This window comes from Mesoplodon densirostris, chromosome 2 (genome assembly GCF_025265405.1).
Source record: "Mesoplodon densirostris isolate mMesDen1 chromosome 2, mMesDen1 primary haplotype, whole genome shotgun sequence".
In the NCBI taxonomy this organism is placed as follows: domain Eukaryota; kingdom Metazoa; phylum Chordata; class Mammalia; order Artiodactyla; family Ziphiidae; genus Mesoplodon; species Mesoplodon densirostris.
In genome coordinates this window covers 110760817-111038002 of record NC_082662.1, presented here as the reverse complement: position 1 = coordinate 111038002, position 277186 = coordinate 110760817, and the positions used below count along the sequence as shown (strand labels likewise).

Genomic DNA, 277186 nt, shown 5'->3' with positions numbered 1-277186 from the left:
TTAGATAGGTCACTGCCAAATTGTGTGGAGAAGGGATTTAAAGGTAATAGATTTAGTGATGGACTGGTTCTAGTGTCAGGTTTCCTGGTTTTGATAACTTGGGACAAGTTTCTTAAACTCTCTTTGCTTCAGTTTACTTATTTTGTAAAATAGGAATGATGTAGTACCCACCACAAATGACTGTTGTGATGATTAAGCAAGATAAAGCATGAAAAGCCCTTCAGGGACTACAACAGTGCCTAAGATATGGTTCCTGCCCCCAGGGAGCTTACAGACTACTGGGGGATATAATAAAGATAGGTAGACTGACAATTATTAGAATACAAGGATTCAGTGCTAAGATAGGGATAAGCACAAAATGCTCTGGAAGCACAGAATACACACCTAATTTGGGCAGGTGGGAGAAGAACAGTCAGGAAAATCCCTTCACAGAAAGTAGCTTCTAAGCTGAAATATGATGGAGTAGTAGGACTTAGGTAAAGGGATTAGATTGGGAAAGGTCTTCCAGGTGGAAGAAACAGTATGAAAAGATGCAGAGGTATTACATTCTGGAAACTTAAAATAATTGAGAGTAGCTGTAGCATAGCATGCAAGGAATGAGGCCAGATGTCGGTGGAGGGAAGCAAGGGTTAGATCACAAAGGGCCCTTTAGACTTTATTCTGGAGGCAATGTGAAGCTGCTGAATAAAGATTTTGAGCAAGGAAATGACATGATCAGATTGGCCCCTTAGAATCTTTCTGATTGCAATGTCAGGAAGAGATTGGAGAGGGTAAAATGGATGTATTAGAGATGCTATTAATGGGATGGAAAAGTTGGGAAGGGTTAAGGCTATTGTGAAGAGGAAGATGATGAATTCAATTTGAGACATAATAAGTTTAAAGTAACAAAGAAACATCTAAGTGGAGAATTCTGTACTACACTTAGTAAACTGTTACCATGGGTTAGTTATGAGTGAGACAGACTGTATGTTGCTACAGTACTGTAGGTTAGATATGACTGGGAAATAAAGAAGGTAATGATGGTGAGGATGAAGAAGAGTGAACAGATTCAAGAGATATATGAGAAGTACAATCAACAGAACTTCATGGGGGTGGGACTCGGGAAGAGATGACTCCAATAAAAAATTCCGAGGTTTCTGGCCTGAGTTGCTGGGTAAATGATGATGCCATAATCCAGAGAGAGAATACAGCTGTAAGAGCAAGTTTAGCAAGGAAGACAATGAGTTCAGTTTTGCAGAAGAGTTGATTTGAGGTGTCTATAGAACATCCGAGAGTAGATGACTAGAAAGTTACTGGATTTATGAGTCTAGAGGTTGGAGAAAAAGTCAGAATAGGAGATACAGATTCTGTAGACTTTTAAGATGTACTAGTAAAGCCATGGCCATGAAAATATAGAGAGCAGACAGACTGAAGAACTGATCCTGATGAAGGCTAACTTCTGAAGGGAATAGAGAAAAGGGCCCAACAAAATAGGAGAATCAGGAAGATGTCGTGCCCAAGGACAGAGTTTAATGGAGAAACTCAATCAGTCAATAGTGTAAAATGCTATTAGAAGTTAAGTTTAAAAACGAGACTATCTCACCTATGTAATAAAAAGTGCCCCCAAATTTCAGGAAAGCAGTGTGCCAAAATCGTGAATAACTGTTCGCCAGGATTATGGTTTAAGGTGTGTAGGTGTGTGTGTCCACTTTCTGTACTTTTCAGGATTTTGGCAGTGAGCATGTATTTGATCACTAGAGGTAATTTTAATTCTAAAAGCAAGAATAAAATCACAAAATGTTTTTTTTTAAATGGACTAAAAGGGGCTTCCCTGGTGGTGCAGTGGTTAAGAATCCGCCTGCCAATGCAGGGGACACGGGTTCGAGCCCTGGTCCGGGAGGATCCCACATGCCACGGAGCAACTAAGCCCATGCGCCACAACTACTGAGCCCGTGTGCCGCAACTACTGAAGCCTGCACGCCTAGAGCCCATGCTCTGCAACAAGAGAATCCACTGCAATGAGAAGCCTGCGCGCAGCAACGAAGACCCAACGCAGCCAAAAAAAAAAAAAAAAAAAATCAACTAAAGGGTGTCCGTTTGATTTGCCAGTTAGTAACCTTTTTGAAACCAGTTTCAATGGATTGGTAGAGGTAGAATCTTGCATGTAAAACTGAGTGGTGTGCGATGGTTTTGTTGCTTGCTGTTGTTGTTTTAGGATGGGAATGATAGGCATGTATATTTACCAAGTGAAAGGAACAAGTAAAAGTAGAAGCTGAATAGAGAATGATGATAACCAAAAAGCAGGGTTCCAAAAAGAAACGGGGAGTTGGGGAGCAAGAAAGAGCTCAGGTGGATGTGGTTAATTAAACAATAGTTCAGCAAACATTTATTGAGCACTTACTATGTGCCAGCCACTGTACAAGGTGAGGTGCTGAGTTAGCAAGTCAGCTGAGTAAGGAATTGGTCTAAAGCAGGAGGATATATACCTCATCCTGCATGAGACTCAAGGTGAAGATGTAACAAAGAGTAAACTCACAGCTGTTTGTGAATAGGGGTAGGTAATTGATGGGAGTCCTTGTCTGACAGCTTCCTTGTTCTTTGTGGAATAGGATGTGAGGTTGATACTTGAGAGGGAAGTGGGAGTTAGGGGCCTTAAGAAGAGTGGCCATAGTGTTGGAGAGGATGAAAGGGAGGAGGATGAAAGAGCGATGATAAAAAATACTAAGTATTTAGTATTACGAGAAGCCCGCTCACCACAACGAAGAATAGACCCCACTCGCCGCATCCAGAGAAAAGCCCGCGTGCAGCAACGAAGATACAACACAGCCAAAAATAAAATACATTAATTAAAAAAAGAAAAAACTAAAGAGGAAACAATGTTGAGGGTATAACAGAAACCATGAATATGTGATCCTTGGAATGCATCATCCATTGGAATGGTATCAATCCATATATTTCTGCTGTCTTCTCTAGCAACACCCAACTGCCTGGGTACAAGAGCAGAGAAGACATATTATTGTATAGATCCTGGATCATGATTTGTAGACAGATGAAGAGGATTAACAAAGGAACAAGGGGATTGAAGGTGCTGGTGAAAGATGGAAGCCACCCAATTCAGACTGGCAAGGAACGTTAAACTCTGGTCAAGAGAAGTCTTGATAAGGTCAAAGAGCAGATGATTTAGAAGTGAAAGTGGTAAAACTGGAAGCACAGGCAGGACATGGTGTCAGAATGATGTTGGAGTTTAAGATTTCAGAGTTGGAACTCTTCCATATAATGACAAGGGCAATAGGAATGGGTGTTTTCTAAGTGGAGTAAAGGTAAAGATCATTGGAGAGTTAAAGAACTAAGGGAGTTTCCATATCCAACTGCCAGGGTAGGTGGCTCATGTGTCTGAGATTTTGTACTGTTATCTCTTATTAGACCTAACTATTTTTATAAAAGGAAAATGGAAGTGTCTAGCTTAGTAAATGACAACAGCAACAACAAAAGAATTATGGGCTTAGAGTGTTGGGTCAGTAAATCAAGGTGTTTAAATGAATCCAGAATTATGCAAGCCTGGGGAGGAGAAGATGAAGCCAGCTGCCAGTCCTGGTGTGGGAGTGACCAAGAATAGCAGAGAATATGAAGGAGAGTTTAGCTTGATGGGATGAACTCCAAAGCAGGAGGGGTAGCGTGCAATAATCTTGGAAAAATAAGGGCCTGAAAATGACACTAGGGAACCAGGAGTATCTCTGTTCCCCCACTTTCTGATATAGGAGGGGAAAACCCTCTAGGTCTGCAAATAAAGTTGTGTTTGGGGATAACCTCAGTGTAATTTGAATGAGTGGGTTGAGGGAAATTCTCTAAAGAGGAGTTTCTGTGTGAGGCATCAGAGAAATGAGGGGACCAGGAATGAAAGTATAAGTAGGAGAGATCTGTATTTGGGGCAGGGTCCAAAGATTATAGAGATGGGAACCACTTGTGCAGTGAATTAGCCTAAGGTTCCCTCCCAACTTTGGTTCAAAAGTTGTTTGGTACCAGTCTTGACTGAAGGCCCCATAGGGCTATGGAATCCAGTCTCCTCAGGCCTCCCTCTCAGGGTTCTGAGGGGAAGATTAAGCATTCCATCTCTGAGAAGACATTCTAGGAGAAAGAGAATGGAACAGTAGCTTGAACAATGATTACAAAGAGGAACAAGTAAGCTAGACTAAAGCGAACAACTGGAGGAGGGTCCTTCATTCACACCTTTATCAAGTATTTATTGAACTCCTACCAGGGCTTTGTCTTGTTCATTGCTATATCCCCAGCATCAAGTGTTTGGCACATATGTGTTCAATAAGTATTTGTTGAAGGAATAAATTGTTCACTAACTTATGTTCAGATTAATCTATAAGTATTCAGAAAACAATAAAAAGAGTTTGACCTCTTTCAACAGTCTCTGAATGGCAGCAGTAGTGGATAAGCAGGGAAATGAGACTTGTAAGTGAGAGAACAATGTTGGAAGGGTACTCCCCACACAAAGCTGGGTCTCTCTTTTGGAAAACTTCTAGATGAGCCACATGACTAAGAAAGAACAGGTAAAGGCCGAGTGCTCAGAAGGTCAACCAAGGATAGCTTTTCTGTAAAACGTTAACATATGACAGGAAGAGAGCACTAAATACTGATAACCACATTGTGGTAAAGTGGCCTCTTCAGGTAAAAGAAAAGTTTTGGTATAAACGGAAGTTTAGTGACAGAGGCACTTAGTGTTTTTAGATGGACTTTTTTTGAACCTTCTTCTGACATATATTTATCATGGGTAGATCTTAGAGATTAATGCAAAATATGAACTCTTAGTTATTAAATCTTTATTATTATATTTAGATTGAAAAGATTGAACTGAATAGAATTTACACAGTATAAGAACTTTTTTCAAGTTATTCATATTAACTGCTAGAGCTACATACCCATCAAGAAGCATCATTCTTGATCAAGTGCCAGCTACCTACCTACCTTACAGTTCCAAACCCAATTAGTAACATCGAACTGATACTTACGCTAAAATATTTATATTTTTAACTGCATATAAAACTCTCATGGTAGAAATTCGAACATAGGCAGACCTATGGGGGAAATTTTTTTGGGGGGGTGGGGGGCGGGTAGAGACAACTTAATCTATCTTCTTACCCAGTCTGAATCAGGTGGATTCCTTGAACTGTCTTTCACCAGCACCATTAATCACCCCACGTAGATACCACCTACTCAAATATACAAAGGAAAGACCTGGAATCATTCAGTGATCATGAGTCCTGGTTTGACATTAAAGTCCATGTCTGGGACTTCCCCAGTGGTGCAGTGGTTAAGAATCCGCCTGCCAATGCAGAGGACACGGGTTTGAGCCCTCGTCCGGGAAGATCCCACATGCCGCAGAGCAACTAAGCCCGTGCACCACAACTACTAAGCATGCGCTCTAGAGCCCGCAAGCCACAACTACTGAGCCCGCATGCTGCAACTACTGAAGCCTGCGTGCCTAGAGCCCATGCTCTGCAACAAGAGAAGCCACTGCAATGAGAGGCCCGTGCACTGCAACGAAGAGTAGCCCCCGCTCCCAGCAACTAGAGAAAGCCCGTGTGCAACAACTAAGACCCAACGCAGCCGAAAAAAAAACAAAAAAAAAAACTGGTAAAGTCCATGTCGGAAGCACCTTTTATGATTAGGAAAGTCTGAAACACCCTCAGACTTCCCTCCATTACATTTCTGAGTCATTTCCTTGTCCATTGACCCAAATTGTGTACAGCTACATGCAAGAATTATCCAAAAGTACAGAGTTTAGAACTAAAGGAACATTTGAGATCATTGAGTTCAGTGAAACACTGGCCAAGAGATCGTGCCTTTTGTCCAGTTGCACAGCCTCCGTCAGGCAGCTTTTCTGATACCCAAGGCCCTCTTCGCTAGAAGCTGACTTTACAGCAAATTTGGGACTCCAGCTTAAATTTGTTTTTGTTAGGAGTAAACAAAATACTTGAGTTGGAAGTTTGAGAGGAACTCAGGGCCCAGGGTAATAAGCTGGCATCCCATGGTATTCTCTTCAAGTAATTTGATCTATCACTGGTGCTCCTGCAATGGACGGAGGAGAGGATTCATGTAGGACCAGAATATTCTAACTTTCAACCTTGGGACTATTGACATTTTGAACTAGATATTTTGTTATGGGAACTGTCCTGTGTATTTTTGGATGTTAACAGCATCTCTGTGCTCTACCCACTAGATGCTCAGTCAGGACAATCAAAAAAGTCCCCAGACATTGCCACATGTTCCCTGGGATCCCATGGTTGGGAACCACTGTGCTGACTAAGGAAGAGGTTCTTGTAGCTCAAGCCTGGGGCTAGTTAATCCTCTCAGCAGTGCCTATTCTTATTCCTACACCCTTGTGCCTGGTTTCTCTCCCTCACCTTTCCCTCTGGGGCCACCATGCCTTCATCAGATGGGATCCTCCGACCTCTCTCTACCCTCAGTGGCCCTGAAAGTGGCACCTGGGGTGAAAATGGGAAACAAAAGTTTCTACCCTTCCCCTCTTGCACCAAGGGGATCTCCCTCACTGGATAGGAATTTACATAATTGGTTAAAATAAGACAACATGTAAGCAAGGCTTAGCTCTTACATGTAACTGCTGTGAATCAAGGAGAGAGCAGGGCTTTAAGCCCCTTTCCTATCTTGAGGGTGGGTTGGGAGGGAGAGATGAGGGCATACCAAAGGAATCTGCCCTTTCTGCACAATTTCCCCTTGACTCAGCGGTCCTACTTCCCCTCCCCAGCCCACACTCATCCTCACCAGTGCCCATATTTAGACACTGCAAGACTATGTTGTCATAGAGAGACATAAACCAGCTGGTTGCTATGAAGATTTACACACACACACACAAACACACACCCTAGGGTGTGGCCCAGGCTGAGCACTGGGGATGAATGGCAGTTCTTACTGGGACACGCATTTTTTCTTTCTTTTAATTTGCTATTGTCCTACCTCTCCTTTTCTCCCCATATTTTCATGCTTCTCATTCCTGCTCCCAGATGACACTTCCCACGGACGAGTATTGTTCTTAAACATCTCCCTTGCCTCAGGAAGTCACAGTTTAAAAACAGAATTACTTAACCTTTTTGAACTTCAGTCCCTTAATCTGTAATATGAGGATAATTATAATACAAACCTTATATGGCTTTTGTTAGAATTAAATTGGATATATGTAAAGAAACTTGTATCATGGCTGGCAAAGTACGTGCTCACTAAATGGAATTTGTTCTTATGCTAAAATAAAAGCCTGCTCGGGGGCACCTGGGAACCAACCACAGGTGCCTTTGGAAATCTTGGCTTGTGTGTCCTCTCTGATAGTAGAAAAAAGCTATTGTGGGAGGGTCCCTTGTCCTGTAGAATGATGGAAGAGCAGAATTGTGTGGGAAGATTGCTTTGTTTTTTGCCTTTGTTGTACTCAGCTGGAAAGCTGTTTGGGGAAGGAAAATCTGGGTATATGATCTCTTCCTTTCAGTAGTTTGAAATGAAAGAAAAGACACAATACATAAAATCATTGCCTGGCTGAAATGGAAGAGTATAATGGAGGCAGAGTGCTCTCTGGGCCTTCGGCTCTGGCTACCCTTCTCCAGCAGACCCCTATCCAAGAGCAGGCTGCCTGTGTTGGTGTAACAGGCTGGGGCTTATTCCCACTGTAGATTCTGTGCATGATGTCTACTGAATTTTTTTCGAAAAAAAAATAAACAAAAAAACCTGGAACTTTCTAATATCAGATAAAGGGCAGGTATTTCCAACCCTGAAAATAGGTAAGATTTCTCTTCTTCAGCTTGAATTTAGTGTACACCTATGTTCCTGCAGGAGGTCTCAGTTCCTCCCAACACACTGAGAAAATAGAAGAAAACATTATGCACCTGCATTTTCACCTCTGTCCTATTTCACAGAATAGATATTACTATCCTATTTTTACAGGTTAAAACAGATTTGATTGAAAAAGGAAAGATAATTTCTAAACTAAGAATTGTGGTTACATCTGGAAGGGAGTTAGGGGAATGGGATTGAAGGTGGTAACCAAAGGAAAGTTAGTCTCATCTTCATGTTTTGCTTTTTTTATAAGGAGAGTATTTATGCATTAATTATGTGATTAAAATTAAATTTTGAATTAGAAGGTAAGACTATTTTACAGACGTTTAATGAAGCTCAGAAAAGGTAATTTATCTAAGGTCATTTGGTAATTGACAGACTCCAGGGTCCATGGCTGCCCCCCCCCCAAACAACAATGTCCTAGGTACACCCTCATGGAGAATTAGGTTTGGAGCCAAGAGGGAGTCCTGAGCTTTCCCTCTCATGGGCAGTGGGATCATTGTAGTGGGCCCTAGACATTAGCTTGGCTTCTTTATCACTAAAGGGAGGTGTAACCAAACCATGTCTGACCAACTTGATGACTACCCTGTGACTTGGCCTGTGAAGTATGACTAAATCACATAGACTCGAAGGTAGGGAATGGGGAAGGATGTAAAGCAGGTTGATAAAGGAGATTATGTTTTACACTTAAGATTAACTGGATGTTTCAGCTGGGGTACCAAGATATAATAGGTATGAAATTCCAAAGGGAGACACCAGACAGAAATGCAAAGATTTAAAGGAAATTAAAAAGGACCAGTTCCACAAGTCTTGAATCCTCATTTCAAGAGTATAAAAAGTGGGGATAGGGTTTACAAATGAGATTTCTTTGGAGAGAGCTACTACTGTGTTGTGATCCACATCCAATCTGGAGGAGAGGGTGTGGGGAGTACTTCCCTCTTCTCAAGCCTAGAAGGAGGGGCCTTATGGGACAGCTACATCTTGGAAGCAACTGCACTTCCTTCTGACAAAGGGTCAAATATACATGAATCCTGGGAACCAAGTATGAAGCCAGGGTAAATCCTGCTCAAGAGAACTTTCTGGACACATAGTGGGACTCTTTACGAAAGATTCCATGTAGAATGGACCTCTGGAAAACAGAAAGATGAGGGGGTAGTGGTGGCCATAGAAATACAATGCATCATCTCACTTAAGGGAAGCTGATATTGCCATTGAAAGGCCCAGCAGGGAAGCCTCTGATGGATCCACACAAATGCCCATGAGACAGTCAGCTTTCAACATCAGCATGAGGAGAGCATGAAGCCACCAAGAATATTCCTCCCTCTTCCTTCTGCCCCATTCTAGGAGGTGTCAGTGTCAGCATCCAGGAAGTAGAGGAGAAGCCAACTACCACTATTCCACAAAGGCAAGCTTGCAGGCTATACCGATCCTAGCTGTGGGGTGAAGAGTCTGTTCTGCTACTTAAAGTGATCACAAGACTGTTACCCAAAGGTGAAGAAATGTTAGGGGGGGATGCTGGAATTTTCATCCAGATCAGAGGGAAACATCTCCTACTGAAATAAATTTTTCAGTGTCAGGAGACAAAATTAAACTTTAATTTTACTACATCCCTTCAATTGGTACTTGTTAAACATTCCAACTATCATCTTTATATTCTCTGAGGCATTTTTTTTTTTTTTTTTTTTTGCGGTACACGGGCCTCTCCCGTTGCAGAGCACAGGCTCCGGACGCGCAGGCTCAGCGGCCATAGCTCACAGGCCCAGCTGCTCAGCGGCATGTGGGATCTTCCCGGACCGGGGCATGAACCTGTGTCCCCTGCATTGGCAGACGGACTCCCAACCACTGCGCCACCAGGGAAGCCCTCTCTGAGGCATTTAATTGGCACTCATGGAACGAGATTATTCCTTCCAGTTTGTAGTCCAAAGAGCCTTTGAAAGGCTAAGATCCTCTCCACCATAAAACAACTCAAAAGAAGGGAGTTTTAGGGATTTGGGGTTTGGTAAATCTGGCTGAGACCAAGGGAATTTAAAGTAGACTCTTAGAGTTAGTTGGAACCTTGAAGATCATCTAGTTCTAATTCCTCCTGAATTAATCTTTTCCAGAGCATCCCTGACAAGTGATCATTTCGTTTTTTCTTGAATAACTCCAGTGTCTTAGAATTTACTACTGTCTTCACCCTCATTAAAACTCTTCGAGGGACTTCTCTGGTGGTCCAGTGGCTAAGGCTCTGCGCTCCCAATGCAGGCGGTCGAGGTTCCATCCTTGGTCAGGGAACTAGATCCCGCATGCCACAACGAAGATCCCACATGCCGCAACTAAGACCCAGCACAGCCAAATAAATAATTAAAAAAATAAAATAAAATAATACATCAATCGACCCTCATTATAAAAAACAAAACAGGAACTTCCCTGGTGGCACAGTGGTTAAGAATCTGCCTGCCAATGCAGTGGACACGGGTTCGAGCCCTGGTCCGGGAAGATCCCACATGCTGTGGAGCATCTAAGCCCATGCACCACAACTACTGAGCCTGCGCTCTAGAGCCCGTGAGCCACAACTACTGAGCCTGCGCTCCACAACTATGGAGGCCGTGCACTCTAGGGCCCATGTGCTGCAACTACTGAGGCCCGTGTGCCTAGAGTCCATGCTCTGCAACAAGGGAAGCCACCGCAGTGAGAAGCCCATGCACTGCAACGAAGAGTAGCCCCCACTAGAAAGCAGAAGCAACTAGAGAAAGCCACCCCCTGGCAAAAAAAATAAAAAACACTCTTCATTTGAGGACCACTTCTCTCTACATCTCATTTCACTAGTCTAAACATTCTCCCTTCCTTCAGTTATTGCTCCTTGACATGGTATGGACTCCTGGCATCTCCCTGACTATTTTCTAGATGAGCTCAAATTGTGTCAATGTACCTCTCTAAGTCTGGTCCAGATGTGACCTGAATCAAGTAGAAATAAATCATCACCTCCTGGTTGTAGACTTGGACTGTGAGAGAGCCTTAAGTCCCCTTAGATTTTCTTCAGTACTAACCCTATCACTATTGACTCATTAAAACTAACTAAAACCTAAAGCTGTAATTTTGGGGATGAGATAGGGTTGTTTTGATTTATTTTGATTTTATAAATAATATATGAATACAATTCCTTTATAAAACTTGTAAATAATAGAGATTAAAATCTTCATTCAAAAAAACTACAGACAAAGGCAAAGTCTTCCTTGATCATTACCCCAAATCCTGGTCCTCTAGTTATGTATCCTTCCAGACTTTTTTCTATGTATTTACATGGATATACAGTTACATGTAGAAATACGTAGTTGTACAGGATTTTTAAAACATAAATGGTATCAGATGGTTTGTGTTATTCTACATCTTCTTTTTTCACTTAACATGATTCAGATACCTTTTCATATCCGCACATGTAAAGCTATCTCACTCTTTGTAGCTGCTATAGTAAGGATCCCATAGTATGAATGTATCACAGTTTATCTAACCATTCTGTTGTTGGACATATAGATTGTTTCCAGTTTTTTGCTATTACAATGTTTCACAGAAAATTGAATTGAACAATTGCAGGCTCCACTGTCAGACTTCACAGAGGAGAAGTCTGAGTTACATATCCCAGGCCAAGAGGAGAAAAGTTAAAATTGAGTAGTAAACCAAGTTTACTACCCCTTTCATGGCTAGTCCCCTCATTGTTGTTCCTTTTTTTTTCTTTCTTTCTTTCAAGAGCCTCTTGGCTAGTCTTGGCCCTTTGGTCTTACATGTAAGTTTTAGGATCAACTTATCAATTTCCTTATCTGGAACTGCATTTAGTCTATACATCATTTTGAAGGAGAACTGACATTTTTACAATTATGAGTCTTCCTATATGTGAATATGGTTTGTGTCTCTATTGGGTTTTGCTTAATGTATTTCAATAGAATTTTATAACATTCTCCATATAGTTTTACACATAGTGGTAGAGACTGCTGGTTATGCTTCCTTTCTTCTATAGTAACAGAGTCCCTCAATTTTTAGCTGGGCACACAGACATTCACAATAAAGACTGTATGCTTAGAATAAAGACTCCCTTGCAGGTAGGAGACCATGTAACTAATTTCTAGCTAACAGGATATTAACAAAAAAAGGTATGCAACTTCAGGGAAGTGTCAATAAAGAAAGCTAGATACCTTTTGCCTTCTCTTTTCTATTGTATTTCCCACTGGTTGGAATGCAGATAAGATGGGTAAAGCTAGCCGTCTTGGACCATGAGGTAGAAAAGTATGTATGAGGATAGCAGAACAACACAACAGAAGGAATATGAGTTCCCGATCATTATGGAACCACTATGCCAACTCTGGGTTTGTCAGAAAGGAATAAGGATGAATATTGGATAAGGCAACTAGCAATGTCTGTCACACCTTATGAAAGGCTACTGAACCCTAGTTCTATGCTAGTGTTACCTGTGGAGACTAGGGCCCGAAATTATAATCTTATAGGCAAAGATGATAGATTACAGTGTTGTGATGGCAAGGTAGGAAGATACTGAAGGCACAGTATGAAAGAGTATGGTATTCAGTAAGAAATGTAAGAAATGTCCAACTAAGCAAGAAGTTCAACTAATGATTTTGACATAAAAACATGCGATCAACTTTTTAGTGTGTGATCAAGAATAATCTTTAGAAATTATTTATGGTCACAGGGAGGAATGTTTGGGGAAAATTACGTACATTTTAGAAATAAGGCAAAAAGATGACTACATGATCTTTTAATATCATGTTAGAGCATTTTCAAATAAGTCCACCTGAGGGTTACTAGATTACCTTGGTGAATGTGATTTTATTTGATTAGAACCCAGGAGTTTTACAACCCTCAAAAATTAGAGGATAATGTGATTGAGTATGGTATGAAGAAGCCTTAGAAATAGTTTATAAGCAAAAGATTAGCCTCAGTTTAGAGAAAGAGAACAAGGTGCTCCAGTAGTTCTGGAAATTTCTATCAGTTGAGTAGAAAGCCTCCCCAAACTTGGGTTACATATAGGGCCTCAAAACAAAACAAAACAAAAACAAAAACCCTGCTTTATTAGGCTGAAGAATAAAAGGGTTGAGTAATTAAGAGAGATGGTAAGGATAAGAGCAAGAGATTTTTAAAAAGATTTTTTTATATTTATTTTATTTAGTATTATTTATTTTTAGCTGCATTGGGTCTTCGTTGCCAGGCGTGGGCTTTCTCTAGCTGCAGTGAGCAGGGGCTACTCTTCGTTGCGGTGCACAGGCTTCTCATTGCAGCGGCTTCTCTTATTGCAGAGCACAGGCTCTAAGCGTGTGGGCTTCACTAGTTGTGGCACACAGGCTCAGTAGTTGTGGCTCGCAGGCTTAGTTGCTCCGTGGCATGTGGGATCTTCTGGGACCAAGGCTTGAACCCGTGTGCCCTCCATTGGCAGGCAGATTCTTAACCACTGCACCACCAGGGAAGCCCAAGAGCAAGAGATTTTTAATTAGGAGGGAAGGCAACATGAGATATTAAGTATGCCCAATTTCAGGCCCCAGAGAGTGGAGAACAAGACTATTTGAGTGGACTTCCCTGGCTGTCCAGTGGTTAATACTCCGTGCTTCCACTGCAGGGGGCAGGTTTGATCCTTGGTCGGAGAACTAAGATCCCACATGCCGGGACTTCCCTGGTGGCACAGTGGTTAAGAATCCATCTGCCAATGCAGGGGACGTAGGTTGGATCCCTGGTCCCAGAAGATCCCACATGCCACGGAGCAACTAAGCCTGTGCTCCACAACAAGAGAAGCCACTGCAATGAGAAGCCCGTGCACCGCAACAAAGGGTAGCCCCCCACTTGCCACAATTAGAGAGAGCCCATGTGCAGCAACGAAGACCCAAAGCAGCCAAAAATACACAAATAAATAAATAAATAATCAATCCCACATACCTCATGGTGCGGCAAAAAAAATTTAAAAAAAAAAGGCTATTGGAGTACATCTTAGATCCTATGTTAAGACCTTTTCTTTGTCTATTTTGAAAGAAATTATGTAAATGAATTCTCTGAAACAAAGGCACATTTTAAGGAGGAAATGTGCTCACAATTTGGGGACATTTCAAAGGATTCATGCCTACAAGAAAGAATGACATAATCAAGATGTCAACAATGCTTTTCTTTTCCGGTTCAGGACTGTGGCCAATATAGTTATCCTAAGAACAAGAGCCATTTTTTTTTTTTTTTTTTTTTTGTGATACGCGGGCTTCTCACTGCTGTGGCCCCTCCTGTTGCGGAGCACAGGCTCCGGACGCACAGGCTCAGCGGCCATGGCTCACGGGCCCAGCCGCTCCGCGGCATGTGGGATCTTCCCGGACCGGGGCACGAACCCGCGTCCCCTGCATAGGCAGGCGGACTCTCAACCACTGCGCCACCAGGGAAGCCCCAAGAGCCATTCTTGATATGGAGTGTGTACAAATCCAGAGGGTCCTGTGACTCTGAATAATGTTAGGGATCAGAAGACCCTCTAAGTGAAGTAAAATTCCCTGAGGACAGGACCTCCCAGACATCCTGGAAACATTCTGACTCCTTGCCTCTAAGCTGCATAGATCCCTTCCCCCACTAGTGAGAGTAGTGGCTTTCTAGGGCAGTCCATAGTAGTCTGGAAGGTGGTCTACCTGTTGATCGTGTACAATATGGATGCCTGTTTTATGATAATGTCACACTCTGTTCTTCCATCCTCTCAGTCATCAAGCCCTGTAGACTCTGCCTCCACAGTGTCATGTTATTTTTTCCATTTCTACTACCACCACGTGAGTTCAGGTCACCACTAATTCTTTTGTTTTTAAATATTTATTTATTTATTTGGTTGCGCCGGATCTTAGTTGCAGCATGTGGGCTTCTTAGTTGTGGCATGCTAACTCTTAGTTGCAGCATGCGTGTAGGATCTAGTTCCCTGACCAGGGATGAACCCAGGCCCCCTGCATTGGGAGTGGAGTCTTATCCACTGCGCCACAAGGGAAGTCCCTAATTCTTGCCTATCATATTGCAGTAGCCTCCTAATTTATTTACTTCCAATCCTTTCTCTCTCGATCCATTCTAAAACCAACAATTAGAGTAATGAACCTAAATTAGAGCATATATCATGGTACTCTAGTTCTTAGAGATTCTCAACTGCCTAGAAAAGTTCTAAGCTCTTCAACTGGCTTTCAAAGCCCTCAATAATATGACCCCATCCCGCTTTTCTAGCTTTTGTATATCCCATATTAGTAAACATTCAGATTTATCCATTCAACAATGGAGTGTTTGCCATGGGTCAGGCATAGCTAGGGTTACAAAGGGAAACACGATAAGTGTCCTCATCAAGTGGACAGCCAGTGGAAAAGAATAAAACTGAAGAGTAGCCCACATGGAAGAAGGAAAACCAGGAGAGTATTTTTCCCTAAAAGGCACATGAAGAAAGTGTTTTAAGAAGGGAACAATTAAATACATGTTAAATACTAATGAGAGGTCAAGTAAAATGAGGACTGCAAATTAACCACTGGAGTTTGGTCATGTGGAGGTCATTGCTGACACTGACAAGAATGGTTTCAGTGGAGTGGGGGGAATGAAAGCTTGACGGGGGTGGGTTCAAGAGAGAAAAGAAAGTAAGGAGGCTAAAGATCTTTGCTACAAACGGGAACATCAAGAATTTAGGTTCTAGGCCTTCCCTGGTGGCACAGTGGTTGAGAGTCCGCCTGCCGAAGCAGGGGACACGGGTTCGTGCCCCGGTCCGGGAAGATACCACATGCCACGGAGCGGCTGGGCCCGTGAGCCATGGCCGCTGAGCCTGCGCGTCCGGAGCCTGTGCTCCGCAACGGGAGAGGCCACAACAGTGAGAGGACCGCGTACCGCAAAAAAAAAAAAAAAAAAAAAAAAAAAAAGAATTTAGGTTCTAGGGACTTTCCTGGAGGTTCACTGGAGGTTCACTGGTTAAGAATCTGCGCTTCCACTGCAGGGGGCACAGGTTGGATCCCTGGTTGGGGAACTAAGGTCCTGCATTCCGCGCAGCGCGGCCAAAAAGAAAAAAACGAATTTAGGCTCTAGGGAAGGCTTTCTAAAGATGTGAGAGAGAATATCAAGTTTGTATGCTGATTAATGAAATGATTCCATAGGGAGAGAGAAAGTGATGATGCAAGGGATAACTGCAAGTACTTGAGTAGGCAAAGAAGATGGGATCCAGTGCACAAGAGATTGATCTGAGATAGCAGAGAAGGTTCAATCATTTTAACCACAGGAATAGCAGAAAGAATGGAAACAGAAGGAGTAAATTAGTAGATTTGGTGGTGAGACATGAAGTTTTTCTCTTCTGATTGCTTCCATTTTCTCAGTGAAGTAAGTTAACAGCTGAGAGTGAGGAAGGGAGGAGGGAATTATGCAGGCTTAAGGATAGAAGAGATGATGTGCAATAGTCACCTTGGATCACAGGAGAGTGAGTTGATTAAGGAAATGCAATAGGATTACTGAGCACTTGAGATTTCTGGCTATAATTAAGGTGAAACCTGCAACGCATTTCTTTTTTCAGCCTCTGAAGAAGAAAATGCTTTTGCATGCAAATTTGCTCAACCTCTCTCCCCTTGATAAAATCGCATTCTAGAAAGCAAAGCAGAAAAAGCTACCTCTTCCATAAAGTCTTCTTCCTCTAGCTCTCCTAGCCCAAAGTGAATTTTCCAACCTCTCAACTCCAATATTAGGTTGTTGATGCCTCCTATAGAGCATAAATTCCATCTCACATTATGGATAGTTGCTGTGCAAGACTGGAAGTTCCTTAAATAGAGAAACCATTTCTTATTCACTACAGCCACAAGATGTTTCTCTCCATCCTCTCTGCCACATATAAATCTCCATGGTTCTAGGTCTTGCCCAAATACATAATTGTGTGGTATGGATGCCCTATTTCCTTACTAACTTGATATTTTCGGGAATAGGAACCTTGCTCACCTTTCCTGCTTATGTCCCTGAAATATATTGCTCTTGAATTTTAGTTATTATTATCTTTACAGGTGTTTTAACAAAAAGGTTGCTTCAATTAATGTTAATTCATACATACGGTATATACCAGGATCCTTGTCCTCAAGGGGTTGACCGCTAGAGTCAAATGTCTCAGAAGAGGTGCTGACAGAGCAAGGCTTGTATGTAAATAGCACCAGAGGGTAGAGATGGGGAATGGGAGAAAGCAAACAGGGAGACAGGAATAAAATTTAGGTGGAGCAGAAAAATTTCGTTTTGTCAACTTACATAAAATGATTCTATAGGGCAGTCCATGGAGCGTCCCCATTTCCAAAGAGCTGAAGATGTGCAAAATAACTACTGGTCCCCAACAGTGCCCTCTTATTTATCCATATTATCTAAGACTGTTGTTCCCCATCCGTGGCAGAATTTACTCATTCCCTTTCCTCAAAGTCTGAGCGACTAGATGGTTAAGACTTTGGTGTGGGAAAAAAACCTCTGGCACAAAAACAACAGCAGGGTCTCGCAAATCAGGGATCAGGGAAGCCCAGAGAGAGCCATTATTAGCAAGCCCAGGTGAGCGCGGGGCAAGAGAGCGAGCCCACCAGCCCAAGCGCCTGAGCCGCTGTTACGTAACCGGCCGCGAGAGGCTCCGAAGAGCCGGAAGCCCCGCCCTGCCCCAGGCCCCGCCCCTGCCCTAACCCGGCGGTTGGTGTCGTGCGCAACCCTCCGGAAGATTCCGCCCTTTTCACCATTTAAGGATACAATTTTTTTTTTTAAGCGTTGCTGACGCCATTGCGTAGGACTGGGCCCTAAAACCATGATATAGGAGCGCCTCTCTCACTCGTTACTTCCGCTTTTCAAGATAGGAGTTGAGGCCTCCCCCATTTTTCTCAGTAGGCGGCGGCGGCGGTTGGAGATGTTCGGCCTCCAGAGAAACGCAGTAATCGGACTCAACCTCTACTGTGGGGGGGCCGGATTGGGACCGGGTAGCGGCAGCGGCGCCTCCGCTCCGGGGAGGCGGCTTTTGGCTGCGGGAAAGGAGGCCACGGCCGGGCGAGAGGTAGGGGGAGGGGAAGCCGGCGAGGTGATTGGCGGAAGCGCCGGCCCGAGCCCCCCGGCCACTCTCGCGCCCGACTCCCGGAGGGTCGCGCGGCCCTCGCCCATTGGCGCCGAGGGCCCCGACGTCACCGCGACCCCCGCCAGGCTGCTGTTCTTCGCGCCCACCCGCCGCTCCTCGCCGCCCGAAGAGATGGAATCCTCGGCCTCCGACGCCATCATGTCGCCCGAAGAGGAGCTGGACGGGTGCGAGCCGGAGCCTCTAGGGAAGCGGCCGGCCGTCCTGCCTTTGCTGGAGTTGGTCGGCGAGGCCAGTAACGGCTCGGGCAAGGACGGCTCACTCCCCTCGACGCCGCCCCCAGCAGAGGAGGAGGAGGACGAGTTGTACCGGCAGTCCTTGGAGATTATCTCTCGATACCTCCGGGAGCAGGCAACCGGCACCAAGGACGCGAAGCCACTGGGCGGGTCTGGGGCCGCCAGCCGGAAGGCGTTAGAGACCCTGCGACGGGTCGGGGACGGTGTGCAACGGAACCACGAGACGGCCTTCCAAGGTAAGGGGGTTATTCGCGAAGCCCGCGCTGCCTTTTTTCAACTCTCTGGACTCACCCACCTTTGGTGGGTGGAAACCGAAACGAGTCAGTGTTGAAACGACTCTCATCCTATTTCTGAAACCAGAATATTCTGGCCGTGAGTCATTGTTTCCACCCACTTGATTCTTTTGGAAATGGCAGCTCTGCTCAAAGCCCGGAAAGGGTGGGATGTCAATTTTCAAGTGGGATCAGCCTGAGTTCTATAGAGCCCGAATAGCGATTTCCCCCTCCGTGGGTGGGCAGGCGAATCGTGCCCTGGTTTAGACAAAAGAGGCCGTGAGAACCTGCATGCTTTTCTTCCTCTTAGGCATGCTTCGGAAACTGGACATCAAAAACGAAGACGATGTCAAATCTTTGTCTCGAGTGATGGTCCATGTTTTCAGTGACGGAGTAACAAACTGGGGCAGGATTGTGACTCTCATTTCTTTTGGTGCCTTTGTGGCCAAACACTTGAAGAGTATAAACCAAGAAAGCTGCATCGAACCATTAGCAGAAAGCATCACAGATGTTCTCGTAAGGACAAAACGAGACTGGCTAGTCAAACAAAGAGGCTGGGTAAGTTTGTTTTAAGGTTGAGGAGGGGACTTGGAGTGGAAATGAAATGGAGGATTTTATAGAGAAAGAGGGGATAGCTAAAGGTTTTTAAGATGCACAACTCGGTTTTCAAGGCTCTAACTAATGGACCTCTGGTTGCTTGATGTTGATTTAAGTAGTTGGTCCTTAGAGATGGTATGATTGTCGTGAATTGTATCAAAAATCCTGGTTTTGGGGCTTCCCTGGTGGCGCAGTGGTTGAGAGTCCGTCTGCCGATGCAGGGGACACGGGTTCGTGCCCCGGTCCGGGAGGATCCCACGTGCCGCGGAGCGGCTGGGCCCGTGAGCCATGGCCGCTGAGCCTGCGCGTCCGGAGCCTGTGCTCCGCAACGGGAGAAGCCACAACAGAGAGAGGCCCGTGTACCGCAAAAAAAAAAAAAAAAAAAAAAAAAAAAAAAAAATCCTGGTTTTCTGTAGGCTGTTTTATTGGTTAAGAAATAAGAATCACCTGGGCGTGATAGCAAATACATTTTTGAGCGTGCCCCACCTCCCTTTTAATTGCATAATGTGTCTCCTTTGCAGTCTGGGGGTAAATAATAATTGGTTCGTCATTGCGTTTGGGGGTAATAAACCTTAGATATTTTAATTCATCTTTTCTTTGTAAATAGTGTTTTTAAGCCAGTGGAAGCCCGTACTTGAAACTGCTTTTTTGTTTGTTTTCTAGGATGGGTTTGTGGACTTCTTCCATGTAGAGGACCTAGAAGGCGGCATCAGAAATGTGCTGCTGGCTTTTGCAGGTGTTGCCGGAGTAGGAGCTGGTTTGGCGTATCTAATAAGATAGCCTTTTAAGTGCAATAATTGACTCTTAACCAACTCCAGCCACCAAAACCACATACGCCTGCTGTGAAATCAGATGTATTTATGAAGTTGGACTTCAAGCTGTGCAGGCCATAACCTCCAGGAGTTCTACTGTAGCAACATAGAAAAGCAAGCGGCAGGGGGCTTAATGGCTAACAGGAATAAATACATGGGAAAAGTAATCCCTCTTGAAGAGTCACTGTCTGAAAGAAGTGGAATTCAGTTTCAGTAACAGGCAAACTTTGGGAGGCCACGGAGGAGGACTTTTAGATTTAGTGAAGACGGTAGGGTGGAGAGACTTTAATTACCTTGCCTAGAACAGGAAAGTGGCCAGTAGCCAGGCTAGTCATAGAGTTCATTAAATATGCCCACTGAATCCATTAACTTCTATAGTGTTAAAATAGAAGCACTAACAATGCCAGCGTTATGTGTAAAATGGATTTTAAGCTACAAGTAATAGAACCTATGACTAGAAGCCTCAACACTGTACAACAGAGTGTGAAGGGAAGCTTTATACTCTATAATTAGCTTTCCTAGATGTGCTTCTTGAATAGAAAGTCCAATGCTCAGGATGTTTATACCTGTTCTCCTTTGGCTTGGTTTGAGTGATTCCTAGTTTATTAGCCTAGTGTCATGGCCAAGAATACTTGATTTAAGGCTCAATTACACATCTGGAATATTCTGTTTTTAAGACAAAAACTTGTAATCGTCTGTAAAAATTGTATATATTTTTACAGAACATCTGGTTGAAGTGTAAAGGGAGAAAAGTCTGAAATTACATTAGCTTTTTCATACCCTTTTGAAATTTACAACTTCTGTAGTTAGGAACCTGTTTCTTATAGCTTTTTCTATTCTAAATTTTGTGCTAGTCAGTTCTAGATTGTATACAGAACCAACTGATGTAATTGTATGCAACCTGGTTGTAGTACAACAATTCTGATTCATAACTATGCAGGCTTTAATTTTCCTATCTGATTTTGGTAAGTATTTCTTAAATACCTGTTTGGGTTTTGTTTTTTGTTTTTTTTTTAAACCTGGGGCTGAGAAATTGAGGAGTGGAAATTAATCCTTTCACTTTGTTACATGTGGGTTTTCAATAATTGAGTCAAGGTTTTAAGGATTTATTGGGAGGGCGGGGCACATGGCCTGATGACTTAGAAGTAATGGGCTCTGATTGGGCAACTACTCATTTGAGTTCCTTCCATTTGTCTTAATTTAACTGGTGAAATTTTAACTGAGTTCATGAGCTCATCTTCAAAGCTTTTGCTAAAAGATTTTCAGCTGTTCCAAATGGGACTTATTAGGAGTATGTATAAAAAGATCACATTGGGTGGATGAGAGACATTTGATCCCTTGTTTGCTTAATAAATTGTACAATGATGGCTTGGAAAAGCAGGCTATAGTCTAACCATGGTGCTATTACTAGGCTTGCTTGTTAAACACAGGTCTAAGCCTAGTGAGTTAATAAAACGAATACTTATTTCATTTCTATTAATGATTCTCAAACTTTGTTTCAAATTTTTGCATTGGCATCTCTATGGACTTCAGACTTGATGTTTTATCAAACTTACCGTTTATTTTCTATCCTTCCTTGAAATATTTGCTGCTTGTTCGGCTCCCTCTACAGATATTTATAGTTCCTACAAATTTACCTTGCCATCCCTGAACTCTTACTACCCCTTTTAGTTTTTGGCTCTAGGAACCTAAGTGACCGCCCAAGGAGTCCACAGACCTTCATCCTTCTTGAATTTTATCCTTAGGAGGTGGCAGTACAATGGGTGCTGACAGTAACAGTGATGAGGTGAGAAGAGTCCCTTTTCCGTGGACTGGTATCTTATTGGTTGTTGCTTAATCCTGTCTTTGGGGAGAAATTTTCAAAATCTCCTTAGGGATTTTCAAAAGAGGGGATGATATCTTAGGTGACTTTCTCTAGGTTCTTTTGCATTTGAATATGCTCACTTAAAATCATAGAAATTGATGGGCTCTGTTAAACCTCAGAGTTATATAAAAGCTACTAGTAAACTGGAGAAAACTTTGATAGTGGAACCAGGGTCATTTTGAAACCTTCAGCTTCTGAACGTGACCTTTAGTATGTGGACTCCGGACAAAAATAGGCATGAATAAAATGACTAAGAATGTAATAAGGGAACAATTGCCTTGCCCGCCCATCTCCAAGCCTTAAGGTCATCTAGCTAGAACTATTTTTATCTGTGTATTTATCATTCTTGATCATAAACCACTTATTTATATCATGTCTATCTCTAAGGACCTAAAAGCACTTTATATAGTTAATTAATCTTAAGATCTAGTTAAGGTGACTAAAAAGGCCTGTCTCCCCATAGCCAGTTGTGGAAATAAGCACAGAGCTGTAGATCGATGGAGTTTAGGGGCCCCACTTCCCAGTTTACTAGGTGTGACTGCTGAAATGTAGATGAGAATCTTCAGTTGCTATTTTGGGTCAGAGGCTGTGAGGGCTTAGGGAGCCCAAGTGCTTTGGGGCAGGGTGGGTGATTTCTGTAGGGAGAAGAGGCACATGGTTTAAGTGCTGACTAGCTGCGTAGTTCAGGCAAATCCTCCAAAATGGAAAGGGAGGGGCTGCCTGGAAAGATGGCTCTCAGCAACTTCTGTCTGTCTGATGCTTCTCTCAGGGAAAACCCTGCAGTCCTCTAGTGTCTATGTACATTCTGTTGGGGGTGAACACCTTGGTTCTGGTTAAAACAGCTAATGCTGTTTACATCTGTGCCAGGAAGGGTTAGGACCAACTACAAACTAATGTGGGCTGTAAAATGCAGTGTGTTTCCCTAACTTCCTGTTTTTCCTGAGATGAAAATAATAAATCTTTTATTCAAATGCAAGGTGTGGTACGGGTGTTTTCTAATCAATGCCTGTTTTCCTTCCCCCTCTTAGGCAAGCATCTGAGGGAAGTCAGCTGAACAAACAAGTATAGGTGAATTAACCAGCAAAAGCCCCATAAAGCTGATTTGCCTTAGAGCAGAGGTCAGTTCCATTCAGAATAACCCCTTCTTTCATTCAAATTAGAGCTGTTGGGCTTTTTTTAAAATATTTTTTTGGCCACGCCGCATGGCATGTGGGATCTTAGTTCCCTGACCAGATATCAAACCCGCACCCCCTACATTGAAAGCACAGAGTCTTCACCACTGGACCAGCAGGGAAGTCCCGGGCTTTTAATTACATGTATTACTGCTGTACTTTGGAGTAGTTCAAAAGTACAACAGTATATTTTAATACAAAAAGCATAATCCCCATCCCAATTTCTTTTAGTCACCAAATGTTGGTATAACTGGGGGGTGAGAGGTTTCACTACAGCAGTTATTGTATCTCCCTATCTCACTCAACCTTTTGAGGTGAGTAAAGAAGCTAGAAGAATTAACACCCAAAGTTAAGTTTCCATAAGGTTGTTGGTACTAATCTTTCAGTACCTTTCCCCTTTCTTCCCAAGAAGGAGGTGAGAATAAGCAAGTCAATTTCAGAAGCCCTATCCTGTCTTTATTTTCAGCTACCTTGAAAGGGAGCGGAATCACCATGGAAATGTGCAAATATGAGGTTTGCATATTGGTTTTAAGCCCTGAGCACCAAATGCTAATCATGCAAACAGGATTCTGCCCTTTACCGCCTTCAGGTTTTGTGCATTTCTGTTTGGCAGCCCCTCTCTTTCTGGAGCCTAACTACCAGAAGATGGCAGTTTTTTCTCATTACAAAGAAAGCTGTTTCGTACAAATGAACTCCCGAACAGGTGTGGAGGGAGAGTAGCACAGATCATGAGCGCCCAAATCGTGGTCAGAGTCAAGTTCTGTGCAAATACTATTGCTCCCATTGCTCTGTTGTGATGTGAAGCTATTTCTGTGGCAATATTCCTTAGTTTAACACCTTAAAAACTTGGGTCAAATGGTAACCAATAACATGAGTCACTGAGGGAGTCAAAATAATCAACACTTCCCCTCATTTGATACAACCAAACTTTTTCTTTCAGTTCCTGTTTTGCTACTTTAATGCTAGCTCTTGCTTCAGACTGTTTCAGAACATTTTTCTTAAAGCAGTTGTGACAGCTGGAGGGTTTTACAAAAGTTAAAGTGAAATAATTTGTACAACTGGTGTGTAGCACGGCTCCAGCCAGATGCCCAGTGCACAGGCCATTAATTCCTGGTTCAAGATGATCAGCTGAGTCTGTCTTAATTTATCCTAGTTCTTTTTGGCCCCACTTTTTCAATGATTACGGAGCTTTGTCTTCTGGAACCCTCCCACACTCTTTAAAGGCTTCTCAGTTTCAAGATTTGAAAGCTTAACTCTGTCCCTCTTCTTTAGTTTCAAAGTTGTTACAGTGTTATCTTAGTTATGTGAAGCATGTGGAAAGTTGGGAGTTGGGAATCTGCTTGCAGGCAGATGTAACAGACCTCTCAGGGAATTCTGTGTTCTTTACTAATGATTCTTGTGAGGTAAAAAAAAAATAGGGCAGGCTTTTGTTCCCATGCTATACCTGGTCTTTCTTTTGCAGTTCCTTTCTTTACCTGCATAGAATAATAGTTCTTGACTGTTGGGAAATGTGTTTGGGCCAAGAATACTACTCTGGATTTTACCCCTTCCAAGTATCCATTTCCATGGCTTGTCTCTGCCATTGGGTTTCTGTATTCTTACCCACTTTGCCTTCTCTCGTCTTCCCCTGTTCAGGGGTTACTTTAGTTTATTAAGAATGTTTCAAACCTTCAATGAACTGGGACATTTAATGAGCTCAAGGCAGCCAAATGTTTGTTGAATTTCTTCATTTGTCCATTACCTGGCAGGGGACTGCTTACTATGCACCATGCACTTTTGGATGCTGGAGTTTTGAAAAGACTAATTCTTACCCTCAACGCAATCAAAAAAGACTAGGGTGGAGTGGGAGGTTGGGGTTAGCAGATGTAAGCTTTTATGTATAGAATGGGAAAAAAACCAACCAGGGAACACTCGAAAGAAACATGACAACTAAATGCAGGGTGATCTTTGATTGGATCCTGGATGAAAAAAGCTATAAAGGACTTGGGAACAATTGGGAAAATTTTAATATGGGCAATATGTTAGACAGTACTGTATCAATGTTAAATTTCTTGAGTGTGTTAATTATATGTGGTTATATAAGAAAATGTCCTCGTTTTTAGGAAATACATCTGAAGAATTTATGCATACAAATCCATGGAAAGAAAGCAATTGTAGCACAAAGTTAAAGCTCACAGTCTAATAGGAGTGATAACATAGACAAAAATAATTAGGATACAGTACACAAAATACTATAATAAAGATAGTATAAGACAAGGGGTGGGACAAAGCAGGGTGACAACTTCTGGAAGTAGAAGGTGGTCAAGAAGGCTTCAAAAACATTTGAGGTTGGACCTTAAAATGAGTAGGAAACATGCACAAAAGCATGGAGCTGGGAAAGAACCTCTGGTGGGGTGTAGGAGAAGGGGGAGATGTGTAGATAATTTTTTTTCTTCTCATTTCATCTTCCCTCCCTGCCTTCCTTCCCCTTTACCATACATGGCCAGTGAAGGTAATATCTCTTCAGTTTCTTCCATTTAGGGCCTTATATAAAAGTATTGGAAAACACTGGTAGGAAAAAAAAAAGATGTCTCTTTGGTCTTAGAAGTCCGAATTTGGTATAAATACACACAGCTGGGTGGACTGTGTTTATCTGGGAAGTAAAGAAGATAGACTCTATTGGCCGTTTCCTCTGTCTTGTTAAAGTGGTATCCCTGAACACACACAACCTAAGGATCATAGCCATCACTGGATCCTGGTGTAGGAGCTGGCATTGGCAGACCTGCTTTGAATAAAGATGTCTTAAGAGCATCACCTGAGTTCGCTCACACATTCTCACCAGCCATCTTCACCCACCCAAGTTCACATAGGGAAAGGAACCAGGTTTTTGAACATGGACCCGAGACTGCTATGCTCTCTGCAGAACAGAATTTAATAAAGAACAGCCCCCAAAAGTTATTTAACTGGACCCTAAGATACTGAATGATGGCTCCACTCTCCCTAATCCTGTTCCCATGGGAGACTCAATTACAGCTATTCGCATCCTGGTTCAAAAAACTAGTTTGCTCTGACTGCCCAGACTTCCCCACAGGCTGCATTCTTGCCCATGAGCTCATTGTTTTGGCTTCCCTGCCTGTATAAATCCACAGACAGGGCCCGAAGTCTCAGTCCCAGCCCCCTAGCTAGCTGGGGCTGCATTCCATTCAGAATTTCACCACCCCCACTTGGTCTCCCCTCCCCCCACCCTCTGTGGTCACATGTGTATGTTTATTGAAGTTATTCTGGAACAAGGTGTGCTGGGAAAGAGCCAAGGAAGCAGACGAGGAAAAGAGTAACTGTTGGGTTTCTACCTGAATTAGATGAGTTTTCTTCTTTATTTTGATTAAGAAACGCCTTCAATTCTGTGCCCCTAAAAACAGTTCGTTTTCTAGTCTAATAGGAGGAGCTGGTTTCAGAAATTTTGGTACACATTTCATAGACACCCCTACAGGGCTGGTATGACTCAGGTGTTCAGGTTTGGGGTTGAGGGGGGAGGTAGGGGTTTTCCCTAAGAAACATTGGTTTCATAAACATTTTATTCCTGAATCTCTATGCCCAGATCTTTCATGCATTCCATCCTCAGTTCACACCTCTATTCCTGAGGTTGCCTGCCGTGGTTCCCACCCATCTCTAGACCCTGAACACCCAGATCTAAGGCAAGGTGGGACCCACTTTGGCTGAAGCGCTATGGGAAGGGCATTTTGCTTACTTTGTAAAGCTTTGGGTTAATGCTGTATGCCCAGTGTACGCCTTTCCTGTCTCTCTTCATCATACAAAACAAAAAACAAAAAAAAAAAAACCCAAAAAACAAAACTGCAGACTGAGACTGTGGGAGGTGACTTTTTTCATTTCTCAGAAATCCTCTGTGAGGCAAAGTAGAGAAACAGAAAGAGGGAAACAACTTCGTGTCGAAATGAAATGAGGTTGTCTGTGTGTTCTGAAATGAGGTGGCTTGTTTTCAGCTTTAAGGAACAACAGTTGTACAGAGGAGCTTGGTAATGGTGCGGGGGTGGTTGGTTACCTGCTTCTTTGCCCCTTTCTCTCACTTCAAAATTTGATAGTTGGGGTCAGGTCTGAAACAGGATAGAGGTTCTGTATCTTCCTTTCCCCCCTCATGAACCATGATGGATAGATCTGTCAATCCATCACAGTACTATTGAGTGAAAGAAAACCTCTAATACAAAAGAAGGATTTGGTAAGCAATCCCAGAAATAGGTTATTTTAAAAAGAAATGCAGCTGCATTGCTTTTAAGTCCAGAACATACTAACATACAACTTTGATAAAGTTTGTTCTAGGGAAAAACACTGTGACTCAGTTAGTAATATATAAGCCTATGTTTGTATGACAGTGTGTGTACCTTACACAAAGGCCATGTATATTTATTTTAATTATTTCCTGGGGCCTAAACACTGAATATATTTGAAAGAATTTTTAATTCCTTGAAACTTTGAGTTGAAAAATGAAATTTAGACAGGATTTTCCTAAAATGCAGAGAAGTCATGAAAGACGTTTGACAACAACAAAAACACTTGATCCCATCCAACTTCCAGATCACTGTGGCCCAAAGAACTGAGTATTTTGATAAAGGGTGCTCTGTGGGAATGAAATTGAATAGCAGATCAAAGGAATTAGAATTTTAAAAGTTAAAAGACTAGACTTAATTTTCTCCCCTGTAAACTGGATTTAATTGTCTTCCCCCATCTTATTATTGAGAAGATTCAAAGAGAGAATATATACAAATGCTTTACCTTAAAGCACTAAACAAAGTGCTTTAAGGAATTTCGGGAAAAGTCCCTTAAGGATTTACTCTGTCAGCCATGTCCAAGTCATTGAATTCCCAGGGAGAAACCACTACGAAGCCGATGTCAATAGATAGGATGTTGAATTAAAAGGGTCTACAGCTGTATTTTGAAGCAGAGGGGACACAAACAGGACTTTCCATGGCTGGGCATTGTGGGAGTTCAACCAGATGGAAGAAATCCCAGGGGTAAGTAAACTCCCTGCCAGCCAAATCTGCCCTATTGCCTTTTTCTGTATGGCTCAAAAGCTAAAAATGGTTTTTGCATTTTTAAATGGTTGAAAAAAGATATTTGGTGACATTAAAATTATATGAAATTAAGATTTCAGTGTCATAAATAAAGTTTGGTTGGAACACAGCCATGCCCATTTGTTTACAAATTGTGTAGGGCTGCTTCTGTGCTACAGCAGCAGTCAAGTAGTTGCAACAGAGATTCTATGCCGTGCAAAGCCAAAAATATTTACGGCTGGTCCTTAAGAGAAAAAGATTGCCCACTCCTCTGCTAGAGCTAAAAAGGCGTCTTATGATGTCATGAAAGAGGCAGGCAACAAAGAATCAGTAGTATCCAGGGGAGGGAGGAAGAGATGAAAGAGGGGGTCTGGTTCCAGAGCAGATTAACTCTGCCCCTCCCATCAAGGGCAGGGCCTCTTGCCTTTTGGCCTAGGGATCACAGGGACACACACAGTCTTCTTTTTATGAGTAACTCCACCCTCTCACCCCTAGTTTCTTTTCCTCCTCACTCAAAGTTCTGTAGAGCTGTCTCTTAAAAAGATTCAGGCAAGGCTCAGAGGAGTACAACACACACACATACATCCTAACCTCAACCTGGGACATTCCTGAAATTGAACCCATCTCTCCTCCAATACTGAAGTTCTTTCCCAGGACATTCAAACACAGCTCTCCGGTGCTCGCTGAGAAAGTGCTCTGGTCTGGCTCCTAGTCATCCCTGCACCTCCCTGTCAGCTGGTGTGGCTGATTGGTTTCCTAGCATCTGACTGCTATGGCTCATGCATACCTTGTTTGGACTAATTTTGCACATTCCTCCCTCCAATCCTTTCTACCTTCTGACCTCAGCCATGAAACACCCCCCTCTAGAGCTTTCCCCGATCTCCAGGGTCAAGGAGCCCAAAGTCAGATTGAAGATTGGCGCTGTCTAGTTTGGTTAACCCAAACTGTTTCTCCTGTTGACTGACTTAGTCTTAGGTACTTTCCTGAGGCTTTCTACTTCCTGTAGAAGATGCCTCTCACCCTTTAAAGCGGACATCTCTTCATCATCTGCCTGTGACAGATAAGCCCCCTCCGCTCTAACTTCCCCACCCACCTGACTCTCAGAACCAGAGATGATGGATTTGAGGGATGCTGGTCGGAGAGAGGGTGGGAATGCAGGAACCCACGCCCCCACTCCACCTCCAAACTGTTGAGGTACTCTTTAGCATGATTCCCCATGCTTCAAGGAGAGGAGAGGTCTCTGATTCAGTTTACTCTGGTGGGGGAAGGGTGTTAAGTTCAGATGAAGTCTCTGTAAAACTGGGGAGAAGGGGAAACAGGAAATGAAAGAGGATCTGGTTGGAGGGAATCTGGAAGGGACCTTCTTGCATTTTGTTCTCACTCTCATCCCTCTGCGCTGCTGCCGCCCTCCAGGTCTATCTAGATCCTCCCCTAAAGGGCTCCGGAGGGAGGGTGTCTTCAGGTTGGGACACTCATGCCGTAGGTCAGCACCGGGCCCTGTGCTCTGTTTCACTCCTCGTCAACCGCAGAGGTTGAATCTGGGTGAGTGGTGAGTGTGGGTCTGGTCTCCTCAGACTCACCCCTGCAGCTGTGAGCACCTGCTCTCAGGGAGGCCCCTGGTTGGGGAAGTGTAGAAGCTAAATTTAGTCTGAAGGCTGAAGCTTAATTGGGTGGGTAATTACCCTGGGGAAACTGGGAGGGGGGAGGGGAGAGGAATTCTGACCCAGCTGAACTGAGACCTCACAAGTTCAGCCCTAAGTCCACTGACACAGAACCACAATCCCCTTCCCCCAACAAACACCGAGAAATGAGAAGCCCTAGCAATTTGCTGGCCTGCACGCTTGATCTCTCTTGTGCACATCAAGATTGTTCCTCTCACCACCCCACCCCCACCTCGATTCTCAGGGGTCCAGTTCCTCTGAGTCCTTCCCTAAATTCCACCCAGGGCACCAAACCTAGGGGCCCCTCCAGCACATCTCCCTGACCTTGGGTTGCAGCTTCCTCTCTCCCCTCTGGAGGCAGAGGGTTTCAGAGGTCATCAAAGAGGCATCTGGCCACACTACTACCCTCTAAGGGGCCAGGAGAAGGGGTGCTTGGGGTCAGGTTTCCCTTCCTGAAGACTTTCACATTGACACCCCCCTCCCCAATACTGAGTGACCAGAGAAAAGAATCCTTAGGGGCTGCACTGAATCCTAGCTTTAAAATGAGGTGAAAGGGGGCAACCCCCCAGATGAAAGCCCACATCATGAGCAGTCAGAGGCTGGAGGCTATGAGGGAGCTGGGGGCTATCAGAAAGAGAAGGGAGTTACTGAAGCTGGGGGAGTCCTTAGAGGGGCTGTGGCTGCATTCCCCACCTGTGATTGGTTCTCAGGCTCAGGCCAAACTCCAAACCTGCCCGGCAACAGCCCAGAGAGGCCCAAAGAGGGAGGAGGAACTTCGGGGAAGTCAGCTGAGCTGGGGCCACCGCCCAGCCTTCAGCTTCCAGGAATCACTGGGAGGGCCCCAGCTATTCACCACACCCCTCCCTCGGTCTCAGGGCTCTGCCTTCAGCCCTCAGTATCTACAAGGCGGGCTCAGGTCCCACTTCCCTGGTCCCCCCGCGTCTTTGATCCCCTTAGGGGTTCACCAGAGGAACACATCTGACGCCTTCTCTTTACACTGAGCAGAAACACTAAGACTGGGCTTTCCTTGTACCCCCTTCCTCACTCCTCGTCCTGGACTAAAGTCAGTTTCTTTCCTTCCCCCCCATTTTCTTTTGCCTCCTTCCTCATGCACTGTCCTCCCAAGATGTTGTCCGGAGTCTTCCTTCTCAGCCACTTCCAACCCAGGGAAAGCCTGCTTCCCAAGGCAACAGTATGACGTGAGGGAGCTGCCAGAGCAGAGAAGTCCTGTCTCCTCAGGCAACTCTGGGGTCCTCCCCAGTGTCTGGGTGTCTGGGTGTGCATGCTCAGGGAACAGTAGTCACTGAGTTCAGCTGTTTCTGCAGGCCTTTATTTATGGCCTTACTCGACCAGACTTGTAGAGGTGCAGGGGTGGGGGAGGGATGCTTCTAATGGGGAGAGAAGCTCAGTTCTATTGCACTTCCCCTCTTCCTAGGCATGGGGACCCCTGAGAAGTCTGGCTCCCACAAGTGGAGATCTGGACTCAGACCTCAGAATTGTAGGGGTCAGGGAGAGGATCTGTGTTATGGAAAAGGCTGCCCACTCTCACACCACCTCTAGCAAGCTATTTACCTTGAGAGTGGACATGGGTGGGGGAGGGAGGAGGGAGGAGACTAGGGTGAGACATCTCTGAAGAATGTATCTTTGGCAGGACATCCAGTACTGCCTTGGCTCCACCCTCGACTCCACCCCCAAATCCCCTAGAGCCGGGCCAGGCTCCTCCTCCGGCCGTTTCTGCTGAGGGAGAGGGGTGTGGGGTGTGGGGTGTGAATCATTTCCTTTCCTCCCACCCTATAAAGAGCGATAAACCAAAAGCTTAATAGGGAAATGGGTAATAGCAGAAAGGATGAGAGGAGCAGGAAGGCAGGGCCAAAGAAAGGGAACAGGAAAAAGGACCCCTGAAAAGGCAACCTCCATTCAGCTCAGCCCCAGATGGGACAAAAGTGCTACTAGATTCCAAGAGACTTTACAGAAAGACTTAGCCTACCAAGAAACCCACCATAGGCCAAGCAGTTTCTTCTTCAGCTCTGGACCCAAGCGCCCATCTCCATAACTAAACTGGGAGAAGTGGTGACCTCTAGTGGTCAATGACCAACCTGCAGGGCCTGAGGTCGGCCAGGATCCTCTCCCTCTCTGACCAAGGCTCCTGGTCTCAGGTGACTGGGGCTCATTCATTAGCCTTTCTGGGCCCAAACTCTCTCCACCTGGGCTCCAAGTACTGTTCCCCTTCCCACCCTTCATTCTGATCTCATACTGCTTGCTTAGGTGGCCTGAATGGCTGGGTTCCCACGAGGACAATGAAGAGCCTGTTTCTTATTTGTCATAATCATCTTTAATAAAAAATAAATTAGTTCTGGGGTGGGAACCATTTTAGGAGGTGGGGAGCGGGAGCAGGGGCTCGGGTGTCTTATTCTAACCTTTCTCTTTTCCATCCTCTGCCTAGCTGGTCCCTGCTCTGGGGAGATAGTCTCTCTTCCTGGGGAAAAGCAGGATTGGCAATGGCTCACCCCATCCCTAGCTAACTATGAGAGGGAGGGATAGAGAGACTAAGTAAGGGGAGAAAGGGTCAGAGGACAAAAGGATGGTTTAGATGATGTGTGGCCTGAACAGGAGAAATGAGGTTTAGGACACAAAGTTGGGATTAATGGGAAGGCCAGACTCTAAGTAGCTCGGATTCCCAAAGAGTTGCAAACTTGCTTTCCTTTCAGCCTAGAAAACTCTCACGGGAACAGGCATTGTCCCCTCTCCCGGTTCCTTCTCAGTCTGTGTAACTTCTTTTTGAGAAGTGATACAGATTTATGGGCACACACACACCCACACAGGCCCATATACACATCTGGGGGCATATGTGCACACACACCATCACACCACCGCACAGACCCAACCACACGTCTTGACAGTTACTGTTTGTCATCTTGCCACCTTCGACCACCCTGGGGGACGTCCCTAGTGAGACCAGGACAGGCTAGGGAGCCAGAGGGTACAGAGTGGGCTGATTGACAGGTGACTGATGGTGGCATGAGAAAACCACGAGGAGAGGGTCTCCTGGACCCATTTCAGGCGGGCTCCGGGGGAGACCGCTCCAGGACATGGGCGCAAGAGCGGCAACAGGTAGCTGTGTAGTAGGGATAGACGCAGAGCCGGGCCTGCACCACCAGGGGGCAATGTGGAGAGCTGTCCTTGCATTGATCATCTGGGGACAGAGGAGGCCATTGGGCACAAGAAGTCACCAAGATCCATCCCACTGGAGGTGTGTTGCCCACTCCCACTCGTCCTTCCTAATCTCCACCCACACTCCAGCTAACTCCGCTCTGCTGGGGGCTGGGGAGAGGGAGCTCTTTACCAGGGTGCTGGCTGCAGGGTTGGCTGTTACAGGATCGTTTCCTGGAGGGCCGCAGGTGAGGAGGGCATCGGATGCTGAGGGTCTGGTTGGCGGTCAGGCACTGGACCTCTCTTGTCTGCGTGCCCCCCTGGCAGGAGCGAGAACACTGGGGAGACCCCAGCTATCAAATCAGACTTTTGCTGTGCCCCAGGCTCCTCCTGAACCCCAGGCCTCCTCCTCCTCTGAAAGGAGCTGGGGGGCTCTCCTGGAGCATTATGAAACCCCACGTGGAGGGGGCCCACCTGTCCTCCTGGTCTAGGAAATGGGACAAGTTAAACTGCCGCTGGCTTTAGCCTGGGGCACAGAGGGAGGTACAAGGAGGGAAGCCTCTCCTCCCCTCCCCTGGAAGTCCATGCTGAGCAGGGCAAGGGTGCCAGGCACTCACCGGACTCCAGGGTGTAGAAAACCATCGGTCTTGGCAGTCCTGCCCCTGACAGGGCTGCAGGGTAGGGGGCCTGGGCAGGTGGGAACAGTTGCTAGGAGAAGTCACATTGAACTCAGTCCCCAGTTTGGACACACAGATGATGTCTCTACGCTGCGTGCCAGAGCCACATTCTGAGGAGCACTAATGGAGAAGACGGGAAGGGAGAGCAGGATTACTCCGACCTCCCCCCAGGGAATCCCACCGATGGGCCCCCCTCCCAGGCTCTCAGCTCACCTCTGCCCAGGGCCCCGTGTACCAGCACCACGTCACCTCACAGGGCCCCAAGCTGCAGGCACGCATGTCAGGGGGGCGGCTTCCTGGAGCACAGGTCTGCTCAGTGGCTCCTGCCCCTGCTTCCTCCTGGCCCTCCCCATGGGTCTCCCCACTCCCGAGGCAGACGACAGAACGTCGCTGGATTCCCGTCCCACACTCAGCTGAGCACTGTTGGGAAGCAGAGTGTGAAGGGAGGCTGGAGTGACAAGTAGGGGAAGGGGAGGGGGCTGAGGACAGACACATCCAGGATCCGGGAGTTAGGGAATGCCCCAGGGGTACCAGCCAGATATGGGGAAACTTTGCCAGGCAGGAGTCAGGATGTCAGCGTAAGTTTTTCTCTGAGTCCCCAACGTAAGCAGTGTTTAGCAGACGTCAGGTGCTTGCTCAGTCAACGTTATGCAACCATGCTGGAAAGGCCCCGGGAGGGTGTCCTGGGTGGGGGGTACCGGGGGCGTGGGGCTGGGCTAGGGAGTGTGAGGCCCACCTTGGAGCTCCAGTCACTGTGGAACCAGGCTGTGATGCAGGGCCCCATGTCACAGGCCTCTCTGCTGGGGGGCCGAGGGGGGCCTGAGACGCACTCCTGCTCGCTCACTTCATCACCGTTGTTGCCGACGCAGCGGACCTGTCGGCTCCTCTGGCCGCGCCCACACCGCACAGAGCACTGAGGGGACGAGGGGCATTCAGGCCTGGGCTTCCCTGCCTGCCTCACCAGCCTCCAGCTCTGGGGCCTCTGAACCAGGATCTGCCTTTGATGCCTGGCTCAGCGGTTACAGGGCTTCGTGGGCTGAGGAGCAGGCTGAGTATGGGGCTCTGGGCCCCCAAGCCCAGGTTCCGTCTCTTCGCAGACTTACAGATGGAGGTTCTACATGAGATCTCATTTGTAAAAGTTTCTGCTGATTAGAACGGAGTTGGAAAAGCCACTGCTCTAGCTCACTGGTGCCCATGCCTCCAGGATCTTCCCGCTCCAAGAGCTTCCTTGCCTGGGACCACTCACCTGGCTCCAGGGGGAGCGGACCTCCCAGCGGCCGCAGAGGCGCAGCTGGCACGGCTGGGTGATGTTGGGCCGGGGCAGATGTCTGCAGCGCTCCAGGGGCACCGACGAGCCGCCGCCCCCAAACTCCTGCCGGCAGCGCAGCTGACGGTGCTGGGTGCCGGGGCCACAGGAGCGGCTGCAGGACGTCCACTCGCCGGCCTCCCAGCTATGGGCGTGGGCAGGGAGGGGAAGGGACAGAGACACAGAGGGCAAAAACAGAGATGTGTGGGACTGCCATGTTTGGGGAAGGGGACGACAGACTGGGGGTGGGGACCCCTCAGAGGAGAGTGGGCATATTTGGAGTCTGGGATCCCTTGTGGGGCTCAGGGTTTCCTTGTTGTCTATGGAATGTCAGCCTTTCTCACTGAATAACGTCTCTCTGAAGCCAGGAGATCTTGAGTTGAGTGCAGAGTCCAGGTGAGATCCTATGGGGGCGAGGATGTGTTTCCCCGGGGCAACCGTCGTGTCCCCAGGACCCTAACCCTCCCGTGGGGCTCACTCACTACGGTGGGCACGGGGGGCCGTGGCAGGGTTCCTGGGAGGCTGGGGGCCTGGTGCCCACGGCACAGCTGCGTTCATCCAGTTCCTCTCCTGACTCACGAGAAATGCAGAGGAAGACAGGGCGCCAGACACCTGTAAGGGATAAAAGGGAAGCCAGGGGAGGCAGGATAGCTCGGCATCCAGTGTCAGTGGGGTCCCAAGCACTGAAGTCCGATTCGGCACAGAGTCAAGGTGTGGACCCACAATCCAGGGTATGGGGTCAGGAGTGCCAAGCTGGGCATCTGGGCTGAGGGTGCCAGGAACACAGGCTGGTGGGTGAAGTCTCACCTTTTCCACAGGATGCCGAGCACTCAGAGTGTCCCACCCGTTTCCAGTATCCGGCTGGAGATCCCAGGGATGTCCTGGGATGGGGCGGGGCGGGCATCTGCGGGATCCGCACCTGACGCTGGAGGGTGCCTGGGGTGCGGGCAGGGCGGGGTACTGAAGCAGGTGGGGGTTCTCCCCTCAAAACCTCTGCGCAGGGAGAGTCGGGTAGACAAATTAGATGCATCCCCATTGCCTCGAGCTCCCCTCAGCCTCTCCCCACCTCCTTTTAGGTCTGGGGATCAGAGTCTTACCAGGCTGGAGGTGGGGGAGACGGGGCTCTGGGGTGGGGTTCTCAAGGTTTAGAGGAGGTGAAGAGATGACATACTGGTAGAAAACACCTGGGTTTTCCTCCTGAAAGATCATCTGGGGAGAAAAAGAGAAGGTAATGAATGTTTGGGGGTGGGCAAGGGGGCATCCACTAGCCTTCTGCCCATCTTGAGACCCACAGCTTTCCCCTCAGAGGAGAGGCAGCGGAGCAGCCTCCTCCTCCCGCCCCGGCGCAGGCCCCTCGCTCACGTAGACATCCACAGGCTGGGTCGTGGGGCCTTCCGCAGACAGACTCTCCCCCACGCCCTCCTCTCGAGGAGGACGGCTGTACCGGAAGACAGTCCCGCCGGCGGCGTAGGACCCAGGGGGATCCACAGCCCAGTTTCCATTAATGATGGACCGGCCCCCAGGGCCACGAAGTGCTGGAGGTGGCAGATCAGGACATGCGAGGTTAGTCACACTGTCCTCCTCTCCCACCACTTCCCTGACAGCACAGAACGCCACATACCCCGTGCCCACGGGGGAGGGAGGAAGGGAGCCCTGACTTCCCGGGTGGCTCATTTGCCGTGCTGAATGGGGGTGTGAAGGGCAGAACCAATAGGCCAGGAATGGAACGGGGGACCAAGACTCGGGGAACCCAGGGACTCACCAAGGTAGTTGGAGCTGGGCCGGAGCTGGGTGATCCAGAGCCGGGAGGCTCCAGCAGGAATCAACAGGATTTTCTGATAGCCCAGAGGGCCCCCCCTGTCAGTGAGGTTCCCCGAGACGAGGCGACAGGTAGAATCGTCACCCCCGCAGACTCCACAGCCATCTGGACGCCTGCCCGAGCCGAGGATCCCATCACAGCCAGGGCTCTGGGGGAAAGCGGAGTGAGGCAGGGGCTGCCAGAAGCCAGACACCACCTCCAACCCTGGCCTGGTGGTCTTGGAGCCTTCGGCTCACCGCGTGTCTTGACCTTTGCACTACAAGTGAGATTTGTAGTTTCTCTGTCAGCCTCACCATCCCCAGCCAGCCTCTGGGAAGCTTGGATGGGCTTAAGGGGGTCTTTCTTTCAGATGGACTCTTGACTCTGCTCAGCCCTGCTTGGCAGGTAAGAACTTTCCTCTCTGCAACCTGAGTCTGGGGTTTTGCCATTGTGATGATGAGCAAGGAGACTCTGTGTGTGTGCCTGTAGCAGTTATTAACATTGTCTCTCTCCCCATGTGCGCACCCCGTCCTCCCTCACCAGACAGCGTCCGGCCACACAGATGTCTGGGGCTCCAGGCTGACACAGGGTCCCGTCCTGGACCTTTTCGGTGTGACGGACATAGAAGCGGAAGCCACGGGGACGGCAGTTCAGTTCACAGCGCTGGGAACCCTGAACTAAGAGACAGGGTAGAAGGGTGGTTAGCTGGGGTCCCTGGCAGGAGGTTAACTGAGAAAGAACCCAGGGCCCTGAGAGCGGCTTGGCTTGCCTTATATTAGCAATAGGGCATCCTGAGGTTGCCGAGGTCACTGTGGATGAAGGGAACACGACAGTTCTGTACTCTGAAAGGTCAGTTTGAGGGTCACACAAAAGTTGGGTCAGATCAATTGAGGTCACTAAGACCAGAAAAGGGGTTGTGAGCTCTGAGAGAGGACAGATACTTGAAACTATGATTATGTGAGTTCAGAGCTCATGAGGGCTTGTCTTGGTATCAAGGTGACACAGGCTGAAAATCAAACGGATGGTAGCTTGGGAGAAAGTGATACAACACTGTCCAGGATCCATGGGGCACCTCCACCGAGCTGTCACCACTGGACAGGATCTCTCTGACCATGCCCTGCTCATGTCACATCCATCCCACCTCCTGGGTTGGGCTTCTTCCCAGAGGAGACCAGCCAAAGGGCACCTCTGGACACATCCCTTCTCCTAGCCTGACCCCTCTGCTGACCATACACCGCCACCTGACAGCTAGGGCTCTTTCCGAAACCCCCAGCCCTTTCTGGGCCTGTTCTGTCTCTTCACCCCAGCCCTGGGAAATAAGGAAGACAGTATGACACAGGAGAAATACAAGAGCCTACAGAGAAGAAAAAGAGGGGCTGGGTGTCTCCTTCCCCATCATCCCCCAATCTCCAACCCCCTGTCCAGGGAGTGGGCTAGAAACCTCACCTTCTGTGAAGGGCTCCCACTGGTACAGCTGACCCATGAACTCCTGGGAGTCAAAGGCTGCACACTGCAGGGCCCGGGGGTCTGGCTGCTCAGGGGGGCAGGGCTGAGGTGGGGGATACAGAGGAGTCAAAGCTGGGGAGGAAAATGGGGGTGTGGGTCAGGGCTGGATTGGGGGGATAGGGAGGCAGGTCAGGTCTATGGAAGAGCTCCAAGGTCCCTACCCTGAAGAGGTCAGATGCCAAGGCCCTTCTCTCTCAGGTCCAGATCTGACAGGCTGAGGACCCAGGCTCAGGGTCAGGGAAGCAGAATTGGAAGTCTGGGGAGGGGTCTAAGAAGGAACTCACCGCTTGGCTGCAGGCTCTCAGCTGCTCACTCTCCCCAGAACATCTTGGGACAGGACTACTGGGAGCGAAGAGGCTCCAGAGGGGGCTGGAATGGGGGCCAGCGCTCAGCAGAGGCAACCAGCCATCTGGGTAGTGAGGGGCAGACTCCGTGAGGGACCCGTGAAGATTCCCCCCAGGTCTCCAGTGCTCCCGGCTCTGCTGGCCTCGGCTCCGAGGGACAGAAAGGAAAGGATTAGGGTGTCTCTCTGCCAGCCGGGGACCGGCCCAACCCTGGGAACTTGGCCTTCTTGGCTGAGGGGACATGTGAAAGGAGCTACCTTCTCCTGGGGATGGAGGGAACAAGGAGGGCTCTGTGCCAGAGGCCTGGGCTCTGGGGTGGGGCCGTGTGAGGGCAGGCCTGGTTCTAGAGGGCACCTCTGTCTGAGCAGCTTCGGGGCTTGGGGGTTCTCCTGGGGGGGACAGGGTGTGGGCAGACGGTTCAGTAGGAGGGAGTTCAGTTTGCGGGGTGTGGTTTGCAGAAGATGGCTCCGTTCTTGGAGTCAGGGATGGGAGATCTGAGGTCTGCGAGAGCTCAGAGCTGGGTGGTCTCCTGGGGTGCCTGCGGTTCCGATGGAGCGGCAAAGCAAAGGGCACTCTCCCATAACCAAACATTCCCGGCTTGATGGGGTCTCGAACCCGGGACCTGAGAAAGTGTTACAGACGTAGGGTCACAGCGCTGGCTACCTCGGAGCCTGCCTCCCCAGGCGACTCCCTAGCACCAAAGATAAGCCTTTATAAACCCTGGATCCTTTGCTCTCCTTTCCTTCATCCCTAGCTCCGCCCCTTGCCTCAGGCCCCGCCTCTTCCCTCAAAGCCCCACCCCTCACCTCCTGGATCCTTGAATCTCCTGGGCCTCCTCTCTCCCTAAATGAGAAGCAGGACCTCGAAGGGGGCCACCTCTTCCCCGAGGTGGTGGCCTGTACAGGGGAAGGGTTTCTCGGGAAGTATGAGGTCTGCTGCCTTGACCCCGAGGGAGCAGGGCTTCTGGATGTCTTGGGGGCCGGGGTGGGAGGGGCAGGCCCTGGTGGAGTTGAGCTGTAGGGAGCTGACACGACCGGCTCCTGCGCTGCACCCCAACCCCGCAGGGCTGGGAGCAAGAGGCCCACTGGTCCCAAGGACCCCAGACACCCTCAGGGCCCTGGTTCTCCTCGGGAGGTGTCTGAAGAGAGTGCCCAGACAACACCTGTGTAGACAAAAAGTTCAGCCAAAATTAGAATGATTTTCGAGGGAACTGTACAGAATATCTAGTCCAATGCTGGAGGCTTGGGGCAGTAGTGACTGGCCCAAGGTCACATTCAGCAGCAGAGGTGGGGCTTGAAGTGATGTGGCAAGGATTTAGGGAGTTGGGGAGGCTGGGAGGGCCAAGTGTGAGAGAAAGGGGCCACGGCTTATCAGAGGCAGTGGAAAATGCAGACGCAGCCTGGAGAGTGTGGGAAGCCGGGAGGCAGGGAGAGGAAAGGATCATAGTCTCTAGTCCCTGGCTCACCTCCTGATCCAGGCAGAGCTGAGGGAGGAACAGAAGCAGCATCAGACACAGCTGGGGCCTGCAAACCAAAGGCAGGAGTGAAGGTGTCAGATAGGAGCTGGAGGAGGTGTTACGACACAGCCCTCACCCCAAGGAGGCTCCGCACATCCTGATGCCAGCTGCTCAGAGTCCAGAAGTTACTCATCACTTCCCCCAGCCCCTCCCAGAGCTCCTTACCCTCCCTTCCAGAGACCGAGACCCAGCCATCCCTCCTCCAGGGCCGCCCCACCTCTTACCTGCCCGCCCACTTCTCCATCTCTCCTCCCTTGATGACCCCGGGGCCAGGGAGGAGGGGACCGGAAGTCAACTCTACTCAGGCATCTGGGCGTGGGGTGGGGGATGCGCTCTGCAGGGACCGAAGCCTGGTCCAGTCTCCAGAAAGCTGGGGGTTGGGAGGGATGACTCCTCAGAAGGACATCTCAGAGTGAGAATGGATGGGTGAAGACTGGCCCACCCCTTTATGATCCTAAGGGAGGGAGGGAGAAGGCACACTGCCCTTGTCCATCCGCCCAGGCTGGAGGGGTGGCAGTCTGCCCTCAGCCTCCCAACTCAGGCTCAGTCCCCCTCCTCAGCTTCAGGAACTTCTCAGCTCCATGTCCTAACTAGGAACTGTCTCTAGGCCAGCTCAGACACACGCATCTTTCTTAAGATGGTTTTCATCTGGCTCCCCCTCCTGCCCTCCCAGAGGTCCTGGAAAGCTGAGGAGGGAGGCTCAGTGAGGACTTACCAGACACCCCCTCTGAGCTGCTGACTGGAAGCCCCTTGGGCTTTCCATTTCCTACCTGACTCCCAGCTTTTTCTTCCCTTCTTAGCTAATAAAGCTCCTTCTGGAACACTCAGGCACATCTCTGTCTGCCTCAAACACTTTCCAGTCAAGGGATAAACTAAATGGGCTGATGGTTTAATCTCTAGAGAAGCAGGTGATTTTTCCCACTGAGATTTAACCTCCCTCTAGGGGCCAGCGTCCAGCATTAGATCAATGAGGCCTTACTTCAGGCAAGACTCTGATGGGCTAGGGAAACCTGGGAAGGGGATATGCAACTAGAGATGCCGTTGCTCCCCAATCATGCATGGTCTATCTTCTGAAGAGCCAGGAAGTCCCTCCTGAAGTCTAAACTTGATCCTTGGGGAAGTGGAGCTTGGAACCCTCCCCTGGTCTAAGCCTGACTCTCCCATCGCTCCCCTTGCCCTCCAGCCCCTTCCTGCTCACAATGAGCCCTTCCCACCCCCACTCCTCATGCTTCTCAGAGTTCTGCTTTCCAGGAAAAAAAAAAAAATGTTTCTGTTGGATCCGAAAGGCACCCGGGAGAGGAATCCAAGGAGCTAATGCCGAGGTGGGCCAGCTCAGGGGCAGGAAAATGACAGAGGGAAGGGCAGGAATGTGCTTGGGGGTAGCAACTCTCAGCCCCACTTCCCTCCCTGAGACCCCAGGACTTGGGCAGTTAAGGGAGGGATCACAGTGGTTGAGCCTGAGCTGCAGGGTCTCCTCAGCTGCTTGGGGTTGGGAAGGGGGTTGCTGATGGCTGCTCCTTCCCTTGGCTGGGCTGACCATTGAGGTCAGCAACTCCGCCCTGATGGGGGTGGGTGGGTAGGGGCTCCAGAGAAGGGCCAACGTTCCACCCAAAACTTCAGCTCTCTGCCTGACTCTGTTACTGGAGGTTGAAGGAAAGGAGAGATGGGGTGACGATCACTGCCTCTTCTTGCTGCCAGGTCCGGGTCCCCTCTCTACTCCCTCTCTGCCTCTGCTTCTCTCTGCTACCTCTTCCTCCATGGGTCTACCCAGTACACATAATCCTGTCCTGAGCTGGGTTTGGCTTTGGCAGTTCCCTGGAGAAGTAAGGGGTGGGGTGGCGTGAGCTCTTGGGGCCAGGGCCAGGCCTGGCTCCCTCTCTGGAAAAGTCCTACCCCACCCCCTGCATAGCTGGGCAGGGGGCCGACACTCCCCCTCCACCCCTGCAGAAACAGATACACATTTGTGGTTTTCACCCCTTCTCATGTTCCTCATCTGGTGTGTCTCACTGCCCAGGGTGAAGAAAGGAGAGGTCAGAAGTGGTCACGCTTGGGCCAGGCTGACTCTGGTCTAGACAAACCTGGGCTCCTCCCGGCCACACCTCCACACTGGCCAGTGAAGATCAAGGAAGAGAGACCTGGGCAGAACGAACCCCTTCACCCCCAGGGGACCCACCTCTGGGAAATGGGCGGTGCTGCGGGGCAGGGCGCCCCCCAGCAGGCTCCAGGGCTGGCTGGAGAGTCCCTATCTTGGATGAGAACTCCTTGGTCCTCCTTGTACCCTCCACTGCTGGGTCCTGGAGGCCCATCCCAACAGGCATCTTTCCTTTCTAGTCGTCAGGCTGAGCTGGATCAAGGGCACCCACATGCGTCCCTCACAGCGTCCCTGTCCCCCAACTCCAGGACAGAAGACAGTGGCGGGGTTGGGGGATGGGGGGAACACATCCTCCAGGAGCACCCATCTAGAGGAGGGCAGGAGGCGCCAGGCGTGTGCCGGGAGGTCCTGGCTACGTTTTCCAATTTTACTCTGTGACTTCGTAGGAATTTTGGCTGATTCTCCGCCCGAGTGATGGGGGCCAGAGTTCCAAGGGATCAGAACCCCCTCCCCAGGAATTTGACCCCAGGGACTTCCGAGGCTATAAGAGCTATAAGAGCTGCGGCTGGGGTCGTGGCTGGGGCGCGACCGCTGGGCGCAGGGAACAGGGACGGCGCGTGCGCGCAGGGCGGGGGGTCTAACGGGACAGGGGAGAGAGGGCGGCCGGGGCCGGGGGTCCCAGGGAAGATCTGTACCTGCTCTGCTCGGCCCCGGCGGCCCGTTAACCCCTCTGCGCCCGGGCGCTCTCTCCAGGCAGCCTTGCTCCGCGGCGGCCACGGTCGCCCCTGAGCCCGGCTCCGGCCACTGCCGCCTCCGGCCGCGGCTCCGCCCTCGCCCCGCCCCCCGCTCCGCCCGCCCGCCCGCCACGCGCCCAGCCCGCGCCCCGAGCCGGCCCCCCGGGTCCGGGCGGCCCACCCCGAACCCCTTGCCCGCCAGGGCCACCCACCCCGGGCTTCGGGCCTTGGCCACCCCAGCCCGGCACCCGCCAACGGCTCGAGGGGGCGAAGCCGAGGGGGTCCCAGCCCGCTTCGGAGGGAGCCATCGCTGCCGGGCTGTCCCCAGGCCCGGCTGGGGCTCGGGACTCCCGGACCCCGGCTCCAGACCGGCTCCGAGTGGGCGGTGCGAGCGCTGCGCCTGCCCAGGCCAGGCGGCCACGAGTGGCGCCAAGGGGCTGGGTGGTGCCTGTACCCGAGCGGCGTGGACGAGCCCCGGGCCCCAGATCTGGGCGTTGCTGGACCGAGATGGTCCCGCCCGACGCCAGATCCGCGTTGGTCAAGGCCCTCTCCTCCACGCAGCCTCCCGTGCAAGCCCAGTCACCCCTGCCTCTCCCGAGTTGGGCTGTGAACCATGTGGTTCTGACTGCTCAGGGACCTCTATGGGCCTCGGTTTCTTCATCCGTAAAATTTTACACACGGGGCATAGCGGAAGGAATGCGCTGATTTAGGAATCAGACGAGCTGGATTTGAATCTCAGCTCGAGTACTTATCAGCTCTGTGGTCTTGGATGAATACTACAACTTTTCTGTGCTGCACTTTCCTCATCTGTAAAATGGGGCTAATCTGATATATACGAATAAGCTTGGAGATATGTCTGTCTATTCATTTATATCTGGAAGAATACACCCCAAACTCGGAATTGGGGGCAACACCTGGGCAGGGGCTGTGGGGTTGGGAGAGGAAAAAAAAACAGCTTTCACTTTTTACTCTACATGCTTATATGTTGTTGAATTTTTAACCACAAGCGTTATCTACGTTTTTAGTTATGTTAAAGAAATAAATAATATACATGAAAGTGTATGACAAAGTAGATAATAAATGGTCACTACTATTTTTAAAGTTTTAATTGCCATTTATTCATGAACCACGATCCTGTATTGCTGGGTCTACTCAGTATTTGAAAGGTTTTGGCTTTTATTCAGTGACTTGTCAATATTTTATTTTATTTATTTTAACTTTCTGGCGGCACCGCCCGGCATGCAGGATCTTAGTTCTCCAACCAGGGATCCAAGCCACGCCCCGCGCCGTGGAAGTGCGGAGTCTTAACCACTGGACCACCAGGCAAGTCCCTTGTCAATATATTATTTTAATTAATTAATTAATTTATTTGTTATTGATTGATTGATTGATTTAACATTTGGCTGTGTTGGGTCTTCGTTGCTGCGCGCAGGCTTTCTCTAGTTGCCGCAGGTGGGGGCTGCTCTTCGTTGCGGTGCGTGGACTTCTCATTGCGGTGGCTTCTCTTGCTGTGGAGCACGGGCTCTAGGCTCGCGGGCTTAGTTGCTCCGTGGCATGTGGGATCTTCCCGTGTCCCCTGCATTGGCAGGCGGATTCTTAACCACTGCGCCACCAGGGAAGCCCTAAAATGCTTTGAAGTGTAACAGGTATACCCTTATTTGAAGTTTAACATCCATATTTTGTTTTCTCAGTAAACCCCTAAGTTTTTTCAACACAAGGAAAGAACTTCAGACTACTTTGTGTCATCTATATTTTTTCATATTTTGCTTTTATGGTTGTTTTTTTTTTGTAGAGTTAAACGAAATATTTGAATTGGAATGATATAGAACAGACAAATGAGTCCCAGGTGCCCAGGCCTGCTTTCCAACTTTTTTACCCAAGCTCAGGCCCACAGGATGGTGGCTGGGAACCCCTAAGACCCCTGTTATTTTGTGCGGGTGCAGGACGATGTTGCTAGAGCTTTTTTATTAAGTTTTTATTTTTAAAGAGACATTATAAAGCATCCTAGTTTTAAAATGTTGACAAGTCACTAAAAAAACAAGTTTAAGACATCAAGTACAACCTACAAAACATGACTGTTGCTCAGATTTGTCTGCAGGCCTTAAGTTTGTGCCTCTTCTGAAAACATCCTCAGTCTTGGTCTCATACTCCTAAAGAGCTTGGGAAGATAAAGGGTTAAGGCCCCCTCCCGGTAGGGGTGGTTTATCTTGGGACTGTTGGTGACATGCAGTCCTAACCCAGAGGCATATTTATAGTCCTGGATTTGGAGTGGGAAGCCCCTTTGCTCAGACCTCAGAGTACAATGCTGATGATGAGATGCCCAGTCCACAGGGACAGAGGAAGATATTTTAGGTCAGGGGCCTTTCAGTGCCCCCAAGTCACACCCCAGCAGCATTCACTTATCTACCAGGAGGCAAGCTGCAGGACCAGAAGGTGTGACCGAAGACAGCAGAGTGGGAAGGAAGCCTGGCCGGAGGGAAAGGTCCGCCTTTGACATTTGTAATGCTATGAACTGAGGGTCAGATATAGTCCTTTCCATTAAGAAGTGGCTGTGAGCCAAAGAGCACACGAGATTTATTACAGCTGTCACCTCCCATGACTTGGTGGTCTGAAAAGATTGTATAAGGAAAGGAATTTCCTATGCCTCGGCAGTGTGCAAAATGCCAGATGAAATTTGTGGACACTGTCTCAAGGATAAAAAGAAATTTCTTAAAAGATTATGCAGTAAGTAGATGTTCACCCAAAAGTACCTGTAGGGCTAGGACAAACGAAGGACAAAAAGGGAACAGGCTAAGTATTCATTTGACTTTGAGCTTAACGTAGTGATTTAATAATAATAATAATAATATAGCTAACATGTATATAGCACTTACTCTGTGTGCAGGCCTCATTGTAACAGATTTGGAAACAGACACAGGGAATTCTAGGGGTCTGGGTTTGATCCCTGGTCAGGGAACTAAGATCAAGCAAGCCTCACGGGGTGGCCAAAAAAAAAAAAAAAGAAACAAAGACACAAAGAAAAATTCGGTAATTTGCCCCAAACCTCACAGTGAGAAGCTATTACCTGTGTATGTTGGGTGCAAGTGAAATGTTTGAGAAATTTAGCTAAGTTCACTTAATAATTCTTTTTTCTGGTAGTAGAATAAGGAAGTTTTATTTGTATTGAACCGAATAACATTTTAAACTCATGTTTCCTGTGAGACGTTGTCCCTACTCCAACATAATGCTGATGCCGATACCAGTGTGCACAGGTGGGGCCCAGAAACTAGCATGAAACTGTATGTCTTTTGGTTTGTGGCCATAGCACCCATTTTCAGAAAGCCCAGTGTTTGCCTTCCTGCCTCTGGGAATCGTGGTTTGCTCAACTCCTTTGTTCCAGAGAGTCACTCTGTTCCCAGTTGCTACACACCAGGCTGGTCTCCAGCTGTTGATTCTCAGTGTCCTGTCATGTTGTTCCACACTTTCTGTCACTGATGCCATTCTGCTGGCCTAGTTAGCCTACTCCCCACAACAGTTATGAGAACAGCCTCTTGTGACCTGTTCTCTACAAGGAACCTGGAGGGTGGGGGCCACCCAGCCATGTTTACCTTTGTGTCCGTCACCTCGCCTGGCATTTAATAAATGCTTGTGGGATAAGCCATGAACGAGAAATGGTGATCCCTGCCTCAGCTCTGGCCACATTCCAGCACTTTCTGGTTGCTGTGTCACCCGTTTTGGCTGAGCTGGTTCTAGGATGATGAAATCATGAAGAAACAGGATGTGACCCGTTTGGTAAGATGAGGTCCAAGACGAGGATGGGACTTTCTGGTCTCCCAGTCACTGCTCTGGAGACATTAAATTTGGTCAGAAACTCTCAAAGCCAGGATTCTTTTTTTTTTTTTTTTTTTTTTTGGCTGCCTTGGGTCTTCGTTGCTGCCCATAGGCTTTCTCTAGTTGCGGTGAGCGGTGCGCGGGCTTCTCATTGCAGTGGCTTCTCTTGTTGCGGAGCACAGGCTCTAGGCGCACGGGCTTCAGTAGTTGTGGCACAAGGGCTCAGTAGTTGTGGCTCGCGGGCTCTAGAGCGCAGGCTCAGTAGTTGTAGCTCACGGACTTAGTTGCTCTGCAGCATGTGGGATCTTCCCAGAACAGGGCTTGAACCCATGTTCCCTGCATTGGCAGGCAGATTCTTAACCACTGCTCCACCAGGGAAGTCCCAGGATTCTTTTTAATTTGATTACCATATTTCAATCTTCCAGGCCTTCTCAGGCAGGTCCTGGGGTCCTTGGTGACAGACTTTGCCTCAGTATCGCCCTGAGCCATGTGTCTGTCTGTCCATCGGCATTCGAAAAACAGGAAGTGCTCAGTAAATGTTTATGGAATTGAATGAATTAATCAAACATAACCCTGGCAGCCATTCAGTTTACAAAATCGTCAGTACTTTGACAACTATGTTAAGTGGTTTGAACTCATGTGCACATCTTACATATGTGTTTGGAAAACATGGCCATAACCTAGAGCTTCTGGATTAGGCCTCCAGAATGTTTGAGGATATTCATTGTTTGCTAAATTGGGAAGATTTTCAGATGATATTCTTCCTCTGTTATAGTCTCAATATAACCGATTTACAGATTTAATAAAAATGGTACCCATCACCAGGCATGGGGAACAATTAGTCAGGACCCATTCCTCTGACACAAGCCTCCACTTAGTCCTGTCCTTAGGATCTTGGAGAACATTCTCAAGTAGCCACACTCCCCTCAGCTACTAGGGTCTGGGGAGCCCAGGGCAGTCGGCCATCCCATGCTGCCACTGCTACTACTGCTGCTGCTGCAAGATCCAGCCCTGGGTCCTAAAGAGATTAAGCGCTGATCCAGATTCCATCCCAAATTTGCATTCAGGGGCTGTGTGACCTTGGGCATGCTAAGCTTTAGGCTTCTCATCTCTAAAATTGGAGTAACAACAGTACACAGTTTATCTACTTCATGGATTATTGCAAAAGCCAAAATAAAATTAAGAGCAAGTATGTGAAGCTGTAGAGTCATAGAGAAAAGTCAGTCAGCGTTATGATTAACGATGCATTGAAAATGTTATTTTAGAGCTTCCCTGGTGGCACAGTGGTTGGGAGTCCGCTTGCCGATGCAGGGGACACGGGTTCGTGCCCCGGTCCTGGAGGGTCCTGCGTGCCGCGGGGCGGCTGGGCCCATGAGCCATGGCCGCTGAGCCTGCGCATCCAGAGCCTGTGCTCCGCAACGGGAGAGGCCACGGCGGTGAGAGGCCCGCGTACCGCAAAAAAAAAAAAAAAAATTATTTTAGTTGATGTGCCGCGTAGATCAAGACTCTGCACTGTGTAAAGACTTAGACCTGCCCCATCGCGATGCCCACGTTCTGTGCTGAGGATCCTCTCTCAGAGTCCAGCAGGATTCAGCAAGGATTTGCCAGTGACAGAGCACATATTAAATGTGTTCTCACAGCAGGTTGAAAACAGTGGCCCAGCCTCTGTGCCAGGGGTTGGGGAAAAAAGTTATGTTGCTGTCTGGGTAGAAGCTATCTTCCTTACTAAGAAATCTGGCAGCAGATTGGCCACCAGGACTGAGTTCTGTGATGTCTTCCCAGCTTGGCAGGCTCCTTGTGCCTTGGGGTTTGTGGGCCAGAAGGTGAGGTACTCTGGGCTGGTACAGGTTCAGCAGCTGCTGAGGGCAAAGATGCACTGGGAAGACATTGTCCCAGAGTCACAGAAAAAAGGGCAGGCCCTGCTTGGTGAAGGTAGGGTGAGGGTTGAGGCCTCCAAGCATTTTGAGAAAACAGAGAAACCTATTGTTTTGTTCTTGAGTCTGGAATTGCACTTAATGTACTGGCCACACATAGTACTGTGACCAATTCCAAGGTCAACTGCCGATGTGAATTAAGAGCAGGAAACAGTGCGTTTTGTCCCAAGTAAGGAAGGTGGCAGAAACCCATCTTTCCTCTCCAAAGGGGCTCCTACAGAGAGAATAAATGTCCGTGTGATAACTGGCTCCAGTGTCCAACCCCTCACCTAATTCCAGAAGTAAATTAAGAATTTCTCCAAGCTGAGCAGAGGTATACAGAGAGGCAGGCTCTGGAGGTGATGTGGGCCCTGTTTGTGGTTTGAACGGGGCACCCCTTTCAGAGTTATAGAGTAGAGCGGGGAGATCAGCTGATGTGCTGGACTCCATGGGCCAGAATCTGAGCAAGTTATTTCCACCACTTGAGCCTCAAGAAATGGCTTCTTTCTTTAGTGGATTGCCGCTGGAGACAGAGGATTCTAACCTCAGGACTGCCCTAAGGAAAGGGCCATGGTAATTCTCCCCACATGAATCTTGCTCTCGTGCCTAGAAGTTTCCCTGACTTTCTAGAGAAAGCCAGCTTGGTGTCAAATTAATTTTGACAAATTGTGCTGAAGGCCTAAGAAAGGCAGACATAAAAGGGTAGGAATCAGGGTACAAAACTCAAAACTGCAGCCAGAGAGGCGGGCAGGGCAGCCAAAGGAGAGGCAAGAATTTTGTACATACCAAGGACTTGAAGTCAGAAATGGAAGACTCAGAGCTTGCTCTGAAGGAAATGAGTCAAGGCAGGAGGTAGTGCAGGCTTGCCCTTCTGACCACAGGCCCAGGCTCATCTCAGAGACCTTGAGGGCCCTGTGTGGACAAGCAGGGGGCCACATCTGCTCCTGGTGCTGGAAAGGTCTCCCTTCTCTTGCTCACAGCCTTCCCTGCTCCTGGCAGCTTCAGGATCTAGTCCAGCTCTTAGCGTGGCATTCAAAGCCTTGCCCTCTTGGCCACAGCCTGCCCCTCCAGCTTCACCACCCCAAACAGGCAAAGCCCCCAGCCAGGGCCTGTGTGCCTCCTTGCCTGAAATGCCCACCCCCATCCATCTCCTCTGAGGTTGGAACCTTCCATGCCCCAGCACAGTCCCTCTGTGAGTGAGCCCCTCACCTCCCAGGACCACCTCTGTCCCTCTCTCTCCTTGGCCCAAAGCCCTGGCCCTGGCAGCTCTCTAGGCCCAGGAGTCTCTCACTTAGGTGTGTCTGACAGTTGCCTGCGAGGATATTAAAATACAGCTGCCTGGTCCCCAGTCTGGGTGGTCTCGTTCCTGAGCTCCACAGCGGTCCTGTGCACACCCACGGGGGAGGTCCACTGGTCTAAGCCACTCCTTGGGAAGTTTGCCTGTGAACCAGGTACCCGTTTGGGTCCTCCAACCCAGGTATGCAGGAACCACACTTCATTTCTCAATAACAGCCTCATTTCTGTTTCAAGCCCCCCTTCCCCCAGGGGTGATGGAAACTTCATTGTCAGTTTAGGGGCTTCCCACCCTCACCTGTGGGCCCTGGGCAGCCACACATTTCCTAGCAAGATTGTGCTGGTGATGGAGAAGGTGTTTATTCACAGAGGAGAAGCTGACAAGTCTGGAGCAAAGGCCAGGTCCTCTTCCTCACTCTGGCCTTGATGCAGCGGGGTCACGCGCTCCCAGGGGAGGGAAGCAGCGGATGCCAGGCAAGACTAAGAACAGATCGGCCTGTGGCAGTGGGGACCAGAACCCAGTGGAAAGAAGGGTCATGAAGGGGTACACTCAAATTTATGGAAAACTGACATCCTCTCCCCAAACCTTGCTTCCTCTCCTGACTTCTCCTGACCTCCTGTTGTTGGGACTGTTCTTCAAAATCCTAGAGTCATCTTTACTCCTTTCTCTCCTTTAATTCCAGAATAGTATGGAAATTTAGAGGTTGTTTTACCCAGTCCCTCCATTTTCCAGGTGAAGTGATTGTGGCAATTTCTGGCAAACCCAGAATTAGAACCCAGATCATGTCATGGACATGAAGTCCAGTCCTCTTAGCCCAAAGACTTCCTGTCCTTCACATAGTTATGTGTCCTCGTCCCTTCTGTGGCCACCACCTGACAAAGCTCTCCTCACCTCCTGTGTGGATCACGGTGACAGTGACCAATACTAATGTGTGACACTTTGCTCCTGGAGTCCATGGAATGCCTTCTCTCCTTCCCATCCCTTACATCCTACTCATCCTCCAAGGTCAGCTCAAATGTCACCTCTTCCAAAATCAGGTGCTGGCCCGACGTGTCCTCTCCCCCTCCAGCTGCATTTAGCACCGCGCCCCAACGGCTCACGGCAGGTGAGACGGTAGGCAGGCTGCACCTGTACGCTACTCAGTTTTCCGTAATTAGATGAGAAATTCCTAGGAGCAGGGACTTGCCTTACACTTCTTGGTTTCCCCTACAGGGCCTGGCATCGAGGACTACATGAGAAAATTTCAGTTGCTGCTTGTGTGGTATAAGCTAAGAGGGAAAACTTCAGCAAAATGCTTAGAGGTGGCCACTAAGCCGCTGGCCCAAGTGAACTGGGAACACAAACTGAGAAGGAAGTGTTTAATTTCTGAGGTAAGCAAGCTCCAAGAGTGGCTGAGGGTGAAGGAAAGAACTGATACAGTCCAGCAGGCGTCTTCCAGGACAAGAGGAAAGACTCTACATACCAAGGATCTGACGTCAGAAATGGGAGGGTGGAGGCTCGCTGCAGGGGGGGACGCGGGGGAGGTGCAGGTGGAGGCAGGAGGTAACCAGCTTGTCACTCGGACCTCAGGTCCAGGGTCACCTGCCCCCAGATGCACAGATGTGCCTGGACTCTGGCTGAGCCACTGGCCCCAGCTGGACTTCTAGGGCTCTAAGGTGACCACTGCTCTTCCTGGGGCCAAGAAGCATAAGGGTCCCTGCTCTGTGGCCTCACGTTCAGTCTGGGACTGCAGCTTGGCTCCCCAGCTTCCCTAGTCTGGCTTCAGCCGCTGCTCCCACTTGATTCTCTTCAGTCCACGTTCCCGGACAGGCCCCACATGGTCCCTCGGCTCTGCTGGCTCAGTCAGTGCGCAGGGGACTCCTAGACTCACCCGCAGGGCATCCACCTTGGGCACTTGGGAGCTCACTGTTTTCCAGTGTCTGGTACGCGGTAGGTGCTCAATTACATTGTTTAACGATTGAGTCATCATTCTGGGGTTCAGTTCCCTGAGCCTCCCCTTTGAAGCCCCGACAGTCAGCCCAGGGTCAGCATCAGAAAGAAAATCCCTGTTTCTGAGTCCTTGTGTCTTCTCCTCACCTCAGCCCCCTGCTGTCTGGCTGTCCTCTCACCATGGGGAGGGGCTGCTGCCCCAGGATGGGGGGCCTGGCAGACAGGGTGACCTTGGTGGAGGATGAGGGGAGGTTATGCCCAGCACTGCCTGCCTGTCTCTCACTTCAGGGCCTGTCCTCATCTCAGAAACTCCAGGATGCAGAGGGTAAGAGACCTGCCTTGGCCCCAATTCTTCACTGTGCACAGAACCTCCAGTCTCCAAGTGCTGTTTATTTTTTTTCTTTTTCTTTTTTCTTTTTTGGCCGTGCAGTTTTCGGGATCTTAGTTCCTGACCAGGGATCAAACCCGTGTCCCCTGCAGTGGAAGCACAGAGTGGACCGCCAGGGAATTCCCTCCAAGGGCTTTTTTAGATTCATCATCTCATTTTATCTTCTCCCCAAACCATATAAAGTGGGGGTGGGCCTGTGGACATTACTTCCATTTATCAGATGAGAAAAATGAGGCACGAGAGGATGCCAAGCGCTTGACTTAGGAAGCAGAACTGGAGCCAGAACCCAGGTCCCCCCACCCCCGGCCCAGCAGCTTCCCGGCACCGTTCTGAGCTGCTGGGGCAAGGAGAAGTGTTGGCAGGCCTGGTAGTGGTTTTCCCAGCCAGCATCCCAGCAGGAGGAGCTCACACTTTTCTGGGAAGTAACCTGCAGCCTTTCAGAGCTGGGAGCGCTGGAGCAGTATAGGCTGTCCCCTCATTTTACAGAGGAAACGGCAGCCTGGGGCCCCTGACTCCAGGCCGGCAGCCGGTATCCCCACTGCGTGCTTGTGTGCAACAGTCAGGACCCTCAAGTTTGTTCTCTGATTACTGGGCCCGGATTGCATCCCATTTGATGCAAGACTATGGGGCCCTTCTGCGAAGTGCTTTATTTTTATTGATGCAGCTATAGGCACTGCGTTCCCAGGCTGCCTGGGTTCACATGCCAGCTCCTTGACCAACTGGCTGCGTGACAGGGGGACGTGACCATGCCACTACCTCGGGGCTCAGTGGGGTTTCTTTGTGTGTGTGTGTTTTTTTATTTTTGGCTGCGTTGGGTCTTCATTGCTGTGCACGGGCTTTCTCTAGTTGTGGTGAGCGGGGGTACTCTTTGTTGCGGTGGGTCAGCTTCTCATTGCGGTGGCTTAGGCTCTAGGACTTGGGCTTCAGTAGTTGTGGCACGCAGGCTTCAGTAGTTGTGGCTCGCGGGCTCCAGAGCACAGGCTCAGTAGTTGTGGCGCACGGGCTTAGTTGCTCCGCAGCATGTGGGATCTTCCCGGACCAGGGCTCGAACCCGTGTCCCCTGAACTGGCAGGCGGATTCTTAACCACTGCGCCACCAGGGAAGTCTCTCAGTGGGGGGTTTAAATGGGATGATACACGTAGTCTTTAACTGAATAGCACCTGATCCATAGTAAGTAAGTAAGTAAATATTGGATGGTATTATTATTTAATTTAGAGTTAGAAGACGGAGTGGTAAAATTCTATTAGGCTACACAATTATAAATGCCTGTGCTGACACCACAGAGGTGGCCCCAGGAGGAAGCTATTGAAAGGTCTGACTTTTTCCCCAGCAGGAGAGCAGCTCTGTGGTTTAATTGGCCTGCACAAAGCCACCCTGATCCCCTCCCCCAGTGTGGACAAGGAGGCCCTGGCCTGCTCTGCACCCTGCCAGGAACCTGTCATCAGCAGCTGATTCCACTCCCCAGCTCGTGGACCAGGATTGCTGCGGATCTGAACACCCTAGGGAGGCGAGTCCCTGCCCACTTACTGATCACTGAGAACAGGTGGGTCCTGAAGGTCGGGCCAGACCTATTTGTGGGGAGGCAAAGCACAAGATTCTGGAGAGAATGAAGAGAAAACCCTCCCATCTCAGCCTCCATCTGCCTGGCTAGGGCTGGCGTGGATGTCAGGCAGAGCAAGGGAACTTTTACTCAAAGCAAAATGACCAACAAAGATCATTTGTTGGGGATGGACCCCTCATAAAAGCAGCTGAGAGATGCATTCAGATCTGAGCCCAAGGCTCCTGGTGGGCTCGGCACTGTGCCGTGCTCCGGAAGACCCAGCTTCTCTTGGTGAAGTTGCAGGGCTCAGAGGAGGCTGGGGCTCAGGCAGAGGACAGTGGCCTCAGGTCCTGAGCAAGGGCATCTCTAGGCGATCTATTCTGACTGAGGCAGGAGACAGATGGGCCGCCGGGGCAAACAGTTTGAGTTCGTTCCTTGTGGACCGATACTCCGTGGCGAAGGGAATAACAGGACAGTTGAAAGAGGAGGCTGGGCCCTGCCCAGATAGAAGATAAGAGACCACATATTCCTCATTCGCGAAGTCAGGAGACCTTCCCGACTACACATGCGCAGAAAGGCTCCTTGGAGGTCAAAAGGGGTGTGATGCCAACTAATGCTCACTTACCTATAGGCCTCTTCGGTAGAATCCATCTTGGATAAGAGATGTGAGTGCACACATGGGAAAATCCTGAGCTATACCAAATTCAGACTTTGAACCAGGCAAATCAAAATGATTGGCCAAAGGAAACCTGGAAAAATTGCCCCATATAAGTGATTTAAACTGCCATGAGGGTGTGACTCTTTCTGCGCCCGCCCGTGTGTCTATCCACGTGTACTGTACTTTTTTCTCCTGATAAATACTTGTTTCACCACTTTCCATCTCTGTGGGGATTCTTTTTCTGCAAAGCCATAGGGCCCGGGCCTTGTCACTGACCACTGATCTAGCGCCTAGGATTCGGTGCTCTCACCGCTGTGACCCGACCTCAATCACTGGCCGGGAACCAAAACCCTGCTTCAAGCCGCTGCAGGCCGAAGCCATCTGAGATCATGACCACTCTCCCAAAGCAGTGCAGTGGGCGCTCACTGGGCAGCCGAGTCCTCCTGCACAGACCCACATCTCTGGGACAAGCTCTTCAGAGTTGAGGGTTGTGAGCACAGGTTGGCGGTGGGGTGGGTCAAGTTAGGACCAGCAGGTACGTCACTGCCCTGCCCTGGCTACAACCAAGACTTTTGCACCTTCCTCCTCACCCTATCCATTCTCCTCTGGCTTCAGTCCTTTACACTGAAGCGGATTTTTAAAAATAGGTAAAGCAGTGGTGATCATTTTGTAATGTATAAAAATATTGAATCACTATGTTGTACACCTGAAACTAATATAACGTTTTAAGTCAATTATACTTCACTTAAAAAAAAAACAAAAATAGGTAAAGCACATGGTGCACAGTACAACGCGTCTCCCTGCTTTCCCCCCCTACCCCTGCCCCTCACTGGCCACATCCGCGGGTCCTTACTAAGATGGCACACATGTGCACAAGCATACAAGTCAGTAGCCTCCTTTTCTATCTCTTTTGGTTACAGAGATTCCTCTGGGAATCTGACAAAGCCTGGGTTCTTCCCTAAAATAGGGTACGCACATGCACAAAATTAGCGTACAACTTCAGGGGTGCACACACTCTCTGTGGCCCATTTTGTCCTCCAGAACAAGGGATTCTGGTTGTGATTTAGCAGCTGGGCCTGAGCCACCTCCTATCTCCTCAGTGCCATCCCCCCACATACACACATCCCCCAACTACCAGGATCTTGACAAAATCTCAACAAGGGAGCTCTTCTAAGGCTTTGACAAAACGGCTGAGGCAGGCAAGCCGTTTAGTGCCTTCTCTCAATAGCTTCCTATTATATTTAGAATAAAATAAAATCTAAACTCTTAACATGGCCTCGAAAGCCCTCCTTTCATGCCTGGTCTGACCTGTGCTTCCTTTCCTGGTCTCATCCCACCACTAGTACCCTCCCCTCACACTGCTCTAGCCACACCCACCTTCCTTCTGTTCCACCTTCTTTCTGTTCCATATTGAACGTATCAAACCCAGTCCCACTTCAGGGTCTTTGCTTAAGCTGCTCCCTCTGCCTTGAAAACGACTTCCCCTGGGAGAATTATTGCTGGTTCCTTCTGGTGTCAGTGCAAATGTCATTCCTCAGAGAGGTCTTCCCCAACCACATTTCTGTACGCTGTGCTGCCAACCCCAGCAACCCTTCTCTCTGTCCAACATCCTATTTTATTTTCCTCAGGGCACTTACCACTTCTGAAATTATATATATATTAAAAAATTATGTATATATATATATATATATATATATATATATATATTTTAAGTCATTTATTGTCTGTCTTCCCCCACTAGGGTGTGAGCTCCATGAAGTCAGTGGCCAGTGCCTGGTACACACTACGCACTCACACAGTAAATATCTGTGTTTTGGATAAAGGATTTTGGTGGAGGTTAGAAAAGAATTTTGACTCAAATCTCCATCCCACCCAAGCAGCTCCAGGCAATTCCTGCTCTGGTTCTAGGCAAGATTCCTGCCTTTCCCTCATTTTTCTATTCCCAGTTGTCCTATCCTTTTCCCAGGTCTTTGGAGCCTCTCCCTCCCAATCAGCATCTAACAATAACTCTTTTGTGATTTTTATGCCTGGGGGATTTAATCTGAGTCAATTTGGCCTCCCCAGCTCTCACTCAGTTGAGTCCAAAGGTCTGCTCAGCATTTCCAGTGGATCAGCCAGCAGCTCTGCTGTTTATGAGGGCTCAGAGCTCCACCCCAGGGGAAAGCAGGGAACTGACAGAGGTCTGGGTCTCTGCTCCCTGCGCTTTCATTCCGGGGTCTCATGGAAATAATCAGCCAAATGAGAAAAGCACAGGCAGGCTATGTATTCTGTCCTTGCTATAGCAAGGGAGTCAGCCAAGGCCACTTGTGTTTTAGGAGAGAATCAAAGGCAAGCAGAGGAATGGGAAAGCTTCCTAGTGGATAAAAGGGAAGGTTTCAGGTGTGCCCTGATTGAGGCTGTTGGCATGGGGAAGCTTGTAGGCGGGCTAACTAGAAATGGGGCATCCTGGGGCATGACTGGTTAGGGGTACATATTTGGCTTTGTATGGTTGCTCCCACATTGGAAGTGGGGACCAAAATTAGGGAAGTTGTCAGTTATTAATCAAGTCCTGGCCTTTTTGATCCAATTGTTATAGAAGTTATTGGTTTTTTGTTTGTTTGTTTTTGGCTGCATCGGGTCTTAGTTGAGGCACATGGCATCTTTGTTGAGGTATGCGGGATCTTTTTCGTTAGGGCGTGCGGTCTGCTCGGGGTTTCTCTCTAGTTGCAGGGCATGGCCTCTCTCGTTGAGGCGCGCGAGCTCCATAGTTGTGGTATGCAGGCTTAGTTGCCCCGTGGCATGTGGGATCTTAGTTCCCTTGACCAGGGATGGAACCCGCGTCCCCTGCATTGTAAGGCGGATTCTTTACCACTGCGCCACCAGGGAAGTCCCTAGAAGTTATTGTTTATCTTCCGGATTGTTGCTAGAGATAGTCTAACTTCCTACAAATCTGATTTATAGACTTCCTGGGTGGTTTACTGTAGATGAGTGGTTGGTTTCCTGGGCAGCTTTCAGAAGGTTGTGGGTGAGTTCTCTTTTTCCGTATGATATGGCCACTGTTTATGTGCTCAGTCTCTTGGTCTACAGGGAAGATCAGCATTTCAGTGTCTCTTCCTCCCTTCCCTTAGACATGTGAATACCTTGGAATAGTAGAACCATCAAGTATTTAATTTCCTTCACTCAGCAGCTCTCTAGAGAAGGCATTTTCTGTCCAAAGAGCGGTGATAGGTGCAATAGAAGGAGTAGGACTGGGCCTGGGAGTCTGCAGCTTAGTGGGGAGGTGAGCCGTGAGGTCACTGCAGAACTGTGAGCATGCCATGAAGTGGGTCCCAAACAGGGATTCTGATTAGGGGAACCAGAAAGGCTTTGTAGTCGGTGTGGGATTTCACAAGTGGGATTGTTGTAGATGGAAACCAGGGAGAGGAAGGGATGCCATGAGCAAGGGGGCAGGTGGAGGGGCCTTAGGTTTAGTCCCTTACTCTCTTTGGGTCTCAAGTCTTCACCTCAATGAACTGCTGTGAGGTAGACACGGTACATGTGAGGTGCTTTGTGAGTTGTGAAGGTTTCAGTGTGAGGGAAGTCTTGGGAGCCAGCTGCAAAGAGCTGCTCTCATCAAAATGAGGAGCTTGAATATACCAAGGCAGTAATAATAATATTAATAATAATAATAATACCAGCATTTAGTGAGTTGGACTCACTGCTCTGAGCCCATATAGAAGACCTACAACAATCCTGTGAGGCAGTTACTAACTCCATATTAGAGATAAGACAACTGAGGCACAGACCAGTTAAGGAACTTGCCCCAGATCACACAATAAGTATCAGGGAGAAGAGACTACTCCCCCAAATGATGCCTCCTGATTCAACCTCTTTGTCCTGAATGTGGGTCCTGACGCATCGCTAACCATTAGGTCTAATAAAAACCAGCTCTTGGGGCTTCCCTGGTGGCACAGTGGTTGAGAGTCCGCCTGCCAATGCAGGGGACACGGGTTCGTGCCCCGGTCTGGCAAGATCCCACATGCCATGGAGCGGCTGGGCCCATGAGCCATGGCTGCTGAGCCTGCGCGTCCGGAAAAAAAAAACAAAACAGCTCTTACTAAGTGCCAGGCATGGTCCTAAGCACTTACATGTACTAACTCATTTAATCTTTGCAACAGCTCTCTGAGATAAGGAACTGTGATTATCATTCCCATTTGATAAGAAACTGAGGAGCTAAGTGGCATAGCCCAGGCCTCTGACCCTGGAGTCTACACATCTACCACTGTGCCATGCCACCTCTCGTTAATAAGCAGGGCTGTGACTACCCATCAGTCAAGCCCTGATTGACACAGTGGATCCACACAGTGGCTCACGGCTAGGAGCTAACCCCAAGTCAGTGGTTTTTGCCTTTCGGGATCACAGACCCTTTTGAGAATCTGGTGGAAACTATAGACACTCCCCCAGAAAAATGCACAAGCGTGCACACACACACACACACACACACACACACACTTTAGGAAATTTACACATCCCCCTCATAAGCCTTTCCATGGCAAGTGGGAGATGGGGGCAGACCTCTGCAGTGAGTGCTTCAGCCAAGGGATATTCTCCAGTTTGGAATGAAAGGGCAGGCCTTTTGAGTTCTACAAGGTTTAATCTATTGAGAGATTAAATAAATTAAATAAAATTCCATATCTACTTTTACTTACTTTACCAGAGACCAGAACAGAAGGCAGCCTGTCCTGAGAGCCCCCATCTTTGGATCAATCTAATTACCCAACTTCTTTCCCACACCGACAGCTGACCACTGCTGGAGGAAATCTCGTAATTCTGCCGACTGATGCCAATGCACATACACGGTTTCTAATCCCAGCTGGGTCTTTAGCACTACTTGGCAACTCTTACTTTTCCCAGATGAACATTCATACCCAGTTCTCACGATGGTCATTCCAACCCTCTGTAATGATCCTTTTTTTTTTTTTTCTTTTTTTTCCTGGCTGTGTCACGGGCTTTCTCTAGTTGCGGCGAGCAGGGGCTACTCTTCATGGAGGTGCGCGGGCTTCTCATTGCGGTGGCTTCTCTTGTTGCGGAGCACAGGCTGTAGGCATGCGGGCTTCAGTAGTTGCAGGATGCGGGCTCAGTAGCTGTGGCTTGCAGGCTCTAGAGTGCAGGCTCAGTAGTTGTGGCGCACGGGCTTAGTTGCTCTGCGGCATGTGGGATCTTCCCGGGCCAGGGCTTGAACCCGTGTCCCCTGAATTGGCAGGCGGATTCTTAACTGCGCCACCAGGGAAGCCCTGTATTGATTCTTTGAGCTTTAAGAGTTTTTGTCTGTTAGAAGAAGAACAGTTGCACAAATTTAAATTCACATCCTCCAGGGTTTTTATCTAGTTTCTCCCTCCACTTGTGCTCTTGATGCTTTTATTTGTCTACTTGGATAGTTACTTATTTATAAGAGGCTGCCATGCCTGGCACTGGGCTGGGCTCTAGGACACCTACCATGGTCTCTATTCTCATAGAGCTTACAGCCCAGAGAGAGACTATCATTCAACAGATATTAGAAATATGATGAGGGGCACTAAAGGGAAAGTAGAGTGTATTACTGAATGTATTGATCTGGAGGTTTCAGAAAGGCTTCCCTGAGGAAATGTTATTTAAACCTGAGTGTCGAAGGATGATATGTCAATTAGGAACACTTTGGACTGCACGTAACAGAAAACCTGACTAACAGTGAAACCATAAGAATATTTCAGAAGCTTGGAAGCAAAGGGTTCCAGGATTTTTAAGTGGCTCCACAATATAAAAAACCATGAGTTGGGGCCTCCCTGGTGGCGCAAGTGGTTGGGGGTCCGCCTGCCGATGCAGGGGATACGGGTTCGTGCCCCGGTTTGGGAGGATCCCATGTGCCGCGGAGCGGCTGGGCCCGTGAGCCATGGCCGCTGAGCCTGCGCGTCCGGAGCCTGCGCGTCCGGAGCCTGTGCTCCGCAACGGGGGAGGCCACAACGGTGAGAGGCCCGCATACCGCAAAAACAAAACAAACAAAAAACAAAACAAAAAAAAACCCCATGAGTTGGCACTTCTGCAATTTTCTTGGCTTTTCCCTCAGTCATAAGAGGGGTGCCACAGACTCAAGTGTGACTTCCTTCCATAACATCACCCCAAAGCACAATAAAGAGAAAAGGCTCTGGTTCCCGATCAGCTCTCTTTTAAAAGGGCACAAAAATTCATCCACAAGTTCTCAGGAATTTTCCTCTTGTGTCTTTTTATTCCCTCAGAAGTGGGTCATATGCCCACCTCAGGCATAGAAGAAGGGGGTTACCATGATTGACTTAGCCCAATTATGATTCATCCTACAGCACAGTGAAGATATTGCTGCCTATTGGATCCCTCAAATGAGGGTCAAAGGGACCAACAGTTCTGGATATGGAAGCCTAGATAGTTCAGACAAACCCTCATACCAATAAAACCAAACCAAACCAAAACAAAAACTTTACAAAGTCATCTTAAAAGCATCGGAGAAATAAGGAGATTTGAAGAATTGCTGAATTGAGATGCTGAGATACTGAAGAGCATGAGAAAGCGAAGTGAAACCTTCCCTAAAGGCTGCTTATGCCTTGGGGTTCTTGTTTTGGAAAAGGCTGAGCTGCAATACTGGCAGCCTCAAGGGGCTAGGGTGAAAATTTCAGACTTATGTGGTTCCAGATTGCTAGTGCCCTCAGGAGCTGGCAAAATAAGTTCTGTTTAGTGGAGATGATATTATCTTGAGCCTCAAGGAATTTCTATAAATAATTTCTCAAAAACTATGTCCAGCACACAGATATAACCCAAGGGTATAAAACAGCATAAATAAGAATAGGGGGACTTCCCCGGTTGTCCAGTGGCAAAGAATCTGCCTTACAATGCAGGGGACGTGGGTTCCATCCCTGGCTAGGGAACTAAGATTCCACATGCTGCGGGGCAACTAAGCCTGCGTGCCGCAACTATTGAGCTCACGCACCTCAACTAGAGCCCGTGTGCTGCAAACTACAGAGCCCATGCGCCACAACACCTGGAACCTGTGCGCCACAACTAAAGAAGAGAAAAACCCGCATACCATAACTAGAGAGAAGCCCGCGCACCACAATGAAGAGCCCATGCACTGCAACTAAGGCCTGACACAGCCAAAAATAAATAAAATAAATAAATAATAAATAAAATCTAAAAAAAAAAATTAGAACAATAGGTACCATAGATAATAGAGAGGCAGATGCCACTATATCTTTCACTTCCTAGCCTCAGAAATGACATACCATCAATTCTGCCATGCTTGTTGGTCACATAAACAACATGAGAGAGGGACTACACAAGGGTGTGAACACCAGTAGGCAAGGGTCAGTGGGGACCATCCTGGAGGCTGCCTGCCACAATCAAGAACCACACAAGGTCAGGATGCCCTCAATCTCTGCTTCCCATCAGTGTTTTTTTGAAGTCTATCCAGGGGAGTAAAAAAGAAAAATAAATAAAAGACAAGAGGATCAGAAGGAAGAAACAAAACTATTGATACTCATAGTGGTTGTGATTGTGTGCATAGAAAATCCCAAAGACTCTACAGTTAAGGCACATCTTCTTGCCCTCCCACAGTCACTTCTGGGATGCCAGCGCCTAAGATCACATCCTGCAGTTCACGAGCCAGTTCCACTGCCAGTTCCACTGAAGGGGAGTTACAATCCATGGCAGATGTACAAGGTTGCCCTGAAAAAGTTGAAGCCAATCAAAAGAGACAGGAAAGGATAAATCTCCAGATTTTTTTAAAAAAAGTCTAAACAATATAAAAAACGAGGAAAGGCAAAAGAGAGAGTTAAATAAGAAAACAAACAAACAAACCAATAATGGTATGTAAAGAATACCTCAAAGAAAACGGAGGAGGAGGAGGAAGAGAGGAAGACTTACTAGAGAAAACAAGGAGAGTTTTGGTGCAGCCTTGGGTGCACAGGAGATAGGAAGTCACGTCTGGGACATTTTACATCAGGTTTATCAGTGGTCCTTGTATCAATACTAACCCTCAAAATAGTTTGTAAATGACTTTGTAAATGTATATTTTCAGTAGCCCTGGAAACATTAGGTTTTTTAGTAGCTAAAAACAAATTTTCAAGAGGGAGGAAATTCTACCTCACCTCATTATTTTTTACAAATTTAGATAAATGTAAATGCGTGTGTGTGTGTGTGTGTGTGTGTTTCAGTATGTGGGCCTCTCACTGTCGTGGTCTCTCCCGTTGCGGAGCACAGGCTCCGGACGTGCAGGCTCAGCGGCCATGGCTCACGGGCCCAGCCGCTCCACGGCATGTGGGATCTTCCCGGACCGGGGCACAAACCCGTGTTCCCTGCATCGGCAGGCGGACGCCCAACCACTGTGCCACCAGGGAAGCCCTGTGTGTGTGTTTTAAATGAGGCTGTTGATATTTCTGCACAACCATAAATTAGTGGCATATCAAATTAAGGGAGACATATCACCTTGACTGCAAACTTAACATTCCATAGGCAGGGAAGGGGAGTAGTTTCTATAATGGATAAATACATTTTGGTGAAATACAAAGCATAAATCAATGGCAATTTGGAATCATAATTATGTATTTAACATGTCTTAAGTATTTTAAATGGTCTATCTTCCATACCCATGTTTAAAAAAATAACTTTAGGGACTTCCTTGGTGGTGCAATGGTTAAGAATCCACCTGTCAATGCAGGGGACACGGGTTCGATCCCTGGTCCGGGAAGGTCCCCCATGCCGCGGAGCAACTAAGCCTGTGTGCCGCAACTCTTGAGCCTGCGCTCTAGAGCCCGCGAGCCACAACTACTGAAGCCCGCACTCTATAGGGCCTGCATGCCACAGCTGCTGAGCCAGCGTGCTGCAACTACTGAAGGCCCTGTGCCTAGAGCCCGTGCTCCACAACGAGAAGCCACCGCAACGAAGACCCAATGCAGCCAAAATAAATAAATAAACAATAAATTTAAAAAGTAACTTTATTAAAGCCTATTCTGCATATAATTTAATTCACCTTTTTCAAGTGTACAATTCAATGACATTTTTAAAAGTTTACCAAGTTGGGTAAGCACCACCATAAATCAGTTTAAAAATATTTTCAGGAATTCCCTGGCGGTCCAGTGGTTAGGACTCTGTGCTTTCACTGCTGAGGCCCTGGGTTCAACCCCTGGTTGGGGAACTAAGATCCCACAAGCCGTGTGGTGTGGCCAAAAAAAATTGTTTTTTCATCACTCTAATAGGATCCCTCATGGCACATTTACTCTTTTTTTTTTTTTTTTTTTTACGCGGGCCTCTCACTGTTGTGGCCTCTCCCGTTGGGGAGCACAGGCTCCAGACATGCAGGCTCAGCGGCCATGGCTCACGGGCCCAGCCGCTCCGTGGCATGTGGGATCTTCCCGGACCAGGGCACGAACCCGTGTCCCCTGCATCGGCAGGCAGACTCTCAACCACTGCGCCACCAGGGAAGCCCTGGCACGTTTACTCTTAATCCTGTTCTCCCACTCCTACCCCAGGCAACCACTAATCTACTCTTTGTCTCTATAGCTTTGCCTTCTCTGGATAGTTCCTATACATAGAATCATACAATATGAGGTCTCTTGTGTTTGACTTCTTTCACTGAGCATGCTTTTTGATGTTCATCCATGCCATAACATGTATTTTGTTCCTTTTAATTGTTGAATTGTATTCCATTGTATGGACATACCAGATTTTATCTATCCATTCTCCAGTTGATGGACATTTAGGATGTTTCCAATTTGGTTTCCTTTTTGGCTATATTATGGAATAATATTGCTAGGAACATTTGTGTGCAAGTCCTTATGTGGATATATATGTTTTCATAGCTCTTGGGAGGACACCAAAGAGTGGAATTGCTGGGTCATATGGTAAATATATTTCAACCTTTTGAGAAACTTCCAGTTTTCTGAAGTGACTGTACCATTTTTTATTCCCATCAGGAATGTCTAAGGCTTCCTGTTTTAACACAACCTTGCCAACATTTGTTTTTATCTGTCTTTTGTTTTGGTGTGTGTTTTCTTTGGCCGACACGCGGGCACGAGGGATCTTAGTTCCCCGACCAGGGATCAAACCCCCGACCCCTGCAGTGGAAGCGTGGAGTCTTAACCACTGGACCACCAGGGAAGTCCTTCTGTCTTTTTTTTGTTTTTAATGAATTTATTTATGTATTATTTATTTATCTGTGGCTGTGTTGGGTCTTCATTGCTGTGCGTCAGCTTTCTCTAGCTGCGGCAAACGGGTTACTCTTTTTTTTTTTTTTTTTTTTTTTGCGGTATGCGGGCCTCTCACTGTTGCGGCCTCCCCCGTTGCGGAGCACAGGCTCCGGACGCGCAGGCTCCGGACGCGCAGGCTCAGCGGCCATGGCTCACGGGCCCAGCCGCTCCGCGGCATATGGGATCCTCCCAGACCGGGGCACGAACCCGTATCCCCTGCATCGGCAGGCGGACTCTCAACCACTTGCGCCACCAGGGAGGCCCCGGGTTACTCTTTGTTGCGGTGCGCGGGCTTCTCATTACAGTGGCTTCTCTTGTTGCAGAGCACGTGCTCTAGGCACAAGGGCTTCATTAGTTGTGACTTGTGGGCTCTAGAGCGCAGGCTCAGTAGTTGTGGCGCACAGGCTTAGTTGCTCCATGTCATGTGGGATATTCCTGGACCAGGGATCGAACCAGTGTCCCTGCGATGGCAGGCAGATTCTTAACCACTGCAGCACCAGGGAAGTCTCTGTCTTTTTGATTATAGCCATTTTAGTGGGTGTGAAATGGTACCTCACCGTGGTTCTGATTTGCATGTCCCTAATCACGAATGATATTGAGCATCTTGTCATATGCTTATTAACGAATTTTGTATCTTCCTATGTGAAATGTCTATTTAAATCTTTTGCCCATAGTTTGATTGGATTGTTTGTTTCTTAGTACTGAGGTGTAAGAGTTTGGCTATTCTCTTCTGGATATACACCATGCTGTCCTTTTTTTTTTTTTTAATTATTTTTTTTTTTGGTGAGAATAACAACTTTTATTGGGAGTTGTGGGATCTGGGTGCCCTGTCAGATTATCACAACAGTAACGTGAGATAACTCTGCACACCCCCAGGACAGCTTGTCCCTGCCCTCCACGGCAGGTGCAGGGTTAGCCCCCCACCCATGGGCCCTGCTGGGCCCTCCGCACCCCGTCCTGCAGCCCGTGGCCAGCTCCTGCCAGGCGCCACCACTGCCCACTGCGGAGGGAAGCCTGGGACACCCTGCCAGGCTGCGGGGGGCTCGTTTTATTTTTAAGTCAGTCAAGTTTGCAGCCCGGCTCAAGGCCAGCTCCCAGGGCCACCAGGCAGCTAAAACCCTGTCTGGCCAGCCCAGCTCCAGACCAACATTTGTCCCCAGAGCCTCGGAGACCCTCTCCTGCGCTGGATAAAAAGTGCAAACATGTGGCTCTATCTGCGTTTTTTAAATAATGGATAAAAACAGGCTCAGAGCCCGTGGCGCCCAGCCCAGCCCTCGGTCCTCGCAGTGTCTGGAGTCACGGCCCCCCCCAGGCAGAGCCCCCGTCTGAGGCCTTATTGCTGTGCGTGAGGTTGGACCCTCGAGGCCCACCCAGAGTCAGGCAGGAGAAATGCAGGCTGGGCTGTCTGACTGGTTCCAACTGCCAGCTTTACCAATGCAGCATTTATTTTTAAATTAAATTAAATTAAATTTAAAAACACGAAGTGCGTCACCAGGTAGTTTTCTTGGCTGGGGCGCCAAAGCTGGGTGGCAGCAGCAGCATCACATAAGGCCATTTACGGCACAGCTCCTGCAGGCGGCGGCCCGTCAGTCTGCCTGTCCTTTGTCACCGTCCCTAGGGCAGCTGCCGTGGAGACAGCTGGGCCAGCTGGGGCTGCAGTGGTGACGGCCACGGCCAGCACAGGAGAGACTGCCAGGGTGGCCAGGGAGGGACCCGTGTTGCTTGGTACTGTGGTGGCTGCCATGGCAGCCTCGGGAAGGACGGCCACGACCGGGGCAGAGGTCACTTCCACAGGCTCAAGGGAGGCCAGATCTGGAGGCGTGCTGGTGGCGCACTCAGTCCACTCTGTGGGCCACACAGGGCCCAGGGCCCTTCCCTGGACACCTCACAGGCCACGTCTGTCCACAACACTCCCGCCCACACCTGGGGACTGACATGGGAGGCAGGGGGCGGCCTCCTGACCGGGACCCATACTAACAGCCTCCGAGGCAACAGCCGCCATCTGCTTGTCCTCACAGCTCTTGGAGGCCACCAGGGGCGCCTTCCTGGTAACACATGCGTTCCAGGCACCCGGAGTGGCCGGGCCAAGGGTTCTCTCTGGGCCCTGGTTCAGGCCACCCTGGGCATCACCATGACCTCTGTCCACCGGGGAGCTGCACCTGGGCCCCGACTCAGAGCAGCAGAAAGGCTGGAAGCCAGCGAACTTGGCCCAGCCTTTCTCCTCTGGAGCCAAGGCACTGGGGGAGCTGGCCACCCACACACTGGAACCCACGCCCATCGCCACTGCCGGTGCTGGGACCGAGGCCATGGAATTCTCCGGCTCATCAAACACCGTCCACGGGGCACCTGCTTCTGAGCCACCCTCAACACGAGGACCTTCCTTCTGGGCGGCAGCCCAAGGGGCACCCGCCCAAGCCGTGTCCCCGTCTGCTCTCGAGCTCTCCTCCCCACCCTGGCCTCGGCGCTCCGGGTCGTCCTTCCGGAAGCTCTCTGAAGCATGAGGGCCCCCAAACCTGGCTCTGGTCACTTGGGCCACACGGTGTGCCTCCTCGTCCTCCCAGAGGTCGTCGTCCTTGTCCAAGGGCTGGATGTGGTCACTGAAACAGGCCTCCAACAGAGCGGCACCGGGGCTGTCGACGCTGAAGTTGATCTCCACGATCCTGTCAAATGGGGCGTTGACGCTGTTGTCCTGCTCAGCAAACTCCTTGTTGCTGAAGCCAAACTGGTCCACGAAGGTGGCTGTCATCTGCTGGACCTGGTACTCGGAGAAAGCCTGCTGAAGGGACAGCTCATTAGGGAAAACGCCCTCCACGTCCTCTTCCTCACCTGAGGGGTGAAGATGGTGGGTGCTAACCAGGTCCACCGCGTTCCTGTGGTTGGCCTCCATCAGCGTCTCCTCCACAAAGCTCTCCCAGCGCCCGCGGCAGTCCCAGGGAGCCCTCGGATGACCTCGCTGAGCTGGGTCTGCATGGGGCCCCCCTCCAGGTTCTGCACCACCGTGTTGGCGATCGGGTGAGGTGTCCCATGTTCCCGCGCCTCATGCCACCCGCTGCCTGTGTGTGGTCACTGGCTTCCCAGGCCTCCAGGATCCTCTGGACCAGGCAACACTTCTGGAACAGGTGGGCCACCATCGTGCTCTCGGGGCGGCTGGCAGCAGGCTGGGGGGTCTCTGGGTCCCTGATGGAGGGTGGAGGCTCCACCCCGTCCTCAGGTCCACTGGCCAGAGCCCTGTCCACCCGGGCAGCGTGGGACAGGATGGCGGCCATGCACAGCTCCACTTGGAAGTGCAGGAAGTTATTCCAGGAGTACTTACCAAACAGGTCCAGCAGCAAGCCCATGGTGTTGAGCCGGCAGAGCTCCTGGTTGATGCTGGGCATGTCCGTGTGCAGCAGAGCGGCCACGAGGCGGGCTCCATGCGGGTTGGCTTTACCCAGGGGCTCCTCCAGCATGCTGATGGTGGTCAGGATCGCTGTTTTCTTTGGCGGGCTGAGCAGAAGCTGGTGGAAGTCCTTCAGCCATGGCTCGATGCCACGCAGGACGCTGGAGCTGATGGCACACAGCCTGTCCAGTCCCTGGGAGCAGGAGTCCAGCAAGCCCTCCATCCCCGCCCTCCTGGGCTCAAGCAAGGTCAGTAACACCTGGGTCCCACTGACGAGGCAGAGCTCAGTCTGGGCTCCGTCAAACATGTTCTTCAGCAGCTGCTCCATGCAGTCCTGCGACTCCAGCACCGTGAGGAGGGTGTCTGGCTCCGGAGGCTCCTGCGGCTGGCTGCCCTGCTCCCTGCCCAGCCTGACGATGTCGCAGAGCGTCTGAGAAGCGTTGGACTGCCTATCTTCATCCTGACTCACATGGATCAATTCCACGAGTCTCTGGATGATCTTCTCTTCATTAAGCCAGTGCAGGACCTCCTGCCGGAGCCCCGTGGGCTCTACGCAGCTGACCAGGTGCAGCAGCAGGTCCATGAGGGCCGAGGTGCCGATGTGCTTCAATACCAGGCTGAGGAACTTGTCCTTCTTCCTCAAGAACACAATCACCTGTTCAGTTCTTCTTGCAATGAGACTGCCAATGGTCTTGCTGAAAAAACTGGCGAGGAGGGGCTTCCCTGGTGGCGCAGTGGTTGAGAGTCTGCCTGCTGATACAGGGGACATGGGTTCGTGCCCCGGTCCGGGAAGATCCCACATGCCACGGAGCGGCTCGGCCCGTAAGCCATGGCCACTGAGCCTGCGCGTCCGGAGCCTGTGCTCCGCAACGGGAGAGGCCACAACAGTGAGAGGCCCGCGTACTGCAAAAAAACTGTCGAGGAGAGGATTGAGGGGCGGCTCACGGTTCAAGAAGTCGTAAAGAAGGTTGAGCCAAGTCTCGTCTCCTGCCAGCCGGTCGTTGATCTGTGGCACGTCACACGTCAGCAGCTCACAGGCTGTATTTGGGTACTTGAAGTGGACCTTCTCTTCCATGTCCAGGGCTGGGTCCTGTGTGACGAGGCTCACCAGCTCCTCCAGCTCCTCCAGCTCCTCCATGCTCTGCTGCCTGCACAGAAGTCCAGCAGCTTCCGGTTCTGGGCCTTGCACTCCTACAAGATGTCATCTTCGTCCATTAACTCTCGCAGCGTCACGTCCTCCTTATCCAGCAGCTTGTCGACGTGGGACGTGGTGTTCAAGTCAAACTTCCAGAACATGGTGACAGCCACAGAGCAGTGTATTTGGGGAGAAGCTTCGAGAACAAGTTGAGGAGTGGCTGTCCTTCTATGACACTGGAGAGATTCCACGAAACAATCTTCATGTCATGAAGGAGGTGTTCAGGCAGGGGAAGCAGCTGCCGAGGTTACTAGGAAGCGGCATCTTCTAGACTCTTATCCAACAGCCAAATGAGAGGAACTTCAAGTTCTGCCTCTTCATTTTTTTCTGGTTAGTATAACCATCAGACAGAAGGCAGCTTCCAAAGAGAAATGTTGTCCATGTAATCATGCAGTTCCATGAACAGAGCCCTGTAAACTGAGGACAAGGAGCACCCTCCGCATAGAGCTGCTATGAGGATGAACTGAGCTACCCGATGAGGAGCCCAGAACAGGGGCTGGCACACTTTCTCCTCAGAGGTCCTGACTTCTGTGGAAACTCCTTGTTTAAATTTTGTATTTAGGCAAAATATAAAAACATTTGGGATTTTCTCTTGTAGTATATGCAACTTTAAGAAAAATTTTTTCATTCAGTAGATTTATAATCTCTTCATCTGCCCCGCGGGCCGGGCATTGCGGCGGCTCCTCGGAGGCCTGGGTGAAGGCCAGGGCGCGGGCGGGCGGCCTGGGGTGGGCCGCGAGCACATGGGCCCGGCCGGGCGATGCGGCCACGGACACGGCGCCCGCAGACTCAGCGCGGCGGGCCGGCGGCTCGGGACCGGCGGCTCGGGACCTGCTTGGGCCGTGGGCGGCGCTCCGGTCGCTCCAAAATGGCGGCGGCGGGGGCCGGGCGCGCCCATGCTGTTCTTAAGTAGAATTGCCTGTTACACACAACTATACTATGGTCTTGGATCTCCCTCTCAGAATCATGTGCTATCCTTGACATCTTTGGTAGTGTAGTCTAGTTTTTCCTAATAACGTTGATATGTGCTATGAAAGCCTAGAAATTTTTATGGAATATATGGTGTGTATAATATTAAAATTAAAAATAATTTTAGAAGTACATTGTCTGTATTAGTTTCCTATGGCTGCTGTTACAAATTACCACAAATTTAGTGGCTTACAACAGAAAGTTATTCTCTTACAGTTCCAGAGGCCAGAATTCCGGAAGCCAGAGTCTTATAGAGCTAAAATCAAGGTGTTAGCAAGGCTCCTGAAGCAGCCTTTTGGAGGGCCCAGGAAAGAATCTTCTGCTTTTTTCTTCCAGTTTCTGGTAGCTGCCTACATGAATCACTCCAATCTCTGCTTCCATAGTTGAATTCCTTCTCTTTTGTTGTCATATCTCACTCTGCCTCCTTCTTATGAGGACCTTTGTAATTACATGTAGGGTCTGCCCAGATAATCCAAGATAATCGCCCCATCTAAAGGTTCATACCCTAAGTCACATCTGCAAAGTCCCTTTGGCCATGTAAGGTAACATTCACAGGTTCCAGAGATTAGGACCTGGATATTTTGGGGGGCCACTTGTCAGCCCCCCTGGATGTTGTCCAACAGAAATATAATATAGTGTGTGGGATTTCCCTGGTGGTCCAGTGGTTAATACTCCGTGCTCCCAATGCAGGGGGCACAGGTTAAAACCCTGGTCGGGGAACTAAGATCCCACATGCCACACCATGTGGCCAAAAGTTAAAAATAAATAAATAAATAAAAAGAAATATAGTGTGAGACAAGCCACGTATGTAATTTTTAATTTTTTAATAGTCACATTAAGAAAAAGTAAAATGAGGGCTTCCCTGGTGGCGCAGTGGTTGAGAGTCTGCCTGCTGATACAGGGGACGCAGGTTCGTGCCCCAGTCCAGGAAGATCCCACATGCCGCGGAGCGGCTGGGCCCGTGAGCCATGGCCGCTGAGCCTGTGCGTCTGGAGCCTGTGCTCCGCAATGGGAGAGGCCACAGCAGTGAGAGGCCCGCGTACCATTAAAAAAAAAGAAAAAGTAAAATGAGACAGGTAAAATTAATTTTCATAATATATTCATTTAACCCAACATACCCAAAAGATCATGTCAACATGTAATCAAAAGAAAAACTATTAGTGAGATATATTGCATTCTTTTTTTCATGCTGAGTCTTTGAAATCTGGTGTTTTTTTACACCAGGACATTGCACTTCGGGCTAGCCACATTTCCAGTGCTTGAGACCCACGAGTGACTGGCAGCTACTGTACTGGACAGCATGGCCAACTACTGTACTGGAAAGTCACTGTTCAGAAAACACTCACAACATGGCTCTTCTATTTTCAATACTTACATAAAAGAATCTGTACAAATTTGTGACTGATCATTAAACAGCAGTCAAGATACTCTTAAAAAAGAACGAAGTGGGAGGGAGTTGCCCTACAGATATCAAAATTTGTTATAAAGCTACAGACTGTGTAGTATTGTGCAAAGATGAACAAATAATAGAACAGAGGGTCCAGAAAGAAACCCATGCACATATGGACACTTGATTTATGACAAATGTGGCTCTGCAGAGCAGTGGGGAAACAGCAGTCTTTTCAACAAATGGTGCTGGGATAACAATTTCCAAATGGAATAAAATATGAATCATGATCCCAGTATAAACAAACATCATCTCCTGGTGGATGCTAGCCTTAAATGAGATAGGCCAAATGATAATACTTTTCAGAAGATAGAATAAGAGAGGATTGGGGCTTACCTGGTGGTTCAGTGGTTAGGAATCCACCTGCCAATGCAGGGGACACGGGTTCGATCCCTGGTCTGGGAAGATCCCACATGCCGTAGAGCAACTAATCCCATGCGCTGCAACTACTGAGCCTGCGCTCTAGAGCCCGCGTGCCACAACTACTGAAGCCCCTGCGCCTAGAGGCCGTGATCCGCAACAACAGAAGGCACCGCAATGAGAAGTCCCTGCACCGCAGAGAAGAGTAGCCCCCGCTCGCCGCAACTAGAGAAAGCCCATGCGCAGCAACGAAAACCCAATGCAACCAAAAATAAATAAATAAGTAATGAAATAAAAGAAAAGAATAAGAGAGGATCTTTGTGATCTGAGGGTGGGAAATTTTTAAAAAACATGGAAAAAGCACTAAACATATTAACAATTACATTAAATTTAAGAACATCTTTTCATCAAAGACACTATTAAGAGGGTAAACAAATTTCCAACATATTACATGCCAAAGAGTTAATATCCAGAATAAAGAACTACAAACCAATAAGGAAAAGTCTAATAGAAAAATATGCGAGAGACTTGAGCAGGCATCTGACGGAGGATATCCAAATTGCCAATCAACATATAAAAACGTGTTCAACCTCATTTAGAGTCTCAGAGATGCAGATTATACCTGCACTGAGATATCAACATAAATTCATCAGGATGGCTAAACAGGCAGACAACCTTAAGAGTTGGTGAGGATATGGAACAAGGGGAACACTCATACCCTGTTGGTGGGAGTAAAAATTAGTACAACCACTGTGGCATTATCTAGTCAGGTTGAACAGCTTCTATGACCCAGCAATTCAACTCCTAGCTGTATATTCAACAAAAATGCATACAATATGCACCATTTTCATAGTATCATATTTGAAATAGCCTAAAACTGGAAGCAATCCAAATATCCTTTAACAGTAGAATGGGTAAGTTGTGGTATATTTCTAAAATGGAAATCTATATGAAAATGAATAAACTATAGGTATATGAAATAACATGAATGCATGCTTTATTTTTATTTTTTATAATAAATTTTATTTATTTATTTATTTATTTTTGGCTGTGTTGGGTCTTTGTTGCTGCGTGCAGCCTTTCTCTAGTTGCAGCAAGCAGGGGCTACTCTTTGTTGCACTGCGCGGGCTACTCATTGCGGTGGCTTCTCTTGTTGTGGAGCATGGGCTCTAGGCATGTGGGCTTCCGTAGTTGTCGCACGTGGGCTCAGCAGTTGTGGCTCACGGGCTCTAGAGCACAGGCTCAGTAGTTGTGGTGCTCGGGCTTAGTTGTTCCGCGACATGTGGGATCTTCCCGGACCAGGGATCGAACCTGTGTCCCCTGCATTGGCAGGCGATTCTCAACCACTGCGCCACCAGGGAAGCCCTGAATGCATGCTTTAAAAGCCAGACATAACGGGCCTCCCTGGTGGCGCAGTGGTTGAGAGTCCGCCTGCCGATGCAGGGGATACGGGTTCGTGCCCCGGTCCGGGAGGATCCCATATGCCGCGGAGCGGCTGGGCCCGTGAGCCATGGCCGCTGGGCCTGCGCGTCCGGAGCCTGTGCTCCGCAACGGGGGAGGCCACAACAGTGAGAGGCCCGCGTACCGAAAAAAATAAAAAATAAAAAATAAATAAAAAAAAAAGCCAGACATAACAAAGAATATATTCTGTCCCATTCCATTCTCATAAAATTAAAAAATGGGCAAAATTAAATGATTGTGCATTATTCACAATAGCCAAAAGATGGAAACAACTGAAGTGTCCATCAACAGATGAGTGGGGGACTTCCCTGGTGGGGCAGTGGTTAAGAATCAACCTGCCAATGCAGGAGACACGGGTTCAAGCCCTGGCCCGGGAAAATCCCACGTGCCGCGGAGCAACTAAGCCCGTGCGCCACAACTACTGAGCCTGCGCTCTAGAGCCCATGAGCCACAGCTACTGAGCTCATGCGCTGCAACTACTGAAGGCCGTGCACCTAGAGCTCGTGCACCGCAACGAAGAGTAGCCCCTGCTCGCTGCAACTAGAGAAAGCCCGCGCACAGCAACGAAGACCCAATGCAGCCAAAAAAAGAAGTACCTACAAATATTGTACATGAGATTCCTAGAACAGGCAAATTCATAGAGACAGAAAGTGGATTAGAAGTTACCAGGGGGACTTCCCTGGTGGTGCACTGGTAAAGAATCCGCCTGCCAATGCAGGTGACACGGGTTCAAGCCCTGGTCCGGGAAGATCCACATGCCATGGAGCAACTAAGCCCGTGCGCCACAACTACTGAGCCTGTGCTCTAGAGCCCATGAGCTACAACTACTGAAGCCTGCACACCTAGAGCCCGTGCTCCACAACAAGAGAAGTCACCGCAATGAGAAGCCCGAGCAGTGCAATGAAGAGTAGCCCCCACTCACCACAACTAGAGAAAGCCTGCGCACAGCAACAAAGACCCAACGCAGCCACAAATTAATGAATTAATTTAAAAAAAAGTTACCAGGGGCTGCGGAGAGGTGGAAATGGGGCGTAATTGCTTAATGGTTATAGAGTTTCTATTTGGGGTGAAAAAAATGTTTTGGAAATTATATGGTAGTGATGTTTGCACAACATTGTGAATGTAATTAATGGCACTGAATTGTGCACTCAAAAATGGTTAAAATGACAAATTTCATGTTCTATATATTTTACCACAATCTTAAAAAGTTAATAATGGAATATATTGAAAACCATTGCACTGTACACTTTAAATGGGTGAATTGTATGGTATGTGAATTATATCCCAATAAAAGTTTTTTGAAAACCTAAATGATTGTTTTTAGGATTCATATTTAGGTGGTAAAACAATAAAGAAAAAGCAAGTAAATGGTTACGATAAATATCAGGACAGTAGGACAGTGGTTACTTTGTGAGGGTTGAAGGAGTCTATGACCAGCAAGCAGTATTATGGGGGATTTCTGGGGTGAAGGCAATGTCCTTTTTCTTGAACTGGGTTGTTGTTGCAGGGGGGTTTCATTTTATGATAATCCATTGAAATATACATTTATGTTTAGTGCATTTTAAATATGTGGATTATTTTTCACAATGTTTTTTTTCTAAATTTAAAATTCAGCAAGGGCACTTCCCTGGCAGTCCATCAGTTAAGACTCCTTGCTTCCAATGCAGGGGACACGAGTCTGATCCCTGGTCAGGGATCCCACATGCTGCGTGGCCAAAAAGTAAAAATAACTAAAAAAGTTTAAAATAATAAAATTTAGCAAGAACAAAGTATTGGGGGGTTGAGGTGGATGGGTCGTTGAGTAGACAAGAAGTGTTTGTTAACCAATTGAGCAGAGGGGGTAGGAGAGTTCTATGCGGACAGAGCAGCATGGGAAAGTCCCTGAAGCACAAAAGAGTATGGTGAACCTGAGGAACAGAAAGCCCAATTCTGACAGGGCTTAGAGAACAAGAGGAAAGAGGTGTGTGTGACATGAAGTCCAGAGACTGGGCAGAGGCCAGATGGCAGAAGGCTGGGGCAGCCATATGGAGGTGTTTTAAACCTTGTCCTAAGGGACCAGTGGGATGTCATTGAGGGGTTTTAAAGCAGCAAAGTGACCTGCTCAAATCAGTTAGCAGGTCAGTCTGCCTGGTGTGTAGGACATGGATTGGACAGGCTCAGGGGAAGGAGCCAGGAGACTAGTTGGGAAGCTGTTTCAATAATCCCGAGGGTTGATGGAAGCTTGGACTAGGGTAGAGACAGTGAAGAGGTGAGAAATGCAGCATCCTTGTGCCCTGTGTACATTTAACAACTACATGCAGCACTATCTCACTTTTTTTTTTTTTTTTAAGATCAACAACAGGTTGATTGAAAGACAAGAGCAGAGCCCCTCCTCTGCCCCTGAGGTCCTGGCAGCATTGGCCTCCGGCTCTGAGCTTCCACATGTCCTGCAGCTGGAGAGAGTGCTATCTCATTTTTGTATGTAGTTGAAAATACTTTAATGTTATACTGTATACCCTATTATATACTGTACATTACTATACCCTGGCTTACACATACATAGTTGCACATACATTTTGTTTACAGAGTTGTGCACACAAAACCATGGCTGCTGTATTTTTTTTTTTTTTTTAACTTTTGGCCCTACGGTGCGGCATGAGGGATCTTAATTCCCCGACCAGGGATTCAACCTGTGCCCCCTGCAGTGGAAGTGCCAAGTCTTAACCACTGGACGGCCAGGGAAGTCCCATGACTGCTGTATTTTATGAGTGATTTAAGGGATTTCCAAAGGTTATGTTGACTATGTAACTTTTGCCTTATGTACTGACTTTAGAACCTAACCTTGGTATAAGGTGCAACTCCATTGTTGCTGGATGTAAGAGATATTTAGGAGATTTGGTGACTGATTGGAATAGAAGGGAGAAGGAGAGGGACTAATTAAATGACACTCCCAGGTCTGTTGCCTAAATACCTGAGTAGATGGTGGTTCTGTTTATTGAGATGGGGTTCACAGGGGTAGGGAGATGTGGAGGGTAGAGATGATGAGCTCCTGTCAAAAATGCAGAAAAAGGTTGACAGATTGAATAGTGAACACCCATATGCCCGCCACCCAGATTCTACAGGTCACTTATTGCTACATTTTCTTTTTCACATCTCCTCATTTACCCAGAGGAATTCATTTCTGAACAAGCTGAATTTGTGCTAAGGGACTTCCAAGTGTCGTGTCTAGGACATTCAAAGAGCAGGCTACACATGCTGCCTCCTCTTTTTCACCTCCCATTCACAATCAATTCCCTAGAATTTGGCTTTTGACATCTTCCTCCTGAAGGTGCTTTTCACTAAGGACACTGACTACTGAGGACTCCAAAACTGAACACTCATCATCCTCCTGTAAAACTTGCTCCTCATCCTGCATATCCTTACCCAAACCTCAAACTTGAGAGTCTTCCTAGACATCTCCTGTAGCAAAGAGGTTCTGTCAATCCCATCTCCTAAATGTCTTTAAAAGATGTCCCTTCCCTTTTCACCCTCTCTACCATTAACAAAGTTCTGGATTTCAGAGTTTCTCAGTTTTATTGATATTGAAGAACTACAATTTCAACCTCAGAACAGGTTCGGGCCTCTACCCTCTCCAGCTCATCTACTGCTATCCACTTGTCTGTCCATCTAATTTATCTTTTTTAAAAATAAATTTGTTCACATCACTTTTCTTTTACAACCCTTTAGAGGTGCTTATCCCCAAGTTGGCGTGACTTCTATAGTGCTTCAAGATCTTCCAGAAAGCCTGAAATTTCCAACCTCATGCCTAGCTACTCCCCCACACTATTTTTACTACTTAGTGGCTCTTCAAATATACCAACCACACTTCCTGCTTTATTTCCTCCTCCAGAAGACCTACCTGAAAGCCAGGCTAGGTGGCTCCCAAAGAATCCTGAGAATATCTATCATTAGATATTCAGGTCTCCATAGAGCTAAAAATCCTTGAGGATGATTTTTTAATATTCTTTATAGCCAGAATACTTAGCACTCTGTTTAACACAAACATACACTCTGTTTACTTTAGCTGAACTTTGCATACACCCAGTGCTTTGTTCATCCTCTCTTTCCCTTCCAGCAAAATCCTACTCAAGCTTGCATTCCTCCATAAAGCTTTCCCCGGCCCCTCCAAGTAGTTAGGGTCTCTGACTCCTTTATCTGAACTTAGTACATTTTATTTTACTTATTTTTTTCTTCCAGTTTTATTGAGATATAATTGACATACAGCACTGTGTTGAATTTAATATATTTTAAGTTTTTCTATACAACGAATTGCCATAAACGTTAACACGTTCACCATTTGGTAACTAACAGCAATCCTATCCATGCTTCGGGGCTCTGTGGAAAGCCACCTCCTCCATTTAACAGTACCCCGATTCCTACAGATAATTACTTCTTTTAACTCTCAGTTATTGATGATTATATCTATTTAGCACTTGATATTCTTTCATGATAGCTGCTTACTATTGTTTTCTTGGTTTCCTTCCTCTCCTCCCCGGTAGACTGTAAACTCCTCGGGGCTGGGACTGTGGTCCAACTCGTCTCGGATTCCCTCTCCAGACTTGGTGGGGCGCTTTGCAAATGCAGTACGAAAGCATCTCCGGGAAGCTCCTGGAGGGACAGAGCCCGTTAGTGGTGCCTCTGCCGGCGGAGCTGCCCGCCCGTCCCTCCACCGGCAGGGGCTCCGCCCCGCGAGCTGGTTTGGACCCGTACACCGAGGGCGGACGAGCGCACGGGGTCGGGGAAAGAGCGCGCCCTGCCTCTGCCAGCCCGGTCTCTGGCGCCCAGAGGTGATCAGAAAGGGGCGTCGAGAGCGCTACCCGAGCGCGCAGCCGGGGTCACGCAGGCCCGCGCTGGCCGGGGTGCCGTCGCAGGGGCGGGGCACGGAGTGTCTCTCTCCCGCTCATTGGCCCCCGTGCTGACGGACAGGCGAAGGAGCTGCTAAGACGCTGATGGGTTAAAAACTGCTATGCGAGCAAAAGTGTAAGTAAATAAATAAAAGGCGGTGGAGGAGCGGAGGGAACGGCGGGTGTCAGTTTTAGAGCTGCTGGGGCTCATCTAGTCCCCGGCTGGGGAAGGACGGCAGTCCCTGTTTCACCCTCTTCCTCCATAAGCTGGGCCGGGGACGTCCTGCTTTCTGGAAAGTTGTCCAGGCAGCAGAATCACAGAGGACTCGTCCCCACGGGACTAAGCCTTCATTCTAGTTCTTTCAGCTCCAGCCTGTAGGCTCCAGTTTCCTGTGGTCAACCTCGAAGGGCCACAGGGTCCCGCCACCCTGTGGTCTAGCTCCGGTCTGGGTGCTACGGCGCCCTCCCCTCAGGCATTGGCACGACACTGTCCGAACTGAACTGGCCTCCCAGGTTCCTGCCTGGCTGGCTGCTGACTAGACATCGTAAAAGGCAAATATGAACACATATTCTGCTTGAAACCGCCGGCAGAGGTGCCAAGATGCCCTTTAAGCCGGGCAGATGAGTCATTCGTGATGAGCTCCTGCTTATCTTTCCAGTCTCATCTGGGAGGAACAACCACCAGTCAGGTCCTTTCAGCCTTTGTGCTTCTGCAGGAGTTGCCCCTTCGCCTGGTCCGTCCCTGCCCCCTTGTACCCTCTACTTCTCCTGGAGAAGCTCCGACCTCACCCCTGCAGAGGCCTTCCCTGGTGCACCCCTACTGCCCCAAGCCCTACTCCCAGCTCTGGCCCGGTTATCAAGTGCTCCGAGCACACTGGCACTCTGGCAGCCCTGTGCCACAACACTAATCACACCTGCTAGGTTCCCGGAATGTGAGCAACCTGAATGTTTTCCGAATGTGTATCCTGCAGTCTAGCACAGTGCATACCGACAGGAGTTCAATCAATGGAATAAGCACATGGACTTCAAGGATCAGAAGTGAAGATTAAAAACTGTCAGGCAGGGCTGTGCGTTTTGGGGGCTCACCAAAGACATGAATCATATCTTTTTCACTTCTGAATCCTGATAGCCAGCTAACAAAGTGACATTCCTTTTAAATGTGTGAATAAATTCAAGATGACAAGTACTGAAGTTAAACCATTTAATTTTGGTCCCAACAAAGCCTGTGGAAAGACTTCTGCTCAGTTAGTGGGGGTGGGGCAGTGGGCCTCAGGGGCCAGAAACTGAAGAAAATCGGGCAGGTTTAGGAGGGTGTGTTTGTGTGAGACAACAGACACAATGAGGCCAAATCCAAGAGGTGTTTACTGTAATGAGTATTCCAGGAGGGTGTGGTGGGGTGGGGTCCCCTAATCCGATCCTCCAAGGCTCTGAGGTGACTCACTCTTCCTTGGGCTCAGGGGTGGGGCTGATATTTGTTCCCCAAGTTGGGCCCTGCTCCCCCTGGTCCTTGGCATCCCTAATGTCTCCAGCCACTACAGCCACATTACTCAGATAATTAGTGTTGAAGCAGTTCATCTGTTCATCCCCAGGACTCAGTTTACAGCAGAAGGCAGAGTCTCGCCAGAATTTACGTCGGGGACCACACAGGTCATCAATAAAGGCTGATTTCTGATGAAGGAGTAAAGCAGACATGATAGGGGAGGAAGGTTGTCAGAGGTCAGGCCTGGTTATTTGGATGTCCAAAGTCCCTCTTCCCTCAGCTTCTGCTGCTCTCACCCTAGATCCCTTCTGGGGCTCAGAGAGAGTACAAGGCTGCCTTCCACAGCTAGATGCCTTGTGATGGACAGATGTGAACATCTGGAAATGCCAGAAGCTAGAGGCCCAGAGAAGGCATAATAGGCATTTAGAGATGGGGAGCAGGTCAGGTCAGGTCAGGAGTGAAGGCTCCTGGAACCAAGAAAAAAGATCTCCCCAGTAGTCCTCATTATTTCTGTGGGCTGATTTGAGGTACTAAAAGAAGGGGTATCCTGCAGTTCCAGCCCTCTCACTCCCCTCCTCTGTGTTCCCCTGGAGACTATGACCCCCTGCCCTCACACTCACCTCCTCCTCAGCACAGCAGGCCTGCTCTGGAAACGGCAGGTCACAGCAGCGGGCAGTCACGTTCTGGATCAGCCCACGAATCTCCTTACTATGTTGGTGGGAAACGGGTAGGGGTCAGGGTCTTTGGGTGTCTCCAGGCATCAAAATGGTGCTTGCAGACCATGATTTTGCTCTTCCCAAGAGTGCCCCAGAGGGTGCCCCAAAAGGGAGGTTTTGGAGAAGGGAAAAGAGTTGGGGAAGAACTGGGCAAGACTCACTGCTTGGTGAGAACTCTTTGATTTCCACAGAGATGACTCATGAAGTTGGGGGTGATTCGGCTGAGGTCCAGGGTCAAGATGTCCCGGTCATAGTTGGGATAGGGAGCCTGCCGGGCAAAGCACTCATCTCGGGCAGGGCTAGGAGGGTAGTGGCAACACGAGTAGTGGTGGGTATTTGTAGCCTTTTCCTGATCACAGTAGCCATTAAGGGTATCCTCCCACTGTGGGCCAGAGAAAGGAAAATCAGAAGCCTGGACACTTGGCCCTCCTGACCCACTGCTTCCCTCACTGCCCTACGCTATGAGATGAGGGACTCTCAGCCCCAGGTGCCGAAAGGGAAGGGCAAAGAACCAGAGGGCAAGGAGGCAGCTGTAGATGTATGGGATTGGGAAGGTGGAAGGGTAGAAGAACAGATGAGGTTCGGAGCTGGCCACAGGAGATGTGCTGGAACGGTAGACAGAGAGGGTCAGGTGAGGACAGAGCTGGACAGATGGATGGCAGACAGGTACATGTGTAGGGTACTGGGTGGACGAGGCCAGGAGTGCAGGATGAAGGTGCGCAATGAACAGACTCAGACGAAGAACACAGTGGATGGATGGACATTCACAGGCAGATGAATGGGCAGACATGCTCACAGGGGGTAGGTATATGGATGATGAATAGGCTGGTGGGATCAGAGGTCAGAGACAGGAGGGCAGGCAGACAGGCTCTCAGGATGCTGGGATGCCCACTTACCGCCTTCCATGTACAGGTGTGGTTGTTCCCCTGCCGGCAGCAGTGCTGGAACTCCCCCTCCAGCCGGGTCAGAGCCTGCAGCTGCCTTTGGATGGGGTCAGTAGCTGGGAGGTTGCGTGGCACACAGCGGAAGCGTCTTAGCTGGCAGATGTTCTTGATATTGTCCAGTGTGGGTAGCCCAGGGGGAAAAGGCAGCTCAGGACCCAAGGAAATACCAGGCTGGTGGCTGGGGCAGGCCTGGAGCTGGTAGTGTGGCCGGGGAGCTTCATCTTGGAAGCAGGAGAATCGAGCCTCCCCCTGACGTTTGCAGCACCAATGGGCTCGGGTCTTGACAGAAAACTCGGCCTCACAGAACCGGGTCATTGCGTCCTCCCACTAGAGCAAGAGGAGTAGATCAGCCTGTTAGCCCACTCTCCACGTACCTGTTTTCCTCCCAGGCTCCAAACAGGACCCTGGGTACGCAGATAATAAAGAAGCAGAGGCTGTCCTCTGCTCTTCTGGCACAATGAGAAGGCCCGACGTAGGGCCAACGAAAGGGACCTGAGGTTCCTGCACACCCAGGCCTAGGCCTCTAGTCCTTGAAACACACACATACTGTCTGGGGGTTAAAGGACATCCCCAGGATCAAGAGCCCAACCCTTACCACGACTTTTGCACAGTCCAAGCCGTTGGTGTTGCTGTGACAGCGGCAGCAGCGGGAATATCCAGTCTCCAGCAAATTGAGGGTCTCACCCTGACGAACAAGGTGGGAAAAGCCAGTCTGTGGCAGGTTCCAAGGGCCGTACACCACATGCTGACGATTAGGAAGGCAGATCTGGTCCAGATTGTCCGGAGAAGGCCGCCCAGGGGGGAAGCCATCCAGCCGGTGGCCCCAACCACCTTGGTGGGGGCCTTGTTGGCAGTGCTGGCCTGGATTCCAAGACTCAGTCTCTGGGGGGCTGTGGTCCATGAAGGGAGCCAGCTTTTCTAGAATGGGGAGAACAGAATGGGAAGGGGGAACATGCAGAGGGATAGAGAAAGGCTGGATTGAGTTGGGAGGATTGAAAGAAGTTGGGGTTGAGGAGAAAGTGTTGGGAGGATATAGACGAAAAGGGGACAAATGAATTCGTGGCTCTTAACTTCAGAATGACTGACCAAAAGGAAAAGAGACCTGAGTCATGAAAGGTGTCACCCTTATAGCTCCCTGACCCCGAATCACGCCTGTTCCCTTTGCTGCTTCCCAAGGCTCAGAATACCTGCTCCCCCACCCCACTACCCCGACCAGGGTCTGAGCATTAAAGCTGGGGGATGGACAGACTAAAGCTGTCACTCACTCTCTCTCTGCTTAGATTGGAAGGTCATCTCCTCGTGATAAAGGAAAGATGGGTCTACTGGGGCAGAAGGATGCGTAAACAGCATTCATGTTGGGACGGGCATCTCTAGAAGACAGGCCAGTTCCCATTCATAAAAAGTAACTCAATAGAGGGACTTCCCTGGTGGTCCAGTGGTAAAGAACCCACCTTCCAATGCAGGGGATGCGGGTTCGATCCCTGGTCAGGGAACTAAGATCCCACATGCCACAGGGCAACTAAACCTGCATGCCACAACTACTGAGCTCACACGCCTCAACTAGAGAGCCCACGCATTCTGAAACCTGCACACCACAACTACAGAGCCCATGTGCCCTGGAGCCTATTGTGCCACAACTAGAAAAGAGAAAAAAACCCACACGCCACAACTAGAGAGAAACCTGCACGCCACAACGAAAGATCCTGCATGCCTCAACAGAGATCCTGCATGCCGCAACAAAGACCCAACGCAGCCCAAAATCAATCAATAAATAAAATTAAAAAAAAAAAAGAAGTAGCATACGCTTTAAAAAAAAGTAACTCAATAGAGAAGTGAAAATAAATGCTACTTTTGTGTCATGTTATCTTATAATTTTATAAAATAGGTATTATTTCCCCAATTTTACAAATAAAGAAACTAAGGCTTGGAGAGGTAACTTACCCAGGGTTATTACACAGCTAGTAAGTGGCAGAAGCCCCAAAGCCCATGCTGTCAGCCATGGGTAGGCAGGAGGGTAAAGAGGGGAAGGAGTCACTTACCTTCCTTCTGTTCAATAGGGACCTGGGGAGGGGATAGCTCTGCTTGTAGGGGGATGGTCTCTTGAGGGAGAGGCGGATCCCCTGCAAGATAGGGGTGAAGACACAAAAGAGCAAGGCTCAGGCTGATGTCAGCAAGATGTAGTGGGTGGGAGTGAGGGAAAGGGCAAGCACTCACTTTTCTTTTCCACAGGGAGTTGGGGAGGGGGCAGCTCCTCTTGGACAGGGATGGCTTTCTGAGATGGAGATGGCTGTACTACAGAAAGCGGAGTGTGTAAGTAGCCCACTCCTTCTTCCCCTCCCATTCTGAAGATCAGGAAGTAAGTCAGACTAGAAACCTAGAGATGCAACTGAGACTTACCTTCACTCTGTCCTTCAAAGTGAGGGCTATGCTGAGAGGTGTCAGGGTGATCCATGGGGAGACCTCTGGTCAGAGGTGGGGAAGGGGGTGCAGCATAGCCAACTACCGGCAAGAAGGGAGATGGTTAGAGCCCACATTTCCTCCTGGAGCCCCAATCCCATGCCACTCCCCCAAACTCTTACCTTCTTGAAGGGGGTGGGTGAGGTGCACTGGCCCCAGCTCCCTCTGCCCTGAAGCCTTGAGGCCTGGAAGAGGAAGGGTGAGTCAGGGGTGGTTTTGAGGGGTCCTTTCCTGGCCCTGAGCATGGGAAGGGGAGGTGGTAGATGTTAAGAGCTTAGAAAAGATAACCAAGACACCAGAGCCTCTCTGTACTGCTCCTGCCCCATGTCCCCTAAGCCACCCCCCAAACACACCTGGTCAAGGCCGACTGGGTGTGATAATCTGACAGCCTCACCTCTACCACACTCAAAGCCTTTGGTCTCCCAAGTCCAGGCCTAAAGGGAGTGTGACGCATGGGGCTGGGGAGGAAGGCCTTCATCTTGTGTCAGTGTCTTTCCCTTACAGCTTCTGGGCTCTCTCCACAGTCCAGACCTTGAACTGGCTGGAGCCTCGCCTGCCCATCTCCTCCACCCTCCTGCCTACCACAGGCCCGTTAAACATCTTTGGGCCTTCTGGTAAGGAGCCCACACAGAAGTTGAAGTGCCTCCCCTTCAGCTAGTCTCAGATCCCCCTTAGTTCAGGTCTCAATTTAGGACCTGGGAAACTGGGATGGTTCAGGACTCCTGAGGCAATTCACCCCACAGCCACAGGGAAAGTAATCACCTGTAGCTGATCTGCAGTCACAAAAGACCAGGACCTGGGAAGGACAAGACAGGGCCTTCCAGATAGATTAGATCTATGACACTCTTGCAATAGTTTCCCACAGTAACATTTTGTTTGGCATCCAAGCAGATAATGTGTGTGTGAGCTAGAGAGTGGCTGTGCCTGGTCCCCTGTAGATGGATGATGCCCTCTCTTCTCCTAACCAGGTAGGGAGTCAGTCAAGGCTCTCTGGGTCAGTAAACTGGTTTTGAGCAGCCTGGAAGCTCCTCTTCTTCTCACTTCTGGCTAATAGGTGCCACATAAACATCAGGCCCCTCACTCTGTGAATCCATCCACCCCTGCAGTTGTCCGTTTGACTCCAATATGTGTTTCTTGGCAGCAATCTCTAGGAGCTCCTTTCTTTCTGTACCCTTGCTCCCCTCCCTGGTTAAAGGCTCCAGTGCCTAGGCCCACCACAGGCCTGCTCAGAAACAGGCAGCCAAATGGGGCATCCTTTTGCTGGTGATGAGCCATCCGGGATGGCTGCACCCAGGCCCCAGGCCCATGCTAGCCAGGCCCCCTTTCCAAGTGCTGGCTCCGACCCCAACTCACCTCCCTTAGAGACTACAGAAGCAACAGCTAAACAGGCCAAGACCAAGGCTGCTCTGGACGTGGTCCCCATCCTGTGGCAAGGACTGGTCAGCAGCCACCCGAGTAGGTCCTCTCAGGCAGATCTGAAGAGCTGGGCTTCTGGGAACCTGCTTCTCCAGTTGCTGTTACTGCTGTTGTGAACTTCAGGGCTGGTTCCTTCTCCTCTTTTTAGTCTATCTGGGGATAGCTACCGCCCTCCTCAGCTTCCTGCCATGACTCAGTCCCAGCTGCTCCTCCTCTGGCAGACACTCCTCCCACACACCCTATAGGCTCCTGACAGGATTGAGAAGAATGGTGAACCCAACCCCAAGAGAAACTGATTCTGAGAATCCTGGAGCAAGAGAGGTCTGAGACTTTATTTTGTGCCTCAATTTCTCCATTTGGCCTTCCTTGGAGAATGGGTCTGACAACCTGCTGAATTGGGGCTGGGGAAACAGGGCACTGTTAGACAGGGGAACAGGACAGCTATCCCAGGGAGCTCCCCGACCAGTGAGAGCCATGGGCTGCCCCTTTTCAATTACCCCAACCCCCCAGGACAAAAGAGTGGGAGACAGAGTCAAACTCCCTTTTATGTCCCCATCAGGAGTCAGAGATGAAGACACATTCCCAGTAGCTTCAAGTTTATTATTTTTAGTTTCACTCTCCTCACATCCAAACAGCTACAGCTTCCCCCAGACCAAATCTCTTTTCATGAGAGCAGATTCATGCCTCCACACAAGTTCTGAGGGGTCTGGGGGACTTCAGACTCTTGTCAGTTAGGTTGGGCCCCTCCGTGTTAAGGGGGCCTGATAGCTCCTACAGGTCTTTGCCACATCTATACACAAAAGCTTAGAAAATTTCTTCAGCATTTGGGACCCTGGTGTTCTGTAGCTCCAGTAGCCGCTGTACAGCCTCGGCCAAGTCCTGTTCCCCAAGTCGACGATTATCTCGAGTCCGAATGTTCACTGTTCTCTTACTCTGCTCTTTCTGGCCAACCACTGCAGAAAGAGGGGAGGTTTGCGAATCTCAGGGAAAATTTATCCAGAGGATATCTCCTTTTGCTATGCAGAAATTTAAGAGACCGAAATCCTTAGGAAGAGCAGAGCTCAGACATGGTTCCGGGAAAGGATATATTTAGCTAACTCTTGCTCTCCAGTTCCCTGGTCATCCTGAGGAGATAAAGAAATATTCCAGACATTCTCCTACATGCCTTATCACTTCCACTCAGGATCCCAGGAGTCAGAGATAGTAGGGTCAGCCAAAGAAAGACAAACAGATCAAGAAGCAGATCCAGAGAGAGAGAGAGAGAGAGAGAAAGAAAGAGAAAGAAAGAGAGAGAGACAGAGAGAGAGAGACAGAGAGAGAGTGAGTGTGAGTGTGTGAGAGTGTGTGTGTGTACATTAGAGAAAGGGGAGGGTGGCAGGGTGGATGATACACGTGCAAGTCCAAGGGATCATGGGCAGCTTGATCCAAGGCTGGCAGGATGAGTGGATGTGTAAAACTAGAGAACCAGGTAATCTGGCTGAGACGTTCCTACTCCTTGCCTTCAAGACAGAGCTCTGAACCTTGGAAAATGAAAAAAAGGAGCAAGGTAGGCCTAGACTACTTTTCTTAAGGCCTTTCTCCTCATCCCTTAGGGCTGACTCTATCTAGGTGTAGAATAAGCAAAGCTAACTAATTAATGCCTTATTATCCCTTCCTGTTCCTTTCTGATGCTCCCTTGGCTAATTACTAACAGACACCAAGAGCTAGGGCGGGGGTCAGAAGAAAACTGTTCTGAGGGTCAGAGGTGCTGGTCAGGGGGTGAAGGAGCCTAGGGCCCAAATGGCTCAGGAGTTCTGAATCCTGGCTCCTGCCCAGCTCAGGTAATGAGCTGCAATTTACCCAAATACGCGGATGACCAAACGTAGTAGACAGGGAAGAACAACATACAGGCCGAGTGGAAGAGTGCAAGGCTCTGAGGGCTGTGCTGACCCGGTCTTACCGAACTGAAAATTGTAGTGGGCAAGCTGAGCCCGGCGGATCCTCCGGCCGAGGGTCAGTCCGCAGTCAGCGTCCAGGTCGCCAACCAGTCCTGCAGCTCGCAGGCTCCGCTGTGCCTGGGGTAGAGGATCATTGACAGGAACCTGATTTAACGGAAGGCTGAGGAGCTAGAACCGTCTGATGCCAGTTCTCCTCAAGCTCCCCCATCTGCCCCTCCTTCCTCTGCCTCAAGGCTCTCCAGTTCTCGGGGACAAACCCTCCTCACTCTATACATTGAGGCCTCTCCCCAGCCCCCCAGCCTCCTTGTCGGCCTCCTCCTGGAGCCAGGCCTCCCTGGACTCTGCCTGTTTCTAGACACCACTCTACCCAACCAGCTGCTCGACTCTAGCACTGTCCATATCCTTACTTCTCTCTAGAAAGGAAAAATAAAACAAACATTTCTCCAAGCCCCCTTTTGTGCCAAGTGCTCAGTTGTCAGCATTCAACATTTATTAATTTGAGTGCAGTCTTGTGATTCCAAGTGCCGTGCCCCTTCCACTACCCCATGTGGCCTCTGCTACCCATTGCTCATCCCCAGCCTCCCTATTAGTCTTGCTTCGGCCCCCATCCTCACCCCCAACTCCTCACCTCCCTGGCATATTCCTCTTGCTCAGTCCCCACAGGTATGACCACCACCTGGAATGGTGACAGCCATAGTGGCCTGATTGAGAGAACAGAGGAAGGCAAATTATTTATCCTGGCTCAGACCCCAAGTGTGGCTGCAGGGAGCAGATTCTAGAAGGAAACAGAAGCTGGAGTCTGAAGGGAGCCAGGATGTGGAGCATGCACTACCTGGCTTGAGGGCCAGAACAGGAATCGGGGGTCGGAGGTCTCACCATTTTCCCCCGCAGCTTTCCGCCAGCACTCCCAACATCCTTTCCACAGAACCTAGCACTGCTCGATGAATGAGGACTGGACGCTCCAGGGCCCCCGCCTGCCTTGGAGGGAAAGGGGAGGCGGGGTGGGTGGAATGGAAAAGTGTCACACAATGTGCACCCAAGATCACCTTCCAGTTTCCAAGAATCTTCAGCCCTGGCAAGGGAGGGTGTGGAGGATGTGGTTTAGTTTTTAGGGTCAAAGGCTGAAAGGGAAGTTGTTCTCCACCTATTCCATGGGCCAAGGGAAAAGGGGACAGGACAAGGTTCTGTACCCCTTGTACTGGAGGTCAAATCTCAGGGGCAGTTGGAAGTCAAGCTGGATTGTCCCACACTGATGGGGCCGACCCAGGGCATCGTGGAGGTGCACGTCAATCTGGAGGAGACAGAAGGGAGGACATGAGAGAAACCAGAACCAGTATCCTCCATTATGCATGCCACCCCCTTCTGCCTAGCCACATCCCAGGCTGTGTGGAGAGACGTGTCACCCAGCTGCATCGTGCTGTCCGTCACTCGCTGCAGACTCTGGCGGTGGCTCTTTCCACTTAATAGTGGTGTATTATTAGGGAACATCAACATTCACATGAATGGCCCATCCTCACCCTGGCCTCTCAATTCCTTGAGTTCTTCATCTTAGAGACCTTCATCCACGCCCACACTATGCCTACATCCTTCATGCTGTCATCGCCCAGAATGGCTGTACCTCTGAAACAGTCCATCAGACACCTGCTCTGATTACTATCTCTTGTCCTTCCAGCTCGGACAATTATTCCTATTAATGGCTCTTCAATCTCTCGGCTCCTTAACTCCTCATTTTTCTTCCCATTCACAGGCCTCTCAGCCTCTCCCACCCCTGTTTCTTTCCCCATGAAGCTGTAACCACTCTCCCTGGTTCCCTGGTTTCACTGTTCTTCTGTCACATCCACATGACAAAACCCCACCCTGGTGGCACCCTAGCCTCCCACCTCCTTGGCCCTGGAACAGAAGTGCCCAGTGCTGCCCAACACGCCACACCACACAGACGCAAAAACAGCGATTGATTGCAAGTCGCTGTTGGGAACCTCAATTGAACCCTTGCTGCTGCCTGCAATCCTCTGGCTGCCCTAATCAGCTCTGCATCCTGTTCTCCTCAAGGATTTTCAAGCTTTCTCCTCTCTTCCCGTCTTCAACCCCTGCGCTGACAACTCTCCTATTCCCCACTCCTATCTCAGCAAATGGTCTTGCCTCCCATCTCATGGAGAATTCTGATAGTTGGTATCGTGAGACGGGAAAATGTCTCAACTTCTGTCACCACACCTGTAAATATCCTGGCACCTACCCCCAAGCCTTTCCTTCTACCCCCTAAACAACAGCACAGGTGGTTCTTTCTGTGGAGGGCTCTGGATCCCACTCCTCAAGACTCCCCAGAAACTTTCCTCTACTGAAACCCCTTCTACAACTTCAACTTCTCCCTGACCCAAACAGGCTCCCTCCCATCACAGCATTTAAACATTCTCAAGTCTCTCCCTTCATCAACATCTCTTTGGATCTGCCAGCTACTCTCCTTTGCACTTATAAGAGCCAATGTTCTGGGAAGTGTTAGGTTCATTCATTCACTTCTAACTCCATGTCGTCCCCACTTTACTGAAAAATGGACCCTCAAAACCTAACAGCCTTTTCACTAAATCCAGGAGACACTTTACAGTCCTTTTTCCCCGACTTCTTACACCTCTTCCAACTTGCCATGTGAGTTTTTACTCTTCGCCCCAGCCTCTGCCTACAACGTTCCCTCCTGAAGCACCTTTTTACTTGGCCAACGATTACTTTTCAGATCGGAGAGAGATTCCTATGGGAAGCCTTTCCTGACCCTCCTGAGTAACGTGCCCCCTTAGTACCTACACAGCACTGATCCCACGGTGCTGAAACACCCTATTTACCTCCCAAAGCCCTCACCAGACCTAAGTTCCATAAGAGCAGGAGATGTACTGCTCTTCTTTATATCTTACACAAATTTAAAAACATTCCTTCGTATTAAACAGTTAATAAACTAAACAAAAAAAGGAATAAATAAGACTCTAACCACGGTCCCCAGCTTACCTTAGGCCCATAGAAGGCACCATCTCCAGGGTTGAGGTCCCAGGGTTCTCCAAATTCTTCTAGGGCCTGTTGAAGGACCTTTAGAGGAAAGGATACAAGAGAGGAATATGTCATCTTAAACTTTATGAGCAACAGATCCCTCTAGTCCCCAACAGTGACCCTCTCAGCATATGCCTCTACCAGGGACCCTGATTCCCATCTCCCCTCTCCTTCCATCAGAGACTGGTTTATCTGCCTCTGCTTCCCTACCACCTGCTCACCTGCTCAGCCTGGTCCCAAAGGCAAGGCTCTCCCAGGAAGCCAGATGGCCGGGTAGACAGTGCCAGGCGGAAGGAGAACCCAAGGACAGTGTAGACAGAGCGGAGGAAATCAAGACAGCCTCGGATCTCTGCTTCCAGCTGGGGGAATAAGGGCAGGTGAGCTGTGTGCTAGCTAGAGCTCTGGGGTGGTGGTAGTTTGGGGAAAAGAGGGCAAAAACATAAAGGAAAGGTTGCGATAGAATGTAGCTAAATTATCGTATATAAAGAGGGCAACTGAGGGTCAGGAACGTTGGCAGTTCACAAGGAGAATGAAAGGCGGCTTAGAAATGCTTTGGTGGAGCTGGGGAAGGGCCACCTGATCGGGTGCACAGAAGATGTGAGCGTCATCTTGCTGGAAGCACCGCAGCCGGGTCAGTCCCCCCAGACTGCCAGAGGCCTCGGCCCGGTGCAAGGCCCCGAAGTCAGCCAGTCGCAGGGGCAGCTCTCGCCAGGATCTGGGCCGGTGGGCGAACATCAGGCTGAGGTTGGGGTGGGGAGGAGTCAGGGCCACAGGGAAAACTAGCCCCTGAAGACTGCTCCTCCGCCCAGGCTGCTTGCTTCCCTTCTCTGCACCATCAGCTAACACGCTCTCCAGCCTCGGCATGCCTGAGTCCTGTCAATCCCACTCATCACAATCTGGGCCCTGTCTGGTTCAAAAGTGAATCTCAGTAACAACAATAATAGACATCACTTACTGTGCCCCTGTTCCGTGATAGGCACTGAACTGAAAGAAGAACCTTAGACAGCAACTCCAAACCCTTGATATTACACATGAGGAGACTGAGGCTTAGGGAGGTGCAATGATTTTTCCAAATTCACATAGGGAGCTAGAGGGCAGATTCAAGACTCAAATCAGGTGTTCCAATACGATTGCAAGTTTTCTACAACTTAGTACTTACTAACCAGCTGCCTAGCCCTAGCCCTGGGAGGACCCAGGTCTCCTGGATCCCAGCTCACCAGTGCGCAGGACAGTTCATGGGCTTGAGGGCGAGCGTGCCTGTGGGATGGCTGGTAGAGTGGGCACTCTGGGAGCCGGCATGGCTGTCAGAGCCTGGGGTCTGCAGGGCAAACATGTCTTCCCGGTAATGCTCCCAGTGCCCTGACAGTTCCCAGAGTTTCGTAGAAAACAGCGTGGGGGTTTTCACTTCTGAGAAACCACGGCGGGTGTACTCGGCCTAGAGAGGAGGGTACAGACATGGAAGGCCAGAGTGACTTGGGGGAGAGGAAGCAGGATGGCGGCTGTGTGATTCTTCTGGGCCCTCAGGTCATGCTGAACACAGCTACAACCTAGTACGCACCATCCTCCCTCGCTATGCTCCACACTGTAGACCACACATTTCTAGGCCCTTGCTAAAGGTCACTAGCACTTTACGATATTTATGTTTACACTTCTAATCCCCCTCTTTTAACACCTGGCTTCTTCTAGGCCCTCAGTCCCTCCCCAGTCTTCCTTCCCCTGAACATGGGTCCTCCTTACCCTGATAAAAGCCACGAGTACATTATACACCCTTGTCCCTCGAGGCAGGAAGAAGCAACTCCCGGGGCTCAGTTCATGGAAGAAGAAGAGCTCCTGTTCCTGGAGTCGGGAACGGCAACGGTCACTTCAACGGGGAAGCAGGGGCTTGGGAACCCAGAAGAGATAACTGACCAAGCTGCTCAGTCTGCGGGATTCCGAATCTGCTCTCAACTTCACAGTCAGGTTCCTTCCTCTCTCTCCAACCCTTATCATCACCCCCACCCTGCCCCCATTTTCCCAGTCTCTGTACCTTCCCAATGCGCCGGTGGTCCCGTAACTCTGCTTCCTCCCTCCACTCTTCCCAGGCCCTCAGCTCCTCTGCAGTGGGGAAGGAAATTCCTGACACTCTCTGCAGTGTCTCTGGGGTGCTGGAAAACCTCCATAAGGATGATGAGTTCTGTGGGAGGACAAAGGGAGTCAAAGGGAAGATGAGGACAACCTCTCTTTCAATCCTCATATGATACTCTGAGCATAAGCATCACAGGTATGACACTTGACAACGATCCCATCTCACCTCTCTCTCTACTTTTCCCACCATCACCACCAGGATGGCCCCTGCCATCCTCCAGACACCCCCTGCCATGTATACCACCCCGGAGGTGCCTGAGCCTTGATTTCTACATATGTCCTGCTGAATTCTAACCTTACCCTGCCACTTTTTTGTCCCCATTCTCACTACCACTGCCCTACCAGCACCCGTGTACTTTGTTCCTTTCCCTTCTAATCAATGACTGCTCAGGGAAGTAACCCTAAGTTCTGGTCAAATATTAGTCTATCCATCCCCTTATCAACCTCCCATACAGCTGCTAGAAAACTCAGTCTCCCACACTAGGTCCTGTTCCTGGATCCATGCAATTCAAATGCCTCTGCTTGTTCTTTCCTTGAACAAGTGTATGGTACTAATAAGAAACAGCCTGCATTTTATAGCACTTTTAACTTTTCCTCAAACGCTTTCTCTTGCGTTAGTTGGTTTTGTCTCTATGATGTGGATTTACGGGTAGGACAGGAATCAACAGCTTAATTTTATAGATGGGAAAAACGGGTAAGGAGATTTACCCAAGGCCGTATACTTCATCAGTGGCAGAGACAGGACTAAGAGTAGATGCCTAGGTTTTCAGTCCAGGGCTTTTTGCTCTGCACATCTGCCTCTCCCCTCTCTCCCTGCTCCTATTCCAACTAATAGCTCACCTTGCCCAGGAGCAATATTTTCAGAAAGGGCAGGCCTTTGACTTAAGAGTATTCTCTCTGTGCCTGTCAAATGGTGTTCCACACTGGCTCTCTCCACAGGAGCCTTCCCTACATGACTATGTCCAGCCTGTTCATGCCCTCCCTCGCCATCTCCCTTAGTGCTAATGTCTGACTATGGACTCGGAATTGGCTTCTGGGCCCTGGCAGGGTGTCCAGTATCTGTTATCAGATGGGGATTTCTAAAAGGCAGGGACAGAGTTTCTTTCTATTTCTGGATTCCCCCCATAGCTATCAGAGCAGAAAAGGGGCTGACAGAGAGGGTCACCTTCCCATTCCCCAGCTCACTCCAGTGAAAACAGTAATCTCAACCTAACCCAGCCCTCACAACTGACCGTTAGCAGCTTCAGGCCTCCAATCTGTCCAGTATGCCGAAGGTGGGGGCCTCTGCACAGATCAACCAACATACCACACCTGGGAGAAAGAAGGGGCCAGTTAGTGATTTCCAGATTCTTGAGCTTCTAGGATTCTCCCTCTAGGGTGTTTAGCTGACAGAAAGAGACATAAAGAACTATTCCACAGAGAAAGCAATGGGAGATAAAAATCAATTCCCATTTCTTTTTTGGGAGCAACAGATTACCTCTATCTTCTTTCCCTTATCCCATTTCTGGCCTTCTTTAGTGCATCCCCACCTCTCCCTGTTTCTCTCAGTCTTGACAGCTCTCACCCATATACTGTTGCCGTTGGACCTGTCACTTTCTCCTTGATCAGGTGAAGCTTAAAGGGGTTATCCTGGAAGAAGGGAAGAGTGAAGACAAGTCTTTATTCCCACGAAGAAGTCCTGAGAGAGAGCCACTCCTTCCCTCACGTCTCTAGATTATCCTCCTAAACTTGTGTGTCTCCGCCCCACCTTGAAGAGCTGCCGAAGCTGATCCTGGGAAGCCTCTAGTCTCCGGAAGGGTTGAGCAGCAGCTGCAAGTTCCTGACAAATCCGTTCCAAAACAGGCAGCTCTGAGCTCTTGATTGTCCTGGAAAGATGAGGGTTGGTTGGCTTCCATCCTCTAAGGAGCATCACCTGGGTGTTGGCCAGGGGATGAAATCCTGCCTTCCAAAAACATCTAAGATTATTGGCAAAGACAAACAGACTAGGGGAAAACAAATAGGAAATCAGGTACAAAGTTTACAGCTGGAGCAAAAGCTCTCTGTACGAAATTAAATGTTGTGTGCAGGCAATCTGGATAAAGAAAACTAGAGCAACAGTAATGAGGGATGAAGTAAAAGTTGAAGAATTCATAAAAGCTAGAGAAGGTGAGTTTCAAGCAGATTTAGAAAAGGAAGGACATGAACTAGTGGAGAAAGTGGTACCTATGTCACAGTTGAGGCATGGAGGGACCTGCCCCTAGCTTTCTTTCTCCTCCAAACTAAACATGCCTGACGCCCCAGAAAAAGGCCTCAGGAAAGAGGTACAAACTTTCAGTTATAAGGTGAATAAGGTCTGAGAGACTAATGTATAGCATGGTGACTATAGTCGATAAATTCTGTACTGCATAAGTGAAATTTGCTAAGAGCAGATCTTAAGCATTCTCACACACACAAAAAAAGCATGTGCTAATTAACTCGACTGTGGGAATCCTTTCACAATGTATACATGCATCAAATCACCATGTGTACACTTTATATTACAATTTTATTTGTCAAATATAGCTCAAAATAACAGAAAAATAAAGTAAAATATGGTGAAATCTTTGAAAAAGAAACCACCCCAGAATCATTCTCTTCCTTCCTTGCACTACTCACCGTTCCTTTCCAAGGAAGAAATCATGGTAAAAGCCACATCCTGTGCTTGGACCTTGACAGAGGACAGCACCTAGAAGTTGTTCAGCTGCTGCCCCCAGGACACGGGTACTGGAGTGCCAGAATACCTGGGTTCACAAGAACGGAGGTCATGAGTTCATAACCTTCTCCTTTAGCCCCTAGCTCTCAGATCCTCTCCTCAGAGAAGCTGGCATGAAACCAGTATGAATAACTATCACAAAATGGGGAACCTGACTTTGGGGTGACCACCAAATAGTAAAAAGTAAAACGAAAACAAAAACAACTGAATAGAAAAGAAAGAAGGCCACTAGAAGCAATGCACAGAAGACAGTAAGCCTCACTCCTCAGTGCTTCCGGTTCTAGAGCATAGTAGGAGGCTAGTCAGTTTTCATGCCATCCAAGCTGACATGAAAAAGTGGAGAGGAGGCCAGGCGATGTGCTCGGTTGTGCAAGCCACATTAAAATTAAAAATATGCTACAGATGACTTATAATGCATGTCTCAAGAGTTGGAGGGCTAACGTGGCATATTATCCTCTATTTTCAACTTTATATCTCTCCCTTTCACTAGCACAATGATCACTGCTTAACAGACCCAGGCTAAGTAAAAACTTTCACCCTAAGTTTCCAGCTTAGCCAGGAATAATCAAGACAAGCAATCTGCGGTAGGCCTCCCTCCCAACTGCAAATGGAGAAACTGAGGCAAAAGAAAGAAATGCTAGAAGTGCCCACTTAAACATCTCTTAGTTTAGTAGCCACTGTATCCCTGATAAGGAAGAAACTTACTGCTTTCCCCTCTGCAGAATCGAATGTCAGAAATCTGAGGTCAGAATCTGTCTCTAAGGGCCGCTCCAGATCATAAGGTTCTCCATTCACTTGAGCAGCCACTGCAGTATCTGCCAGTTTAGAACTTTAGCAGTGGGGGATGGGGAAAAAGAGAAAAACAAGGTTACCATCCAACGGGGTAGAGAGGGACTAGTCTCTTAGCAACTCCAAACTTGAAAGGGGAAATGTGTTACCAGAGCAACAGAACCTATCGTTTTCCTCGATGCATAACAGAGGAAGGGCAGAAACTATGAAACTAATGCAGATAAAAAGGAATCAGCAGGAAAAGCTGTCTTGATGAGAATGGAATAAACATACAGAGCTCTTTCCCTGCTCAAATCGAGAAAGTACAGAGATAGAAGGATTATCCTGGTAGGTACAGAATGGGCCTGATACCTGATCTGCTGGGCTAGTTGGTAAGGGGTTGTGTTCCATGCCACAGCATCCACTTTCTGGCCTCCAGGAAGTGATATCTTGATAGTCCGGTGTTCCTTCTGTGTCATGCTTGCTAACCTCTTTACCTGAGCAGTCCATAGCTCCTCAAAAAGGCCAAGCCGCTCTACCAACCAGTGTGGAGGGGTCGGCACAGCTGCCTGGAGGGAAAGATGTTAGGAGGTAACACATGTCCCACCATTCCTTCTTGGGATTGGGGACAGTGGGAAATTAGAACATTTAAGTGGCCGTGGTCCTAATCCCTAGTCTTTAAAAGGACTGGGTGATAACGGGTCCTAGGCTGGGAGCCCTAGGCCCCCCAGGCTGCTGACCCTAGGAAAAAGATGGCGCATCTAAGGGTTAGAGTAGCCGGGTCTGGAGACGCAGGGCAGGAGTAGAGGGGGTCAGGCTGGGTTGAGAGCCTACACTTTGGGATTCCGCTGGGGTGGGTCCAATGTGGTTCGGAATCTTTGGGTACCTCACGCACCATGTGCAGCCCGCAGGCTTGTAACCCTGGGATCCGAAGCCGCCGCCACCTCTGATACAGCCCCATTTTCTTTCAGACCCGTCGTACATCCTCAAATAAATGATCGCCGCTTCTCCATCGCCAGATTCCTCATTGGCTTCCGGCCCAACAATGTCCATGCCTATTGGTTACTACAGCTGCCACTCCAGTCTGGGACCACCTCCAGGAACTCCGAAGAGGTACACCCCACACAGCACGAGCCGCGATGCGGGTGGTTCCGGCTGACCGGAAGACCTAAACTGTTACACATATGGGCAATTCCAGAGACCTGCAGTTTCAGACCAAAGTAGCAATAAGATATCCTGAGGCTTTGAGGGCAGGGGCAGGAAAATTCTCCAGAGTGCGAATGGGAGAAAAACAGATTAGAAAGGGTAGTCATTTTCTTTTAACCATTAAGTTTTCTTTTACGTAGTCTCCACTGGCAGGTAGGAAACAGGTAAAAGCATAGACTTTGGGACAGGACAGACCTAGTGTAAATCCTGGATCGCTATGTAATTTTGGATAAATTAATTTCTGATAAGCTTCAATTTTCTTATCTATAAAATGGGAATAATAATAGTTATCATTCTGAATTGTTGAGGTTAATTTTATGTAAATCATCTAATATACAATAATGGGCAACAATAGCTACAAGCTATGAGAACAAATGAATATAACCGCTTTGGGGCTAGAGCGAAAAATCTGCAGAGGGCACTCCTTGGAGTCCCTTCATACTCATCGTGCTTAAATAGGGGCCTTAGAAACCTCTTAATCTTACAGATGAAGAATTTAAGGTCAGAGAAGGTAAGTGGTTTAAGGCCAAACAGTAAGCACTGATGCTGGATTCTGAATCCACATCTTGTATTCTTCTACCACACCAGACTTTCTCTGGTAATAGAGTTTACTCCAATGCAATTCCCTCTTCACTTCAGAAAGAAGTGCCTGACCCTAGAATCTTAGCTCTCTGCTTCCTACACAAGACCTTTGCCTCTCATTCCCATCCTAGCTCTCAACTTCCTTTATCCCTTCTCTTCCCTCTCCCTGCTATATCCAGAACACAGTACTAGGTATATTTGATTTGTTTTACACAATAACAGTTGAAACACAACCAGATATGTAGTAAAGTATGAGGGGAAATGAATTTAGGTACAGCTGTGAGGTTCTCAGTAATTCCCATTAGTCCCCTCACCTGGGGGTGGGGCTGGTTGGAGTTGGTTCTCAAGTTTCCAATGGTGATGTTATCAAGGATTGTGGAGGAAAAGCTGTCAGAGAAAGATGTTTAATCTAAGTTTCCAGAGGTTCTGAGAGAGGCAGCAGTTGATCTGAGTCACAGGCACCACCCTGGATCTTGGCTCCATCTTCTGGTATGTTACACACCCTGAAATACAAAAAGAAATAAACAAGACTGTGGAAGAGGAAGATTACTTGTGTGTGTGTGTGTGTGTGGTTGGGAGAAGGTAGGGAATTCAGAAAGTGTGGCAACAGGCAGAACTTTCCCCATGGCTCTGCACCAAAAGGGACAGGGGAGTGTTACATTGCAGGCAACAAATTGGTAGCTGCTCAATAAATAATTATTGACTTAAGAATGCACCAATCACTGTACTGACTCGAAAGTCCAAAGTATTCATATACTGATACACACCTTCTTCAATCATTCTACTTTGTAAGGATAGTAGAGGGATGGTGGAATAAGTAGATTACACTGTTATGGTGGCTCCAGCACTCATCCCTCAAACATTTACTGACTGCTTACTGTATGCAATGCACTGAGCTGAGTGCTCAGGAGGTGCCAATCAATCAACTACTATATCATCACCTGTTTTGCAGTAGAGGAAGGAAGGAATGTCAAGTCATTCCATTCCGCCCTGTGTGGCCAGCAAACCAGCAAGCAGGCAAAAGCAAGCTAGCTAAGGCCAACGCATTAAGCACTGGTTCTTCACAGTGATTTTGATCTATGACTAGCATGTCTCAGCCTCGGAATTTTACTATGTGCCAAGTGCCATGCTTCACTATCTCATTTAACTCCTAGAACCCCGACAAGTAGTAGCTCTTCTTACGCTCCCTTTAAAACATTGAAAATGACTCAGACAAGTCAAGCTGCCGTCCGTCTGAAACCAAGGCCTGTGTTCTGCCATGCTATGCTGTCTCTCAGGGACCAGGATAATCATAATGCATGTTTGGTAGCACAGCTCCTTTTCTTCTCTCCAGGGTACACTTCTAGGAGCCTTTGGGGCCTAAGAGGTCTTTAATGTAGGGTGGAGAGAAAGGTCCAATAAAAAGCCAAGAAAAGAGGCAAAGAGGCATCTTATCAAATATCCTCTACCACACTAAGGTTAAGGAAAAAGAAGAGTTTAGGAAATAATGGCAGAAGATTTCACAGAAGTCTAGGGAAAAGGGAATCCTCAGTAAAGGGTATACTAAACCCTTAATTTTAGGAAATTCTCAGCTTTACTCCACTTTTAGAATAAACATCCTGTTAGCTAAAGCTTTGGTTGAGGAGGTATTGTTTTTATAACGTTAAACTATTTGTAAGAATTCTCTCCATTGAAGGTAAAGTACATTTCCCACTTGTTATCAGGATCAACACATTACCTCCAAATCTTAGTTTTTAGAAGCAAAATTTCCCTGCACCAGAGAAATTTTAAAAGATATTGGAGGTAAAAGAGAGAAATGTAAGAAGGTAAAATACATAAAGAAAGGTTTACATCATTGCCACCAAATGCTTTTGAGGCCCAAAGAACTAGCCAAGTGGTTAAGCCTACAGTAGGTACTGTGGGGAGTTTAGGTTAAAAAAAATTTTTTTTTCCCTTAGTAATGAAGATCTAGGACGCAGCCAAACTTTAACTTTGCTTTAAAGATGCTACAAAGAGAAAGTCCAGCCAAGTTTGCTGAATAAATCAAGAGGGGGAAGCTTTCTACCCAGAGCATGGGGATAAATTGAACTTTGAAGACAAAACCTTTGGCTCACCTAAAAGTCTCTACTAACATTTCCCTTTCCCAAGACATTTCTTGAGTCTGAGAAAAAAGGAAACAGCCACCTCCACTCTGACTTTTAAATGACCCTGGTTGGTCAGGTCAAGACCAACGGAAAAATATGAAGTCTCCCAAACACAGGAGTCTGTGCCAACTTAAGTTTGATGCTGAAGTAAAAAAAAAAAAAAAACAAAAAACAAAAGCAGAGAGCAAAGTACTCTGAAAGAAGGCCCTAGCTACATCTACGGAAGACTACATACAACTATGGCCCACTACCCAAAAAACCAAGATTTCAAATTAATACTTCATTAATCTCTACTGCCTTTGACAATGATTGGCTACCTAGAAAATGGGATCTTAAGTATTGCCTCATGTGGGTGCAAAGGATTCCTAGCCAGGGGAGGAGAAAACAGAAGGAACTGGATGCTGCCCATCTTCTTTCTACCCATTCCAACTGAAATACTCCAAGAAAAATGTAGGAAGTTTCAAGTCTTATCTCCTTCCCACAAATTATGTGGCAAAGGACTTAATTCTCAAAAAGAAGGGGATCCAGTGGGGAAGGGAAAGGAGGTAATGTGGTTGGAACATCTAATTTGCTAGGAACCCCAACAGATCCAGGGTGTACTGGTTTAGCCAACACCCTTTTAAGTCAAACACAAACAACTGCAGCCTGTATTTGTTCTGTTGGCACTGCTCACTAGCCGCTCCACCCATATCTGTGTTCTCAACGTTTGACTCTTGCCACAGTGATAACAAAAGGACAGGAAAAAAATAAAATAGAACCGTAAGGTAACTGTAATATCAGTTTCTAGATAGCTCTCAGCCTTCTTATCCCCTTCCCCTGAAACTTGTAACTAAGCATTAAAGGTTTCTTCTGTCCTCCCCCAGCAGTTCGTCAGAAATTGATATTTTACATTGCACTTGCTCCTTTCCTTTAAGGCATTATGTGCTTCTTCCTACTTCTACGTGGGGGAAGAACAAGATGTTTACTTAGGAGCCATCTCACTTATGGGTATCCCTCTTGCAGCTTTGTCTGTGCAGACTCAATGAGTTATTACTCAGCAATTGTGAACAGCAGCTGACCGGATTTGTCCAGTTACTCATAAACAAGTATGAAAAACGCCTCAATACCCTAAAACCCATTCAGATAGTGTTTGTGTTATTCTGTCTATATACATGAGGGGGTAACTCATTCCTTCTATACCATATTGGCTTAAATAGAACAATTTTGGGGAAGTTATGTATTTTCAATATGCCCAGAAAGGCCGATGAGGAATTCTAAAAGCTGTTGCTTCTTTGGGGTGGAGACAGGAATCAGGTGGGCAAGTAAAGGTCCCAAATGGGGACCAGGAAGTAAGGGTGAGCCAGATTCCAGAAGCAGCTAGCATAGTGGTACACCCTACCTGCTGGGTGTGTTCCTAGGCTGCTGCTATTTCTGAAGTGTCTGGTGACACATCTGTATCTTCACGTATTCAAGGCTGCTATTTAGAGCATTCTACCCTGCCAGTGACCCAGCCTGGTCTAGATGCAGCCACTCCCTTTACCCCTTAAGCCAACACTCCACAATTATTAAGCCTCACTGGGTTATGAAAAAGGGATGGGGCAAGATAGAGGGGTTGAGTGTAGCTTCTGTATGACAGACTGTCAATATGCAAGAAGGGTAGATGTGGGCAAAGCATTGGCCAGAAGGATCCCTATCACCACTACCCCAATTTTGTTTGCTTTAAAAATGCTTCTTCGCTCACAACTGTACGACTTTTTGAAGACATAACACAAGTTATCATCCATACAGTATACCCACTTCATTACCAACCATTCCCTGAACATCTTGATCTCACCCCACCCATCATCCCTTTCAAAATTGAATTTCATAAAGGATCAAAGAGAAAACCACAAGGCCATAAAGATCTCAAGAAGCTCAGACTGCCTTCAGTGACACTGAGTGCAGAAGTCAAAGGGGACGACAGCTGGACAAGATCAGTGCGAGAGGGGAAAAGTCAACCACACAACAAAGGAAACCATACTTTATTGAACAGGAAACAAAAACAATTTTGGGGGCAAAGAGATTAAAAAAAAAAACAGAGGAATGCCTGGAAGAGAGGGAAGGGCAAGTGGTCACAAGGAAGGGATGAGATGGGTGGTCTGTGGCATCTGTGTTTGCCTTAGAACCGTGCAGGCACATACACAAGCCCCTTTACCCTCCATGCACTCTTAGACCAAAAGCCAACACAATTGTATCTTCAGAGATATATCCAGGCTTTTCTTCCTGCATTCTGTAGCTGGTTTCACCTTCAGCCCTGGACAGTCATGTAGGGTCTTTGCTGGAGAAAATTTAGGTCTTTCCAACCATAGGCCTGTTCCACAAAGCAGCAGTTTCAACTCCTGGAGAAGTTCCCTCCTATTTGCACTCACCAGAGAAGCCAGGGGCCCTTGGTCAAAGCCCCAGATCTCAAAGAAAAATGTCAAACCTTTAGAACTAGTTATTTTATTAAATGATATTAATACACATTTCAAAAGGATTTCATTGTTGTTGCCCCTAAAGCATGTACTTGTTTTGCTTTCCACACTGAACACGTGAGAATACCAATCCAACATATCTAATTTTAATCTTAACAGGCAACCCAGCCCATTCGAAAAAAGGGGGGAGGGGGAGGAGGGGAAGAAAAAAGGGGAAAAAGCAATAATTTACAGCGGCTTCAAAACAATAACAGCTGAAGCTTAATTCTGCATGAACCAGTAACTTCAGGATTGATAGTGAATATTTTGCAATTAGAAGTTTAGCATATTCACATTATCTAGATAGGTTTGCTGTACCATATATATCACAAACATTGTATTCCTGGGATCGGAAAGGATAAAAGGCCTATTCTCTTATCATTTTACCCTCCCTGGAAACAAACCAAATTCTATTTATTCTCAACTTTTGGGAGGCCAGAGGGGAGCAGGGAGACAGGTTTCATCTAAGCTGACTGAAGAGTAAACTCTTACAAAATACTCAAGGACTCAATTTCTGATACTGTATCACTGGGTTTTAAGTGGTACCAGTGTATTCATGACCCCCACCCACTGATTCTCTGTCTGTGATTTTACAGTGAGCACCAAGGACGTTAGTAACAACCTCACATATTCTGCTTGCATATGAATCATGTCCTTGCCAAGATACACTATGCTATGCTTTCTTTAAAAAAATCTTGTTTATTTTTTAAACTCAGGTTGAAATACAAAAGTCAGAGCATGGGCACGGAGTTTTAAATCACAGACAAAGAAAGAATAAAACCCCTTTGTTTCATGTTATGAATACCAGAATTGTCTTTTTTGTTTCACTATATCACATATATACATTGTTGTCTTCATTTACTGCTGTAGACAGATTTCCTTAAAGTTAACAACAGCTGACAAGTCACATACAAATCCTCACTTCCATCTTGAAACAAATGCACTGAGGATTTTGTGGCTTAAAAAAAAAAAACACTCCACAAAAAAACCAACCCTTAAAAGTCCATCTTTAAACTGTACAAGGTCCTTCTTTCATGGATTAGCTATCATGCTTTTGAGGACAACAGTCCTGCCCCAACATTCAGGAAGCCACTGTCCTGACAACCCCGCATTTTCTGATAAAATCAAATGGTCAGAGAGCCTTTTCAAGTAAACACTACTTTTAGCTTAAACAAGAGCAGCAAAAAGAATTCACATTCTTTTATCCTAGAATAAAAAAACATCCCACTTTTCTGCAAAGGAAAAAAAAACCTCTCAGTTTCAAGTCAGAGAGAACTCTCCCTTTCCCTCCCCCCACCCCCACCCTCACACTCTCTTATACTTTTCTCTAAACAAATGTCTTAGGACTCAATATAACTGTACTGTTTCTTTGCTTTGCTACACTATATACCCCACCCCACTTACAAGGTCATGGTATCATGCATTTTTGAGGGGGGAGAGCTACAGGGCAGAGAGGCTTGAGAAGGTCAAAGAAAGAAAGAACAGTTGGCTTAAAACCAGAAACGCATTAGGAAGATGAATGACTTGCAGGATCCTAACCAAAGAAAACATGGTGAGCCCAAATAAATAATATGGAATAAATTACACAAAAACTCCCAAACTATGATGCACACCTGGTTTAAGCTGCTCTTTATCTGAAAAGCAAGTTTATTCTGAGATAAATAATCACCTTCTGTCACTACACTGCCCACTCTCTCCCATCTTTAATATTTCGCTGGAGGAATCCAAAGCAATCCCATACTTCCTACAGTTACTCCTATACTAACTTGGAAGAAAATATGAAACTTGCTAGAATTTCCTTTTCTTTTACTCATCTGGCTGGAGATGACCAGTGTGTACCTGGGGGTAAGACACTAAATAAAAAATAGTAGTAAAGCAACATTTGCCCTTCAGTGTCCCTAGATGTAAAGATATAAACACTCAGAATGCAGTGATTGTCTTTTTCCCAGTACTAGTTGTAGAAATACAAATAAGAAGCCTTTCAGTTCAGGGACAAGAAAAGCACTTTCTCGTGGAAAATGACTAAGGGCAGAAACATCATTTTCTATTGAGGGTGGGAGGTGAGGTTAAGGACTGAGCCTTGAAATGTGACAGGCTGCCATCTGTAGAGTGGGGTAAATTTGAATTTATCGGGTCCTCCTGTTTCTCTGTAAAGATACATATAATAATATCCACTTGTCACTAAGACAGATCTAAAGAGGTATAATATAAAGAAAGATGCTACTGAACTTCCTCCTTCGAAATACCAAGAAGAGGGGTGAATACAGGACTAGGTCAAGGGGAAAAGAAAGATAAAGACAAATATTTCCCTTTCCCTTGTAGTTAACTTTTGCTGAAAACTACCAACAAATGTCACTTACGTTAGGGAGGCACCATGGTAAAAATGTCTACTTCTTATTTAAAAATACAGGGATAATATTTGATAACATTTCAGTTACACCTTCATATCAATTGTCAACTGTAGTGACTTTCTTTCTGGCTAAAGCAGAAATGACAACTGAGGGAGGAAAAAGTCAAGAAAGAAAAGCAGGAAGCAAGAGCTTGGTGCAAGATGTGTGAAACTACCTCAGCAATGTTTCCTTGTTTATGACAGATGGGCAGGTCACAACACAGCATTTAACAGTCCCTTTCTCTAGCTCTCTATATTGTAGCTACTCCTTATTTTAACCTTTAAATTATATCCAGCCCCCTTTCTTTCACTCCAAGTATAAACAGGAAAATTTACTAGGATAAAATGAGGTCCGTATCTCCTCAAAGTTACTGCCCGATAGTACTTTAGAAGAGGAAAAAAAGAAGAAAAAAAAAAGAAGCTCTAGATTTCAGGAGAGAGGTAAAGAACTGCAACATGCCTTTAAAAACAAAACAAAGCAGAAGAAAACTTGACAGGCCCAAGTTCTCCCAGGTTTCTCCCCTGCAACATCTCCTGGCTGTCAGCAGGCCACAGAGCATACAGGGAAGAGAGCCACCCTGGTTACAGCAGTAACGGAGCTGGAGAGAGAAGGGGACAGGAATCCTTCCACTGACTACTTTTGACATGCCAAGCCCAAAATAACATCCCAACATTGCACATGTTATTATCTGTACTGATGGAAGTTTTATTTCAAATGTAATAATACTCTTCCATAGATGGGGTAAGGTAAGAGCTGTTTTCCTCCCCACCCCTCAAACCCCCAGCCAAATGAAGTGGCTTTGGTTGTGTTTCTTAGCCCCCCACCCCCTTAAAATACAAACAAGTTGGAGAAGGTGGGTGTAAGTGCAGTGGGAGGCAGGACTGGATGGAATAGTGAAATGTGAGCATATGCACATGGGACTTTTTAATCTGGAAGGGAGGTCCTCTGTCATAATAAAAAAAAAGAAAAAATAAATCAAAGGAGGGAAAACAAACAAAAACAATAATAAACCAAACCCCTACTTCCAATTCTCTCTAGACTGTTCAAAATGCCTTTCCCTTAGTTTCCATCAGTACCTGGGAGGGAAGAATGGGCGTTTTGGTGCAAAGAACGGAGGGCCCCTAGCGAAAGGTGGCCTGGGTCTCTTTAAACTGTGAAAAGGGTCTCTGCTGAGAAAAGGTTCCCTAGGCCGGAAGTCTGGCCGGGGACTCCGCAAGATCACACCACTCCGGTTGATGGCGTCTCTGTGTGGGGGACCCAAGGCGGGGCCGCTGCCGCCGCCGCCGCCTCCCCCGCCTCCTCCTCCACGGGCTGGGCCCAAGTGCTCCAGAGAAAGGGAGGGCAGGCTCAGGCTCTCGCGTACACGGCTAAGGCCAGGGCCGTTGAGGTCCCGTTGGGTGGGGCCCCCATGGTCCCTGGGTCCTGGGAGCACCCCAAAATGATCAGCCAGGGTCCCTTGAAGGAGGGAACTATGGTCCTTGGGAAATACTGCCACAGCCCCCGCCACTCCGTGCTCTGCCAGTGGTGGGGTCGGGAAGGGTACAACCCCAGAGTGGTCAACAGGAGGTGGAGGAGGAGGAGTGGAAAAAGGGACGCCACTCCCGCCACTGCTGCTATGTTCCCCAGGGGGCGGAGGAGGGGGCGGGGTGGGGAAAGGAACTCCGCTGTGCTCTCCAGGAGGAGGTGGGGCAGCATGGGCCAGGGCTGCCTCCTTTGTGAAGGGGTTCGAAAGATCCACAGAGGGTAGATGAGTGGGTGCATCTCGAGAGAAGATACCACCATGATCCTTAGGAGGGGCAGGTGGGGCAGATGATGGCCCCACTGGCTCTCTCTGGAAGGGTGTCCCATGTTCCAATGGGGACGGGGGGAGATGATGCTCAAATGTTGAGTTGAAACTGTTGGAACGAAAGCTGCCGACACTTTCCTGAAACTGGGGTGCTCGTTCTTTGTATGGTGCTGTTTTAAAGCCAGTGAGGCCTCCGCTGCCCCCACCCCCAAGGGATGCCAACTCAGAGGCACTTGAGGGGCCATTGTCAAAAGAGCTGCCTGAGGTGCTCAGATCAAACCAACCCACCCTTGAAGCCTCACGCCCATGTCCTCTATTTCCCTTCCCAGGAACTCGGATGGACTCTACAGTCTGTATTGGCTCCCCTGACATCCTCCTATTGGATGCATTATGATAACCCAAGGTCTCTATAGGGGCCCCCTTTTCTTCCGTACTGTCAGGCAAGTCTAAGCAGGAGGAGGAGACTCGGGTCTCTATGCGGTAGTGCTCTTCTTGCTGCTGCTGCTCAGTGGCTGTCAAGCTGGGCTGGGAGAGGTTTGAGAGACTGACACCATCACTTGAAGTGCCCTTGCTGGGGGCCTGGCCAAAATGTTTATCATCTGAGGGCTTTCGTGAGGCATTTTTAAGCATATTCTTAAACTCAATCGTCGATGTGGTGGAAATGGTGGAGGCCAGGACTTTCTCCACGCCTGACGTGGGTGGGTGGCCCGTGGGAGCAGCAAGGGTATTCTGCGGAGAGAAAAGGGAACGATGTGGAACTGGGTGAGGAGAGTCTGGGTACTGCTTCTGTGGCAAACTGAGATGCCCAGTGGTAGACTGAGACAAGCTATTGTGGTTGGAGTCAGGGGTGAAAAATGAATCATTCTTACTCGGTGATGGTGACCGGTCAGACCCAGGTTCATTCCCTCTTATGCTGAAGGCACCAAAAAGCCCAGGGGAAGACGAGAGACGGTCACAGTTCTCACTAGAGTCCAGGAGGGCCCTTACAGATGGAGGGAAGGCAGGCTTTACCCCAAATTCTTGGCCCCTGTGGCTATAACTGGACAAGATGGGCTGGTACTCGGTGGTATCAGAAAGCTTGCTTGATTTCAGGATAGATTTGGCTGGTTTCTTCTCTAGGTTCATCATGGCAGAGGGTGGAGGCCCTGAATACTCAAAATCTCGGTAATCTTCATCTTCCTGGAAAGAAGTATCTGGATAGAATTTCTCCTGTGAAGAGTCCATCAGGGAAGATGGTCTCTCCATTCCATCAGAAGGCTGCTTATAGGGTGATTCACTGCCCAGGCCAAAGGGTCGATATGTAGATACAGAATTGGAGAGCTCTCGGGGGTAGCTTTCCTCTCTCCCAGGGGGTGGTGATCTTGTACTGCTGGGTGTTGAGGAACCAGGGCTAATGATCTTAGAAAGCAGGGACATCGTATCTACACTGCTGGATGTGGGCTTGTCCATCATCTCATCCTGGGTGGGTGTCCCACTCCGTTCATCCCGCACAGGGGTTCCATCAATGTTGTCGATTGATGTGCTAGTAGGGCCACGCTGGAAGTCTGAGGGATGGCTTTCTGCTGGGGCACTGGATCCCAAACTGCTCAGGATTGGGATGTTTAAGTTTAAGCCACTGAAACCAGGATTACCTTTTAAGAAGTTGTGGATCTTCATTTCCAGGCTTGGGGAGGTGGACTCTGACTCCAGCTTTGGCTTGGAGATCTCTGAAGATTGGCACATGGCAACTTCAGTAGGTGGGGCAGCAGGGCTAGTATTGTGGGTACCTGCAAACCCCAGAGTGTTGGATGGTAGCTTGAAAGTAGAGCTTGGGAGCCCTGGGCTTTGCCCAATTGAGGCCTTGCTGGCTGAGGTTGAAGAGACTTCAGAAGTTGATGAATTAGGGGAATAGCTGAAGCTTTTCGGAATAAAGGATTGGGTATTGGAGGGCAGATTCCTTCCTTTTATGCTAGAGACTGTGGTGTTGGCAGGGGAAGCCGAAGTGCTCTGGGATGCAGCTTCGCTGGACGGAACTGGGTTCCCAGTAACACTCTGAAGTAAAGATGACAGGCCTGTAGAAACAAAGATCAGAGGAGTTAAAAAGAACTCCCTACCTTCCAATGAAACCAATGTAGGCTAATTGGATATTCTCATTCATTCCACTGGGAACTAGATAGACATTAAAATATGAGATCAAAGGGAACCCAGACCAAATAAGTAATGACTAAATGTCATAGAAAACACTGGACCTATTTATCAATATAAGAAGAGCAAATTACTGAAATGTTTCTAGTAGTCATGAAACAAGTCCAACATGGCAAAATAAAAGGCAACAGGATGGGGGAGATTTTAGTGTCAGAATCATTCACAGTTTAAACAGGACAAAGCAGGAAAAGAAAGCGTGCAAAATTACTTTTAAAATAACATTTTAGGCCAGTATTTCTTAACGTTTGGTCTGTGGAACTGTTCCTCTAAACGCAAATAGATATTCTGCCCTATCCTTCCTTTCCAACCTCCACAACTGTCTCTAACAAGTTAACCTACACTGTTATTCTCAGGAGAGAGATAGCAATATGCAAATTGCAGGAATTTATTTGAACTGGGACGCTTTTTTCAAGGAGCATCTCTTGCCACATTGGTGGAAACAAAGCTTTGGTTGTAAAAATTTTAGTTGTAAAATGTAGCAATAATAAATATACAAACATACACCACAAAGCTTATACAGCTAGGCCATTGGGGCACTGATTCTTTCACAAGAAAACATACAATCCCCTTCTTATAGCTTGGAAAATTCAAGGATTATTCAGGCTGACACTGATGAGATTCAACCCCACTCACTGACAGACAAACTTTCTCAGAAGCACTGAGAAAGAATTCTTTGGGGCAAAGAAGACTGAAGTTCACCAAAGCAAACTGCTCTTGCAGAAAAATGCTTGGAAAAATACTTGATAAAGAGATAACAGAAGGTCCTTTAAATTCAATCACATTTTGGAAAATTTCCTCAATTTCTGATCACAAATGAAAAGTTTATGTATACTTCACCTGAATTTACAGCTTTCAGTCATACACTAAAACTGTTCCTTCATAATGATGTGAAAGAAAATAATATTTCATATGATACTTCAATTAATGTTTCTTCAAAATTTCAATTTTTATCCTTATTTGCTAAGAGATTTAAGGTCTTAAGAATTTTAAGGTTGCTCCATCCTTGTGACATTTTCAAATGCCATCAACTTCTAAATAATGATGCATGGCTTTTATTATCCAGTGTTTGATAATATCCAAATAATTGAAATATTGTTTATTTCAGTTATGATCCTCCTGAAAAAAAAAATCCATGTTTCATTTCCAAAAAGGTCCATGGCTATATAATTTTCCCCTTCCTAACAGTCTGATTTAATTCTTAGTAGTAACTGCTCTTACCAAAACCAGAAGTCTTCAAGCACTAGAAAGTGAGATATGATAATATCATGATTTAAAAAAGATATTTCAGCATTATCTTTCAGCTGTTGTGAAATAAGTTCTTCAGAAGACCATCTTCTTAACAAAGATACTACTCAGATTTCTGGTAATAGCTGAAATAATCTCTTACTCCTAAATATTACTTTTCTTCAATCTTAAACCATAGTCTATGGCCTCTGCCTACTGAAGTCATTCTTTTTTTAAATTTTATTTTATTTTTTGTGTGTGTGGTACGCAGGCCTCTCCCGTTGCGGAGCACAGGCTCCGGACGCGCAGGCTCAGCGGCCATGGCTCACGGGCCCAGCCGCTCCACGGCATGTGGGATCTTCCCGGACCGGGGCACGAACCCGTGTCCCCTGCATCGGCAGGCAGACTCTCAATCACTGCGCCATCAGGGAAGCCCTGAAGTCATTCTTTTGTACTGAAAATCAGTCAATAATGGTTGTGGGTGACACATTCAGAGCAAAGTTCTAAGAGATTTCCTTTATGGTCTTTGAAGAAATGTACCTATTTAAGTTGCTGGACACAGTTCTTTTAAAAGGCTAGGAGAGGGGCTTCCCTGGTGGTGCAGTGGTTGAGAGTCTGCCTGCCGATGCAGGGGACACGGGTTCGTGCCCTGGTCCGGGAAGATCCCACATGCTGCGGAGCGGCTGGGCCCGTGAGCCATGGCCGCTGAGTCTGCGCGTCCGGAGCCTGTGCTCCGCAACAGGAGAGGCCACAACAGTGAGAGGCCCGCGTACCGCACAAAAAAAAAAAAAAAAAAAAGAATAATAAAAAAAAAAAGGCTAGGAGAATTCCACATTCCATAAGGAACTGAAAGGTGATAAACTGCCCTGTTATTCCACAAAGCTTGTTTCCTGAGATTCCCACTTTTCATTTTGTCATAACACACCTAGTTCTGTTCAAATTTTGCCTGATGAGAAGGTCCACATGATACTATTGTTACAATCTGCTGAAAGAAAAAGCTTCTTCTTTAAGATCTAAGTATTATATCTATATAAGAAGTTAAAATACAAGTCAGTTCAAAATTTTTACTATAACTATAGGATGGTGATAGAAGAGGGAGTGGAAGGGAGAAACCATATAAACATGCCAATCTCTCAAACTAATTATCCCTGAAATCAGTAGTATGAGATGCACTGTAGCATCACCATTAATTCTTTTGCTGGTTCCAATATGTAGAGCTGTGGATTACTATTTCACAGTATTTAGTTATGTGTAACAAAATTCTCTTACATGGTAAGACAAAGCTCACTATAATACAGTGCCTTGCGGATACACTTACAGAACAGTTTAGGAAGTAAGAAAATTAACAGATACCTGTACTGCTGCTCTCTATTCATATAAAGCAGGATCTCAGCACCACTGACATTTGGGCGGGATACTTCTTTGTTGTTGGGACTGTCTTATGCATTGTAGGGTTAAGCAGCATCCCTGGCTTCCACCCACTAGAGGTACAGCACCCCCACCCCGACCCCAGCTGTGACAAACAAAAACGTCTTCAGACATTGCCAAATGTCCCCTGGAGGCTCCTGGTTGAGAACTATTGATAAAGAGTAAGTCACTACATTGAAGGTGTAATTCACTGCATAATTATACTGAGGTTGGTATCTGGAGGGTCTGAGAACAAAGAGCAAGGTAAGCTTTATGAAAAAATGTTAGAAGTAGACAGTTTTAGCACAAAACAAGATAATTAGCAAAGCTGAAGAGAGAGGTTCAAATAAAGTAGCGATAATAGCTAGGCAGAAAATCAGAAAAGGTATGATATCTATAGAGGCCTCTATAAAACATTAGGACATAAAAAAAGAGATAATCATAAGAGTTCTGATAGTAGATTGATCTTTCTTACTGTCTTTAGCTTCAGTTAACATTAAAATGTGTAAAACTCAACCTGTACTAACTTATACTAAGAGGTTGGGATACATGGTTTAAGTGAAAGAATACTGGACTCCAGTCAAGAAATCTGGCTTTTAGTCTCAGCTCTTCACTGAACAGACAGATGTGTGATCTTAAGCAGGTCACATTACCTCACTGAGTGTTAACTTCCTCATCTGAGGAGGGTATCGGACTAGAGGATATTTAAAGTCTCTTTCAGCTTTGACATTTCAGAATTCTATAAATGCTGGCTTGTACATGATAAAGAGAATAATGAATTAACTGTACTATACATTTCATAGCATTGGATTCCTCAGAAATGGAATCCAGGATTAAGCCAGAGACAAACATTCACGATTCAAGTCCCTCTAGCGCATGTCAGTTTACCTTGCAGTGCAGGGGCTGACTGTGTCTGGGTTTTGGAAAGAGCAGACAGAATGCTCTCTGGGGTGATCTCCACCTTCGAGAGGATATTTGCTAGAGGGTTATGAGATGTTGTCGTGGCAGGTGCAGGTGTTTTCAGACCACTGGTGAGGTTGCTGGGACTTGCAGGAGTTCCTGGAGAAGGTCTTGATGCAGGACTGACCCCTGGTGGCAGAAAGATTAACTCAAGAAAATGCAATTCAAAATGACCTATAAATTCATGATACTTTCCAGTCACTTAATTGAATATGGTATGTTTAATAGGAATTCTTCTGTGAATGATCCACAAATTGTCCATCTTGTACAAAGAAAAAATCTGAAAATTAGATTAAGACTTGCTCCTATCTACTTGGAACACTGTTAAATTAGATAAGTATTAAGTCATTTTTTTCATATGTATTTACTAGTTTTCAGAGCCCCAACAGAAGGAGACCAGAGAACCTATTTCTTTTTTCTCTACCAAATGGAACCTACACCTCAGACTCCTCTAAGTGCTCAATAGATATTGCTGGCTAATTATGATCAGACTTGGCCACTGCATAATTCTATGTGATAAGTAAGTTATTTCCTTTTGAAATGGACTTTAAAATGACGTTATATAAGCAATCTTTACATTTTTACATTTTAAAATACTGGGTTGATTCTTAACATAGGAAAAATGGTATATAAAGAAGAAATGATTTTTGATTTTTTTAACAACCAAAAATATAAACAGGTATTTCACACACAAAAATGATAAGCATATGAAAGAAATTTTAACCACATCTTTAATCAAAGGAATGCAAACGAACAATTTTTTTAAGACTGAATTTGGCAAAGTATAAAACAAAACAGGTTGGAGAGGCTGAGGAACAATGGGAACTTTCATATACTTGGTACATAAAATAGTACGTTTTTTGGAGATCATTTTAGTTATAACATGAAAAGACTTAAAAACCTACATGCTGAATTTTTTAGAGTCTTTATCTTTTAGAAATAAATATTTAGTTATTTATGAAGAAATGAAATAATTGGGATTTTCTTCAAAATAATCAGTATTGAATAGGGCATAGCAGAAACAAGATTGGCCATGTGTTTACAGTGTTGAAGATGAGTCATGAGCATGTAGAGGGGCTCTACTTTATTTATCTTCATTAAAACTTCCATTAAAAAAGTCCCATATACTTATCAACCCTTTTAAGAAGGGTTGTGCATAAAATTTTAGCATCAAGGTTGTTCATTACAGTATTCTTTGTAACAGCGAAAAATTGGAAACACACTAGATGTTCTAATAAAGGCTTACATAAATTATTGAATGCTATTAAATGATATAGCTGAATGTTTAATGACTTACAAAAACATCCATGATATGTAGTTAAATTTTAAGTAGCTGCTTGCAGAAGAGTACAGTTGTCCCTCAGTACCCATGGGGGGTTGGTTTCAGGACTCCTGAATATACCAAAATCTGTGGATGCTCAAGTCCCTTATAAAATGGTATAGTATTTGCATATAACCTACGCACATCCTTCCATATACTTTTGTTTGTTTGTTTGTTTGCCGTGCCACATGGCTTACGGGATCTTTGTTCCCTGATCAGGGATTAAACCTGGGCCATGGCAGTGAAAGCGCCAAGACCTAACCACTGGACCGCCAGGGAACTCCCTGTCCTTCCATATACTTTAAATCATCTCTAGATTACTCATAATACATAATACAATATAAATAGTTGTAAATACAATGTAAATGTTATATAAATAGTTGCTGGGGCATGACAAGTTCAAGTTTTGCTTTTTGGAACTTTCTGAAAAAATTTTTCCCCCAAATATTTTCAATCCATGGTTGGTTGAATCCTTGGATGTGGAACCTGCAGATGCAGAACCGGTGAATATGGAGGACGGACTGTATACGCAATATGCTTCAATTACTGAAAGAAAAATTATTACTAACATTTTATCTCCCCAAACACACACACATACACACACACACATGCGCACGTGCGCGCACACACACGCACACTTGTAAGGTTAAACACAAGTGGTTTCCTTTGGGATGGCAGAATTATGGATATTTTATTCTTTTAACTTATCTTCTAATTTTTCTATGATGACCATGTAGTGGTACATATGTATGTATCTATTTATTAATTAATTATGGCTGCACTGGGTCTTAGTTGCAGCATGCATGCGGGATCTAGCTCCCCGACCAGGGATGGAACACAGGCCCCCTTGCACTGGGAGCATGGAGTCTTCCCCACTGGACCGCCAGGGAAGTCCCTATTTTTATTTTTTAATTAAAAAATTACTTTAAATTAAAAAACAGAAACAAAACCCAGATTGACGGTTCAATTAGAAAGGTGGAAATAAGCCTTTTATCTTCTTTACTGGGGCTACTTACCAGTATTTTTCATGACTGATGTCAGGCTGCTAAGGATGGAACTGATCTTTGCCAGATCCACATTAGCCAGGTTTGGCAAAGCCAGTGCTGGAGTAGGGGAGAGAAGAGAAGTATTCACAGGCTTTGGAAGAGGTGGGGTTGCTGTCATGGTCACAGGCACTGGAGTACATGAAGAGGCCTTTGAGATACTTTCTGTTGGCTTTGTAGGTACAGCAGTGGATACAGCTGACTTCTCCACAGGTTTTTCTTTCCTGTCTTCTACTGTTTAAAAAAAAGAAAAGAGATGGTATTGCATCCTACTACTTTCCAGACTCTGCTTCCAATATGAATTAACATGTCCTAATATTTCCTAAAAAGTACTATGCTTTAGAGAAAAATCATTCACTTCATGATTTTTTAAAAAAGTCATGCTCTTTATAATTTATGAACCTTCCCACCTTTAATAGCTGCTTAAAATGAATTCCCCAAATACATCTTTTATCTTACATTTAATGATTTCTTTACATCTTCTTAGTCTCTGTATATTAAATTTGTACATTTTTGGAAGCATGTTATTATTTGGTACACATTTGTGGTCTGTCTTTCAGTAATATTTATGTCATAAATTGTCCTGTCTTTTCCTTGCCATTATTAACCTGAGAGCTTTCTAAGAACAGAAACTCTGTACCTATATTAATGTATTATCCTTTGGCCTCCTGAAGTTGGTCTACTGGGGGTGCAATCAGGCACTAATGCAATGTTTTAACTCTTGATGCCCCTGCAATACATTCCTCTTAATACTTTAAAGGCAATGCACTATATGGATAGGGCATTAAATCCAACCTAAGTCAAACTGCCTAATAAGAATAATTATAAAAGCTGGGGATGTCAGAGAAACAATTCACCAATCCAGGTTAATTCTGAAAGTGTGGTTAACAAAATGTGGCTTTGGAATCTTGAAGGTCAAGAGTGACAGAGAATAAGGAATCCCAGCATAAGTGGCCCTCCCTTTAGAGCAGTGCTGTTTAAAAGAAATGTAATTCAAGCCACATATGTAAGTTTAAATTTTCTAGTAACCATATCAAAAAAAGAAAAACAGGGAAAATTAATTTTAATATTTTACTTATCTCAATATATCCCCAATATTTTCATTTTAATAAGTTATAAATATAAATTATTAATGAGATATTTTCACTCTTTTTTAAAGCACTAAGTTCCTAGAATCCAGTGTGTATTTTGCTTTGTTTTTGTTTTTGCCACACCACGTGGCTTGCAGGATCTTGGGTCCTTGGCAGCGGAAGCACAGATTCCTAACCACTGGACCACCAGGGAATTCCCTGAACAGCACAGATCTTAAGCAATGATTCTCAACGTACGTGGCATACCAAATCCTGAACCACTGCTCTACAGACAATACTAACTTGGTGTTCTAATTTTACAAGGATTAAACCATCTTTTAATACCTGCCTGTGATAAATTTATTGGTGGGGAAGGCAAAACAGATAAGGAGCAAGTTGTCTACTAATCATATAGGACATACCAATGATTTTTGACCCATCATCTTCCACATCTGAGAGTTCCATGTCTTCCACATCACGATTATCTGTTGCAGGCTCAGGTGTGGCAGATTTCTCACTCTCCATGGTTGGTGACTGGGATTCCTCACCTCCCATTCCTTGAAAAGGAGACTCAGAGCCAGTTGGGGAGGGAGCATCCATGCTTGGGGAAGGGACTGGTGATTCCTCAGGATCAGGAAGGGTTGACTTCAATTGATCCAGCTTTTTCTTTAAATTGTTCACTCGATTAGCGAAGGTTTTATATGCCTAAAAGAGAAAAAGAAGAGTTTCCTCCTCTGAGAAGTAACCAAGAAGCTACCATTTTGACTTGATCAGATTTCTTCATTATTATTAACTACTATATCACTGGTATAAAACAAGAAAATATCATCTGTCAAGCATGGAGTAGTTTCCAATCTCTGCTTTTTATATTCCCTACGTCAATATTACCATCCACAGTCGCCCAAGTTAGAGACTTAGAAGTTATCTGCAATTCATCCTCCCTTGCTCCTCTGTATCCCTCCAAGCAACCAATATTTATCAAGAGCCTAAATGTGCTGGCCACTCTTCTAGGTACTGGAGATACAGCAATGACTAAGAAGACAAAAATCAAATCAATAAATAAAGCATAGCCTGAGAGGTCAAATACTATTGATTTTTTTAAAAAAAAGAAACTGTTTATTTTAAAAGTTTTAGGTGTACAAAATTACTGTGAAGATAAAATAGAGAGTTCCCATATAACCCACACCCAATTTTCCCTATTAACACCTAACATTAGTATGATACATTTGTCACAATTAATAAACATTTGTCACAATTAATAAACCAATTTTGATAATATTATTAACTAAAGCCCATACTTTATGCATATTTCCTCAGTTTTTATCTGATGTTCTTTTTCTATTCCAGGATCCCATAATTTAGTAGTCACATCTCCTAGGCTTCTCTTGTTTGTGATGGTTTGTTAGACTTTCCTTGTTTTTGATGAACTTGACAGTTTTGAAGAGTACTGGTCAGGTATTTTGTAGACTATCTCTTAACTGAGGTTTGTCTAATGTTTTTCTCATGATTAGACTGGGGTTATGGGTTTTGGGGAGGAAGACCACAGAGGTAAAGTGTGATTGTCATCATATCATATCAAGGGTACATACAATCAATACAATGTACCACTGCTGTTGTTAATCTTGATCATCTGGCTTAAATCCTATTCATCTGATTATCTTAATTGCCAGTGTCTTGAAGCTGTGTGTCTTTTTCTTTTTTTTTTGTTAAGGGTCTTGGAACAATAGATTGTGGAATCATTTTGGTTGGTTGAACAAGAAGCATTATTTTAAAAATGGAGTGGAACGGAAAATAATATGCTAGAATTGAGATTTTGTTTCATAATTGAGTAGTTTGTAGCACAGCAATGCTCCCATCAAGAACAACTAGAAAAGCCAGATATATACACATACATATCTATACACACTCACACGCATGCACGCACGTGCACACACACATATTTGAATGTACTGTAGAGTGCTAAGGCAACGAAAACCCAAGTGGCAAATTCTATAGCAGGGGAAAACCATGAGGAGAGTCAAGCTGACATTCTGCAGCTGCCTTTTCTCTCAGGGTCCTGCTGATTTTGGGGAGCTAGGCAAGAATTTGAGAATTCAGGCAAAAGGAAAAGGCAGAGGGTTACTACTAAATAATATAAAGAAAAAAGGATAACTTTTAAAAGTCTTGCTGGCCTGTAGAGATAAATTAGAAAAAATTAGCAAGGCCAAAATTTTGATGAAAGAGGAAGGACAGAACTGGCTCAACAATATGCTATTGCTTATCCTTCAAGATGTTTGCTGATAGATAACCAACAAGGACCTACTGTATAGCACAGGGAACTCTACTCAATATTCTGTAATAACCTACAGGGGAAAAGAATCTGAAAAAGAACAAACATATGTATATGTATAACTGAATCACTATGCTGTACACCTGAAATTAACAGAACACTGTAAATCAACTATACTCCAATTAAAAAAAAAGATATTTGCTGAATTATGAAGTTTGCTTAAGAGGGAATTAAAGAAGTCAAGCAGAAAAATTCTGAAAAGCAAAGCAGAGTTAAACATAGTCTCATGGTGCAGAAGAGACAAGGATTAGTGTTCAAATCACACAACGAAGGAGGGGCCCTAGTGATGTCGCAGGCTCTCAGTGGGAAAAATCTGTGACTTAGAAGCTGGATGAACCAGAGGAAATCAAAAGTTTGCCCAAACTGCAATTCAGCCTGAAGTCAGTTGAGTTTCAGATTTGATTAATATGATTAGCTCTTGGACTTCCCTGGCGGCACAGTGGTTAAGAATCCGCCTATCGATGCAAGGGACACGGGTTCGATCCCTGGTCCGGGAAGATCCCACGTGCCATGGAGCAACGAAGTCCATGTGCCACAACTACTGAGCCTGTGCTCTAGATCCCGCATGCCACAACTACTGAGCCTGCGTGCCACAACTACCGAAGCTTGTGTGCCTAGAGCCTGTGCTCTGCAACAAGAGAAGCTACTGCAATGAGAAGCCCATGCACCACAGTGAGGAGTAGGCCCCGCCTACTGCAACTAGAGAAAGCTGTGCACAGCAATGAAGACCCAACGCAGCCAAAATAAATACATAATAAATAAATAAATTAAAAAATATATATGATAAGCTCTCACAATATCTGCCTAGCAAAGGAAAGGGTGAATCCTTTCTGTAGGAAGAGAAATCACTGAGACTCCAGAAATATTTTCATATACAATGTTCAGTATTCAATAAAAAATTAGCAAGCATGCCAAGAGATAAAAGACAGACACTATGAACAGACTCAAAACAAGTATAGCCAACACTGGAATTACCTAGCAAAACCCAAATAGCTATGATCTCTACGTTCAAGAAAATATAGAAAATCCCATCTTGAACAATTCAGTCCAAAATTCATTAGCAAGAGTTGAAGCGAAGCCTTGGTCGCCTAGGTTAGGTAACCGAGCCAAAATGGGGTGAGGAAAATGATTGCATGGGAGGAAGGCATTGCATGGGATGTTGAAGCCTAAGCAAGATAAAAAGAAAGCCAACAGAGATGGCTGGGAGGGATGGAAGTGCTGAAAAACTGGTTATACACATGGGCAATGATCAAATAAGTGATTATGTTGAAGATAAGGGGAGCAAGATTTTACATTTTTAGAAAAAGCAATTATAAATGTGGAAACGGAGAAAACTAGAATGAACCTCGTAGTGTTAGACTGGGATTGGAGATAATAGTGTGAACTCATGGTTTTTGACATATATAGACAGATACAGAAATATATATAGATGTAAATGTATGTATAAAGGTTAAATACACACACACATACACACACACAGACACACACACACACATTTCCTACCTCTGTACACTGATATGGTCTGGAAGCAGTGATATCCCAATAGTAATAAGTACACCTAGAACTCAGATCTTGGTTTCGAAATATCGTTTTTCACTAAAAGGAACCAAGGCTCCTTGGAGAAATGACTGATTCCCGGGCTGGACAGAAAAGTGCAAGATAAACCTGGAATACCTTGCTCCAAAAATAAGGAAACGCTCAAAAAATGATGGGTATATGTCAAAAGAACACAGAAAGTGGCTTGAAAGGAGCTCCCACTGGGACAATTTGAGCATCAAAATAATTATTTTGCAATGAATCAGTAGTTAGTAATGAATTAGGACACTGACTAAATATGACTGAGTCCATACTGATATAAATAAATGAATAAACTGAAACTGAAGAGGAACAAAATATTTGCATAGTTTCAAAACACCTCCCCACAAGACACTTATTAATTAGTGTATAGTTTCCTAGTGTTGTGGTACTTTATTACTGAGTGGCTTAAAACAACAGCAATTTATTGTCTCATAATTCTGGAGGCTAAAAGTCCAAAATCAAAGTGTGAGCAGGGCTATGATCCCTCTACGACTGAGCAGAACCCTTCCCTGCCTTTTCCTAGCTTCTGGTGGTGGCCATCAACCCTTGGAATTCCTTGGCTTGCAGATGCATCACTACAATATCTGTCTTGGTTGTCACATGATATTATTCCTGTGTGCACCTGTATCCAAATTTCCGTCTTCTTACAAGGACACCAGTTATATTGGATTAAGGCTCATCCTAATGACCTCATCTTAATTTGAGTACATCTGTAAAGACCCTATTTCCAAGTAAGGTCGTTTTCACGTGTACCAGAGAGTTAGGGCTTCAACATTATCTTCTGGGGTACACAATTCAACCCACAGCAATTACCAAGTGAAAACTTTTCAGTGGACAAGCTGGGAAGATGCCACACTAATAAGATACGAAAGGGCATGTTACAGGTAGTAAAACAAATCAAACTTGTGTGCTAACTGAAAGGATGAAATGAGAAGAACACAATCACTTCTGTGATATTCCTACTGAAGATATATAACCTCAATCTGATCACAAAGAAACATCATATAAATCCAAATTGGGGGACACTGGACAAACTATTTGACTTGTTATCTCCAAACATATTTAGGTCATGAAAATTGAAGAAAAGACTGAGGAACTGTTCCAGATCAATGGAAAACGGGAATGCAATAAATGCAACTTGTGATTCTGGACAGGAGCTTTTGTTATAAAAACTGGTCAATTTGAATAGGGGCTGAGGATTAGATAATAATGCATGAAATGTATCAATTAATTTCATGATTAAACAGCTATACCTTATGGTTATGAAGGAGAAAATAATTGTCTTGGAGGAAAATACTCATGAAAATATTTGTGGGTAATGGGGTGTCAACAACTTCTTTTCTTTTTTGGGGTGTGTGTGTTTATTTTTATTTTATTTATTTATGTATATATTTACTTATCTTCATTCTTTTTTAATTAATTTTTATTGGAGTATAGCTGCTTTACAGTGTTGTGTTCGTTTTTGCTGTACAGCAAAGTGAATCAGTTATACTTATTTTCAAATGACTCCCCCCCCAGAAAAGGTCTTCATAATATACTTAAATTATTTCTTTAAGTTTGAGAGTGTTACAAAATAAAACAAAGAAGACTGAAAAAAAAATGAGAGAGGAAAAAATGAAAATAGACTGACAGAATTTTACCAGAAAAATCGAATTATTTCTGAAGAAAAATCAAATGGCAATTCTAGAACTGAAAAATAAGCCAACTAAGTTAACTGATGGGTTAAAAAATAGATAAGATTCAGCAGAAGGGAAAATTAATGAATTAGAAGACTGGTTAATAGAAAATATCTAGAAGGGCAGCACCGAGGGGAAAAGGATAGAAAATACAGAAACTAACATAAAAAGACATTTGGAACACTGATGAGATCTAGTATACAAATTAATAGAGCTCCAGGAGGAGAGGAGATATAATGGAATAGAAACAATACTTGGCAAGAAAACATCCCAAAATTTATAAGAAATATTAGGCTACTCATTATGGGTTGAATTGTGCCCCTCAAATCATACACTGACAGTCCTAACTGTATACCTCAGAATGTGACCTTATTTGGAGATAGAGTTTTTACAGAGGTAATCAAATTAAAACAAGGTCATTAGGATGGGCCCTAATCCAATATGACTGGTATCCTTAACAAAAAAGTGAAAATTTGGAAACAGAGGGAAGGCAATGTGAAGAGACATAGGGAAGAAACAGCCATCTACAAGTTAAACAGGAGAAGCCAGGAACAGAATCTTCCCTCACAGCCCTCAGAAAGAATCAACCCTGCTAATAACACCTTGATTTTGGACTTACAGCCTTACAGTATGAGACAATAAATTAATGTAGTTTGAGCTACCCACTCTCAGGTACTTTGTTATAGCAGCCGTAGTAAATTAATAGACCACGGACTCAAAAAGTTCTGCAAACCCTAAACCACATGAATATGAAGAACACTACACCTAGGCAGATCACTGTATAACTACTAAAAACCAAAGATAAAGAGAAAATATTAATAGCAAATCAAATGCAGTACAATAAAAAGGCTAATAACACTAAATAAATACTGACTACATAAAACAACTATAGAATATGTATGTGTATAATTAAAATATATAACAATAAAAACATATAAACATATAAATCTGAATGGTGGAAATAGTTCCTTTGATGCTATCTCCAAGGAAGCTATGAAGTTAAAGACCTAAGCAGTGATTTCAGCAGCTGCCCAGTGCCAGGCAAAGAGTTTAGAGTTTATGCACTGTCAATTTAGAGAGGCTTAGTAAACACCTTCACTTCCTATTAAAACCCCACAAAGGCCATGGATTAGGAGTAAGGACCATGTCCCAGGACTAAGGGTTATGTCCAGACAAACCTAAAACCAAGCCTTCACATCACAGTGATCCACTGATAATTTAACTGATTGCCAGAAAAAAACTCAACACTTTTTAAAGGTAAAATGATACAATTCACAGTTTTCAACAAGTATCACCCAAAAGGTCTCCTATAAAATAAATTCTTAGACAAGCGAACAGATAGTATATATAGGTATGATTAAAGTACGCACACACACACACACACATATCACAGAAAAAACAGTCAATAGGAGTATACCTAGAAATGACCCAGATACTGGAATTAACATATAAGGTCTTTAAGACAGTGATTACAAATACTACGTTAAAGAATTTTTAGGAAAAGATGAAGAACGGATGAATAGATGGGAAATCTCAACAAAGAAAGGGAGCTCTAAGAGAGAACGAAATGAAAATTCTAGAACTGAAAAATACAGCAGACTGGGCTCAGTAGAACAAAGAATATTTGAAGACAAGTAAATATAAAGTAGCCAAAAATCAGTCCAGAAAGAAAAAAGAATGAACAGAACAGACAGAAATCTAAGAACACATGGGACGTATAACTGGAGTCCCAGAAGGAAAAGAGAGAGAATGAAAAAGAAGGAATATTTTAAAAGATAATTGTCAAATAGGTTCTAAAACTGATGAACAATAATTAAACCACAGATCCAAAAAGGTCAGTGAACCCCTTTTATCCCTTTGTAGCAGGATGAGTACAAAGAAGAAATCTAGGCACAGCTGACTTCTCAAGGGACGACAGGTAGAGAAACATTTTTAGGTAATGAAAGAAAAAAACTGCCAACTTATAATTCTTTATCCAGTGAAAACATTTCTCAAAAATGAAGGTAAAATAAAGACATTTTAAGATGAGTGGCTTAGTAAACAACTGAGAAACAACTGAGAAATCCATCACCAACAGTCCTGCACTATAAGAAATGTTAAAGACTTTAGGCTGAAGGAAAATGATCCCAGAGGGAAACATGGATCTGCAAAAAAACATGGATCTGCAGAAATAGTAAAATAAAAGACTATTTTCCCCTTAATTTCTTTAAAAGTCTACTCACTATTTAAGAAAAATAATAAAAATTATATTACATAAAATATACATAAGTAAAATAGTTAACAATAGCATAAAGACCTGGGGGAAGGGAATCCTACTACTGTTAAGGTTCTTACATTATACATGAAGTAACAGAATATTAATTTAAAGTTTTATTATAACAATATTAAGATAGTAATATTAAATTAAGATAATTTAATTTAAGGCAATAAGTTAAGAGTATCAGATTTGATTAAAAAACAATAAGCATAAAACCAAACCAAGATCCAACTATATGCTGTTTGTAAAAGACACATTTAAGTACAAAAACTTGTGAGATGTGGGACTTCCCTGGTGGTCCAGTGGCTTAGACTCCGAGCTCCCAATGCAGGGGGACCAGGTTCGATCCCTGGTCAGGGAACTAGATCCCACATGCCTCAACTAAGAGTTTGCATGCCGCAACTAAAAGATCCCGCATGCCACAACTAAGACCTGGCACGGCCAAAAACAAACAAAAAACTTGTGAGATGCAGCTTAGAGAGAAGTTTACTGTATCAAATACACATATTTTAACAAAGCTGAAAATCAATTATCTAAATATTCATCTTAAAAATCAGAAAAAGTATAGGAAATGAAATAATATAGAAGAAAGAATATCTCCCAGTGTGTACTGCATATAACAAGAGTTAAGTTTTATTTTGTGAAACTTTTGCTGTATATGTATGTGCACGTGTGTGTGGTTCTTAGTTTCCATGTAATATCTTTCTTTCATATGGACTGTGGTCAAAATCTTCTTGAGAATATTGCTTTAAGGTTTAACTGTTTCCACAAAAGTCAACCTGGATTATTTCAATAACCTACTAACTTGTCTCCCTACCTCTAATAGTCTCCTATTCTCCATTCTGCTATCTTGATTCCAAAATGCAGACTTGATCACAGCATCAGCAAAATTAAAATCCTACAACTGCCTTCCATTGCTTTCAGGGTAAAATTCAAAGACCTTAGAATAAATATAGGCCTTTCAGGAGCATGTTCCTGACTCCCTCTCCAGTTTCATTTATCACTTCCTCATAAATGCCTAGCTATAAGAAACTACTTTCAGGTCCACCAATTTTGCCATGCTCTCTTTCATTCCCATGCTTTGAAAATGCTCTTCAGAGAATATGGTCTTTCATTTAGCTAATTACTGCAACTTCAGAGTTTAGCTCCTCTGGGAAAAATTTTCTCCATATCCTCCATTCCCACTCCCAAATTTGCTAAAGCACCTATTCAATCTGTTCTCTTAGCACCCTATAGTTACCTTCATTATAGCATTTATTACACAGAATTGCGATTATGTGTGCTCAACGAATGCTTGCTGAACAAACTTCTCGCAGTCATTTGCTAAGGATCCTCCAAAGCAGACTAAATGATTTTATATAATTTCATAAATAAGTAACGATGGCTCACTTTTCAAAAATTATAAAATGGTCTTTTGAGTAAAAATGGTAAACTAATCACTCCTATTCAGTGTCTCTCCCTCCTGGGACTCCCATAAAATGAATAGTAAAGGAACACAAAGATATAAACCAGTAACAAGGAAAAGATATAAACCAGTAACAAGGAAAAGGTTTTGTAAGAGTAAGAAGTAATGAGGCAGGGTAGAGAAAAATGAGGTTAGGAGTATGCAGAAAGGGAAAGGAGCTGATCTGGGAAAGGAGCTGATCTGTCTTGCAGAATCCCTGAGAAGTTTTGATCCAGGAAGTGATGAGTATAAAAAAGTGGAGTGAGTACTGGGGTTGAAATCAGAAATTAAAAGTGTGAATACCTTGGGGACTTCCCTGTGGTGCAGTGGTTAAGAATCCACCTGACAATGCAGGGGACACAGGTTCGAGCCCTGGTCCCGGAAAATCCCACATGCCGCAGAGCAACTAAGCCCGTGCGCCACAACTACCGAAGCCCGTGCACCCAGAGCCCGTGCTGTACGAGAAGCCACTGCAATGAGAAGCCCACACACTGCAACAAAGAGTAGCCCCCACTCGCCTCAACTAGAGAAAGCCCATGCGCAGCAACGAAGACCCACCACAGCCAGAAATAAATAAATAAATGTATTAAAAAGAAAAAAAGTACTATATACTGGGAATTCCCTAGAGGTCCAGTGGTTAGGACTCCCTGCTTTCACTGCTGAGGGCGCAGGTTCAATCCCTGGTTGGGGAGCTAAGATCCCACAAGCTGGGTGGTGCAGCCAAAAAAAAAAAAAGTACTTCAAGTATTATATACTTTTATAACCATATATAGTGATTAGAACTAAAAAATAAATAAAAATAAAGTACAAAACAGTTTCTTTCAGGGGCCATTAGACAAATGTCTAATTATCGACCCCTCTTCCCGTTGAGGTGGGGAGAAAGAGCTTCCTTAATTGAGTTGATGAAATTCAGAAACAATGTTTCCATCTAGTATCCTGGGTTTAAAAATATATATATATACAAACTTCTGCCCAATTTTATATCCCGTAACAGTAACTTGGCACACTCCCACTGAAACGCTAAGACATAAGGCTTTAGCAAAGCTTAATGGTCAGGGTATTCACGAACTTTAGCATCAAAAAGACCAAGGTCTTAATTCAGACACCTTCACTTGCTAGCTATAATACTACCTTGTACAAGGTTACTAACCCTCTTCAAAAGTAACTTCTTCGGGACTTCCCTGGTGGCGCAGTGGTTAAGAATCCTCCTGCCAATGCAGGAGACATGGATTCGAGCCCTGGCTTGGGAAGATCCCATATGCCACGGAGCAACTAAGACTGTGTGCCACAACTACTGAGCCTGCGCTCTAGAGCTCATGAGCCACAACTACTGAGCCCACGTGCTGCAACTACTGAAGCCCACGCGCCTAGAGCCCGTACTCCGCAACAAGAGAAGACACCGCAATGAGAAGCCCGCGCACCGCTATGAAGAGTAGCCCCTGCTCGCCGCAACTAGAGAGAGTCCACGCACAGCAACGAAGACCCAACACAGCAAAAAATAAATAAATTAATAAATAAATTTATTTAAAAAATAAAAGTAACTTCTTCATCTGTGAACTGGAGATAATAATGCTTATCCTAATAGAGTTAGATAACACATATAAACAGTCACAGATATATGGCAAGCAATTGATGTAAGACAGCTTTAATCATTACTTACATTGGCCACCACTTTTACTTCTTTGTACTGTGCTTCATAGAAAATTCCAGCATTTTCAAGTGCTTCTGTTAGTGACGGCCCATTTTTCACCTGCTTATCTAGTCCATTCACAAATTCCTCCAGCTTGGCACTTGCCTCTTCAAATTCTTTGGAGAACTTCTTCCCACCTGTCTTATCTAAAATAACAAGAGGAAGTATTCTGTAATATTCTTAGTCTCATAGTTACACCTTAAAGAAGCTTCTCTAAATCACAAAAATCACAAAACAGATTATTTAAATGGGTTGTGTGATCCTGCTGTAGTGAAGCAAGAGTGCATGATGAACGCACTTGTAATTAAGGTAAAGAAAAGAAAGTTTAACTAAATGAAAGTTTGTTGACTGCTTTTATTCACAAATTTGATGTCACACTGCAACTCAGGAATAATGGAACGAGGCTCAATTCTGTACACTTACACCATTAACTTTTATACTATAGACTATAATAAGATATATCTCTTAGATGAGAAAACAGAGGTTCAGAAAAGTAAAGATCAAGTGACTTCTTTGTGTATCAGGCTTAAAAATTATTCTTTCCTATCTGAAGATCTCTAGTAATTTGATATTAGAAGAGTACCATGAATTATTTTTCAATAGTGACATTGTATGACATTGTAAACTGTTTCTTACTCTCCTAAGTACTTTTTTCCCAGTGATGTTGGAATATGGCCTTAGGTGTGGATATAAATTTAGGCTTTGCATTTTATCAGCTGTGTAACTTGGGCAAGCTTCTTATCTCCTTACGAAGCCTCAGATTTCTCATGTCCAAAATAGAGGTTTTTAACATGCTTCTGAGTTGTTGTGAGGACTAAATTAGATAACATATGTTCAATTTAAAGCATGGTACAAGAACAAAATAGGTGCCAAAACAAGTAGCTGGTAGTCATTTACTCATTATTTCAAAAATACTTATCAAATGCCTATTATGTGCCAGGTATTGCTCTAGGCACTAGGATACAGCAAGAACAAATAAGGATAATTTCTACTTTCATGACATTTACATTCTAATAAATTAATATGATTATTATTTATAATCTACAATGTAAGGAAAAGAGAGCAAGTCACTAGATTTTATGAGGCATTACAGTGACCTTATTTATTTATTATTATTATTTTTTTGGCTGTACCATGTGGCTCGCAGGATCTTAGTTCCCTGACCAGGGATCGAACCCAGGCCCAGAGTGGTGAAAGTGCCACATCCTAACCACTGGACCACCAGGGAATTCCCTACAGTGACCTTATTGAAGAGTACAGCCAAACCGGTTAATCACTCATGTGAAATACCCCTATCATAATCCAATACATCAAGAAAGGACTAGAAGTGGGGAAAAGGACAGAATTTACTTATTTAAAAAATTTTTTTAAAATTTACTTCTTCTCCAGCTTTATTGAGATATAACTGGCATATAACATTGTTTAAGGTGTACAATTTGAAGGCTAGGAATTTACTTATGAAATTGACATGCATGAAATCACCATCTGGGAAAGAGGCGCCACAACTGTTCTCTGTAACGTGAGGTTGTCTTTATGGAAGAAGTCAGTCCGATCACTTGAAGATGACATATATAGAAAGAAAATCCAACTTATTCTATTTAAAGGGATGTAGGTATTACCTTTTAAGCATTTGAGAGTTTCTGTGCTGCACACATCCACCCTCATAGTTGACAGCTGTTTTTCTTTCAATTCTATCTGATCTTCTGAGCGTTTGTACAGCAACAGCTCTTCGATGAGGGCCTGAGACTGAACACAGACCAGGGTCATATTTAATTTATGAAATCATCTACTTATTCTACCTTTCCACACTAAAGTAAAACATGAATAAAACCTAACAAAGCCACAAAAGGCAAAAACCCTTCATATTTCCTCATAATCAGGAATATCAAATATCAACATCAATTCTCATGTCAAAACCATATTTTCAGTTACATACTTTAAAAGATCCTTTTCCTTATTTATTCAAAGCTAATTTATGGATAGAGTTAAGATTGAAACAGACAAAGGTCCACTTATATCTTCTTTAAATTTTAACTAGATAAACGGTCTTATTATGTTAACTTTAAGCAAATTTTAATTTAATACAGTTTTACAGAAAGATGAATCCCTTGTTGGGATTCAACACAAAATCCAACCGGTAATAGATATTTCAGAAGAAGGTTACTTCGTCCTTTAGAGGTACAGATAAAACTCTTAAGTTTTAGACAGTTTGAACATGTTTAAAATGTAACTGATGTATAATTGAATAAAAATAAATCTTTCAGGATGGACTATACAGAAAACTAACGCAAAAGGGGTGAATAATATTTTGGCATGTTGAACATATTCTGTAACTTACTCGAAATTCAGCAACTATCTTAGACTTGAGAGCAGCTTTTGGATTCGTGGATGCTGTTGGAATTAAACAAAAGGTCATTTAAGAATATAGACACAAAATGTTGACTTAATATTCAGGAAAATTTCCAGTTTTATAGTTAAGGGTGTACTCTTTGAATATATGTCGAACATGCACATTTAAATCATGGTATAAATTCCTAGAATAAATAGTGGAATATGAAATTTGAACACTCCCAAGCATGGTAAATATAAAAATACACTATTTAGATAGGTCTAACCTACTTACCTCCAACATACCCTGTAAGTCTGAGGTCCTAGAATTATTGATTTGGAGATACTGAGATACATGAAGTACCTTTTTGCCTAGTCTGACTGAGTGTAAGAAGATCTTAACACCTCAGATTAAGAGTGTTCAGGAGCAGGACATCCAATTAATCCTGCACACTGGCTGAAGAAAATTTACTTAGAAGCATCAACTCTATTCCTATGTATTTAATTTTGGATTTCTTTTTCTCCTGACTCAATTCATAGCAAAAATAGGCAGGGAAAGTTCTAAGTAAAATACCACTGTGGTTGAACTGTGGCTGAAATGATGACTCTTGTTGTTCCTAAGCATGCAACTTATGACCAAAAGGATGTGAGAGGACTCCCTTAATCATGATGAATATCACATGCTTGCTGGAGCAAAACCATCCCAAGTGTCTTGTTTCACCTCCCAATTCTCACTGTCTTTTACCTTGTTCCCTCCACACCTTCAAGTCTTTCTCAATATTCCTCAGTTTGGCCCACAGCAGCCTATCACATGCAGTTTTCCACTCCCTTGATCTCATGCTGGGTAAACATGATAAACACAGCAGGAGCTCCTGTTAGAGAATGAGCTTCTGGCCAGGATTTGAGGCCCATGTCTAATCTGGTAGAGTATATCCCCAAATCTGAAGGATTTCATGGCTCCCACAGAAACGCTTCTTAATGCCTAGTCTCCTCTTCAGCTCTGTTGTTTAACGCCAGCTGCCTCTAACTTCACATATCTTTGAACCTGAAAGTTAGCCTGGGCACTATCATGTATTTTTTTCTTCTTTCAATCCCCCAACTACTCTTGAATCTTCACTCATTTAAACCCTTTTTCTGCATTTCCTTTGTTTAAAAGTAGTTCTATTTTTATTTTTTTAAAGAAGTAACTTCATGATGGCTTGTTTAGTGTAAGTCACTGGGAGCCTCCCAGGCCTGGAAAACACAGGCTTGCCCATGGTTTATGCCAGGTACGATGTCAAATGGTCTACATTTTCTTCTGCTCCAAAAAGAGGAGGTAATTTATATTAGTTGAGATTTTGTTCCTTACTTTGTGATTTCTTCCACTGCTTATTCGGTTGTTTGTTCAGATTTTCTTTCAGCTGCTTCTGAGTTTTGAAAGTGGTACCTGGAAAACATTTCAGTTTTTGCAATCTGGCGTTATGGGAAGCTGTTCTGTCTGTCCACTTCAGTGTCAAAGTTGTAGCATGAAAAAAGGCAATCCGAGACTGTGTGTTGTTTCTTTCTCTCCTTTTCTTTCATTTTTATAAAAAGATAAAAATACCCACCAGGTCTAAGAAGCTGCCAAATAAACATGATTTTACATCAATGAAATAACAAATTTTGAGAATAGGGTAGAAGCTTAAAAACACCAGGTAACACATTCAAATGAAGAATTTAACAGCTTCTTAGAAGATGCTATTTTTAAAGCAAATTTCTAGTCAAATTATGGTCATGGTATCAGGTATCACCTACTGCTATTCAATGACTTAATTACATGTATCTAATACATAGGAACTAAGTAATTTAAATAACACCAGTACACAACTTACTGCAAATCTAAACCAAAAGAGAGACCGAAGAATGCCAATACATGCTTACTATCAAACAGCTTACTGAAAACTGAAACCCTGTCCAAAAATTGTCCCATAAGTAAGAGGACAGGGCAGTAATTATTAAACACAAAAGATGAACAGTTTAAAACACGCAACTAAAGTAAAGCAAATGCAGGAAAATAATTAGATGGTCAACATCACTTAATATGCTTGACTTTCTTTAGTCAATAAAAACGAAATTCAACCCTCCCCAAACCAATTCTACTTAAATTTTAAGGCAAACCGATTTTTACAATTATTTAATTTTAAACAAACAGGGCCAGATCCAAAAGTTTATTTTTCGTTATTAAGCAAAAGGACCAAATCTGTAAAATATATATAATTTTAAAGACTGAACAATGACTCAATCTTTTTTAGGAGAAAAAAAATACTTACTCAAAGCTTCTCTTAACGCCATAATCATTTCTTCTGGGTATACATTTCTATCTTCCCAGATTTTAAAGATTCGTTCTATAGACTTAGAGACAGAAGGATCCCTGAGAAGAAAGAAAAAGTGAGACAGACATATAAAAATGTTAACTTACATCTCAAACTAGAAATCTGAAAATAAAGTTATCAACAAAATTATTTTCCAAATGTCTTCTCATGTTTATTTTAAAACACTTTTTTTCTGGTGTCTAGGGCTAAAATCTTAAAAACTCTTATTCAACACTTTTTACTACTGACATAGATGAGGCTATGGATAACATATTGAAGTTTAAAAAAATTTACTGAGAGTAATATTGGTTCATAATATAAGTTTCATGAGTACATTATATTTCTACTTCTGTATACACTAATGATTATACACTCATGAGCATGCTCATGATCAAAAGTTTAAGTTTCCATCCATCACCATACAGTTGACTCCATTCATCCATTTCACACTCCCTCCACCACCCTGCCATGCTGGTAACCACTACTCGGTCCTCTGTATCTATGTGTGTTTGGTTTCGTTTGTTCAGTTATTTTATTTTTAATTTTTAAAACATATTCCATGTATGAGTGAAAACATAAGATACGTCTTTCTTCACCTGACTTAACTTCACTTAGCATAATACCCTCAAGGTCCATCTGTGTTGTCACAGATGGCACGATTTCATCTTTTTTTTTAATGGCTGAATGGTATTCCACTGTGTGTGTATATATATATTTCTCTCACACCTTCTTTATCCATTCATCCATCGATGGGCACTTAGGTTGTTTTCCTATCTTGGCTGTTGTAAATAATGCTGCAATGAACAGAGGGGTGCATATATCTTTTCAAATTAGTATTTTCATATTCTTTGGATAAATACTCAGAAGTAGGATATCTGGACATGTGGTAGTTCTATTCTTAATTTTTTGAGGACTCTCCATACTGTTTTCCATAGTGGCTGCACGGATTTATACTCCCACCAGCAGTGTATGAGGTTTCCATTTTTTCCATATCCTCTCCAACACTTGTTATTTCTTGCCTTTTTGATAACAGCCATTCTAATGTGTGTGAGGTGATATCTCACTGTGGTTTTGATTTGCATTTCTCTAATAATTAGTGATGTTCAACATTTTTTCACATGCCTGTCGGCCATTTGTATGTCTTCTCTGGAAAAATGTCTATTCAGCACCTCTGCTCATTTTTTATTTATTTATTTATTTATTTATTTATTTTGGGCTGTGTTGGGTCTTCGTTTCTGTGTGAGGGCTTTCTCTAGTTGTGGCAAGTGGGGGCCACTCTTCATCGCAGTGCGTGGGCCTCTCACTATCGCGGCCTCTCTTGTTGCGGAGCACAGGCTCCAGACGCGCAGGCTCAGTAGTTGTGGCTCACGGGCCCAGCTGCTCCACGGCATGTGGGATCTTCCCAGACCAGGGCTCGAACCCGTGTCCCCTGCATTAGCAGTCAGATTCTCAACCACTGCGCCACCAGGGAAGCCCCCCTCTGCTCATTTTTTAAACAGGTTATTGGTTTTGCTGTTGTTGAGTTGTATGAGTTCTTATATTTTGGATATTAACTCCATTATCAGATATTTGATTTGCAAATAACTTCTCCTATTCAGTAGGCTGTCTTTGTTTTATTGATGGTTTCCTTTGCTGTGCAGAAACTTTTTAGTTTGATGTAGTCCCATTTGTTTATTTTTCCTTTTGTTTCCCTTGCCTGAGGAGACATATCCAGAAAAGTAATGCAAAGACCAATGTCAAAGACCGTACAGCCTACGATTTCCTCTAGGAGTTTTATAGTTTCAGGTTTTACATCAAGTCTTTAATCCATTTTGAGTTAATTTTTGTGTCTGTCGTGAGACAGTGGCCTAGTTTTGGGGTTTTTTTGTATGTTGCTGCTTTGTTTTTCCCACCACCATTTACTGAAGAAACTATCCTTCCTCCATTGTATGTTCTTTGCTCCTTTGTTGTAAATTAGTTGTCCATAAATGCATAGGCTTATTTCTGGGCTTTCAATTTTGTTCCACTGATCAAGGTATTTGTTTTTCTGTCAATACCATGCTGTTTTGGTTACTATGGCTTTGTAATATCATTTGATATCAGGGTGTGTGATACCTACAGATTTGTTCTTTTTTCTCAGGATTACTTTGGCTATTCAGGGTCTTTTGTGGTTCCATACAAATTTTAGAATTTTTGTTCTATTTTGGTGAAAAACGTCCTTCAGATTTTGATTGGAATTGCATTGAATCTGCAGATTGCTTTAGGTAATATGAACATTCTGAAGTTAATTCTTTCAATCCATGAGCGTGGAATATCTTTCCATTTATTTGTGTCTTCTTCAATTTCTTTCAACAATGTCTTATAGTTTTCAATGTACTGGTCTTCCACCTCCTTGGTTAAATTTATTCCAGGTATTTCATTCTTTTTTGTTGCAATTGTAAATGGGATTGTTTTGTTTTCTTAATTTCTTTTTCTGCTAGCTCACTGTTAACACACAGAAATGAAACCAATTTTTGTATACTGATTTCATATTCTGAAATTTTACTGTATTCGTTTATTGATTCTAATAGGCTTTTAAAACAAATTTTTTAAATTAATTATTTATTTAGTTTTGGCTGTGCTGGGTCTTCGTTGCCACACGCAAGCTTTCTCTAGTAGTGGTGAGCAGGGGCTACTATTTGCTGCGGTGCACGGGCTTCTCATTGCAGTGGCTTCTCTTGTTGCACAGCACGGGCTCTAGGCGCGCGGCCTCAGTAGTTGTGGCTCGCAGGCTCTACAGTGCAGGCTCGGTACTTGTGGTGCATGGGCTTAGCTGTTCCACGGCACGTGGGAGCTTCCCGGATCAGGGCTCGAACCCGTGTTCCCTGCACTGGCAGGCGGATTCTTAACCATTGTGCCATCAGGGAAGTCCCTGATTCTAATAGGTTTTTGGTGGAGTCTTTAGGATTTTCTATATATAAAATCATGTCATCTGTAAATAGTGACTGTTAAACTTCTTCTGTTCCAATGCCTTTTATTTCTTTTTCCTGCCTAATTGCTCTGGCTAGAATTTCCAGCACTATACTGAATAAGAATGGCAAGAGTATACATCATTGCCTTGTTCCTATTCTTAGAAGGACAGCTTTCAGTTCTTCACCATTGAGTATTATGTTAGCTGTGGGTTTGTTATATACTGCCTATATTATGTTGAGGAACGTTCCTTCTGTACTCACTCTATTTTTTTAAATAAATTTATTTATTTTTTTATTTTTGGTTGCGTTGGGTCTTCGTTGCTGTGCATGGGCTTTCTCTAGTTGCAGTGAGCAGGGGCTACTCTTCGTTGCGGTGCGCGGGCATCTCATTGCAGTGGCTTCTTTTGTTGCAGAGCACGGGCTCCAGGTGCGTGGGCTTCCGCAGTTGTGGTGCATGGGCTCAGTAGTTGTGGCTCGTGGGCTCTAGAGCACAGGCTCAGTAGTTGTGGCGCATGGGCTTGTTGCTCCGCAGCATGTGGGATCTTCCCAGACCAGGGATCAAACCCGTGTCCCCTGCATTGGCAGGCAGATTCTTAACCGCTGCGCCACCAGGGAAGTCCCTGTACCCACTTTATTGAGAGTTTTTAATTATATACCTGGGCGTTGAATTTTGTCAAATGCTTTTTCTGCCTCTATCGAGATGATCATATGTTTTTTAATCCTTCTTTTTGTTAATGTATCATGTTGATTTACAGATGCTGAACCACCCTTGCATCCTTGGAATATATCACACTGGATCATGGTGTATGATCCTTTTATGATTCAGCTTGCTAACATGTTTTTCCTTTTTTTAAACTGAAGTATAGTTGATTCATAATGTTGTATTAGTTTCTTTTTTTCTTAAATGTATTTATTTTATTTATATTTATTTTTGGCTGCATTGGGTCTTCCTTGCTGCGTGCCGGCTTTCTCTAGTTGCGGTGAGCGGGGGGCTACTCTTCATTGCGGTGTGTGAGCTTCTCATTGTGGTGGCTTCTGTTGTTGCAGAGCACAGGCTTCAGTAGTTGTGGCACATGGGCTCAGTAGTTATGGCTTGCGGGCTCTAGAGTACAGGCTCAGTAGTTGTGGTACACAGGCCCAGTTGCTCTGCAGCATGTGGGATCTTCCCGGACCAGGGCTTGAACCCGCGTCCCCTGCACTGGCAGGCAGGTTCTTAACCACTGAGCCACCAGGGAAGCCCCATACAATGTTGTGTTAGTTTCTGATATACAGCAAAGTGATTCGGTTATACACATATATATTCTTTTTCCTATTATTTTCCATTATAGGTTGTAACAAGGTATTGAATATAGTTCCCTGTGCTATACAGTAGGACCTTGTTGTTTATCTATTTTATATATAGTAGTGTGTATTTGTTAATGTCAAGTTCCTAATTTATCCACCTACCCTTTCCCCTTTGGTAACCAGAAGTTTGCTTTCTAGGTCTGTGAGTCTGTTTTTGTTTTGTAAATAAGTTCATTTGTATCATTTTAAAAGATCCCATATGTAAGTGATATCATATATTTGTCTTTCTCTAACTCACTTCACGTAGTATGATAATCTCTAGGATCCATCCATGTTGCTGCAAATGGCATCATTTCATTCTTTTTTATGGCTGAGTAATATTTCATTGTATGTGTGTCCACACACACACACACACACACACACACACACACACACACACACACAACATCTTCTTTACCTATTCATCTGTCGATGGACACTTAGGTTGCTTCCACGTCTTGGCTATTACAAACAGTGCTGCTATGAACACTAGGGCACATGTATCTTTTTGAATTAGTTTTCATCTTTTCTGGATACATGTCCAAGAGTGGGATTGCTGGATCATATGGTAACTTTATTTTTAGTTTTTTTAAGGAACTTCCATACTGTTCTCCACAGTGGCTGCACCAATTTACAGTTCCACCAACACTGTAGGAGGGTTCCCTTTTCTCCACACCCTCTCCAGCATTTATTATTTGTAGACTTTTTGATGATGGCCATTCTGACTGGTGTGAGGTGATTCCTCATTGTAGTTCTGATTTGCATTTCTCTAATAATTAGCGATGTTGAGCATCTTTTCATGTGCCTGTTGGGCATCTGGACGTCTTCTTTAGAGAAAAGTCTGTTTAGGTCTTCTGCCCATTTTTTGATTGGGTTGTTTGTTTTTTTGATATTGAGCTGTATGACCTATTTGAATATTTTGGAAAATAAGCCCTTGTCAGTCTCATTGTTTGCAAATATTGTTCTCCCAGTCCATAGGTTGTCTTTTCATTTTGTTTATGGTTTCCTTTGCTGTGCAAAAGCTTGTAAGTTTAATTAGGTGCCACTTGTTTACTTTTGCTTTTATTTTTTTTTTTGCCTTGGGATACTGACCTAAGAAAACATTGCTATGATTTATGTCAGAGAACGTTTTGCCTATGTTCTCTTCTAGTTTTATGGTGTCATGTCTTATATTTAAGTCTTTAAGCCATTTTGAGTTTATTTTTGTGTATGGTGTGAGGAAGTATTCTAACTTCACTGATTTACATGTGGCTGTCCAGCTTTCCCAACATCACTTGCTAAAGAGACTATCTTTTCTCCATTGTATATTCTTGCCTCCTTTGTTGAAGATTAGTTAACCATAGGTATGTGGGTTCATTTCCGAGTTGGCTTGCTAATGTTTTGTTGAGAACTTTTGCATCTATGTTCATGAGATACTGGCCTGTAATTTTCTTTTTTGTGTGTTGTCTTTGTCTGGTTTTAGTATCAGGGTGACCATAGCCTCGTAAAGTAAGTTAGGATGTGTTCCCTCCTCTTCAATTTTTTAAAATAGTTTGAGGAGGACAGGTACTAAATCTTCTTTGAATGTTTGTCTACTGCCAGGTTTTAAGGGTAGAAAGTCCTTCTACCAGAGATTTTTTACATTATAACTTATTTTCTTTCATCTTTCTTTTCATGATTAACATTTCTTTTTTTCCTCCTCTGTTTTGGTTTATTTATTAATTTAATTAATGGAAAATAGGCGTACCCTAATATTTCTTTTTAATGTTCAGCTGTATAATTCATTTAAAGACCACTGGTATATAAAGGTAAGTTAAGCTCTAATCTAAACAGATTTCCAATTAATTGTTTCAATATCATAATTTCTCTTTTCCTAACTCATTTACTGTGCTTCCTCTAGAATATAATTATTAATCTTTTTCTTGGCTGTAAATTCTGCACCATTGATCCATTCTTACACTATACTGTCTTATCTTCAAAACTGTAGCTTATCTTCTCTCATTATGATTATACTTCGGGACATTTCTTTCTTTATTATTATTTTTTTTTTTTCAGTACGCGGGCCTCTCACTGTTGTGGCCTCTCCCGTTGCGGAGCACAGGCTCTGGACACGCAGGCCCAGCGGCCATGGCTCACGGGCCCAGCCGCTCCGCGGCACGTGGGATCTTCCCGGACCGGGGCACGAACCTGTGTCCCCTGCATTGGCAGGCGGACTCTCAACCACTGCGCCACCAGGGAAGCCCCCAGAACATTTCTTATATTCTCATTTGCTTATTTTCCTGGAGTAAATTTAGAGTAATGTTAAGTTCCAAAAGAGGTGACACTTTGGCATTTTAAATTTGAATTATATTAGGAGAATATATTAATTTAAACAAAGCATTATTTTCTAATTAATATCTATGAATTATTAATACATTATTCTTTACTGCAGCAAAGCATTAATAAATTTATATTCAACATTCCCAAATACAATTTATTCATAAAGGTCTCACATATTTCCTGTTAAGGCTATTCTTAGGTATTTCATATATTTTATTGCTAGTATGATTCACCATCCCTCTTACTGCTAACTTCCCAGAGTAAAAGTGATTCAGAAGTTTGTTGATGGTAAATTGTTCTGTTTTTGTTTCTCTGGAGATATCTTTATATGGTTTGTCTAGCTCTTGAAAGTAGTTTTGCTTTGTATGCAAATCCATGTTTTAAAAAATTTATTTATTTATTTATTTATTTTTGGCTGCGTTGGGTCTTCACTGCTACACGCGGGCTTTCTCTAGTTGCAGCAAGTGGGGGTTACTCTTCGTTGTGGTGCACGGGCTTCTCATCGTCATGGCCTCTCACTGCGGAGCATGGGCTCTAGGCATGAGGGCTTCAGCAGTTATGGCACACAGGCTCAGTAGTGTGGCTCACGGGCCCTAGAGCGCAGGCTAAGTAGTTGTAGTGCACGTGCTTAGTTGCTCCGTGGCATGTGGGATCTTCCCAGACCAGTGCTCGAACCCGTGTCCCCTGCATTGGCAGGCAGACTCTCAACCACTGCGCCACCAGGGAAGTCCCACAAATCCTGTTGACAGCTATTTTCTTTCAATGTTATAAAAATATTTTTCGTAACTGCCTTCTGGTTTCACTGTTGCAGTTTAGAAGTCTGTTGTCAGTCTAACAGTAGTCCTTGTGCATGTGATCTGACTTTGTCTTTTCTCTTGACTACTTTGTTTTTTGTTTACTTTTTTTAACTGTCATAAAATAATAACATAAAATTTGCCATTTTAACCATTTTTAAATGTACAACTCAGTGGCATTAGTTATATCCACAATGTTGTACAATGACCTCTGTTTCCAACAATTTTCACTGCCCTAAACAGAAACTCTGTACCCATTAAACAATTAACTCCTTATTACCCCTTTCCTCCAGCTCCTAACAACTTCTAATCTACTTTGTCTCTATGGATTTATCTATTCTAGACATTTTCTATAAATGGAATCATACAATATTTCCCGTATAACCACAATTCTACCTTCTGTTTCTATGAATCTGACTACTGTAGTTACTTCATATAAGTGGAATCATACAATAGTTGTGCTTCTGTGATTGGTTTATTTCACTTAGCATAATGTCTTCAAGATTCATCTATGTTGTAGCATGTGTCAGAATTCTCTCTTTTTTAAGGTTGAATGATATTCTGTTTTATGTATATACCATATTTTGTTTATCTGTTCATCTGAAAATTGGGCTGGTTCCTTCTTTTGGCTATTGTAAAAAGTGCTGTTATGAACAAGGGTGTACAAACATCCATTCGATTTCCTGCTTTCATTTCTTTTTTTGTATATACCCAAGAGTAGAACTGCTGGATCATATACTAATTCTATGTTTAAATTTTTGAAGAACCATCAAACTCTTTCCATAGCAGCTGCACCATTTTACATTCCTACAGAGATGTAGAAGTTTTTCCTCATGCTCTCTAACACTTGTTATTTTCTGGTTTTATTTTGTTTTTAAATTAGTTATTCTAGTAGGTGTGAACACTTTGGCTGCTTTTAAAAATCTTTTTGCTTTGTAATTTCATCACAATGAATAACTAGGTGTAAATTTTTTATTTATCCTGCTTAGTATATGTTGTGCTTCCTATGTTTGAAGATTCATGTTTTGTTTTGTTTCATCACTTTCAAAGTGTTCTCAGCCATTTATCTCTTTGAAAGAACTCAGAAGTTCTCTCCTCCAGGATTCTCATTTGATGTTAATTAGGCCTTTCATTCTATTCTTCGTTTTTCCACTTCCTTCTCTCTACTGCTGCATTCTAATTTCTTCAGAACTATTTTCTAGTTTAATCTCTTTTTCCCTTCTAGAATTCCTACTGGTTCTTTTGCCCAAATATCTTACCCATTGTTCATTTTATTCCATTTAATCTTTAACATCTCTTATAATTGTCTTATATACCCTGTCTGATAATTCTAATATCTGAAACTCACTGTGAGGGGATCTAAATCTGCTGATTCTCCTTTGTGGTGCTTTGTTTCCCAATGTATTTGGCGACCTTTGATATTTTTTTGATCTATGAGATTCCTGGTGATCTAAGTAGGAAATGTGCTCCTTGAGAGCAAATCTATACTGGAAGCCAGGGGGACTTATGACTCAAGACTACTTTATCCCCTTTCCAGAGCCCAGATCATGTGGTAGGTACTCTGAGATAGGCATACTAATTAATGTCAGCTCTGCCATTCTAATATGTCCACTGTTGTTGGTTCGGCTTATATTTTGTCAAGAATGTAATTGTTTTATAAAAAAGGACCCTTTGGAATAGATGGCTGGCCATTCAGCCAGAAGCCAAGTCATAATTATCTGTAAATGTCTGTTCCTCCTGGCAGGAGTTATAACTTATTTACTGTTGCTTCTTCAGCACCTACAAAGTGTTCACTAAATAGTAAATGAATGAATGACAACTGGATTTTGTCATTTTCAAACCCAACTATTCATTATGAAGTCCCAACAGCTATTCACCGAAGTCTCAAGTAAAATATGCTGGAAAAACAGCAACTGCTAAGAAATCATAAAAATAAGACCAGGGTATAATATAGTAAAAAATAGCACTAGATGGGGAAACTAGAGGTTTTAGTTCTGGTTTCAGTGAGAAGTCTTTTGGGAACTAGGTTTCTTCATTTGTAAAATGATTTTTACTAAACAATTTCTGTTAGCTCTAAAATTCTTGGCTAGATTCGTTCTTTATATGAACACAGAACTCTCAAACTTCCACAATCCAACCATCTCTTGAATTTACAAATTCAACTAAAATAAAAAACCAAAACAAAATCCAAAATAGCAGTTTTACTTACCTTGTAATTCTAGACCTCTATTTCAGCCATTACTGATCACAACCTTAATTTCTACAGAACATACAATTATTACCACACACAACATAAAATAATTAAATATAAACTTTGTTGTTTGACATATAAGTAACAAAAAAATTGACTGACTTGCAGAATTGCTAGGATGTTGAATAGATGCTTCCTATGCTAGCAATCCTCGCCCCTGGACCACTTTTAAAACAGCAAGGTATATGCAAATTATTTCAAGGCATAAAGTTGATAAGGAATACAAGAGGTGCCCAGATATCACAGATAAAGAGAACTAGGGAATTTCTTGGCGGTCCAGTGGTTAGGACTCCGCGCTCTCACTGCCGAGGGCCCAGGTTTAGTCCCTGGTTGGGGAACTGACATCCCACAAGCTGCGCAGAGTGGCAAAAAAACAAAACAAAACAAAACCAGAACCAAACAGCATAATCTTGTGCCTCGTATCTTTTCTTTATCAGTAACTTATTTCTGGGACATCATCAGAATAATGTGCTATATATCTTGCAGGTTCTTAATAAATATTTGCCAACTGACTGAATGGAAGACCAAATACTGGGTCAACTCAAGGAGGAGGCAGTCGATACTTAATCCAAAAAACCTTGTAGCTCAGAAATTAGATGGAGAGAGATTTTTATCTCTAAAAACTTGCTACTCTGGGGCTTCCCTGGTGGCACGGTGGTTGAGAGTCCACCTGCCGATGCAGGGGACACGGGTTTGTGCCCCGGTCTAGGAGGATCCCACATGCCGTGGAGCAGCTGGGCCCGTGAGCCATGGCCGCTGAGCCTGCGTGTCCGGAGCCTGTGCTCCGCAACGGGAGAGGCCACAACAGTGAGAGGCCCGCATACAGCAAAAACAAACAAACAAACAAACAAAAAACAAAAAAAACAACTTGCTACTCTGTATCTCCTAAAATAATCCCCATTTATAAAACTTATCTTTTTTATTTGCCTATAACAAATGTTTTCCCTAGTGTGTCACTTGTCTTTAATTTTATGGTGTCTTCTATAATGCAGAAGTTTAATTTTGATGTACTTAAATTTACAAATACTTTTCTTTATTATCTGTTCTTGGTGTCTTAAGAGCTTTCTAAACTAACCCTTATAGTCATGAAAATATTCATATTTTCTTCTAACATTTTAACGTTTTGTTTTATACATCAAGGTAATTCATTTGAGATATATTTTTGTGTACTGTGTTGGGAAACATTTAACATTTAATTTTATTTTTTCCACACAGAAAGTCCATGTCCCAGAATCACATTGAAGAGTTCATCTTCCCCACAATGAACTGTAATGCAACTGCTACCATTTACAGAGGTCCCATATATGTATGAGTCCATCTGTGGGCTCTCTGTTTTGTTCCTTAAATCTATTTGTCTATCCTTGTATTAATACCATACTCTTTTAATTACTATAGCCAAATAATAATTCTTGATATTTCATAGGTTAAGTCCTACTTGGCTTTTTATCAACAGTCTTGGCTACTCCTAAGACACTGACTCCTCTATATGAATTTTAGAATCAGTATAACGAATTTCTTAAAATGTCCTACTGGGAACTTGATTAAAGTGTACTGTATTTACATGCTGATTTTTGTCTTTTTGAAACAGTTTATAATTTTCTTCATAAAGATCTCAACACACTTTTGTTCTAGGTACCTATAAGCTTTTGTTGTTACTGCTAATAATATCCCTTTTTTTAAACTGTATTTTAACTGGTTATTTCTGATATACTGAAATGCTACTGATTCCTATATGTTGATTTGTATCCAGCAACCTGGCTGAATCCTCATTAGTCTGTAAATTCTCTTGGATTTCCTATGAATATGATCGCAAAGTCTCCATTTATCTTTTTACCCTATATGATTCCCCTGAAAACATTTTATAGTTCTTCAACAACTCTAAATCAGAATTTGCAAATTAAACAAAAATACAGTAAATACCATTCATATTAACACTGATTTAAAGTGATAAATATTTAGTTGAAACCAAGTACAAGGTGCAATGCAAACATGATACTGAATATATACACTGAATTTAATACTGTTTTTAATTTATCAAGCCTATAATACTATTATCATTCAATTATTTCACCATTTTTCTCCATTTGAACTACTATGAACTTTTTTTTTAGTGTATGTTGAAATTATTAGTGCCTTCAACTGATACAAACCATTATTTATATATTAAAGCCATCTTTAACCTTTCCTCGTTAGCCTTTGATAAAGTAATATTATCTATGTCAAAATACAAACACATGATAACACAGCCACTGAAAATGAGTCACAGAACTGTTAATAAGGTAATCATACGGATGACACTGAATATGCTTAGACAATCCACAGACCCTTTAAACTATACCCATGGACCCACCTAGGAATACCTAGGCCTGTACTTAAGAAATACAGCTTTATAGTTCTCCATGGTATTTCCATCCATGCATCAAGCTAACCAACCACCTATGAGGTGACAAGCATTGTGCTGGGAGCAGAATGTCTGGGAGACAGAAACTGGTGACAAAAAGCATGTTTATCAATTACAAGGCAGTGTGTTAGGTGCTATGACAGAAGTAGAGACAGGTATAATGGTAGCAAAGAAGAACTGTTTAATCCAGACTAGGAAGTAGAAGTCAGGAAGGGAAAATTTCTTGAGGATACTAAGTGTATAAGGAAGGTGAAAGGACAGAGCAAACAAAACTCTACAGAGTTCATACCTAACTGGGAATACTGTACTGCTCTATGGTTGATTATACAATTTGTTCTACTAGGCTGCCAATTTGATTTTCAAAAGGAATCAACTTCTTAAATTCATTTACTTAATACTGTAATTTGAAAACTGTTTAGTCCAAATAAATCTTACATTATGGAAAAGTTGCATATAATATATAATTACATATGATATATATTATAAACAAATGATTAAAAAGTGAACAGCCATGTAATCACAACCCAGGTGAAGAAATAAAATATCGCTAGCTCCCCAGAGGACCTGAGTGCACCCCTTCAAGTTCACAATCCCTTCCATCTACCTGGGATGGTAGACTTTTGTGATAATTGTTTCCTTACTTTTCTTGGTTTTAACATATAGGTAGGTATAAACAAGAGTTCATTTTTTGCCAAGTTTGAACTTTATATAAATGGATTCATACAATATATACATAAATATTCCTTTGTACTTTCAATCAATATTTTGTGAGATTTGTCTATGTCATTGCATATAACTGAAATTCATTGATTTTCCTTGCTGTCTGGTATTCCAGTATGCCACAGTTCATTCACTTTACTGTAGAAAAATGTTTCCAAATTTTTTTTATTAGGACTTTCACTTTATTAATTTATTTTCTGGCTGTGCTGTGCGGCTTGTGAGATCTTAGTTCTCCAACCAGGGAGCGAACCTGGGCCCCCTAAAGTGGAAGCACAAGAGTCCTAACCAATGGACCACTAGGGAATTCCCCAAATTTTTATTACCATAGACAATGTTGCTATGAAAATGTCCTTCCACTTATCTTGCTGCACATATGCAAAAGTTTCTCAGGGGTAAAAGCCTATGGTTGGAATCGCAAGATCTGTACATAAACTTTTAAAAATGAGGTTGTTTTATTACCAATCAACCCTCAAAGCAACAGTATATAAGAGCTTCCACTGTGCCACAATCTTGCTAATGTTCGTACTGGTGGACTTGAAGATTTATGCCTTATCTGGTACGTATGTGTGCTGGTTATTAATTTACTGCCTCTCAGCTCTAACATGCCCTTCCCTTGTGGTACCGGAGCCAGACTCTGCAAACTCTATTTCCCCTCGGTTCAGTGTTGGACTCTGACAACAGAGAGCCCTAGAGTGACACTGAGAGGCTAGAAGAGGCAGCACGGATTCTTCTTTTGGTGTTCTATTTTCAAGTGGATCAGCTTAGAGGCATTCTGGGTGCATTTTAGCATAGCTTTTGTAGTTCAGTGGTGAGTGCTCTCCAGCCTGTTTCTTAACCACTAGTGACAGGTAGCATGTTCTTACAGCAATCCACTCTTTCCTCAGGTCTGAATCTTAGCTTGGGGTGAGTCCTTATTTACTTTTCCCTCAGGTTCAGAGGTAGTAGCTGCTTTCAGCAGATACTATTCCATGACACCTTTGAGTTAGTTTATTCTTTCTAGTAGTTAGCTACCTTTTACCTACTTAACGATTCTTCATGTAAATTTTTCCGTTTAAATTACTGATATGTGATTTCTCTCTCCTGATTGGGACTTAACTTATATGATATGTAATGAGATGTCTCAGCAGTTGTAGGGCTATATGACATGATATCAGAACAGACTGAATGCAAAAAGCAGGTAAGAAAATATAGCTATCTGATATTAAGCCAGACATTAAAGAGATCTGGCAAGAATGCAAAACACCACCACTCTTCTCACTAAAATTTTAAGTGTTGGTTATTAACGTTTATTGTATTAAAAGTTATTAATAAATATTTAAATAATTTCTGGTTTGATTTCTACAAGTGCCAGGTAAAACTAAAATCTTCAAATTTTTTGTCTTTCTCATTATTTTGTAATTCTTTATGTATTCTGGATATGAACCTTTTGTTGACTGCATAAAAATATTTTCTCCCACTCTGTGGCTTGTCTTTTCACTCTTTTTTTTTTTTTTTTAAATTATTTTTGGCTGCATTGGGTCTTCGTTGCTGCGTGCGGGCTTTCTCTAGTTGTGGCGAGTGGGGGCTACTCTTTGATGCAGTGCGTGGGCTTCTCATTGCAGTGGCTTCTCTTGTTGCGGAGCATGGGCTCTAGGCGCCCGGGCTTCAGTAGTTGTGGCACATTGGCTTAACTGCTCCACAGCATGTGGGATCTTCCCGAACCAGGGCTTGACCCCGTGTCCCCTACATTGGCAGGTGGATTCTTAACCACTGCATCACCAGGGGAGCCCTTTGTCTTCTCACTCTTTATAGTGTTTTTCCAATTAAATGGAAGGGTCTTCATTTTAATGTAGCTGTACTTATTAATCTTATGAGGTAAGGTCATGAAATATTCTCCTATATTGTCTTCAAAAGATCTGTAGTTCTTTCATGTTTAAGTATTTAATATGCAATTGATTTTTGTGTATGATGTGAGTGGGATCTAATTTTTTCTATATAGCCAATTTGTCCCAGCAATATTTACGAAAAAGTTATTCTTTTTCTACTACCTAATAGTTTCATACAGAGACCAAGTATATACACTGGTCTGTTTCTAGACTTTGTATTATGTTCTACCGGTTTCTTTGGCTATCTCTGGGTAAATATCACACTGCTTTATTTATCGTAGCTTTATAATCAGTCTTGAAATCTGGTAGAGCCAGTCTTCCCACCTTATTGTTCTTCAAGAGTTTCTAGGCTTTCTCTTTGTGGGGGAAGGGGAAGAAGGAGCTCTCTGCACTTCCATACAAAATTCAAAATCAATTAATAAAATAGGGGGGAAAAACACTACTGAGAGCCTAATTAAGACTGCTTTGGATTTATAAATCAATTTGGGAAGAAATGACATTAAATATTGAGTCTTCCCTATCCACAAATTATTTCTTTAGGTTTTCTATACTGTTTCTCAATTATGTTTTATAATTTTTTCAATAGAGATCTTATACATCTTTTGTTAAGATTTATTTCTAGATACAGTTGATTCTCATTAATTGCAGATTCTGTATTTGCAAATTCACCCACTTACTAAAATTTATTTGTAACTCCAAAATTTAGTCATCAGATGTGTTGTTTGGCTAGCAATAAATTTTTTAGAATGTGATTTAGCTTCACACATTTAAAAATTGGGAGGCTTCATATAAGAATCTAGATTTTGACCTAGCTTAAAAAATGAGAAAGTCTTTGGAAAGTCTGAAAGCATAGGTCAACAGTGAACTCATATTTCTTTATGGCCATAGGCTAGGGTTGAGTAGCTGTTGCCCCTTTTAGATGGGTTTTTCCTTACAGTCCACCCACTTCGCTCACCTGGGTTAACTGCCTGGAACTTCTAAACATTTGCCCCTCCTCAATTAAAGGAATTTAAATGATAGCCTTAGATTAAGAGAAATGAATTCACAAAAGGGTAGAAATGAGTCTAAAGTATAACCGTGAACAGAAATTTAAAAGGGGGATGAGATGGGGTTGTTTATGGAATACTAAAGCTCATATCCTAATACACTCTCATTTATCATATACTTTATAATTAATTTCTTTATAAGTGAGAATATATTCTGTTTCACTGATATAGTCTTCTACTCCTGATTCTATTATTGTTTTAAAATATATACAGATAACTGACAGGGGAACTCTGACTCTGATGTTCTTATAAACAATTATCTTGAACATATATCCTTCCACATCAAACCCTACTGAGATTCTAACTGGGATTACACAATGAATTTATAGATTATATATTGGGAGAGAATCATATTTTTAACAATACCAAATGTTTCCCTTCAAAAGTGTGTATTGGGCTTCCCTGCTGGCGCAGTGGTTGAGAGTCCACCTGCCAATGCAGGGGACGTGGGTTTGTGCCCCGGACCAGGAGGATCCCACATACTGCGGAGCAGCTGGGCCCGTGAGCCATGGCCGCTGAGCCTGCGCGTCCGGAGCCTGTGCTCCGCAACGGGAGAGGCCACAACAGTGAGAGGCCCATGTACCCACCCCCCCAAAAATAAAAACAACAAAAAACAAGTATGTATCTATCTCTTCATTTATCCAGGTCTTCTTATAAAATTTTCTCTATAAAAGCCTTACATACTTCTTATTATATTTATTTTTGGGTGGGGTTTCCTTTATTTGTGGGGGGGAGGCAGTATTTTTTGTTGCAAAAGGAATCTTTTTTTTCTAATTACATTTTTTTTCTTTTTTTTGCAGTATGCGGGCCTCTCACTGTTGTGGCCTCTCCCGTTGCGGAGCACAGGCTCCGGACGCCGGCCCAGCCGCTCTGCGGCACGTGGGATCTTCCTGGACCGGGGCACGAACCCGTGTCCCCTGCATCGGCAGGCAGACTCTCAACCACTGCGCCACCAGGGAAGCCCTCTAATTACATTTTTAATTGGTTACTGCTAGCATATATAGGAAATCTACTGCTTTTCTTTTTTTTTATTTATTTATTTATTTATTTATAACAAATTTAATCAGTTATACATATACATATGTTTCCATATCCCCTCCCTTTTGCGTCTCCCTCCCACCCTCCCTATCCCACCCCTCCAGGCGGTCACAAAGCACCGAGCTGATCTCCCTGTGCTATGCGGCTGCTTCCCACTAGCTATCTACCTTACGTTTGGTAGTGTATATATGTCCATGCCGCTCTTTCACTTTGTCACAGCTTACCCTTCCCCCTCCCCATATCCTCAAGTCCATTCTCTAGTAGGTCTGTGTCTTTATTCCTGTCTTACCCCTATGTTCTTCATGACATTTTTTTTTCTTAAATTCCATATATATGTGTTAGCATACAGTATTTGTCTTTCTCTTTCTGACTTACTTCACTCTGTATGACAGACTCTAGGTCTATCCACCTCATTACAAATAGCTCAATTTCATTTCTTTTTATGGCTGAGTAATATTCCATCGTATATATGTGCCACATCTTCTTTATCCATTCATCCGATGATGGACACTTAGGTTGTTTCCATCTCCGGGCTATTGTAAATAGGGCTGCTATGAACATTTTGGTACATGACTCTTTTTGAATTATGGTTTTCTCAGGGTATATGCCCAGTAGTGGGATTGCTGGGTCATATGGTAGTTCTATTTGTAGTTTTTTAAGGAACCTCCATACCCTTCTCCATAGTGGCTGTACCAATTCACATTCCCACCAGCAGTGCAAGAGTGTTCCCTTTTTTCCACACCCTCTCCAGCATTTATTGTTTCTAGATTTTTTGATGATGGCCATTCTGACTGGTGTGAGATGATATTTCATTGTAGTTTTGATTTGCATTTCTCTAATGAGTAAAGATGTTGAGCATCCTTTCATGTGTTTGTTGGCAGTCTGTATATCTGTATATCTTCTGTGGAGAAATGTCTATTTAGGTCTTCTGCCCATTTTTGGATTGGGTTGTTTGTTTTTTTGTTATTGAGCTGCATGAGCTGCTTATAAATTTTGGAGATTAATCCTTTGTCAGTTGCTTCATTTGCAAATATTTTCTCCCATTCTGAGGGTTGTCTTTTGGTCTTGTTTATGGTTTCCTTTGCTGTGCAAAAGCTTTTAAGTTTCATTAGGTCCCATGTGTTTATTTTTGTCTTTATTTCCATTTCTCTAGGAGGTGGGTCAAAAAGGATCTTGCTGTGATTTATGTCAGAGTGTTCTGCCTATGTTTTCCTCTAAGAGTTTGATAGTGTCTGGCCTTACATTTAGGTCTTTAATCCATTTTGAGCTTATTTTTGTGTATGGTGTTAGGGAGTGATCTAATCTCATACTTTTACATGTCCCTATCCAGTTTTCCCAGCACCACTTATTGAAGAGACTGTCCTTTCTCCACTGTACGTTCCTGCCTCCTTTATCAAAGATAAGGTGACCATATGTCCGTGGGTTTATCTCTGGGCTTTCTATCCTGTTCCATTGATCTATCTTTCTGTTTTTGTGCCAGTACCATACTGTCTTGATTACTGTAGCTTTGTAGTATAGTCTGAAGTCAGGGAGCCTGATTCCTCCAGCTCCGTTTTTCGTTCTCAAGATTGCTTTGGCTATTCGGGGTCTTTTGTGTTTCCATACAAATTGTGAAATTTTTTGTTCTAGTTCTGTGAAAAATGCCAGTGGTAGTTCGATAGGGATTGCATTGAATCTGTAGATTGCTTTGGGTAGTAGAGTCATTTTCACAATGTTGATTGTTCCAATCCAAGAACATGGTATATCTCTCCATCTATTTGTATCATCTTTAATTTCTTTCATCAGTGTCTTATAATTCTCTACATACAGGTCTTTTGTCTCCTTAGGTAGGTTTATTCCTAGATATTCTATTCTTTTTGTTGCAATGGTAAATGGGAGTGTTTCCTTGATTTCACTTTCAGATTTTTCATCATTAGTATATAGGAATGCCAGAGATTTCTGTGCATTAATTTTGTATCCTGCAACTTTACCAAATTCATTGATTAACTCTAGTAGTTTTCTGGTAGCATCTTTAGGATTCTCTATGTATAGTATCATGTCATCTGCAAACAGTGACAGCTTTACTTCTTCTTTTCCGATTTGGATTCCTTTTATTTCCTTTTCTTCTCTGATTGCTGTGGCTAAAACTTCCAAAACTAGGTTGAATAAGAGTGGTGAGAGTGGGCAACCTTGTCTTGTTCCTGATCTTAGTGGAAATGGTTTCATTTTTTCACCATTGAGGACGATGCTGGCTGTGGGTTTGTCATATATGGCCTTTATTATGTTGAGGAAAGTTCCCTCTATGCCTACTTTCTGCAGGGTTTTTATCATAAATGGGTGTTGAATTTTGTCGAAAGCTTTCTCTGCATCTATTGAGATGATCATATGGTTTTTCTCCTTCAATTTGTTAATATGGTGTATCACGTTGATTGATTTGCGTATATTGAAGAATCCTTGCATTCCTGGAATAAACCCCACTTGATCATGGTGTATGATCCTTTTAATGTGCTGTTGGATTCTGTTTGCTAGTATTTTGTTGAGGATTTTTGCATCTATGTTCATCAGTGAGATTGGCCTGTAGTTTTCTTTCTTTGTGACATCCTTGTCTGGTTTTGGTATCAAGGTGATGGTGGCCTCGTAGAATGAGTTTGGGAGTGTTCCTCCCTCTGCTATATTTTGGAAGAGTTTCAGAAGGATAGGTGTTAGCTCTTCTCTAAATGCTTGATAGAATTCGCCTGTGAAGCCATCTGGTCCTGGGCTTTTGTTTGTTGGAAGATTTTTTATCACAGTTTCAATTTCAGTGCTTGTGATTGGTCTGTTCATATTTTCTATTTCTTCCTGATTCAGTCTTGGCAGGTTATGCATTTCTAAGAATTTGTCCATTTCTTCCAGGTTGTCCATTTTATTGGCATAGAGTTGCTTATAGTAATCTCTCATGATCTTTTGTATTTCTGCAGTGTCAGTTGTTACTTCTCCTTTTTCATTTCTAATTCTATTGATTTGAGTCTTCTCCCTTTTTTTCTTGATGAGTCTGGCTAATGGTTTATCAATTTTGTTTATCTTCTCAAAGAACCAGCTTTTAGTTTTATTGATCTTTGCTATTGTTTCCTTCATTTCTTTTTCATTTATTTCTGATCTGATTTTTATGATTTCTTTCCTTCTGCTAACTTTGGGATGTTTTTGTTCTTCTTTCTCTAATTGCTTTAGGTGCAAGGTTAGGTTGTTTATTCGAGATGTTTCCTGTTTCTTAATGTGGGATGTATTGCTATAAACTTCCCTCTTAGAACTGCTTTTGCTGCATCCCATAGGTTTTGGGTCGTCGTGTCTCCATTGTCATTTGTTTCTAGGTATTTTTTAATTTCCTCTTTGATTTCTTCAGTGATCACTTCGTTATTAAGTAGTGTATTGTTTAGCCACCATGTGTTTGTATTTTTTACAGCTCTTTTCCTGTAATTGATATCTAGTCTCATAGCATTGTGGTCGGAAAAGATACTTGATACAATTTCAATTTTCTTAAATTTACCAAGGCTTGATTTGTGACCCGAGATATGATCTATCCTGGAGAATGTTCCATGAGCACTTGATAAAAATGTGTATTCTGTTGTTTTTGGATGGAATGTCCTATAAATATCAATTAAGTCCATCTTGTTTAATGTATCATTTAAAGCTTGTGTTTCCTTATTTATTTTCATTTTGGATGATCTGTCCATTGGTGAAAGTGGGGTGTTAAAGTCCCCTACTATGATTGTGTTACTGTCGATTTCTCCTTTTATGGCTGTTAGTATCTGCCTTATGTATTGAGGTGCTCCTATGTTTGGTGCATAAATATTTACAATTGTTATATCTTCTTCTTGGATCGATCCCTTGATCATTATGTAGTGTCCTTCTTTGTCTCTTCTAGTAGTCTTTATTTTAAAGTCTATTTTGTCTGATATGAGAATTGCTACTCCAGCTTTCTTTTGGTTTCCATTTGCATGGAATATCTTTTTCTATCCCCTTACTTTCAGTCTGTATGTGTCTCTAGGTCTGAAGTGGGTCTCTTGTAGACAGCATATATATGGGTCTTGTTTTTGTATCCATTCAGCCAATCTGTATCTTTTGGTGGGAGCATTTAGTCCATTTACATTTAAGGTAATTATCGATATGTATGTTCCTGTTCCCATTTTCTTAATTGTTTTGGGTTCGTTATTGTAGGTCTTTTACTTCTGTTCTGTTTCTTGCCTAGAGAAGTTCCTTTAGCATTTGTTGTAAAGCTGGTTTGGTGGTGCTGAACTCTCTCAGCTTTTGCTTGTCTGTAAACGTTTTAATTTCTCCATCAAATCTGAATGAGATCCTTGCTGGGTAGAGTAATCTTGGTTGCAGGTTTTTCTCCTTCATCACTTTAATTATGTCCTGCCACTCCCTTCTGGCTTGTAGAGTTTCTGCTGAGAGATCAGCTGTTATCCTGATGGGGATTCCCTTGTGTGTTATTTGTTGTTTTTCCCTTGCTGCTTTTAATATGATTTCTTTGTGTTTAATTTTTGACAGTTTGATTAATATGTGTCTTGGCGTATTTCTCCTTGGATTTATTCTGTATGGGACTCTCTGTGCCTCCTGGACTTGATTAACTATTTCCTTTCCCATATTAGGGAAGTTTTCAACTATAATCTCTTCAAATATTTTCTCAGTCCCTTTCTTTTTCTCTTCTTCTTCTGGAACCCCTATAATTCGAACGTTGGTGCGTTTAATGTTGTCCCAGAGGTCTCTGAGACTGTCCTCTGTTCTTTTCATTCTTTTTTCTTTATTTTGCTCTGCAGCAGTTATTTCCACTATTTTATCTTCCACCTCACTTATCCGTTCTTCTGCCTCAGTTATTCTGCTATTGATCCCATCTAGAGTATTTTTTATTTCATGTATTGTGTTTTTAATCGATGCTTGATTCATCTTTAGTTCTTCTAGGTCCTTGTTAACTGTTTCTTGCATTTTGTCTATTCTAGTTCCAAGATTTTGGATCTGGGAAATAGAATCTTGGATCATCTTTACCATCATTATTCTGAATTCTTTTTCAGGTAGACTGCCTATTACCTCTTCATTTGTTAGATCTGGTGGGTTTTTATCTTGCTCCTTCTCCTGCTGTGTGTTTTTCTGTCTTCTCATTTTGCTTATGTTACTGTGTTTGGGGTCTCCTTTTTGCAGGCTGCAGGTTCGTAGTTCCCGTTGTTTTTGGTGTCTGTCCCCAGTGGCTAAGGTTGGTTTAGTGGGTTGTGTAGGCTTCCTGGTGGAGGGGACTAGTGCCTGTGTTCTGGTGGATGAGGCTGGATCTTGTCTTTCTGGTGGGCAGGTCCACGTCTGGTGGTGTGTTTTGGGGTGTCTGCGGACTTTTTATGATTTTAGGCCACCTCTCTGCTAATGGGTGGCGTTGTGTTCCTGTCTTGCTAGTTGTTTGGCTTAGGGTGTCCAGCACTGTAGCTTGCTGGTCGTTGAGTGAAGCTGGGTGCTGGTGTTGAGATGGAGATCTCTGGAAGATTTTCGCCGTTTGATATTATGTGGAGCTGGGAGGTCTCTTGTGGACCAGTGTCCTGAAGTTGGCTCTCCCACCTCAGAGGCACAGCACTGACTCCGGGCTCCTCAATTTGGGATGATGTGTTGTCTGTTCATGTATTCCACAGATGCAGGGTACATCAAGTTGATTGTGGAGCTTTAATCCGCTGCTTCTGAGGCTGCTGGGAGAGGTTTCCCTTTCTCTTCTTTGTTCTCACAGCTCCTGGGTCTCAGCTTTGGATTTGGCCCCGCCTCTGCGTGTCGGTCGCCGGAGGGCGTCTGTTCTTCGCTCAGACAGGACAGGGCTAAAGGAGCAGCCTCTTCGGGGACTCTGGCTCACTCAGGCCGGGCGGGAGGGAGGGGCACGGAGTGCGGGGCGAGCCTTTTGGGAGGTCTGGGGTCTTCTGCCAGCGTTCAGTAGGTGTTCTGTAGGAGTTGTTCCACGTGTAGCTGTATTTCTGGTGTATCCATGGGGAGGAAGGTGATCTCCGCGTCTTACTCTTCCGCCATCTTACCCGGAAGTCAAATCTACTGCTTTTCTACGTTGAACTTGAATCTGGCTATTTAACTGAACTCTCTTATTAGTTGATTCTATGTAGGCCAGGGGTCAGCAAACTTCAAACCTCAAGCCAAATCTGGCCAGCTGCCTGTTTTGTAAATAAAGTTTTAGGAACACAGCCACACCCAGTTGCTTATGGCTGCTTTTATGCTAGAATGGCAGAGTTGAGTAGTGGCAACAGAGATCCTATGGCTGGCAAAGCCTAAAATACTATCTGGTCTTTTATAGAAAAAGGTTGCCTACCCCTGATGTAGGTAATCCTATTATCTGCAAATAATGATAATTCTATCTCTTCTAAATGTCTTCTCACTATTATTTATTTATTTAGAAATGAATGGAATCTCAACATAATGGTGAACAGTAATGATGATAGAAGGCATCACTCCTGAAATGCTTTTATTGTTTCACCATTAAGTCTGATTTTATCATAGGTTTCTGAAGATATCCTTCATTGAGTTAAAAACATTTTCAGAGCTTAAAATTTTAAAGGACTGTACTTTATTCTGAGATTATGCCATTCCTATGTTTTTCTGTGAAATAGTAATACAAAGTAGTTCTTTTTAAAAATATCTTTACATGGTAAAATAAAAGGTGACAACCCTATATTAATCCATGAACTAGGTCATGAAATCTAAGTATAGGATACATTAGGTTAAGTTTTTAAGACTATAATGATATTTACAGCAGAAACTCTAAGTAGTGGAGATCATGTAGCACACTGCTTTTCTTACTCAAAATTATATTGGATTTATATATGTAAAGAAGCAGCACAGACTAGTGGTTAGGTGGCAAAGAACATAAGCTTCGGGGTCTAGACAGGCTTGGGTAGGAATTCTGTCAAATACCAGCCCCACCCCCCAACCCGGTAGCTGTGAGCGCTTAGGCAAGCTACTTAATGTCTCTAAGCCAGTTTCCTCCTCCTTAAAATGGGGGTAATAGTAGTAGCCACTTTAAATGTTGTTCTCAGGTTTAAACAACCTGAAGTACACAAAGTACTTTGTATAATAATAATAATATCTGGTCAATTATGACTGCTCAATAAATGTAGGTGATATTACTGTTATTATTTTATCTACTTCTGACGTGTATAAATCTTTATTACTTAGTATATAAAAATAAGACCACATTTTAATCTTTTGTAATACCAAAGTAGACATCTTAAGTTTACAATCCAAAGGAAGGAACAAGGATCATTCCATTCTAACTGAGTTAATACTAACAAATGGATCAATAATATACGATAGTCATATATTCAAACATACATTATGCTAATAAGTACAAATTATTATTATTTTTTTTGCCGTACGCGGGACTCTCACTGTTGTGGCCTCTCCCGTTGCGGACGGAGCACAGGCTCCAGACGCGCAGGCTCAGCGGCCATGGCTCACGGGCCCAGCAGCTCCGCGGCACGTGGGATCCTCCCGGACCGAGGCACGAACCCGTGTCCCCTGCATCGGCAGGCAGGCTCTCAACCACTGGGCCACCAGGGAAGCCCGATAAGCACATACTTTGAGGAAATATTTAGCTATTTTGATTTTTCCATATAATTGTTTATCCTCCAATTGTGTGTAGATGTGTGTGTTTCTCACACCAAGCAAACAGCTTACAAATATGGATGAAACACAAGGAAAACACTATTAATACAGGGCAAAAATAAGATCAAATATAAGTGTTCCAGCACTTTGGGAAATGCTGGATACAACTTTGCTAATGGAGTAAATCAATATAGAATTAAGAATAAATATTTTCATTTCTCCCTAATTACACTGATTTCATGAAGGGGGCAAGATTTCAGAAAGACTCTGAAAGAAAAATGGAAATGTGTAAAAAACACAAAAACAGAAAAAGCAGTTAGAAAGAAGTACAGCCAGAGAGTATGACCAGGAGATACACTCTCTTGGTCAAGTTAGGAGAGAAGCGGCAGAGCATAAATAACAGACAAGTTTTCAAAAAGGGAAGAAAGAGTCTTTAAAAGAAAAGTGTATTACCAGGAAAGTTACAATCAACAATTTGGACAAAATATCCTTGGATCTTCAAGCATGTGCAACTATTACAGTTCTTACTAACGGGAAACTAAAATTCTAAATTTTCTAAGCTTAGATCCCAAAGAGGAGTAAGAATTTACTTACTTCACTAGAGCAGCTGCTTCAGGAAGTACATCAGCAAACGATTCACGGAATATGATTGCGTTTTTCCTTTTACAGTTCTGTATGACATCATTGGCAAGGTAAAAGAGATTCAAACGGTGGGGATAGGCAGCTGGAGATGACAAAAGACAATAAATAAGACCAAATGAGTCAATTTATACTTAGTACAACTTATTCCAAATACAGTGTTCTCAAACTGTGTAACTGCTACTACAAGGATGGATGATGAGTAAACAGACAAACGAGCTAATGGATCAAGTTACTGAACCTAATGCCTAAAAACCTTGACTGCTTCACGTTAAGTTTCTGTTCTAGGTATTCCTTTAGTAAATTTCTACTTCACTTTGTATGTATTTGGCACTAAAAAACCTATTAACTCTGGAGAAGCTCAAATAAAACAAAACTGTTCTCCCAAACATTTGGGAAGATAAAAAATTGAGTTGAAGTAGTTCAATTTGTTGCAAAAACACCAGGGTTAGTGGAAGGAGAATGGGTTTTAGAATCCAATCAGAATGTGACCTTAGGCAAGCAAATTGCTTAACCTCCTCTACATTATTATTGCAGACAGACTCTTTTCATCAACCAGTCCAGATATACCGAAGTCCTCCCATCTACTGGAAGAGAGGCTCTGCTGCCACTTTCATCACTAGGCGAATGTCCTGGGAAATAAGTAATTTGAGTCCATAAACCCACCCACATCAACCTTTATTAAGGTCCAGGACAGGGCCCAATCAACTTACTATATGGAACCTTGAGCAAAGTCACCCTAAGTTTTATTATTATCCTGAAAAATTTTACTGTCCATACAGATGATTCATCATGTTTTCTAGTCTCGACCTCCAATGCAGCGACCTCCAAGAACCACTTCTTTCTACATTTTAAAATCACCCTTTCTGACCACAACCACCCATTCCATTATATTTGTCCTTCAGTTTCATCAAGATCTCAGTTCTCTATTTTCTCTAACTCACATATAGTCTCTTCTAGTACTCAATTCTTTCTCTACCAATTCCAGAGTCTTTCTGATCCATCATCGAAACCATTCTTTTTTTTTTTTTTGCGGTACGCGGGCCTCTCACTGTTGTGGCCTCTCCCGTTGTGGAGCATGGGCTCCGGATGCACAGGCTCAGCGGCCATGGCTCACGGGCCCAGCAGCTCAGCGGCATGTGGGATCCTCCCGGACCGGGGCATGAACCCGCGTCCCCTGCATCGGCAGGCGGACTCTCAACCACTGTGCCACCAGGGAAGCCCGAAACCATTCTTATATCAAAACCTTCATTTGCTTTTTGTCCTCCTTACAATTTAGGCTTTCTATCACATGTATTCAACAAAATCCTAAATCTGGATCAATCTAACTGAATGACTTTACCGCACCTTTATTTCTGCCCCGGGGTTCTGCTGAAGAAAAATCATACCACCAGAAGTAATGAAACAATGTAAATTCAGTCCCTTCCTTGAGTGGGCCCTCCTCCCATATGTGTCTTTAATCAGCATCCTCTCTCAATTGCTGTAAGAGCTATTTCAAACTTTTACCACTCTTGTCAAGCGCCCTCTCTTACCACATTCTTTCTCACTCTCAGGAGATAAGCTTAATATGCTATTTCACAGAGAAGCAGAAATCATTAGATGGGAATTATGTTCTCTCAAAAAATGTACCCAGGGACTTCCCTAGTGGCGCAGTGGTTAAGAATCCGCCTGCCAATGCAGGGGACATGGGTTCGATCCCTGGCCCAGGAAGATCCCACATGCCATGGAGCAACTAAGCCTGTGTGCCACAACTACTGAGCCTGCATGCCACAACTACTGAAGCCTGCGTGCCTAGAGCCCATGCTCTGCAACAAGAGAAGCCACCGCAGTGAGAGACCTGCGCACCGCAACGAAGAGTAGCTCCCACTCGCCGCAACTAGAGAAAGCCCACACGCAGCAACGAAGACCCAACGCAGCCAAAATTAAATAAATATATAAATTTATTATTTTTTTTAAATGTACCCATACGTAAACCCATCCAGATCAATTTACCTAAGTCAGTTAAGATCTTTCAGATCAGGGATCTGAAAGAGTGTTATATACTCACTGTCTCTAATTTCTAGTAACTCCATAATTATAGGAGCTACCTTTTTTTGTACTTAAAAAATATGCGGGCTTCCCTGGTGGCACAGTGGTTGGGGGTCCACCTGCCAATGCGGGGGACGTGGGTTCGGGCCCTGGTCCAGGGGGGTCCCGCATGCCGTGGAGCAACTAAGCCCGTGAGCCACGGCTACTGAAGCCGGCACCCTGGAGCCTGTGCTCCGGAACAAGAGAGGCCACTGCGATGAGAGGCCTGTGCACTGCAGCGGGGAGTGGCCCCCGCTTGCCGCAACCAGAGAAAAGCCCACGTGCAGCAATGAAGACCCAACACAGCCAAAAAATAAAATAGAATAAAATAATAAAATAAATTTATTTTAAAAAATGCAATCTACCATGTGAGGAGCCTTATATAAATTATGCTATCTCATTTATGTTGCCATCACTTCACTCAAACAGCAATTACCAATATTACCAATAAACTCCAACTTATTAAACCCAAAGGAGATTTTTCATTAATATATTTATTTTATTTATTTATTTTTGGCTGTGTTGGTTCTTGTTGCTGTGTGCCAGCTTTCTCTAGTTGCAGCGAGCAGGGGCTACTCTTTGTTGTAGTGTGCAGGCTTCTCATTGCAGTGGCTTCTCTTGTTGGGGAGCACGGGCTCTAGGAGCGTGGGCTCAGTAGTTGTGGCCTGCAGGCTCTAGAGCACAGGCTCAGTAGTTAGTGGCACACGGGCTTAGTTGCTCCGCAGCACCTTCCCGGACCAGGGCTCGAACCTGTGTCCCCTACATTGGCAGGCGGATTCTTAACCACTGCACCACTAGGGAAGCCCCAAAAGGAGATTTTTTAAAATGCTATTTCTACAAAGAACTATCATTTCCACCAGGCTTTGGCACACAGAATAATGTGCTATAGTAATCCCTTTTTGTTTCTGTTATAATCATTCTCTTAGTTCTCCTCTGATGTCTCTAGCTCTTCCTCCATATATATACACAGGTGGACATGATAGGTAGGCAGCTCTGCTTGTGATCATCCTCCTTTATTTATTTCTTTTTAAAAAATATTTATTTATTTGCAGGTTGCAGGCTCCTTAGTTGTGGCATGCAACTTTCTTAGTTGCGGCACACGGGCTTAGTTGTGGCATGCTAACTCTCAGTTGCAGCACGCGTGTGGGATCTAGTTCCCTGACCAGGGATCAAACCCAGGTCCCCTGCGCTGGGAGTGTGGAGTCTTATCCACCGCGCCACCAGTGAAGTCTCCATCCTCCTTTAAATGTTGATGCTCCCCAGGGTTCTCTCCTGAGCCCTCTTCTCGATTCACCCGTAGCATAGAGTTGTAAGATTTCAGGTTCAAAATCAGATAGTCTGTTCTATTCCTGGCTTTATCACTTATTAGCTTTAGGATCTTATATATTACCTAACTTCTATATATTACTTTTTTTTTTCTTTGCAAAATGACAAACTCATGGGTTGTTACAAGAATTAAATAAAACAATGTATGTAAAGCATTTAGGACTGTGCTTAGCAAACAGAAAATGGAATGCTATCAGCATAATTATCCACATTTAACTACTACCACCTAAGTACCAATGACTCCCATAACCATAGATTTCATGTTTGGATTTCCCTTTACCAGTCAATGCACACTCTACTTCAAAGTCTCAGAGATACCTTGAACTTGGTTTTTCAATATTTTATTAATAATCTTCCTCCTCTTCCATCTGTTACTGCTCTTGTATTTAGCTAGAATTTCAGCAGTCTTTTTTGGCTCCTCTTCTTCCCTACCTGACCCTCACCCCCTTTTGATAAATCTCCAAGTCCAGCCAATTTTGTCTCCAATAATATTTTTCAAATTTATCCCCTCTTCTCCTTCTCTTCCTACCATTGCTCTTTGCTGGGTCATCACTTTTGACCCAGACTACTACTGAAATAGCCTCCGAGCTGGTTATCCTGCCTTGGATTTGGTCTTCTCAAATTTATTCTCTACATTGTTGCTAAATTCATCTTCTAATACGTGAACAGTATCCAACTATTTCTCAGATCAAATCTGTCAGTGATTTCCAACTGCTTACTAGAAAATGCCCAAACACCTTAGTTTTCATTTACATTCTGGATCTTACCTTCTCTTCCAGTCTCATCTCTTCCGCCTTCAAATTCAAAATTCCACCTTTAATGAATTACTCACAGTTCCCAGAAACACACCTCTCTCTCTCCCTCTCTCTCTCACAGACACTCCTTTTCTATGATAATCCATCCTAAATAATCAGTGTTTTCTACTCACCCATAGGAAAAAGTCAAAAATTTTAAATTTAATTCATGTCAGATTCTGACCCCTCTCTACCTCAACTTCCCAAAACACATCACCCCAAACTTTTTTTTTTGGCCATGCCACGTGGCTTGCAGGCTCTTAGTTCCCCCACCAGGGACTGAACTCAGGCCCTTGGCAGTGAAAGCTTGGAGTCCTAACCAGGAAATTCCTGCCCTAAACTATTACTGGAGGGATTAAGAGACTCAAGGTACAGAGCAATCTGATGTAACTAATTTGTGTTTCTGAAATGGATATAGGTTTGGACTAGCCAGTTGTAAATGACATTTTTGGATCAACTGAAGAAATGTGAATGTGGTCTGGATCAGATAAAATGAAAATTTACGGAAATGGAAATAAATCATCAACTGGGGGGAAAACACAGTAATTACAGAATGATCTCATGTTAGGAAAAAAATCTGTGAAAGAGATCAGAAAGAATATGGAATTAAATTTTAACAGTACTGATCTCTATTTTTTTCACTTTTGCTTGCCTGTATTATAATTTTCTGTAATACATATTTGCTGCTTCCATTATTGATTAAGGAAATATAATCGCTTTTGTCCAAAAAGTTTAACTGATTGTGTTTAACTAATTTGTATTTCAGCCTGGACCTGTTCTTTGAACTGCAGACTCAAATATCCAACTTCCTACCCAACATCTCTCTTGGGATATTTAATACACAGCTCAGACTCAACGTGTGATATTCTGATCTCTTCCTCTTAATTCTCTCCTCTTATAGTCTTCTCCGTCCCAGTAAATGGCATTTCTTCTGTGGTGGCTTTTTTCAGCCAAAAATCGGGTCATCCTTGACTCCCCTCTTTCACACTCCATATCCAAACTCACAATGCAGATCTCAGTAACGCTACCTTTGAAATATATACAGATTTAGGAAGTTACAAATGCAGAAAGAAGGAGGTTAGAATAAACCCTGTGGTGCTGGACTGTAATTGGAAGTCTTGGTATGAATTCACAGTTATATATAGAAAACATACACTTATTCAAGTGATAAAAGTTAATGTCACTATTAATGGGGCAGACTGACATTATGTTCCTCCAAATATATATAACGCTTTAAGAACACAGCATCACTTCTGTGGTATTCTTGCCCCAAACTGCATAACCTGAATCTAAAAACAAAAACAAAAACAAAAAAACAGACAAACACAAATTTATGGATTATTTTACAAGTTACTGGCCTATAGTCTTCAAAAATTTCAGGGTCATGAAAGATAAGGAAAGACTAAAGAACTGTTTCAGACTGAAGTAAACTAAAGAGACATGACAATTAACTCTAACAAATGACCCTGGATTTTAAAGACCATTATTGGGGCTTCCCTGGTGGCGCAGTGGTTGAGAGTCCGCCTGCCGATGCAGGGGACACGGGTTCGTGCCCCGGTGCGGGAAGATCCCACATGCCTCGGAGTGGCTGGCCCGTGAGCCATGGCTGCTGAGCCATGGCCGCTGAGCCTGCGCATCCGGAGCCTGTGCTCCGCAACGGGAGAGGCCACAACAGTGAGAGGCCCACGTACCGCAAAAAAAAAAAAAAAAAAAAAAAGACCATTATTGGGATAACTGGCAAAATTCAATTAATGTCTGTGGATTCGATGGTAGTACTGTATCAGTTTTCATTTCTTGATTTTGGTGGTTGTACAGATGTTACATAACAACTGTTGCAATGTACTGAACTGTGTCTCCCCAAAATTCATATGTTGAAGTCCTAACCCCCAATGTTACTGTATGTGGAGATAAGGTCTATAAAGAGGTAATTAAGGTTATGTGAGGACATAATGGTGGGGCCTTGATAAGACGACATGAGTGTCCTTCTAAGAGACATCAGAGGAACTCTGCCTCCCCCCAAACCCTCCTCCACCACGTGAGGACACAGTAAGAAGGTGGCCATCTACAAGCCAGGAAGAGAACTTTCACCAGAAACTGAACCCTGTCAGACCTTGATCTTAGCCTTTCCACCTTCTAGAACTGTGAGAAAATAAATTTCTGCTGTTTAAAGCCACACAGTTTGTGGTATTTTGTTATGGCAGCCCAAGCTTATTAATACAACTATATAAGGAAATGAACTGTTTTTAAGGACACTGAAGTATTGAACAGGGCATCATGTCTGCAACATACTCTCAAATAGCTCTGAAGAAAAGTGTGTGTGTGTATGTGTGTGTGTACGTGTATATGAAGAGAGCAATAAGAGATTAAAGTAGATATGGTAAAACGTTAATTACTGGGGAATCTGGTGAAAGGCACACAAGAGGTATTTGTAATATACTGCAGCTTTAAATTTGAAATTATTTAAAAATAACAAATTTTTAAAAATACATAGACTCCAACTATTACTTATCATTGCCTCCTGGTTTAAGTCATATCATCTTTTGCTTGAATTATTGAACTAGCCTCTTAACTGGTCTCCCTGCTTCTACCTTTGCCCCACTTCAGTCTAGATCCTTTCAAAATATAAATCTGATCATATTATTTTGCTGCTTTAAATCCCCCCAATAATGGCTCTCGTCCTTACTCAGGGTAAAGATCAAAGTCCTTACTATGGCCTGTAAGTCCTAAACAATCTGACCTTGCACTATCTCTCTGATCCCCAGTCCTGGTAACCATTCATTCCATTCCTGCCACTCTGGCCACCTTGCAACTGCAAGACCTACAACACACCTGGCATGCTCTTGCTTCAGGGTCCTTTGAGCTCCCTGCTCCCTCTGCTTGGAACATTCTTTCCCCATACAATCTCATGGTTTACTCTCTCGCTGCCTTTAAATCTTTGCCCAAATGTCACTTTCTCAGTGACTTTCTGTATTTCCCTGACCAGGAAAACTGCAACATCAAACCACCAACACTCCTATCACCCCTTTTTTCCCCCCAATAAACTATAATTTACTTAGTTTATCTTTTGCCTGTCTCCCCCGATGAGGACAAGGATTTTTGTCAGTTTTGTTTAGTGTTGAATTCTCAGCACTTAAGAGCATGCCTAACACATAGTAGGCTTTCAGTAACTATTTCTTGAATAAATAAATTAGAAAAAAAGGAGAAGGAAAATGTAAAGAAAAGAAAAACTACTCATGAAAATGAGTACTATAGTCTTCTATTCAGTTTGGTTAATAATCCCATAAGGTAGCTGGCTTCTGAGTACCTCCAGAGTAGATAGGGACCAGACTTCCATCTAAGATACCGTTAGGTACTGTAATTAGTGCACAATTTTAAGAATTAATCTTTTGTCTTAGGTACTGATTTTAGAACCCGAGTCCCGAGTAAATGACTTCAATGTACACTGAAAGAGCCACATCTAAGCTAAAAAATTCAAAATGGTCTCTCAACATTTGTAAAGTATCAACTCAGAAGTTCTTTGAATATTTTGCCACTAGGAACATTTGTTAAATATCGTTATATCTAATTATCTAGAAATCTACTAAATCCAAACATTCCTTAACTCTAAACAGAAAACTACTCAGTGTTATCAATGATCTGTAAAGAGCCAAAAGAAAATCAGAATCTAAATATCCACCAGTAGTAGAGTTGACAATCATTAATCAAATATGAAGACCATACAGAAAATAGAAAAATGGTTTACATATTGAAAGTGAAGAAAACAAAAAATATATGTCAACCTTGCCTCTTGCTTCCCCTTACTTTTTACATTTAAGTCCTGCTAATCCTACCTTCTTATTACTGCGTATTTCTGAATTTAAGATAAGATTGTTTATAACATGCACATTTTATATACCACCAAGAAATTTAAAAAGTACTTCCAGTTAGCTGAATGAAACCATCAACTGTAAAATACATACTGCTTTCAAACATGTTAAAATGTGAAGACGATGTACATCCTAGAATTGATGAAGTACATTAATTTCTAGTTCATTTTTTCCCTCCCCATTTCTTTTGCCACTACCCTACTTCAGTTTCTCATCATTACTACAACAAACTTCTTAATAACTGATCTCTGTCTGTAGTTTCAATGCATTCTCCAGACTGCTGGGAATTAATCCCACCAGTATGCTTGTCCCTGTGTACAAAGATATTCTTGCAGCACTATTTCCAACAAAAGTCTGGAAATATCCTAAAAGTTCTTAATAGGGGCTTCGCTAAATAAATTCTGTTACCTCCATCTAGCTGAAAAGTATGTAACTTAAAAAACTTGTGTTTTTAACAGTTCATTTTATAGTTCATTTAGAACTATCTCCAAGATATAAAGCAAAACTAAGATATAATGGGTCGGGCCTCCCTGGTGGCGCAAGTGGTTGAGAGTCCGCCTGCCGATGCAGGGGATACGGGTTCGTGCCCCGGTCTGGGAGGATCCCATATGCCGCGGGGCGGCTGGGCCTGTGGGCCATGGCCGCTGAGCCTGCGCGTCCGGAGCCTGTGCTCCGCAACGGGGGAGGCCACAGCAGTGAGAGGCCCGCATACCGCAAAAAAAATAAAAAATAAAAAATAAATAAAAATAAAAAAAAAGATATAATGGGTCTACTTTGCTAGTATATGTGTACAAAAAGTACAAACAAGCATATATTTCATATTTATAGAGAATACCTCTGGGAAGATATATAAGAAACTGCTAACAGTGATGCCTCTACAGAAGGAAACCAAGGGATCAAGAGAGATAGAGACAGTCATGACAGAGGACTGCATTTTCCATTGTACACTTTTTGGAATTTGACTTGGGCATGTATTTACTTATTCAAAATAATACATTAAAAATTAAAAACAAAACACCCCTATGCCACTACATTTTATGTCCTTCCTCAATACTGCTCAAGCACCTTGTATATAGATACTGTACTTTTTCACTTGGAATTTAAAACATCCATTTATAAATGTTTCCTCATCAGACCATGAGTTCTTTCAGCACACTGGCTTGGTACCTCAATGCCAATCAACTATTTATCAGGTATACAATTAATATCTTCTATTGAATAAATGAATACTAACCAAAGCCTCCCTTCTAAAATCATCCCCATCCAGGCCTCATCTTCCCCCATGCTCCAAATTATCTGTTTCTCTCTCATCAATTATCCCCAAATGTTTTGGGGTCTCCTAGATAACACCAAGCAATGATCTAGGATGTGAAGGAGACTGAACCTTTTACTCCTGTCCTTTGTTAACCAAATCCATCTTCTGTAAGTCTATATCACAGTCTTAAACAACAACCCCCCACCATTGCTCTTTCATAAAATTTTCTCTTTCAAGTTTACCCTGATTTCACTAACACGAAAATGCTGGGAAAAGAGGAATATCAAATAAATAATGTAATCTGCCCCACCTTAGTGCTAAGGAGAGTCCTGTCTCAAATACATATAGCAGAATTCTCATTCCTTTCCGAGGATGGTATAGCAGAAAGAAAACAGAAATTGGATTCAGACATACATCAATTCAAATTTTACCTCAATAACTGAGTCATGACCTTCACTAAAATTATATGTCTCTGAGCCTTTATTTCCATCCTTAAAATGAATATAATAGCTCAAAAGACTTTGCAAGGAATAAATAATATATGTTAAATGTCTGTTTATAGTACCTACTAGAGAACAAGTCAAATACTTCACTAACAGCAGTTGTTTTCTCCCAGTTTTCCTTCCCTGTAAGCTAGTATATATCAGGTGAGTATGAGGGAAAAATGCCATTTGAATAAACTAATCTAAATTAAGATATGTATGACAATAGTTTCTTTCTCTTTAACCCTGGCCTCTGAAAATGGGGAGAGAAAAGGCTATTTTATTCTTAGCTCCTCCAATTCCAGGACTCCCTTGCTCTATTCTGGCTCCTGACATCTAGGAGGCTTGTGAAACATCTAGGTTGCAAAAAAATCAGAAGCGGAATCACTTGGGAACCCTAGTGTTCGGAGAAGTCCGAGGGCTTCAACTCAACCGGTATTCTTCTCAGCTGACCTCAGAAATGCTTGGTTTGCCTATAGTAATACTAAATATAGAGATTTATATGAGTTGTTTAATTGCTTACACCTAATAACTATGCGGAGTAACTATGTACATATCATTTAATAAGCGAAATGTTTTAAAAAGTTGATTATAACCAAAACTCTGTTCAGGAACGATTCAAATGTTGGTTAATTAAATAGCCAAGCTGTCTGTTCATGGATTTAAAAAAATGTTCACACTATTTCTTCCATCTAAAATGACATTACTCTTCTCCTTTTATTATTTGAATTCTCATCTCAAAACCCAAGCCAAAACCCTGGTCCTCAAAGACAGCTCTTGAAACCACTTCCATCTTTCTTAACTCTGAACTTACACTGCTCTTATATTTAACATCATGTACTACTTCACACATTAGCTTTTCCTTGGCTTGATTGTAAACTCTTTGAAACAGAATTATATCATTTACTTCTTTTCCATCTTTCATAGTGCTGAATACAAACTAGCCATTTATTATGTTTTTGTTGACCGACTGCCTACTTCCATAGTCTAACTTGAGGCCAAAAAAAGCAGATTACTCCTTTTCATCTTCAATGAGTATTAGCACAACTATTTTTTACATTAATGAAGGGAAATAGTAGTGTGGCTAATCCCAACAAATTAATTCCCAAAACATTTCCACTGTGCATTTAGAATATATCATATCAATTCTTTTAACAAATTTATCTTGGTAATTATGTACTTAAGTTTATGTCATGATAATCTACCTTACTCTCCACACCTTATACTTCTCTAACAGAGAAGGAAGAGAGATGCCACAAGTTTAGGAAAGAGTAACTTGTGAGAAAACAATCAACTTTTTATAACCAGGGTGTCATATGATATTTCAACATCAATGTTGCCACCACCACCAAGAAAGTATATGTGAAGCCAAGAGATATAAACTTATACATTTACCAAAAACTTAGAGGAATTAATTTCCATAACACTTTCATAATATGTCAGCCAATCAGCTGTCAAAGTCAGGTACTGTGCCCTTTTTTCTCCATCTATCTAATAACTATAGAAAAATTTCCAAGAAGCAGTATAATATGGCCTGGTGCAGCAGTTCCCAAATTCTGGCCATAGCCTGTGATGAAATTTCCATTGGTTTGCAGAGAAATGAGAAAAATGAGGACATAGCAGCTTATTTTTCCTAAAGCAAAATGTATCCAAGTTAAAGAATGGTTCTCTATTATCTTCTTCCTATTTTTCTGGTAATTAAAATATCTTTATGAAATGATGGTAATGATTTTAATGTCCTCAACTGGAAATATGAACAATCCTATTTCAGCACCTTTAGTTTTTCTATTTTCTTAAATTGATTGGCCCATGTCTAGAAACTACTAGTCCAATAGATCTCCTCTGATCCTGACTCACTGTGAGCTACCAAAATAAATGAATGCTTAAACACTTCATTGCTTAGTTTGCTTTTTACAATCAATAATTAGACTTGTGTGTTAACTGTGCTGGAAAAATTTCTTTCTTGAGATTACATGGACCCATGATCTGTGGATCACAAAAATGCCAGAAGCAGCATTAGTATATAAAGATGGTCTTTTATTTATCCCAAGAACTTAAGGATGGCTTTATCTTAGAAAATCTGTAAATATCATTCACTATATTTACAGAAAAATTCTTGATAAAATTCTGTCTGCTGAAGTAGATATGGTTAGCAAATAACAATTTCCGTTAGAAATAAAAAGGAACCACATAACTTGATAATGAAGTCTTAAATACAAAGAGTGAAGTACCATAGGGGTAAGACTATCATATATATCAGATCAGTTCTTCCACATTGATCAACACATTCAATAGAATTCCAGTCAAAATCCTAATAAAATACATTAAGGAATTTGAGAAGCTGATTCTCCATTTTATATGGAAGTGCAAAGGCCTAAGAATAAAAAGACACAAGGTAGAAGAATGTGGCCTCCCAGATACCATGACGTCATATAACAGGCTATGGAATTTGCACAGGTATGGCCAAACTGACCATTAGAACCAAATGGAGAGCCCATAAACAGATCTGTGTTAACTGACATTTATGTCAGGGGTAGCACTGCAGATCACTGGGAAAAAAGGAGAATGCTATTCATTAAAGTAGATAGGACAATGGTGTTTCTACATGAAAAAAAAATGAAAATGAACTCTATCATGTCATATACAAAAATCAGTTCTGAATGGAATAAGGACAAATACAATAGGCTAACCAAAGGCTTCAGCAGAAAACACAGGAGAACATCTTTATGACCATAAGGTAGGGAAAGAGTTCTTAAACCAAACACAGTGTGCCAACCATAATAAAAAGTGGGTTAACCACAATACATATATAAATCTAATATTATTAAAATTAACAACCTCTCTTCATCAAAAAGACATCATAAAGAGAGTACAAAGACATACCTCTAACTGGGAGAAACTCCTTGTAACTTCTTATGTGGGCAAAAGAAACAAATGGGCATCTCACAAAATAGGAATCTTGAATAGCCAATCAAAAAAGAACTTCATTAATAATCAGGAAAATCCAAATTAAGATCAGGAGACAGCATTTACCCGCCCCCCAAGCCTGGCAAAAAATTCAAGAGAGCTGACAGTACCAAGATTTGGCAAAGATGTGTAGAAACAGAAAGTCATCTTATTTATTGTGTTGGTGTTTTGTTTTTATTTTTTTTTAAATCAGGTTTATTATTGAGGTTTGATTTACACACACCAAAATTCACCCTTTTTTAATGTACAGGTATATAAATTTTGACAAATTTTGCAGTGTAACCCCCACAGTTATATTACCCCCCAAATCCTTCCTGCCCATTTTTAGTGAACCCCTCTCCCTACCCCCACTCTCTAACCATATAGTTTTGTCCTTTCCATAGAGTTATATAAATGAAATTATATAATACATAGCCTTTGAGCCACTTAGCATAATACATTTGACATGTATCTATGTGTGTGTACCAGTACTTCACTTCTTTAAGTCTTTTTTTTTTTTTTTTTTGGCCACGCTGTACAGCATTCAAGATCTTAGTTCCCAGACCAGGGATTGAACCCGTGCCTCCTGAAGTGGAAGCGCAGAGTCCTAACTACTGGACCACCAGGGATTCCCTTAAGTCATTTTTTTTTAAATTGTGGTAAAATATACAAAACATAACATTTCATTTCTTTTTACTGTAAGATAATATTCCATTTCAAGGATGTCCTAAAGTTTGTTTGTATCACAGTTTGTTTGTTGAAGGGTATTTGGGTTTTTTTGGTTTTGGTAATTATCAATAAAACCACTATAAACATCTCTTAATAGCATCTTTAAAACAGCAAAATTTCATAATTTTGATGAAGTCCAGCTTATAAAAAAATTTTTTTTATGGATTGTGTTGTTGGTGTCGTAAGAAATCTTTGCCTATCCCAAGATCACAGACTTTCTCATACATAAAAGTGAAATACTGAAAGCTGCAGGATGTTCACTTTCACCCTTTCTCTACAACTAGACGTTCTAGCCAGTGCAGTAAGACAAGGGAAGGAATAAAGGCATATAAATTGTAAAGGAAGAAATTACAACTGCCTTCTGTTGCAGAAAACATGATTTGTCTACATAGAAAAACCACAAAGAATCTACAAAATAGGTATAAGAACTAGTGAGTGAGTTTAGTAGAGTTGCAGAATACATAATAGAAAAAAAAATTTTTTTAACATAGAACCATTTATAACAGCAAGAAAGACTTAGGTAGAATCTAGCAAAATAAGATATGTATACAGAGAAAAAAATACAAAGCACTGATGAAAGAAATCAATGAAGACCTAAATAAGTGGAGAGATATACCATATTTATGGGTTGGAAGACTCAATATTGTTAAGATGTCAATTCTCTCCCAAATTAATGTACAAATTCAATATAATCCTAATCAAAACCCCAGCATGATTTTTAGAAAAAACAAACTGATTCTAAAATTTAAATGGGGGGGCTTCCCTGGTGGCACAGTGGTTGAGAGTCCACCTGCCGATGCAGGGGACACGGGTTCGTGCCCCGGTCCGGGAAGATCCCACATACCGCAGAGCGGCTGGGCCCGTGAGCCATGGCCGCTGGGCCTGCACTCTGCAATGGGAGAGGCCACAACAGTGAGAGGCCCGTGTACCGCAAAAAAAAAAAAAAAAAAAAAGAGTAAAATTTAAATGGGGGACTTACTTGGTGGCACAGTGGTTATGGTTAAGAATCCACCTGCCAAAAAAAAAAAAAAAAAAAAAGAATCCACTTGCCAATGCAGGGAACACGGGTTCAAGCCCTGGTCTGGGAAAATTCCGCATGCCATGGAGCAACTAAGCCTGTGTGCCACAACTACTGAGCCCGTGTGACACAACTACTGAAGTCCACGTGCCTAGAGCCCGTGCTCCGCAACAAGAGCAGCCCCTGCTCGCCGCAACTAAAGATAGCCCACACGCAGCAACGAAGACCCAACAGGGCCAAAAATAAATAAATTAATTAATTAAAAAAATAATAATAAAATTTAAATGGAAAGACTAAAACCTAGAATAGCTAAAGTAATTTTGAAAATCTTGTTGGAGGATTCACATTACCTGATTTTTTTTTTTTTTTTTTTTTTCTTTTTGCGGTATGCGGGCCTCTCACTGTTGTGGCCTCTCCCATTGCAGAGCACAGGCTCCGGACGCGCAGGCTCAGCGGCCATGGCTCACAGGCCCAGCCGCTCCGCAGCATGTGGGATCTTCCCGGACCAGGGCATGAACGCATGTCCCTTGCATTGGCAGGTGGACTCTCAACCACTGCGCCACCAGGGAAGCCCCTCATTACCTGATTTCAAAACGAGATATAGTAATCAAGGCAGTGAGGCATTAGCAAAAGGACAGACACAGATCAATGGGACAAAACAGAGTTCAGAAATAGACTCATATGGTTAATTGATTTTTGACAAAGGTGCATAGGCAATTTAATGAAGAAATAAAGAAAGGACAGTCTTTTTGACAAATGGTACTGGAACAGTTGGACATCCATTAAAAAAAACAACAACCTTGACCCACACCTCATACCATTTGCAAAAATTAACTCGAAATGCATTACAGACCTAACTGTAAAACCTAACTACAAAACTCCTAGAAGTTCAATGTCTGCAGGATCTGTACTGTTGCTCCTTTTTCATTCCTGCTATTAGTAATTAGCATCTTCTTTTTTTTCCCTTTGCCTGGCTAAAGATTTGTCAGTTTTATTGATCATTTTAAAGTACTTTTAATGGGATTTTAAATGAGAAACAAATTGACAACACACACTTGTAAAGTCAAGCAGTTGCATCCCTTCAATCTGGCGATTCCTCTCTTGCACATGTGCCCAAAAGTATCCATAGCAGCATTATTCATCACAGACAAATAACTATAATACAGATTGAATCCTGAATAGTAACAACCTTGAATGTAAGTCATAGAGATTATTTTTTAATTTGATGAGATCTGATGCAGACTTGCAAAGACATCCACTTGGATATGAAAAACAGCCTTGTTTAAAATTTTGAAGACAAAAAATTATTTCAAACTAATACTCAGCCACAAAACACATGTTAATAAAAGCAAACACACATACATGATCATATGGCTGCTAAACCAGCTGGGTTCTACGCCTTTTTCAGGTTTTCTATTTCTTAAGCCAATAAGGGTTCTATATATTAAGAAAATATATATTCTATATATTAAGCCAATATTTTTATGGACATTTTCTCCATTTCCTCGAGGCTTTAAAAATTATTAATGTAAAGCTGAAGTTGTATTTGTTTGTAATTTTAAAAAATCTATGTCTATAGTTAGTTCTCTTTTAAGAACACACTGGGTAAACAAAATGTGATATACATATATATAAATCTCACACATATAATGGAATATTATTCAGCCTTAAAAAGGACAGAAACTGACACATGCCACTAATATGGATGAACCTTGAAGAGACGTTATGCTAAGTAAAATAAGCCAGTCACAAAAAGACAAATACTATATGATTCCACTTATATGAGGTACCTAGAGTAGTCAAAGTCATAGAAAGAGAAAGTAGAATGGTGGTTGCTAGGGGCTATGGGATGGGAGGAATGGGTAGTTACTGTTTAATGAGCACAGAGTTTCATTTGGGAAGATGAAAAAAAGTTCTGGAGATGGATGTTGGTGATGGTTGCACAACAATGTTAATATATATAAGAAAAAAATAAGAAACTGTTAATAATGGAACTTGGCATATAGAGGAAGGTGATGGGTAACTTACTTTTCATTTTGTAACACATACATACTTTGAATTTTACAATGTACTTTTATAATCATAAAAAGTTTGTTAAAAAACAAACTAGTTAATGGCTCCCTAATTCTGTACACTGAAGTGACTTTCATTTGAAAATAACCCTCCCTTAATTACATAATCCATCATAGCTACCTTCTCACTTCTTACCTTCCCTACTCCTTCAAATATTTGGAACACTGTCTACTACAATGGCCAGATGTCTCTCCATGTCCTCACCTAGGACAAGCTATTTATTATTTTTTAAAAAAGTATATATATATATATATATATATATATATGTCATTTAACATTAAACATATAAAAAGTATGCAATTTATTAGATGACATTCTTCTATAAAGAGCTTTTCTTTCTTGCCCCTCCCTTGTTCTCTTTCTCTTTTCTTTTAATGAATGTAACTATAGACACAGGGATTTTTTTCTTCATTCATTACTGTCATTCTTTTTGATGTACAAACTGTCTCACAGTTAGCCAGTAAAATCCCTTTCAAGCCAGCTCTTACATCTTTTGATATGATCTCATTCGTCTTTGGGCTCTTCTGAGACCTTCTTGCCCTCCAGCCAAAGATGTTCATTCCATGAGCCTGATGTTTTCTTCATAGGAAGATTTTACAAACTACTTACTCAGTCTGGTTAATACTTACAGAGCTATTCAAATTTTCTAATTCTTCTTGGATTATTAATTTTTAAAGAAATTTGTCCATTTCATCTGAGTTTTCAAATTTATTGGCATAAAGTTGTTCGTATGATTTTAAAATTTCTACTTTATCTGTAGTCATGCCCCCTCTCCATTCCTAATACTGTTTATTTTTGCTTCCTCTTCTTTTCTTCCTTGATCAGTCCTGACAAAGGTTTATCTTTTACTCTTTTTTTTAGTATTATTATTTTTTAAATTTATTTATTTTATTTTTGGCTGCATTGGGTCTTTGTTGCAGTGCGTGGGCTTCTCATTGCAGTGGCTTCTCTTGTGGAGCACAGGCTCTAGGTGCACGGGCTCAGTAGTTGGGCCTGCGGGCCCTAGAGCACCGGCTCAGTAGCTGTGGCACATGGACTTAGTTGTTCCGCAGCATGTGGGATCCTCCTGGACCAGGGCTCGAACCCATGTCCCCTGCATTGGCAGACGGATTCTTAACCACTGTGCCACCAGGGAAGCCCCTACTGGGCTTTTGGAAGAAGCAAGTTTTGTCTTTGCTGACCTTCTCTATTTTGTCTTTCTTTTGTACTTATTCTTTGCTCTTATTTTTAATCTCCTTCCTTCTACTCTTCTTGGGCCTATTCTGTTGTTCTTTGCCTGTTTTTTTTTTTTTTTTTTAAACAAAAGACGCTTAGCTTATTAGGTTTCAGCCTCTTGCATTTAAGGTTACAAATTTCCCTTAGGTACAGCTTTGCTGCATCCCAGCCCAGACTTCTTAACCCAAGACCCATATACCTACTTGTCTAACATGACATCTCCACTGAAGTATCTAGAAGATATCTCAAACTCAACATGTTAAAAACTAAACTCTTGATCTCTCCCAAATCTTGTCTACTCAAAGCCTTCATCACGTAGTTAATAACAACTCCATCCTTCTATCACTCAGGACACAAACCTTGGAATTATCTTTAATTCCTCCTTTTTCTCATACTGTCAGCAATTCGTTCTATCTTCAAAACGTATCCAGAAATCATTTACTTCTTATGACCTTCATCCCTGTCACTGCAATCTAAGCCATCATCATCTCTCACCTAGACTATTACATTACTCTTATAATAGGTCTCTCTGCTTCTGTCCATTCCTCCTTATAGTCTATTCTTGCCATGGCAGTGGAGAATTCTTTTAAAAGGTAAGTCAGAGCATGTTATTCTCTGCTCAAAACTCTCCAATGGTTACTACTTCCACTCTAAGTAAAAGCCAAAGACTTTGCCCTACGTGATCTGCCATCTCCTTTATCTCTTTGACCTCGTCTACTTTCACTCCATTCCAGCCATAGTGTTCTGGAACACTATTCTTTGAACATACCAGATATACTCATAATTTAGTGTCTTAATTCTAACTGTTCCCTTTACCTAGAATCCTCTTCCTCCAGATACGCACCCGGCTAACTCAGTGTCTTCAGGTCTTTACTCAATTCTCACTCTCTCAATGAAGCCTATTTTAAGTGCTTCCTTTAATACTGCAACCTGTCCCCCAATCTCCACCGTTAATTCCAATGCCCTTTACCTTGCTCTTTTTACTTCTTTCCCATAAGATTTTTTCATTTTCTACCATAATAGGTAATTTACTTTTTCATTATATTTATTGATCCACAAGGTCAGAAAACTTGATGTATTCACTGATGGATCCCAAATAAACAAATGGTAAGCACTCAATAAAATGAGTTATTAGTTTTGATGTAGTGTTCTTATTACTATTCAGTGCTATGTATTTTTACATTTCCACTATGATTTATTCTCTGATCCATGAGTTATCTGGAAATGCACATTTTAATTTCCAAGCAAAGGGAAAATTTTTGTTTTGGTTATTAACTTCTAAGTTAAAAGTACCATATGGCTAAAGAACATGAATCTGCATGATATAAAGGATCTAAAATTATACTAATCTTGCATTAGGGGCCAGTACACATCACTAATTGGTTTAAATATTCCTTGTTTGTTCAAAAAAGAATGCACATTTTCTAATTTTAGAGCACAGGGTTCTCCATATGTGAGTCAGTTAAATCAGATATGGTAGTATACTATAAATTCTCTATATTTTTACATAGTTTGTATCTGCTTAAACTACCAGTAATTAACAGCTACATTTTAACTCTCACTAGGATAACAAAGCTGGTAAATTTTCCTTTCAGTTCAGGCATACTTCAGAGATATCGCGGGTTCGGTTCCAGACCACCACAATAAAGTTCCAAATATAGAAATAAAGTGAGTCACATGAATTTTCTGGTTTCCCAGTGCATGTAAAAGTTATGTTTACACTATACTGTAGTCTATTAAGTGTGCAATAGCATTATGTCTAAAAAAAAAAACAATGTACACGTCTTAATTTTAAAATGCTGTTTGGGGGACTTCCCTGGTGGTGCAGTGGTTAAGAATCCGCCTGCCAATGCAGGGGACACGGGTTCAATCCCTGGTCCGGGAAGATCCCACATGCTGCGGAGCAACAAAGCCTGTATGTACGCCACAACTACTGAGCCTGCGCTCTACAGCCTCCAAGCCACAGCTACTGAGCCTGTGCGCTGCAACTACAGAAGCCCGCACACTCTAGGGCCCGCGTGTCGCAACTACTGAGCCTGCATGCCACAACTACTGAAGCCCGTGCACCTAGAGCCCACACTTCACAATAAGAGAAGCCACTGTGATGAGAAGCCCACACACCGCAACAAACAGCAGCCCCTTCTATTAATTTAAACATTTTATACATAATTATTTTATATTTTGTATCTTATCATTAATGGTTTAAGTCTTTAGGGGTTTGTTTCTACCAAATCTCACTCAAAGTGACTTATTTCCTTGTGTTTGGTAATTCTCTGTTGAATTTTATCTGTGGGAATTCAAAGAGCCTAACCAGAAAAAGCTTTCTCTCAAAGTGTACTTGCAAGTGCTATGGCAGAGTCAGGGTAGTACTGACCTTGGTCCAATTTAGGATCATTCTCAGAGGGTTCTTCCACTTTGCTGTGGGCCAAAGGCTTAGTTTCCCATTAGTGCTAACATGGGCATTTGCCTTGGAGAGCAACCTTGCCTTTTCTGTTTGCTCACAGCTCATTGTTCCTGCTTCAGCTGACTCTTCACTTTTGTGAGAACAGACCCTTAGAGAGCACCCTAACTTTTTTTTAGCACACTCAGTAACGCATTAAAAATTAAGCTTGTAACCTTCCATACACAAAGATACTGCCCCCTCAAGGAGGTGGAACATCAACTCTGCACTCCTTAAGTGTGTACTGTGCATAGTGACTTCTTTCCAAAGTGTATAGTTTGATAAGGGGGTGGGGGGAGACAGTGATTTTACAGTGAAGAAACCTGATAAATACTGCCTCAGCCAGGTGATCAAGGTTAGCATCATCAGTGATAAGTCATGTTGACAGGATACTCTTGACGTGATGTGATGCAAATGGCACTTTTCCTGTGTTCTTTCCAAGAACCTATAGCCCCAGTTAATCATGAAAAAATATATGTATCAGACAAACGTATATTTTTGTTTATTCATTTGGGCCGCGCCTAGCAGCTTGAGGGATCTTAGTTCCCCAACCAGGGATCAAACTCAGGCCCTCTTGCAGTGGAAGCACGGAGTCCTAACCACTAGACCACCAGGGAATTCCCCAGACAAATCCATATGGAGGGACATTCTACAAAATACCTGATCAATACTCCTCAAAACGGTTACAGTCTAAAGAAGCCTGAAGTGACATGATGACTAAATGTAATGTGGAATTTTGGATGGGATTTTGGGACAGAAAAAGACATTTGGCAAAAACTAAGGAAATCCACAAATAAAGTATGGACTCTAGTTAATAATGACCTATCAGTATTGGTTCATTAGCTGTAACAAATGTACCATATACCAATGTCAGATGTTAACAACAGGGGAAACTGGGTGCAGGGTATACTAGAACCCTCTATACCATCTTTGCAACTTCTCTGTAAACCTAAAGCTATTCTAGAATAAAGTTTATTTTTAAAAGTTATGTTTGTTACAATTTCTGCAGGATTTAGTTATTTATTAGGGCAAAAAATATATAGTCTCTCTGCAAAATGTCTAGTCTGTCATATCATCAGAAACAGAAATTGTCCTATTCACCCTTCTCCCCAGTGCAATCATGCCTTTTCCCAGACCCATGTTCCTTGGAAACTCCACTGGCAAACTTTCTCTTCCCTTAATTTCTGAGAAATTACTTTGCTCTGATCTTCTCCTCTACCTAGGACACCTTTTCTTCTGAAACTCTGGTGTTTCCCAAGTTCTTTCACTGGTTCTTTTCTCTTCTCACTTAAAATACTGTGTCCCTTGAAGTGCTCATTCATTAACTACTACCAATATGATTACAATTCCCAAGTCTCCATCTCTAGTCCAAAGCTCCCTCCCAAATACAATATAGTAGTTATGAACATATTTAAGTTAGTCAGAACTAGTTTCAAAGCCCAGCCCCTATTTCCAACTGCATGACCTTTTCTCATCTATACAATGAGATGCTTTTCTCATCTATACAATGAAATAATAGTACCTACTTATTCAAAGGTTTTTCTCAAGATTACATGACAAAATGCACAAAAACTCCTAGAATTGCATCAAGTATATAACTGTCAATAAATATTAGCCAATATTAGGATTATAAACACTATCAAAATGGTTAATTATCTATTAAACAATTTGTCTCAGATGCCCTCCAGACACTGCAACTCCATGTGTGCAAGCCTGCTTTTATCACCTATTTCCTCCCAAATTTCCTGTCACCCAAGACAGAATCCACAGGATCCATCTTCCAAGCTTTCCTCTAACTTCATCCCGTACATCCAACTGGTCAGCAAGTTCTGTCAAATTCTACTTTCTAAATACCTCTTAGATCTTATCTGTCCTCTCCACTACCACTTATATTCTTTCAAATCTTTGTCATTTGGTTAGATTATTATAGTGGCTCCTGAACATTTCCCCCAAACATATTATCATTTATTTTTGGAAACTGTAATATCAGTTTCAGGTATTGCTATTTTAAAGACCAAAATACAATATTTTTGTTGGCATAATACAAAAGCAGTTCATTCGTCGTCCTTGGTTGTCTTTATCTCTTTCCTACCTACTCACCCACCCCCATTCCTCTCACTTTCACCACAAACTCCTTACCCTACTTACTATGCAGTTCAGGAAACTCCCCTGACTCACCCCCCTCTACCCTTGTCACGGCCCACTTATAGGGAGAGTCTGAACCTGAGGGAAAGAACCTTCCGTAACAAAGAATCTCTCCTAGGGAAAAGAAAGGATTTAAACTTCATTAGGGAAACGTTTCCCAAGTTGGCCAAGAAAGAAGTCAAAACTTTGGCAATTCTGAACTACTGAACATAGACAGGTGGTTCCGAAAGCACTGGTCAGGGGAGTTAAATATGGCAAGAAGATACTAAAGTCCAACCCAACCAGCTACATCACACAAAGCAATTATAAAGGTACCTCAGACAAAAAGACCAAAGTCAAAGGAAGCAGCAAAACCAGGAGCAGCTGATGATTTACATTACAATGATAATCTATGTTTAATATTTATGTTTTTATAAATTTACATTTTTACTTGATGTTTTAAAATATGAAATACATTAAAAATCTGGGCTCACAGACTTAACTTCAATTTTTGAATTCTAAAAGCTTTGAATAAATCCGAAAATATACTAATATCAGTATTACAAAAAAGTAATTTTGGTCCAGTGTTACAATCACTATCTATTGTAGCTTTTGTGCCTATACACAGTTACTTTGTTTTCAACATACCTTCCCTCCCCACCATGTCTTAAAAATCATGGCTTTTATTGCTTCTCTTTGTCTTTTCCACCCTCACTTGTCTATGTGTACTTCTGATTGTTCACTCTCTGCTTCTGATTCTTTTACACCTTTGTTTGTATTTGAGATGCCTTCTTTCACCTGCTTCACATATTTTTTGAACAACTGTTTCCTCCGTGAAGCCTTTCTTACTACACACAAATATAAACTGGTTCTCTTTGCTCTTTAATTGGGGGTTTCCTAGAAAAACATCCGTAACAAAGCTTCCCAATGTGTGTTCCATGGAACAGTAATCACATGAGATGGCTAGAAAAGAAAGGAACTCCATGGTCAAATAAGTTTGGAAAATACTGAATAGCCTATCCCCCACTCCTTCTGGAAATTTATGAAGCATTTTATTAAAGGTACTAAAGTCTAGCAGCATGAAACAGGTTTAACTTTAACTTCATAGTACCTAAGCTTTGACAGTGACAACCTAAACTAAACATCACCACTTTCTAGAAAATGCTGTTGTACAAAGTCAAATTCATACTGTATTTTTTGTTTATTGCTATGTTTTATTTTCTCTGTATCTTATCCACATTTATCAGTTTATACATATGTACTGTACATGGCAATCTGAGGATAAGAATGAATAGGAGAATAGAAATAAATTCTTATCCTAGTTTATACTAAACACAGTATATATGTGTAAGGATGACCTATAAATGGATTTCAAAAGCTGTTCACTTTTCTATTATCAGGTTTTTAAAGACTTTTAAAACAAAGTGAATTGATCTTCCAAAATGTGTCTTGAAATGAAATTTTCTTTTAAAAAAATCTTTAATTTCAAATTTAAAATTTTAAATGAAAATATGATTAATATTTGGTCTTTATTATTCCAACTCAAATTTTTATAAACCCCTTGTTTTTGATAGGTTATTTTTAAAAATCCATCAGCACTAAAGATATTGCTGTCCCTGTGAAATCCTTCTTTGAGATGCATTTTCATATTAGCACAACGGCTATAAAAATATATGAAAGATTCTTAAATTCTATGAACTTCTAGAACTGCAAGATGTTGTTATACAAATAGGTACTTGAAATACTCAAAATAGGTAAATAATTTCAAAATTAGTGTGTTTTCCAGGCATTCTCTAGTATTAATAAAAAGGCCTAGGGCTTCCCTGGTGGCACAGTGGTTGAGAGTCCGCCTGCCGATGCAGGGAACACGGATGCAGGGGACACGGATTCCTGCCCCGGTCCGGGAGGATCCCACATGCCGCGGAGCGGCTGGGCCTGTGAGCCATGGCCACTGAGCCTGCGTGTCCGGAGCCTGTGCTCCGCAACGAGAGAGGCCACAACAGTGAGAGGCCCACAAACCAAAAAAATAAATAAATAAAAATAAAAAATAAAATAAAATAAAAAGGCCTAAAAAAATCTGTGTTCATTCCTTTGGATTATTAACCTTAAAATTTCACCTAGGGTATGCAGGATTAACTGGAAGAATTTAAAGCTTAAGCACACAGGTCTGCATGAAACACGGTGTAATAAAAATACATACCATAATTGCATTTAAAAACAACAACAGTTACCATTTGCTGAGCTTTCTTTATATATATATATATATGTATGTATGTATATTTTATGAAGTGTAGTTGATTTACAATGTTGTGTTAATTTCTGTTGTACAGTGCTGAGCTTTCTAAATGTCAGGTAGTTTGCAAAGCACTTTATATGAATTATCTTTCTTTCTTTTTTTTTTTTTTTGGCGGTACGCGGGCCTCTCACTGTCGTGGCCTCTCCTGTTGCGGAGCACAGGCTCCGGACGCGCAGGCTCAGTGGCCATGGCTCACGGGCCCAGCCGCTCCGCAGCATGTGGGATCTTCCCGGACCAGGGCACGAACCTGTGTCCCCTGCATTGGCAGGCGGACTCTCAACCACTGCGCCACCAGGGAAGCCCTGAATTATCTTTTTTAATACCACCAACAATCACATAAGGTGTGTTGTATTATTATTATCCCTATTTAAAGGCTTTAAGAGGTTAAGTAATAATTATAATGCCTATTGGAGTCCAAAGCCATGTACTTTGCCAATTAACCACTATACAATATTGTATATCCCCCTACATATGTAAATCTATGTAAACAAAACCATGTAAAACCTCTATAGCAACAATTCTCGAAGTGTGCTTTGTGGTCATATATAAGAAAGTCATTAATTAAGCACTTTCTATGTTCTACACCATCTTCAAGGTGCTGAGGATGTAGTGGTGGGCAAAACAAAGTCCCTGTTGTGATGGGCTTACATTCTAGTTGGGGGTGAGAGGGGACATGCATCTCAGTAAATAAACAAATAAATAAGGTAATATTTTATAATGGGAAAAGGTATATAAAGAAAATAAAATAGGGTGATGAAATAAGAGAATGACAGGTAGGAGCAAAGGGGGGTAGGCTCTTTGGCTAGGATGATAGGGATCAACCTCTAAGGAGATGACATTTGAGCTAAGACCTGAAAGACAAGGACATTAAGGCAAATTTTTCATATAAAGTGGTAATTTATAAAATGATAGTGATAAGGCTTCCCTGGTGGCGCAGTGGTTGAGAGTCCGCCTGCCGATGCAGGGGACGCGGGTTCGTGCCCCGGTCCGGGAGGATCCTACATGCCGCAGAGCGGCTGAGCCTGCGGGTCCGGAGCCTGTGCTCCACAACGGGAGAGGCCACAACAGTGAGAGGCCCGCGTACCGCAAAAAAAAAAAAAAAAAAAAAAAGATAGTGATAATATAAATGGTAGTGTATTTTACATCCTTATTTGGCAAAATAAGAAGTTATCAAACTTATGATCTCACAAATTAAAAAACAGTAATTAAATGGTTATAAAATAACATCTGGTAACCCCTGGGCAATACACAGTATTAAGATGAGAGACAGTGGATGTGTATGTTGCAGAAACTTGATAAAGGTCATTCTACAACATATCAGTAAGTCAGTGAATTCTCAAACCTTTTGGTTTCAGGATACCTTTACCCTCCTAAAAATTACTGAAGACCCCGAAGAGCTTTTGCTTATGTGGGTTAGTTATATCTATGCTCTTTACTGTATAATAAATTAAAACTAAGAATTTTAAAATATCTATTAATTCATTAAAAATAGTAAAACCATTCAGTTAATTCAGTTATACATATTTTATTAAAAATAACTATATTTGCAAGAGAAAAAATTTAGTGAGGAGAGTAGCACTGTTTTACATTCTTGAAAATCTAATGTTTGGCTTAACAGAAGACAGCTAAATTCTCATATCTGCTTCTATATTCAGTCTATTGCTATATACGAATTAATGAATTTTTTTCACCTCTGCAGCTTAGTGAAATCATCAAAATAGACAGGCACAGAACTCATAGAAACAGAGAGTAGGATGGTGGTTGTCAGGAGCCGGGGAGTGGGGGAATGGGAAGACGCTGGTCAAAGGGTACAAACTTGCAGTTATAAGATGAATAAGTTCTGGGGATCTAACATACAACATGGTGACTATAGTTGACAATATGGCATTATATACTTGAAAGTTACTAAAAGAGTACATCTTGTGGTAATCATTTTGCAATTTATATATGTATCTAATCATCACAACTTACACAATGTTAACATGTCAGTAATATATAAAAAAGCTGGGAAAAAACAGGCACAAGGGCTGTTTGGGAACCATTATACTATATATACCACACCATGGAACACTACAAAATACCAACAGACTTTGAAAGAAGTGGAATGCAGTCTAGCACAAAGGTAGAGAGTAGGCTCTGGAGTCAAGACTGCTTAGATTTTAATTCTGGCTCTACTGTTTACTAGCTATGAAACTTGAACAATTAATTTTACCTCACTGAGCCTTCAAGTGCTTCAGTTATATCATCTATACATTTTATTTTCCCTTCACCAACGTAATTTTACATATATATCACTAATAGCCTTACTAAGTAATAAAAATTACATAATATCAATACCTCATGAATTGTTATATTATATGAGATCACATGATAAGAACTCAGGAAATGTTAACTATTTATTACTAAATCTATTAGTGATAATGTTTGTGAAGTTAACTGTATTAATGATTGGAAATTTAATAAAGAACATTGTTAAATAATAACAAAGTACTTGTAAGCAACTCAGGCTTTGAATCCACCGTATTTCTTGTATTTCTCCCACTCACTCTCACCTTCTGCCTTCAGAGAACAAAACCAAGGGGGGAAAAAAAATTAAGCTTATGCTTAGCCACCCTGAAACCAGGTAGTTTCCCTTTCCTATACTATAAAAATGGTCTGACAATTTCCTCAAAATAATCAATTGACTTCCCTAAGTCTCGGTTTATAAGAATTTTAAGTGGGGATAACTCCTACCTTGCAGAGCTTATGTTAGGATTATAGGAATATATATATATGTATGTTTGATACCTAGTAAGGGTGCTCAGTGAATGATAACTTCACTCCAACCAAAAAGTGATAACTCTTCGAAACTGGTACAGCATATAAAAACTCATATTATCATACTCCCCAGAACAAGTTATTTTTGTTCAATTCTTATCTTAGTTACGAAACGTTAAGTTCCTAATAATTCCATCTCTTTCAGTGAGCGACCTAACATAAAGTTTTACATAGAGTAAGCACCCAATATTCCTAAATTAATTTTCTGAATTCTGTATCTTTGGACATAGGAATACACTATAAAAGAAACGTTAATAACTCAAGTAATACTGCCTCTTGGACAGAGATCACCATTTTAAAATAATGCGTTATGCTACCATTTAAAAACTATAATGACAGTAAAGGGAACACAAAAACAGCACAGGGTCCATTCGGGTCTTTTTTAAATTAAAAATGGTAAGTTATAATGCCTAACATTAAAAAATCTTTTCCCTTCTAACAGTGAAACTTTCACTAAAGGAAATAATCAATCTCCTTTCTCCCCCCAGCCACCTCTGGTGGGTACCAAAGAACCATAGGGTGAAAGTAAGTGAAACTAATCACAAGCAAGTGAAGTGAAGGAAGAGAGATGAGAGAAAGATAAAAGGCTGCAACCGAAATTTAAACCCAGCGTATTAAACATTTTATTTCTTTCATCAAACAGCCTCTATTTCAATGTTTCTAAGAGAACAAGAAAAACAATGAGTTTTTTTTTAGACTATCTTTATCTTAGCCAGAAAGACTTTAATGTTCTAAAGCACAAATGGAATTGTTGCCTTTTTCCAAAAGGAGTGACTAGGTTCTACTACTTCTCCACAAGATGTGCATCTCCCCAGTGTTCTATAACTAAAATCTGTGGATGCTGTGAAATCAAAAGCACTACAAAGCACCAACTCCCTTTTGTGCCTTGACAAACAGATGAGAAACTCAGTCAAGGTGGTTTGTGCAAGTGTTAAGTAATTTTTTTTACTAGGGTCTCTGAGCTCCTTTTACACATTAAAAAACCTCATGTAGTCTTAGTTCTCAGATGAAATTTTAAAACAACTAACCCAAAATATTTTAAAGTACTGCTGTAGAACACTAAACACTTGGGAAAAGTGGAAAAAAAAAAAGATTAAAAAAAAAAGATCATAACTTGGGCTTCCCTGGTGGCGCAGTGGTTGAGAATCCGCCTGCCAGTGCAGGGGACATGGCTTCGAGCCCTGGTCCTGAAGGATCCCACATGCCGCCAAGCAACTGGGTCTGTGCACCACAACTACTGAGCCTGCGCTCTGGAGCCCGCGAGCCACAACTGCTGAGGCCCGTGTGCCTGGAGCCTGTGCTCCGCAACAAGAGAAGCCACCGCAATGAGAAGCCGGCTCACAGCAAGGAGTGGCCCCAGCTCGTCGCAGGTGAAGGGGGCCCACGCGCAGCAACAGAGACCCGACGCAGCCAAAAAATTATTTTTTTAAAAAAAGGAGCCTCACAGCCCCTTCAGCCCCCTCCTTATCTTCCCACCTAGCTTCACACTTGCAAATTGGTTTCCATCACCTGCCTGGTGGACAGAGGCTATTGCCAGTTGTACCTTGAATCCGGAGACCAGGGATCTTGGAATTGTGGCTTTCTCTGTCCATGACTGATGCCAGGGGGGTTAAAATAATTAATTAATTAAAAAATAAATAGGGCTTCCCTGGTGGCGCAGTGGTTGGGAGTCCGCCTGCCGATGCGGGGGACACGGGTTCGTGCCCCGGTCCGGGGGGGTCCTGCATGCCGCGGAGCGGCTGGGCCCGTGGGCCATGGCCGCTGAGCCTGCGCGTCCGGAGCCTGTGCTCCGCAACGGGAGAGGCCACGGCAGTGAGAGGCCCGCATACCGCAAAAAATAAAAATAAAAATAAAAATAAGTAAAAATAAATAAATAAATAAATAAATTTTAAAAGGTCATAACTGAATGACAAAAGCTTAGGAGAAAAGGGAGTTTGGATGCATCTACTATTTATTAGTTTATGAAAGGCAGGAAGCCAAATCACTAAGAATAAAATCAGAAGTCTTCACTCTCTAAGAAATTACACACATACATACACTCACCCCTTCTCTACCAACAGAACTGTAATTTTGGGGTGGCCTGTTTAAGGAAATGTTAATATTAGTAATTTCCACACCACAAAATCACTTGAAGTTTGTCAATACTTTTTCACACTTTGATTTATGGGAATGTTTATTTGCTATATAATTTAACATTTAGCTTACAATGGGATGTACAGCAAAAGTATGTTTTACATATTGCTTTAAATCCACCTAAGGCCATGTATATAATACAACCTTTCTGCATTTGAGAGACAAAGCAGCTAAATGAAGAATATAACAACTGCTTGTAAAGTTTCATAATACACATAAAAAGGTTCATTCAGTATACACCATTATAATAATCACATGTAATAATCATGGTAGCTCATGTTTTGAAACACTGTCAGAAAACATGGAAACTATCAACATCTCTATGAACCTAGGGCAATGGATGGAAGAAAAGGTGACCTAGGCATCCAAAGGGCAGAGAGAAGATTGATTGTGCAATAATTTTACAACTGGGAATTATAACAGACCTAATGCCTAACTAATCCAGAAGTGCCATTAAACCTAAACCAAGAGCAGAAATATGCTAGAGATCAAAATAGATTTATTACTTCTTTGGGGAGCTGAAAGTTTACCTTGAACCTCAGAAAGAACCACACACAATAACACATTAGACCAAGTAAGTAGAAAGAGGTATCTGAAATACTAGAATGCCCCAGAGCCTTCTCTCTGGACCTCTTCTCTATCTATATTTATTACTCTGTCTTACTACACTTACTTCTCTATCTACACTTACTTCCTAGTACATCTCTTCCAGGCTGATGGCTCTAAAGACAATTTACATACTAAGCAGATACCCTGTGGTGACTGTCGCACAACTTTGTGAATATACTAAAACAAATGACTTGCACACTTTAAATGAGTGAAGTTTGTCAATAAATGTCAACTCTTTCTAGTCACTCAGCCAAAAAAAACCCAGAGTCATTCTTGATAACTCTCCTCTCTTACCCCACATTTAATTCATCTAGAAAGCCGTTTGAATCTACCTTCAAAACAGGTCTAGAATTAAATTACTTCTTATAAAGCTTGTCCAAACCACCAATATTTTATCCCAGGATTACTTCAATAGCCACCTACTGGCATCCCTATTTCTGCGGCAACTAGAATGATTTTTTTTTTTTTTTTTTTTTCTTTTTGCGGTATGCGGGCCTCTCACTGTTGTGGCCTCTCCCGTTGCGGAGCACAGGCTCCGGATGCGCAGGCCCAGCGGCCATGGCTCACGGGCCCAGCCACTCCGCGGCATATGGGATCCTCCCAGACCGGGGCACGAACCCGTATCCCCTGCATCGGCAGGCGGACTCTTAACCACTGCGCCACCAGGGAGGCCCTAGAATGATCTTTTAAAAAGAGAAATCGGTTCGCATCACTCCTCTGCCCCATCTCATTCAAAATAAAAGTCCAAGAATGCCAAGAAAATTCTTTGTGATCTGCCCCTCCTGCCATATCACCCACCATAATCTCTGAGTTCATCTGCTAATCCTTACTTTCACTACTCCATTCCAGCCACAAAAGCTTTCTTATTGTTCCTTCAACTCACCAGGCACACTCTAACCTCAAGACCTTTGTATTTTTCTGTTCTCTTTGTCTTGGAACATTCTCCTCTCACACTCTCTTATCTATATCGCCTATACCTTACCTTCCTGCTCAAATGTCACATTCTCAGTGAGGCCTTCCCTTAGCACCTAATTTAAAACTGCAAACTCTTGTAACACTCTGTATTCCCCTTCCCTGCTTTATATTTCTCTTTAGCACTCCTAATATTTTTACCTTCTAATATATTTAATATTTTGTTTGTTTGTTGCTTGTCTCCTCTTCTGACAGTATAGGCTCTGAGAGGACAAAATTTTCCTCCATTTTATTCACCTGCTTGTGTCCCCAGTGCCTGGCACAGTAGGTATTCAATAAATATTTGTTAAAAGAACTGAATGTAAACTAGGGATTTATAAGCAAAATTCATCTTGGAACTTAAAGTAAGAATGTGTACCTAGTCCACCTATATTTGTATACATGGGATATGTGATTAAAAAGCTACGGCAGTACTGTTATACTCTATGTGTAGCCAACATATCTGCTACAAAGGATGAATTACAAGCAAAGTAAATGGTTAAAGGAATAGCTACGTTTCAGATACCAGAGCTGCAAAAAATAGTTTCAGACCCTCAGATTTGTGCAATATCAAATACAGGATTATAGACTTCACTCTCCACTGACCAATGGAGGTACCAGTGTGGTACCCCAAACTTTTTGCCACCAAAAAAGATTCTTCTATTATTTAATCTAAAACCTAACATTTAGAGATTTTTATCAAGTAAACAACTTTAGTAACTAACATGTTCAACTTGTTTTCCCTTTTTTTAAATTATAAATGACTATCAGAACTTCAAATCTATACAAGATAATCAGTTTTCCCACAGAAAGCAAAAATAAAAACAAAAATACCCACAAAGCTTCAAAATCTAGACATTCTAGTTAATCTGCATGGCCTAATATTGTAGAAAATATTTTATGAATAGGAAAGGCTGCATAGTACAGTGCCTAAGAGTGTATGCTCTAAATCAAGAATGCCTGGGTTGAATCCTGGATCCACCACTTATTAGCTCTCTAACCATGGGAAAGTTACTCAACCTCTCAGTGCCTCTGTTTTCCCATCTGTAAAGTGGGGATCATAACAATACCTACTTCAAAGAATTATGAAGACTGAATGAATTAATAAGTGTAAAATGCTTGGAACAGTGCCTGGCACATAATATGCACTTGATAAAAAGTTAGCTAGAAAATTATTACCATCTTCACGGTCCATTCAAGGATCTGAGAAACCACTGCCATACATCAAAAATAGTAAATTGCACTTTTCGAATTCTCTGTAACAAATTAATCCTGTATTAAGAGGTTTTTTTGGGGACAGTCCATGTTTATATAACAGTTTCTCTTGTGGAGAAAATACCAGATTGTACTGAGATTTGCTTCAAATGAGGAGGAGGAGAAGGGAAAGTAAAGGGGACAGAAGAAAAAAGATCGGCCATGAAAATAACTACTGGGACTTCCCTGGTGGCGCAGTGGTTAAGAATCCACCTGCCCAATGCAGGGGACACGGGTTCGAGCCCTGTTCTGGGAAGGTCCCACATGCTGTGGAGCAACTAAGCCCATGGGCCACAACTACTGAGCCTGCGCTCTACAGCCCACGAGCCACAACTGAAGCCCGCGCACCTAGAGCCTGTGCTCCGCAACAAGAGAAGCCACCGCAATGAGGAGCCGGCGCACCGCAACGAAGAGGAGCCCACGAGCCACAACTGAAGCCCGCGCGCCTAGAGCCCGTGCTCCGCAACAAGAGAAGCCACCGCAATGAGAAGCCGGCGCACCGCAACGAAGAGTAGCCGCCGATCGCCACAACTAGACAAAGCCCGGGCACGGCAATTAAGACCCAACACAGCCAAAAATAAATTAATTGATTAATTTAAAAAAATAATAATAACTACTGAAGTGGGGTGATCAGTGGTGGCAGGAGTGTTATTACTTTTCTAATCTTGTACATACTTAAAGTTCGTACCAAAAACAGCTGAAGGGAAACCTTAACAGCTTTTCTGCTCTACAAATGATTCTACTTTCCTATAACCCCCTTTTCTTCAAAAACTCATTTCAATTCTCATACACCTTCTAAAATAGACCAACCCATTCAATGGTTAGAAGCAAAACAACTTGGAGATATCATGAACACAGTATGTTCCATTCTGTCCTACTAGTTCTTCAGAGAACTTGCTAATTCACTACAGAAAGCCTGGTTCAAATCATCTCCCCCTGACTGGGAATGTAATTTCCAGCACTGTTCCCAAAACAAAGTAATTATTTCGAATAGTCAGGACCTTAAGACTATCTACATCATCGTTGCCACCATAATAAATAATCTGAACATATATGTATGTGCTAGGACCTATACTAAAATACGTGCATTATCTTCTTAAATCCAGACAACAAGCCTATGAGAGATAATTATCTCTACTCACAGATCAGAAATTGAGACTCACAATTTAAGTACTGTGCCCAGGTATTAACTGATGGAATTAAGATTTGAACCTAGGTCTATTTCTAAAGTCTGTGTTTTTCTATTTTTCCATACTTATTTCCATGTTACATTAAAAATGGGACGGATGAACAAAATACAGAAATGACAGTCTAGTCAAATTGCACTTCAAGCCCATATAAGAGACATATTTTGAAACTGCCAGCAACCATACCTATCATTTCTTTTACTAAATTATAAACGCTGCCTTCTGATAAACAGAAATTAAAACAACTCAAGTTCTTGATTAACTATTTCACAAAATAATATTGGCAAATATTTACTGATTACTTATTGTGTGCCAAACACTGTTCTAGTTGCTTGGGGATGTAGCAGCAAAGAAGACATAGCCCTGTCATCTGGTGGAAGAAAATAAACAGTAAGCATATAAACAAATAAATAAAGTAATTTCATATACTGAAAATAAAGTGATGTGTTAGAATGCAACTGAAGGAACCATTGGAAATAAGACCATTAGGGAAGGCCTTTCTGAGGAGGTAATATTTGAGCTTGGATCTAAATGATAGGAAGATAGGATTAGAAGAAGCCTGAGAGGTAGTAGGCAGGGCAGGTGGTGTAGGACCTTGTAGACCTTTTACTTGTAGTAAAAAGAAGTTTAACCCTTTAAGCCTGTTGCAATGGGATATCACTGAAGGATTTTAAAGCACAGAAATGACATCTTTTTATGCTACAGAAAGATCCCTTTTGAAAAATGATAGTAATGGAAGCTTCAATCAAACAAATTAAAACAAGTCTGAATAAAATCAGTAGAACCCACCATGGAGTGTGTCTTCAGGAAGACTACTTGCCTTCTCTAAGTTATTTCCTTTATTGTTTTTTTAATTTTTATTTATTTATTTTTGGCCATACTGCGCAGCTTGCGGGCTCTCAGTTCCCTGACCAGGGATTGAACCTGGGCCATGGCAGTGAAAGCCCAGAATCCTAACCGCTAGGCCACCAGGGAACTCCCTAAATTATTTCCTTTAAAGTGAACAAAAGTCTCTTATTACACATTATGAAATAAAGGATAAAAATGAAAATATCTCAGGAAGAGTTAACATAGTCACTTAAACTCCCACTGAGGTCTAAATATAAATTACTAAATAATGGATGCCAAAGAAAAAAAGGAGAAGCAAAAGTGGCATCAGGAAAATGGACAGAAAGGCTGGGAATGCCAAAGACACCTATTTCACAAATTTGCCTAAAGCTGACTTAAAAACCAAACTCGAACTAAAGTAATTCTAACACCAATCTCCTGAATATTTCTCTCAAAAGGCTTTATTTACAATAAGATAAACGATGTTCACTCAATGTAAACATAAAACAACTACAAATTATCCTTAACCATTTTAGAAAGTTAAGTTGCATTCCACCAGACCAAAAAAAAAAAAAAAAATCAGGTTTACAGAAAGCCAAAAGCATTTAACTATACAAACTATATATAATGCACTTCAAGTGAAGTACTGTCTTCCTAGAGCAATCATTTTTTTCACTCTTAAAATATCAACAAGGGAAATAAGCTCAGGCACAATATCAAAAGTAGAGGCAGAAAAATTCTGGCTCCAGTGTATCTCGTTATCGCTGACTGGAAAAAACATATTGTAATTGCATTTGTAATCCCACAGGCAGGGATGGCGACCAACTTATCCTTGCAAATGATGTAACCATACAGTTAAAGCACCAGAGCCCAAAGGTAGAAAAAGTAAAAATGTTTTAAAACAGGAAGAAAAATATGCTTAAGGAGAATACGTCCTCAGGCTTGACCACTGCTTGCTACCACTGGTATACCAAAAACATTAAAGAATAATCATGAAAACATTACTTTACAAAGTTAAATGTGGCCATTGTCATCTGATATGGTGGAATCAAATCCCAACTCCACCATTTTACTGTATAAACTTAAGCAGCTTACTTAACATTTCTGAGGCTTAGTTTCCACATCTGTAAATCAATTATTAAAAAATCTACTTCTTAGGGTTAGTTTAAGGTATAATGAGATACTAGATATATTGTAAATGACAAAGGGCTGGACACATAGTAGATACTTACTATGTGAGTCTTTGATAATGACTGGTACTTGATATTGTATGTTCTAATTTTACCTCTTGGAAAGAAAGTAACTTTGATCTGCTATTGGTAAATATAGGTAATCCTGCCTTGGTTATACAACTCTTTCTGCATGTATTGCTCAAAGAGCCACAAAACATCTCTCCCAACAATAACTTTATACACCAATGATTTGAAGTTTGGGGTCTAGGACTTTGTAAGTTTTATCCATCTGTTCCCTAAAAGTAAACACAAATTAAAACACTATAGGGGCAATAGCAAAAGTGGAATAAGAAGAATAAGTGAATGATGGGTCTCACTGGTGACGTGCCATAGACAAGAAGCAACAACAGACCTAAAATTCAAATAGATATACATGGATTTAGGGTCAACCCTCTCTTCTCAGCAGGAAGCAACAAATGACTTCTCCACACTTTGTCCTAAAAGATCTGAAATCTTCTGCAAACAATCCATGCTTCCTGACAGTCGAACAGACCTCTTTTCTGCAGTAACGCAGCAAAGTGAAAAAAACTCCACGATGTAGACAAAAAAGCAATTAACTGGGGTAAAAAAGTAGTACCTATTCAAAAAGCACACTTCCTGATTCTTTGTTTTGATTACCTACGAAACCAATTCCTATTCTTTAAAAAGGTATCTGAACTGGTTGAAAAGTAGCCGGATATGTTTTCCATTTTATGGTGTTAGTGGCGATACTGACTACGGTTGTTTCCGGTCAGTCTCAAGAAGCCTGTATTTTACTGCAGCAAACAGCTACAAAAACCTCTCAGGTGGTCGCCTCAGCTCTATGTGGAGCTCACGTTACCTCTTCATCTAGGTAAGGCCCTTCTTATTACACATCACAAGTTTTAGGTCAGTGGAAAATAGAATGGTCCCACATATTCCAGCGAAATAGGTGCATTTACTACTGCTTAAACCATAGCGTGTCTATCATCAGGAAAACAAGAAATCATAACACGTCAGGGCCTATAAGAAATAAACGGACGCGACAATTTCTGTGAAGGTTCAGTAAAAACAACATCACCTTACAAGGCTCTGAAACAACATGTAAATCTCAACAGATGCGGGCCCTACGGCCCAAGGTCACACCAAGTCAGTCGCTATAAAATCCAAGAAATGATGAGCCTCTTGCAGTTCAGGACAATCCTGGCTAGGAATAGGGTCTGAGTTTGGGTACACTCTGGTCGAAGCTTTAATATGAACAACCCCAACCGAATGCAGTGGCTCCACAGGGAAACCCTAAGCGTTTCGGGTAGTATTTCCTTCCATCCCCAGTCACCCCCCAACACTCACATCTCCGAAGCCACTTCATCCAATGGTAGACGATAGTAGTGTGGTGTTTCTTGTTCTCTATACACCAAGACGACAAGCCTTGAATAGATTCCATGGTGTTAGTTACCGACTGGAATTTTCGATCCAACGAGGACTCCAGAGCCCCTGCCGAAGAGGCCGACGAGGAGGAGGCCTTACTGCCGCCTCCGCCGCCGCCGGCCGCCATCTTCCCGGTTTGCACAAGCGCTGCTGCTCCTCTGGCGGCCGCGGCGGCCGCGGCGACGGCGGCGGGAGCGGGCAAAACAATCACTGCGAGTGCGTGAAAGCCGCAGGTGGGGAGGGAGGCCAGGGGGTGGGGACGGTGCACGCGCTAGGCTCTTCTGGAGGTAGGACGGGAGGACCAGCTGCTGGGCACGCTGGCAGCTCCTACACGCTGCAAAGAGGGGCTGCGGATTTCGAAGGTTTATCGGAATTGTTCAAGGGATTGTGTTTAAACCAGTCAGTAATCACGGAAGAATTGCGCAGAAAACAGGTCCTGCAAAGCCTTTCTAAACGCCTGGCCCGGAAATTAAGGGTTTTATACTCTTCGGCTCTCAACGCTTAAGGCCGTTCCCCACACTCCTCTAAGAGCGGGCATGAATATCTTAAAGTTAATACTACCCGACTGCCCCTTCAGTTGCAGAAATCTTTCTCGCTCCCTTAGATCCTCTAGCACAGAAAGGCCCAAGGCTACCTAGTCAGGATTTTTTTTGCAACGCAATAGCAGCAAAGGGACAGCAACACTATCGCGCACGCGCTGCTTGGCCCCGCCCCCCTGCTTCCTTCTCAACCTAGAAAAAGCAGAGGGAGCTGTGATGGCGGGGCAATCTGGCCAATCAAGGGAGAAGAACGAGAAGCGCGCGCAGAAGCCCACAAGCCCCAAGGGCTAAGGAGGCGCTTCGGTTATTCGTGCGCCTGCGTAGCAGGCCAGCGCGTAGCGGGCTGGGAGGAAAAACGGGGAGAGAAGGGTGGGAGAGGGAGTTGGTCAAACTAAGGAGAGGTTGGGGGAGGGGCTTCACCGCTCCGCCCCGCGTTTTGCTTCCTAGCGAGGTGTCTCTCTTGGGGCTGTCCAGCTCACACAGCAGGGCCGAGAAACTCCCACCGCTCAGTGGCCACTGTTATTTTCTGGCACCTGCAGCTGCCGCCGCCGCCACCGCTGCTAATTCCTTGCGGCACCGACGCGCCACAAAGTAGCTGGCAGCCATCTTGCAGTGCCTCAGAGGATGCGCATGCGCCAGCTCCTTCGAGCCATTCACTACGCAGACTCCCAGACCAAACAATTTTTACACTCCCCTGGGACATTAACACTCACAGCCACTTGACTTTTTGGATTATAGGAAGAGGAAGTAAATGAAGTGAAACGAAAATTTTCCCCGTAGAATTTTCGAGACGCGGAAACAATAAAAGGCAAGATGTGATCTCACCTTCGCCAGATATGATACAGTCTCACAATTGCATAATACATTATAGTTTACAAAAGCCTTAGCTATTTATTATTACATTGATTAATACAACCTAGATTAACCGTGCAACTGCATATGCCTAGGTAAATTCTCTGGGCAGATTTGGAGACTTCTCTGTTCCACTGAACACATGAAGTTATTATATTTTAATTCTTTCACGTATTCCCAGGAGACTCACTTTTTTTTTTTTTTTTTTTTTTTTTTTTGCGGTACACGGGCCTCTCACTGTTGTGGCTTCTCCCGCTGCGGGGCACAGACTCCGGACGTGCAGGCTCAGCGGCCATGGTTCACAGGCCCAGCCGCTCCGCGGCATGTGAGATCTTCCCGCACCGGGGCACGAACCCGTGTCCCCTGCATTGGCAGGCGGACTCTCAACAACTGCGCCACCAGGGAAGCCCTAGACTCACGTCTTCTGAGGCAGGGAACCTGTTTTGTCAAGCTCACGTATAGTATTTGTTAATTCAACAAAAAGTTGTTGAACGTCTTGTGCCAAGTACAGTTTTAGATGTGGGAGAGTAACATAGCAAAATAGACAAAAATCCCTTTCTTGTGGGGCTTATTGGCAGGAGACCATAAAAAATACATGTCAGGGAGTAATAAGTTCTATGAAGTAGCATGAAGAGAGGGGTTGTGTGTGTGGTCCTTAAGGGAATGGGAATGGTGGTTTGGTGATCAAGGAAGGCTTCTGGAAGGAAGTGATACTTGATCTGAATGTTGAGCACAAGGTAACCAAGCAAATATGGGGGAGGGGGAGAAAAACATGCTGGCAGGTGGAACATCAAGTGTAAAGGACCTAAAACAGGAATGGCTTGATATATTAGAGGAAGGACAAGGGAGGCCATTGTGGCTAGAGAAGAGGACAAGTGATAGAATATGAGATCTGAGAGGTGAAGGGAGAGAGTTCATGTAGGGCCTGGAAGGCCACTGTAAAGACTTTGGCTTTTAACTTTGAGGTGGGGAACACTTAAGCAGAGCAGTTTTAAGCGGAAAAGTTACATAGCATTCTTTTTAAAAGATTACACTGGTTGCTATGTTGAAAATAGACTGACTGCAGAGCCACCAGTTCAGGCTATTGGAGTAATCCAGACAAGGAAATGATGGTGGCTTCTACTAGCATGGCAAAAAAAAAAAAAAAAGAGAGAGAAGTGGCGTCAGATCCTGGATATAGTTTGAAGGTAGAGCCGAAAGGATTGCTCATGGATTTAAGGGGAATATGAGAAGAAGAAAAAAATAAAGAGTCAAATATGACACCAAGGTTTCTGACATGATTAACTAGAACAGTGTTTCTCAGCCTTTTTTTCCATTGCTGTTGACCCTAAAGATTCTTCTTAGATATTTTTTCCTATTCCCCCAACCCCCATGAAATGTTAATGCCACAGTTATATTGTATATCTGTTTATGTACTGTCTGTATATTTGTGCTTTATACAAGAGTAAGCATGAAGTATACTTTTTATTCAATGCAGAGTTAAGTGTGACTAAAATCTTTGTTAAAAATTAAAAAAAATTTTTTGATGTCTTTCTTCCATTGGATTCTTCTTCTTTTTTTTTTGATATTTATTTATTTGGTTGCGCCAGGTCAGTTGCAGCTCGCAGGCTTCTTAGTTGTGGCATGCAAACTCTTAGTTGCAGCATGCATGTGGGATCTAGTTCCCTGACCAGGGATAGAACCTGGGCCCCCTGCATTGGGAGCACGGAGTCTTATCCACTGCGCCACCAGGGAAGTCCCAAAACTTAATTTTTTTTTTTTTTTTTTTTTTTTTTGCGGTACGCGGGCCTCTCACTGTTGTGGCCTCTCCCGTCGCGGAGCACAGGCTCCGGACGCACAGGCTCAGCGGCCACGGCCCATGGGCCCAGCCGCTCTGCGGCACGTGGGATCCTCCCTGACCGGGGCACGAACCCGTGTCCCCTGCATCGGCAGGCAGACTCTCAACCACTGCACCACCAGGGAAGCCCAAAACTTAAAAAATTTTAATGCTAATAATATTTAACTTTATAACTGTATTTGCTGAGTAAACTTTAATGTAATTTATGTATATAAATTGTAATTCACTGCATTACATATGTAAATTAACAATTTATATAAATACATGATAGCAGTGAAATCAGTTTTTGATTTTTTTTTTTTTTGGCCACACCATGCGGCTTGTGGGATCTTAGTTCCTTGACCAGGGATCAAACCCAGGCCATGGCAGTGAAAGCGCTGAGTCCTAACCACCAAGGAATCAGGTTTTTTAAAAGACTTTATTTATTTATTTATTTTTGGCTGCGTTTGGTCTTCGTTGCTGCGCACGGGCTTTCTCTAGTTGCGGCGAGCGGGCTTCTCATCGTGGTGGCTTCTCATTGCAGAGCACAGGCTCTAGGCATGCGGGCTTCAGTAGTTGTGGCACACGGGTTCAGTAGTTGTGGCTCGCAGGCTCTAGAGCGCAGGCTCAGTAGTTGTGGTGCATGGGCTTAGTTGCTCCGCGGCATGTGGAATCTTCCCAGACCAGGACTCGAATCCATGTCCCCTACTTTGGCAGATGGATTCTTAACCACTGCACCACCAGGGAAGCCTGGGAATCAGTTTTTAAAAAATCATTCAAAACTGTTATATTTCCAGCAGAAGTAAAATAATTGAAAAATTAATTTCTTAAAAAATTTTAGTGAACTTTTAACTTTATTTTATTTATTTATTTTTGGCTGCGTTGGGTCTTCGTTGCTGTGCGTGGGCTTTCTCTAGTTGCGGCAGGCAGGGGCTACTCTTCGTTGTGGTGCTCAGGCTTCTCATAGCAGTGGCTTCTCTTGTTGCGGAGCACGGGCTCTAGGCACACGGGCTCAGTAGTTTTGGCGCGCGGGCTTACTGACTTTGCATACAATTTTTGTATCTTCCATGAACTCAATGTCATTGCTGCTTGTGTCACACCCAAGAAAATGATAGAAATTAAATAAGGAGTAAGATTTTGTTGGGTAGAGTTGAGCTTTGGAAGGTGACAAAGCATTGTAATATCTAAGACTTTTTCATCCTGCAAGAGCCAACTTTTTCCCCACGTGGGGTGATATTGCTCCCTCGGAGAATGGATTGCCATTTTCTCAGCCAGACCAGGGGAGGAAAGGGGAAGGAGAAGTCCTGTGAGAAATGAGTAGAAATCAGGATTTCAGTTAAACATCTTGAGTTTGAGGTACCAGAGGCATAAATGGCACCAGATATTGTGAGTCTAAAGTTCATTAAAAAGTTCTTGGTAGGAAACATCAGTTTAAGAATTGTCAGTATATAGATGATCTTAAAGCCGTGAGATGGATGAGGTTGCCCAGAAGTGAGTGAGCGTAGATAGAATAGAGGACCAAGGACTGGGCTATAAGGAGCAAGTTTCAAAGGATATTGAAAAGGAACGACCAGCGAAGGAGAACCCAGAAAGTAATGTTCTGAAAGCCATGTAATGAATATTTGTCAAGCAGGAGGGAGTTATTGTGTCAGGTGTTGCTGCATAGGTAGCATAAGTTGAGGACTGAGATAACCACTGAATCTGGCAAACACAGTAGTCACTGGTGGTCTTGACAAGGGCCGTTTCCAGGAAGTGAAGTGATTGGAGGGGGTTCTAGAGAGAATGGGAGATGTGGAGTTATCATGTGTAGACAACTCTTTCGAGAAATAAAATGGGAGCAGAGAAATGGAGCTGAAGCTGGAGGGAAATGTGGGTTCAAAAGGTCATTTCTTTTTTCCAAGGTGGGAAATAATGTAGCTATTATCAGATGCTACAGTTGATACAGGATAGAGATGGGGCAATTGCTGGCTGATTTCCTTGAGTAAGTGGGAGAGGATAGCATCAGGTGATAGGTCCATAGACAGTTCCTTTCTTGTAACAGGAAGGTAGAATCTAGGTAGAGATTCAGGTAGGTTGATAGATTTGTTGGTGAGAATGTGCAGAAATTCTCTTCAATTGCTTCTCTTTTCTCAGTGAAATAGGTAGGCACTGCAATAGGGGCTGAGGAAGCACACTCTTAAAAAGCATCAAAGATCTATTAATTGCGAATTCCAGTGCACTGTTCACAGTCTCAGCCTTCAGCTTTTTCTGTTAGTGCAATGGTTTAGAGTAAGACACTTAGAACCAGACTGCTCAAATTCAGGCTCTGCCACTTGCCGTTGGCAATTTACTTGTGAGTGGCAATTTACTTTACTGCCACTTGCCATTGGCAATTTACTCTCTGTGGTGCTATAATTATTAAATGAGTTAATGTGTGTAGAGTGCTTAAAGTAGTGCCTGGCTTAGTAAAGGCTTGATGACGTTAATGTCAGCTATTATTTATTATACTTAAATCTTTCTTAAAATTCATTTCCCTTTGCTTCTGTTAAATATACAATCATTAATCAGATCCCACTAAATGGATCCTTTCTCTGCCCATTACTAGTTTTCTTACCCCCTTGTGTTTGCCAAAGTTCCATTTTTAGCCCTTCTCTCATTTTCCTGCTCATTCTCTCCCAAAGATTAAATTTATCACCTGCATTCAGATTTATTCAAGTTGGATATCCTAGTTATCTTTGATTCTACCCCTTCAACTAGTTATCAAATCTTGTAGACTTCTACCTAGATATTTCTTGAATGAATTCCCTTCTTTTCATTCCCCTTGCCCTCTACCTAAAGATTATCATCACCTTTCTACATATTAACAGCATCACCATCAGCTTCCTAGTATATCTCTTCAGCTTATATACATTACCAGACTAATCTCCTAGTTTTCCCCTACTCAAAAGACAAAACCAAACAACTTCTTCTTTGTTATGTACCAAGTTAAGTAAAAGCCCTAACTTTTAAGACCCTCCACAATGGTTCCAATCTAACTTCCCAGTATTATCTCAAATGCCTTTCCTCCAAGGTTCCTTGGGCTCCAAACTGTTCCTTTTCCTTAAATATATCCTGTAATTTTCTATTTATAATTAATTCTGCCTAAAATATCCTCTTCTATTACCAAAATTCTACCTATCTTTCAAGAACTATCTTAAATTGCCTCTTTCAGGCAAACTTCCCTGATCATTCCAACTGGATCGAATCTTTTGAACAGTAGCATTTTCTGCCCTGAATAAAATTACATGTATCTTAACTACAGAATATTGCATCGAATAACATGCAAAAGCACCCTGATTGCTAAACAGTGTTAGTTATGACTGAATTGTCTTATCCAAAAATAATTATTTGGTATCTATATTACAATGATATTGCCATTGTTCAAGATATTTCTGGAAATTCATCAAGGTAAGCCACAAATAGGAAGGACAAATCAGTCCAGTAACTTTATATTTGCATTTTTTAACAAAGAAAGCTATTATCTACCTTGATCATCTCACTTAATTCTCCATGATAAATTCCAAATGACTTTTAAAGTTCTCTCCAGAACGCTACAGAGGACAAATAACTGCGGTTAACTAAAGATATACATATAACTTGAGATTATGAAAGAAATTACTAAAGTTCACAATGTATTCTAAGTGATAACTGCATCCCAAGATAGGAACTATTCTGAGTCTAGCATTCATTTGAAAGAACACATCTGTCCCTACCACCTATTTCACAAATGAAGCAGCATGTGTAGGGACTAAGTTTGGGTTCTAGTCAAACTTGGGTTCAAATTAAACTCCATCTCTTACTAGCCATAACCTTGGAGCAAATTACTTACTCACTCTTAGCTTCAGATTTCTCACCTCTAAAATCTACTTTCGGGCTTCCATGGTGGCGCAGTGGTTGAGAGTCCGCCTGCCGATGCAGGGGACACGGGTTCGTGCCCCGATCCCGGAAGATCCCACATGCCGCGGAGCGGCTGGGCCCGCGAGCCATGGCCGCGGAGCCTGTGTGTCCGGAGCCTGTGCTCCGCAACGGGAGAGGCCACAGCAGTGAGAGGCCCGCGTACAGCAAAAAAAAAAAATCTACTTTCCTCATAAATTTGTTCTGATAAAGGAGGCAATGCTTATCGAGCACAATGCTTAATACAGTATAGGATCAGATAAATTAAAAAAACACCACCACCCTGAAGCACAGGGAGTTAAGACTTAAAACAAGGATTAAGTCTCATTATGGGTACAGTAAGCCCCCTACAGACGAACCTTCAAGTTCAGAACTTTCAAAGATGCAAACATGCCCCTGTATGCCAGCTGTTGTACTGTACTACTGTACTTTTCAAGGTACTGTACTGTAAGATTCAAAATGTTTGTTATGTACTCCTGTGTGAAAAGTATTACAAACCGATTACAGTACAGCAATCGTGTGAGTTGGGTTTTGTTGGATGTACGAACAAATTGGACTTATGAACGTGCTTTCGGAATGGAACTCATTCTTTTATGTAGGGAACTTACTTAACTTTATAATGAACAAAAAGACTCCTGGGCTTCCCTGGTGACGCAGTGATTGAGAGTCCGCCTGCCGATACAGGGGACGCGGGTTCGTGCCCTGGACTGGGAAGATCCCACATACCGCGGAGCGGCTAGGCCCGTGAGCCATGGCAGCTGGGCTTGTGCGTCCGGAGCCTGTGCTCCGCGACAGGAGAGGCCTCTGCAGTGAGGCCCGCGTACCGCAAAAAAGACTCCTTTTAGGTCTTCAGCAAACAATACATTTTTGAAGTTGTGTATAAATTATTTACACGCATATTTGTAATAAATCCTTTAATAAAAGCAAAAGCACTTACTTCTGACAATTAAGTTTTCCCCTGGATTTGCTTAAATCACGAAATATCAATTCTCTAGCTCCTAAGTCTCAGATATAGGCTTTTTTTAGATTTCTTCCTGCTCTAGGAATTAGTAATGTCACCTGTCTGGGTTATAGTTTGCTTATCTCTAAAAGAGAGGTTGTATAGTTTTTCCTTAAGGCCTTTTGCAGTCCCTTGTCTCTTTCCACCTTTTTTAATCCTAGCACTCTCTAATACTGCCTTAAAATTGGAACTCTAACTAGGGCCTGAAACAGTGAACTTTTTAATTTTTAAAAATTTTATTTATTTTTGGCCATGCCACGTAGCATGTGGGATCTTAGTTCCCCAGCCAACGATCCAAACCGTGACCCCTGCCTTGGGAACATGGAGTCTTAATCACTGGACCGCCAGGGAAGTCCCCACATTTTTTTAAAAGGGGTTAATTTGATAACATAGAATGTTTTAACTTCTGGTCAAGTATTCATTCTGACACTACTTCCTAGTAAACTCCAATTAGCAGGGAGGAACTCTAATGGCTCCTATGTTCAATCCATTCTCAATACATCCTCAACAGGCAACATGAAATGGAAGGATATTTATGGTAAGAATTTTGGACTTCTATGGATATTTATTCTGACCCAAATACTCCTGAAATCAAACCAGAAACACTAAATGCTTAAACAGAACTGCATCTTGTCAGATTCTTGGGGGCGGGTGGGAAAAAGAAATTACACATTGTCTTTTAGAAAAGGATTGGTTTCTTTAATTAGTAAAGAGAAGAAATAGGCTAAATTCCCAAATCCTATTCCCTTTTACAAACTGACCCATAACATCCTCTTTGGACTCTCCTTCTGTGTCCATTTCACCCACGACACACATTCTCATATATTCACCCATATGAGGAACTAATTTCCTGTTAAGACTACTCATCCAAGACCAGAAGTAATCTGTCAACCTTGTGACTATCCACTGAAGGTTAAGAGATGGAAATTCCCTCTCCCCTATCCACTTAATACCTTTTCCTTCTTCACTCTGCTCCAGGAAAACGGTATTTATCATTCTTGCTCTAAGATGAGGTCAGAAATTTCCATTATCCAATCATCCATCCATTCGTTCATCCATTTATATATACATAAATATCAATGACAAAATTTTTTTTCCACAGCAATTGCTAGAAGTCTGGAGAAAAGATCACCTGAAGACCCAAACTCCAATACCTTTGAATGTGTGAAAAATATCATACCAACTTTAAAAATAACTCTTTAATCATATTCACATAGGGGAATAAAGGGCAGCACCAGGCTGTCTGGGGAAGGAAGCAAGGTGTTCTCCCTTTGTCCCAATGTCAGCCTGGCACAGTTCTGAGATCACACACACAAGTAGGGCTGGGTTTGGAAGTAGAATAAGGGAGAGGACTGAAGAGACAAAGGCAAGAAGGGAGAGGCAAGGGCTTGCAGTAGTCTCAGTCGGTGGACTCCAACACAGATTCACTCAGCGCAAGGTCCCAGTAGTGCTCAGCCCCATGCTTTTTGAAATGCTCCCGAGCCATGTTCTCTGTAGGGCACTGTTTGAACTTCATCTCCCCAAAGCTCCGGTCTTTGGCTGTACCCTGGGAAAGAGACAAAATTTTTAATAAAAACACTGCAATTTCTAATTTAAATCAGATATAACATTCCTTTATAAAACCTAGTAACATCTGTGTAGCAATGTGCCTACCTGAACATAATTTTATGGTAAAAACAATTCTAGGGACTTCCCTGGTGGTCCCGTGGGTAAGACTCCATGCTCCCAATGCAGGGGGCCCACGTTCAATCCCTGGTCAGGGAACTAGATCCTGCATGCATGCCGCAACTAAGAAGCCCACATGCCGCAACTAAAGATCCCGCATGCCTCAAATAAAAGATCCTGAGTGCCGCAACTAAGACCTGGTACAGCCTAAATAAATAAATAAATATTAAACAAACAAAACAAAACAAACAATTCTAACCTCCACCCCCTTGGATATTTGCTGAGTTTTCATGACTTTATATGGGTTTGTTTTTTTGACTGAATGGAGGATGAGGAGTTCTGTGCTCTGGTGCCTGGATGGAAGAGTAAGTCAGGAAGGACTAGGGAGGGTGAGATGGGATGAACTTGCCTCCTACCAGGGCTCCAGATTTGGGTATTTAACGAGAAAGGAGTTAGAGGCTAAAAGGACTCTTTTCATAAGACTTAGTGAGACCGTGTATATAAGCAGGAGGTTTTGGGGCCCAGTGTCAAAGAACAATACAGGGGTTTGGGGGAGAGAGGAATGGGAGCCAGGGGGGATAACCTGCAGACAACTACAGTAGAAAGATTCAGTACTTAGTGGAACCGCATTCTCACCAAAGGGACTAGGTGCAATGGCAGTCACAAAATGCTACCTCAAGAGGCTTTCAGGGATCAGATTCCAAAAAGGAGGCTAAAGCACAACTTGGCTTATTTCTGAACCTGAGAAATAATTCCTGAGGACTCTCAGAGATAAATAGAACAGAATTTTAAAGAGATGAAGGGGCTGGGGGATATTAAATATGCAGATGGGGACTTATGAGACAGAGAAACAGTTATTATGGTTATTATTACCTACTTAGTATGCATAAATTGGAGGAATCTGGGGTTAGACAGAAGGATACATGAAAAACAGTAGCAATTACCTATAGAGTGGTCTTAAAAAATGAGGGAATCAGAAGGGACTATTTCAGTAAGTGCTCTTCTGTGTTGTCAGAATTTATTTTAATGAGCATTCACTACTTTTGTAGTAAAGTACTACTTTTTTTGTTTTCGGGCCATGCCGCATGGCATGTGGGATCTTAGTTCCCAGACCAGGGATGGAACCCACGCCCCCTGCAGGAGAAGTGTGGAGTCTTACCGCTGGACTGCCAGGGAAGTCCCAAAGTACTACTTCTATAATAAAGAACTAGTTACTAAATATGAGCACATTTAAAAAATAGAAGATACACACGCACATGCAACCTAAAAGAATAAAATGAAAACATTAAATCAACACAAAGGTAGAAAATATTTACAATGTATAAAATGTATTTTGGAGTGGGAATAAAAGGATTACTGCAGTACATCAGGATAAGAATATAGTTACTGAGGAAAGAAACTTTTAATGCTTCCTGGAGAAATAGGATGATATTTTACACTTCACAAAGGGTGAATGATCCTTAGTTCACAACTTGGCCTGAACAAGCATATTCATTCATTCATTCATTCTTCAGAATAGTGTGGCTCACTAAGAAAATTTGAGGGATGAAAGAATTGTATAACCATAAAAAAATTCCATTTTAAGAGTGATTTAGTCACATTTTGCAAAGCACCATTACATAATAATCAAATTAGGTTCTCAAAATAAAACTGACAATAGGGAGAGAAAATAACATCCACATTTTATAGACAAAGCAACAGTTTTTGACATTAAGTGTTTTGCCCAGTTACACAGCTAGTAAGTGATACTGCCCAGAATCCCAACTTTATATTAAGTCTAGTACTTCTTTCACTATATCCAAAGAAAAAGTCTACAATTCATTTCCCTCTTTCCAAGTCTCATATCCATGACTGTGAAATAAATAAATCGAGAATTTGTATTCTTGCCACCAGTTTCCATACTTTTCCCCAGATGGCATAAACTATATACCCATCAATTTAACTAAAATATAATCATGAAGGATTTGCTGCCAAATACTTAACAATGAATTCCAAAAAGAAATACAGATTACTTAAGGGATTAGTCATTATTTAGTTTTACCATTATATTGCTCCATTTGCATAATATAAACAATCAGGAATTAGCTAAAGTCCTGCTTCAGTGTTTAACAAAGGATCACCTACCTCCCAGACTAGTACACATTTGTTGGTTTTCTTCACAGCTTCCTCATCAGATTCCTCATCATCTGGAAAAGACAATATAGCTAAATCTTGCTCTAGACTTAGATCAGACACCAAGATTTAGGTTCTAAACAAACAGTATTCAAGCCTACCCAAATTCTTTTAAATATTATCACCTTTTCTCATGTATTGGGATCAAATGTCTTCTGTTACTATTTATTTCCCCCCAATTAGACTGAAATCTCCAAACAGGTAGGGACATTAATTAATTCAACAAACATGTATTGAGGACCAATTATGTGTCAAGAGCTGTGACAGGTACTGGGAATAAGGAGATAAATAAAAGAACAATAGGGCTTCCCTGGTGGCGCAGTGGTTGAGAGTCTGCCTGCCGATGCAGGGGACATGGGTTCGTGCCCCAGTTCGGGAAGATCCCACATGCCGTGGAGCGGCTGGGCCCATGAGCCATGGCCGCTGGGCCTGCGCATCCAGAGCCTGTGTGCTCCACGCGCAAACAGGAGAGGCCACAACAGTGAGAGGCCCACGTACGGCAAAAAAAAAAAAAAAAAAGAACAATAAAAACTTGTTCTAAGCACTTCAGATGCCAAAATGATAAGAGTCCATTCTCAAGGAGTTTTTAGTCTAATGAAGGAGGACAGATATAATGAATGAAAATATCTTAGGAACACTTGAGAAACAAAATATAGGTCATTTATAGTAAAAAGTGTACTTTAAGTACAAAAATAGGGAAGAACGAAAAGTATAAAAGGGCCAAAGTTAAGAAAAGTAAGGTTCTCTGCACATGTTAAATGCTAACCCAGGTCTTCAAAGAAGGGAAGAATGAATATTGATGGAAGAAGATGGCCTGGAGGATGTCAAATATATATACAAGATAAACTTGGGCAAAAGAATAAAAGTTGATTTTCTTGAATGAAGCAGAGAGCTTTTTTTGATCTGAAAAATATTTTTTGCTCTCAATCCTTTAAAAAACTTTTTATCAAAAAATTATATAATATAGACAATGCACATATGAATGCGCAGGTTGCTGAAATTTCACAAACTAAATACACTTATGTAGCCAGTATCCAGATTCTGGGCTAATAGGGAAACCAGCTGGTAGAAAGGCCTTAAAGGACAGGCAGGAGAATAACTAATACTTATGCATATGATCATATAATAAATACTGTATGAATGTCTAGCATGCTTAAAGTCCAAATGGGTCTTTCTAAAATTCTTGAACATTATCTGGTATTTGCAAGAGTGTCAGAGAGAGGGAACAGATGAATGGACAGAGTACCATCCCACCTCCCACTTAATCCCCTCTAACCCCCATTCACCATCTCCCTTTGTGTTAGATGTCTGTTCATCCCACTTTATCCGATGCAGCATAAGACGCTTAAATTTCTTCTGGGCCTTGGGGCCTAGAAACAGAGGAGAATTTTGCCAGAGTTGTGGAAGACAATGGGGTAGAAAGAACGTTTGAGTGCATTCAATGCTCAGACATTAATGTGGTAGCTGAAGCAATCCCAGGAACCACATCTTAGGTCCTTCTACTCCAATAAACACAGAAACAGAGGCCCAAGATATTAAACCCAGGTATGGCTCTAAAATACTATCTTTTTCTCCTTTCTTCCCACCATGTTAATCACTTCAAGGCCTACGGTTGCCTCAATTTTTTCAGACTCACCCCCTTCCACTACTACCACGTTGACATCCTTGTGCAGTACCACCACCCCTGTCAGGTACAGCTGCCCAGCATTGGCCTCAATCTTGAACTTCTTGGCTGGGTTGCTCAAATTTCGAACTCTGGAGAAGGGAAAGTTTAGTTATGGCTTTCATTTTAGCATCAGCAGCTGCCTGAATGGAATGGTAAAAATGGATCCAAAATAGTTTTCTCTCTAAAAACAAAGGCATTTGGAGTAAGCAAATATACTAATGCTTAAAGGTAGAACTGATGAATCCAGAAGTATTTCTACTGTCTTAAACTTCTTCAAAGTCTAGCACTGTACACTTTACAACAAATAGCAGGTAATCAAAATTTACTCTAATAATGAAGGAGAGATATTTACCATCATCCAAAAATATTTATATGCTAGTTGTTCTTGATAGTATAAAGACCAACAAATTCTTTGCCCTCTAGATGCTTATAATATAAAGTAGTCACAATGCTATGCCTGAAAAATTTCTCGAAGAATATACGAAAAACTGTCAGTGGCAATTACCCACAGTGAGTGGTCCTAAGGAATCAGAGAATAGGAAGGGGACTTTTTCAGTAAATGTCCTTCTGTATTGTTAGAATGTTTTTTATCTTAGTAAGCATTCACTACTTTTATAATAATGTGCTGTTTTTATAATAAAGAACTAAACAGGAGCACATCTAAACAGAAGATACACATGTACTTGACATAAAAGAATAAAATGAAAATATTAAATCAACACAAAAGGTAGAAAATATTTACAACGTGGAAAGTCCAGGGCTTCCCTAGTGGTGCAGCGGTTAAGAATCCACCTGCCAATAGGGGACACGGGTTCGAGCCCTGGTCTGGGAAGATCCCACATGCCACGGAGCAACTAAGCCCGTGCACCACAATTACTGAGCCTGAGTGCCTAGAGCCTGTGCTCCACAACAAGAGAAGCCACAACAAGAAGCCTGCACACTGCAATGTAGAGTAGCCCCCACTCGTAGCAACTAGAGAAAGCTCACGCGCAGCGACGAAGACCCAATGCAGCCAAAATAAAAACAAATGAATAAATCAAAAATAAATAAATAAATAAATAAAGTCCACTTTGGAGTGGTAATAAAAGGATTACTGCAATACATTAGGATAAGGATATAGTTAACTGAGGAAAAAAACTTTTAATGCTTCCTGAAAAAATAATATTTTATGCTTCATAAAGTATGAATGATCCCTAGTTCACATCTTGGCCTGAATAAGCATATTCGTTCATTCATTCTTCAGAACTAGTATTAGTTCACTAAGACCTCAGAGATGGAAGACTAAGTTTTTAACCCTCACCAATGAAAAAGAACTACTAGCTCTTGATTTACACTAGGGTCGTTAAAAGAAAGTAGAGCTGATATTAGGTATGCTTTACACCAGTGATTCTGCCTCAATCACCTGGAAAATGTTTTGGTATTTCTAAGGAAAAGGCTGGCCCAGTTTGGACACCTACCTATAAACAGATATGTGTACCCCCTGTGAAATGTCTTCTTTAAGCTTTTTAATTTTCTTGACCTTTCTCTGTTCTGCTGTAAGTTTTCGGGCAGCGTTGGCCTCTTCATGCGCTCTGTCGTGACAGGAAGGACATCCACAAGTGAGAAAGGCATTGAAGATCAGAGGCAGGGCTGAGGGAAAGAGAGAGCAACGGAGAACTCTCCCCTCCCTCCAAATATGGATCCCCCAGAAGAGTCTGGGAAAGGTACTTGCCCTGGGTTTCCACCCAATCCCATGGCACTTACTTCTGTCTTTTTGCCATCTGAGCTCTGACATGGGCTTCTACCTTCGTGGGGTCTTGAACAGCTTCTGTTCCTAATACTCGCATCAAATTTGAAATTCTCACTGCAGTGAAGAGATGATAGAAATCAATCTCCTAAGTCATTACTCCAGCTGGGATAACCTGTCAATCTTTTCTCTACTAATTCATATCATTCACCTATTTCAAATCTCTGCTCAAAACTCACTTCCTCCAAATACTCTTACCGTGAAAGCCCATCCAATTAATTCAGCATTTGAGGGAGGTCACATAATTAATTTAAATAACTGGTATGCATTTATTCACATTGTTTGGACATTTACGAAAGACAAGGAACTTAATTTCTTTGGCATTTTTCACTCTCATCATAGCATTTAGTGAAAGATCCTATACATAACAGTGCTCACTCAAAATATTACTAACTGATAATGGAAACTACAGGAGTGAGGTTTTTTTTTTTTGTGGTACGTGGGCCTCTCACTGTTGTGGCCTCTCCTGCTGCGGAGCACAGGCTCCGGACGCGCAGGCTCAGCAGCCATGGCTCACGGGCCCAGCCGCTCCGTGGCATGTGGGATCCTCCCGGACCGGGGCACGAACCCGTGTCCCCTGCATCGGCAGGAGGACTCTCAACCACTGTGCCACCGGGGAAGCCCAGGAGTGAGGTTTTTTAAACTGCATTTTCATTTTTCAAACACTTAAGAATTATGTACATAACAACTCTATGCAAATACTCCAACTACTATCTTCATGAATTTCAAGCCTATTATTCTTCCAGGAATATAGGAATGTTTTATGGTCAATATTAGTTTAAAAAAAAAAAAAGCCTTAAATAACCTCTACAATGACTATGTTGACCTGTCTTAATAAGGAAAGGCAATAGAAAATTTAGGAAAGGAAGAACCAATGAATGATTCTGAGAAACAAAAAGCACCCAAATATAGAGAGATGCTAAAGATCCTCTAGAATGACAGAGATAAACTTGTCACCCTTTTTTCCCTGCCTCTAAGATACGTACCTTTGGGTTCTGGAGGAGGCATCAGGCCTAGCCTGACTTTCTCTTGTAGCTCCTTCTGTGCTTCCCTCCTTGTTTGCCTTCGAAGTTTCTTCTGTTCCTTCTTGGTCAGATATACCCCCAGAGTAACTGGTGTGTCATTGTCGACTGTCAGGCAGAGAAATGAATGTACCAAAGCAATAAGCATATTAGAGGGATATAGGTGAATATCAATCACATTAAAAGGAACTTTACAGCAACATGGATTGACCTAGAGATTGTCATAATGAGTGAAATAAGTCAGACAGAGAAAGACAAATATATGATATCGCTTATATGTGGAATCTGAAAAAAGGGTACAAATGAACTTATCTACAAAACAGAAACAGAGTTACAGATGTAGAACACAGACTTATGGTTATCGGGGGTAAGGGGGAAGGGATAAATTGGAAGACTGGGATTGACATATATACACTACTAATATGGACCTACTGTATAGCACAGGGAACTCTACTCAATACTCTGTAATGGTCTATATGGGAAAAGAATCTAAAAAATAGTGGATATCTGTATATGTGTAGCTGATTAACTTTGCTGTATGCCTGAAACTAACACAACATTGTAAATCAACTATACTCCAATTAAGATTAAAAAAAAAAAGAAAAAGAAAGGACCTCTAGTTTGCTTTTAGTTAATTTTAGGTCGTGATAATGGTATTATGGTTATGTCTTTAAAAAGCATTCTTTTTTTCTTTTTTTTAAAATTTATTTTTGGCTCCCTTGGGTCTTCATTGCTGCGTGCAGGCTTTCCTTAGTTGCGGCGAGTGGGGGCTACTCTTTGTTGCAGTGTGAGGGCTTCTCATTGCGGTGGCTTCTCTTGTTGCGGAGCACGGGCTCTAGGCATGTGGGCTTCAGTAGTTGTGGCTCACAGGCTCTAGAGCGCAGGCTCAGTAGCTGTGGCGCACGGGCTTAGTTGCTCTGCAGCATGTGGGATCTTCCCGGACAAGGGCTCGAACCCGTGTCCCCTGCATTGGCAGGCGGATTCTTAACCACTGCCCCACCAGGGAAGCCCCTAAAAAGGATTCTTATCTTTCATGAGTAATGTTCTAACTTGTTATTCTTTAAGCAGTTGAACCCTTTTATAAACTGAAATGTGGCAAATATAGAAAACAAAATTAGAGCTGCTCCGGCTGCTCTGTGTGAGGATTTGGGGTAGGTGGGGGGTATCCAGAATCACATTTGGATCCTACTTATTGAACCTCAACGTGCCTATGTAATACAATTTGAAAACCACTGGCCAACATTATGAAATTTATAATTTAAGAGTCATAGAGATTAGGAAAAATCTTCTGAGCTCCCAAAGCAGATTTACTCAATTTGTTAAAGCAAACAAAATCCCCCACTTTCTTCTAATGATTCACACTGATGACAGCTAAGTACATTCTGATTAAGTATAATTCAATGATTATTATCCTTTTATTATCACAGGGTCTCAACCTATTTTTCTGAACTTATTAGAGATACTGGCAAGCAAATTTACTGAGTAAATTTACTGAGTAAAAACTAACCTCCTCTATTCATCTCAAATTTGATGAAAATGTTAAAATCTTCTGTGATTACTTAAGAAGGAATATCAGTTAGTGTTATCTCTACATATGAGAAAATTCTGTATTATAAGTGATTTACCCAAGGGATTCAGCTAGTTCACAGCCACAACTAAAACCCATCTCTTCTGACTGAGCCAACAGACTTTCACTACAAAAATGATAAAGAGAAAGGCTGAAGAAAAAGAAGATTGAAGAAGGCCAAGAGTTTAGTGGTGGTGTACTAGACTAGAGTTGTAAGTCAACACTATGGCAAAAGCCCAATTTGTAATATACATCAGTGAGGCCATCTATAGATTAGACCTCAATGCTCTGCAGCTGCACTGTCCAATACTGTAGCCACTAGCTACATGTACTATTTAAATTTAAATTGAATAAAATTAAAAATTCAGTCCCTCAGCTGTATTAATGCAACTTGGTTTTCAAGTTCTCAATAGTCATGTGTGCAAAGCAGCTACAGTATAGACAGCCCAGACAGAGCACATGCCCATTATCGCATAAATTTCTATTGGCTAATACTCCTCTAGAGCTTTGATTGAGTAATCTCTACATTACCTGGAGGGTTGAGCTGGGCTGGATGTTCAACAAGATTTGTGATTCCAAAATAATCTTCTCTCTTGGGATTTTCCTCTGTACTAAAATTGGAGGAAGAAGGGAAAACAGGATATGTGGGTAGAGATGATTCCAAGAGAGAGGGAATCTCAGAAACACAATGAAAAAATCCACTCCCCATAATGCATTCTAGAACTTTTTACAGTATTTGCATGTCTATAATATGTAATATATCACATATAATTTTCAAGATAAGAAAATGGTCCCACTAAGGTTGGATGCACTCTCTATATCAGTCATTGTCAACCTTTTTTTTTTCTACCCTAACACCCCTGATGGACACCGTATTCTCTCATTAGTAACAATAATTCGCTGGGACAGCGGTTGACAAAGGAAGCATAAGGGAAGGCTGAGACAGTCTCCTAAAGCCATGTATCAGAATAATGGAGCAGATATGATTGAAGCTTGCCAAATGTTTCTTATATGCTTTATTTATCATTCTCTCCCCCATCAACTAAGAATTCTTGCTCTATTCTAGGACTGGATCTTTAAGAAATGTAAACACCTACTATAAGTAGCAAAAGAAGGTAATTAAGAAAACAAATATGGGCCTCCCTGGTGGCGCAAGTGGTTGAGAGTCCGCCTGCCGATGCAGGGGATACGGGTTCGTGCCCCGGTCTGGGAGGATCCCATATGCCGCGGAGCGGCTGGGCCCGTGAGCCATGGCCGCTGAGCCTGCGCGTCCGGAGCCTGCGCGTCCGGAGCCTGTGCTCCGCAACGGGGGAGGCCACGACAGTGAGAGGCCCGCATACCGCAAAAAAAAAAAAAAAAAAAAAAAAGAAAACAAATATGGTAAAAACAAATAACCATATATAACAAAGCAAGCAGAAATTTTACAGATTATTTGTATAGATTATTTAGACTATATGTGCCCAATCCTCCTACATTAACCCAAAAAACTAAAACAACCCACACAGCATATCCTTTACAAATATATGAGCTTGTATATGGTTATCTATCTTCCTTGGATTTAAAATTTTTACTTAATGCACAAGTACCATCTTTCCCATTAAAACTCTAGGCTTATTAAAAGCTATTAACCAACAAACTCACAGGTCAAAGCCATTGGGGATGATATAAGAGTCCCACCACTCAATTTCAGGGATATCACCTTCCTTCAACTCCTTCTTAGGAGCAATGAGGGCCAGCCTAGTTGAAGTATGAATGCCTGTTTTTCGAGCTGCCTGTGAGATCTCTGCCTGCAGCTTCTCCAGTTGAGCCTAAAGACAAGACAAGAAGATAAACTGAAGTCAAAGAAAACAGGGAAGTAGTAGAATCCCAAACTTTAAAACACTCCCTTGTTGAACTCTTTACATCTAATGCAACAAATTCATACTTTCTGAAAGCTTAGAAAAAGGAGCTGTTCTGCTTTACTTTATCCTTTACTTGGTTGATTTACATACATTTCACTCTCATCACTAGCCCTTTACCCCACAGTGCCTGCCTGAAGCAAATATGCAGAAATGGAATTTTATGGAAAACCTCATTCTGAGAGGATGAAAACAAGAAGGTAAAAGTCATCAAATATACAGTCAATCAAACTATCCAAGTGTGTGGACTGTCTGCAGTAAATTTTAACACCAGGCTAGCTTTCATTAGTTGCCCTAAGGGTTCTCAACGGTTTCCCTCCACTGACTGTTGTATGTGGAGAATTTTCAAATTCAATTTTATTTCTACCTAAGTAGAATGTAAGTAATGGAGAAGACAAATCAGCTAAAAATCAAGTATTCCAGAAAAAAATACAGCATTTTAAAAATCACTCATTGCTTTACTACTTATCTAATTGCCAAAAACATAGAGAACTGAGTTGACGGTTATTTCAGGACTATATTCAATCTCCTTTGTCACCTTTCTAACTTCTTCAAAATTCTAGATTATATTCTAAGCCAGATACCTTTGTCCGTAATCGCTGGGCAATCTTTTCAAATTTGCCCTTGTCGTGGAATTTAAAAGTGCGTCTCTGGCGCTGGGAAGGGGCAATTGAGACTCGGGGGTCAAAAAAGGTATTAGACTCCATGTCTTCTGATGGCTTTTCTTTTAGCTGTTGTTTGAATTGTTCCCTCTTCACAGCCCGAATATTGGCCTTCAGAGTAGGCATACGGTGTGTCAGCTCAATTTCCTTGCCGGTTGCATCTACAGTTCGACCTTGTTCATCAAGAATCAGTGGTGTAGGTTTAGTTTGATCTTTTAACTCCACCTTCCTGAAAAATAGCCCACAATGGAATAAATCCCATTTGGAACAATAAGTCAAGCAAAAAAAAAACCAAGCAGAAAATAAAAAACAGGACTTCCCTGGTGGCGCAGTGATTAAGAATCCGCCTGCCAATGCAGGGGACACGGGTTCAATCCCTGGTCCATGAAGATCCCACATGCTGCGGAGCAACTAAGCCCATGTACCATGACTACTGAGCCCGCGCTCTAGAGTCTGTGAGGCCCAACTGCTGAGCCCGCGTGCCTATGCTCAACAAGAAAAGCCACCACAATGAGAAGCCCACACAGCGCAATGAAGAGTAGCCCCCGCACAGCAACGAAGACCCAACGCAGCCCAAAATAAATAAAATTTTAAAAAAAAAGGAAAAATCAAAACCCAACAAAGACAACTAAGTTACAAAATTCTAAGGAACATAAACCCATCAGTGAATAATAACATCTTGATTGAAACTATCAAACTGGACAGTTGAGTATACAGTACAATCAGATGAAATGAACTTATAAATTACAATGGTAAGAAGTTGGAATCATATCTTCCTTTACTCCTTAATTCTTGAGTCAGACAGGGGATGGCAAACCAATTAAGGTGCTAAAAATGAAGTCTATCACCTTTACCCAGTTGTAGAGAACTCTTAGATCTGGTCTCACTCAATGCGGTTTAATGGATATAATTCTGACTTAGGATCCAGGAAACCTGGCTCTATTCCTAGCTCCAATATTAGAGGAATAATCTTAACTTCAGTTCTACCAATTGTAAAAAGAAGATAATTAAACTCTGCAACAAGGTAACCAAGAGAATAAATTCAATTGGTATTTATTGAGTATACGTAAGAAATATGAAACTAAGAAATTATTTAAGTTCCTTGCAAGAAGAGCATCAATAACATTCAAAGGTATTTATTGCTTCTCAAGCTTCAGAAACGAGTTCCATGAAACAGATACTTACGGGGGAGCAATGCCCATAGCATGGAGATTGGCCAGGCCCACCATGTTGGCATTGCCGATGAGCCCTGGTTTCAGTGCCAGCTGGGCTTGGATGCGGGCTTGTAGTTCAGCTGCTTTCCTTGCCTTCTCAATGGCATCATTCATGAAAGTGGCGGCCTGGGAGGGCTGAATAGTGTTGCCAATTGGAAGTCGTTCTGGTTGGGAGGAAGAAGGAGTCTTTGGCTGCGAGACAGAGAAAAAGAAATCAGAATCAGAAAAATTAGACAGGCAGGCAGATCTCCCCCCGCCCCCCCACCACAGAGTGGTAGACTGTGGTAAATTGGGGGTGGAACATGCAGTCATCTTCTGGACTCTCATTTGAGTGGGTGGCAAGAAATTCTGTGCTCAAGATTCTTATTTTCAGAGAAATCTGGTTACAATACCTGAGGCGTAGGGGGGCTAATGAAACTTAGTTGTTTTTTCCTTTCCTCGATTTGCCGTGTTGCTGCCTCCATCATCTGTTTGATCTGCTCTCAGTGGGGGAAAAAGTTGAGAAACTGTTAACATCTCTTTTTTATTTCTCTCATACAGGTTCCTAAACTCAAAGGGCTTTCAGGTTTAGAGAACAAACAATTTTTGAATGACCCCATCATATCCTGCTTGTACCATAGACTAGAAAATGTAATAAAGATAAGCCTACACAGCTGAGCACTGGAATTTTTCAACCTATCTTCCCAAGGCAGGATTGGCATGTTAAGTATTGATAGTAACATACCTTGCTAATTAAGACTCTGGAGTCAAGGAAACCTGAGTTTGAATCTTAACTCTACCATTTAATGCTTGTGTGACCTTGAACATGGTATTTAATTTCTAAACCTCCAAGTGTCTAAAAGGGGTAAAAATGGTACCTACCTTACAGGGCAACTGTGAACATTTAGAAAATGCGTGCAAAACTGAAAGAACCCATAAACATTATTACACTTAAAAAAAAAAATCACACTATTGGTCCCTGAGTTCCTAGTTTGGGTAACGGGAGCCAACAATGTAAAGACTTACTTCCTCTGCCCTAAAGAAGTTCAGAATAATAAGTTTTGAGGACATGATCAAATAACTCTTCTTGAATTTTCCAAAAGAGTCCTGTGTCAAGGCGCTTCAAGATACTTTTAAAAATTTATTTTCAACATTTTTTTGAATAGGTGGTATATTTACATAGTTTAAAATGCAAAAAAGTACAAAAGGGTATACTGTGAATTCTTCCACCCCATTTTCTATAAAAAAACATCACCATCAGTTTCTTTCCTTTCAGAAATATCATACATAATATGCAAATCCATCCATCCACCCACCCATCCATATATATGTATATATTCTATTTCTCCTGTAACAAGTTTTAAGTGGTACAAGAAATATTTACTACTTATGTGGTATTAAAATTTTTTAACAGTGCCCATTTTAAACACACAGATAATTCCTATTAAAAACATACAAAGTGAACTCAAAATTATTTAAGTGGATTATATCTTTTCTGTGTTATAGTATTTGGAAATTCTTCTCTGCCATCATGTTGAATTCTAATCATTTCAATAATTTTCGTACTGACACAGTGAGGTATATATTTGGGCAAAGGATGTATGTAACACACCTTCGTTGCCACATAATAGGTGCTCAGTAAATGCTATTTCAATAGCCTTCAACTGGAATACTCCTGGTTAAACCAAGAAATGATGAAACATAAAGCAGGACATAAAATTTTCCCAATGCTAACAATTAATTCAAATTAAGGCCACGATAAGTCTGGACCCATCCACCTCTTACTTCTTCAACTCTCAAAACCACCACTTCCAGTTCTTAATTACTAACCTGGAGCTTAGTCAGCATGCCAGGACTCTCTGAGGGAGGCCCAGGGATTACTTCTGGCTCCTCTTCTACCTCCTCAAAACGGGGTATCCGTCGCTTTTTTACTCCTGATGATTCCTTGGAGATCTCAGAGTCATCACCAAACACTTCCTAAGGGAACCCAAGATGAAAGAAGAGTTGTATCCCTGCCCATGGGAGAAGGGAAGAATAATCCTAGTCCTTATCAGCATTTTGTGGCTTTTCCCAGAGTCTTCTAGACCCTCCACCAAATGGACCATCTCACCCATCTCAACTTCATTATTCTCCTACTCCAGTCAAACAAATTTCATCCCATGTTCTTATAAATGTTCCCATCCCAAGGTCTTTGCAAATCTTACTGCCCACATTTGTAATGATCTCCCTCAACTTTTCCCCCAGTCCAAATCCTGCCTAAAACTCACCTCCTCCAGGAACTTTTTCTCATTAATAATCTCATCCCACTCTGATCAAACTGTTGTTTCACATCCTTTTAGCGCTTAAGAGCCTGGTTCATACTAAGTAAAATTACACTGCTGATATTCTGTTTGCCAAGTGTTAAGTCTTTCAATGTTAGTACGTACTTTCTCCCAACTAGTGTCTAAGCTCTTCCAGGACAGGGGCTTTCTCTCTTTTTCAGTATTCCCCAATAACACTTTGTTCTCATCAAACAACGGGAACTCAAATATGTTGACTAATTTGCAAGGTGAACTTAACAGGACCAAGAGTGGCCAACTGGAAGGGACAATGGGAAAAAGCAAATGTACACACCGGTGGTAGGCTTTGGGTGACATCCCCTCTTCACTAGGAGGGCTCGTGTTTTGCAAGGACATATCCTCGGCCAGGGGCGAGCGCTTCCTGGAACTCCTACAGTTCAAGAAAAAGGACTCTCCCATAATATATTGTGTGGGGTGGGGACTGAATGGACCAAAATGGGACCCGAATCCCAAGGCTATCTAGATACCTCCTTCAAGAAACCATTTTTATTAATCCCACCCAATGTAGTCACTTTATTCACAGCAGACCCTCAGCACTTATACAGTAGCACGCCCTATCAAAACATAATCTTCTCTCTACAGATCTGTGTATACTATGGATCAAGCATTCCCCCTTAAATGTAACAAAATTCAACTAAAGTCTGAAACTCTATAGTCAACCCTAAAATTTACATGAAACTGCTACTCAGATTTTATAATTTGTGACTGTATTTTGTTGTGCCCTCCCATCCCCCAATCCTTAAACTGCAAATTTCTTTAAGGCAAGGACTATCTTTCATTCCTCTGATAACCCTACAAAACCCTAAACACAAAAAGCACACAAATCTCTATTTCTCTTGGTTCCACAGCCTGGCCAGGGACCAAGCAGACACTGCTTATTCACTCCTGTGCCTCAGAAAAAACAAAAGGATAGCCAGGATATCAAAAGCACTTTGGAAGGTTTTTGATGGGAGTCGCAGAAAAGATTTTTTTTTAAGAGACAGACAGAGAAAAGAGATACATCAGCTACTTGACACTGCTAATATTGAAAGAGGCCATGACCAATCAGCAACTATAGGATAAAAAGTGAAGGAGGTAAGGGAGGTAATGATGGTCCCTTTAAGTATTCCACTCATGGGGCCAGATGACTGGCAATATGCTATGTGGAAAACAGTAGGCTCTCAAGACACACAGTAAAAAATCAATTGCTGTTAGGTGTCCCATCTACAAGCCCATTGCAGAGTAATATCTCTAAAGGACCAACAATGAGGTCTATGGCTCAGGTAGCAGTGAAGTCACATTCTGAAGCAATCTACTAGGCCTCAAGTAAATCAAAGCATAAAATCTTAGAGCAATCAATTTATTAAAAAAAAAAAAAGAAAGAGAGAGACTTAGGGAAACATGAGAACCAAAACTCCTAACTGTATATGAAAAAGGACAAAGCTACCTACTGTTTCCTTGGAACGTTTCAACCCATGAACTTAGGTAGTTCATCACCATAGGATGGTGATAATACACGTTCACCCCCTCTACTTCAATGTCTAAGTACCTCTCTTAAATATTAGGTATTCTAATAGTGGATATTAAAGTGTGAGCCAGGTAAGCTCAGCAACTTTGTTACCATTCAAAACACTCCAAGCTCATCAGATAGTTAACTGTAACCTACCTTTAGCTCTCGTTTTCTGCTCCTGTCACTGCTGGACTTGGAATGCCTAGAGCTTCGGCCTTCCTCCACAGCCTCAAACAGTTTGTCCACAAATCGGAGAGTAGAATCATCAAGAAAAGGTTTCAGATGGTCTGGCAAGAAAAAAAGAGGTGGTAAGGCTGAAAAGGTAAAAGTACTTAGTCCAATACTAGGGATACAACAGATGCCAACACTGGAATTTTATCACTAAGAGGGAGGGAAATGCTTTCTTAAGTTCTTTCTAGGATTCTCATACATTCTCTTACATTAAATGACCTTGCCCCACGAGATAAAAATAGTTATAATTTTTTGGCGTAGGAAGTAGCATAGCCAGAGTAACCTGTTTAGGTTGAGCATCAAAGTTTAAGACGAATAACCACTCTAACTTTTCCCAAACAGCAGTTGGAGGAGACTACCTTAACAAAATCTGCCTCCCTCAACTTTTTTCATGTATTTCATAGAGACTTCTATATGTTTAGATGTCGATCTGAATCTGAATATACCCATCTGACTTTAGTATATTTCCTAAGTAAATATAATTTAGGTAACTCAGTGCAGTGGTCAAAGGAAATCAGTCTGAGATTCAAAATATGTCACAAATAGTATAAAAAATAAAAAACAAGAGAAAAAGCAATATTAATTATTTAGGCTATTTCCATTATAATGCAAGAGAAAATAAACTGTGGCCTGACCTTATTTTAGACACTTCCAACAGAGAGAATTTTGGGGAAGTTTGAAGCAGTATTTGGGGTCATCCTACATGTTAAGCCAGAAGTTTCAGAAAGGTACATACCAGCTGCCTTCTTCTTGTCCATGCCCTTCCCCACACAGTTCAGTGCTGCTGTGACCACTGTGGGCTCTGAGAACCCCAGCACCCTCTTCACTGTCTTCTCTATCCATGGTTTCAGCTCATCCAGCTCCCTCTTAGACAGTGCCATTCTTCAGGAAAAGGATAGCTCAAAATAGGATTCAATACTGCACCTAAAAAGAAACCAGTAAAGAGTTAAGTAGAGGACAGGAGAAGACTAAAATGACCCCAGGCAACAGTTAGTACATCAGGAATGCCTTCCCCACCTCTATTCTCAATCCTAGGCAAGTTCCTCTACTTCATCTCAAGCCAAATACTTTCCCTACAACTCATACTTCAAAACAGAAAGAACTACATTCTGTTTGATTTTTAACCCTAACTCAGTTAAGTATCAGTGGATCAGTGAAACCTGTGGAATAAACAAACAAACCTTGGGAATAACCTAGGCTGACAAATGAGTCCTAGCTTTTTTTTTTTTTTAAAGAGTTTTATTAGCAACTAATCAAGATGCTTTTTTTTTTTTTTTTTTTTTTTGGCGGTACTCGGGCCTCTCACTGTTGTGGCCTCTCCCGTTGCGGAGCACAGGCTCCGGACGCGCAGGCTCAGCGGCCATGGCTCACGGGCCCAGCCGCTCCGCGGCATGTGAGATCTTCCCGGACCGGGGCACGAACCCGTGTGCCCTGCATCGGCAGGCGGACTCTCAACCACTGCACCACCAGGGAAGCCCCTAGCTTCTTTTTTGATTCTGTCATATTCAACAAGGACTGGCAAGCATATAACATGAAAACAAGACTGAAAAAGCCCACTCAGAGCCCAGGTGTTCTGTTCTTCCTACTTCTGGGCAAGCATTCCTTAACCCAGGCCTTCTTTTTTTTTTTTTTCCGATACGCAGGCCTCTCACTGTTGTGGCCTCTCCCGTTGCGGAGCACAGGCTCCGGACCCACAGGCTCAGCGGCCATGGCTCACGGGCCCAGCCGCTCCGCGGCATGTGGGATCTTCCCGGACCGGGGCACGAACCCGTGTCCCCTGCATCAGCAGGCGGACTCTCAACCACTGCGCCACCAGGGAAGCCCCAGGCCTTCTTTTAAAATAAGAGAGGGCTTATCCAGGTCAGTCATCCTGTATTAAAACTCATAATCCTTAAGACTGTTCTATCACACTTCTCTGTACTCATATTCATCCCAGTGGGAATTCTGTACCTAGATACTTTTCTCTCATGTTCTACAGGGTCTCTGTCATAACTAATCCCTCAGTTCAGAAAAGATTACCCTCGTTTTGGATGTACTCTCTCTCTTTCCACCTTTATTCTAATTTTTAGCTTAATAGAGAAAACACCATCATAAAAGACTCTCTACAACAATCTTTAATTTGTTGTTTAATGTAAGTTAGTACAGTTCTTAAATTTTATTCATGTTTACGTTTTTATCTCCTACTTAAATCTCAAAACTCTTCATGAGCATAAAGAAAATTTTTATTTCCCTGATTTTCTCCATATTGCCTAAAAGTCAGTAAGCTAGACTGACCTCAATTCCAAGCTAACCTCCTCCCAGCAGCGCTACATAACACGGTCCAATCTGGGATTCAATCTTTTAAGATGTTTTAAGACATCTTTTCTCCTATAAGGTACAGTCTGATTACCTTCTACATTTTGGGCAGGTTTATCCTCTATAAGAACTGTTGCTAAATAGTGTATTTAATTTTGGTATAACCATATGAAGCTAGTAGATTAAAGTCATGAAACTAGGAGTGAAAGATTTTGTGCCTCAGTGACATGTTATATGAATAGAGTGGCTCTATTTACCCATCATGAGATAGCAGTAGAGCCTATCAATCTCTACATGTGCATTGCTCAAAAGTATATTCAGACACCACAGAGAACGAAGAGCTCACACCGAGCTCTACCATTTACCAGCCTTCTGACAAGTAATTCCTCTCAGACTGGGTTCACTCATCTTACAAAATGAGGACGACTGCCATTCCTATATGGCACTTAATTCATTCAATAACTATTTATTGCATAACTAATTCTATCAGATGAAATGTGTGCCCAAGCACCATATGAACAAATGTACTCAACTTCAACCCATTCCTCCATAAGATAACGTGCAAACTAAACAGCCAGTGGCCAAAATTAAAGTTCCAAACGGTAACTAGCTTTGTCACTAATCAAATATTCAACAATAACTGCGTGGGGCGGGGTTGGGGTGGGGTGTGGGTATAGTGTGGAAGGAGAGGAAGGCAGAATGATCTCTGAATGCGTTGGTAGCAGGTTCTAATCTTCTGAAGCATTTCCTTACTCTGTGCTCTCCTTTGCTACAAGTCCAATTTCCTGCCTGAAACCCCCATTCTTCTCTTTTTGCTCTTTCCGTCTCTCTGACCCGCCCCCAACCCAGCCTCGTTTTATCCCAACTCCTCATCTCAGAGGTAGTCTCCTCAGCTCGTCCCTTTCCCGCCCCCGCCCTTTTCCTCTCAACAATCTCATTCCAACCCGTTCTCCCACAGAACCTTGTTCTTTTCTCAGCTTCCTTTCCACTGAACCTTCCCGCCTCTGTCCTCCCCTTGGATTGAACCCTAGCCCCAGTCACTAGGACGCGAGGATACCCTCTCTGGGCCCGGGGCCACTACTCACCTCACTAACTTCAGCCCCTGAGACGGAGCCCGAACGTTACACCGGAACCGGAAACCTTCTGACCGCCCTATGGCCTGCCGTCGCTACTGCCACTGCCTCCGCCACGCCGCGGTCCCACAGCACGTGACGAGGGAGGGCGGGGCCGCCAATTCGCGCAGCCGTAGTGGGTACTTTCCCGGCGGCGGAGCGCCTGCGTGGCGGCGCCCTGAAGTTTTCCGCTTGCGCGTTCCTTGCCTCCTTCGGTTTCCCCAGGTAAATCTGTTAACTAGGTTATTGCAAAGTTAATGTTTCCTGAAGCATAAATTGGGCTGCTTGTAGTATTCCTAGTGTGGAGAATAAGTGCGCTAAGGTCATGCTAGAACTAAAAACGGGGCTTCTGCGTTTGGGCTAAACCTGGACTTTGTGGTAGAAAGTAAACCCTGCGAGAGTCGTGATCACTAGCATTAGCCTCCCCCCGCCCCCTCCTTAGCCTTTTCCCCTAACTTCGCAGTGGTGCCAGAGATCACCCAGAAAAAAAACGAGTATAGGAGGACTCTGAAGATAGTAGCCCATCCCTCCCCTTTACTGTTTTTTTCTTCCATTCATTCACGCAACAAATAATTATCGAGTGTCTATTACTGTGTGTCAGGCATCAACTGAGATTCAGTATTAATGATTAAGCAAGAGCACGAGTTTTAAAGCCAGTGTCTGTATTTGTATTCCAGCTCTCCCACTTTAGTTGCGACATCAGGCAAGTTACTTAAGCCCTCTCTTTCCTCACTTGTAAAAAAAAAAATCCACCTCATAGGATTGCTGTGAAGACCACAGGAGTGACAGTGCTTCTCACAGAGTTCAGTAAAGCTACTTGACATATAATAATATATCCAGTTGGCTACATAAATATATAGTAGACATCCTAAACTTACATGATGAAAACTAAGCTCCTGATTCTAACCACCACCATCCCCCAAAAACCAGCTCCCAACACAGTCTTCCTCATCTCAGTGAATGGCAACCATATTCTTACAGTTGATGACAAATTGAAATTATAATGGAGTAACCACAGTACAGGTATACAAAAATGGAGCTGGGAGGCCATTGAGGATCTGGTCTCAGACACAATTCTGCCCCACTGAGAACCTGAACTTTCTTTGAACTGTACAGAACCCAAGGACGCCACTGGTCATATTCAGAACAACACATGCCACTGCAACCTTATGGTCTCAAGGTCTCCCCTTCTAACTGTGCAACCAATTCGGACCCCAACCAACCCTTATTTAACAAGCACCCTTGGGAATTTCCTGGCAGTCCAGTGATTATGACTTGGCGCTTTCACTGCCAGGGCCTGGGTTCAGAACTAAGATTGTGTAAGCCGTGTGGTGCAGCCAAAAAATCCCCCAAATAACAAGCACCCTTACTTCTTGCCAGCTCCAATTATAATTCTTTTTTTTTCAATTATAATTCTTGATAAAGAACTCACGTAACTAACTATAACCTTGTGGTTTTTGCCTTTATAAGCCTCCCCCATTTTGTAGTCTGGTGGAACACATTTCAAGTGCTTCTTGTACACGTGTCTCCCTCGGTAAGACCCCGTATAAAACTAAGCTCACAACTCTCATGTTGTACATTTTTCTTTCAGTTGACAGTTATGCAGGCCAATAATCTCAGTCATCCTCAACCCCTCTGTTTTTCTCCAGCCAATCAGCAAGTTCCATTGGCCCTACTTTCAGAATATATACAGAAACCATCTGCTTCTCACCACCCTACACTACTATCACCTTTATGCTTGGATTATTTTAGTAGTCTTACTGCTTTCTCTTGCTTCCACCTTGTCCTCATTTAGTCTAGTTTCATCACAGTAGCCATCATGATCATGTTAACACATCAGAAAGATTATATCACTTCCCTGCTCAAAACTATCCACTGGCCTTACATAGCACTCAGAGCAAAATGCCCTATAAGATCTGCCCCACTCCATTATCTCTGTGATCTCACCTACTACTCTTTCCTTCACTCATTCACCTCCAGGATCTTACCCTTTGTTGTTCCTTGAACATGCCAAGCATAATTTCACCTCAAGGCCTTTGCACTTGTTGCTTTCTGCCTGAATTGCTCTTCATCCAGATATGTGCATGGTTTGCTCTCTCGCTCCTTCAGATTTTTATTCAAAATTAACCTCAGAGAAGTCTTCCCCAGCCACCCTATTTAATTCTGAAGTCTGCTTGGCACAGTTAACTATCCCATTTTTTTTTCCTTTTTCCTTTTTCCATAGTACTTATCACCACTTATGCTACTAGTACTAGGTAATTTTCTTATTATATTTATTGCTTATCATCTGACTCCCTCTGCTAGAATGTCAACTCCATAAAGGTAGGAATCATTGTTCATTGATATATCTTAAATGCCTACAATACCACCTAGCACAATTAAATATTTGTTGAATTAAAGAACAGATCTTTTTTTAGCAGTGGCTCTTACAGGCCTCAGAACCTGCTGAAGTCTGGTGTCCTAAAGAATGGAAATTCCTGGGAATTCCCTGGCAGTGCATGGTTAAGACTCCATGCTTCCACTGCATGGGGCGCAGTTTCGATCCCTGGTCCAGGAACTGAGACCAGGGAACAGAGATCCTGCATGCCACAAGATGCGGCCAAAAAAAAAAAAAAAAAAAAAAAAAAGAATATGGGGGAGATGCTTGGCGACTACATAAATGTCATGTTTCTCATCAAATTTTCACCTACTAATTTTAGCATTCATTGATGACCTTGCCTGAAACAATAAGAAGGCGATTGCAAAAAAAAAAAAAAAAGAATGGAAATTCGTTACAGACAGGAATTGTGTTACATTGTATCCCCAGGACCTAGGATAGTGCCAGGCATAGTAAGGGCTCAATGTTTTTCTCATTCTACCAATAAGCCTGTATTTTTCCCTTTCTTCAAAATGAGGCTTTAAACCTACTTTTATTTTATTTATTTATTTATTTATTTATTTTTTTGTGGTACGCGGGCCTCTCACTGTTGTGGCCTCTCCCGTTGCGGAGCACAGGCTCCAGATGCGCAGGCTCCGGACGCACAGGCTCAGCGGCCATGGCTCACGGGCCCAGCCGCTCTGCGGCATGTGGATCTTCCCGGACCGGGGCACGAACCCGTGTCCCCTGCATTGGCAGGCAGACTCTCAACCACTGCGCCACCAGGGAAGCCCTAAACCTACTTTTAAATACCCTTTTAACCAGTGTTTCTGAAAAGCATTGTGTGTGGGTGAAGTATAGTTTGGAAAAAGCATGCCCCCAAATTGACACAATTTTATACATGGAAAATTTTTTTAAAAAGAGTTATTTCCAGATTACAAATGACAGAAATGAAAACCCTAAGATGTTTTCTTAGATAGTAGGTTCACTGGAAAAATGCAGTTATTCTCTAGGGAGGTTATTAGAATTTCCCAGGGAGCACCAGATTTTTGTATTTAAAGTCTGTTTTTTTTTTTTTTTTTTTGCGGTATGCGGGCCTCTCACTGTTGTGGCCTCCCCCGTTGCGGAGCACAGGCTCCGGACGCGCAGGCTCCGGACGCACAGGCTCAGCGGCCATGGCTCACGGGCCCAGCCGCTCCGCGGCATATGGGATCCTCCCAGACCGGGGCACGAACCCGTATCCCCTGCATCGGCAGGCGGACTCTCAACCACTTGCGCCACCAGGGAGGCCCTAAAGTCTGGTTTTTAATAAGCTTGAGAAGTATGTACCAAAATCTACCTTCCCTGATGGTGCAGCATGAAACAATGAATAAATCCTGGCTTTGAGTAGCAAACTGAGGGTACTTCTTGCTCAACTAATTCATGCCTCAGTTTCCTCATTGTATCTACAGCACCTAAAACCAATGTCTCACATAAGTAGTCACTCCAAAAAGTCTGTTGAATGGGTTAATGAGTTCCAACTCTGCAGAGTTGTAAATTTAGTTTCAGTGCTTTTAACTACCTGGATTCAATTCCCTATAGGGATTTTCTTTTTTTTTTTTCTTTTTTTAGGAACTGATTTTATTTCCAATATTTGGAATCAGACGGGTTTAAATCTTAGTCTCTCAGTTACTAGCTGTGATTCTGTGATTCCTTCAGGTAATAAATTTTTCTGAGGTTGTTTCCCCAATTATAAAATGAGAACAAGTCTCTACTTTAAAAGAATATTGTGAGGATTAAATGTAACTTATAAAACATATTTAGGGACTTCCCTGGTGGCACAGTGACTGAGAATCCGCCTACCAATGCAGCGGACACAGGTTCGAGCCCTGGTCCGGGAAGATCCCACATGCCGTGGAGCAACTAAGCCCGTGCGCCACAACTACTAAGCCCGCGCGCTTAGAGCCCGTGCTCCGCAACAAGAGAAGCCACTGCAATGAGAAGCCCGCGCACTGCAACGAAGAATAGCCCCCGCCCCCCACAACTAGAGAAAGCCCACGTGCAGCAACGAAGACCCAGCGCAGCCAAAAATAAAATAGATTAAAAAAAACCAACAGAAAACAAAACGTATTTAGTGTGACACTGGCATAAGGATGGACATATAGATCAACAGAATAGATTAGACAGCCCAGAAGTAAACCTCACACATACTGTCAGTTGTTGTTTTGTTTTTTTGGCTGCATTGGGTCCTTGTTGCTGCACGTGGTCTTAACGTCCTTTAAGTCTTAAAGGACTTAACTACACATTTCTCCAAAGAAGATATACAGGTGGCCAAAAAGCACATGAAAAGATGCTCAACATCATTAGTCATTAGGGAAATAAAAATCTAAACCACAAGGAGATACCACCTCACATCCATTAGGTTGGTTACTATCAAAAAACCCAGACAATAACAAGGGTTGACAAGGATATGGAGAAACTGGAACCCTCCACACTGTTAGTGGGAATGTAACATGGTGCAACCACTATGGAAAAATGCATGGTGGTTTCTCAAAAAACAGAATTACTCTATAATCCAGCAATTCTCCTTCTGGGTATATACCCTAAGAACTAAAAGTAGGGTCTCAAAGAGATACTTGTACATCCATGTTCATAGCAGCATTATTCACATTAGTGAAAAGGTGGAAGCAACCCAAGTGTTTAATGACAGATGAATGAATAAACAAAATGTGGCATATATATATATATACATACATATATATATACACAATGGAATATTTTTCCTCCATAAAAAGGAATGAATTTCTGATACATGGTACAACATAGATAAACCTTGAAAATATGCTAAGTGAAATAAGCCAGACACAGAAAGGAAAATATTGTATGATCCCACTTATATGAAGTATCTAGAATAGACAAATAGAATAGACAAATACCAGGGGCTATGGGGAGGCAGGGGGTGCAGGGTGGGAAATTATTGCTTAATGATTAGTTTATTTCAGGTGATGAAAAAGTTTTGGAAATAGATAGTGGTAATAGTTACATAACACTCAATTGTACATTTAAAAATGGTTAAAATGATAAACTTCATGTTATATATATATTTTAAAAATATTTATTTATGCATTTGGCTGTGCTGGGTCTTAGTTGCAGCACGTGGGATCTTCACTGCCGTGTGCAGGATCTTCGTTGTAGCATGTGGGATCTTATATGAAGCATGCAGGATCTTTAGTTGCGGCATGTGGGATCTTTACTTGCGGCATGCAGGATCAAGTTCCCTGACCAGGGATCGAACCCGGGCCCCCTGCACTGGGAGTGAGGAGTTTTTTTTTTGTTTTTTTTTAAAAATAAATTTATTTATTTATTTATATTTTTGGCTGCATTGGATCTTCGTTGCTGTGCGAGGGCTTTCTCCATTTGCGGCAAATAGGGGCTACTGTTTCATTGTGGTGCGCAGGCTTCTCACTGCGTGGCCTCTCTTGTTGCGGAGCTCGGGCTCTAGGTGCGCGGGCTTCAGTAGTTGTGGCACGCAGGCTCAGTAGTTGTGGTGCACGGGCTTAGTTGCTCTGCGGCATGTGGGATCTTCCTGGACAAGGGCTCGAACCCGTGTCCTCTGCATTGGCAGGCAGATTCTTAACCACTGTGCCACCAGGGAAGCCCGAGTGAGGGGTCTTAACGACTGGACCACCAGGGAAGTCCCTGAATCTAGATCTTTTTGACTATGTGAAAAACTATGCATATAAGGTAGCTGGCACATACTAGAAGCTCCAATCTTTTCCTTTAACTACCTACATTTAATACAGTCTGAAGTAATTGTCCCCTACATATGAACGAGTTCTGTTCCAGGAGCACGTTCGTAAGTCCAGTTTGTTCGTAAGTCCAACAAAGTTAGCCTAGGTACCCAACTAACACAATCAGCTATATAGTATTGTACTGTGATAGGTTTATAATACGTTTCACACAAGTAATATGTACATAAAACACAAAAAATAAAATTTTTTTTTTTTTTTTTTTTTTGCAGTACGCGGGCCTCTCACCGTTGTGACCTCTCCTGTTGCGGAGCACAGGCTCCAGACGCGCAGGTTCAGCGGCCATGGCTCACGGGCCCAGCTGCTCCACGGCATGCGGGATACTCCCGGACCAGGGCACGAACCCGCGTCCCCTGCATCGGCAGGCAGACTCTCAACCACTGCGCCACCAGGGAAGCCCAAAACATTTTTAGTCTTACAGTACAGTACCTTGAAAAGTACAGTAGTACAGTACAACAGCTGGCACACAGGGGCTGGCACCCACATTCACATCTTTGAAAGTTCGCAACTTGGAAGGTTTGTATGTAGGGGACTTACTGTATACAGTGAGTAGTTATTCCTTAGTATTTTCAGTTAACATATAGGCAAACTTATTTTGTACTTAGTGCACTCTGAAAACTTTAAAGTACAACGTCAAAGTTACTCAACAGAGTCCAATTTTAAAGGGGTACCTGTTTCCAGAGTACTAAACATGCCTGACAGAGGTAATCCAGTGGACATCTAAGAGATGTCATAGGTGCCTAAGATCAAGGTAGGAGGTATTGTATCTATTGCCCTGTAACTGTGTAAATACTAAAGCACCCCTCTCCTGAAGGTGATGCAGGAATAAAAAAATTAGGGCAGGGCTTCCCTGGTGGCGCAGTGGTGGAGAGTCCGCCTGCCAATGCAGGGGACACGGGTTTGTGCCCCGGTCCGGGAAGATCCCACATGCCGCGGAGCGGCTGGGCCCGTGAGCCACGGCCGCTGAGCCTGCGCATCCGGAGCCTGTGCTCCGCAACGGGAGAGGCCACAACAGTGAGAGGCCCGCGTACTGCAAAAAAAAAAAAAAAAAATTAGGGCAATCCCCACTCATTAAATGACCATGAGGTATCTTCTAGTTTCCCAGAGCAGGGAGTGGAAGGTCTTTCTTCCCTCCATGACAGCACAAGCTGATTGGGACCTCACCCAGCCAGCTACCCCCTTCTCACACACGAGGCCTTTTCAACTGGCTACCTGCTGCAACCCATCATTGTTCACTGCTCCAGGGAACATGGACAGTGGTCAGGACTGGAGATTAGGACAAGCAGGGGATAATTTCATAGACGAATTCCAGACCTTAGCCACCCCTTAGTATTTTGGAGAGAAGACAGAAGCAACTTTAGCCTCAGAGAAAAGCTGCCACATAACAGGGAGAAATGCTGCCAAGTAACAGACCTAGTTCTGCTATCACAAACATACCCTACCATTTTGGCAGAAGCCAGGTCTTTATTCTTTAGCAACAGCAATCGGCAACAGGTGATACCATGCTGTGGCTCAAGATCATTCAAAAGTAATGTACTGAAGACCAAATTCAGAGATTGAAAGGTGATTCAGAAGTATCAATGTCTAATTTGTTAACTTATTAAAATGAGGTTGTACAAAAGTAAGAGTTGAAAACAGTCTGTATACAGAATCTCTCAAACTACAATGTAAGTTTCTAGAGGGCAAGGACCAGATCCTCTATTTATAAGCTGTTTCTATGTAGTGCCCAGTAATATGCTTTATTCACCATGGGCCTTATTCCTGATGAGTGGAAGAAAGATAATCAAGCCCTGAGAAACAAGGAACACTGGTTCCATCATATCTGCTGTTTAATCAGTAAGTATGGTTATTGTGAAAGAGAGAAAAAGACACTGAAGACAGAATTAAGACCAGAAGAAATCTGAAGCCACGCTACTGTACCACAAGGGGGCAATATTTGAGCACTAGTAATCTGGAGAGATAGGAGGCTTGGCAGTTGGCTCTGTTTACTTTTTTTTTTAAACATCTTTATTGGAGTATAATTGCTTTACAATGGTGTGTTAGTTTCTGCTTTTTAACAAAGTGAATCAGTTATACATTGTTTACTTCCTTTTTTAACACTATGCTGAGTGGGCTCCACTCAGGGTAAGGAGAGGTGGGCTAGCCACTTCCACTTAGCCTCTGCACTCTCCTACAGGGGTTGGCACCAACTCTCCTTATACTAGCAGGCATGGCTGTTAGGGGACCAAGATCAGAGGAAACACAGCAGTAGAGGACGCAGAGCACCTGGTCTTCCCACAGTGGTCAGATGCCCCAGCTGTCAAGAGTCCCATGCCCAGGAGTGCCTGCTGAGGAGAGGCAAGGGTGGTAGTTGGGACCTCCACCTGGAATCTTTTGAGTACTATAGGGCAATGGTTCTCCAATTTTAGCCTGCATCAGAATCACCTGCAGGGCTTGTTAAACTAGATTGCCGGGCTTCAACCTCAATTTCCAATTCAGAAGGTCTAAAGCAGGGTCCCAAATTTTGCATTTCTAGCAATTTCTCAGGTGATGCTACTGATCTGAAGATCACACTTTGAGAACCACTGCTGTAAGTATTTCTGGCTCCGTGCCCTTCTTTCTCTTAACACTCCCCCATTCTCTCTTTCCTACCATCCATCTACTGCTTTCTTTTCCACCAACCCTCCACTAGCCTCCTTTAGGAAAACCACAGGAAAGACAAAACAGGGGTGAATGTTAGACTGTCATAAGGATTCCTTTGGGGAAGGGTTTCAGCTCTCTACCCTGGTTGATGGGTGTTTCAGAAGTAGAATTTATTCCAAATATATACACGTTTCCTCTTCCTTTTACCTAATAGTTGGAAGGCAGTTCAGTAAAGAGAAATAGATCCTTTTCCAATAATAAGATCTTGCTTTGGGTTTCATAAAAATTAGACATGGTAGACATACTCCACTACATTTTAAAAAATTTCCCACTTCAGACTACTTTTTAAAAAATTACAATAAAATATAGGGACTTCCCTGGTGGTCCAGCAGCTAAGGCTCCAAGCTCCCAATGTAGGGGGCCCAGATTCGATCCCTGGTCAGGGAACTAGATCCCTCATGCCACAATTAAAGATCCCGCAGGCGGCAACGAAGATCCTGTGTGCTGCAACTAAGACCTGGCGCAGCCAAATAAATAAATAAATATTAAAAAAAATTACAGTAAAATATACAAAACATAAAATTTACCATTTTAATCATTTAAGTGTACAGTTCAGTGGCATTAAGTACATTCACGTTATGCAAGTATCACCACTATCCACCTCCAGAACTTTTTCATCTTCCCAAACTGAAACTTTGCTCTCATTAGACAATAATTTCCCATTCCCCTCCTCCCAACACCAGCCCTTGGCAACCTCCATTCTACTCCCAGACTACTTTTGGACTCGGTTTCTCTTTGACTAATACAAGAAAGTGTCCATTGCTGACTAGTGGGATTGCTTCTATATATGCAAGCCTTCTTGCATATATGTGAGTTTATTGTAAGAAAGGTAAGAGAAAATGGGGTGGGAGAAAGAAAAGAGGTGAAGACAGCTGGATAAGGATTTTCACATGGGGTCTCCTATCCACAGGCCTCAGCAGCCCTGCCATGGATCCGCCCGATTCTTTCGCATCAAGAAGTTGATCTTGCGAGCCATTTCCATGTTGTAGATTCGCCGGCAGGTTTCATAGCTTTCCCTCTGTCGCCGGCGGCAAGGCTTCTCGTAGTATCGCCGTCGCTTTATGTCCTCGATGAGCCCATCCATGGTAAGGATTCTGTATAAAGACAGGCAATGAAGTTAGAGGCTTAGGCTCATTATTGTTCTTTTCCAGTTTCACAATGATCAGAAGTCAATCGACCAAATAACTGGTGTCTGTAAAAATGGTGTGAAATAGTGACAATACAGCATTAACTGCCAACATATAGAGGCCAGGAACCAAACAGTAATATGTGGGGAAATAAAAAGGCAATTAATTATATAGTCCTTGTTCTTGGGGAGTTTACAGTCACGCTCATGTTCTCAACCTTTTTTTTTTTCCTACCACAACACACCTGAGGGATATGGCACAGTCCCAAAAGAACAGTGGCTCCCTATGGCAGTGAGTCTCAACCAAGGGGCCATTACAGAATTTTCAAATGGGGTAAGTCATTTGCAATAGGAAAAAATAACTAGGGGTGATTCCTATGTGGTCCTTAGTGGAGAATGTAGTTCCACCCCTACTGTGTTTAAGAGCTGATGCAGCTGAAGTCTGTAAGTCTGAGAAATATCGGGGCCCACTTAATACAGGGAAAGAAGAGGCCCTTATCACACCAGTAGTACAAATGGGAGCATTAAAATAACAGCCTCAACCATGATTTTTCCATGTACCACATGCTCCAACCACACTGCTTTACTGACTACTCCCTGAACACATATTAATACCAAGTCTTTACTCACGCTGCTTCCTCAGCCTAGAATGCCATCCCCAACCCCTAGCTGCCAACCTTCTGAGATTTTCCACATCTTTTTGATGCTAAATCCAGATGCCATCTCTCCACAAAAGCTTTCTCATCTTCTTAGAGAAAATAATTTATTTTGTTGTATACCTATTTAGAGATTATTTCATTTTGCCATTCTGTTAGTTATTTATACAAATATCTCCCTCACTAGACTAATAATCCCTGAAGTCAGAAACTGTATTTTATTAATCTTAATTTAGTTCAATTTGTTTTTTTCCTGCCCACCTAATTCCTTACAACACAGTTTCTCTTGGATTCATAACACGCTTAACTCAAACTAACCTCTTTGTTCTCACTGAGCCAAGAGGACACGGGGTTTATTCTATAACCTACCTTATCCCTGGGCTCCTGAGAGCTCTGGCTCCAATCTGCAACTTGTCTCTCCCTCTCAACCCATCATCAGTTGGTCCTGAGGAGGTCTGGAGGCACCTGCTGCTACTGCCCTCCATCCTGGCACTGTTTACATGACCCCATTCCTGCCTGCCCTTTCCTTTCATTACATGTAAAAAGTAAGTCAAAAATACAATTGGAGGTAGGGAAGTTGAGACATGGCTATTATAACTGGAAGGGGGACAGCAGAAGGAAATAAAAATAAGAGAAACTACCAGCTACTTCTGCTCAGTGGGAAACCCTATTTATTGCTGGTATGTTATACCAAAAGCCCAAGATAACAATAATAGATTGAACATGTACTTGAAAAGATTTGAGCTTTGGGTACATTACAAATGTGAATAGACATGGGAACCACTGTCCTTTGGGATCCTCTCCTAGGCTCCTGCTGATTTGTAAGATCAGTTTGTCTAGGTTTTAGTGGCAGGGAGATGGGAGGCAAGGGAACTGCCAACTCCTAGAAGTGGGAGGAGTAGATAATTCAGGTTCTGTTGAAAACACGGTCATGCCCAGAAGTCATGTGGATCCAACACTAGAGTTGTACAACAGAAAAGCAGGGGGGCTTCCCTGGGGGCGCAGTGGTTGAGAGTCCGCCTGCCAATGCAGGGCACACGGGTTCGTGCCCCGGTCCGGGAGGATCCCACATGCCGCAGAGCGGCTGGGCCCGTGAGCCATGGCCGCTGAGCCTGCGCGTCCGGAGCATGTGCTCCGCAACAGGAGAGGCCACAACAGTGAGAAGCCCGCGTACCGCAAAAAAAAAAAAAAACAAAACAAAAAACAACAACAAAAAAAGAAAAGCAGGGCACCAGGGGACTTCCCTGGTGGCACAGTGGTTAAGAATCTACCTGCCAATGCAGGGGACACAGGTTCAATCTTTGGTCCAGGAAGATCCCACATACCATGGAGCAACTAAGCCCTGTGTGCCACAACTACTGAAGCCTGTGCTCTGTAGGACCCACGTGCCACAATTACTGAAACCCACGCGCCTAGAGCCCGTGCTCCACGAGAAGCCACCACCATGAGAAGCCACCGCAATGAGAAGCCCACACACCGCAATAAAGAGTAGCCCCCACTCGCCGCAACTAGAGAAAGCCTGTGCGCAGCAACGAAGACCCAAAGTGGCCAAACAAAAGTAGGGTGCCAAAGACTCAGTATCTTGGCCTACAAAAGGGTCTCCATTGCTGGCTTTCTTCCTAATTTACCCTTAACTGTTGGTATCCCTCCAGATTCTGACTGTAAACCACCTCCTTTTTGGTTCTACATGATTCCCTTAAACTTTACCATGGGCTTCAACCCTGTGCACAATGGAATCATTTCCCGAAGAGCCTTTAAAAAGTATTCATGCCTCGGTCCCATTCCTCAGAGATTCTGATTTAATTGGTCTCCAGTGGGGTTATACATTGGGTATATTTTAAAACACCCCTCAGGTAATTCTAATGTAGAGCCACACTTGAGAATGGACCCAGACACTGGTTGACTCTTAAATCATTATCTCTAGCCCCAATCTTACCTTAGAACTAGACTGATGTTTCCAATTGCCTTAAACCCCACAAAAACCAATTTTATTATCTCCTCCTAAAATTCATTCTTCCTCCTCTGTACTCTCTCTGCTAATGGCATCACCAGTTAGTCAAGCTAAAAATCTCACCATGTTCCTGGAGTAGGCCTTCTCCTTTACTTCCTACACTCACATTTACAATATCCTATACATTCTATAACCTGAAATAGTTCTTAGATCTTTTCCTTCTCTCCTTTCCCTATGGCTACAGCTCTAATTATGGTCCTTATACCTGTACTGAAATAATCATCTAACTGGTCATTTAATCAATAAGTATTTATGGAATCCCAACTCTGTACCAGACACTGTGTTAAATGCTGAGGATAGAAAACAAACTTAGGCATAGTTGCCTACCCTTGCAGTCTAGTAGAGAAGACAATTATGTAAGAATTACAATAGAATGTGATAGATGCAAAGATAAGGGAAGCACACAGGAGAGGTATATAATCTGGACTTGATAAGAAGGTGGTTATGAAAGCTTCCTAAAGGATACCTTATTTGAATTGTGAAGGGTAAACAGCTTGCCCTATTTCCATTCTCCTTCCCTACACCAATTATTGTCCTAAAACATAAATCAGATTGTGGAACTTCCCTGGTGGCGCAGTGGTTAAGAACCTGCCTGCCAATGCAGGGGACACGGGTTCGAGCCCTGGTCCCGGAAGATCCCACATGCCGCGGAGCAACTAAACCTGTGCGCCACAACTACAGAGCCTGTGCTCTAGAGCCCATGAGCCACAACTACTGAGCCCGCATGCTGCAACTACTGAAGCCCGTGTGCTTAGATTAGAGCCTGTGCAACAAGAGAAGCCACTGCAATAAGAAGCCTGCACACCACAACGAAGAGCAGCCCCCGCTCGCCGCAACTAGAGAAAGCCTGCACGCAGCAACGAAGACCCAACGCAGCCAAAAATAAATAAATAAAATAAATAAATTTATAAAAAATAAATCAGATTGTGTACTCTGATGTTAAAAAATCTTTCCCAATAAACAAAATAGTCTAAGCCAGTGGTTCCCAAACTTCTTTGCACATTAGAATCACTTGGGGATCTTTTAAAAATTCCAGTTAAGTCACAAGTGGGGAGGGACACAGGCAGGGTTTGTTAAGTTCCCTAGGTAATTGCAATGTGCAGATAAATCTGGGAACCACTAGTCTAAGCTCAAAGTCCTAAACAATTGAGCTTCACCCTCTCTCTCTCTAGCTTTATCTTTAATAACTTGCCCGAAAAAGCCTATGTCTAGTCATATTGAACTAGGTGTTTCCCAAACACACTACACATCTATTTTTTACATTTGTTCATGATGTTCTCTAAGAATATGATTCCTTTCTTTTTCTGTTTTATTAAAGGCTATCTATTCTTCAAAGGCCCAGATCAATGGGTAACGACTTTTGTAAACTGGACCAGGAGAAATTAATCACTCCTTCTCTGTTCCCAACGCACAGTGGTTCTCAAACTTTGAGACTCATGCAACAGTCACCTGGAAAACTTGTTAAAACACTGACTGCTGTGCCACCTCGTTTCTGATTCCATAGGTCTAGGGTGGGGCCCACGAATCTGCATTTCTAACAAGTTCCCAAGTGATTTTGCTGCTAATGGTCCAGGGAGAACCAATGCCACAGTACACTTTTAAAGCGCTGATCAGACAGTATTATATTTAGCCATGTTTGGTTTTTTAGTTTTTAAAATCTCCCTTACGGGGTTGTGTGTTTTCTAAGGTTAGAGATTAAGTCTTTCATTTTTGCATTTAATATAGCACTTGGCAAAAGAGCAAATATCAGTAAATGTATGACAAAAATGAATCCTCTTGGTGACTGACAAATGTCCACAGCTCAAGGGATTAAGTTACTTTCTAACAGACACAGTTCTTGGGAATATTAGCTCAGAAGGCCTCAATATTACCTTTACTAAAATGGCACATTAGACTTTAGATAGCATTTTCATATCCATGATCCTAATCATTATCCCATGAAACTGATTAAGCAGGTAATGTCATCCTTTTTTTTTTTTGGCCGCACCATGCGGCATGCGGGATCTTACCACTGGACCACCAGGGGAGTTCCCGTCATCTCTTTACAGATTAGAAAACTGAAGTTTAGAGAGGCTGACCTGCCCAAGATCACGAAATGGAGCTAGCAGTAGAATTCAGGTCTTTAGTGCAGTGCTCTGTAATAGCACTCTGCTTCTCAAGCAAAAACCACTGAGGTTTGAAAGACAAATTATTGCGGTGCCCATGGGCAAAGCGAAAAATGAGGGAGGAAAGAGCTGGGCCAGGCTCCTTAATTAGAGTAAAAAGATGCAAGCCAAGAAGACATGGCACACTAAGGGAAAGGAATTGATCCAAACAATTAAGTATTTATTTCTGTCTAGACCTTGTTTACTGCTATTTAATGAAGGCCACTTTTTGGACTAGAGACTAGTATATTAGAGAAAAAACAGAAAAAAAAAAAAAAAGTACCTGAAAGGGAAAGACTGGAAATATAAAAAGGGCAAGGAGACTGGATTTGAGGAGAGACTATGAAAAGAACAGAGACCCTAGATATGACTTCAACTAGGAAGAAGAGCCTACCGGAATGACAAAGACAGTTTAAAGTAGTATGAAAGAAAACAGCAAAAGGAGGAGGAGTTTAGAAACATACTCAGGTATCCTACTGGAGTTTCAAAAGGGTTCTGAAACAGAAGTGATCATCTTACCAAGTAAATGCCTGTGTGGTCAGGCAGAAAAGAAAGACAAGAAAAAAGTACCAAAGGAATGTTAGAGGAGGTGAAAAGAGTGAAAAGATCGGTGGCCCCCAACATAATGATGGGGTTGCTAAATATGGCGTTCCTTGGATGGTTCTATTTCCAAAACACAAACCAAATAAATTCCAAGGTGCCAGGTGAGGATTTCCTTCCTTACCTTGCACTTTCTAGGTATCCTGGAAAAGCACAGATTATCTTCAAATGTTCCAGAATCCCTAAAGTAGAAGCATCTACTCAACTCATTTCTAATAAAGGATGTAGGAAGTTTTGTAGAACTCATGAAGTAAATAGGGTGTTACTAATGATGCTTCTGATTTCACAGGTAGTTCAAGTCAACCAAGAGGTTTAGAGTAAACAGATCAGCCCGGAGTTTGGGCGCCTGGCAACCTAACATTTAAGGAGAACTCAGCTGCCAGTTCAACAGATTATGTAAAAGGAGCTGAGCTGCCTGGGCTGGGGAATTTGGGGGTGGCAGACTCACATGTCAGTGTAGCCAGCCTACATGAGGATCAACATGTACACAGAAGGACTCAATGGGCCCAGAAGCTCACCTACCAGGAATAAAAGGGTTCAACTGGGCATGCTTCCAGTGTGCTTGCCTTTTTTTACTTGGGCGCCAGCCAATCATGCAGGGCTTCCTAACGACCCCCACTCTCCATCTCTTCATCCCAGGGTACCAGTGAGGGCCCTTGGTTATATAATAAGCATTTTGTGGTGGTCTCACTGTGCAGACACATAGGCTGTTTCTTTTGTAAGACTACATCTGTGCTCCAAACATGCTAAAACTTTAACCACCTTCCTCTCCTCTCATTTGCTCTCATACCTATTGTTGTAATTAGACCTCAGAACATGCAACTTATTTTTAAACTACCAACTATCAGAAAGCTGCGAGAAACGAGGAGAAGCCTGGGATTTAAGAGAGAGATACAGAAAAGGCAGCCAGAGGACATTACGGAAAACCAGAGGAAAAGAAGTAAAGTGTCAGAAAATACTGTGTTTGGATGGACTTGGAAGGCATTATGCTTAAGTGAAATAAGTCATACAGAGAAAGACAAATACTGTATAATCTCACTTATATGTGGCATCTGAAAAATACAATAAACTAGTGAAAATAACAAAAAGCAGCAGACCCACAGATATAGAGAACAAACTAGTGGTTACCAGTGGGGAGAGGGTAGGGGAGGGGCAATATAGGGGTAGAGGATTAAGAAGTACAAACTATTAGGTATAAAATAAGTTACAGGAGGAATTACCTGGCAGTCCAGTGGTTAGGACTCACCACTTTCAATGCCAGGGCCCGGGTTTGATCCCTGGTCAGGAAACTAAGGTCCCCAAAGCTGCACGGCACAGCCAAATAAATAAATAAATAAGCTACAAGAATATATTGCACAACATGGGGAATATAGCCAATATTTTACAATAACTATAAATGGAGTATAACCTTTAAAAAATTGTGAATCACTATATTGTACACCTGTAACTTATATAATATTATACAGTAACTATACTTCAATACAAGAAAAAAAAGGGCTTCCCTGGTGGCTCAGTGGTTAAGAATCTGCCTGCCAATGCAGGGCACACGGGTTCGAGCCCTGGTCCAGGAAGATCCCACATGCTGCAGAGCAACTAAGCCCGTGCGCCACAACTACCGAGCCTGCGCTCTAGAGCCAGTGAGCCACAACTACTGAGCCTGCGTGCCACAACTACTGAAGCCTGCGCGCCTAGAGCCCGTGCTCCGCAACAAGAGAAGCCACTGCAATGAGAAGCCCGTGCACAATGAAGAGTAGCCCCCGCTCCCCGCAACTAGAGAAAGCCCACACGCAGCAACGAAGACCCATGCAGCCAAAAATAAATAAAATAAATAAATTTATTTTAAAAAAGAAAGAAAGAAAGAAAGAAAATACTGTGTTTACTGTGTTTGACAGACTGACAGATAGGAAGGCTGGGACACTCCAGAATCAACCTGCTCACATTTGGATGCTTAAAAGTCCTTGCCTATTCTAAGAACAAAATATTTGTTCACTTTTTTCTCCTGAGGCTAAAATACAATTTAAGGATATATATCTAACACTCCAAGATAAAAAGGAACATAAGTGCAGCTTCCTAAAGAATAAATCTACATTGACAAAATACACATCCTCCCCAAAGATTATAAAAATCACTGCCATAATACTTGCTCCAAGCTGGCTTCTTCCAACCATGCACTTCTTGCACTGTTTTCCTAGATAACCTTAGTCACAAAGTTCGAATTTTCCAAATTCATAAGGAAGCCTAGAACGAGATCATCCCACCTCAGGCCCTGAGTGTCTGGGACCAGAATGTCTTCATTTTTTTTTTTCTGCCTAACCATGCCTCTCCTTTCTGATCAAATTCTTTTCTTTTTCAGCAATGTAAATTGTTTTTCCCCCCAGATCTATTCCTATGTTGGTGTTTTAATCCCTGAAGTGAGGAAAAAGTAATACCATATTTCTTACCTAGGATACTTGATAGAATGCCAAGGGTACTATCCAAAGACAAAAATCTCTGGATAAATTCAATGCATCTGCCTGGAGGACCAACTTTAACTAGAGTGGAGATGGGGGTGCTAGCCCTAAAACAAATGTAAAGACAACAAATAAAAATCACCTAAAATTTTAATTAAAAAAAGAGAGATTAAAAAAAGAAATTCCATGTTTGCTTGTGGTGGAAGAACCCCTTATAGTTCCTTCACTCTCCTCTCCTGTTAAGTATACTTCAGTGGAAAGGTTTGACAAACACTAAACTTAGGGAGTGACAGAAGATAAAGGAACATTTATATTCATTAAGTAGACATTACTGAGAGCTTTCGATGCACTTTGGTAAATGCAAGGAATATACAAATGAAAAAGCATAGGTCTCTACCCTTAAGACTATTAAAATCCTAGCTGAATATTAAAATCTCATGAGACATTGTAAAAAATGCTGCTGGTCAGACGCCACCACCGAGAGACTGATTTAGTCTCAGGTTGAGCCCTAACATCACGAGGGTTTTTGTTTTTTATTTTAAATAAAGATTCCCCCAGGAGATTGGCAGCAGGGTCAAAAACCACATAGCGTTACACTGACCAGTTTCCTGCTGCTTCTGACTAAAATCAGCATTTCTACCCAGGAAAAAAGTATGCATAAACTGCAATTCACCTATAAAAAGAGAATCTTAAAAAGTATGGGGCTCTTGTTTAACAAAAAGGAGGAAGGAGGGAAGAAGAAAGGAAAGAAGGAAGAAATCAACTTAGAGATATTTGAAAACAGATTCTTAGGAACAAGAAGGTATGAGATAGTACTAGGCCAGGCCAGATGACAGAAGGTATCCAAACACACCTCACCTTCTGTCATTTATTTCTTTTTTTCTCACCTACACCCACTCCACACCTGGGATCAGGAAAGATTTTCAGATAAAATGAAGAAAAAAAAGAAAAAAGAAAAAAGAAAAAACAGGAAAAGCAAAACCCTCATGTTGCTTAAATTGCTAAATTAGGATTTCTTAAGAGGCGGAGATACAGAGATTTGTTGCCAGGCTAATTAGAACAATCCCAGGCAAAAAAATAGAAGAGTCTTCTCTCAGAAGGTGAATTGGCCTTATGCTTTCTGCAGATGTGGCATCAATAGAGAGATGATCAACTCCTTTAGGCAGGAAGTTAGAAATATTTTGTTTTTCAGGTTTTAAATTTTTGTAAGTGGAAATGGGGATGAGGGAGCAGTGCATACAGAGGGAATAAATGCTGTTATTTCAAAATGAGATTAGCATTAGCATATAGAGAAGAAGCCTTGGTTGGAAAGTATCAGCATGTATAGGAAGTCATTCCAATACCAGTAGCCAACTAGAGCCTCAGGACAAAATAAAGCTAAATTATTTTCTCATTTTTTCACCTCCGGGCCACCTTGAGCATAACTTGATGATCAGGGAGCATAAGAGAAAAAACAGTTAAAGCAAACTGCCAATCTCTCAAAACAAATGAATAAACAAATCACCCACGAAGTAAAACCAAAAGGGTAAAAACTCCCTTATAGTTACTTCCAAATTATAACAGCTAACACATAATGCCTACTATGTGCCAAGCACTGTCCTAAGCAATTTATTTATATTACTAACTTAATCCTCACATCAACCCTATGAGGTGGGCACTATTATTAGTTCCATTTTACTGAAGAAACTGAGGCAGAGACATTAAGTAGCTATCACAGATTATGAGGCCAATAAATGGCGCAGCAGGGATCTGAACCAGTCAGTTGGCTCTGTGCTCTAAACCACTAAGTTATGCCGCCTCATTTATGTGAGAAAACTTTTTAGGCCTGGCTTTGGTCAAAAGTATTAAAGCTGTAGCTACTTTCTTTCTTTCTTTCTTTCTTTGGCCTTGTGGCCATGCTGCACAGCATGTGGGATCTTAGTTCACGCCCCCACCTCCCCACCCCCAATCGTGCCCCCTGCAGTGGAAGGGCAGAGTCCTAACCACTGGACTGCCAGGGCATTCCCTGTAGCTACTTTCTTGATACAATTGTAAGAAATGGTTCAATAAATAATGCTGCACAAATTATTTTTTGGTTCTTCATCAGAGTAGTTAATTTCCTAAAAACAAAATTCTTGCTTTTGTGTTATTTGTTCTTTAAGAATAAAAGAGGTGAGGGAAGCTAAAGCTGAGCCTTTAGAAATTTGTTTTACCATCAGGTTAACAGCTGCCCGTTGACACCCCTTAACAATACAAACATCACAGTCACCCTAGTTAGAAGACCCATCAAAATCCACCAAAATAAATCATACAGAAAAAAACCTGGGATTCCCTGGCGGTCCAGTGGTTTAGGACTCTGCGCTTGCACTGCAGGGGGCCCAGGTTCGATCCCTGGTCGGGGAACTAAGATCCTGCAAGCTGCACTGCACAACCAAAAAACAAACAAACAAAAAACTTACAGGAAGAGGTCAGAAGAAGGGTGAGGTAATCTACAAGACTTCCATTCCCCAAATTCAGCATTTCATCTCACTAGCTAATTCACTTCAGAGTCTGTAAAGACATTCACTTGGTGCTTCCAGTATAGGGGCAGAGAAAGATCATTAGACATCTCAACCCTCCCTCAGACATGCCACTTAAAGGTCTGAAGCAGGAGTAGGGAATGAGCAGCAATACAAAAACATGAAATAGGATTATCTTACTGCCCTGTAACTGATTATCTTTACTTTCAACGCAAGTGAAAATGCAGAGAGAACAGCTTCTGCCCAAGGATATGACTGGCATGCACAGTCACTGAAAGAAGTAAAGAGGCTGACCCAAGACCAGATCCTTTTAAAAGACATACAAATCATCCTCAGCCTGCAACTGCTTCTCAATTACATAGCTTCTGACAGCATCTTTGTCCTCATTTATTATGGTCTTTTGCCATCCAGCCCTCCACATCTAGAACTCTTTGCTTGGACAAGAATTAGTTCTCTTTCATTTACCTTCTCAGTCCCCAAGAACCCCACCTATATTTAAACCCAATCAAATAAGGATTCTTAACTGAAGAGTCACTGCCATAGGTCTCTCCATTTCCAGGGAAACTAGTCAGTAATGTAGTAACAGAGCAAAGAACACTGCACTAGAAAAATGTGATTTATGCTTCTTTCCACCATTCAACAATTGTAGCCCAAGGAATATAACTTAATCTCCCTAGGCTTCTATTACTTCTGACATAAAGCTACCACCTTAGTGGCCTTAAGGCAGAGGACCAGCTCATATATTAACATCTCTTTCATATAATTATTTGATAATTCAACTCAACAAGCATTTGTTTCTCCAAACTCTGCTTCACTGGGGAGAAAATGATAAGTGAAAGTCAAAATCCTTACAACTAGTGATAAGGGAAGCTTAAGGAACTATTTTCTTGAGAAACCACAACTGTGAGGCGTTTTTTATTAGAGTCATTCTACATCTCTTACCCTAGCGTTCAAAACTTTTCAATACAGCTCCTCCACTCCAGCCAGTTCATTTCCATCTTGTTTTTGCTTGTGTTGTTAACCTTTCTCTGAACCTGTAACACTTTTCTATCTCTTGCTTGCTTCTCTAAGATCCCAAATCTGAGTTCATCTTTTCCATTAGCCTTGTCCCACACCAATCCCTCACTCAGCTTTCTATATATCATGTACTATGTTTTCGCTTACTAGCAATTTTATAATTTAATTTTCCCTTTGGGCTCTTTTTAAAGTCTTGGATAGAATTCAGGTTCATTATCAAAGGAATGACTGCTGATAAGTAAGCCTCACAGTTAGGTTTGGGAAAGAATTTCATTTTTAATATAGTAAATTGAGGGTCTGAGAAGTTTCAAGGCTGTGAACACCTGGGCTGGCACTGGTGTAAGACAACCTACGACAGGGGAAGTGAGAGAATAACCACCGCACTTCTCAAGAGTTGGTCTAGGCATGATTCTGGTCCCTAACCAGTTACCTGTTTAGGGTCCTGTATGCACCTTCCACATTCCCTTCCTGTACCATCACAGTCCTGGCAATGAACTTCAGATGTTTTGCCATGACCTTGGATTTAAGTCTTCAGTCTGCAGGACCTAAAGTATGACGGAGAAAGGGGCAGTATAGAGACCACCTAATAAAGAGAAACACAACAGAATACACAACGACGTAGCTTATTCAGGGCCCGGAAATGCAACGGGCTCTGGAACATGCGCGACAGGGGCACGTGCAAGTCCTCATATCCTAGAAAGTATACGCGACTTGTTATCAAGATTCGCCCGATCTCTTTGCCAATACAAACCCTACCATAGGGAAGAAGACAGACGGTAGCAGGCGTCCCCACGGAGATTTATCTGGCCGGTCACGGGAGACCGGGACGCGCCGCAGGCGCCCCCTCTCCCTCCCAATTACCGCTTCTCGTCCCGGGACGGTTTGGGGTGGGAGCCGGGAACAGAGTCTCTCCATGCTTGTAAGGGGGGAATCGCGAGAACCGCGCCCTCCCGCCACACCCGCCTCACTTTATCCTACCCCAGCACAACGTCCTCACCGCTCAGCAACCAGCGAACTGGAAGCCCGCCCCGACCGGAAGCGGAAGTTGCGTATCTCCAGCGCCGCGCGAAGACAATGAGGCCGAAAGGGAAATGAAGCTACGTGGAAACCATGGCAACCGTCCTTCTGGCCGGGGTTGGCTGTTTCTCTAATCCTCCCCCACCACCGCCAACCCCCGGGCCTGGACTTAACACCTGACAAAGCAAAATGCTTGTTGCCCTAAATTCCGCCCTAAACGGATTCCTCGCTTTCTCGTGGAGTCGCCGTCCTTCGGCATCAGAGGTCAGCCCGATTCCGTACCTCTTAATCCTATAAAATCTTTTTTTAAAATTGAAGTATAGTTGATTTAAAATGTGGTGCCAATCTCTGCTGTAATCCTATTAAACCTTAAATAGATATGTAATCCATTTCTTTTTCTGGAAGGAAAATAAGAAAAATAGGCGAAGCTTCCTGAGCATGCTTCCTGTTTTCGCCAAGGACAGATTCCTTGAGATCTGCTCTCCGGATGGAAAAGAGCTTTACCACCTCATCTGCCTGAAAACTAAGGGGAAAAAATGAAATGAACATACTATCAGATTCCTATAACATCACCTTCTCAGACACTTCACTAAATAAAGTGAAATCACTGAAGAAAGAATTGGGAGGGACTTCCCTGGTGGCGCAGTGGTTAAGAATCCGCCTGCTAATGCAGGGAACACGGGTTTGAGCCCTGGTCTGGGAATATCCCACATGCCGCGGAGCAGCTAAGCCCGCGCCTAGAGCCGGTGCTCTGCAACAAGAGAAGCCACCACAATGAGAAGCCCGTGCCCCACATCAAAGAGTAGCCCCCACTCGCCTCAACTAGCGAAAGCCTGCGAGCAGCAACGAAGATCCAACGCAGACAAAAATATAAATTAAAAAAAAAAGAATTGGGAAACACCTGCAGGATTTGGAATCAAAGACCCTTTTATGTCAGCTTCTATCCCATTTGTCTCCTAGTGACACTTAGTATAAATAACTCCTTTTTTATTTCTTCCTCATTGTGGAAACAGCTTTCCTTTTATTTTATTCGTATGTTACTTCTACATATATATCATTTTATGGTTATTCACATATGTTCGGATCTACTGGAAAACAGTAGGGAAAGGCACAGAAGAAAGTGGGTCCTAACCAGGTACTTGTGTAATAAGGTTCTTTGGTTACCTCCCCTAAAACACAGAGGCACATACACACACACAGATGCATCCTCATCAATTATGCTAATAGAACTCACACAAAAACGGAAGCTTTGGACTTCCCTGGTGGCGCAGTGGTTGAGAATCCACCTGCCAATGCAGGGGACACGGGTTCGAGCCTTGGTCTGGGAAGATCCCACACGCCGTGGAGCAACTAAGCCCGTGCACCACAACTACTGAGCCTGCACTCTAGAGCGTGCGAGCCACAACCACTGAGCCCGCGTGCCTAGGGCCCGAGCTCTGCAACAAGAGAAGCCACCACAATGAGAAGCCTGCGCACTGCAAGGAAGAGTAGCCCCCGCAACTAGAGAAAGCCTGCGCACGGCAACGAAGACCCAATGCAGCCAAAAATAAATAAATAAAAATAAATTTTAAAATTTATTAAAAAAAAGCCTAGTTATATAGAAAAATGATGGTACTGGGGCTTCCCTGGTGGTCCAGTGGGTAAGACTCTGTGCTCCCAATACAGGGGGCCTGGATTCAATTCCTGGCTGGGGAACTAGATCCCGCGTGCCACAACTAAGAGTTCGCATGCTGCAATTAAGAGTCCACACGCCACAGCTAAAGAACCCGCACGCGGCAACGAAGATCCCGTGTGCCGCAACTAAGACCCGGCGCGGCCTCAATAAATAATGAATAAATAAATAAATAAATATTTTAAAGAATTAAAAGAAAAATGATGGTACCATCATTAACAGGAGAAAAAGAGGTTGTAAAAAGGCAGAACGGGACATCTCTAAAAGAAGGATAATAGTTTGATTGGTGAGCACTAGAAAAGGTACCAGACTGGAAAATGAGTTCTGTATGACACATTGTGTTGTCTTACACAAGCTACCTAAGTTTTCTCATCTATAAAATGAAGGGGTTGAATTAGATACAGCTGGTACCCTCTTGGCTCTAAAATGCTGAAATTTTCAATATTTTAACTGTTAGTAATATGTAAATGGAACTGTCCAGCAGAAATATAGACATTCAGTATGTCATCTCGGGAAAGATTGGGACTGGAGATGAAGCTTCAGAAGTCTTCTAAGTTGAGGCAATAATTAGAACCATGAAAGGAGATGAAACCTTGAAGTGAAGGAATGTAGTTAGAGAAAAGAGCCAAGGGCTGAGCCTAAGGGAACATGCATACTCTGGAGTGGGAAGAAGTGAGGCTATTAAGAGATATAGAAGTTGTTGCCAGATAGGTAAGAGGAGAATTAGGATAGCATGCTGATATGGGATCCAAGGGAGGAGAGTTTCAGTAGGCATTACCAAGAGTGTCAAATGATACCGAGAGCATGGACTACCTAGGCTTTGTAAAAGCCCCTGAATCTAGCTATTGACTGGATGGAAGCTACATTATAATACTCTAATTCTGTAAGATCTTCTTAGTGACTTAAGAAGGTGCAGTAGAGTGATAGCAGTGGATGCTACGCTGCAAGAATTTAAAGACTGAGTGGTGGAAAGGAGTCAGAAAGAGTATGATTAGACTTCTCTTTTTTTGGTGGGGCGGTTGTTTGTTCGTTTTTGTTTTTTAATTTTTTGGCTGCACTGCATGGCATGGGGGATCTTAGTTCCCTGACCAGGGATCAAACCCATGCCCACTACAGTGGAAGCAGAGAGTCTTAACCACTGACTGCCAGGGAAGTCCCTAGACTACTCTGTCAAGAATTATAGAGAAAAGATGAGAAAGAGGGCAATTGGGCTCAAGAGATATTTTCTTTTTTTTAAAGTTATTTTAAAATTTATTTATTTATTTTTGGCTACGTTGCATGAATGGGGGCTACTCTTCATTTTGGTGCGCAGGCTTCTCATTGCATTGGCTTTTCTTATTGCAGAGCACAGGTTCTAGGAGTGTGGGCTTCAGTAGTTGTGGCTCACAGACTCTAGAGCGCAGGCTCAGTAGTTATGGTGCATGGGCTTGGTTGCTCCATGGCATATGCGATCTTCCTGGACCAGGGATCGAACCCATGTCCCCTGTATTGGCAGGTGGATTCTTAACCACTGTGCCACCAGGGAAGTCCCTCGAGAGATATTTTCAAGAAGGGGGTACCTGATCATACTTGCAGGAGGAATAATTATTACTTGTAGGAAAAAGAAAGAATAAATAATTCATAACAAATGGAAGTTACAAGGTAAAGAGGGCATAAGTGACTCAGCAAAAGTTCCAGAGGTGCAACGTAATCAAAAGCACAACTGGAGAAGTTTGCCTTAAGGGGAGGGCATGTTGTCTGAAATAAAATGAGACAATAATTCACTGAGAACAGAGGACTTGAGAAACAGGTGAAAGATGTATAACCAGCTATGAGAAATATGCTAAGTAGCCAATGTGCAATAACTAAAATGACTAAGTAGCCTGAAACATTGCCAAGGCTGGGAGAGGACATGGTTTTGATGGAAACTGTGACAAATCAGAAAGAGTAATACGTGGAGAAGGGTAGACGTAGGTAAATTCACAGACTTCAGTTTTGCCCTTTGATGACACTGGGTAGCATACATTTAGCAGCTGCAGTTTTTTGAAGAAGGAGGCCCAGCATCTGAGGGGACTTCCCATTCTGACAGTTCTGGGGCACCGCTTCCTCTTCAAAACTGGCAACCACAGTGGCTGTTCAGGCTTTTGTGTCCCTCCTCTGGCAGCAGTAGATTACATATGCATTTAGCCACAAGCATCAACAGCTCCCAACAAGGCAAAGAGCTACCCCAGAGCAGTAGAACCTGCTAGTCTGGGCCAGCTGGAAGGTTACAAGAGTGAGAGACACAAACAGAAAGGTACTAGTCTCTGAGCCTGAATGAAAAAACAACCCAACTCTGAACCCTGTAACTGTCCCAAGGGTGTTCCCTAGGAAGATAGCAGCAGAGAGTCCCTTTTCCTCTCCCACAGGACGTATATTGTCCCATCCAGACTTCTAATTTGGTGGAGCTCGGGTTCACAAACATTCCCATCCCCTTTCTTTCTTGCAGCTCAGAGGATAAATATTGGTATTCGAGGCAGAAGGTTTCAATTTCCCCCAGTCAGCAAACTGTTTAGGTATAAAATTTATTTAATCAGAAAGGATTTCTCTTCCCTCAACACAAATTCACACATTAACAGTTTAAAAAGTATATAGAGAGACATATATTTACACAAATTAGAAACTACGTCTCAAGTCCTGCATTAGGGATTGAGGGGATGGACATCAGGAGCAATAGAAGGATGGCTTCTCATCTGTTCTAGGTCTCCCATGGTCATCTCTCTGGTCATGGTGGGTAGACCAGGAGGGGATGGGGTATGGCTCCAGTCTGATGGCAGAGTTACTGGCAAATTGTGGCAACAAGGCCCCTCTCCAGATAGTTTCTTAGGATCACCAGGGATGACAGGAGATGCTGTAGTAGTAGATGGAACTGGGGTGGTTGGGGCTGAGTGGGTGAAGGGCTGTACTCCATGCTGGAGGAAAAGGATGACACCAATGCTGGTTCCAGTGCCTAAAGGACCATGGCTAAAGGAGACGGTACCTGGGGAACTGAGAGGGGGATTGCAAATTGGAGTAGTGTGGATCCAAGTGAGGTTCATAGCTGGCCATTCAGTGAGGTGCCAAGGCTGCTTTGGTTTCAATATTAGCTGTCCTAGCTGTGTCTGGTCCATCTTTTCCACAGAAAGTGCAGGAGAGGAAGCAGCTGGATAACTGTGGTGGCCTGGAGAATGCTAGGGACGGGGAGAAAAGAGAAAAAATTATGTGAGAAAGCTTTCAGATTAACTTCACCTGGTTGCTTAAACATTTGCTTTCCTTGGGAACTCTGTAATGCTAACATACCTTGTTTTATGCAATAGATAATTTCCTGTCAGGCCATGATTAAGTAAAAGCTTTAGTAACCAAACTGTACTTTCATTTATTTAACAAATTCTTGTACCACACACTATATAGGCGCTGGCTATTCACATGTATACAAAATGAAACAAACGGTCCCATAGATTCTCACTATTTATAAACTAATTTATTTTAGAACTTCTTTCTAAAAAGTCTATTTTTAACTGGAATCATCATTTCCCAATTTCTGTATTTTAAGTTCTAATTTCCTATGTTGAGTTCCTTAAGAAGTGTAGATTAATATGCAGGCAAGATCCTCCTGCTTATGTTTATGTATTTATTTTTTAATTTTTAAAATAAATTTATTTTATTTATTTTTTTTTTGGCTGCCTTGGGTGTTCGTTGCTGTGCGTGCATGGGCTTTCTCTAGTTGCGGCATGCAGGGGCTACTCTTTGTTGTGGTGCACGGGCTACTGATTGTGGTGGATTCCCTTGTTGCGAAGCACGGGCTCTAGGCGCACAGGCTTCAGTAGCTGTGGCACTTAGGCTCAGTAAGTAGTTGTGGCACAGGGGCTTAGTGGCTCTGCAGCATGTGGGATCTTCCCAGACCGGGGCTCGAACTCATGCCCCCTGCACTGGCAGGCAGATTCTTAGCCACTGCACCACCAGGGAAGTCCCCCTCCTGTTTTTTATTTTATTTAATTTATTTATTTGTTTATTTTTGGCTGCGTTGGGTCTTTTTTGCTGCGCGGGCTTTCTCTAGTAGTGGTGAGCGGGGGCTACTCTTCGTTGCGGTGCACGGGCTCCAGGCACGCGGGCTTCAGTAGTTGTGGCACGTGGGCTCAGCAGTTGTGGCTTGTGGGCTCTAGAGTGCAGGCTCAGTAGTTGTGGCGCACAGCTTAATTGCTCCGTGGCATGTGGGATCTTCCCAGACCACGGCTCGAACCCGTGTCCCCTGGGTTAGCAGGCAGATTCTTTTTTTTTTTTTTTTCTTTTTGCGGTATGCGGGCCTCTCACTGCTGCGGCCCCTCCCGTTGCGGAGCACAGGCTCCGGACGCGCAGGCCCAGCGGCCATGGCTCACGGGCCCAGCCGCTCCGCGGCACATGGGATCCTCCCAGACCGGGGCACGAACCCGTATCCCCTGCATCGGCAGGCGGACTCTCAACCACTGCGCCACCAGGGAGGCCCAGCAGGCAGATTCTTAACCACTGTGCCACCATGGAAGTCCCCTCCTGCTTATTTTTAAATCAATTATTCCCACAGCAGTTGAAAACAAGAACTATCCATTAGCTACAGGAGACTTTTCTCTCCCTATCATTTGAGTGCCCCTTACATACTCTATTATTTGAAGGCACAGAAAATAGGTCATTCCACACTAGATCTAAGAATCTTTTCAGGGACTTCCCTGGTGGTACAGTGGTTAAGAATCCGCCTTCCAAGGCAGGGGACATGGGTTTGGGAAGATCCCACATGCAGCGGAGCAACTAAGCCCGTGCACCACAACTACTGAGTCCGCGTGCCACAATAACTGAAGCCTGTGCGCCTAGAGCCCGTGCTCCACAACAAGAGAAGCCCGAGCACCACAACGAAGACTGGCATCTGCTCACCGCAACTAGAGAAAGCCCGCGCACAGCAACGAAGACCCAACACAGCCAAAATAAATAAAAAAATAATAATAAAAAAAGAATCTTGGGCCTCCCTGGTGGCGCAAGTGGTTGAGAGTCCGCCTGCCGATGCAGGGGATACGGGTTTGTGCCCCGGTCTGGGAGGATCCCATATGCCGCGGAGCGGCTGGGCCCGTGAGCCATGGCCGCTGAGCCTGCGCGTCCGGAGCCTGTGCTCCGCAACGGGAGAGGCCACAACAGTGAGAGGCCCGCATACCGCAAAAAAAAAAAAAAAAAAAAGAATCTTTGCAACACTCTCCTTATGGGTACCCCATGGGTGCCTTCACCCCTCCCAGTGATGTACTTCTTGTGACCAGTCCTCAAAACCCATGCTTCCAGAGGGATACAAGGGTACTTGGGAAGGAGTAAAAAGAGGGAGAGGGAAAGGGGTTTAGGGGCAGCAGAAGAGAAAAGATTTGCAGAGAGAAGCTGAGGAATCTTCCTGCATGATTCATTTGGCCAGGTAAAAAGCATTCTGTATCTATGCAGAAAGCAGATAAGCTACAACATGAGGAACAGGGCTAAATTCCATGGAGTTCCTTGAAATGATCCAAACAAAATAGAACCCCAAAACACCTAGAAATCAAGACAATGAAGGAAGCTTAGGCATTCCCTTCCCTGAAAAGAAAACTTGTTGAAAAGATGAAAAGATCCAAAAGAAAATGGAAGAGGGAGCCCATTTCTGCATGTGCCCTTCATTTCTTTGGTTATTTCCCTACCTTTTCCTCAGGTTTATAAGTTCTCACCTTGGTCAGCTGACTATGCAGTGATGACTTCTGGGCAGCTATATGAGGAAACCAAGTCTTTAACATTCCTTCTACCTGTAGCAGGGTTCCTAGATAACGCTCTCTGTGGGGGGGAAAAAGCCATTAGGTGTGAAAAAAGCAACAGGACAGGACTGGAGATAGCTCCTCTTTTATGAAGTACTGAGGAAAGAGCTCCTTTTTTATGAAGTACTGAGGAAAGAATCAAGGGAACTTACCCCATCTGTGGCTTCTGCAAAACACCTACTATACGCTGGATCCTGTCCATTGCTACGCTCTGCTGGAAACTGCTCAATCCTGGGGTCAAGAAAGAGAAAGAGAGCTCAAGGATTGAGATTCAAGAATTTAATCAGGTAAAGAAAAGACAGAAGGGGTTAAAATGGATTCACCTAAAGAAATTGTCACAGGAGAAAAAGCGAATCATTCCAGGCCCCAAACAAAGACTTAAGAGAAATACACATTCAAAACATATTTTGAGAGACAGAGAGATGAATGTAGCTCAAATGAATGCAAGTAATCAGATAACTACCTCTCTCAAATCGACCCATCTTCAGTCCATTCAGTAGGTCTGTGAGAGGGGGTATGAATCCTCGGAGCTCTTTACACTGTAGAAAAACGGGACAAAGGGTATGAGAAGACCAAGAACTGCCCACACCAGTACTTATTCTTCCATCTCCCAATCTGAGAGCCAATACTATCCTCATGGGGTCCTTACCAACCAACTGGGTGCTAAACCACTTGGTCGTATCTCCTTTCCCCAGCTTTCTCTTACCTTCTGAGCAAAGAGCAGGTCTCCTTCTGTGGTACAACCCTGGATGTTTAGACTGGTCTCCAATTCACCACCTCTTGATCTTCTGACCCCAGATCCTGACATAGAAGAAGCCAAGACCCGCTGTTCCAAGTGAGATGCTGTAGGTTGCTTACTGGAAACCTTGGGTCGTTGCCTGCAGCGGATAGGACCAGGGCTGGGCCGAGAACCTCCCCTCTGACCAACAGTGTCTGGCCTGGGGCCATGGGCCCACTTGTCCTCCCTCTCACTATCCGAGGGGAAGCCAGAGTCACTGTTCACTGGGGAGGTGGAAAAAGAGGAATAAAGAGAGTAGGAAGAAACGCTAGATGGAGAATCCATGGGTTCAGAGGTAGGGGCTGGAGAGCAGCTCCCGGAGTACCCAAACATCGGGACCTGCAACTGAAGAGCAAAGCGAGGGAGTTTGAAACCAGAATCTGAGTATTAGGAAATGGACTGGGAGACTAGGGTGTACTGTCTGCGATCATAATATCTCTTCTCTCCCTCCCCAATATTACCTGTCTCAGGGACAATTTTAAAAGTCATCTTCCCCGCCTCCCCTCCTCCATTAAGAACCTGGATTGCCTCTCTGGCCTCCGCAGAGCAGCTCTTATCCTGACACAGACTCTTTCCCCTCAGTTCAGAGTAAATATAATGATTTGACACCTTTCCCCGGTTCACCTCTTCTGGTCTCATCCTGACCCCGCAGCGAGCCTCTCTACCTGAGACCACGCCACCGGCAAGCCGGAAATCTGCGGCACCCGAACCCACGTAGGGACCCGGCAGCAAACTCCCTCCTCTTGCCAAGCTTTCTGATCAGGATCCCTGCGCCGGACCATCTCCAGTCGCGCCTGCCACGTGATGCGGTCCCTCGCAATACCAATATCCGCGTTGGGCCCCTAAGCCCACTCCCACCGGGTCTGATCCTCCTGCGCGGATCGCTCCCTGACCTGAGTCTCCTCACCTGTGTCGGTCGGCTCAGCTCAGGCTTTCTCCAGCTCCTACTCCGACTGTCGGGTCAGGGCTACCCACCTCCACCTCCCTCCCACTGGGTCCCGCCCCTTCCCCCTCCCAGACACGTGCAGCTCCGCACGTGCCTTCCCCCGGCGTACACAGACCTCGCACCCTCATTGGTTGTCTAGCCGGTGGCACGTGACTCTCGTTACTGAAGTTCACATTCCATTTGCTACAGCATACAGGGGCTCGGCCAGTAAAGAGGCAGTCAGGTGACGATTGGTTGGAGGTAAGCATTCCGTGCTCCGCCCCTACATGCGGCTAGTGAGGAGGACCCGGTGATGAGAGAAGGAGGAGGATGGAAAAAGAGTGGAAAAGAAGGGAGGGGAGGAAAAGGGCGGAGCCTGTGGCTTTAAATAGGATGGTGGTGTGCCGGAGCCGCGCAGCTGGAGTGTGCAGACTGGTTGTGTGACCTAAGGGGTGAGCCTTGAGATGTGGGACTCTTGGCTCTTCCTTGGGAACCGACCCCTCTGCCTGCTCTTTCAGCGCCTCAGCTCACGAGTGCAGCACGTGGAAACGATCAGCGACTTGCGTCTGCAACGTGTGTGAGAGAATGGATGTGTGCCACTATGTATACTCTCCCCCTCTCGGCGGCCCAGCTCTCGTGACACCCCGGTCTCTGTTTCACCCTCCCCTCCTCCTCCTCCTACAAGTTGGGTGCCTCCTGCCCTGCTGGGTGAGGAGGGTGGGGATTGCTGCCGAGAACACCGCGTCCTTTCCCCCGGCTCCCGCTGGGGCGGCTCCACCAGCCCTTTCCTTATGTAACCCGCCACGCACGTTACCAGCTCAGATGCCAGCCCGCCACGACTCCAGAGGTCAAAGCCCCGCTGGGTTGCTCCTGACTTTTCTACCCCGGTTCCCCGGGCCCTGCGCCCTTAGTTCTGTGTTTCTTAGCACAAGAAAAGGAGAGTGGGTAGGTCTCTATCTCCTAGATTATGTACTTGTCCAGCTTCAGTTTCTTCATTTGTCCTCTGGAGAAGATTTGAAGGACGGAGGGTGGCAAGTCCGGAGTTTACTATTCACTGGCCCTTGCAGTGCTTTGTTTTGTTGTTTGTTTGTTTTCTTTTGCTGTGCCGGGAGGCTTGCGGGATCTCAGTTCCCCAACCAGGAATTGAATCCGGGTGACCACAGCGAAAGCCCGTAGTGCTAACCACTACGCCACCGGGGAACTCCCCCTTGCAGTATTGAGAGCACAGTGGAGAGAAGGGGACAGGACCCAGGGACTGTGGGCTGATTGAAGCTATAACATCGAAGAGGCCGCAAGGGGGCAGCCCAGTTCTTATTAGGGTCGAAGGATAAAAGGAAAAAAAATTTTTTTCTTTTTAAAGTTTGTCCCTGGGCTTCCCTGGTGACGCAGTGGTTAAGAATCCGCCTGCCGATTCAGGGGACACAGATTCGAGCCCTGGTCGTGGAAGATCCCACGTGCTGCGGAGCAACTAAGCCCATGTGCCACAACTATTGAGCCTGCACTCTAGAGCCCACAAGCCACAACTACTGAAGGCCACGCGTCTAGAGCCTGTGCACCACAAGAGAAGCCACCGCTATGAGAAGCCCGCGCACCGCAACCAAGAATAGCCCCCACTCGCCGCAACTAGAGAAAGCCTGCAGCAACAAAGACCCAAAGCAGCCAAAAATAAATAAATAAATTTATAAAAAGAAAAAAACAGTTTGTCCCCGAATGCCTTAATTACTAACTGAAAAGGTACATAGTTAGGGGCTGGAGGGGGGAGATAAGGGGAGGAGGGTGTGAATTTTAAAAATCTATTCTAAGTAGTTTTTGATATTTTACATATGTTTAACAATGTGCTTATTTTATAAAAAGGAAAAAAGGGTTCCACTTCCACTTCAACTTTCTTTCTCCAAACATACTGTCTCAACACCATATATGATAAAGCAAAACAGTAGAATTAGAGGGAATTATAGGCTGTGAATAAACCTGTTGTTTGTGGGTGTTTTTCTCCATTCTTCCCAAAATTTCAGGGTTTATTTTTTCACAGCCCTAAAAATTCCCTCTAACTCTACTGTCGCCTAACTCCCTTTCTAATCTACCCTTCCCACACCTATCTTGGTGCTCTCTTCAGTGTTGCAGCTTTAGAACTGACCCTCATAAAAGAGTAGAGAGTAACCAGATTATTTCATTTATTTATTTAATCTTCCACTTTCCTCTTCCCAACTCCCCATCCAATGAGTCGTAGCAGCCTTCCCTCTCCTAAAAAAAAAAAAAAAAAAAAAAAAAAAAACGAAGAAAGGGAAAAACAAAAAAACAGGGTCAGGGGACTCAGGAAGCCCCTCCCACCTCTATGGAAACCCCCCAGATTTCTTATTTTGAGCTAGATTTCCCCATGACATCCACTAGATGTGTCCCCCTCCCCTCTTTACTCCTTCCTTCTGCTAAACCCCTTCATGCCCATAGTTATTTAGATTACCAACTTAAATTCCTTCCCTATAATACAGGTTTCTCTTCCTTCCCCCTTTCCACCATCTCTCCCCTACATTAGGGAACCACCCCCACTTCTGCCTCTTGACTCTGCCAGGTTGTAGGGCCCCTCCCATTTCCCCCTCTAGCACCTGAAGAGCCTTAAACCAGGCCAGGCTGGAACCAGCTTTGATTCCTCAAGGCAGACTGGAAACCTGGAGAAGTTTCTTCTCCATTCCACCTGCTTCTGCTCTAGGAGGTCCTGAAATCCTCCCAGTTAAGAAAAAGTAATGACTCTTATGACAAAGGCCTTTGCCTCAACATCTCCTAAACCTCCTTAAAGTTAGATAAGATTTTTCTATATGTGATCCCTCTTTAAGCAGCTCAGAGAGAATTGACCAGGCTGGAAACACTAGCCAGAGATACTGGTAAAATTGCTTCACAGACTCCCCCAAGGCCAGTGGCTGCACTCTCACCTTCTACATGAAATACATCCCCCCCTGAACGAGGGCCCAGGACAGGAGGAGTGCACCAGGACTCTGCAGACTGGATACAGCATTGTTCAGATCTGGACTCTGCTAAAATACAGACATCCCCTCATAGTAGGCTAGTGTCACCCTTCCTACTGCCCACCTCCCACTCTGGAAGGATAGCCATCTCTTTACACCAATCTCTATCTTCTTTCCTCTGAGCTTAGAGAAAGATCCAGCCCTCCTCCCCATCACTATAAGAAGTCCTTTCCTCTTTGCCTTTCAGCCATTCCTGACCATACCTGGGAGACCTGACTCAATTCAATGAGATGTTTTTTGTTTTGTTTTTTAAGCTATGTGCATGACACTATGCTAGTCACTGTGCTAGGTGCCAGAGGGGGGACATAAATATAATTAAGACAGTGGTTCTGTCCTCACGGAGTTTACAATCTAAAGGGAGCCTACTATACACTTTAAAATATTTATCTGTCTTTGTCAAGCATCAGCTTTCCATTTCTACTAATTCTTCCCATCTGTGTTCAACTATATTCAGACTGCACTTTGATCCTGTTGCCCTTTCTAGCTGTTGCTTCTCTTTTTGCATTACCAGATTTCTCAGATGGTCGGTCTATCCTCTCCCTCCACTTCCTCACAATGTATTCCCGCTCTAACTCCACAAAATCTAGCTTTTGCTACATCCACTCAATTAAAACTGCTTTCTCTGTGATTATCAATCACCTCCTTCTCCTTGGCCTCTTGGGAGCTTTTGATTGATTGTATTAAGCTTTCTCTTCTAGGCTTTAAAATACAAATCTGGCTATCTGCCTACCTCTCCAATCAGCTCCTCCCCATTTCCTTTGTTGATTCCTCTTCTACTAACTACCGGCACAGTCATTGGCCTTTTGGTCTTCTGTGTGTACTGGCTCTAATGAGCTCTACTTTTGTAACTGTGACTTTGCACTTAGAACTGTAGCACTGACTTAATTCAGCTACCTTTACGACACCCTCATGGGGCTGTCACTATAAATTCAGCTTGGCAAATACCAAATTTATAACTTCACTCCTAAATCACTCTAATCTCCCACAGTTCCCATTCTGGTCAACCATTTTCCCAGATATCCATGTTTAAAACTTTTAAGTTATTTTAACTCTCTCCTCATTTATTGCCCATATGAAATTATCACTGGAGCAAGGCATTTTCTTCAAAATGTTTCTTATTTTTCTCCTCTCCATTCAAAATGCCACTTCCCTAGTCCAGACCTTTAATGGATTGTTTCTGGAATGATGCAAATCTCATGAGTCTCTCTCCACTCCACTGCATCCTTCATACAACCAGGTAAATCATTTTTCGAAAATACCACTTTCACTGTGTGTTTACCACACTGAAGAACTTACTAGGCTCCCTATTGCTTATAAGTCTGAACCTTCCCTGATACTTCAGACTCTGTAATTTGGCCCTATCTTCCCATATGTGAGATTACCAAGCAAATATTTGGAGCATTGTAAATTTTATTTCTTAATTTCCCACTGTTCCTTTCCATATACCCTCTCCTTCAGTCATACTCCATCCACTAAACATACCCTGCTGGTTCCATCCCCCTTGTCTATGCAGCTCTTTCACTCTTGGGATAACTATTCTTCCCCCTAATTGCTTTCATCCTTTCATAACTTCCTGCCAATCAAAAGCTCACCTATTCTTCAAAGTGTATTTCAAGCATAATTCCCTCCTAAAAGCCTTCCAGACAACTTCAGCCTGTGCTAGTGTCTCTCCTTCCACAGCCTAAAGTACTTGTTTGTCATATGCTGTCAAATGTATATGCAATTTAACATTGTTACAAATCTTTTCATTTTGTTTTAAATGTTTCATAAGTGTCAACTTGAGTTTTATGAATACTTTGAGGACACTAACAACATCACAGATTTCTTTTTCATCATCATCAGCATCACCAGCAGCTTTAGGCATAGGTTACTTACACATTAAGTACCATTCAACTGAAATTTAACTGCACCAAATCTTCCCAGTGTTCTGCATATGGGTTAGTATTAAATCTCAGTGAAAGAGATGATGGCCAAGCTGAGATGAACACCTGCATTGTAGTACTAGTTATTTGGCTCCCCCATCCACCAAACCCTCCCTCTGCTGCACATCACCAGCCCTGGGATCCATCCAGGGTAAGAGTTGTCTGTCTCCCTCCCCGCCTTATCCCCAATCCACTCACTGGTTCCATTGTCACTGGTTTCTCTGTTACAGGCTTCTGATGGTCTGCAGGGTCTGTTTCACGACTTATGGTAGTCTCTACTGCTTCATTTACCTCCTTATCCAACTTGTTCTGCCCTCAGTAGGATTAGGAAACACAGAGTTATTACTGCCTCCATCCAACATCCTCATAGATTTTCTATTTAGAGTTCTTTTCTCCTTCACCACCTCTTCTCCCCCCTCCCCATCCCCCAAGACTTAAACTCAGGGATCTTCCCTACTTCATGTTTGCATGGATTATGTACAATCCCGTTCACCATTTCCCTTGACTCAAGGATTGTTCCTCCCTTTCAGTGTCTTAGCAAACCTACTGCATTCTGGCTTCATCCCCAGCTTTGGTTAACAAATTTGTTTTGGGCTCACTACCTAGTTTCAGTTCACCTAACTACTTTTTATTCCTGTTCATCATTTACATTTCAACAATGCCCAGTTTCTTTTTAACTGTTACCTATCCTGATCCTCCTAGAGGGTCATGTAGATATCACTCACCAGCTTGTTCTCTGACTCAAACATAGAGTAATCAACAGTGAAGTCTGCACCAAAGTCATCTGGGGAGGAGAAAAAAAATTAGTAGTAACAAAGGTAGCACTAGATCTGGAAATGAGAAGAGAAAGAAATTGTTCAGAATACTTAAATTTGCTCAAGTTGTAAAATTTACTGGTATAATTCTAATGAACTTTTGATGTTAAAATGTTTGTGAATGTGTATGCATTTATATTTTTAATCTGGTGTCTAAAATCATGTACAAATTTGAAAAATTTCACGTTGTTTCAATCAATTTCTAAAGGATTGAAAATCACTAGTTGGAGACATAACATCATGAGCTTGATAGTCTTTGCTCATAGCCACATTTCTCTCTGACCTAGTTATACCATTGTAAAGGAAAAGTCAAAGTGTCAGAACTGAGCACCACCCAAACCTCTCACCATCCTGCGAAGGGTCAGAACCTTATACATACTCACCATAGTTGGGGGTGACTGTGTAATAATAGACCACCTGATAATAGTCATCCTCTTCCAGTCCTTCTTCATCCTCATATTCTTGTCCTAGGGGGACAAGGACTAGAGGTCAGGGGGCATCTGGAACTCCTTAGCAATAGAAGGACACCTGACATTGACCTCAGCTCTATCAGTTTCCTTTCCTTCTGCCTCCACTCTACTATCTCCCTGCCTCTGTACCTCTAAACGTTTCTCAGTCTTCTGGGCTCCATAACTCTGATGAGACCTGTTACACTGTGCCCTTTCAATCCGGGAACTCCCAGAAGAGAAAACGGGTCCCTTCACACACTGTAAGCCAAACTAAGCCTTAAAAAGGTAGGAAGCAGAGGGACGCCAGAAATTAAGACCTCCAAATCCACTCCTCAGTATGCTCTAAACCTACTGTATTTGTGGGAGATGCTCTATTATCAGTGTCTCCCACAATTAACACACACACACAGCCTTTTGGACTTGGGCTTTAGTTCCAGTTTCAATGCTAACTAGTAGAATATCTCTGAACAAGCCAGTTAACATCCGCTTTCTTAAAATGAGTCAGCTGGACTAAATGATCCATCTGCATTAGTTTTTCTTCCTTTCGAGGATTAAAAATATGTGGCTTGGACTTGATTGGGTCAGGAATTCTAGGCCTCCTGCTAAATATTTCCCTAAGCTCCTTGAATGCTCTCTCTTAACCCCAAGCAATGACACAGAGTCTGGAGGAAAAGGAAACAATGAGAGCACCTGGCAGACTGGGAACAAAGGAGGGAAGGAGCCAAACTACTTTGGGGACCTTGTCCCTGAAGGCAGACAGTACTCACTATCCTAAAGGCCACTCCTTCTGTGTCTTTACTAATACAAAGTTTTTCTCCAGCTCGCTGGGAAAGAAGATACCCTGGCTTCCCTCGCTTGTTTCAGACTGCCCCACCTTCAAAGAGTCCACCTCTCTCCACTCTCACTTTAGTCCTTCTCATCTTGTTCAACTCTGTGGTGATGGCAAGCTGAGTTCACTCTTGTTAGGACCTCCCCATGGCTGGGGCTCCATCCCCATCAGCTGTCTCTTCTTTGACAGGACTATGCTCTCCTCCCCTTTTCCTGGCCCTAATTTCCAGGTTCCCCCTCTGCCCTGACATCTAACACAGCTGAGAAAGTGGTATCACTCCTTATTGAACTGCACCTCCCGCCCTCTCCTTATTTTCTTTTCTCCCACCCCATTTATGGTAGAAGACCTGGCTCAAAAGCTCAGGGAGAGACGTGTACTTACCCAGGATGAGTGGAACAGCAAGGATGGCTACAAAGAGGACATCCATTCTGGATTCTGCACTAGTGCCTTGAAAGTAAAAAAGGAAATTACAGCGTTTCCCACCAAACTTACCCCGCCTTCTGCCCTCCTCCAAAGCAGGGAAGGAGCTGCAGCAATCCTTCTCCCAGGGGGGGAATTCCCCGCCCACTTGCTGACTGACTGGGCCATCAGTTACTACCAGTGCGGTCCTCAGCCACAGCTGCCCAGATCAACAGAGGCAAAGTGAACTTTGATGGAAACATGTTCATTGAGACCCTCTGGCTCTAGACTAGATCCATTCAGGCCTCCTGCTGCCACTTCCAGAAAAACAAAACAAACAAACAAACCCACAAAAACCCCCCAAAAACCCAAACCAAACAACAACAAAAACCCCAGCCTACCAAGGAGTTTCCCCTCTCCCCTACTTTCCTTCCTGGTTCCCAGTCCTCACAAAAAGCTCACCCTCCCTCTCTCTGTCCCTAACTTACTATCATTATCCAGAGCTGCCCTTCTCTCTGAGGCTTCATCACAATCTCTTTCTTCACTGTCAAAATATTCTGAGGAAGGGATGAGCATTTTTTTCTGGACTGAAAATAGTCTCCCTTCTCTGCGTGTCTCGGACTATGAAGTATGGGAACAATATCAACATCATTGTCTGACTCTCCAAGCACCTGCTGCATTGCTTCTGATTAAAAAAAAAAAAAAAAAAAAACCCAACTTTCAGTTAAGACTAGTTACTTCCTCTCTGCTAAGTACTGATCTCACCTCACCTCTTTCTCAACTTTCTGCACACAGGATGGGAAAAGGGAGGAAGCAGGTAGTCTCTTTCCCTGCTGTATATGCCACACCCCTTCTCCCACTTTCAGTCACTTGGTATGTCCCCTTCATTCTAGCCTACAGGGGTGGAGTTCATCTTATCCTTCTCTCTGCTTTTATATTTCCCATTTTCATTCAATTCAATTTAGAAACATCAAACATAACGTATGTGCTAGGCACAGTGTGCTAGGCCTAGTCTGATAGGCAATTCAGGGTTCAGAGGCAAGGGAATAAGAAAAGAATGCAGGTATTTTTTTAAGGGAGTTAATAAACATTCATTCAACATCTACTATGAGTCAGACACTATGCAAGTCTCTGTGGAACTACCAATGAACAAGATAGGTTTGATTCCAGTTCTTAAGTCAGCAAATGCTGTGGTAACAGCTCAAAGGAGAGATGAGAAGAGTTGTCTTATCCCTATGTCTTCTGGCTTGCTATGCTCAGAAGCAAGACAATAGAGTCTTGAGCACTGGCCAGGATGTTCCCACCCTCTTAACCTTACTGGGGGAGGATTTGCGTGGTGACTTCTCACGTACATCTATATAATCTATTCCTTCAGCTCCTTCCCAGAATTTCCTAGAAAAAAATGTAAAACTCTTATGTGGATATACATCTATACATTGACATAAATCATTTCGAGGAAGGAAGGTAAGCCTGGTTCTCTCTGAAGAATTTCTATAGTTTTTTTGAGTACTTTGATTACTCTCTCAAGAACAATATTCCAGTTTCCCTCAGTTTCCCATCCTGGTACTCTTTTTCCTAAACATCCTCCCTAAGGACAAACCCCACCTGCATCCAAATGAGGATACAATACTCTCTTCTCATACTTTAATTTTCTTTCGCTCTAATATGCATCCCCTGCGCCTTCCCTTCCCCCAGCCTGAGGAAAAGACACCAGTGAGGTTCATTTTCAGAAAATAAATGGAGGAAGTATGACATAAAAGGAACTGAGTAACTTGGCGAGGTAGGGGTGGGGGGGTGTCATTTTCCAACTCCATAGCTCGAATTGCTTTTTACAAACAACTTTACCTCCCGATTTTAACTCAAAATCCCCTCTAACCTTCCTAACATTGCTCTCCAGGCTCCTTTTACTTCCCTCTGATGCTCTTGTCATTACGGATGAAGGCTTCATTAGCGATACACTGTATTTCATGCTTCCTATACTAGCCTGTTCAAAGAGCTCCTACTTTTAAGTGTAACCTTCATCTCTTAGGCAGTAGCTCTAGCTCATTTCCTCTCATTCAAGTAAGAACAATACCCGTCCCTATCTCCCTGCACCCTCTATCCTGTGCTTTCTTTGTATTTGTCCTTTAGGTTCCAACAGGATCTTCCCCCCTCTACAGCTCTTCAAGAAGCGTAGGATTGCTACCACCCTGTCCCATAAAATACCGAAAGGGAACAGCGACCAAGGTCGAACCGAACCCAGGAAACTGGGCTCGGGCCCAGCCCACTGGTTTAACCGTCTGGAGCCACTCCCAGGGCCGAGGTCCATGAGGAAGGCAGGACTACAACTCCCAGCACGTCGTGAAGCCACGCCCCCGCCTCCGCAACTCCGCCCCCGCGGGTTCTCCATTGGCCTCCAGGGGGTGGGGATTAGATGGGAGGTGGCCATGGGGCCGCGGCAGGGGTTTGTCCCCTCCTCGGCTACCGTAGAGGAAGTCGCGCCGACCTGTATCTGGGGTTTCGGTGTCCCCGCCTTCCCGGGGGTCCGGGGTGACATTGCACCGCGCCCCTCACGGGGTCGCGTCGCCACCCCACGCGGACTCCCTGGCTGGCGTGCTTCATCCCTTCGCCTCTCTTGGCCGGGCCCCCACCTCGCCCCCAGCTGCCCAGCCATGGGGGCCGCAGTGTTTTTCGGATGCACTTTCGTCGCTTTCGGCCCGGCCTTTGCGCTTTTCTTGATCACTGTGGCAGGAGACCCGCTTCGCGTCATCATCTTGGTCGCCGGGTGAGTTAAGGGGTTGGGGAGACGCGGGAGGACGCCGAAGAGAAAGATCCTAAAGGGGCTGGAGGAACTGGGGCGAGCCTGGGAGCCTGAGAGGGGGAGACAAGTCGGAGGTGAAGATTGGAGAGGGTCGAGTCAGGGATCTGGGTGATTCGCCCTTTCCCGCAGTTGGTTTCCGTCTTCCAGAGATCGCACAGATTTCTCCTGTACTCCTCCTGCGACGTCCGAGGAGGCCCAAGGCGAAGACTTGGAAGGGGGCTGTGCTGACCTCGGCCGGCCCTAAGGGAGTATCCAGGAATGGATACCTCGCCCTCCTGTCCTCCTACACTCTGGCTCTCATCACTCTGAAGACTCTTTAATCAGATTTCTTACCCTTTCCCTGCGTTCAGATCCCTACAAACTCCCTTGGTGGAGACACCTATCCTATCTCCTCCCTGTCTCCCTGGACAATCCGGAAGTCTAACTTCCACTTTTTATGCTGCAGCCTTTGTTGCTTCCCGTCTTTGATTTCCCTGGTTGCCCCCTACCCTTGCTTGTCTGATTGCCTTTGTCTTTCCTCAGGGCATTTTTCTGGCTGGTCTCCTTGCTCTTGGCCTCTGTGGTCTGGTTCATCTTGGTCCATGTGACCGACCGGTCAGATGCCCGACTCCAGTATGGCCTCCTGATTTTTGGTGCTGCAGTCTCTGTCCTTCTACAGGAGGTGTTCCGCTTTGCCTACTACAAGCTGCTTAAGTAAGAAGATGGGGTGGTCTGGAGGGGAGAAGGGCAGAGGACTAAACTATAAGTGGGGCAGCCCTGGGTGGTGGTTTGGACGAGGAGGTACTAAGGGAAGATTTAGAGGGGAAGGCGATTCCTGCTCTCCCTCATGTTTCCCCTATCCCACCCACCCCACCCCAGGAAGGCAGATGAGGGGTTAGCATCGCTGAGTGAGGACGGAAGATCACCCATCTCCATCCGCCAGATGGCCTATGGTGAGCCAAGGGAGAGGGACTGGAGGGGGGAGTTGGACACTCCTCTCTCCCAGGGAAGTCTCTAAACATCCACATGTCCTAAGCGGCTTCTTGTTTTTCTTCATACCTGACTTCCAAGGAGAGGTGGTCTGGAGGGAGGGTAGGTGTGGGGGAACTGTGACTGGGAATGGGGAGGGATCACTTGTAATAAGGCTATAGTGATCTTTGACATTGATGAAACCCTCCCTCCCCCCAGTTTCTGGTCTTTCCTTCGGTATCATCAGTGGTGTCTTCTCTGTTATCAATATTTTGGCCGATGCACTTGGGCCAGGTGTGGTTGGGATCCATGGAGACTCACCCTATTACTTCTTGACTTCAGGTAAGATCCACTTTCTTTCTTGCCTCCATGCCCCATTCATCCCTGACCCTGATTTGATTTATTGGCCTTCCCTGGGAGACTTCTTTGGCTCAACATCTCAGGAGGCTGGGAGAAGATGAGGGATGTATCTCATCCCCATCTCCCTCCCTGCAGCCTTTCTGACAGCAGCCATTATCCTGCTCCATACCTTTTGGGGAGTTGTGTTCTTTGATGCCTGTGAGAGGAGACGGTACTGGGCTTTGGGCCTGGTGGTTGGGAGTCACCTACTGACATCGGGACTGGTGAGTTGGGGACAGGGGCCTGAGTTAGAGAGAAAAGAACTTAATGGTGAGTGGGATGGAGGGGAAATATATTCTCACTTCTTAACATTTAAAAATTTATCTCGGGAGGAGGCAGAAAGGTGAGTCTTTAGACATCTCTCACCTCAGCATCAATTGTATAACCTGCTCTGGGGATGCTCTAGGGAGGAGTTTGAATGGATTAGTCAAACTAATACAGATGGCCTGAGGTGAGCAGGAGTGGCAGAAACCTCTGAGGGGGCTGAAAAATCACAAATGCCCTTAACCGCAAGGTATTGGTGTTCTGAAGGACTGGGAGATTCGAGTGAGATATCTGGGGGAGATTTGGGTCAAAGGCACAAAGAGAATATGGGGATTAGAGGAAGAATCTAACCTCTTTTCTACTCTTTCCCCCATCCCCAGACATTCCTGAACCCCTGGTACGAGGCCAGCCTGCTGCCCATCTATGCAGTCACTGTTTCCATGGGGCTCTGGGCCTTCATCACAGCTGGAGGGTCCTTCCGAAGTATCCAGCGCAGTCTCTCGTGTAAGGACTGACTACCTGGACTGATCGCCTGACAGATCCCACCTGCCTGCCCACTGCCCGTGACTGAGTCCAGCCCTAGCCCGGGTCCATTGCCCACCATTCTCTGTCTCCTCGTCGGTCTATTCCACCACCTTCAGGGTTTTGCTTTGTCCACTCATGACCTTTAGTCTGTAGGCTTTACCAGGAGCAGTCTGGGTTCAGCCAGTCAGTGACTGGTGGGTTTGAATCTGCACTTATCCCCACCATCTGGGGACCCCCCCCTGTTGTCCAGGACTCCCCATGTGTCAGTGCTCTGCTCTCACCCTGCCCAAGACTCACCCCCATTCCCCTCTGCAGGCCGACGGCAGGAGGACAGTCGGGTGATGGTGTATTCTGCCCTGCGCATCCCACCCGAGGACTGAGGGAACCTTGGGGGGGACCCCTGGGCCTGGGGTGCCCTCCTGATCTCCTCGCCCTGTATTTCTCCATCTCCTGTTCTGGACAGTGCAGGTTGCCAAGAAAAGGGACCTAGTTTAGCCATTGCTGTGGAGATGAAGTCAATTGGAGGCTCAAGGGTAGACGAGCTCTGAGTTTCCCAGTACCCCCTCCCTAGACTGGATATCTTAGTGTTTTTCTCAGGTCTGAGGGGAACCATTTCTGGTGTGATAAAGACCCCCAAATTGCCTTTTTTTTTTTTTTGAAGTGGGAGGAGGGAAGAAGTATGTGTTAATTCTTCTCCTAACCTCCTTGGACTATATTTTCCCTCCTCAAATTGCTCCTTATGGCTGGGCGTATATCTATCCAGCTTTCCCCTTGGTCCCAGGCTTTGGGGGAAAGGAAGGAAGTGCATGTTTGGGAACTGGTATTACTGGAACTAATGTTTCAACCTCCTTGACCACCAGCATCCCTCCTCTCCCCAAGGTGAACTGGAGGGTGCTGCGGGGAGCTGGCCCACTCCAGAGCTGCAGTGCCACTGGGGGAGTCAGCCTACCGTGACATCGCAGGGAAGGAGGGCAGATTTTTTTTCTAGTTTTTAATTAGGGGGTGTGGGGGGGCGGGGAGGTTTTCTATAAACTGTATCATTTTCTGCTGAGGATGGCATATCCCATCCTTTTAATCAAGGTGATTGTGATTTTGACCAATAAAAAGGACTTTATAATTGTGGGGGAACTTGGCTTTAAAAGGAGGGGATAACATGTTGATTGAGGTTTCTGCCCTCTCATGTCTCTTCCAACCTCCCTCCTAACCTGGCAACCTCTGGTTCCCTCCAAGCATAGCTTCGATACAAGGGCAGAAATCTGGGCTGGGGGTCTAACATGTCAGAAGCTCTGGGTTAAGCATTTTCCAGCAGTGGATCTCCCCTTCTCCAGGATTGGGGTAAAAGGAATTACTCACCCATTCTTCCTTTTCTGTACCCTTTGCCCACCTCTGCCATCTGAGGCATTAAGGAACTGTCCCATTCTCAAGAGCCCCCAAAGTAAGGCCAGAGGCGGGGTCGGCAAATTTAATTTCCTAATATATTGAGGGAAAAAAACATAACAGCAGCAACCCTTTTTCCTAAGGGGAGATCTTGTACCATATCTAGGGACAGGGATATAAAGATGAGGGGGTGGGGGACTTTGGGGCACATCCCCAGCTTCCCCTACAACTAAGCACAGTTTACCCTCTGCATTGTCAACATAGGGCTGTCCTTATCTACATGTTTTGAGAGGCTGAAGGTTCTGTTGTTCTTCCTTGAATGAGAGCCTGTCCATACCTCTGTGTAGGGGCTGTCTGGAGGAAGGAGGGATGTCAGCCTACTCCTACAGTATTTTCTGGCCAGTCCCCTGCACCCCACTTTAGAAGCTCCCTGATAGGCGAGGGGAAGGCATCTGTGGTGACCAGGAAGGAGTCTATGCCTCGGTGGCTCGTGCTGAGGTGAAGACCACACTTTTCCGGTTTCCTAGTCTCTTCTTCCTGAAAGGGAGAATGGTTCGTGGAAATGGCTAATGTCCTAGGTGAAACAGATTAGAGGTGGAGTAGGCGAATGCTTTTCAATGCCAAAGAAAGGACTGGAGGAATGGAGAATAGGACCTCACCGAATCTTTCTAGCAATGAAATAAACAGCCAGCAGAAGGCAGAGACAGCCAACCAGGATTCCCACTCCCAGACTCAGCATTTCACCTGGGAGAGATAAAGATGGAAGGTGTCAGCCTAAGACTGACATAGATATTGAGCTTTTCCCTAACTCACTGAGGAGAACCCTACCCTGCACTCCACCCCTCAATACATGGGTAGGCCTGTCTTACCTGTGGTATACAAGGATCCCACTGTAAGGGAAGAAAACTTGGGTCAGTGAGACTAGATCCCCACCCCAGTTGGGAGTAACACACTGTGCCAGTACTCGGGGTTGGGGCGTGGTTCCCAGTCCAAGCAAGTCCTGGAAATCCCTTCCCCTGTTAGCCTTCTTTTCCTTCCCAGGGGTTCCCTAGTTCCTGCCATTGAGTCCCCCAGTTTCCCGTCTCCTTTTCCGAGCCCTGTACAGTTACCTTGGATGAATGAAGCAAAGACCGTTCGCTGATTGAGAGGCTGGGGGGCTCGATAGTTCTGTACCAGGAGCTTAGAGGGCTCCTCTTCCGTAGAGAACAGTGTCTCTTGAAGCTTTTCCAGCTGAGAAGGAGAAGAGTGGGATTAAGGGACAAGTGGCACTCGCTCTCGGGTGTGGGAAAGCGTTTGAGGTTACAGCTATGTCTTTGCGCTCTCACCTCTCCACCACTCACCTGTCCCATTGAAATCTGGGCCCTTCGACTGAAGACTGTCCAGAGCACACTCTGGTAGCAGGGCGGTGTGGTGAGCGAGCCATTGTAACGGAAGAACTGTGCCAGCAGTGGGGGGAACAACTCTCTCAGGTTGAAGGGAGGCACCGAGGTCTTCTGATCTGGGCAAGAACAGACTAGGACTCATCTCCCTCTCAGTGCACCCTCGCTTACCTAGACAGGGCTCCTAGAAGCGAACACCCTACCCACCTCCGGCCCCAACTCACTGCCTTGTTCCAGGCCTCTCAGGCCTTTCTGAGAAATTTCCCTGAAGCCTAATTAATGTCACTTTGTCTTACGATCGATTTTTTAGGGCTCACCTTTATGTCTGATTTCATGCAAGTGACTCAGAATGTGTTCATAAGCTGGATTCTTTGTCTCCCCCACCTGTATGGGGAGGAAAGGGTGAGAGTTTGGGATGAGTCCATGTTTGGAGTAAGACATCTGTGTATAGGATAAATAGTCAGAATGGGTTGCTGACTTGTCTTGGGAGGGCGACCAGCAACAGACATGGGAAAAATAGGACTGAGGGATGCAGAGAAAGTGGAGAGAGACCAAGGAGGGATTGGGGGCCACTGACCTCAATGAGGATGCCCAAGACAGCCAGGCCCTGAGGCCTCTGAGCAGCCTCACTTAAGCTTTCGTAGGAATCAGAATCATAATGTACGATGTGGAGCTGAGGGAGGGGAGAGGGAATTGAATCATTTAATGTTTCTCCACTACCCCCTCCCAAAAGCTTTTATCCTAGCCACCACCACCACCTCTAGCATGCCCTAAATCTGTCCCACAAAGCTTGCCCTTTTCCCCCAAGTATGACTTTTCCCAGTTTCCAGATCCTTCCTTTCCCCTGGCACCGACAGTGCCTACCACTGTGTCCTAATCCAGGCTTTGCTCCCTGGTACCTCTGCAGCTGTGGCTTCGCCATTGATCTGGTGCTCTGACCCCCCCGGGGATCCTTTCTGACCCCAGTGCAGGTGGAGCTGGGCAGCTACGTATTTTCGGGCAAGTCCTTCCAGATACAGGGTAGGGGGCAGAGAGAGTTGCACTGTGAGGGAAAGAGAGCGAGTTAGGGTTGGTGGACGAATGTGGATACGTTCCCACCCCTGGGTCGCCACCACTTTGGGGAGATTTGGCCAGCCTTTTCTGTCTCCCTGCACAGCACCCACTTCTTCCCATAGGCCACTGCTTTTCCTTCTTCTTTTTGGCCGTGCCCTGTGTGCGGCATGTGGGATCTTAGTTCCCCGACCAGGGATCAAACCCGTGCCCCCTTGCAGTGGGAGCTCGGAGTTTTAACCCCTGGACCACTGGCTGGAAGTCCTAGCCGCTGCTTTTCAAGTAAAGATCAAGTCAATGCTATGATGCTAACCCACCCATAAAGCTTGATCATACACCTTCAGTTCCCACCTTTGGCTACAGGAGCCTGATCCCCATTCTCATGTCTCCAAATTTATAGATGAAACCTTCTGAGAATTTAGAAGTTAGGAGAATGCTTCTTCACTTCTGACTCCTAGGGTTGGAACTGGAGCTTATATCTCCTTGGAGGCCTGGTCTTTTTACCTGTGTGGCCATTATTGTGCAGGTCCAAAGGCTCGGTGCCAGGCTGTTCATATCCATGGGGCTGCAGAGGTAGCAACTCAGGGTCAAAAGTCACACTGTCTGTCTGAATGTTGATGGGGGACTGGGCATTGCTTCCACACTCAGGGTAAGAGGCTGGCCAGTGGTCTTGACCATGTGGACCTGGTGGGGGTTACCACAGACATCTGTCCTGTCCTCCAGCCCCTAATCACCCTTCAGCAACCCTTCACCAAGCTATACCCGTGTGGAGGCAGAAATGCACTTCTCTCCACCCCAGATGAAGCCCCCAGTTGTGCGGGGCTGGGTGAGCAAGGAGCCCCTGCTGGACTTGCTGCTGCAGTCCCTTCACCTGCGCAGAGGCAGTGATGATTCCCCAGCTCTCCTGATGCATGGGGAGCAGTTGCTTTTACTTACTTGTCCTCTTGTTGGAAGACAAGAAAGCTAAATGAGAGGAAGAGGGGATGGATAGAAAGCCCGCATACCCAGAAAGGTGGGATTTGAGTAGGAGCAGGAAAACGGGGGAAATGAAATGGTCCTAGAGAGGTAGGGTCTCCTAGGGACCCCCCTATCATGTGGCCTTAAGATTCAGATCTGCTGACTTTCCATCATTCACTTCTTGCTTTCGCACTGGACCTTGCATTGACTCTGGAATTCGGTTTAAGTTATTAATCAGAAACGCAAAGGAATCAGGTTCCACCTCTGCCAGGGTCACAAACTGTCCTGCCGACCTCTTCCTCACCCCTGACCTCAAGCTGTGTCCCAATTCCAGATTCAGGTGGGGGTAGGATCCATCAGGATAGAAAGAGAGCCAGGAGGAGAATTGGCAGCTAAGCTTATGGCGCCTTTCCCCACCCAGTTTCCTTTCCACTCCAGCTCCCTCACTCCCGCACAGATTGACTGAGGACATAACTGGCTTTTCTGCTGAATCAGGGGGTGTGGGATTTGATTGTTAGAACAGGGTCTAGGAATCATATATGTGAAAGCTGGGGCATGGGGAGTCGGGGAAGGAAGGAGCTAGGGTGAGAAGCTGGAGGAAACCTCCCCACCCACGTGGCTAAGTCTTCCCGCCAGGTGAAGAGGTCCCAGTGGGGAAGGGGTGTCGGTAGGCCTTGGCTTCTGCTCTCACCGTCATATGTCCAGTGTTGACCTGCAAGGCAGAGTAATTTGAGTTACAGCCAGCGCAGCCTGGGGCAGGGCCCTCCTCCACCCCGCCCCCCTTTCTCCTCCCTCTGCTCTAGCACTTCCCAAAGGAAGCCCTGAAACTGGACACCTCGGTGGAAAGGTCGAGGGGGGGGCCTATTTAAAATCACCAGCCAGGCTGTGTTTGTGCTTGCTGAGTAAAGGGGGAGGAGAAATGAAAAGAGATAAAGCCAGGAGACTAAAATTAACCTGGATCCAAATGTGCAAAATACCCAACCCTCATTTTTCTACAGCCTCTGCCAAGCCAATCTAACCCTTAGAAGATGGGGCTGAGGTGACGGTGTAGGGTTTGGAGGAGAGGGACTGGAACAAAGAGAGGGGCAAGAAGTTCAGCGTGGGCGGGCAGTGCTGCTGAGGGGAGAGAGTCATTATTCCTTTGCTTGGAGGCATTGCAGGAAAGAAGGCACTGAGCTGTAAATTAACATTTAAGCGCCTCCTCTGGTCCCAGGAACTCTAATAAAGGAAACTTTTCCATCACCAGGAACCTCTGCTCCCTAGATTCCCAGATGGCTGGGGAAGGTGGGAATCGGGCAGGGTCCGCTCCACGTTGAGGGTAGTGGATGGGCACAGGCCGCCAGGCCAGCAGGGACAGGATGAAAGTCAAGCGTTGTGTGTGGAAAAGAGCACTGCCAGCTGGGTCACATGCCAGGCTCTCGTGCAGTCCTGTCTCCAGCTAAAAGGTCGGGGGTTTGCTGGCCCAGCTCTCACCCAGGGCCAAACTGCTTCAAGGGGAAAGGGAGGCCTTCCTGCAGGTTGTCTCTGCATTATTCAAATTGCTAGAAACTTTGGAGAAAAATTCTAACTTCCTCTCTCTCTCTCTCTCTCTCTCTCTCTCTTATTCCCTTAAATAAATCCCTCAGACTTCTAAGATATCCTTGATCTCCTCGTTGGGCTCTTCTGCTGGCCCATCCCTTCGTTCAGACAATTCTGAAAAGCAGCGCAAGGGAGGGCTGGAGGCAGCCTCTCACTCACCAGCTCGGTGGGACACTTCAACAACTCGAATTCCCTGGTTCTGGGCAGGCTGAGAGCCTTGCCCTTCCCCTCCCACCAAATCCTCAACACAGTAGTTTTACATCTCTTTCTCCTTTTTCCCAATTTGTTCCTTTCTCCTCAGGTGCAATTTACAACTCTCCTTGGCTGGGTGCCCCTCCCCATCATCTTCTTTGTGTTCCCCTTCTGCACTCTAGATACCCCCCTCATCCTGTTCTTCCAACAAATTTTAATTACACACCTGCTATGTGCTAGGCACAGGGATCACAAAAATGAGGGGTAGGGGTTCTGGGGACATTCCTGGAGCACCTCGGCCTGTTCCCCCCAAGAGCCCTTCCTCCTCTCCTGGGAGTTCCTGAAAGTCCTGTGTAAATTGTAAAGGGCCCAACAGTGTTGACTGCTATTGCTACAGCTTTCAGGAAAAACCGGGAAATTAGTCGCCCCATAGAACCGAGAGGGGACTTTGGCCATGAGGTTCATAGGGATCAGGGTGTGAGTTTGGCAGGATGCAGGAGTATCCCCCCCACCCCATCAGTCCTCTATCCTTGCACTCCAGGCCTCTTTGGCTCCCTAATTGGATGAGTTTGTAAATAAAGAAGACCAAGAGGGTTGCCTGGGACCAGGGCAGTAGGGGAAAGAGCTCCGGAGAGACTTTGTAGCCTGCAAAGTGACTCCCGCAGTGTGTACACATCCTGACCCAGGCTAGTTTGCCCCCATCCCCACAAACAGCAAGGCTGGAATGGCAAAGGGAAAAGAAGGAAAGTGGTCTCCTCCCCAGTCCTGTCTTTTTCCCTGCATCCCTGAGCCTATTATTCTAGCCCTAGGCTTCCTCTTACACTCCTCCTCCTCCATTAAGCATGCACGGCAACATGTGTACATCAGCACACACAGACACACACACAGACATCCAGATGTACCTACCCCCGTTGGCAGCCAGGGTCCAAATCACCTCTAGCAGGAGGGTGAAGAACAACATGGTATCCCTGGAAGGAACACAAGGTACTGGGAGTTTGGGGACTAGAGGACTAGGGCAGGGAGAGGGGGGAAGAGAGGAGGGGAGAGAGAGAGGCGGAGGGCTGGGGGAGAGAGAAGAGAAGTTTCCTGGAGTTGAGTGTATTTATCTTTTTCTCTTGCTTTCTTTGTGTCTCTTCGGGCTTCCAGGGGATTTAGTTTTCAGTGGGGTACCTTGAGTTTCTGGGTCCCCAGGATAAATCTCTCTCTGCCTCTCTTTCTGCCCTCTCTTTTTTTTATCTCCCTCTGCAGTCTTCACTCCACTTGCCGGCCAGCTACTGCACAATTGCCTCCCTCTTTTAAGATGGCCCTGGACGGGTGTACGTGGGGAGTGGGGACTGTCTGGGTCGCTGGCGAACAGCTCCTTAAATAGCCGGTTAAGCATGCAGGATGGCCTTGCTCAGAGCGAAGGGCAGCGATTTTCACAGGAACCCTGGCCCTGGCTCAGGAGCCCAGCTGGGGTGAGCTCTTCCTTCCTCTGCTATTTACACAGACACTGTTGAGAAGGGTGTCCCCTGGAATGGGCGGGGGCAGGAATGGAGGGTTTGGGGGTCCGATCCTTTGGGGTCCCATCCAGCTCCCTCAGGGGTTCTTATTCCCCATCTGGCTTCTCCTCAGATGGTGGGAGGACACGTTCCCCACGCCCTGCAGAATGTGAGCGCCCTGGAATAAGAAGAGTGCAGAGTTAGGAGAGAGGTAAAGGAGAGGGAGCTGGGAGACTCAGGGTGCGGGTGGAGGGGAGGAAGTCAAGGACCAGAACGTGGGGTGTGGAAAGTAAGGAAGAGAAGTGAGGCAAAGAGAATTTGTTTGGAGCAATCTCTTTCTCCTGCGCCTGTCACCACCCGCTTCCCACGGTGAGGCTGGGTCCACGTGCCTGTGTGGCCTGGGAGGGGGGTGGTTTTGTTTGCTGAATAAAGCCCATTTGTGTGCCCAGCGGGGGGCGGGGCTGCAGCAACACCCTGGAAAGACAGCGGCTCCAACTGTCAGGCCCAGCCATCTCCCTCCCCAGGGAGCCCAGATCTAGGGCGGCTTTTGTCACCAAAGAGGACACTGACCCCTGGCACGGTGGCCAGGGCAGGAGGAGAGATGGGGTGACCTCAGAAACAATCACTACCGCCATCAGAAAAAAGGCGGACTCCAGGGAAAGAGAGGGGAGGGAGCAGAGAGAGACCATGTGATCCCGTTGGAGTGGAAGAGGGGCCCAGGGTCTTCCCTCCTGCCCAACAAAGGGCTGAGGCAGGACTTTTGGGACTGAGTGAAACCTGCCACCAGAGAACTGGGCAAGTGGAGCATAGAGGCTGCTGAGTCTCAGGAATGTGGGCTGGTGCTTGTTCCCCCACGGGACTGGAAATCCCGATTGGAATGTACATCCTAAATCCCTCATTACAGAATGTGAAACCCAAAGATAACTTCAGGCCAGACTTCGAAACCTCTTTTTCCTCCATACCCTTCACCGGAGTCACAGCCAGAAGGATGCACCCGTTTGAGCTCCTTCTGCCCTCCTTGCTTCTGCCAAGTAGCAATAAATAGCCAAAACAAAGGGAGCGGAAGCTAAATAAGGGTGCAGGATAAAAGCCAAGTGAACGGAATAATGCGTATGCTAGATCATCAGCCCCTGCAGAGGCAGGAGCCTACCATGCTTTTCTGTCCACTGTGATTGATCTGCAAAGCAAAGCCGTTTTGTAGATGTCATTTCCTTTTTAATTCTTTCATCACCCTCTGAATTGCTTTTCCCTTACAGATAAGTTTTATGTTTTGAAGTTCCCCCAAAGCCCCACTCATCCCATCTAAGAAGAAGAAAAGGCTTAAAGTGTAAATTAGACTTCCTGGGAATCAGGACAGTTAACACAGAGGAACAGAAAAAAGGAAGAAAGCAGAGACATCTTTTGCAAGGTAGGAAAGAAGAGGCCCGGACAGAATGACCTCTGCCCGGACAGAGTTCCCCTGGAGTGTCTGGGGCTGCGATGCAGCCTCCCAAGGTAGGTAATGTGTCTTACCAGGCGCCACCTCCTGGTTGTCTATGAATTTTTCAATTTTTAAAGTTTCAGTTCAAAATGTTTTGCGTGTGATTCCTTCTGGGAAGTGTTTCACTACTGGTGGGCTTTGGGATTTTGACTACACAACTGAATAATGTTTCACAAAGATGTCTTAGCCCCAAATCAGCACCTTCCCACTTCTGAGTGAGCAGCCCCTCCAGGCCCTCATGCTTCCCAAAGGGACAAAGGCCCTGGTATCTAGGAGAGGGGGGAAAGGAGGCAAACTCCAGGGACTTGCCTTTATTTATTTACTTTTTAAAATTTTTATTGGAGTTGCCTTTATTTTTACCTTTGGCTTTACTGTGGATATTTCTGTTGTCACCAGGCTGATTTGGAGTAGTGTCAGGAGGACCCCTACATGTTAAAAAAAAAAGTAAAGCCCCCCACAGTTGCTACTCAAACTCTGACGCCTTTGTTTTAATTCCTACTTCTCCCTCTCTAGCCCTTTGCTCACTCTGGGGTTGGCTAAAACCCTACTAAAACCAAGTTCTTCTGCCTTCTGGCGCCATCTCCTGTCCTTCCAAATGCAGTGACATGTGAACCAGTCAGAGAGTCAAAGGTATCCAAGTGTGGTGACTTTTGGGTTTGATTTTTCTTGCCTTGTTTTATTTATTTATTTATTTGGCTGTGCTGGGTCTTAGTCACGGCACGTGGGATCTTTGTTGTGGCATGCATGTGAGATCTAGTTCCCTGACCGGGGATCGAGCCTGGCCCCCCTGCATTGGGAGCGTGGAGTTTTAAGCACTGGACCACCAGGTAAGTCCCAAGGGTTTGTTTTTTCTTAAGAGGTCCTTTTTCTTCTTTTTAATAAATTTATTTATTTATTTATTTTTGGCTGCGTTGGGTCTTCCTCTAGCTGCGGCGAGTGTGGGCTACTCTTCATTGCAGTGCATGGGCTTCTCATTGCGGTGGCTTGTTGCAGAGCACGGGCTCTAGGCACGTGGGCTTCAGTAGTTGTGGCACGCAAGCTCAGTTGTTGTGTCTTGAGGGCTTCAGCAGTTGTGGCTCACGGGCTCTAGAGCGCAGGCTCAGAAATTGTGGTGCACGGACTTAGTTGCCCCGCGGTATGTGGGATCTTCCCATGTGGGATCTTCCCGAACCAGGGCTTGAACTCGTGTGCCCTGCATTGGCAGGCTGATTCTTAACCACTGCGCCACCAGGGAAGTCCCTTAAAGGGTCCTTTCTTAAAAGGATATTTAAACTTACTAAATATGGTAAATAGTCTAAAACACCTTGCAGTAACCCACTAAGTGCTCTGAGTTTGTGTGGTGGGGAATATGAGAGTTCAGTGGGGGAGGGAGGCAGATCCAAAGGAAAGAGGAATGGTCAACACAGGAATTTGCTCAAACAGTACAGGTGGTGACTAATTGCCTAGAAGAGAGAATCGATGAGGAGACAGAATTAGATGGATTCAGTTCCCTAAAAGGGCAAGCAACTTTGCGCCCTGAGTAACATAGACCCAGAGATAGTCTATTTTGATAATCACATTTATTATCAC

The 277186-nt window shown here is 44.0% G+C and overlaps 12 protein-coding genes and 1 non-coding gene across 30 annotated transcripts; 3 read left to right on the top strand and 10 right to left on the bottom strand.

Annotated features, from left to right (window-relative positions):
• Positions 1–17611: 17611 nt before the first annotated feature.
• MCL1 (MCL1 apoptosis regulator, BCL2 family member) lies at positions 17612–22671 on the top strand. Its single transcript, XM_060090484.1, has 3 exons — positions 17612–18386; positions 18733–18980; positions 19683–22671. The coding sequence occupies exons 1-3, from the start codon at positions 17696–17698 to the stop codon at positions 19797–19799; spliced, it is 1056 nt and encodes a 351-aa protein (XP_059946467.1). The 5' UTR covers positions 17612–17695; the 3' UTR covers positions 19800–22671.
• A 3414-nt stretch (positions 22672–26085) lies between these two features.
• On the bottom strand, positions 26086–43038 carry ADAMTSL4 (ADAMTS like 4). 5 transcript variants are annotated; one of them, XM_060090483.1, is made up of 18 exons: positions 42658–42779; positions 40095–40324; positions 39820–39877; positions 39161–39516; positions 38295–38976; positions 37951–38053; positions 37045–37181; positions 36469–36673; positions 36069–36241; positions 35804–35915; positions 35514–35699; positions 35189–35318; positions 34647–34851; positions 34137–34313; positions 33614–33820; positions 33341–33520; positions 32917–33061; positions 26086–26958 (listed from the first exon to the last, which is right to left on the bottom strand). In XM_060090483.1, the coding sequence occupies exons 2-18, from the start codon at positions 40112–40114 to the stop codon at positions 26933–26935; spliced, it is 3102 nt and encodes a 1033-aa protein (XP_059946466.1). In that variant the 5' UTR covers positions 40115–40324; positions 42658–42779; the 3' UTR covers positions 26086–26932. The 5 variants fall into 5 exon arrangements, with proteins under 5 accessions (XP_059946466.1, XP_059946464.1, XP_059946461.1 ...); XM_060090481.1 differs by lacking the exons at positions 26086–26958; positions 42658–42779 and adding exons at positions 31883–32766; positions 42909–43038 and having other exon boundaries at positions 40095–40240; XM_060090478.1 differs by lacking the exon at positions 26086–26958 and adding an exon at positions 31883–32766.
• Positions 41065–42643, bottom strand: LOC132503601 (uncharacterized). Its single transcript, XM_060120188.1, is given in 6 exon segments — positions 41065–41133; positions 41135–41189; positions 41191–41294; positions 41297–41445; positions 41448–41705; positions 41708–42643. Coding segments are annotated over 6 exon segments (759 nt in total). The 5' UTR covers positions 41832–42643.
• A 15782-nt stretch (positions 43039–58820) lies between the features above and the next one.
• On the bottom strand, positions 58821–85300 carry ECM1 (extracellular matrix protein 1). Of its 5 annotated transcripts, none has more exons than XM_060090474.1 (11): positions 85057–85300; positions 83826–83888; positions 83644–83745; positions 83461–83538; positions 83286–83366; positions 81842–82164; positions 81199–81573; positions 80464–80684; positions 80207–80294; positions 77724–77870; positions 58821–59514 (listed from the first exon to the last, which is right to left on the bottom strand). In XM_060090474.1, the coding sequence occupies exons 1-11, from the start codon at positions 85124–85126 to the stop codon at positions 59458–59460; spliced, it is 1605 nt and encodes a 534-aa protein (XP_059946457.1). In that variant the 5' UTR covers positions 85127–85300; the 3' UTR covers positions 58821–59457. The 5 variants fall into 5 exon arrangements, with proteins under 5 accessions (XP_059946457.1, XP_059946458.1, XP_059946460.1 ...); XM_060090475.1 differs by lacking the exon at positions 58821–59514 and adding an exon at positions 76184–76272; XM_060090477.1 differs by lacking the exons at positions 58821–59514; positions 77724–77870 and adding an exon at positions 79294–79774 and having other exon boundaries at positions 80464–80570; positions 85057–85298.
• Positions 65937–69707, bottom strand: LOC132482117 (serine/threonine-protein phosphatase 6 regulatory subunit 2-like). Its single transcript, XM_060087185.1, is given in 6 exon segments — positions 65937–66278; positions 66355–66376; positions 66379–67364; positions 67367–67441; positions 67444–68967; positions 68970–69707. Coding segments are annotated over 6 exon segments (3036 nt in total). The 5' UTR covers positions 69109–69707; the 3' UTR covers positions 65937–65988.
• Positions 85301–85698: 398 nt separating the features above from the next.
• Positions 85699–96738, bottom strand: TARS2 (threonyl-tRNA synthetase 2, mitochondrial). The gene is made up of 18 exons (XM_060090472.1): positions 96605–96738; positions 96082–96278; positions 95647–95770; positions 94845–94969; positions 93958–94075; positions 93775–93839; positions 93443–93521; positions 92113–92259; positions 91824–91922; positions 91304–91521; positions 90663–90825; positions 90308–90445; positions 90048–90125; positions 88247–88347; positions 87933–88034; positions 87685–87757; positions 87059–87173; positions 85699–86072 (listed from the first exon to the last, which is right to left on the bottom strand). Exons 1-18 carry the CDS (start codon positions 96668–96670, stop codon positions 85924–85926), a joined length of 2157 nt encoding a protein of 718 aa, XP_059946455.1. The 5' UTR covers positions 96671–96738; the 3' UTR covers positions 85699–85923.
• Positions 96739–103407: 6669 nt separating this feature from the next.
• On the bottom strand, positions 103408–194159 carry RPRD2 (regulation of nuclear pre-mRNA domain containing 2). Of its 2 annotated transcripts, XM_060090471.1 has the most exons (12): positions 192957–194159; positions 155962–156091; positions 131067–131167; positions 130127–130204; positions 128789–128841; positions 128070–128196; positions 126421–126596; positions 115899–116181; positions 114380–114640; positions 111971–112171; positions 107137–108318; positions 106826–106996 (listed from the first exon to the last, which is right to left on the bottom strand). In XM_060090471.1, exons 1-12 carry the CDS (start codon positions 193159–193161, stop codon positions 106908–106910), a joined length of 2886 nt encoding a protein of 961 aa, XP_059946454.1. In that variant the 5' UTR covers positions 193162–194159; the 3' UTR covers positions 106826–106907. The 2 variants fall into 2 exon arrangements, with proteins under 2 accessions (XP_059946453.1, XP_059946454.1); XM_060090470.1 differs by having other exon boundaries at positions 103408–108318.
• An 8178-nt stretch (positions 194160–202337) lies between these two features.
• PRPF3 (pre-mRNA processing factor 3) lies at positions 202338–222291 on the bottom strand. Its single transcript, XM_060090469.1, has 16 exons — positions 222224–222291; positions 219580–219767; positions 218769–218899; positions 216615–216761; positions 215198–215281; positions 214777–214997; positions 213514–213820; positions 212673–212839; positions 211563–211642; positions 209429–209572; positions 208400–208499; positions 208114–208227; positions 206627–206745; positions 206277–206360; positions 204943–205004; positions 202338–202699 (listed from the first exon to the last, which is right to left on the bottom strand). Exons 2-16 carry the CDS (start codon positions 219722–219724, stop codon positions 202553–202555), a joined length of 2052 nt encoding a protein of 683 aa, XP_059946452.1. The 5' UTR covers positions 219725–219767; positions 222224–222291; the 3' UTR covers positions 202338–202552.
• Positions 222292–231593: 9302 nt separating this feature from the next.
• On the bottom strand, positions 231594–244612 carry MRPS21 (mitochondrial ribosomal protein S21). 4 transcript variants are annotated; one of them, XM_060090467.1, is made up of 3 exons: positions 244576–244612; positions 244009–244123; positions 231594–232170 (listed from the first exon to the last, which is right to left on the bottom strand). In XM_060090467.1, the coding sequence occupies exons 2-3, from the start codon at positions 244089–244091 to the stop codon at positions 231990–231992; spliced, it is 264 nt and encodes an 87-aa protein (XP_059946450.1). In that variant the 5' UTR covers positions 244092–244123; positions 244576–244612; the 3' UTR covers positions 231594–231989. The 4 variants fall into 4 exon arrangements, with proteins under 4 accessions (XP_059946450.1, XP_059946449.1, XP_059946451.1 ...); XM_060090466.1 differs by having other exon boundaries at positions 244557–244611; XM_060090468.1 differs by lacking the exon at positions 244576–244612 and adding an exon at positions 244547–244570.
• Positions 242372–242445, top strand: TRNAA-UGC (transfer RNA alanine (anticodon UGC)). The gene has a single exon. It is a non-coding gene; the product is annotated as a tRNA-Ala (tRNA).
• Positions 244613–248842: 4230 nt separating the features above from the next.
• Positions 248843–263488, bottom strand: LOC132482086 (uncharacterized protein C1orf54 homolog). 6 transcript variants are annotated; one of them, XM_060087136.1, is made up of 10 exons: positions 263393–263488; positions 261170–261235; positions 259894–259977; positions 259421–259479; positions 258894–259004; positions 252760–253176; positions 252517–252592; positions 252206–252284; positions 251970–252072; positions 248843–249455 (listed from the first exon to the last, which is right to left on the bottom strand). In XM_060087136.1, the coding sequence occupies exons 2-10, from the start codon at positions 261213–261215 to the stop codon at positions 248928–248930; spliced, it is 1503 nt and encodes a 500-aa protein (XP_059943119.1). In that variant the 5' UTR covers positions 261216–261235; positions 263393–263488; the 3' UTR covers positions 248843–248927. The 6 variants fall into 6 exon arrangements, with proteins under 6 accessions (XP_059943119.1, XP_059943126.1, XP_059943136.1 ...); XM_060087143.1 differs by lacking the exon at positions 263393–263488 and adding an exon at positions 261676–261719; XM_060087160.1 differs by lacking the exons at positions 248843–249455; positions 251970–252072; positions 252206–252284; positions 252517–252592; positions 252760–253176 and adding exons at positions 255941–255997; positions 256681–256782.
• Positions 263489–263613: 125 nt separating this feature from the next.
• Positions 263614–267240, top strand: APH1A (aph-1 homolog A, gamma-secretase subunit). Its single transcript, XM_060090464.1, has 7 exons — positions 263614–263951; positions 264510–264680; positions 264846–264919; positions 265155–265277; positions 265431–265558; positions 265979–266102; positions 266439–267240. Exons 1-7 carry the CDS (start codon positions 263614–263616, stop codon positions 266501–266503), a joined length of 1023 nt encoding a protein of 340 aa, XP_059946447.1. The 3' UTR covers positions 266504–267240.
• Positions 267241–267973: 733 nt separating this feature from the next.
• CA14 (carbonic anhydrase 14) lies at positions 267974–275146 on the bottom strand. The gene is made up of 12 exons (XM_060087123.1): positions 275100–275146; positions 273563–273624; positions 271578–271598; positions 270434–270613; positions 269779–269921; positions 269457–269552; positions 269197–269263; positions 268841–268998; positions 268610–268730; positions 268370–268390; positions 268160–268244; positions 267974–268037 (listed from the first exon to the last, which is right to left on the bottom strand). The coding sequence occupies exons 2-12, from the start codon at positions 273615–273617 to the stop codon at positions 267974–267976; spliced, it is 1011 nt and encodes a 336-aa protein (XP_059943106.1). The 5' UTR covers positions 273618–273624; positions 275100–275146.
• Positions 275147–277186: the final 2040 nt, after the last annotated feature.

What these genes read in the sequence shown, in the direction of transcription:
- LOC132482086 (XM_060087136.1), bottom strand. Translation starts at nt 261,215, where the DNA reads ATGGATGTCCTCTTTGTAGCCATCCTTGCTGTTCCACTCATCCTGG. An exon ending in AACCAGTGACAATGGAACCA is followed by an intron (nt 253,177 to 258,893) that starts GTGAGTGGATTG and finishes TTTGCTCTTCAG; the next exon opens with TTGCAGGTCCCGATGTTTGG. An exon ending in ACCTGCTCTTTGCTCAGAAG is followed by an intron (nt 252,593 to 252,759) that starts GTAAGAGAAAGC and finishes GTTTTTCTACAG; the next exon opens with TGTAAAGAGCTCCGAGGATT.
- APH1A (XM_060090464.1), top strand. Translation starts at nt 263,614, where the DNA reads ATGGGGCCGCGGCAGGGGTTTGTCCCCTCCTCGGCTACCGTAGAGGAA. An exon ending in GTCATCATCTTGGTCGCCGG is followed by an intron (nt 263,952 to 264,509) that starts GTGAGTTAAGGG and finishes GTCTTTCCTCAG; the next exon opens with GGCATTTTTCTGGCTGGTCT. An exon ending in ACCTACTGACATCGGGACTG is followed by an intron (nt 265,559 to 265,978) that starts GTGAGTTGGGGA and finishes CCCCATCCCCAG; the next exon opens with ACATTCCTGAACCCCTGGTA.
- ADAMTSL4 (XM_060090481.1), bottom strand. Translation starts at nt 40,114, where the DNA reads ATGGAGAAGTGGGCGGGCAG. An exon ending in ATGGAGAAGTGGGCGGGCAG is followed by an intron (nt 39,878 to 40,094) that starts GTAAGAGGTGGG and finishes TTTGGTTTGCAG; the next exon opens with GCCCCAGCTGTGTCTGATGC. An exon ending in ACAGTGACTGGAGCTCCAAG is followed by an intron (nt 33,821 to 34,136) that starts GTGGGCCTCACA and finishes GCTTCCCAACAG; the next exon opens with TGCTCAGCTGAGTGTGGGAC.
- MRPS21 (XM_060090467.1), bottom strand. Translation starts at nt 244,091, where the DNA reads ATGGCAAAACATCTGAAGTTCATTGCCAGGACTGTGATGGTACAGGAA. An exon ending in GCATACAGGACCCTAAACAG is followed by an intron (nt 232,171 to 244,008) that starts GTAACTGGTTAG and finishes GTCTTTATACAG; the next exon opens with AATCCTTACCATGGATGGGC.
- RPRD2 (XM_060090470.1), bottom strand. Translation starts at nt 193,161, where the DNA reads ATGGCGGCCGGCGGCGGCGGAGGCGGCAGTAAGGCCTCCTCCTCGTCG. An exon ending in GCAGTGGAAGAAATCACAAA is followed by an intron (nt 128,842 to 130,126) that starts GTAAGGAACAAA and finishes TAATTCCAACAG; the next exon opens with CATCCACGAATCCAAAAGCT. An exon ending in TGATGGGTCAAAAATCATTG is followed by an intron (nt 114,641 to 115,898) that starts GTATGTCCTATA and finishes TTTTTTAAACAG; the next exon opens with TAGAAGACAGGAAAGAAAAA.
- PRPF3 (XM_060090469.1), bottom strand. Translation starts at nt 219,724, where the DNA reads ATGGCACTGTCTAAGAGGGAGCTGGATGAGCTGAAACCATGGATAGAG. An exon ending in GCATGCTGACTAAGCTCCAG is followed by an intron (nt 215,282 to 216,614) that starts GTTAGTAATTAA and finishes CACTGAGAGCAG; the next exon opens with ATCAAACAGATGATGGAGGC. An exon ending in CCCAGCGATTACGGACAAAG is followed by an intron (nt 212,840 to 213,513) that starts GTATCTGGCTTA and finishes TCTTGTCTTTAG; the next exon opens with GCTCAACTGGAGAAGCTGCA.
- CA14 (XM_060087123.1), bottom strand. Translation starts at nt 273,617, where the DNA reads ATGTTGTTCTTCACCCTCCTGCTAGAGGTGATTTGGACCCTGGCTGCC. An exon ending in GCGAAGCCACAGCTGCAGAG is followed by an intron (nt 269,553 to 269,778) that starts GTACCAGGGAGC and finishes CCCCTCCCTCAG; the next exon opens with CTCCACATCGTACATTATGA. An exon ending in GCATGAAATCAGACATAAAG is followed by an intron (nt 268,999 to 269,196) that starts GTGAGCCCTAAA and finishes GTTCTTGCCCAG; the next exon opens with ATCAGAAGACCTCGGTGCCT.
- ECM1 (XM_060090473.1), bottom strand. Translation starts at nt 85,126, where the DNA reads ATGGGGACCACGTCCAGAGCAGCCTTGGTCTTGGCCTGTTTAGCTGTT. An exon ending in CCCTATTGAACAGAAGGAAG is followed by an intron (nt 82,165 to 83,285) that starts GTAAGTGACTCC and finishes TCCCCATTCTAG; the next exon opens with AAAAGCTGGCTCCCTTCATG. An exon ending in TGGACTGTGCAAAAGTCGTG is followed by an intron (nt 81,574 to 81,841) that starts GTAAGGGTTGGG and finishes CTCTTGCTCTAG; the next exon opens with TGGGAGGACGCAATGACCCG.
- TARS2 (XM_060090472.1), bottom strand. Translation starts at nt 96,670, where the DNA reads ATGGGGCTGTATCAGAGGTGGCGGCGGCTTCGGATCCCAGGGTTACAA. An exon ending in GAGGCCTGAAGCTGCTAACG is followed by an intron (nt 92,260 to 93,442) that starts GTCAGTTGTGAG and finishes GTCCTCCCACAG; the next exon opens with AACTCATCATCCTTATGGAG. An exon ending in TTTGGGACCAGGCTGAGCAG is followed by an intron (nt 90,126 to 90,307) that starts GTGAGCAGGTGG and finishes TTTCCTCTAAAG; the next exon opens with GTCCTTCAACAGGCCCTAGA.
- MCL1 (XM_060090484.1), top strand. Translation starts at nt 17,696, where the DNA reads ATGTTCGGCCTCCAGAGAAACGCAGTAATCGGACTCAACCTCTACTGT. An exon ending in CCACGAGACGGCCTTCCAAG is followed by an intron (nt 18,387 to 18,732) that starts GTAAGGGGGTTA and finishes TCTTCCTCTTAG; the next exon opens with GCATGCTTCGGAAACTGGAC. An exon ending in TAGTCAAACAAAGAGGCTGG is followed by an intron (nt 18,981 to 19,682) that starts GTAAGTTTGTTT and finishes TTTGTTTTCTAG; the next exon opens with GATGGGTTTGTGGACTTCTT.